This window comes from Coturnix japonica, chromosome 32, assembly GCF_054131305.1.
Source record: "Coturnix japonica strain WE chromosome 32, WE-NBRP24, whole genome shotgun sequence".
NCBI classification, from domain to species: domain Eukaryota; kingdom Metazoa; phylum Chordata; class Aves; order Galliformes; family Phasianidae; genus Coturnix; species Coturnix japonica.
Genome location: NC_140694.1, coordinates 834,998 through 1,123,355, shown reverse-complemented (window position 1 = coordinate 1,123,355; position 288,358 = coordinate 834,998). Strand labels below are relative to the sequence as shown.

The window sequence follows — 288,358 nt, the reverse complement described above, 5'->3', positions numbered from 1 at the left end:
ACTCCAGGAATCCCCGATGCTTTTCAAGTGCAATCTTATCTTGCAGAGGCTTCACAGTTCTCTCAGGCAGCTCTAAAAAGAGGAAAACAAACAAACAAATATATGTGTGTATGTATGTATGTATGTATGTATATACACACATTATATATATACATACATATATATACACATTATATATATACATATGTATATATATGCATATGTATATTATTTATATATATATCGATCAATATATTTTATATATATATATATGTGTTATATATATATAATGATCAGCACAGTTTCTGTGAGAGAGGCTAACTCAGTAGTGATAGTTCTTCTATGAATGATTACTTAGATGGTGACGCTTTGTTAAGCACTTGATCTAACGCACAGCAAATAAAGAGCTAATTAAAAGAAGACCTGTTATCCCTATTTTACCACTTGGATGGCTAAATTTCAGAGGTAAGGAGTAATTTTCTCAGCACTGTACAGCAGTGAAGTGGCAAAGCTGGGGACTGAACTCTTGAGTAGTGTGCTAACTCAAATGTCTCCCTTTTCTTCATCACACTTAACATCATATATATACCCTAACATTGTATATATTAAAAAAAAACAACCCTGTGCTCTTTTCCTGTGCCTAATACAACTCCTCCAATCTCTGTGCTCTGCCAGGAGGGACATGTCTAAATAGGGTGGCAGATACACGCAGGAGATAAATATTTCCACTTCCCTCAGCCAACACTGCTCTGAATTTCTATGGGACACGTCGTTGGATGAAAAGGCATTTGACAAAGAAGGAAAAGAAAAAGTTTAGTCTGCTGTGTCATTCTCTTGGTAGCCAGAATAACTAACCCTCGCCAGTGTTAGTTCAAAGAATAGGCAGATTTTATCTCCTGACATGAGCAGTAATTCAAAGAAGCTCGTATATGATCCTGTATCCTGCATATTTACTGCAGGCAGGCAAAGACATTATGAGATAAGGGAGATCTACACATCACTCGTTATGAACACCTCATAAAGATAAAACCACACACAAGGGGAGAGTTTATGAAGAGGACCACTCTTGGACTGCTTTCCAAGAGGCATCAATTAGTAACTCCCTTCGCTCATTTTTCACACTACTCTACAGTGTCCTCCTGAGCCCCCTTACTCCTGTTGCCAACTGCTGATGCAGGGAATCCTGAGGAACCAAGGATTCATAGTTGTTCCATCAGTAGTCCTTGGTCAGCTCTCCCTCCCTGCCCCTTCTGTTTTGATCCCACTAACCAAATTTTAGTTAGTCTGAAAAGAGGATGGAAACCTCCGCAGCAATTAGTTTCTAAATATCTTGCAATGGGCAGCTTGTAGGAGCCCCATCTCAATGCCCACAGCACAGGAGGCAGGACTGCTTAGCCCATGCACTAGTGCATTTACCAGCACAGATGTAAGCCCAGATCTATGCACACCAAATCCAGGCTCTCAGTTTGCACAAGGAGGCATCCATGGAGCTGAAGTATTAGGCAGATATTGTGGTGGGGCAGCAGTTATTGAGATGCCAGACAGAAAGGACACAGATAACGTGGCAACTCAGCTTTACCATTATGACTGCTGATGGAACATCTAATTTCACTGCTCAAAAGAGAACTTCCATATAACTGGAAAGGATGAAATTCACAGGGGAAACCACACACAGACACACACAAAAGCAATACAAAGGAGATGAAGGATGGTTCACATACTGGTGATTCACTCTGAGACGCAAGCAAATGAAAGAGTATCCCCAACCATTTGCCTCCCCAAATGCTAAATACATAAACACTCCTTGCAGTGATAGCTCTGCCAGACGTGAGTCATACACTGTAAAACCTTACAGGGTCTATCAGTTTAACTTCAGAAATTCATTACACCACCAAAAACAGACCATCGTGTCCAGGCTGGTCCATTTCAGCTCTTCAAACCTGTCGGTAAAACTGCCCGAGAGCTGAAATGCTTACCAGCAAAAGCTAAAAACTGTAAACCAAATGTAATAAGCTGGCTTTGTCTACTGTATAGAAATGATGCCTGAAAAAAGAAAAAAAAAAAAAAAAAAGAACCTAAACCAGAACAAATGGAATGGCTGCATAAAACAGCCAGTACTGAAACTGCAACGCAACCTGGTTGCAGACTGAGAGAGAAAATGAGAGTTCACCAAAGTCATGGGACAGGACACATGTTCATGTTCATGCTAACACTGAACCCAAGTGGCCACATGAGGACAGCATCTAGTAGGAAATCAGAAAAAAGCATCCTTTCAGAAGTCCCTTTGGCAGGTGGCATTTACCAGGGCACAGCAGACCCGTGTGTTCAGTAACCAGTCTGATGCTTCAGAGCCTGGTGATGAGCTACAAACTGGGGTTTAACCAGTGCAACACAAGGAGGGAAAATCTGTCTTGAGCATAAAGAAGAAAGAGAAAGGTATCCAAAAGGACTAACGAAGAAATGCTCAAACTGCCCAGGAAGCATTTTTTCCTGTGGTGCAAAACACAGTTTATTTGCTCATTCAGGTAAACATACCACGAACCTTTAGGGTAGCTGATGTCTTGTCTTCAGCTGCTTGGCACGTGCATGTTCCCTGATCTTCATATTCACACTTGTGAATAATGAGACTTCTCTTATTTCCCTGGGAAGTAATGCCCACTTTTTTACTTTGATGGAGCTCCTTCCCATCCTACAAGGGAAAATATCAAGTCAGATCTCCATGAGTCCTTCCATCTCTGCACTGAGCAAAGGGAGCCTTCAGATCTATGCTTAATTCACCCACTCCCCTAGAATTAATGGAACTGTGCTTACTGGAACATATGTTGAAGCTTAAGCACAGTGCAGTGTTTTCAACATGTAGGAATGGCTATAGAACATGCAGAAATTCTGGCTGACCTATGACAGCTTAAAGCACTGCGGAGGACTGTTAACAAGCTCGTTTGGACATCACCTTGAATAAATGACATTATCCCCAAGTAAGGGAAGGAACAGCTGAGCACCGGGGAGGTACACAAAGGGCCAGAGCAAATTCTCACACTGTCACGTGCAAAGAAAACTGAAATTTCACCCTAAAACCAAGTTCACAACAAGGCTACAAAATCCTGGCTGAGAATTTCTGTGTTAGAGTTGAAGCTCAAGACTGTGCTCCAACCAACAATATTTTGTGCAGCAAGACCTCAGGAGTTCACATGAAACCCAAAACAAACTTCCATTTCAACTTGATAAATGAACTCAGGACATAATATCAAAGAGGGCTGATCTGGGCAAGTAAAAGAGCATAAAGAAAAGAGAGCAGTGCAAAAGCTATCAAGCAAAAGCTCAGACTTGCATCCCTTGGAAGTGAAATTAACGGCTCTCATTCATTTCCAGAGAAGTCAGAAAGGAAAATACCATTACATGCCATACCTTGAACCACTTGACGTCCACCTTGGGCCTGGACAGCTCACACTCAAATGTGACCTTGTCCTTCTGAGTGATGCTAATGTCTGCCAATGGTTTGCTGATTTTCACAGGCAGTTCTGAGAAGGAGAAAGAAGGATGTGGATTTAGTTGGGAATTAGGTCTCTAGGAGCATCTGGCATAAGGAATAATGAAAGGCAGTGCCTACTCTCCATGCTTACTAGAACATGTCATTAACAACAAAAAAAACTATTGTTTTGAGCACATTATCATTACTTGTGCTAGGGACAATCATGTTACAACAATCCTCTTGATATCTGAGGGATACTCTGGTGGCAATGGCCCAGTGCATAACATTCTTTGCAGCTGGAAGGAAAGCTGGTTCTGCTGTTCAAGTCATCTGGGACAGGAGCAGATAATCACACCTTGCACCAACCAATACCTGTCACAGTGAGCCTCCCCGATGAATTAATGCCTTCTGCTTTAAAGGAAATGAGTCCTGCATCTTCAAGGGTCACAGAAGAAAGTGTCAAGGAATGTTTCTTCCCCTGGACACCCATCGTGATATTTGGTGCAGGCTTCAGCCACACGCCGTCCTTCTGCCAAGTCCCTTCCACATCCTCATGGGACACCTCCACCGTAAAGGTGACAGTTCCCTTCTCAGGGAATTCCAGGGGCTGCAGACCTTTCACCAGCTTCATCTGCCGCACTGAAAGACAATGGGGAGAGGTTGGAGATTTCACACCAGCATCTGAGAAATAGAATCATCAAAGGAATCAGAGAAAGGTTTAGGTTGGAAGGGACCTTTGAGATCATCCAGTTCCAAACCCCCTGCTGTAGGCAGGGATGCTTCCCTCTACACCAGATTGCACAAAGCCCCATCCAGCCTGGCCTTGAATGCTTGAATAGCATCAGGACTTCCAAAACAAGTTACTTCCCTCTTCCTCTCCCAGGTACACTATCTGCCAATTAAGCAACAGCCTTTGCAAAGAAGAAATCTTGTTCATAACCAGGTCCATGGGTGCTCTTAAATCGATCCTTCCAGATGGAAAAAAGATTTCAGGTGGTCTCCTAGATTTTACCCCTTTTTGTGTTGCACACAAGACTGAAAAAAAAATTACTTTTGCAAAGTTCTTCTTGTCATAAGGAAAGAAACATTTGGGGAATGGCAGAACGAGGTAAAATTTACCTTCACGTCATTTGAAATTTCACTCTCATGTTCTTGGTGTGGTTTCTCCTATAATTATTTGGACTAATTAAGCTTTTCCCTGATGAAAGCCTAGAAGTATATCACAAGAAGGACCAACTTACCCATGACCTTTTATTTGTCTTACTCAAGCATCTCCTCCTGACCAGAACTGACAATAAAAGATTCAGCCAGACTACAGGTTTGAGCATCTGAGTTGTTTCTAGGATCTCCTGCAAACTTAAGCTTGGAACACACACTTGTCTTTTGAATAAGTGTCTTTTATAGTGCAATAAAACAACAGGTTTTCACATGGCTATTCCTCATTTACCTTGCTCTGAAATCATTCTCAAACCATGAGGGATCAGTCCAGGAAGAAGGAGAGGAGAGGGGAAGTGAAAGGGGAAGTCCACGGTTCTCTAATATCAGGCTTCTTAGCCTAAAGCTCAACAGCAAATAGCAGTCCACTTCCCCACATTGCTAGACTCCGAGCATTTAAAGAACATCAGCTTACCTCATTATGAGCTCTAACACAGCCAAAGAAATTAATATATTCAAATATTCTCTTGAGTGATGAGAAATATGGAGCATAACTTCAGACTTCTGCTGTTAAACTCTCACTTCTATCATAAACCAGGGCAAGAGTTCAATGCTGTTTTAGATGGAGGACACATATTTTAAATAACTCGTCTCATTAAGGCTTGGATTCCCTACTACAATTAGCTAAATTCCAGTTTGGATCATGCTTCACCTTGGATCACTTAGGGCTTCAGCCACTTAATGGAACTAACTCAGTTAAAGGTCAGGGGTAAAATAAAAACTCTCTTGGACTAGCAGAGAGATTTGCAATGGAGTAACTGAAGTAAGGATGGGAGACTGAAGGTGTTGGGGAAGACATCCAGGCTTTAGCTACAGGGCATGCATGCAGAATCACAAAACAAAGGCCAGTCAGAGAAATCAGAGCTTCGTGAGAATTAAGGTGAGGTTGTTTCTACATGCCTACCCTATCTGCCAGTGTAAAACCTGCCAGTGAAAAAAAGGAAAGCTACATATAGGTGGGGAGAATTGTTGGTGAAATTATTTGTGATATTTTTGCTAATAATATGCTCAAAATCCTGGAGCAAGACTTCAAGTTAAGCAACTCAGTCTGTGTAAGTAGACTTACAGAAGGGAACCATAAAGCTTATGGAAGGGAACTGTCAAGCTAATCCACAGCTAAAACAGAGTAGAGACGAATTGCAGGAGCTTGTTTACTTTGCAGAAGTGTGAGCTTTAACCACTGCTGAGCTCCTAGTACAAAAGTCTGAACCAATGCAACAAACCAACCCGTCCATGTTGTACGACAGAATGTACTGACACCACCAGAACACAAAATTCTATGGCTGAAAATACCCGCAAAAATCATCCAGCCCTTCTCCATTGCTCCAGGACATGCTCAGCTCTTTGTGCCCCAGATATTTCACTAACCTTTCCTGAAACCCACAGTGAAGGCTTCAAAGCCCCTCCAAATGACTTATCCAGTCATCCAACCATTAAAAAGCTTTTTTGTTGTAGAACTTGCATCTTTGTTATTGCAATTGAAGTCCATTATTTCTGCACAGAGAACAGATTGTTTGCTTCCACTTTCTAAGAGCCTTTTATGTACTCAAAGCCTGCTATCAAGCCTTTCAGTACCTGTTGATGACCTACACAGCAGCAATTGGTGGCAGGGGCTTTGCAGACAAAAATCAGATAGACCTTCAATTCTGTCCTTGTCCATTCCGTAGCAAACATGACAAAAGGATGCAGGAAATAGGACAGAAGTACAGGGCTACAGCTGAGACACCGTTAGCTTACTTGAAAGGAAAGCATCCATAGATAGATGCACTGTTGTGTTTTTATTTTTATTTTTTCATTTAACTCTGACTGCTTATAAAGAGATGCTTTGAAAGACATGCTTTGTAGAGAAGAACAGATGGATAAGCAGGGAATAGGTTGCTAATAGCCTTACAGATGAAGAAAAACAGACTGCACCAGAGTGAGAAATTCCAGAGGAGAATCAGCTAAGAGCTTATGTCAATGACATGGCTGAGGGCTGCTGGGAAGACCGCCCTCTCTTTCACCTTATTTCAAGCATTACAATGGTGTCCAAGCCCAGGGCTGTGTCTCCCTGCCCCCATGGCATGTAGGGCTGGCAGTAGCCACTGTGATAATAGAGAAGACCTGAATCCAAGTTCAAATCACATCCAGTGTCTTTACAGACCTTGCAATCATTCCACTTACTTTCCACATTGATCTTGGCTTGCCTCTTGTCGTCAGGACTCTTGCAGCAGTAAAAGCCCCTGTCTGCAAAGGAGATGTCCTTAACTATCAAGATATGCTTTGTTCCCTCAGCTTTGATCTCTGTTTTTTCACTGGCCTTCAATACAATGCTGTTCCTCATCCACTTGACTTCTGCAGGCTTGCTCAGCTCTACCTCCAGGGTCACTGTGTCTCTCTCTCTTCAACAGTTTTAGGCTCCAGTTTCTTCTTGAATGAGACTGAGGCCTCTTATCAATGTGAAGAAATAACAGTAAGAACACAGAGAATCCACAAAACAGTTTTTTTATAAAGAATTTAAATGGTGGTTCCAGTGCCAGTGCATTCAGGGGAACCCTACTTAAGGAAGCAAAATTCCATATCGTCACCATAACCAGAGGAAAGGCAATATGAAACCCACAAACCACAGCACCAGTGACAGCCTATCAATGGGGCATTACAGCCCCTTACCTCGGACTCTGAGATTGGCTGTGCTTTCTACGCCCTCAGCACTGGCAGATTTCAGCTGCATCTTCCAGTGTCAGATCGGTGATGGTGAGGCTGTGGTTGGTGTCCTTCTGTGAGATCACGAGTTTCTTACTGGCTTCAATCTTGACACCATTCCTGAACCAGGTGACCACAGCATCAATGGGAGAAACAGTGCACTTGAACACAGCCTCTTTGCCTTCTTCAGAAGCCACGTGGTTGAGGCTCGTAACAAATTTCACCACCCTGGGAGCTGATGGAGAAGAAGAAACCACTTAGAAGCACATAAAAGATGTGTCCCTAAGTGTATGAGCTCGTTTATGTTTGAGCACCTTCAAAGAGCCAACAGAGTCAATGATTTTATTGGAAGCATCAGATTTTATGACTCGCAGGAAGTGATCACCATAACTCACACTCACATCCCCTGTCTGTAGAGGAGATCCTCCTTGCATCTACAAAGATGCAAGAAGAAAAGAGGCAAAGAAGGGGTAAAAAAAATCCCATCTTACATTTGGGATGCTTAATTCCAGCCTTGAAGGCTGATTTGCCCACTTAACTGCTGTGCTCTTCAGAAGCAGTTGTTCCACAGTTATTTTGAGAGAAAGAAATTTTGTACTTGGCTCTTAACACAGAGAACAGCATAAACACACAAATGAACTCAGCTTTGCAGTGTTGTAATGGCTGATGAGGGAAGCCAAGGATCCTTCCACACTGTCAGCCTTCATTTCCAGAGACATACCTTTGGGGGTGATGCTAATGCTGCTCTTGTCATCTCTGGACTCACAGAAGTACTCTCCCTCGTCCTCAGCCTGGATCCCTCTTATTGCCAGAGTTCTTCTGACCCCTTCCTCATCAATCTGGAAACGTTTGCTGGGTTTGATCTCAACTGCATTCCTGCACCACACCACCTTCCCTTTGGCATGGCTCACTTCCTCTTCCTCTAAGCCACATAAACAGCTGCTTAGTGCTCCCAAAGCGAATGCTCACCAGTTGATTCCAACTTGAAGGTCATCTTCTGGCCAGCAGCCTCGCAGATGTATTCTCCAGCATCTTTCTTCTCCAGCTGCTCCACAACCAGACGCCGTGTTTTGCCCACAGATTCCATTCTGAACTTTCTGGAGGAGGCAAGCAGTCTTCCATCCTTGTACCATTTTACTTCGCTTGGATCCTGTGCTACTTCACAGCTGAAGGAGGCACTTGCTGTCAGGGCAGCACTCACGTCTTTCTGCACCTTCTCCTGGTTTATAAACACAGGTTTTGGCTCTGAGGGAAGAAAAGAAAAAGTATTGACTGAGGGACTGACATGTGAGCATCTTGCAGGTCTTTATATACTGGTTGGAACAGGTTTAGGTTACCACTTGTGCCCAAACTAATAGCCTTCACTAGAGAATATCAGCTCTTCTGTTGAAACTAAGTGTCAAATCTAGGCAAGAAAGAACCTAGGAACTGAAGGAACCAAGAGGGTCCTTGAACACCAGTCCCATGGTTGCAAGTCACTATGCAAACATATTGAACCCAAAAGAACATCTGTCCTGCAGGCAACCAAAACCTGAGTTCCTTTTACTTCAGACCCACTGTGAAACATCAAAACACATAAACGTGTGATAGTCAAACCACTGGCTGCCTTTTCATGACCCAGAACAGTACTCCTGGCTTCCTGAACAGACTCCTCATGGCCTCTACCATTGCCACAACTGTGACTGTCAAAGGCACAAAGGAAATATGCTCACCAACGCAGTCCTTTGTTCTTTGTGTGTGATTTGCAGATATCTATCTTACTTTGAGCTCTGGGAATAGTCAGCTCTACCAGGTCTCTTACTGTGAGTAGCAGACTCACCTATCCAGATGCAACCTCCAACATAAAGGCATAGTAAAAAGGCAGTGTACTACTAGGAGAAGTTCCTGCTTCTCCTGCCATGAAAGGCTGCACGTACAACATGCACTCCAGCCTCACTGCACATACTTAGCTTAGTCAAATGTTTTGGTGAACAGGAATTACAGTTTGGGATCTCAGGCACAGGAGAGATTTGAATAATATCTTGAATATTGCTTCCATTGTACATATATCAGTAATTATTATTCTACAGACAGACTGAAACAGGTCTTTGTGCCATACTAAAACCAAATACTTTCTACAAACCCAGGCAATCAAGTATAGGGAAAAATCCTCAGCACAGACTACTGCAACTGGATCACTGTATAATAGAAACTAGATTTTACTTGACTGTTCTCTGCTGTATTTCAGACAACACCTGTCTTACCTGTGACATGAATCTTGAAGGTGAGTTTCTGGCCAGCAGCCTCGCAGCTGTACTCCCCTGCATCTTTCTTCTCCACCTGGCTCAGCACCAGCCGACGCTGTTTGCCCTCTGACTTCACCTTGAACATCTTGCTCCAGGTGATCAGTTTCCCCTCCTTGTACCACTTCACCTCCATCTTCTCCTGGGCCACCTCACAGCTCAGCGTGGCATTTTCTGTTGCTGCAGCCTTCACCTCCTTCTGCACCTTCTGCTTGTTGATAAAGGCATCCTCTGCTTCTGGAACTGGAAAACATTGGGTAAAACAGACATTAGATATGAACAGCTTGTGACTGGAAGATATTTAAAGCTGCTTCTGTGTCGTATTGGGCCATTTCCCGGAGCAACGCTGCTTTACAGTGTTTATCACACATTCTAATGCATCCTCATTACAGTCCATATGGTCATCCCATCCCTCTGGGTAGTCTTTACTATCAGCTGGGACTCCTAATTTTCAGATTTCTTCGAATGAAGACAATGACAGATCTATATATATAGATATATATATACCACACCTACACCCCCAAATCTGCTACAACTCCATATTCTCCCCATATTTGCCCCCGACAGCCCCCAGTAGCCCCATATCACCCTAAGGCCCCCACAACCCTCTATCTCTCCATACACCACCCCTTAAAGCCCCATACCTGCCCATATCCTCCAATAGCTCCCCACAACCCCTACACACCCTCACAGCCCCCTAGAGCCCCTAGTCCTCCTATGGCCCACCACAGCCCCATATCCCCCCTACAGTCCCCCTCAGCTCCTTTTACAGCCCCTGCACAGCTCTATAGAACAGTCTGATAGAACTACCTCTAGTAGAAGCAATCTCCACACAGAGATCCTTTCCCAGTGGCACTCAGCCCTTCAGTGGGGTCTAAGAGAGCTGCAGCCAGACTCAAACACAACTGCTCACACAGCTCAGCTGCCTTCACCTGTGCTCCTGACGCTGACACATTGCAGCCCCACATCCCCCTCTGCCCCCCCCACAACGGCCACTCCCGCGCACTGCAGCTCAGCCAATCGGAGCCGGCGGAGCTGCCGCTGCCCAATGGGAGGCCGGGGGAGGCCGGCGCTGGGACGGGGAGAGGAGAGAAGAGACAGAGGCAGAAATGAGGTGGGATGGGCTGATGGGGAGTGCGGGGAGGACAGGGGGGTGTGGGGCTGTGGGGGGGCAGAGGGGGATGTGGGGCTGCAATGTGTCAGCGTCAGGAGCACAGGTGAAGGCAGCTGAGCTGTGTGAGCAGTTGTGTTTGAGTCTGGCTGCAGCTCTCTTAGACCCCACTGAAGGGCTGAGTGCCACTGGGAAAGGATCTCTGTGTGGAGATTGCTTCTACTAGAGGTAGTTCTGTAAGACTGTTCTATAGAGCTGTGCAGGGGCTGTAAAGGGAGTTTATGGGGACTCTAGGGAATGTTTTGTAATGCCTGCTGGGGCTGCAGGCAGCATTGCCTTCCTCCTTAGGGGGCAGGTTTAATCACAAACCTCCCTATTTCCTCTCACAAACGTCCTACAAACCATGTCTGGGCAGTGCTGTCTTGGCCTGGATCTCAGCTCCTGAGACTGTCAGATGTGAAGCAGCAGCTGCTGGGACAGGGCTGGCTCTGTGTGCCCTCTGTGGGTCTGTGGGCACAGAGTGGGGCAGAGGGATGACTGTGAGAGGGAGGAATTGCCCAGCCACTAGAAAGAGGAAATCAGCTGAAAAGGGGAGATTTGAGAAGCACTGAGGCTGTGGCTGCTTTGACAGTAAGAAGAAACCAAGCTGTCACTGTGCAGATGGGAACTCCAGTAGGAGAGCTGTGGTGGCTTTACAGATGGCAGACAGCAGCTGGAGTGTAGAGCCAAGGGTAGGGGGGGGATCTTCCTCTTAGCAATGCCATGCAAAGAATGATGCAGACTCCTGCAGGGTCGGCTTTGCTGTGTGACCCTGGGTGGAAGCAGCTGGAAGGTCTCAGCCCTTCTGCGTTATCCCAGGAGCTGGGGCAGTGCTCGGTCTCATCCCACCCCTGCTAATAGCAAATGCAGAATCCCTTATCTGAGTGCCCTTTTCTCTCATGTAGAGTCACCGACCCTGGGAAGTTCAAGAAAAGTTTGGATGTTGTGTTGAGGGCTATGATTTAACTGGGAAGTATTGGTGATGGTTGGACTGGATGATCTTATAGGTCTTTTCCAACCTTGATAATTCTATGGAGTTGTAGCAGATTGTGGGTGTGTAGGTGTGGTATATATATGTACATCTATGGGAATATCCGTATGAAAAAGATAGATCCATGCGTGTTCTGGGCTGCACTGAAAAAGGGGTGGCCAGCAGGAGAGGGAGGTGATTGTCCCCTCCTGCTCAGCTCTTGTGAGGCCCTATTTGCAGCACTGTGTCCAGGCCTGGGAAGGATGTGGAGCTGTTGGGGTGGGTCCAGAGGAGGGCCACTGTGATGGTCAGAGGGCTGGAGCAGCTCTCCTATGAGGAAAGGTGGAGGGATCTGGGCTTGTTTAGCCTGGAGAAGAGAAGGCTGCGGGGAGACCTCATTGTGGCCTTTCAGTACTTGAAGGGAGCATATAAACAGGAGGGGGAATGGCTGTGTATGAGGGTGGATAGTGATAGGAGAAGGGGGAATGGTTTTAAACTGAGACAGGGGAGGTTTAGGTTGGATCTTAGGAAGGTGTTTTTCGCCATGTTCACACCATTTTCAGTGAGCTGGATGAGTCTGTTGTTGGCATTTTAATACCATTTACCAGTCAGGCAATATGTATGGAGTATTTGGCTCTCTCTACAGTCATGAATGTTTGAGTATCTTCAACATGTGGCTCATTGCTTCCATTTCAGGCTGCCCAGAGAAGCTGTGGATGCCTGTCCTTGGTGTTGAAGGCGAGGCTGGATGGGTGATGGGCAGCCTGAGCTGGTTAGTGGGCAGCAAGCCCATGGCAGGGTGTTTAGAACTGGATGATCTTGAAGGTTTCTTCAAACACAAGCCCTCCCGTGATCCTATGATTCTGTGATTTCATTCAAGTTTATGAAGATGAGATGAGTTCTCCTGAATGCGCTGCTCTCCATAGGATTATACTTGGAGTTTTAAATTATAATTGGGTGACTTAAACCAGACACCAAACTTTCTGATGGCCAAAATGAAATGAAATCAATCCTTTACTGTGTCAGTAGTCTGTAACCAGAGCCAATCAGGTAATTCCCAGCCTCCTGCCTGTATCAGTGGCTGCACACAGTGAAAAAGTCTGATGGGATTTTAACCTCTAAAACGTTCCAAAGCAACCAGAGGGTGAATATATTCACTGTGCAAATACCTGCAGGAATAAGCTTCATGTATGTCCTCAGGTACCACAGTAGTTAATGGTGGGACTCAGTAGATCATGCTGAAAGTTGAGTCTGCTGATCTTGAAGGTCTTTTCCAGCCTACATGACCTTATGCTAATATTTCTGTATTTATTTCTGTTCAGCTCCCAGAAAACCTCCCACTCAGCCCCCAACTGACCCCGTGGTGAAAACTAAAACAGAAACGTCAGTGACGCTGGCATGGTCCCCTCCGAAGATGCACCGCCCCATTCCAATCGATGGCTACATTGTGGAATGCAAGAAACTAACTGGCTTCACGTGGGTGAGGTGCCACGAGTCTCATGTCCCCGTCCCAGAGTTCATGGTGAGCAATCTGTCTGAAGAGGCTGATGATCAGTTCCGAGTGTCTGCAGTCAATGCGCATGGACAGAGCCCGTCTCTGGAATTCCCAGGGAGCGTGCACCTTGGTAAGCACAAAAACCCCAATGGAAATGGGTCAGTGTGTGCTGAGCAGCTGTGTTGGTTCCCTAAAGATGTTTCCTTTGACTTTAAGGATAGTAGTGCATTAACACACCAAAGGCTTTCCTTTATTACTAGTTCTCCTGTCAACCTCCAGCTACCACTAAAGTGATACAAGTTCTGTTTCTGTGACAGAGACATGAATATCCTTATCTTTTGATATCACACATGTGCAAGAGGCAGAACTTTCTGTAACAGATCTTAAGCATAGAAGTGCTTCTTCAGCACTCATGCAAACGGAGAAGTAGAAATGTACCTATGATTTAATCTTCATCAAGAGAACCCAAACTACTCACAGCCTAATCATAAAGAATATCACCAAGAATGATGGTGGAGCAGACGTGAAATTTGTTGCCGAAAATGTTGATGTCAGCAGCAAGATGAGAGTGAGAGGTGTTTGCTTTGATCCTTCTCCTTTCCTCTTACAGTCAAGGCATAGTTGCTGTGATCTGATGATTAGAACTGGGGCTGCAGGCATTCACTGCCTGTACCAAATACCTGAAATTGCATCCCATGGACTGACGTGAGTCCTGGTAATGACCTAAACATGATAGCACTGAGTGTAGGGTAAGCCAGTCTACCCAGCTGCTTGGTATCTGAACCAGATTGCTTCATGCCAGCTGATGAATGTCTGCAGTTCACAGCTACTGGCCAGTGCATTCAGTCAGCAGGTTTACCACTGCATCACCATAGAGCAGTATTTTCAGCTCCAGGTTCAGACAGCCTTTCTGATTGCACTGGAATAGTTTAGAAGTAGGGGAGCAATCATTCCAATAATATCTCTATCAATCAGCTTTGCATGACAAAATAGAACAAATAAACATTCATGATGGGAGGACCTGTTTGTCATTGGGTGGAAACCTCTGCAGAAGCATGTTTAGAGCATTCTTAATCAGTAGAAGGAGATGTTTGGTTGATTTTTACTTAGTAAATCCGGCAAGAAGACCAAATGAAATATCTTGAATTGCTCAGCAGTGACACAATGATGAGTGCAGGAACAGAAGGTGATACTTTTTCAGAGATGTTGCAGCAAACATTGACCACGTTAGCCTGATATCAATTGAAATAACGAGGCCTTTGCTCCTGACAGGTGCTGCAGTGAGATTTACCAATAAGAGCAAAGATGTAGAAAAGATCTCCGCTCGGCTGCGTGAGGAAGCCAAACTGCAGGCTGAGCTTTCAGACACAGGCACTACTGTGGAGTGGATGAAGGATGGGAAGGAGCTCAAGGCCAGTGAAAAATAGGAACTGCACATTGTGGGGAAGAAACACACCCTGAAAATTCACAACGTCTCAATGGATGATGCTGTAAGTTGTCAGTGCATCTGTGAGGGGGATAAAATGCATGAGTTTGCATGATGAGGCTCTTCATCATCTTCTGCTGGCTTGTCACCCTTGTTGATCCATGGAGAAACAAGAAAGGCCTAGAGTAGTGTATGCACTTTGGCATTGGAGAGCTTACTTAATTGCTTCTTCTCAAAGAACAAACTCCAGAGAGTCATGGAGACATCTCCAAACAGAATTGAATAATGGGACTAAATTGATGGAGAGCAGAACTTCCTGCCACGGCTTGTCAGCTAGTCTTAATTTTGCTTTTCTTCTCTCTGTCATGTTAGCATAATATTTCATACTGGCAGGTCTGCCCAAAGAATTAAATGAATTAGCTGATGGACGTTTCCATGTGCTTTGCACTGTAATGTGACTATCAAATGAGTAATCAATGCTGTTATTTTAAAATCTGTGTTGGCAAGCTGTATGACAAACAGCTGCTGTTGGTAGCTTGGTTACTGCAGAATCAGCTTTTGTGTATCTCATAGATAGGGAAGAGACCCTTAAGGGTCAGCTAGTTGGACTCCCTTGCAATGAACAGGGGCACCGCAGCTCCATCAGGTGCTCTGAGCCCTGTCCATCCTGACTTTGAACATCCTCAGGCTCACAAATCTTATACCTATGCCACACACTCGCAGTATTTCACCATTCAGCATCACCACTTGTATCTTCTCTTGCTGTAAATCAGAGCGAGCTGGTAAATCATCTGCTGTGCGGGTCAGCTGTGTCTCTCCCATGGGCATCACGTGGCTGCTGGGAGGCTCTGAAGAGCTGCAGCCAGAGGTGTGTCACCCGCTGGGCCTCGTGCCCAAAGGAGCCCACAGGAAAGTGTTGTTGCAGTTTGTCATGCACTGCACTGCCATGAGACTTGACGTGCCAGACATCCTCTGACACGTGAGCTCCTGCATCCAGGCAGGACATCTGAGACGTCTCCTTCAGCCTGACGTGGCTGCAGTTTCACACTGGTTTTACTAAGGAAGGAGAAGGCACGTGGATGAAACTCTTTTCCTGCTCTTCCTGGCATTAGCTCATAGTACAAGTAAAGCACTGTCAGGTCAAGCCTGGAGGAGTAATGCTTGTCACTGACCTGTTCCTGTTCAGGGTGGAGCTGGAGGGTAAAATAACACAAGAAATTGTCATTGAAATTCAATATCTGTGAAATTCAGCTGGCTGCATTCACAGAACCTGGCGTTAAGATCTGTTTTCTGGTTTATTTCTTGAGCCTATTTTCCATAACCCAGTCCTCATTTATGAACCGAAGATCTACTGAAAACCTTTCACTGTGTATCCTCATGCTGCAGTGCAGCGCTTGTGACCTTTAACAGCACATTCAAGTTCCTCTGATCACAGGATCCTTCAGGTTGATTAAGACCCTCTAGTCCGACTGCTCACCCATCTCCACCATGATGCTCACCATCAGCTAGCTAAAAACTCAGCAGAGATGATAGATCAAGCACAACACTGGATTTGGGATGGCTAGAGATTCCTAAGATATTGAAGGATTGCTTGCAGGTGGTGTTGGCTCAGGTATTCACCCTGCATCCCACCTCCTGTTCTGTTTGGTTGAGAATCATGCATTCTGCAATTTCACTTTGTAATTCAAAGACCCTTTCTTTATCTGTTAAAAAACTGATCTAAAACAAGCCGAGAAGACTCCGTTGGAACTGGTTGATGCAGAACAAAGGCATCCCCAAAGGACAAGTTGCACTGTTTGATGAACATTATTGGATGAGAGCTAAGCTAAGATTTAAAAAGTTCTGGGGCTGTCTCTGAGCATCAAATCCAGAGGAAGCCTGCATGATTCCCTGAGAATGGATACCTCCTACTTTGGTGTAGGGTTAAGGGAACACTAGCAGTAACTCCTATCACAAAATGTCACATGGCTCAGACAAAAAAGCCATCAAGAGGGCTTAATTAGGAGCACCAAATGGTCACAAGATGGTCTTACGGCAGGGAAGTAATCTATCTACGTGACATTGATTGATGCTATTAGTTCTAAACAGCTTGACTCTAGAGGGACTGTTCTTCTTTGGTCACCTAGTTTTACAAGAATAGATGGCTCCTGTCTATTACAATTTTTAATGCATTATTTGTTCACTGATGCCATAAATGTGCCTGGCATAGCAATTGGCCTTGGTATATTCAGTGACTGAAAGCAACAGTTGTTGCTCTAAGAAATGCAATGCTAAGCTAGGTCTGCCTGTAGCTGACAGCCATCAGCTTGCTCCTCAGGCAGGTTCTGTCTGGATGGAATGAAGGGCATGAAATACTGATGTGCTCTTCAAATGCTGCTTGTTAGCTTAGAGACAAAGTGTTGAATACGTTTGTTCATGCATTGCAAACACGTTACTTATCTGCCTTCATTTTAGCTTCAGAAGAACGTGTGCAGAATACAGAATTGATTAAAAGAAATAAGAACTGTCTGCATAGAACTTACTCTTTCCTTACACAGGAGAATCAAGCACACGTTTGTATGTGAGTACCTCCAGAGGTGAAACTCAGTCACCCAAATGTAATGAGCAGAGACATTACAATCAGTTCTAACTGTATCTTCGTGCTGTGCTGAATAAGCCTGAGTCAGGATGTAAACCACTTTCTCTTTTTTTCTTCAGATGAAGCCATTAATGTTGTCAGCAAGCCCAAAACCACTTCAGAAATATCAGTCAGTCCTTCTGAAGACCTGGAGCTGGTGTGTGAGGTGTCAGCTGCAAGCGGAGCTGTCGTATGGAAGAAAGATCAAACAGAGGTGAAGCAGGACCAGAGGACAACCATCATCTCCAAGGGGACGCACCGCAAGCTCATGGTCAAAAATGTGACCCTGAAAGACCAAGGGAGCTACAGCTGTGAAACAAAAGATGACAAAGCAACATTCCAAGTGAAAGTCAGAGGTGAGAAAATGCTTGGAATCCCAGAGATAAAGGAACGCTTCATTTTGTGTGTCTTGCATTTGGAGGATCAACTGACAGCCTCTCTGGTGCAAAACATTTTGGCTATAGGACTTTCTTGGTCATCTAGTATAATAGCAACACTTTTCTACATGTGATTTACATCCAGGAATGAATTACTGCAACAAAGGGGAGTACAGCTGCGAGGCTGCTGGCTAGAAACTCACCTTCAAGATTCATGTAACTGGTAGGAAACATGTTTTGGTTGATATTCTTTGATTATTCCCTAGTCTGGCTGTGGAATTGTCTGTGTGAACGTGTCCTCTTTATTCTGCCATGAAACTGTTTTGAGAAGGATGAAAAGAAATGCTTACAAACGTGCAGCTAAAATGATTATTTGTTTTTAACAATATTTCATCCAGCTCTTCCCCTACAATTACTTTTATCATCAGCTGTCCATGGATGTCCAACTGTGATTTGTACAATGTGAAACACTGCTCTACCAGTTGATATTTCAACAGTACTATTTACACAGACGTCCTTTTCTGCTCCAAATCCACACCAGCCATGGGAGAGGGAGTAGGTGAGCATCTTCCTCCATTAGCTTGATCTAAATCTGACAGCTTCATCCAATCCAGGGCTTCTCCAAGACCTTTGAAAATTCTGTTACTGTTGAGGAGACAGCAGGCTTCTGGGCTTAGGTTAGAATATGGTGCCCTGTTGATGGGTCCTGAGAGTGTCCAAGCCTTACATAGAGAAAACCATCACTGCTCTTAAGATGTTTTGCAAGCAGGTGAAACTTGATTGAAGTGTGGCAGTGATGCTTTCTGAGATCTCTGGCCCCTAGTTTTTCTAGGCTTTTTGTTTGCCTCTTAAGATACAGTGAGCTGCTCTTAATTGTGGCTGTGTCCTTTGCCACGAGCATACCTCTGAGCACACAGTTATTTTGAGCTCCTCTTCTTCCAGTGGCTCGGATGAGCAATTCTGAGAGATATGCAGAATGGGGATGGCTGTGCTGCTGCTTCCTTTTCTGTCTTAGCTGTGGTTTTCCCTTGCAGGGCACAGTTCTCTGCCTGGGCCCAAGTCTGTGTGGGTCTCTCCATCCACAAAGCTGCTCACCGTGCAGGCGGCACAGGCTGAGAGGAGAGGCCAGAGCAGCTCTCCTGTTGCAACACGGAGCAGCAAGATACAAGTGGAGGAAGGGCCTGCAGCTGTACTGAGGAACTTCAACGCAATCATTGATTTTCCATCTGAAAGATAAAGAAAGAGGAATTCCCTTTCCAGCCCCTACCATCATTGTTCGGATGATTTTTATTGGTTTATTTTTTGTCCATTATATCTTTGAGGATTCAACTAACACACAGTTGCCCTATGGCCTCAGTGGAGCCACACAAGGTGCCTTTCCTTCCTGGTTGGGCAGGCAGTCACAAGATGCAGAAAGCCATGCTGGCGTCTATCCTGTTCTGTGCTGGCTGTACATGGAAATCTTGGGGTTTTCCAGATTTCAGGGCCATGTGCCTGAAACCAATTCTGCTTCTCCTGTAAGCAGAGCTGTTGGTCAGACTTGCTGGCACTAGAAATTAAAGGTGGCAGTGAGCTGAGGCCGAGGAGGTGTTAACGTAAGAGTCAGGGATGCTTTTGAGCTTCCCTTATAACTGTACGGTTCCTCAGAAAGCAGTTACGCCTGCCAGCTCCTTTCCTGTCCGGCTGTGGAGCCTTTGCTCACATGCTCCGAATCTTGCTTGAAATCATTGAGAGGAATGTAGCCAGCAGGACTTGAGGGCTGAGCTGTAGGAATGGAAGCATCCTCTGCTGTTTGAAACAGAGGGTGTTTCTAAGCTGTGTTTCAGCAGAAAGCAGGCATTACCAGGAACAGGCAACTATTGGCAAGGGCTCAGTGCAGCTCTTCCCTCACCCTGCACCACGACTGACAGCATGCTCTGTTTTCTCTCCAGACCAAGTTCTTCCAGAAAGAGGAAGGAATCACCAGCTGGCAGTTGGCGTTCCTGCTTCTGCCTGGGCAAACCATCCCCTGTGGCCAAACACCAACTGCAGAGCAGTGCCAGGGAGCCCTCTGAAGTAGAAGTCTTGGTCCTGGCAGGTAAGGGTGCAAATCCAGCTTTCAAAACACTGCTTGTCAGCAACACAGGTAGAATTCATGCTTTCAGTGGGCTTGTACCTCCTTCTGGCATTCAAGCCCGTGCCTGACATCTTTGGTTGACTCCTGTCTTTCCCAGATGAGGCTCACAAGCTGCTTGAAACCTGCTTGACAGGCAGCACCAAGCCTTTGCCTCCTTGGACAGTGAAAGTTTGACGCTAAATGCTGTGTATCTACTCTTTCCAGGTGAATCGATCCCTTGCCAATACAGGAACCCACCAGCAAGTTGCAATGATGCACGTTGTGCTTCCATCAATGGAGTGCAGTTAGGATGCATGAGTCACTGCAGTTCCAAGGACAGCCTTCCAGGTGACAGCAATGATGGAGAGAAGGATGTTTGACCTATTCAGTTTTGGGCCCCTCCCTGCAAGAAAACCTTGCGGTTCTGGAACGTCTTCAGCTACGAAGGTAGTGAGGGGTCTGGAGCACAAACCTTACGAGGAGCTGCTGAGGGAACTAGGATTGTTCAGCTTGGAAAAGAGCAGGCTCAGGGGAGACCTTATAACTCTCTATAACGTCCTGAAGGGAGGTTGTAGTGAGCTGGGGTTTGGCCTCTTCTCTCATGTGATCAGTTATAGATCTAGAGGGAATGGTTTTAAGCTGTGCCAGGAAAGATTCAGGCTGGACATTAGGAAATATTACTTCCCCTAAAGGGTATTCAGGCATTGGATAGCACTGCCCAGGGAGGTGGTGGAGTCACCGACCATGGGAGTGCTCAAGAAACGTTTGGATGTTGTGTTGAGAGGTATGATTTATCCGGGAAGTATTGGTAATGGTTGGACCAGATGATTTTGTAGGTCTTCTCCAACCTTGATAATTCTGTGATTCTGAGCTGAGAAACTTTTCTTGCTCAAGTCCAGCTTCCAAGCTTAACCACCTACAATGAAGTTGATGTCGTTTTTCTGGTAGCCCTCAAGACAGTGTCCGCATTTACCCAAAATCAGGAGGTAACCAGCTGCAGTGAAGTGAGCGATTTCAGTGCCTATTTCTGATGGTGGCAATGAGTTCAGAGGTCACACTTAATTGACGGTGCCTGTTTCCATTCTGACAAAGGATGTAGTTGCAGCTGACTTCCCGAGGCTGCCATACGTGGTGGTGACGCAGCCTTGGGCTTGTGCGTTTGCATGACTCCCACCTTTCCTTTCTGTGTCTTGCAGGTCAGCTGGTGCTGGAAGCGGCCGGTATCTGAGTAGGAATGAAGGTGAGTGCAGGAGCAGCTGCTGAGGGGAGGAAGGAAGTCCATGCTAATGAGCTCTGAAGCATCTGCGGGTCTGGTACCAGAATAGGCAGCAGTGATGCAGGGGGCTCCCCAGCAGGAAGCTGTCTGATCCAAATGCTTGCTGAGAGTTTGGAAGCCCAAGCCCTTATGGTCTCTGTAAGGGTGGCTAGTAAAAAGATGTTAACCAAGATGGTGGTAAATAGTCAAAGATTATTAGCAAAGGAAAACTGACCAATGTTGATGCCTTGACCAGAAAGCTGAGGCAGTCTCAACTGGGGAGCAGTCTCCAAGAGATTCTGCCTTAGTGGTGGTCAGCCTTTAAATGAGGTGAGGTCTCAGAAGAGGTGCAGTCGAGGTCCACCCCTTCTGGGAGCACAGCTAGATTACTCTCACCTTTGCTCCCGCAGCTGACCCAACACTTGCCTCAGCTGATTAATCAGAGGTTCAAGCTGTGATTTCCCATACAGTCTCTAAGCTGAAGGCAGCATCTCCTTGATCTGATGGTGGTGTGCCTGAGTGAGGGAGTGATCCAAGCTGGATGCAGAAGAGTCATCTTGATTTCTCTCCTATTTTACTTCAGATGACACCTATTGGGTGTTGGTTTCTTAAAATTTGGATCTAGGAGGTGGCCTCTCCCTTTGCTTCTGGTGAAAGCACAGATGTGCAGCAGGAGTAGAAGACAAAGAGGTTTTCTTGGTGACAGCAACACCAATTATTTGATTCAAATGTAGAACTGTGATGAAGATGGTGAAGAACAGATCCGCCTCAAAGACATGCTTGATCACATAAGGAATGAGCATGTGATCCAAGACAGTCAGCGTGGCTTTAGCAGGGGAAGGCCATGCCTAACCAATCTGGTGCTCTTCTATGATGGAGTGACGGCATTTGTGGACAAAAGGAAGGAAACTGATGTCATTGACCTGGACTTGAGCAAGATCTTTTACATGGCCCTCCACCACATCCTTATCTCTAAACTGGAGGGATGTGGATTTGACAGGTGGACCACCTGGTGGATAAGGGATTGGTTGAAAGGCCACAGACAGAGGGTGGTGATTCATGGTTCGATGTCCAGGTGAAGGCTGATAACAAGTGGTGTCATCCAGGAGTCTGTCTTGGGACCAGTGCTTTCTTACATGGTTATCAGTGACACCAATGATGCAATGGAGTGCACCCTCTGCTGTTTGCTGAGTGGTGGGGCTGATGCAGTGGAAGGAAGGGATGCCATTCAGAGGGAGCTCAACCGAGAGGTTGGCCTAGGTGAATCTAATGAGGTTGAACACAGCAAAGTGCAAGGTTTTGCACTTGGGCTGGAGGAATCCCAGGCATCTGTACAGCCTGGGAGGAGCAGTCCTTAAGAGAAGCCCCGCAGAGAAGGACCTGGGGGTCCTGGTGGATGAAAAACAGAACGTGAGCCATCAGCGTGCTCTTGCAGCTCAGAGAGCAAATGGTCCCCTGGGCTCCATCAGAAGAGGGGATGGCCAGCAGGGACAGGGAGGCGATTGATCTTCATGATCCTTGAGGTCCCTTCCAGCCCGGGCCATTCTATGATTCTGTGATTACACTCGCTGTCAGAAATAACGGCAGCTGTACAGAAGCTTGTTTTTTCTTTCTTTTTCTGGCTTTGAAGGAGAAGGGGTGGAGCAAGGGGAGACCCACTGGTCATTTGTCACCTCATGAACAGGATGAATTCTGCATTGACTGTGAAAAACCTGGGCTAGTAGCATGGGCATGTTTCAGGCTGGACTCTTCTTTTGCTGCTTGGTTTCCTTTTGGCTACAGGGAGACAGCTGTCTAAAGGTGTGTTTTCAAACCCACTCTCCAAAACCGTGTTTCATTGTTGCAGGTGGTTCAGTGAGCTCTTGCAGTGCAGATGCTGTAGTTTGCTGTAGAATCTGAATGGTTTCTGTTCCTAGGGGAGGACTGGGAGGAGGTAGTGAGAAGAGAATTCAATGCCTAAGGGGAGGGGAGATCGGGGATTGGTGGGAGAGGGAGCCAATAGGAGGGAGAGAGGAGTTGGGCGCAGGGTGATGGTAACACCCCTTTGTGATGTCATAATGCCCTTTTGTGACGTCATAATGCTTCTTTGTGATGTCATAATGCCCTTTGTGATGTCATAATGCTCCTTTCTGACATCACGATGCCCCTTTCTGACGTCACGATGCCCCTTTGTGACGTCATAATGCCTCTTTGTGACGTCATAATGCCTCTTTGTGACGTCATAATGATCCTTTGTGACGTCACAATGCCCCTTTGTGATGTCATAATGCCCTTTGTGACGTCATAATGCTTATTTGTGATGTCATAATGCCCCTTTTTGACATTATAGTGCCCCTTTGTGACATCATAATGCTTATTTGTGACGTCATAATGCCCATTTGTGACATCATATCACCCCTTTGTGATGTCATACTGCCCCATATGAAGTCCAGGCAGAGTCAAAACTTATGGACCTGCACGAGGATCACTTTCAAGACAGTGGCTCTGTTGCTTCAAGCTTATTTGCTTCGTCCTGCCGCCACTCTATTACCAAGTATCAGCAACCTCTTGCATGATTCAACTTGCAAACGTTTGACACTTACCCTTGTGTTTCTGTGCCTTCCTAGATAATTCGAGCCCTTCTCAACCCCAAAGATCCAAACCAAGTAGTGATGTGCAGTGTGTTTCCATCAATGGAGAGTTCTTATTAAGCACAAATCGCTGCAATTCGGATGACAGCCTTCCACATGGTAACAGTGATGGACACAAGGGGCTCATCCACGTTCACGCTCTCATATCTCCTGGCTCTGCTGAAGCTCCTGACCTGAGCCTGCCAGACACCACAGTCACCTGCCTGGATTGTGACCCAGCGCCTTTGCAGTGCTGCCCATCCCAAGCACAGCCCGAGTGCCCCAACAGCAGCACCACCATGCAGGAGCAGGGCAGCATCAGTGAGGTGAAGCTGAGCATTTTAGATGGGGACTTAGAGTCAGGCTGCCAGTCCCAGGCACCAGGCAGCAGCACCAGCTCTGAGCCACTCTCATCTTGACAAGAGGAGTCCCATCTTCACCCTTGACCTCTCAAGCCCTCCTGTCTTTTATTGAATAAAGTCACTCTCATGCTCAGTCATCGCCTCGACTGCATTCCGAGTCTTCAATCACAGGTATTGGGATGAATGCAACAAACAGCAAGGCAGCTCAGCTTGCAACACTCTGGCTGTGGGGTTCGTGCAGGCAGAGCTCTGGGTTCCCATTTTGCCTGGCTTTGGGATGTCTGCAGCAAGATCTCTACCATTTTGTATGGGAGCAAATAATCTCTAGCATCCAGGTTGCTGCTCATGATAATCCCAGTCTTCCTGGCTGTTGCTTTGTGATACCTTTCAAAGCCTTCTGATACTCTTTGATGCCTTGGCTGCTCCCTAACACCTCTGTCCTCCTGCCATGTTGACTCATGTCTCCCACTTTTAAGCTGGCTTTGCAGATCATCTCCAGCCCTGTCATCATCACGCTGCAGCAGGAGGTGCTCACCTGGCCCAGTGTCTGGCAGTGCTGCTTGTTCTGCAGATGAGCAGCTGCCTCCTCATCTCTTCAGCTACAGTAGTTTTTCTCAGGGCAGTTAGATGCAGTCATGCTCCTCTGGATTTGGTGTGTTAAATCCATGCTGCATGGCAGCAGTCAGTGCAATACAAAGGTGTTCTGTGTGCCACAGCATTTCTCCAGGGGCTGCCAAAAGTAGAAGCACAACACAGCACCATCCTTCTGACAGTAATGTCTGTGAGTGTTAGACATGTGAGCACTGCATCATCCCCAGCGTGTCAGTGCTTTTCCACACCAACCTGACTCTCACACTCTGCACTGAATGTAACTCTGCTCTTGTGGAGACAAATGCTTTCTGTCACATCCTCCATCCCTGCAACCATTTGCCGGTAGGCAGCTCTTGCAGAAGAATCAAGCAGCAGAACCTTTTGCTCACCCTACAGCATGCAAATGCTATGAAAGCAGAAATAACCTGGCATGCTCTGGGTCTGCAAGGCTGCACAGATGGGAGAGGTAGATTGTGTTTTTGCAGTGGAAGTTTCCAGTATTTTCAGTACATAGTGTAGGCCCTAACTGAATGTATAACCCTCTTGTAAAACAGCTGTACAAGTAGTTTTTCCACCAAGAAAGTTGCTGAACAGAGTTAAGTTCAGACTGGGGGCATTCTGACATGGGTAGAATTGAGACAAGCACAAGATAAATACAGGGTGGGTAGAGCCCAGCACAGGACAGAATGAATGTACTGACTTTTGGAAACATTGCCCTTCTCTGTCCGCAGAAAAGTACAAGGCAGACCTAAAAACAAGAGGTTGGTAATTGACCTTCTATGGAAATGAATCCTAGCCACAGTCTCGAGGAGTCTGTGAGCCTGAGATGCTCAACCAATGAGAGCCATGAGAGCATCACCTGCATTGGGTTTAGGGCATAGAACAGAATTAATGTCACTGTCTGGTGTGCAGTTTCTCCCTTGCCAATAGGGGATGTGCGTGCAGTATTGCAGTAATGAATAAGCACTGCTGCTATCGCTGCCATCTTTGCCTAACTAGAAATCTTTGACTTTGAGAGTTTCTCACACAAGGGGAGAGGGTAAGAAAGTAAAGAGGCACAGAAAACTAAGGGAAACTGCTCTTCTTTATCTTATCTATAAAAATTGATACGATGCTGTTGTGCATTTTTTTTAATTTTATTTTTAATTTTTTGCTAATGTCAGTTAGATTGTTTTAAAATATCCACACACCAAAATCTGACTACCAAGCAAATGTAATGAAAATGAAATGAAGGTGAGTTAGTGGAAAGCACAAGGCCATATTATATTAGGCTCCAGCAAATTTACAGGCAGTCACTGCATGAAGAGGTAGATCTGAGTTGCACATTATATGATTCCCACAAAGATTAAGGAAATCTGAAGCTTTCAATATATTTTTTTTTTATTCTTTTTTCATTTCATTTTTTAAACACCTGACCCAGACCCCAACCCTCACAGGAGCTGTAAAGATAACAGCATTAACCCGCAATGTAACTCTAATCCTAACCCTTACCCTGATTCTAAAATCGTCCCTAACTCCAAATGTAACAACAAAAATGATGCTAGAAGTTTGTAGCAAAAGGAACCTTAACCCTGATCATAATCCAAAAAACAATCATTAAGGTAACAATAATCTTTACCTTAAGAGTAATATTAATCAGAGCCCAGATGATGCCTGCATCCAATCAGAAGCATGCTTTGTATTATTTAAGAGTTGTATTTTTTCCAATGAACTCTCTCTATTATCACGTTTATAAAGTAACAGAGTCTGTTCTTTTTCTCCTGACACTGTGCCTTACTCCTGACATCCCCTGGAAATGACCCAGATAGGGCACCATCAAAGTAATGCTAATAGTAATGTCAATCCTAAGGGTATCTCTAGCCTCAGTGTTAATGGGACGCTAACAACAATCCCAACAGCCTTAAACATTCTGGTGGTGTGAAAGAGGTGCTGCCTTGCACATGCTGGGCAGTCCCATTGCCTGTTAAATGCAGGCGGCAGCGTAGAAACATGATGCCCGTGGTCAGAATGCCCTGTGGCAGATCCTGGCACCGGAGAACTGACCGGAGAACCATGAGAGAACTGACAACAAATCACTCGACATCAGAACCGACCCAGTGGTTATTTACAAGCCTTGGGTGACCCAGACAGGATCTCAGAGTGGTGAATGTAGGTACAGAAGTTGTTACTACTCTGTTTTCTTCTAAAAGAAGTGTTTTTTTTTCATCTCAGAAGTTGGGGGGGGGGGAAGGGGGGGGCGGGAAAAGGATATCAATTTAATTACTCATTAATTTATTGACAGACATTCAAGTTTGCTACGTTTGGAGAAGTTTTTATTTGTTTGCTGTGGTTTGTTTTTTTTTTTTTGTTTCTTTTTTCCCCTTCCCTCCTCTTCCATCTTTGTGTTCTTCCCCTATAATGAAAAGAGAACGGATCCCCAGGGTCTGTCCCGCAGACGTTCTTTCCGTGGTCTCTGCTGCCACCTGCTGGCCAATAAGCGGAACTGCCACTGTTGGGCGTTTGGTGCCGCAGGAAGCACAACGCAGATCTGAGTTCTGACAGGTCTACGCAGCAAATCCGCCAATCTTTATTGCGATAAGCCCTCCAGACAAGAGCATAAAGTCTTTGCCTGAGGGCAGGGTGAGTAGTAATGGATGTCAGTTTTGAAATTTCCAGTCCATTCACCATAGCACTTTCTGCCTCCATGTCCCATAACCAGAGCAGCTATGCTGGCATGCTCTCTTGGTTTCTGTCTAAACCACTGTACTATATCCATCAGTTCAGCTGCTGTATTATGGGCAGCAGGGTTTGGGGGGTGGACACTGGTCAGGGCACTCCCACCAGCCTATCCTGCATTTATTTTTTTTCATTTATGGGTTACAATCAGTCAGATCTCAAATAGATCTAGTCCAAATGGAACCTCAAAATCTGACCTTTTAGTGCCTTCATTTACAGAGTCCATTTTATACAGATTCCCTTGTACAGGGCCCCCATGGTCCTCCAGAGAGATGTTCCTGATCTTCCATAGGAGAATGATTGAATTAGGTTTTTTTCCCATCAAAACTGCCAACTGTCTTTCCAATTTTTCAACACTATCATTCAATAGCTGATTTGCATCAGCCTGAGCCTCTTCAGTTATGTTCAGACAGTTCAAGGCCATTAAAAGTGGCCATGCCACCATGAACACAGCTAACTGTCATTCTCAAGTTGTAAGTATGTCTTTGCTAAGACCATGGAAATACTCAGTCAGGTGGGCCAGGGACTCATGGACCCTCCCTCCGTCCCACACAGGGCCCCATTTTTCAGTGACAGAAGCAGTGCTGCATTTTGAGGATCCTAGGAATCCCAGGACATGCCCTGACAAAAGGTCATTCAAAGGGGTAGTCTTTCCCCATCCAAACAACTCCATGATATTCACAGAATCACAGAATTGTAGGGGTTGGAAGGGACCTCCAGAGACCACTGAGTCCAGCCCCCTGCCAAAGCAGGTTCCCTACACCACGTCGCACAGCTCGGCATCCAGGCAGGTCTTGAATATCTCCAGAGAAGGAGATTCCACAACCACCCTGGGCAGCCTGTTCCAGTGCTCTGTCACTCTCACCATAAAGAAGTTATTGCACACATTAGTGCAGAATTTCCTATGGTCCAGTTTCTGTCTGTTTCCCCTTGTCCCTCCTCCACACACTGCTGAAAAGAGTCTGGCCTCACCTCTTTGCCCCCCACACCTCAAATATTTATAGACCTGGATCAGGTCCCTTCTCAGCCTTCTTTTCTCAAGGCTAAACAGACCCAGTTCCCTAAGTCTCTCCTCATAGGGGAGATGCTCCAGGCCCTTCACCATCTTTGTGGTCCTCCGCTGGACTCTTTCCAAGAGATCCCTGTCTTTTTTGTACTGGGGAGCCCAGAACTGGATACAATATTCCATATGAGGCCTCACCAGGGCAGAGTAGAGGGGGAGGATCACCTCCTTCGACCTGCTGGACACGCTCTTTTTAATGCACCCCAGTATGCCATTGGCTTTTTTGGCTACAAGGGCACACTGCTGGCTCATGGTCAATCTGTCATCCACCAGGACGCCCAGATCCCTCTCAGCAGAGCTCCTCTCCAGCAGCTCTTCCCCCAGCCTGTACTGGTGCATGCAATTATTTCTCCCTAGGTGCAAGACTCTACACTTGCTTTTGTTAAACCTCATCCGGTGTCTTACTGCCCAGCTCTCCAGCCTGTCCAGGTCTCGCTGAATGGCAGCACAGCCTTCAGGCGTGTCAGCCAATCCTCCCAACTTCGTGTCATCAGCAAACTTGCTGAGGGTGGTCACTATCCCCTCATCAAGGTCGTTGATGAAGATGTTGAACAAGACCGGACCCAGCACAGACCCCTGGGGGACGCTGCTAGTTACAGCCCTGCAGCCAGACACTGCACCGCCAACGACAACCCTCTGCACTCTGCCAGTCAGCCAGTTCTCGACCCACTTCACTGTCCAATCACCTATCCCATACTTCCTCAGCTTTGGTATAAGTATGTCATGGGAGACTGTATCAGTTATAGAGATTATAGAGTTCAATTCCTGTAGTCAATTTGGCGGCCCAGGTGGGACCAGCTCTGTTCGCTGCAGGACCAGCTGAGAGGGAGACACTTTTGGCGCACCCTGAGATTTCTCTGAAGGACTCCCTTCCTCACCTGATCACTGCAGGGACAGACAAGGACCACCCATAGGTGGACCAGGTATGTGTATGGTAAGTGGAGCCCATATGTCTTGAGGAGACATCCTACACAGTTTACAGCCATACGTGCTGCTCCCAGGGAGGTGAGCTCATGGCTTTGGTTGCCAGCTGGGTAGGAAGACTCCTTGGGTGAGTTCCTATGAAAGGGAACTGTATGTCATATGAATGGAAACAAGAACAAATACTCTCTCCCAGGTTGTTGACAATAGGAGGGACCTAGGTTGGTCTCTCCTACGGGTATGGGATATAGTGGATAGCCTGTCAAATGGTAGCCTGGGTTCTCCAAGTTGTAATCACGGGGCTTATAGGTTGTATGTTCAATATTATCATCTGCTTTAAGTGTTTGGTACCGTGTGTCAAGCTGACTCTGGGAAAAACATTAACGTTTGCAACTGGTCGACCAGAGTATGAGTGTTATTAAGATTCCAGCTAGAAAACGTTGTCAGCATTGTGTAGTATGAATAAACCATGGTTTTTGATCTAAATGTCAGAGTGACTGTGGTGTGAGTGAGACACAGAACAGCTGCAGGGTGAGTGCCAAGTCCCGATCCATGTTTCCTTCCTCCTGTGAGAGAAATGGCCAGACACGGACAAAGTGAAAGACTGTGTTGTCTGTCCACTCATATGTACTTTCTGCTTGTATGTAAGTAGACGGGAGTTTGTTCTCTGTAGATTAGTAAGATTGTCCTGAGGAGAGGTGTACATTCCACCCAACCAATGAGTGTCAACCCATTTATGTAATACTATGTACTGCTTGCGAGGAAGTGTGTGAGGGAGGTGGTTCAATCAGTGCTGGTTCTGTGGCACAGTGTTTATAACTGAAGAATACAGACTGTATTAAGGGAGTTTATGTGAACTGAAGAACTGTACTGTTTGACAAACAGTTTTGATGGTATAAGAAAGTGTAATTGTTAATGATATATGGAAGTGTACTTGAGGGAATGTGGAAGTGTATCTGAGCATACAAACCGAGGAGGCATTTACAGAAGAAAAAAGGTTAAAGTGAGTTTACCTGCACTGACATGAGAGCAACACCCTGCACCGCAGCCCTGTGAGCTGAGCAGAGCAGAGCAGAGACACAGTCCTCATGTATCAGGTAGTGTTATTCTGCTTACCAAATGAATGAGTTCACTACAGAAGAGGCAAATCTTCCCCTCTGCTCCATTTGTGGCATACTCTGGAGTTCAAGACATTGCAAAGCTATGGCACATCTACTTTCTTTCAATGATGACGCCTTAGTATGCTCTGGGCTGTCATTTCAATTGCATCTATAGAAGTCTAGGGTCATACCAGCTGACAGGAAGCTGGCAAATGTTGTCTCATTGTAAGGAAGAGCAAGAAAGATGACATGGGCAATTATGGACCTGTCAGTCCAGAGCCTGGTAAAATTATGGAGAAAATGATGGTGGGAGTTATGGAAAAACAGCTGAAGGACAATTCTGTCATTGGTCGCAGCCAACACAAGTTTGTGAGGCGAAGGTCCTGTTTAATTTAAGCTCATTCTGTGACACAGTTATCCGTTTAGTTGACCAAGGGAAGCCAGTTGATGTAATCCTTGAGGATTTCAGTGGAAATTTTGATACTGTTTCTCACAACAACCTTCTGGACAGAATGTTCTGCATATGGCTAGACAGAAACACAATGTGGTGGGTGAGCAGTTGGCCAGTAGGTCAGTCCCAAAGGATTATAGTCAGTTTTTTCCATCAGGCTGGTAGATGGTCACTGGCAGAGTTCCCCAGGGTTCCATTTTAGGGCCACTTTCCTTTCATGTTTATGCAGATGACTTGAATGCAGGACTAGAAGACGTTCTGAGCAAGTTTGCTGATGAGACCAGATGAGGAGGTGCTGTTGCCTCAACTGAGGGTGGAGAGGACTTGCAGAGAGATGTGGACAAGTCAGAGAAGTGGGTACCAGTTGGTACTAAGCACCAAGTGCATAACGTATAACAAGAACAAGTGCCTGATTGTGCACCGCAGAACATAAAGGACATCAAACTCTGGGAGAATGTGCAAACGAGGGCACTGGAACTGAGAGATCTGAAGTTCAGAGTTTCACAGGGATTGACTGCTTGTTCAGACTGGGCCCTTCTCACATCCCTGCTCACATCCTGCAATGAAACATAGGTCTCATATGGGACATGAACCTCACAGCGTCTTTGCACCACATGTAGAGCCTGGGATCTTCTGTCCCCATGTCTTTCATTTAACATCATACGGACCTCCAACCCATTGCCCCAGGAAATGCCAGGAGCCAACATGAGAGACAGGATCTCTCTACCACTGGTCTTGCAATCAGGGCTTGACCTGTCTGCTTCGTAAGGCAAAGGAGAGGTTTCTTAGCATGCCAGTGCCTTTGCCTGCCTTTAGTCATGGCTTCCAGTTATCTTCTCTAACAAGTCCCTTGGGAAGCTTACTTGGTAATGTTCTTCAGGGAACCCATTAATACTCCAAGAAACTTCACTGTTACTTCTGACTTTGTCTTGTTGAGCACTTTGTGCAAACTTCTCTCTGCACTAGAGGCTGATGAACTCAGCATCAAATGCACCCTGGGGCCCATTATAACCTAAAGAATCTCCTGTGCCTTATGCCATCTTGTTATCTTCTTCAGGTTATCAGAACTTGTTCAGCAAAAAGGAGGGATATCTGGAGAGAGCTTAAAGAATCCAGTATAAATTTATTGTCTATTTATTTATAGTTGGGTTTAAAGAAGACATTAAAGCAGCACTGTGCAACTGATACCAATCCAGGTTGTCCCAATGAGTTCTGTACTGTTACTGTGTTGACAAAGGTCCTTCTCAACCTCCCCACACAATTTCTGCTCACAATGGACCTATGGGACTTGCATCACTTTTCTTCACATCACTCTTCTCCTCTGCATTCATCCGCTCAGTGTTAAAACTGCTTTGCACCAACTCCCACTGGCTTTCCTCAGAGAACCAGCTGCACATGGAAAAGGAAAGATTTCTCTTTTTTATCTGGCCAGCAAATGGAAAGAAAGGTGATGCAATTGAATGAACAGTAAAACACAGTGATCAACTGCATGCCATGTTCAAGCGGCATCTATTGAAGTTTGTCTTTCATATGGAATATTTTTAAAAGAAATGATTTATACTGAGGTAGGATAGGATAGATTGAATCACAGTGAAGTAGTTGACAACAGAGGCCATCAGACTCTGAGAGATGGAGCAAATTCCAGTAATCTCCCTGGGATAGATCAGCCAGGTAGTTGAGAGGTATCAACTTAAAATTGATCAGGACTTGTGAGTATTTCACACATTGAGATGGGTTAACACATTCTCATTGATTTATATCTTTGTCTCCAACTCTGTTTTTCACTTTTACTGACATTAATGAACATCTTTCAGACTTCGTGCCTTAATAAAAAAGAGACAGTGATTGAGAAAAAGAAAAAGTATAAGAAGAAAAAGAAAAAGAATAGATAGGAAGGGATAGATCAAATCACAGTGAAGGAGTTGACAACACATTCCATCAGACTTTGGGGAGATGGAACAAATTCCAGTAATCCCCCTGAAAGTCAGAAATCAGACAGATAATTGGGAGGTATCTGACTGAACAAAGAGCAAGGGATGGAGAAATCTGGCGGGCAGTGGGAGTAGTGTGTGCCCAAATGGCCTGCTGAAAACATGCCCTTAACCATGGCCATTTCTTTAGGAGAGCTGAAAAAACTTGGAGGATGAGGCACATCAAATAGGCAGCAGGGAAGAGTAGTGCTGGGCACCGGGCTATAGTCACAGGGCATTGGCACTGGCACCGCTGTCTGTGTCTCTGAACCTGAAGGCATTTGTGTCCAGCGAACACAGTTCTGGAAAACATTGTAGTTTCAGTAAAAGAAAAAAAAAGACATCAAATCACCTCAAAGATTCATATTTACAACTTAAAATGGAACAAGACTCATGAGAATTTTTCATGTTGAGAAGGGTTAACACATTTTCATTGATTTCCATCTTTGTCTTCAATTATTTGTTTCAGTTTTATTGACATTTATGATCAACTATTAAGCTTACAGCCTCAAAATAAATAAATAAATTAAAAGAGATACATTTGCATTTTGCACATGGCCTGATGCCCCTTTCACCTTCACAGTTCCCACAAGTCCTTCCATGCCGGAGAGTATGAGATCCAGCAGAGCACCTCTCCTCTTTGGTTCCTCCACTGCTTGGTCAAGAAGCTGCCATCTGTGCTCTCCATGGATCTGCTGGATGCCACATGCCCTGCTGTGCTGTCCCTGCCACAGATAATGGAGTGACAAAGGCCACCAAATGGGACAAGGGACAGACAACATCAGATTCCCATCTGTCTGCAGAGGGCACCTTCCATTTACTCTCCCTGATCAGGAAGACAGGAAAAGACACTGATGGTCTCCTCTGTTTGCCATTTCCATTAGCTCTGATCTGTCTGCTCTTCCATCCCCAGGCAGAGCTCAGTGCACTCTCACAGAGGGCAGTCGCCCTTCTTTGTCTCCTCGCCAATCCATCCTAAAGACTCGGTATCCCCCTTGTGCTACAGTGCAGTTGTGGAAGCCATTCAACTGTGTCCCCATGGTCCAAACAGGAGCTCAGGCCTGCAGCTCTACCAAGATTTCTAGCTTCTTGTGTGTTGGTGTTTGCATTAGTGCAAAAGCACAGAAGTAAACATCCTAATTGAAAAGCATCACTGGACATAGCCTGACTGGATAGCTCATCTATGGTATCAGTGTGCAGAAGGTGGCACACAAACATTAGACCGATCGTGGGTCTTGGAGGTGACGTAGCAGCACGGTCACACCATGGGCATGGCTTTCCTGAAGGCCCTGTGCTGCTCTTGTAGCTGTGAGTGAATTCACCGGACAGCCGGTGCTATCCCCTCTCTGGCCCTCAGCTGATGCCCAGGAAGGAGGTGTCTATCTCAGGGATTTCCCACACGGTTTACAAGCACTTGCAAACATCAGGAGCAGCCCAGGCACCTTGGGCATCACCCAGTGTCTGTGTGTGAGCAGCTGCCTCCCAGCTGAAGGACCGAGGACTCAGAGCAGGAGCTCACATGCAGGCAACTCCTTGTGCACTTCTGAACTGAACCAGAGAAATCCCAGCTCCTGTGGTTCTGTGGGGAGCCGAATCCCATTTCAGCTCCAGGATTTCTGTCAAGGGATGAGACTCCTGCACTGCCTCAGCTGGATCACTGCCCTGCACAGGGAAAGTCCAAACCTCGCCTTCCTTGTCTGGTTGCCCTTATTGTTTCATCAAACGATCTCTGGGAGCACTCCCCATATGTCTCCAATCAGTCACTGACCACTGGACATGTGGTGGTTAATTGAGCGGATTTCAAAGCACAGTCATGATGCTGTTGTCTTTCAGGAGCTGTTGGCCATGAGGACCCAGGGACATGTCAGGGGAAATGAGTGGGAAGGATAAAAATGACATCATCTGCTGCTTGCTTGTCCAGGTTCCTGGGACACAGGGAGCTCATAAAAGTGGGCAAAGCTGCAGAGAGACAGCTGTGCCCAGGAGCAGATCTCGTGCACAGCACAGCCTGCAGGTGACAGAAGGAGAGGAGAGAAATTGGAGAGAGCTTGCAGGATGTGTGTGGTGTGAGCGGGCTGTGAGCTCACTGCAGGAGCATTGCTCACAGACCATGACAAGGTAAGTCTCACATCTGACCATGAGCTGCTTTTAATTAAGGGGTAACTATAACTGGGACATCCCATAGGAGATCTGACTGCAGGCACTGCATGTTTCTTTACTGTGGAAAAAGCTTTCTGCTCTAGCTGAGACGGGTGCCCAGGGCTGTCCTGCAGAGCAGGGTCCCTGCTGTGTCCCAGGGGCTGTGTGCCGGGTATGGGACTCTGCCGCCTGCCAGGCTCAGCACTCAGCCTGCCCGGGGAGCTGCCCAGGGCGCTGCGGGGAGACGGGTGGGGGGAAGGAGCCCCCGGCAGGGCTTGTGCTGCCACAGCTGCTGCCTGGGGCAGGGGATCACAGCTCCACTGCACAACTGAATGTTTCTGAGGGCACTTTGCAAGAGGAGAGCCAAGGCAGGGGGTTTCCATTTCCTGTTCTGAGGCAAAGAGGTTTGGAGTCAGAAATCTAGAAGGGGCAATAAGAGTTCTGAGAATTTTTCATCAATCAATTGCTTGTTTTGTGAACACTCACACATGATGTGCTTTCAGTCTCCCCTTTCTCAAAGGATGGAATTATCATCATTTTCTGTAGGCATGAATAATTCACTTATCCTACAAACAGGCAGCATTTTCTAACTGAAACTGAATGCCACAGAAGCTCGGGTAGGGGGCTCTAAGAGCACTTGGGGTAAAGATATGAGACTTGAAACAGATGAAAATATCCAGGGAGAAGGGATAAGAAAATAAGAGGAAGGTTAGAGCTCCATATGCTGCTTCTGCTTAAGGAATGCTGAAATACATGAAATTAAATGCAAGTAATGGTGCTAAATGTACACTGTTGTAGGAGAATTAAAACATTTCATAGTATAGCAGGAGTAGTGCCTCTGAGAATGGTCTGGACTTGTCATTATCTTCTGCACTCTGAGCAGGACTCCAAGCCCAACAACAGCAGATGTCCAACAGCAGCTCCATCAGTGAGTTCCTCCTGCTGCCGTTGGCAGACACGCGGCAGCTGCAGCTCCTGCACTTCTGGCTCTTCCTGGGCATCTACCTGGCTGCCCTCCTGGGCAACGGCCTCATCAGCACAGCCGTAGCCTGCGACTGCCACCTGCACACCCCCATGTACTTCTTCCTCCTCAACCTGGCCCTCCTCGACCTGGGCAGCATCTCCACCACTCTCCCCAAAGCCATGCCCAACGCCCTCTGGGACAACAGGGCCATCTCCTACACAGGATGTGCTGCACAGCTCTTTTTCTTTACCTTCTTCATGTCAGCAGAGTATTCCCTTCTCACCATCATGTCCTATGACCGCTATGTTGCCATCTGCAAGCCCCTGCACTACGGGACCTTGATGGACAGCAGAGCTTGTGCCACCATGGCAGCAGCTGCCTGGGGCACTGGGCTTCTCAATTCCCTGCTGCACACTGCCAGTACGTTTTCACTGCCTCTCTGCCAAGGCAATGTTGTCAACCAGTTTTTCTGTGAAATTCCCCAGATCCTCAAGCTCTCCTGCTCAGAATCAAATCTCAGGGAAGTTGTGTTTCTCATTTTTACTATCAGTTTAGACGTAGGCTGCTATGTTTTCATAGTTGTGTCCTATGTGCAGATCTTCGTGGCTGTGCTGAGGATGCCCTCTGAGCAGGGACGGCGCAAAGCCTTCTCCACGTGCCTCCCACACCTGGCCGTGGTCTCCCTGTTTCTCAGCACTGGTGCTTTTGCCTACCTGAAGCCCCCCTCCATTCCCTCCCCACTCCTGGATCTGACAGTGGCACTTCTGTACTCAGTGGTTCCTCCAACACTGAACCCTATTATCTACAGCATGAGGAACAGGGAGATCAAGCACGCTCTCAGGAAGGTGTTGCAATACTCACTATTCCCGCTTCAATAAATGCACATCTTCATCGCATGATTCCCAGTGATGGTTCTTCATCTTTTATGCATCTTTGATTGATTTATTATGTGAGATATAGCAACGTGCAAAAAAATGTTATTGAACTTATAAATAAAAATTTGTTTCACTTCTTTCACACCTACTATCCATTTTCTCACTCCAAGAGCTCATGTAAACATGGAACCAGATTCCCCGAATAGGTTAAGAGATAAATAAATAGCATTCAAAATACGCTTTTCCTTAGCTCTTCTCTTATCCAACTTTGTCTGGATTTGGGGAAGGTACAGCCACAGATAGAAGCACAACTAGTTCTTTTCATTCCTCCTCTCTTTACACTGATACAGTGCACAGAGGATTCGAGTCCTCTCATTTCTACAGGCCTGAAGGTCTTGTGTGTCTCACAGCAGTCCCGTCGTCTCTACAGCAGCACTCAGTGGTTTGCTTAATTTTCTTATCTCAATACTTGGAACAGCTACAGGACCTGTAGCATAAGTGACCGCAGAGCTCCTTATGATGGGTGGAGTGACAGTGGGATCTGTCCAGAGCTTGGAGCAACTGCAGGATGTGTAGCAAAAACTTGGAGCTATTGCAGGGACTGTGCCAGGAGTTGCAGAGGCTGCAGCAATGTCAGCAGATCCAGCTCTCTTCCCCTTGAAGATGCTGAATAGTGTTGAACACAGCTCAGTAGGTGTGGGCCAGGCCCTGGCACACTGCAGTCATTTGGACCTTTTTAGGATTACCAGTGCCACAGCAGACCTGTCTCCAATATTCTACCAGTTTCTCAGGATCCTGCAGTTGCTCGGAGATGAAGTTCCAAAGCCCTGGGGGTGCCCACCACTCCAGGCAGCTGCCCAGACTGTCCCACACCCCCTGCCATGCAGAGCCTTCTCACTTTGGGGCAGATCTCTCACTGATATTCCTGAATAATTGTTTAACCTCAATCCTAGAATCATAGAATCACCAAGGCTGGAAAAGGCCTGAAAGATCATCCAATCCAACCGTTCACCTATTACCAATAGCTCCCACTTAACCATGTCCCTCAACACAATATCCAGTCTCTCCTCGAATACCCCTGGGCTCCCAGAGACGACAGTGTAAAATGTGTAATTCCTAATCATACCAACAATATTACTTCCAAAACCCAAAGATGTCCAAAGAGCTGAATGTGCACAAAACTTCACTTTGCCAATTTTATCGTGGTACAAACCAAGGTCAAACAGCATAGCAAAATAAATACCCTAATCCAGCATCCAGAGTTGACAAATGATGCAGCAGGGAAAACAAGCAGCAAGCAAGGAGCTGTGCAATGCAGCTTCATGAGAAGACTCAGCAAGCTCCACAAATAGGGAAACTATCAGCACCATGGCCTGCACATCTCCAACTCCCACAAAGCCCTGTCCACTCTGGACAGATGTGCTGTTACCACAACCCTTGGAGCCTCACATCAGGCACCAAAATGACTGTGGTTGTTGAACCCAACATGTGGCTCAGCAGCTCACAGTGCTTTGTGCACTGCCCCATTCCCAGTGGGATGGGGATGAGAACTGGGAAAAAGAGTACAACTTCTGGGTTGTAACAAAACAGTTTACTAAGAGAGATAAAAGGAGAGGAGTAATAGTTATCACTATATATCCGTTGATATAGAATCGTATGTAACAACTGATGCACAAGCACTTGCTCAGCACCACCAGACTGATGCTCAGCTGGGCCCTGAGCAGTGAAGAGACTGAGATGAACTCCCACCCCTTTCAATACAATTTCTGCTTGCTGTCAGCTGATAGACAACGTCTCTTTGGCCACTTTCAGTCAGCTGTCCTCACTCTGTTCCCTCCCAGCTCCATGTGCCCTTTACTGACCATGGCCTTGGCTCCGTACAACACTGCTTAGCAGCAGCTGTAAACATCAGAGTGTTATCAATGGTTTTCTCCTAGAACCAAAACACTGCACCATAGCAGGCAGTCTGAAGAAAAAAAAATCATCTGAGCTGTAACTCAGATTCCTGCCTGTCCCCCTCCTCTTGTTCTTCCTGATCAGGAAGCAAGGAACAGAATCTGCTGCTCATCTTTTTGAAACCTTTCCATCAGTATTCAGGTGGCTCCTCTGCCATCCCCGGGCAGAGCTCAGTGCACTCTCACAGATGGCAGCAGCCTTTCTTCATCTTCATTGCCTAATCGTAATGAAGAGTCTGTACCTACTTTGCTACAGTTCAGAGGTGGGAACCATCCCACCATGTCTCTGTGAGACAAACAAGACCCTAGGCCTGCAAAGGCACAGAGATTTGGAGTTCGCTGAGTGAATGTTTGTGGTCCTCTCATTAGTGTAAGGATTCTTCAGAAAGCATCCCCTTCCAGAAGCATGCTTTGATTTAGCCTGTCTGGGTCTTGCATCTACACTGTGGTACTGATGTTCAGGGCCTTGCTCAGAATCAGCAGCCTGCATGAAAGGAAAAGCTCTGTGGTTTTCTCTTGATTTGTCCCGTTTATTTCCCATGCTACCCGCACTGGTCTACAGGCACTTTAGGGCAGCAGCAGGTTGGGGTTACCCCCAGAGGGTACACAGTAAGATTTAGGACGGGGTATTGGCAACAAGACTTTCTCTGAGGAATCCTCCCACAGTCCTATGGAACAACTCAGAGGCTTTCTCTGCAATCTCCAAATCCAACATCATCCCTCAGCCCTTCTCTGTCACATCCAGTTCCCCACCCTTCCCCATTTGGACCTGGTTTAAAGCCCTTTAATCAATCAGTGCAGGAGCATTTCAGATGGGGTCATGGAGGATGCAGACTGCCATTCTTGGGGTGGCAATTTTCCCAGGAGGGCATGGTGGGAGGGCTTTGTCCCATCTGGTTCCACCAACACTTGCATCCACACAGCAGAAGGCTGTGCCCTCTGTGTCCCACTTGAACTCTGCATGGAGCTTACAGTTGGCAGTGACATGGCTGAGAAGCTCTGGGCATGGATTAAGGGACAGGGAAGTAATGTGCCTTCCTAACTTCCTCCCTGCATACCTTAGCAACTTCCTTGTAATCTCCCCAAGTATCCTGTCCCTTTTTCCAGAGGACGGAGATTCTCTTTTTCTTCCTGAGTCTCAACAATTGTTCCCAGTTCATCTGCACTGGTCTTCTTCCCCTATGGCTCACCTTATGGCATTCAGGGACAGCCTGATCTTGTGCCTTTAAGATTTCCATCTTGAGGAGTGTCCAGGCTTCCTGGACCCCGTTACCCATAAGAGCGACTCCCAAGGGACCCGTGCTACAAGTGTCCTGAACAGGTCAAAGTCCGCCCTCTAGAAGTTCAGGATAGCAGTTTTGCTAGTCACCCTTCTGACATCTCCAAGAATAGAGAATTCTACCATTTCATGGCCACTCTGCCCAAGACAGTCCTCAGCCTTCTCAACTCCTACCAGTCCTTCACTGTTAGTGAAGAGCAGGTCTAGCAAGGAACCACCCCTGGTAGGACTTCATAACAGCTGAGTAAGGAAGCTGTCTTCCATACAATCTAGAAACCTCTTGGACTGATTCCTCTGCTCTTTATTATATTCCGAGCATATATCAGGGAGGTTGAAGTCTCCCAAGAGAATGAGTGCTGGCGATCATGCGACTTCAGTAAGCTGCTCATAGAATGCCTCACCCATCAATTCACCTTGATTAGGCGGTCTATAAGAGACTTTTAGCAAGATGTCACACCTACAGGTCTTTCCCCTGATCCTTACAAACATGCACGCATCTTGATGGTTCTGAAGCCCAAGCTCTTCAACATCAAAACTCTCTTTAATATAAAGGGCCACACCACCACCCTTCCTTCCTCCTCTATCCCTTCTGAAGAGCTTGTAACCATCCATCACAGCACTCCAGTCATGGCAGTGGTCCCACCATGGGTCAGTAATAGCAGCTAGGTTATGGTTTGTCAGATGCACAGTTGCTTCCAGCTCCTCCTGCTTGTTGACCAAGCTGCGTGCGTTGGTGTAGACACTTCAGCTGAGGCATCTGCCTCTCTCCCAACTCAAGCAGCATTCCCCTAGGCTCATCTCTGGTGAGCTCTGTTTTGTCCCCTCCCCCATCGTAGCTAGTTTAAAGCTCTTTCGATAAGCCCCGCTACCGTCTGTGCTAGGATTCATTTCCCCCTTTGAGACAGTTGGGTTCCTTTCATGGATAATAGACCACAGGCCAAGTAAACTGTCCTGTGATCAAAGAACCCAAAGTTTCTGGCTCAGTACCAACCTCTGAGACAATTGTTCATTGCTTTGCTTTCCAAGCCTGCTCCGTGTCCCTCACTGCCCCTGAAGGTACAAAACAAAAAATCACTTGATCTCCCACTTTGTGAACTAAATGGCCTAAATTCCTGAAATCTCTATTCATAGTTTGTAGTCTTATCTAAGAAATTTCATCACTGCCCACCTAAACTAGGAGTAGTGGAAAATAATCAGTGGACCTAACCAGCATTGGGAGTTTCCTTGTTATGTCCCTGACCTGAAGCCAAGAAGGCAGCAGACTTACTGACAACTCGGGTCCAGTCTGCAAATGGGGCCCTCTATTCCTCTGAGAAGGGAGTCACCCACCACGGCCACCCTTCTTTCTTTCATGGCAGAGGAAGTCACAAGGCTTGGTAGTGACTGCTTTGCATTAGGCTCCCTCCTAGGCAGATCCTCCATTGCCTCCCCATTCTTATCTCCTTCAGATTTCAGAGTGTCAAAACTGTTGCTTAGATGGATCAGGGGTTGAGGGCTAGGCAGGCATGGGGGGGCTCCTGTGATGTTGAGCTGGGACTCTCTTCCAACCCTTCTCATCAGTCAGGTCTGTCTGACTGTGACAGGGCAGGGAGTCAACCACTTTTCTGGGGGTATCTGCCTGGCAGCCTTCCCTCGGGGATGCCAGCAAGTCACTCCACCAGCCCATCTCCAGATCACACTTTCTGATGGTAAACTGTGAGTAAAACCTTGAGTAAAGTGAGAGTTCACCTAGACAAAAGTATGAGTAGAAACATGGACTGACATGAGGGTAAACCCAGAGTAAATCAGGATCCCATCCATCAGGCATGCACAGCCTCTAAGGGCAAATTTTCCAGTGTTGCTGTGTAAAAAAATAGGTTCCTCACATCTAACCTATGTCTCCCCTTTTTAATTTAAATCCGTTTCCATTTGTCCTGTTATCATCAGACCGTCCCATCCTTATTCTAGTGTTAGGCATCTCATCCTCAGATGGAAACCCTGGGGCTGAATTGGGATCAGTTTTTCAAAGAACCACGGGAGTTGCAAGTTCACCTAGCTGAGTTCAGATGTGCACAGTGAGGTGTCTGTGTGTGAGTCCCTCATCTGAATCCTTGGTTTTTATTCCACAGTGACTGCACTGCTCATACACAGACTCTCAGTGATGCCCAAGGTGCCTTGGGTGATCCTAGTTTTGTGCTAGTGCTTGTAAACCGTGACGGAAAATCTATGAGATAGACACCTCCTTCTGGAGCATCAGCTGAGGGCCAGAAGGGAGGTATTCTTGGCCATCCTAAATACCACCACAGCCGCGTGCTTAGGGCACCCAGTGTGTCTTCTGCACCTGTCCCCATGGAGTATGTAGTGATATTCAGCTTACCGAAAGGATGAGCTCAGAACAGAAGAGGCAGATCTTCCTCTCTGCTCCATCTGTGGCATAGTCTGGATTTCAAGGCATTGCAAAGATACGGCACATCTACGTTCTTGCACTGATGACAATTTAGTATGCTCTGGGCTCGCATTTCAATGGCATCTAATAAATCTAGGGTCATACCAGTTGACAGGAAGCTGGCAAATGTTGTCTTATCGTAAGGAAGAGCAAGAAAGATTACAAGGGGAACTATGGACCTCTCAGTCTCACACCAGTGCTTGATAAAATTATGGAGAAAATGATGGTGGGAGTTATGGAAAAACACCTGAAGTACAATTCTGTGATTGGTCACAGACAACACAGTATTCCGAGGGGATGGTCCTATTTAATTTCAAGTCTTTTTATGACACTTTTATCCATTGAGCTGAACAAGGGAAGGCAGTTGATGCAATCCTTGAGGATTTCAGTAGAGCTTTTGATACTATTTCTTCAGCACCCTTCTGGACAGAAATTCCTGCATACAGCTAGACAGAAACAAAACGTGGTGTGTTGTAATACAAGAAGAATTTTACAGAGCAGCAGCCATGGATTGAGATAAGGAGTTCACAGAGCAGCAGCTGCGGAGCAGGATAAACAGCATGAGAACAAAGGACATCTCTAGGAAAAGAATGAATGGCTCGTGGCTTTGAAGGGGGGTTATAGGGTTGTTAATGCAGTAGCTTTCCTCCAATTAGCATGTGTGATTTTTGGACACCCTTGTCTGTCTCCTTTAAAATCATGGCTTTTCGGGCAATAAATTGACGCAGCTATATGTAACCATATTGGTGTTTGTCTGTTTGTCCCAGCATGCTGACATTTTGCCTTTCAGGTTCACCAGCAGTGGTGGGTGAGCAGTTGGCCAGTAGTTCTGTCCCAAAGGATTATAGTCAGTGGGTTCCATCGGGCTGGTAGATGGTCACTTCCAGAGTTCCCCAGGGTTCCATTTTGGGGCCACTTTCCTTTCATGTTTATGCAGATGACTTGCATGCAGGACTAGAAGATGTTCTGAGCAAGTTTGCTGATAAGACCAGATGAGGAGGTGCTGTTGCCTCCACTGAGGGTGGAGAGGACTTGCAGAGAGATGTGGACAAGTCAGAGAACTGGGTACCAGTTGGTACTAAGCACCAAGTGCATAATGCATAACAAGAACAAGTGCCTGATTGTGCACCTGGGTATACCTGGACATAAACACTGTCTGTATATTGGACACATGAGAGACGTCTGACTGAAAAGGATTGGGGGTCCTGCTCAACATAAAATTTTAAGTGAGTCAGCAGTGTGCCCAGCCAGCCAAGAAGGCCAACAGTCCCCTAAAGTGCATCAAGCAATTTATTGCCAGCTGGGTGGGAGAAAGGTTTGTCCCTCTTTGCTCTGCACTGCTACAGCCTCACCTGGAGCACTGGGTGCACTTCTGGGCAATGCAGAACATAAAGAACATCAAACTATGGGAGAGTGTGCACAGGAGGGCAATGGAACTGAGAGATCTGAAGTTCAGAGTTTCACTGGGATTGACTGCTTGTTCAGACTGGGCCCTTCTCACACCCCACATCCTGTGATGAGACACAGGGCACATGTGGGATATGAACTTTAACAGCATCCTTGCACCACATGCAAATGCTTTTCCCAGTGCTTCAGTGTTCCACCACCCATTGCTTTCAACGTAGTTTTCAACACCCCATTGTATCTTTTAATTTTACCAGAAGCTGGTGCATGGTAGGGGATATGATAAATCCACTCAATGCCGTGAACTTTGGCCCGAGTATTTATTAAGGGAATTTTTGAAATGTGTCCCATTATGAGACTCAGTTCTTTCTGAGGTGTCATGTCTCTATAGGACTTGTTTCTAACAACCCAATATTGTGTTTCTGGCAGTAGCATGGGGTACTGCGTATGTTTCAAGCCACCCAGTGGTTGCTTCCACCATGGTAAGCACAAAACACTTATCACTATGAGATCCTGGCAAGGTGACGTCATTCACCTGTCACTCCTCCCCATATTTATACTTTTGCCTTGGCCTTCCCCCCAGAGAGGCTTCATATTCTTGGCTTGTTTAATTATGGCACATGATTCACAGTCATGAATAACCAGTGCAATAGCATCCATAGTTAAGTCCACCCCTCAGTCTCTAGCCCAGTTATATGTTATGTCCATTCCTTGATGGCCTGAGGTCTCATGGAACCATCAAGCTTGAAATAATTCACTCTTGTTCTGCCAGTCCAAGTCTATTTGAGCCACCTCAATTCTGGCAGCTCGACCTACCTGATGGTTGTTTTGTTGTTCTGCAATAGCCCAACTCTTGGGCAAGTGTGCATCCACGTGACACACCTTTACAATCATATCTTTTTTTTGAGCAGTTATGTTTTTCTACAGTTCAGCAGCCCAAATAGGTTTATACATCTGTTGCCAGTTATTTTGTTCCCACTGCTGTAACAACCCCCATAAGGCATTTGCCACCATCCATGAGTCAGTATAAAGATACAGCATTGGCCACCTCTCCCGTTCAGCCACATCTAAGGTCAGCTGGACAGCTTTTACCTCTGCAAACTGACTTGATTCTCCTTTACCTTCAGTGGCCTCTGCAACCTGTCGTGTGGGGCTCCAAACAGCAGCTTTCCATCTCCGATGCTTCCCTACAATATGAAATGATCCATCAGTGAAGAGAGCATATTTCTTTTCATTTTCTGGTAGTTCGATGTATGGTGGGGCCGCTTTAGCACATGACACCTCTTCTCCTGGTGATGTTCCAAACTTTTTATCTTCAGTCCAGTTCATGATCACTTCTAAAATTCCTGGACGATTGAGGTTCCCCATCCGCGCTTGTTGTCTAATCAGTGCAATCCACTTGCTCCAGGTGGCATCGGTAGCATGATGAGTGGAGGGAACCTCCCCTTTCAACATCCGGTTCATCATTGACAGTCGAGGTGCCAGAAAGAGCTGCATTTCAGTACCAGCTACTTCGGAAGCAGCCCGAGCCCCCTTATACGTGGCTAAGATCTCCTTCTCAGTTGGAGTGTAGCACTCTTCAGACCCCTTGTACGCTCAGCTCCAAAGTCCCGGGGGTTGGTCTTGGGTCCCTCCTGAGGCTCTTTGCCACAAACTCCAAGTGGAACCTTTCACTCCAGCAGCAGTATAGAGGATGTTCTTTACATCCTGTCCAGTCCGTACTGGCCCCAGGTCCACGGCACAGGCTATCTCCTGTTTAATCTGTTCAAAAGCCTGCTGCTGCTCTGGGCCCTATGCAAAATCATTCTTCTTCTGCATCACCTGATAAAGGGGGCTTACAATGAGGCTGTAGTTTGGAATATGCATCCTCCAAAAGCCCACTGCACCCAGGAAAGATTGTGTCTCTTTCTTGCTAGTTGGTGGAGACATGGCAGTGATTTTGTCAATCACTGTTGGGATGTGATGACATCCATCCTGCCACTTTATACCTAAGAACTGAATTTCCTGGGCAGGCCCTTTTACTTTGCTTCACTTAATAGCAAAACTGGCTCATAGAAGAATTTGAATTATTTGCTCTCCAGCACAGCAGCACTCAGTGGGGGTGTGACCTCATTCAGGCCACGGTAGTCTACTGTCAGCCTCCATTCTCCACTGGCTTTACGCACTGGCCATATGGGACTGTTAAAAGGTGAGTGAGTTTTACTGATCACTCCCTGATTCTCCAACTGGCGAATCAAATCATGAATGGGGAGCAAGGAATCCCTGTTGGTGCGATACTGCCATCTGTGCACTGTCTTTGTAGCAATCAGTACCTGCTGCTCTTTTATTTTTACTCGTAGCAGCCTCACAACAGACGGGTCCTCTGACAGGCCAGGTAAAAATGACAGCTGCTTAATGTTGTCCGTATCTACAACAGCGATTCCAAAGGCCCAGTGATACCCCTTAGTATCCTTGAAATGCCCTCTTCTGAGGTAATCAATACCAAGTATGAACGGAAACCCTGGGCCACTCACATAGGATGGTTTTTCCAGTCTTTACCAGTGAGGCTTATTTCAGCCTCCAACACAGTCAATTCTTGAGAGATATCCAGAAATATGGATTGATTCTGTCCCTTCATGACTGGAGGGCATTAGGGTGCACTGTGCACCAGTATCTACCAGTGCCTTATATTTTTGTGGTTCTGATGTGCCAGGCCATCAAATCCACACAGTCCAATAAACTCTATTATCCCTTCCACTCCCTTGACTGAGGGCAGGGCCCCTCTATTGGTTACCTGTGATAACTGGAGCAGCCGTACTGGTGGTTGGACTGTTTTGTAGTTCCCTCACCCGTGCTCATAGTACAGGAGTAGGCTGGTCATGCCACTTCCTCATGTCTTCTCTGTGGGCACATAGGTAACACCACAAGGAAACACGCAGTGCAATTGTACTGTTGTTCCTTGCTCGATCTGGAAAGCGTTTGTGTCTAATAGCTGAGAATTTTAATGATACACATGAAGGCTTTATGATCATTAATTTCTTTACGATCTCTCGCCTTCAACTGAAGCAGCAGCTAGGCCAATTACCAAGTGACACCAAGGAGATGAAGTGGCAAAATGGCGATTTATTGAAACAGACACATCCTTATATAACCTACGCCTTTTTGTCTACACCCACTGTATTACACTAAGATTCTTCCAGAATATGGGGAAGGGACTGTCACATCACAACAAGCTACCGTCCCAGCTGTCCCAACAGCGAAGCAACCAGGTAACAAGAGATTCATTCTGGTGCCGTGTGTACTCCTTTCTTACGCCTTGGATTTCAGTCATCTTCAGGGGTCGACAAACAGTAATAGAGATTTCCTCCTCATCACTCTCTTCTTCATGCCACTTTTCCTTTTGCCTTTCTCGGTGCTGATCCAAACCTGTCACCTGGATCTTCTGTTGACTCCTCCTCCACTTCTTTTTTCCGTTCTAGACGTGAGGACATCCATTTCCATTTCTTGCCTTCCACAGGGGCAACTGATATTGTTACTGGTGCCTCCTGTGACTGATCAAAATTGACTTGGGGATTTCACTTTTTGGCTTGAACCTCAGCTCGGAAACTCTCTCTTTTCGGAACAGTGTTCTATAGAGCACGGTAAGCACAAGCCAAGCCCCAAATAAGTCGTACCCCCTTGGACATCTCCAGGGATGAACAGGGCATAAACCTCAATGTCTAAAAGCAACAAACCTACAAGCATCATTCCCCATTGGTTCCCCTAGAAACTGTACCAAGAAATTACCAACAAGCCATTTTTGGACTCTTCTAGACCTGTTTTATACCAGCTGTGTGGTATTCACACTTAATGTCTGGCAAGTTGAAGTCACCATAAGGACAAGAGTGCCTGATCCACAGGTACCTCTCAGGTCCTTAAAGAATACATCATCAGTGTCATCATCCCAGGCTGGTGGCCTATGGTAGATGACACTTCACTTCCTCTCCCACAACTGCCCTGCCTGTCACTGATGGTCAGTAACAGTCCATCAGGACACAACAGGCACAGGGCTCTTCCCAACACATTTTGCTAATGCCAATGACACTGCAGCTATGGGACAGAGCCAAGACTTCCAGCTGCTCTACCTACTTCCACCTACTGTGAATTGGTGTATAAACATTTCAAGTGTGCTTCACTGTACCCTATTACTCATGGAAATGTCGGAAGGATCTCAGTAACACACAATCCCTAAAATTCTGGAGACTTCTCCCATGGTTTATCACCAGTGAGCCTGGTTTTATTTCTTTTCACACTTCAAATCATATGCACCCTTCATCCTCCTTCAAAACCAGCGCCATTGCCTCCCCACGCCCAACACAGCCATGTTTTGGTCACCATGGGACATTCTAACGGTCACAACTGCCACAGCTTTCTGATGTCACAAACCACCTCCCTGACAACCGCTATAAATACAGGGACCCTGACAACAGAACATCAGTCTTCAGTAGACTCGCGACTTGGTTGCACGCTTGTGGCCCAAGGAGCAATTCAAAAAGTCCCTTCCCACCTTTTGTGTTGTCCCTCGTGGAGGAGGATGGATCCTCCTCCACCAAAGAAGCGGCGGCTTCAGGGGAGCAGCACCAAACCTGAGCCGATGGATGTCGATCCACCTGAGAGCAGCGTCGAGCCCATGGAGGTGGACATCCCTCTGGAAGAGGAACCCATGGAGGTGGATCCACCTCCATCGAGGCAGGGCAGGCACCACAACATCGTGTCTGCCTGGCGACGCTGCTACATCCATCGGCGGCGCACCAGGGGCTCTCCATTTCCATCTTGGCGTTGAAATGGCACCATCCGCCAGAGAGCCCCTGCGCCAGCTGCTGCTCCCTGCCGCCCTTTCTTCCCCGCCCTCCATCCTCAGCCTTCCCCAAGACCTCTCACCTCTTCTTCCCCTAACTCTGAGGAGACGGGAAGGACTGGCACTGCTGTCCTACAAGCTGCTGCGCTGGGACAAGACAAGGAGTCCAACAGATGGCTTTCAGCTTCCTGCAGCCTCCAGCTGAGCCCTGACAAGAGGGCAGGACTGGGACTGGTGTCCTCTCAGCTGCTGCACCACCACAGCACGAGGAGTCCAGCGGACGGCCCCGAGCTCCCTGCGGCCTCCAGGCGCTGGCACAGAAGCTACAGAGGCGGCTGTTCCTTTGGAGAAGCAGAGGACTTGGCTTTGGACGGGAAGAAGGGCTCAAGGGCAGCATGAAGGTCCACCGCAGTTGCTCCACTGGGACTTTTGTTTCAACACTGGGCCACAACCGATTTAAAAGGACAACACAAAATAATAAGAATAAAAACCTGAGCAATTCTTAAAAAAGCAAAACCAGTCTGTGCCTCTCCATGTGGGTACTTGAGGGTCTGCCCAGGCACGGCCTGTGCTCGGTGCTGGGCCCAGAAGGCCCAGGGGGGACAAGGGCGGTGATGATCTCCCGGCACGGCCCCCACCGGGCACGGAGCCGCGGCCTCCGCGGCCTCAATAACCGCCGCAGCCGCCCGGACGCGGCTCCGCATCCAACGTGCGGCCGGGCCTCGGGCTGCAGGGCTGCCCGGCTCTGTCAGCGCCCGACGGCAGCAGCAGGAACCGCTGCGGGAGCTGCACCCAACCCGTGTCCCCGCCCTCGAGGCAGACGCAGCTCCTCCCAGCTGAGGCGCTGAACACGTGCTGACACGTTTCAAAGTGGACAGTAATTAAAAGAAACGTGCTCCATGCCGTAGTTTCTTTCCTTAACACGACCTGTTCATTACAGCAACCCACGAACAGCGGATGGGTTTGACTTCCTAAGCCAGAATCTAAACTATCAATTTCTGCTATAGGACTGAGACCCCCCTACACAAGCACAGAACATCCTGCATTCTCTCCTTCCTCAAAGGAAATTTGGATCTTCAGACATAAGAGGACAAAGCAACATGTCTGTCACCCATTAAGCACTCTTACCTACTTCCTTTATATATATATAATATATATAAAGGTCAGCTGGATATATACATACATACATATATATATGTGTATGTATGTATATGTATGTATATATCCAGCTGAGCTTTGAAGTTCATGGGTTGAGCATCCTTAGCAGTGTAGCCATTGAAATAGGCTACAAATCCAACTTCCTAGGAGATGGCTTTGAGAAGTGAAATAAAGCTGCATTCAGCAGCAGTGGACAGAACACATCTGGTGCTTCTATTATAGGCAGAAATTAATACCCAGGTAGAAATAACCATAAATCAGTCTTACTTAGCTCATGAGCTGAAATACCAGCCTTTACATAAGAATACATCTTTGGCATTTCCAATCTTGTACGTCACTGTGATAAAAAGTCAGCCCTGTCAGTTAATCCTGGTCTGCTAATCAGGCAACCTGAGAAGAGGAGCTCACATCCCATCATTCCACATCTGAAGCAGCAGTGTGATGGAAGCTGCTCTGCTTACAGTGTGCATACAAATCTCTTTCCTACTTTTCCAACCCCTAAGTTTTAAATGGAGTACAGGATAATACTAAAAACATCTTAGGTCTGCTATTCATCAATAGCCGTGACATGAGAAAAGGGAACACTCACGTGTCCTGGCCTTCAATTTCTACCTATATCCAGTAGGAAAAAAATCCTTGAGCAGGAAAGAAATTTTTGGCCCACGGATACAGTAAAGAGGCAGCCATTCTGCTTCACACTTGAAAGCTTCCAACTTACCCTGACACAAAGATTGCTGTGATGTGATATTTCTGTTTCATTTGAATCTCTTGCAAAATGTCAGTCAGTTTGGGAACATCCCGCAGCTGGATCAGATGCAACAGGAATAGAACACCCCAGTCCCAGAGCTATTCAAGAGTTGGATTTCTGCCTCAGCAACTGGAATACCAATAATGACTCCAGGTTCAGCTTGTCAATGGTACTAAGGTGAGGCCCACACAGCCACAAGCATGGTCTATCCCCTCGTATAGAAAAGAACCACTGAGAAAGAACTTGTGCCACAACAGCTGTGTTCAGGAGCACAGAATGACAGAGTAAGCCTGGCTTTATCCAATTTGACACCTGAATATCAGTGCTCACAGAGATCATCTATAGCCAAGCAAAGACAAAGGGAAATTGCTCTCTTTCATTAGTGACAGACTGCTTCTACCTCAAAACTTCCTTTTCCCAGTCCAGAACTGCAGTATTAATCAAATGGGAATAGAAAGGATTTTCTTTGATGAGTACCTCATGCTGATGGCAAACAGCTGAAGCTAAGTAGATGCAACCCTTACACATTAAAGATAGCAGAGCTGTGAGCTTCTCTCTGTTGTGTTTCAGTCTCAGAAGGTGTATTTTTATGAATGAACACCTGCATAGGAAGCAGAGGTGATGCTTGGTTTGTGCCAGCGTCTTGCTGGAGGCTCAGGGCCTTCCCCACTCCCAGCCCTGGCGGAGCAGCCCCCCACTTGCTGCTCCAAGTTCTAAATTTGCCATTGAATTCTAAACATTAAAACAAACCTTGGTATTCCTTCCATGAATGTATCAGCAGTTGTTTAGTTTAGCATTTCTATCTTTGAATTTTTAGCAAACTTCTGCTTTAGTTCATTCTCAATGCTTGCAATAGCAAGGACTGAGTTCTGTATCTGGATGTCATTTTGTCCACTCCAGGCAAGGCTTTTGTCAGCTGATAGTCGTAGCTGATATGCTTATACTGACCTATTTAGAATCTCAAATGGTTATAAAAGATGGGAAGCTTTTCAAAAGGCACTTCCAGAAGTGTTATTCAAAAGTAGAATGGTCCCATTTGTCAGAAATGTACGTTTGCCCTTTAGCACAGACCTGGTGCATATAATTGCTGACAAACTCCTTTCAAACCAGCTGCTCTCTTTGGGTTTCCATTGCCAACACTGAAAACACACTTTGATCTCAGTGCAGAGGGCATCCATTTTGCTTTAAGCTGCTCAAGAAGAAGAGGAAGTTGATCGTCCCTGGCACCAGCAGCCACCACTGGCTTCTCTTCATTGGAACATGCTCTTAACACATCTTCAATCTTGATAGACTTTAATTTGCCGTAAGGAAGAGAAGGGCAGGAATGAAATGCCTGTGCTGAAGGAGCACAGGATGAGCCCTACAGTGTGAACCGCTGTCATGGTTATGAGGTTTCCTTGCTGCTTTCAAACCATTTTGGATTGTGTTTTAGTACAATTGCTGCACATCCTTTTCTTTTTGTCCTAGCGTAGGTAACCTTGGAGATAAATTGTTCGTGAATCAGCAAATAGTTGCATGTGTTCTTAAGATTTTCTGAAGTGAGATATTTACATCCTTAAATAATCCTAAGAGGAAACAGGTGGCTCTTCAATGTACTTGTGGCTTTTTCAATTACATGCTCAGGCTCACAGAACAGGCACTCAGGGGAGGGTGGTTAGTTGCTGTGTAATTGCCCTGCCATGGTAGGCAGTGTTAGAATAGCACTGAAATCTCCCTTACTAAACAGGAATGCATTGGTTTGCTTGTATGCAATTTGTACTATGGTATTGGTCTTGAATAGCTTTGCATTTGAATGCAAGCTGAACACATTTATTTCCATCTACTTTCACAGTTTACTTTGCATCCAGATTATAAGAACTTGTATGCACATTATGCTACAGACTAAAGAATGTAAATGGGGGCTGTTCTGGGATACACTGAGCAACTGAAACAAGAAACAGGTCTCAAGTCCTCGCCTTTCTCCCAAAGCAACAGAAAAACACTGTAGCTTGGATGGGTGCTGTGGAGATGGTACTGAGATCATTACATCAGAAACACGACCAAAGAGATGAAGGAAATCGGGGTTAGGAAGCAATACATTAATTATTTCTTCATCAAAAAGGGCCTTAAGCAGTCCATGCAAACAGGAGGGTAAAAAAGCGTGCACTGGCATTCTGACACAGGTGCTTTTTATGGTCCCTGTACAATGCCTTGGAGATTTCTCTGTCAGTCAAACTAAAGGCATTCGGATTTGCTCGTTATCTAATGCATCCAAATGAGTTTCATGAGGTCTGGAGACTGAAAGCACATTTGTAAATTAGCAGCTACTGACCTGTGATTGGCCTTCAGTGAGTGTGATCAATAGAGTGGTCAGTACCAGAGAGGATTAAAGACTGAAATTCTTCGAGCAAGTCCCAGTGAGATCAATCACATCGTGATCAGAAGTCCCCGAACTATTTTACAACAGATTTCCTTTTAAATACAGCTTTTCCTTAGACTTTTTTTTTTTTTTGGCCACCTGTTACTCAAGGCCTTTTAACTAAAAACCTGTTGTAAAATGAACAAGCACAACAAGACATGTGCTGTCACACTGCTCCAATCATCCACCACATCCATTCTGTTTCCATGCAAGAGGTTCTGTATGACAACCACTCCTCCTGAAGCAACACGTTTTGAACTGGCATCCTTCTAACCCATCAACACAAACGCTCACACGTTTGTTCATATCTAAGACCCGATATCAGAAAAAGTGACAGAAAAATATAAATGATCCTCTTTTCCAAAACATTACACTTACACAAACATGAAATTTAAATTAGCTCTGCCTCAGGACCACAGATCATTAAGATAATGTCCTCTGTCTCTGTAAAGCATGCTGTAGGAAATGAGCTGGCACTGCAATTTCCGTTCTAATCTTAAATGCCCCAGGCAGAGGTTACTAATTCTAATACATTTCCCAAGACTGAGGTTTATAATTATTATTTTGCTTTTGCTTTCTTTATTTCCATTCAACTATTCATAGCCATATTCTCGGTGTCATCCCAAATTCTTCTTCCCTCTCAATGTTTACAAATGTGTAAATTATTAATTTTCACTCTCTGCCCAGATGTTGGCCAATAGAGGCACAACACGTACATCTAATTACCTCTCCACAACCCACGTCTCTTTCCAGTTCCCTGAGCATTTGGAGTACTATTATTTCTAATCCTTCCAACTTTGCAGCATCTTGAAGATACCTGTGGATTACAACAGCGTGTTCATGAATGCAGCTTCTTCCCTTCGCATCTCTTCATGCTTCAAGCAGAACATGAGATGAGATGGGATGCCCCATCCCTGGAGGCATTCAAGGCCAGGCTGGTTGTGGCTCTGGGCAGCCTGGTCTGGTGGTTGGTGACCCTGCAGATAGCAGGGGGTTGAAACCAGATGGTCATTGTGGTCCTTTTCAACCCAGGCCATTCTATGGTTGTAAGATTCTATGTGCCTCTAAGACCCCTAAGGTCGGTAGGTCCAGCAGTCATTGATGCTGGGAAGCAGGCAGCTACCTGCCTCTTTTTGTCCTCCTTTTGAACTCAGCATCCAAAAATACTGTGAAAAAGAAGTATCTGAAAATGAATTTTAATGCCAAAGTTTGTGCATTATGTGGGGACAATGAGGAAGCATAGACAAATGTCACAAATAAATGATGAGGAAACAAATCTATCAAACAGGCATGGGGGGAGATGGGATGAGAGCTGGGCAGAATGTTTGCAGAACCACTAGAGAAAGGGTCAGATATTTCAAACAGTGCGGACAGAAACAGAGAGCTTGGAAGGTATTTCTGATTGGAAATGGCAGGGAAATTCTAATCTATCCCTTTCAATCACTTCCCAAAACCCTTCTAATGTTTGTTTATTCAAATGAAGGACTTGGGCCAAAATGTAACCGGAGACATTTACTGCAGCCCAAATCTCAGTTCTAATTCTGAAACAGCAATTACATCTGTGCTGAGATATGCCAGTTTTGCTTTAGAAAGCAGCAAAATACAGGATTCAGAATCCATTTGATTCAATTCAGAAGTTCCCGTGGTACATAAATTAGTTTCACTTCTTTCTCTAATATTCAGCATCAAAATTAAGGGTGCCTCCTATTCTGGGAGCACAAACCGACTGCTGCATGTTTCCTGCTGATCTTACCAAGAACTTCAAGAAACTTTATCCCCACTGAACACCAATGAGCATAAGACTCTGTTTTCTCCCATTTTTATAGTGGCTAATTAGCACGTCGTTGCAAGAAGTTAATAATCTACTGTCTTCCAAGGAGATGTTTGTTTAACAGTCAAAAATCAGCACATGGTTCACATCATTCACTGAAGCAATCAGAACACACTCCAGTCAACACCATTTATCAATGTCAACCCGAGGAGCAATTATATTTCATCCAAGCAAAAATAAACAGGCATCACAGATTGGATGGCACACAAACTACCAGCTGGAAGGCTCTCACCAAGTCCCCACTGACAACCAGTTGTACGCAGGTATTGGTGCTGGCAAGGGAATGGACTTGGTTGGAGTAATTAGAAAACAAAATTAGAACATGCTTGAAGAAGGTAAGTGAAGAACATAAAGCCTGGATGATGAAAAGGAAAAATAACAACATCAACATATATAATTCTGTGCTGTAAAGCCAGCATAACCCCACTAATATAAGTTCTCTGGTGGATGCAAGGGGAAGGACTCCGATGTAGGTTATTTTATGAAGCTAACACATGGAATCACAAGCCTATTAAACATTCAGCACTCTTCTCTGCTTAATACCAGCCACAATATGCTTTATTGCCTAATGTTTATCTCAAAGTGGTACCTGGAGAATCCAGTCAAGGTTAATGCACTGACATGCACAGAGCTCCATGAAGTCATAGGGGCTACTGAGTGATTTAGAATATATTAAGAGAAGTCAAACAGAAAAAGCAGGTAAGATACATATGCATTTGTGTACATTCTATTCTTATAAGGAATATAAGCTAACACCACATGTACCTACTGCTTTGAGAGCCTTATGGCTTTCAGCCACTTCTAACCACACTACCTAAATTTCCCCTCTAAGACCTGCTTTCCTTGCTCTTATGTATGAATCTGGTTCTCAATAGCAACAAAACACTCCATGCAGGAAATTACTAGATATTAATGAATTTCTCAGGTGGTTTAAGCCACTTAATCTTTGGCCTCATGCCTTATAGTAACACCCAAGGCAGACTATAATCACCCTGAAATGCACTGCTTGATGTGTCTTTATTGCTTAATTATCAAGGTGAGATGCTCATATTTAATTAGGCATTTAATCATAAACACACAACTCTAAGCATTACTACCAAAAAAAGTTTACTTAGATAAACAATTTCTATTTTTGTTGTTGATGTTCCATTCTTGCATGATACCGAATTATACTTCGGAGCACAGCTGTTACCTTTGCCAAATGGATCTTGAAGCAGAAACTATACCAAGCTTTGGCTTATAGACATTAATGTTAGGTCAAACTGCAAAGCTGCCATTTAACCTGACTGCATCTCTCTATGCTCACTATAGACATGGGAAATAAATTACTCTCTTCTTTCCTTTAATGTTCTTGAAGAACACTATGTGCTTTACATGCTGTTCTCCAGACAAAACCACCCTAATGATTAATCTTGCCTTCCAGACCTCTGATTGTTCTTAATGCTTTCCCTTGGGCTCTTCCTATTGCTTTCCAGGTCTTACTTTGCAACATCCAATACTGGATTTGATTCTTCAGCTGCAGCCTTATTAATGCCTTATTACAATTGAGAGATAACAATGGTAAGGGGAACTCGGCTCAACAGCTGAAAGTTATGATGGAAAACAAAGTTTGTCCCTGACAGAGGTTAAAAGATTCAGGGTTAGCATGCAAAGATGTGGCTGTCCAGACTGACCTGCTTCTGGGACAACAGGCATCGTTTTTTCATAGGGTAAGAAGGGTGGCAGAGACCATTTCAGCCCATTCCACACACACTTGAACAGATACACACCGTACTGCAAGTTTTCCACAGACTTCAAGTACTGATTGCAGCATCTGAAGCTTGCCTAGAAACAACAGCTGACTGTAAAAGCAACATACAACAAGCCTTGGGAGATTAATTATTCCATTTTTAATAATGCTGTCTTGTTCCCCAAACACCTGCAGGCCACTTCTTCATAGGAGCCTTTTTGCATTACATTTGCAAAAGCAGTCTGAGTACTGCGATCTCTTTAGGATTTGCTGCAGGTACTTCACAAGCCAACAATAGAGGTAGAAGAGATGAAATCTACTACAAGAGCCCAAAAACTTTGCTGTAAGCAACCTGCCATAAAACACAGGCTGCCAGAAATGTCGCCCTTGGTTGATGAGCTTTTGGGGTTTGTCCATTGTGCTTGTTTTCTTCCTTCCTAGATAACAGCTCACTCTCCTGAGAGATCAGATGTATCATTTTAGACTTTGAGGCATGGAACAATTCATGTACTCCACAGTCACATCTGGAAGCTGATAAAATAGGGAGGAAGATAACCAGTATCTCATAGTAATGAGTGAGGGGAAACAACCACGAGCCACATTCCCACCTGCCAGACCATGTAGGAGCGGCTTAAGGAGAGAGGGAATCATTCTCCTCTCCTCTCCCATTTCCTTGAATCCCATCCCCAAACCAGGCGACCAGCTGGAGCTTATTAGAAACGATCTTCCCCATCTACAACATCAAGCTTTCAGATCCAGACAAAATGAACTGAGTTACAGCGTAAAAGAATATTTTAACATCTTTCTTCTCTTCCTGCACTATTTTAAGACCCACATTTAGAACCAGCTTAACGATCTTAACGTTCTCTTCCACCTGAACGATTCAGTGACTCTCAGAGTTCTGGAAAGCTGAAATGCAATACTACAAATAGGGCTGTTACTTTGGAGGCAGTAACTTACCTCAGACCAGCCACTGCAACTCTAATATTTACAGATAAGCATTTTTCTGGTGTTTGATTTTGTTTAGTTTGGGGTTTTTCTTTGCTTGTTTGTTTGGTGTTTTGGTGTTGTTGGGTTTTTTTTGGCTAACTGGATCAAAAGCTCTCATGTTTGTGCTGGAAATATAATCAATCAATGTTTTCTATTTTATTAATCATATGCAAGAGAAGAGTTCCTGGTTTTACATGACACTTCTGCTAGAACTGGAAGCAGTCCCTAAAACCAAATGTATTGCCTGTGCCTCACACAGGAGCCCATGCATCTTTCTGAGCATCCGATATGGCAGACTAATGGCAAAAGCAGATGAGAAAGGCTGCATAAAGACACACACAGCAGAAACACCACCGACCATCAGCATGCTCTGCCACCTGTGCTCTCAGTCTCCAAAGTTCCAGATATCTTTGAGACATGAACATTATCTGTGACACTCCTTGAACAACGTGGGGTTTGCATTTTATCTTATCAGCCTCTTTCCTACCACTGCCCCACTCTTCCCAAACACACAACATGCATCCCTCTTCAATACACAGCAGTGAAGAAACATAACCTTGGGAAACTACTCTTAAGAAGCTTTTCATTCCAAGCACTGCAGTAAGCATGAGAGGGGGGAGGTGTTCTTTGATCGGCTCAAGATAATTCACTTTGCAATGCGGGACCGTAGGACAGCAAGTTTGATATCCTGCAGTTTGACACCTAATCCTTACAGTGCTGCAGGATGTTTGATCTGTTGGGTTTGACCCAGTGGGCATCCTTTGAAACAGTCCTTGAATGAGCTGCATTTTCTCTGAGTTTAGCTTTGTCGTGTTAATAATTACACTTGTGTTTGGATAATGAACTTAGATTTATAAAAGCGCCTTTCTGGCCTGTCAAAGAAGAGTAAAAAGAAGGTCCTGGCAATAAGCAGCCTCCTCCAGGGCACGAGGAAATGCATGAATGTACCATAAAATTAAAAACCAATAATAAGAAATCGACTGAGTCCCCATTCCAGAAGCAGCCCATTTGCTATTATGAAGTCCTCTCACAGACAGAAACTGCTGACTATTTCACACCAACAGGCACTAAGCCTTTTTTCCTCCTCCTAGAAATAAACATATACTCCCCAAACACACCGAGTTGCAGAGCCTACAATTAAGTACTAAAGTTTGTCATTGCAGTGCTACACTCCCATAGCCTGACACCAACTTCTGTCCATCTGGACAGGCACAGCAGTGCACAACATGACCTTGCACATGTGGGTATTCATGTGTTTGAGACCTCCTATTTCTATGTCTTATTTCTTAGAGCAGAACAAAATATTCTAAGTGCTTTTTTTCCCCACCGAAGCACAGCATAGGAAGTGGTGATCTTTCCCTCATTCACTTTATATACTCTATTGGCTTCCTATCTCACAAGAAGTGAAGAAACAATTGACATACAATGCCAACTCAGCAACAGAACCCAGTTTTAAAACTGATACTTCTCCGCAAACAGTCTGAGCAGCCCTGCTACGTTCAGAATTGCTCTTCTGTCTTTAGCAAACCATTCTAAAATCAGGTATTTCATAATGTGAAATACAGATGTCCATCAGATTTGTTATATATCTACAGTTCTCCCACGGAAAAACGCAACACGAGAAGATAAATGTGTAGCTCCTGCTTACGGGAGCACCAGCTGACTGCAAAACTTCCCATCTTTTTAATCATTCTCAGAAAAGCAATGGAAAACTTGTTAAACAGCCTGTGTGCAGCACTGGGCAGCAGAGGGACACCCTGCAGTGCTCCAGCTCCGTTGGGAAGATGCGTCCTACTAATCTAGCTTGACAGAAGGAACCAATCTCATTCTATCTTTCCACTTGTAAATACTCCCACGTACTTCTCACCTAGTGGACGAGGATATTACTTCTCCACCTCTGAAAGCAATAAGAATTCATAAGACAAGAGAAAAGCTGCTGGTGTGATCCAAGGGAAAGGAAATAAGGTCTTCAATTCCAGTAGCTAGAAGTGCAACTAGAGAGAGCACCTAACCATCAGTTAGCATTCACATGAACATCAGACAAAGGGAATCACTATAATGGGCCAGTCTTGGATGACTGCAAGAGCGGAAAGGAAGCAAACAGACTATGCTTTCCATTTATCACACCTTCCTAGCTCAATTAATGCCAAAGGAGAGGTGTTAAATGGACAGAGCAGCTCCTGGGCAAGGTGCATGTGGGGAAACATAAGAGAAATTTTCTCATTTAGAAAAGAAACAGAACCGGTGGATCAAACCACTCATTGCTTCTGCAGGCCCAGCTGGCAGGGACACCACACTAGAGCCAGCAGCACAGTTTAGAGGGCACAGCAATTAAACTGGCATTTTACTGTCAGGTTGTCAAAGCTGTTCTTTTTCTTCTTTTCACTCTTTTATCAATTCAACATCAACAACTTCCCCTGACATTGCGTATGTGGCGCTGCAGGCATGGAAACCTGAGCAACCGGCACAGAGACTAACTATGGCAATTTGAAAATTATCCAAAGGGAAAAAAAATACCTGAAGAGAAAATACATGATGTTCAAGCAGTTGGCTTTTCCTTCCAAACTGTGCTCTGGGCTGACATTCTCCTACAGTGCCAGGCTGGACTCTGTCTTCTGCCCCAGGAGGTATCGGTGCCCAAACTCTGCAGTGCTCCATGGCAGGGATTTGCTGCTGGCTGTGGGATGCAGCCACGGCCTTACATGGATGCACCAAACCGGGAGGCTCTCAAGAAGTCCTAATCATGGTTCCAAATGAAAGACTTCACCCAGAAATGCCTCGTTTTTGCTCTACTCTTCAAAAACAGGATCTTATCACAATGGAACTAGTGGCATAAATAGCAATAAGAGGCTATTGCATAACTTCTCCTTAACTCACAGAAGATAATTAAAGCAAAAAGCACCAACCCCTTCTAACACCCAGTAGTTAAGAACACATCCAAAGAGAGTCATTAGGGATTGCTGAGACAGAATTTCAATGTTCTTTGAACATTTGAACCTGCACTGTTAACACCTCAGGTTCAATGCAAAGGAATTCACTCTGCATTCCACTGAGAAAAATCTCTCACTTTGCCCTGGGAGGTCACTGCATCAAAACCAGAAGGAAACTACATTAGTAACCAATACCAGCTCATCTGCACAGAGTTAACTTTTCCTCTATCTGAAAAGCCATTTAGGGAAAAGTATTCATACTAATCTGGAAGGAATAAAATGTGTGTGTCCCATTAGCACTGTTATTAATACCTGACTGCCCTGATGCAGCACAAGTATGCAGAACAGAAACAGAGACATAAAATGCGAGTATATTGGCATAAAGCATTTTCTGCCTACATACAGTAGCACTACGAGATTAACACTAATAATGCAACTCCCCAATCCCTCTTAGGGCCGAAGGTTGCTAACAACACCCAAGAGCAGCTCTGGGACAAGACCTGCTGCCTTATTCCCAGCTCAGAGAAAGGAGGGCTGCCAGCTGCATCCCCGAACTCTTAGAAGTGTGGGACCCAAGGAAGAAGAGCTGACATCACTTAGGAGAACTGCTGGTGTAGAAATGAGAGGTAGAATTTTGCAGTTGTAATGTACCATGCATCTTTTCATGCATGGGTGGCACCAAAATCAATAGCGAGGTGCCCTGCATGAGGAAACATACAGCAGTTGAAGCATTGCAGCTTATGGGCAAGCTGATAGACTGACAAAAATCCTTTGATTCCTCCTGGGCAGATCTTTGATGTTTATGCCACAGCACGTTCCGTTTGCTGTTTTTACATCTTCAAAGGCATCTAAAAACATTTTCTCTGGCCAAATTTCCCTCTAGCAATTCATTTATAGAGAAATGAAAAAACGAAACAGAACAAAACAGACAGTGGGGGTGGTGTGAACAACCAAGTTCCTGCCTGCAAATGAGCGGCATCCAAACACATTTGTACTCATCCTCCAGGAAGGAAAACAAAATGAACACCTTGGTTTCAAAGCTGTAGCCGCCCCTCTGTATCTGAGCACCGCCGGGCTGGTGTGTTATTCGTGCCTGGGTTCTCTGCAGTAATACTCTTTCATTTCAACACTGCTGTCACATAAGAGATCCAACAATATCAAACAGAATTTATAGAAGCATACACTGCTCTTGCCAAAGGCTACAGCTATAAAATCCAGATTCTGCCTGCTTTTTTATTGTTTGTTTAATTTTAAATATATAGGGAGCAATAACAAAGTTTTAGTCCATCTATTCCAACGTTATTAGAACGAGGCACTAAATCAAGAAGTTCAATTAGATTTCTGTTTGAGCAGACTGACGTCTAATCTCATCTGCAGCAATACAGCACAAAGGTAAAAGCATAAAACAATACGAGTCAATAACGGATGGTGCTTTGCTACTCTGCTTGTGCATTGTATTTGAAGGCACTGTGGCATTAGAAGGCTCAGCCATCTTCTAATTAGTCACAATGGGCAGACAGAATATTTGCTTGTTGGCTGGCCATGGTTTTATAAAATATTTACACATCTATCACAGCCTAAACAATATTAAGATTGCTTTCTGTTTGCCCCTTTTCTAGTTCACACTGGGAAAGTTCACTGCTCAAAACATTTTAAAAGCAAACACAAAAACAACCAAAGAAAACCACCCACAAACAGCATTTTTGGTCAGAAATTAATTCCAATCCCCAAATCCAACAACCCCTGAAATGATAGCACTCTCTACTTTGAAATGCTGCCCATTGACTTCTGTTGCGCTCCCTTTCCAAGCAATGCATTTTCCTTTCTTACACACACACCTCTTCCACAGCACTGAACCAGCTATTGCACACTATTGACATTTTTTATATCGTAGCTATGAAGAAACCTGAGCATTAATTGCACCTATAATGAGCTGCAGTGGGAAAGGTTAGCTACCTGTTAATGCTCTCTATGCAAACTGCCCTCACAACCATCGAGGCTTTGAGCCTCATGATAGCATTTAAACCTCACTGAAGAGCCAAGAGAACAAAGTCATCTGTTGGCAAATGTTTGGGGGATCTTCTGAGGAAGAATTTCCGCAAATGCAGTTCCTCCAACATATCACAGATCATGAGCTCAGGTGTCACTTACTTATAACCCAGTTTCTGGGTTTTACACAATGAAAGGCAAAATAAAATCTCACAGATGTAACCGATGACCTGAACAAGTAAACTCTGTGACCAGCAGCCCTCAGATGGCATCCAAACAATATCCCTGTGCACAAGAAACAGCGCTGTGTTGATGATGCATTTTATCCTCTGCAGTCTGGGTGTGCCCAGTGGTTTGGTTTGGGCTCTGGGTCTGTATGGGGCAGCATGGGGAGCTCCAGTCACTGTTCTGCAGCTGAATTTAGAACACCAGTAACATTACTGAGGCTATTTAGGTAAAAAATAAGACCCTCATCTCTATTTGATACCACAAATGCCAGAGATCAGCCTTTCCTCATCCTACATACTGTATTCATTGAGGTCTTCACTCCCCATGAAGCACTGGAAGACTCTAACAGCGCCTTTCTGTTATGCAAACACCACTCAGGGATGCTTTTCCCATCTTTTTCTACTGCCCAAACATTTTTGCTGTACTTCAGAATGGTGTATGTTCGCTGAACTGAGATGTATTATCTTCTCTTTGCAAAGAAGTTGTTAGCTCTTTTATCCACTTCCAAATTGAATTTCATATTGATTAGAAGTTCAGACAGACTAGTGATGTCTAGTTATCCCTGATGGGGAAGGACCTCACAAAATATTTAATTTTTCTATTACCCTCTATATTCAGTGTTTTCATATCACTGTATATTTTATCGCTGCTATAGAATTTTATGTGGGAAAGTCTTAAAAAAACACATTAGGAATAGACATTATAGAACCACAGAATGGCCTGGGTTGAAAAGGACCACAATGATCATCTGGTTTCAACCCCCCCTGCTATGTACAGGGTCGCCACTGCCCAGAGCCACATCCAGCCTGGCCTTGAATGCCTGCAGGGATGGGGCATCCACAGCCTCCTCGGGCAACCTGTTCCAGTGCATCACCACCCTCTGGGTGAAAAGCTTCCTCCTAAGATCCAACCTAAACCTCCCCTGTCTCAGTTTAAAACCATTCCTCCTTGTCTTATCGCTGCCCACCCTCACAAAAAGCCATTCCCCCTCCTGTTTATACACTCCCTTCAAGTACTGGAAGGCCACAATGAAGTCTCCCTGGAGCCTTTTCTTCTCCAAGCTAAACAAGCCCAGTTCCCTCAACCTTTCCTCACAGGAGAGGTGCTCCAGCCCCCTGATCATCTTAGTGACCCTCCTCTGGACCCACTCCAACAGCTCTTTATTAATTTCTGCTGCTTTTAGAAGCAGGATCCTGTTGGTTTCATCCTTCAGACACCATTCACGGTGTTTTGCAGGACACACAGAGATCAGCAGTGCAATACCTGCAGCACCCTCAAGCACTCAGGAGCTAGCTGTCATCTTCCCTGATGAATAACTGTTTAAATCAAACAGCGTATAAGGGTCAAAACTATGAAGCAATGAACCTGCAGCAAATGCTTTTTCCACCTAACAACGGTTCCTTTGAAAATAACTGATGTGCTCCTTTCTTCTAATTAAAGCATGAAATGAAACCACTAGGAGAGATGTAGAACAAGATATGGAAACAAACCACAATTGGCTGCGTAGCTGAACGTGTAACACCAGAGAAAAGGAAAAACCTGGTTTGAAACTCAGCAGTGACTTCGAGGGATGGATGGGAAAGGAAACAGTGTGAAGCAGTGACCCACAAGGGCGATTAAATGCCTGCTCACTCTAACCAAAGCGTTTGAGAAGAATAAGGCAATGCAATTCAATTGGGCTTCTTCATCAAAACACATCTGACTTCAGCCACCTTATGCTGGAGCTATGGAAATGCACTCCTACATTTTAGTTCCAGAGCCAGGAAGGTGCTGATGGGATGCTCAGCACCCAGCAGTGCACACTCACCTTCAGACAGCTCCGTCATTGGTGACACTTTGATTTCCTATCCTGCAGGACTGGCGTGGAACCAAGCACGCAGAAAAAGGAAAGATTAACAATATAGGAAAGAAACAAGCAGTCACAACATTATAGCAGTGGCCTGAGGGCACATCCTAAGTGTTTTCAAGCATTACTCCAGTGTATTTTTCAAGTATCTCATACTTCCAGAAGCCTCTATAAAATGCAGCCAATACTCATACTATATTGCTGTGGTCACTGCCACAAAATGTGTTCTGGAAACAGCTGGGAATGTTTTATTGCATGGCCTTAATAGGAAGTAGCCTAAAGGTTTATAGGCTTAATAGCGAAAAAGAAATCTGCTGCTCCCCAGCCTTGTTGTTCTGTGCATTCCCATTACTGATGGCTCCATCACTGCACTGTATGAGCGCTGCAGTGCTGCACATTCGCCTGTACTGACATAGTCAAGGTATTTTTTTCCTTCTGCCAGCGTTTCCTCTTCCATCTGTCCCCACACCATCCAGCACCAAGCTCATTTCCCATTTAAATTTCATTCTGGAAACTAAAAGGAATGCTCACAGATCCAGGGCTGCCAACCTGGGATCACTTGGGGTTTCCTATTGAGAAATAGAGGATGAGCTACAACTCCATGAATTGTTTTGAAAAAATGGTTACCAATACTGCATTTAAAAGGATTTCTATATTTTTCTGGTTTTCTTGTCATCTCATAGATGCAAATACAGCCTAATTCTTCAAGCTATATACACACGGGGGCTTCATAAAGTCAAGGTGGGTGGCTGCATGCAGGTAATTAATGGGGTCACAGGACAACAATCCTACCCAAACCAAGGGGTGCTCCTGAAGATGCTGTTTCCCCTTCTGCCATGCAGCAGAACATTCTTTTCCCCTCAACCAGAACACAGTCCTCAGCAGCCATGGGGCACTTCATACTATGCCTGGTCCCAGCAGACTTCAAATAACCCATGGGGAGGGCAAGGCAAAGCAAAACAAAAAAAGCCTTGATGTGGGTCTTTAATGCCACTCACGGAGCACATGAGTGCTGTGAAACAAGGGGCAGGGCCCTCATCCCACATGCAAGGAAGCAGAGCTGCCTGTGCTTCTCCTACTGGCCTGATGCTTAAGCTCTCCCAAAAGCTCTGTAAAATCATTGAGTTTCTCTTTGCAGGCCTATATGCAGATTACACAGATTTCCATCAACAGAACAGCTAGGGAAATGAATCAAAATTTAAAGCAGATAAATGTGGAATTATCTGCACCTTTGTATTTTTCAAGCTTCATGCAGGAACTGAACTTTTTGATGCAGTTCCTCTTATCACTTGGTTGGCAACGGTCTCTGAGCCAATCAAACAGCCAGGGTGTGCTCTGCCAACATCATCCATATTCCAAAATCTCTTTACAACAATGGTTCCAAGTTTCAGAACATGGAACACCACCAAATCACACAGTTATCTGCAGTGTGTCAGGTCACATTTACTATGTGTCACTGATTTTCATGTATATGAAATGAACTGTTATAGTCCACGTGAATGCATGCATGCACGCATATGCCTGTCTGCATATGCCTTCTGTCTTCCCATTCTATTTCTTCAGCAAGCCATGGTGTACACCAAAGTGTTCTCTAGGATGTATGGTTTTTACCTGGGAAATAAACCTTCATGCAATGCAAAAGCACCTAAGACTTCTTTATTTGTTTTTAAAAGGGGGGAACAAGCACGTCCTCCTCACGTTTGCTACATGCTGAGCTACAAAAATCCAACCAAGGACTGCTACTGCCTCAGATTTTTGCTTCTGTTGACCTCTGGAAGTGAAATGAGAGGATTCTGTTCTGACTCTTGTGGAAGCTGGCAACAAAACAAGCCCATGAGCAACAGCAGGAAGAAATCCTCCTTCACCTCTGCACACTTGTCTGGGATGCTTCAGCCTTCTTCAGGGGCAGCTCAGGCAGCAAGGAGCAGCATTTCAGCCTCATGTTCCTCACTGAGCTTCTTGCTGGAGCACCCAATAAGTACATGGGTCTTCAGGAAACAGAATTGAGATTGCAAAATTTCACATAGAAGAAAATGGGAGATATATTTTTCTAGCATCTACAAGCTGCTTTTTAGGTAATTATTTCATCTTCTGGCCTTTTTTTGTTTTGTTGTTTGCTTTTTGTTTTAATGCTGATTTTCCCAGGCTCTTTAGTACTACAGACCGTACACATTCATTAAGCTTTAAACAAATGTTGCATCCCAGACTTGCTTGGGAACTTTGGAACAGAACAAGTTGCAGCTGCTGCTCAGGAGCCATGAAGATGCAGCAGTCGTGTCACTCACTGAGCCAGCTCAGCTTCACTCCTGCAGCTGGGTGCTGAGAAGAGGGGAATGTCCCTCTGTTCTCCTCTGCAAGAGGTGCAAGAAGAAAAGAGCTCTTTCCAAACTTGCATCTCCAAGAATGAATCAATATCACTTACTACAGCTAACAATTCTTCAAACAGCAGCCTTGAACGCAAACCTGGTTTTGTTTTTCTCCTGTAGCATGTTCAATCACCTTTACTCCAACTCGAAAGCATTGATCTTTGCACTCCTAACAGTTTCAGTGGAAAACAGCAGCATCTGTCTAAAAAGCAGGCTGAGATAAGCTGCGACTTCTAAAACTTAATCATAAAGATAAGCAATGTAACATAAGCAATGTAACATTATTTTCTCAACCTCATGAACTACAAAAAATGAAGAGGTCACTGAGGTCGAATAAGCCTTTTCACCTTCACCTGTGTAATGGACATGGCTCCTGCAGGGCATGCTGCAGATAAGGATGTATGACATGGACCCGTACTACCAGCTCCTTGTGTTAAGGTGCTTTCTGTCTCTAGCTGTGATGATACTAAGACAGGGATAAGCAAACTCTGTGAGCTGCTGCTGCCATCACAGAGGGGCAGAGCAGTGGAATAGCAAAGAAGAGCTGTTCTGGAGGCTCCCAGTGCAGCTGTCCCATAACCAAGTGGATCATAGGGAACTGCTCCCTGGGCTCTTCTGGGCCAGTCAGGTGGGTTGAAAGCTCCAACTTTCAGCTTCAGGTTTGCTTTCTGTTCAGACATCCTCTGCAGCCTGGGTCTGATTGAAAGCAGCATGTCAGCGTGGCTCTGGATGGAAGGCTAACGATGGTATTTGGAGAGATATTTAGCGGGAACATATTGCCATATAAAATATCTTTAAGTAGAATGTTAGCCTACTGGGAAGACTCCTGGGCTCTTTAAATTTGTGCTTTTTATTTCTGACTCCTCAACAGAAAATCAGGCTTCCTTTATCATTTAAATCTCTAATACAGCAAAGATCAAAGTGCGGTGCTGCACAGTTTGCGCGCCTGATGAGCTAATCAGCAGCACTGCCTCCAGTTTGGGGGTATGCATAATGTAAGCAACAAAAAGCAAGAGGCAACTAAAAAGCAATCTGTACAAGAGCCTCGTGGCAAACCCACCCCCCTTCAGCAGACTAAAGCTCAGCTGGGCACAGCACAGAAGAGCTCGGCTTTCTACACAACTGAGACCTCACCATCAGAAGCAGCACAGTCCTCTCAGGTCTCTTCCATCTCAGGTTATTTCAGTACTGCTGTACCTGTAACGGCTGCTATTCTGCTATACTTGATGTGACTGCCATCCCAGCGTACAAAAACAGTTCATAAATGTACAAACCAATGCTAATGCGTATCAGAGCATCATATACATGAATGAGGACAGGAAAGCACTGCAGGACCAATACAGAACCTGAAGAGCCAATGCCCATTTTCTTTTTTACCACTAAGTAAAACAGACCCTAAGTACAAACCCGGGTACTGAGCATCCTGTTGTAAATGCCGCTGTGATATTGGGCCACTAAAGTTTGCACAGACACCAACATGCATCTCTGCACAGCGGTTTGCAGGCACAAAGAACTTTGGTTTATGATCGCAACTGAACCACCAGGCAGAAAAAAATGCATCCAACACAAGTTGTGATTGAAAACAAACCTCATCGACCCCAGTCTGACAGAAAACCCAGGCTAATGCAGCGATGCAATGAAAATCGTGTGGGCTCTAATGAAGCCAATGACACTTGGAGCTTCCATGGGGTGTGGCAGACAGACCCGGCTCCTTCCCAAAGACCCAAAGCAACAGATGGAGCAATTAGCTCCCTGCCCCTCAATATTGCTGGGCTTGGAACTGAGGGTGCCAGGGAAGATAATTGCTTTCCCTGCTCTCTTGGAGTATGCCACACTGTTTGCTGACAAATTCTCCTACTCAAAGCACACAGCAGAAAGCCCAGGGCACTGAAGCATTTGTCTGCCTTCGTAAACACATGTAAGCACCAAAACTTATCCCTAGTGCAACATCCAGCATGGGGAGGTCAGTCTCTGGAGCTGGGGATACATCAGCGTGCTGCCTTTATGTGCACTAAAATGGAGAGTTAAGAGATGCCTCCCCCCCCTCGTACCTCAAGCTACTGGTTAGTATATAACGTTCCCAAACAACATTAAAATGCCTGCCGTGGCTTCTCCTGGTAGCCACATTTCAGCAGCAGGCAATTTATGCCTGGCATTGTGGCACAGAGAGGAAAACTGGCTACAAAATGATAATTAAGCATTTTGAATTAATTATTATTATGGCCCTGACATTTAAACTTGTCAGTTCCCTGTAAGAGAAATATGACTGTTAGGGCTGCTTCAGCCTATGGTTCTTTACTTCTCCCTGCGAAACGTTATTTATACAATTAAAGCAAAGCATTTACAAACACATTTACAACCTCCATGTTCCTCAGCACACTGTAGCTGTGCACATACTTTGGTTTAACAACATTAGCAGGCTGAGAATAATGCTGGGTCATTCCTCACACCTAAATGGTCATGGAGACCATCCCTCCCCATAGAAACCCTTATAAAACCACAGAGTGGTCTGGCTTGAAAAGGGCCACAATGCTCATCTGGTTTCAACCCCCTGCTGTGTGCAGGGCTGTCAACCAACAGACCAGGCTGCCCAGAGCCACATCCAGCCTGGCCTTGAATGTCTGCAGGGATGGGGCATCCACAGCCTCCTTGGGCAACCTGTTCCAGTGCATCTCCACCCTCTGGGTGAAAAACTTGCTGCTCACACAAGTTGTTCTGCTTGCAGAACATATCAGTCTGGTGTTTTTTCCAACTGCTTTAACAAGCCACATGTGACTGATCAGGAACAACGCAGCCAGAGATTATTTCCCAAGACATCTCATGTCAGGTAGGTTCAATCCCCAGCTTTGCAGCATATTAATGAGCGTCACCTGTAACATATTCTGCCTTGAGATTATTTATGCAGTGCCCCAGAATTTGCCAAGTGCCATCCTTGATGATTTGCATCCTTAGTGAGATCTGATCATGTAAACCAGACTTGAAGATCTCCATGGGTTTGGACAGAACTCAGCACCTGCCAAAGGCTGCTCACGTAAATCTATTACAGGACTGACACACAGAAACGGTAACATTTGCTATGAAACGACACATTTTAAGCACAGCATATTGTGTGATGTTTCTCCCTAATGGAGCCGTCCTGCTCCTCGCTGTTCATTTAGCAGCTGGTGAATTCCAGCCCCCAGCCAATGCTCACTCTGTCACTGCTTGACTTTCTATCTTCAGTTTCTTTTCCAGAAGAACTGAGTGGCTGTCAGATAGAGCAGGGCCACCGGACTCTATGCCTGAAGCCACACACACATCGTTTCTGCCAGCCCAGCAAAGCACCTCTGCAGAAGCAGCTCCGTGGCCTTGGTGTGTCAGAGTTCTGCAGGATGCATGTGGTTTCATAGTGGAAATAGGGCATTATTTATAGTAAGTGGCAGAACATTATTTATTCATTTGGCATTGACTGTAAAGACAAAATGAGCCATCATGTCACTCGCAGGACCGTGCACAGCACAGTTCTGCTGCAGTTCAGCACAAAGGACTCCGAAAGTATTTGATGTGAGAATGGTTCTTCAAGGATGTCTACAAGCAGCAGGACAGTAGTGGGAATCTACCCATGCTACTACAGCCCTGCTGTAGTAATTTGTTGCAGGGCAATTACCTACAACATGCAAAGTCACAGTATTTATCGGAGGGTCTGCCAAATCCTACTCTTTGCAGCACCGTGTGCTCTCCTGCTTCAGAACCTGGCACCGTGTTTCACTTGTGAAGTCATCAACGTGTTTATCTGGAAGATGGGATATTTCATATCACCACCTTCTGCTGCTGAATTCCCAGCAAGGAAAGCAGATGCTATGGAAAATCCTCATTGACAAGAGGCCTATGCCCCCAGCACGAGGGGCAAAAGCCCACTTGAGACACATGTAGCAGCACACAGCATCCCAAGTGCCTTAACCCAGGCAGTGCTAGGACCGGACCTGCCCTTAGCAGCTCCCAGTAGGCAGCACCTCCTGCCCCTGAAGTGCTCCAGCCAACACAAACCCACTTGGCTGCAACCAGCGGTGACTTTAAGAAGATCCTGATGGAAACTGCATCATTTCCATGACCATGGAAGCACTGAACTACTTCTCCTCCCAGCTGCCACTGGAAGGCTCACTGTCCTTTCTCTAGTTTTATCCCTCAGAAAGACCTGATGGCAACAACAGATGCCACTAGAAGATCTTTTTGCACTTCAGTCTGCCTCAGCATCCTTTGTGCAACACTACTACACAGATCAGGCAGGGAACAAACATGAAGGCAGCACCCAGCTGAAGCACACTGTAAACACTGTTAAGTGCACCAGGATAACTGGGGTAACATCTTGTTGCTGTTTACCAAAGAGAGGATGGCAATGAGCTACAGATATCGTAGGGCTCCTACAATTGCAGTACCTAAAATAAACAAAAAAACACTATGCAAAGCAGCATTGCTAATCCTTGTTTTACAGATGGGAAAATGAAATGAACTCTTTATTTCCCCAGTGACTTCCAGGTCCTTTCAGGCTTTCCAACAACTCAGCCTTCCAGCTGAACCAACCCTACAAAACATCCAGTGCTTACAGGCAAAGAAACCAAGTCACAAAGACAGCAAGGACACTTTCTGCCCCTTCAGTCCATTAGAGATAGCACTTGGCAGTGGTCCCAGGGCAGGTAAAACAAACTGAGAGGTCCTCCCCGCACTGCAAGCTTCCAAAAGACTATTTAGATATACCTGTGTTCATCCTGCTCTTGTACCTCACATCACCACCAACATCCTGTACCCCTAGAAGGGCAGATTCTTTGCCCCATGTATCTGGCAATCCCTTCTGCACTCCCTGTTCTGAGGTTGTAAGAGAAAAAGAGATTATGAGTGTCATCACTGAGCCCCAGCACTGCACCAATACACAACATGTGCTTCAGTCTTGCACCAATGACTGTGCCGTCCTGCCAAGATGGCCATGGAAACATGTTAAAACAAGAAACACTTCCCTATCCCAAACCAGCATCAACTTCAAGCTCTTGGAGAAAGAACTCAGCTCCAGACTGGTTTAATCTTAATTTTCAGTAGTTTGAAATGCCCAAGTTTGGGAGCTCAAACAAATTCCCTAAAAGTGACAAATGCTCTCCATTAGTGAAGTGCTATTGCCTCCTCCATGGCCAGTCTGTAATGATGGCCTGTGCAGGGCTGTTCAAGGTCAGGGATCTATTGCTCTGCTAAATATTAATCATGCTGATTTCAGTCATAAAATATGAGGCTATTGAATCCTCATCCATGTGCTTATACATACTGTGTACTTGCCTGCTCAGCAAAACCATCACCAGCCCAGCAGTGATTTTTCTTTCATAATGGTAACATTATGGAGTCTCCAAGGTGACAGAGAACCTATGGCTGGGGACTTCCCTTGCCCCATGATTATTCACATCACCCTGCAGAGCTTTGAGCGCATGATAAAAGTTCACCCAAAGAAATCTCAGTCTAGACTGTACATGAGCTATCCACCCCGACAAACGCTTGCTGTAACAGATAGCACAATGTCTTTCTTTTTTTGTCTTTTCTTTTGTCAGGGATTCCTTTCTGTTATTATAATCTTTTATCAGCTTTCATTCTCAGTTGTCCACTTTGATTTAAGGTACATCTTTCTCTAGACCAACGAGGCAGCACGAAGCGGGCATATCGAAGATGAAGCCTTATTTACTTGGGAAATGCCAGCTTTGAAGATCTCTTTTTCCCTTAAATGAAGTCTTTCAAAGTCCAGTGTCTGCAATTCCCCACTGAGTAAAATCACTACACTTCTCATGCTGCTGCTTTTTGGTAGTTTGTGATACATCTGGGAGCTCTGGCAATTTATAAACGTGGCATAATAGAGTTAACACAAAATGCTGTTACCTCAGAGTTAAAAACACAATAAAGTTACATGAAGAACAGCGTAAAGAAGGTATTTGCAGAAAGAGTTCTCCATCAGTTCTGCATGCAGCAAGGCCTTTGTTCATAGCACCCATGGGAGAACAGCTGGCTTTTGCAGAACAACAATCCCCTCACAGGGTGACCTTAAAGTCGCATTTTTTCCCCTGTTCTCCTGAATCCTTGACTAAAAGTCCTCTGGTCCTTGATTTAGTTTGCAGCTTCCTCATCCTTCCCCCCCCACCACCAACACCAGCCAATAGCTGGTGCAGCAACATTAAAAATCAAGAGTAACACACTCCTGGTCAGAAGGCAGAATTTGTTGAATAAGTGGAACAGTAAATGAAAAGTGTCAGTTAAAGGACAAGAGAAGCTGTTCTATAACCCAGTAAGGGTTGTGATGAAGAGGGATAAAAGCCAAAGAGGGAAAAAAGCCAATCCTGACGTCATTCGGGTTGGGGGAAACCTTTGCAAGTCATCTGGTCCAACAGAATTTCAAAGTTACATTCAACTTCAAAATTCAACAGATATATTCTTCTGATCCTCTCCCTGTGCATCAAAAGGATGATTTCACTGTGTTCTCTCTATTACAGTTCACATAACAGCTACAGCAATCAGACACCATTCCCCTCCAGACCCACGTTTTCAGGTGGAACAAACTCATTTTAACTTCTCCTAGAAAGGCCTGGGCTGGAAAGGACCTCAAAGAGCATCCAGTTCCAACAATCACCTACCAAATGATTCAAGTTCTAATCTTTTTCATAGAATTGTTCTTGCTGCACTCCAAAAGCTTCTCGGACTGTTCATATCCTGCCATGCTGCCCTCCCAGCAGATGTTGGGGTTATTGAAGTTCAGCATGGGAATGGTACTTCCAAGAGGGTCTGTGGGCTTTCACAAGACCCCACAAACAGGCTTCATACCTCAAGTCCTGCCAGTCCACAGCTCTGTGTTACCACCATTGACCTGAAAGCAGCTGCACAGCCAGTTCATCCCCATCAAAACTACACTAGCACAAATAAGTGATCTTCATTTCACAAGCATCAAACATTGTAGTGAAAAGAGAGTAGTTGTATTTTACTATCAAAGAAAAAAAATATATATAGCAAAAAAATCACCATACTGAACATATGTTGCTTATGATCTTGGATAGGGAGAAATCTCTCAACGCCCTTCTCATTCCTTGATGTCAGAGAGCTTGCCAGGTTCTCCTTCTTCCCATTCACACCAGAGGTTGGTTTTGTGGGTTTTTCTTTTAGCTGAAATATACTGTATGAAGTTTTGACAGCCTTGACAGCATCGTGTGTCATCCAAAGCTTTCCAGCACAAGCAAGAAAAAAATAGAAATGAAAAGTGAGTATAATTTCATGACTCACTAAGGGACAATTTGTGTGCGAGTCTGCACAGTGCTTTTGGTTAACTCATCAAGATTTTACACCAAAACAAAGCTCCCGTGACTCTACCCTGCTCTCCAAAAAGCAGGTAGGGTCCCCGCATCATTTTTGACAGCCCTCCCTTAAAAACGGAAAGAATCGCCTTGCAAATAGAATTCATCCCTGGAGGACATTAAACCCTGTTAATTTCAGTGGCCTTTATTCTTTATTTGACATCTCAGTTGCCTTGCTAGCAGTGTGGAATCAAGGCTTGATGCCTACTTTGCTGCTCAGCTCACCATGCAAAGAGCAGGTGGCAAATCTATGGATAGAATACTGAAACACAAAGCAAGTCCACAGCATTAATGCTGGAACCACGTTATGTGATTTTACACAGACAGGTTTTCCAGATTGTGACCGACTGGGAGATGCAGAATTTCATCACATATCTCAGAAGCACGAAAAGTGTTCGGTTAAATCCATTGCTGATGTGTGGCTATTTCAGTCCATGACTCTACGGTGATGTGCACCTGTTAAATACATGCAATCAAACACTAGCTATGTAAATGAATGCTGTCAGATTGAGTACAGGCATTAGGAAGAGATTAAGAAGTCTCTTCAGGAAACTAGTAAATTAACTAATATTGAACAGAGTATCAGGTGCCTCATTAAGAATGTAGAGCAACGTTCCACTGCATTTCCTTTCACTAACTTCTAAATTTAACAATACACTCAACAATTCAAATTCTCTCATTAAACAACTCACAGTAACATGCAATCTGCATTACAGATGTCCAACTCTGCTTTCAGATATGTGCCAATAGGACTCTAGTATGCTGGGCAAAAGTCTAGCCAAAGTTTATCTCAAAAGGTTTAATCCCCATTTCCAGTGGAAGTCCAATTTCCAGTTAAGGTCAATAGAACAAGGCTTCCCTGAATGTGAAAGACAGAAGATAAAATCAAGAAAACCACGCACCAGCAAAGCATGAAGAATTACGTGTCCATCACACTAAACTGTGAGCAACGCTGAGCCCATTGAGACCTGGGTCATCTGCATTTCTGAAACCACCAAGATTTCTAGTACATCCAACAGACTCAGCATACATGTGCTGCTTGCAAGGCCACATCTGTGACAGAAAAACCAACAGCACACAGCATCAAGAAGTCTCAGCAGTTTTCTAGAGCCTGGGATTCTCCCCGGAGTGCTCCTGAAATGCCCACCCCAAACACACACTAAACCTCTGTCCTTACTGAAGGCTGTAAGGTCTACATCACTTGATTTGCACCAAAACCTCAGGGAGCCGAGTCTCAAGGAACCACACACACTTTTTATCTCTTTGAAAAGATAGATGGTGAAATAGATACTGAGTGGCAGAACTTGCAGGCTTGTTCTGCTGGAGGGCTGAGAGCAGTGCTGCTGACAGGGCAGTCCCAGCCCAGTCCAAAAGGAAGGACAGCACAGCCTCACCCCTGGCCATGTGCATGGAGCAGAAAATTCGCAGGTATAGAACTACAAGTGACAATCTTGCTCCTCCCCTGGTGAAAACTCTAGTTGAAACTACAGAAGATCATCTTTGCCTTTAAAAAGATTAAAAAGTAATAGCAGCTAACGAGTTCCTGCAGCATTCTATGCTGTCTAGTATTAACCAAGCACAATGTAAAAACGTTGATTCTCCATAAAGCTACAGAAAGCAACAACCATCAGGCAAACTATTCCGTAAAACCCACAAATCCTTCACGACTCGATGTGTTTAATAACAGTACTTCACTCAATGAATAACACACAACAATGACTCCACTAATATAACAATTACTTTTTTTGCTTCCCAACTATCTGCCACTACATAAAGTAGAATTTGGATCTATTATTATTATTAATTGTATTATCTTTTTTTTTTTTTTTTTTTTTTTACAATTACCATTTTTTTCCTCTATTTAGAAACAAATGTAATTATTTCAGCTAGAGAAGACAGAATTACTTCTGCAGCACAGTCAAAACATGCATCAACACTCATTTTCTGTAATTATTTCACAAGCGCTCTGTCTGGCATCATTCTCACATGAAAAGAGTTTTCAGAAGGGCCTTTGGCTACTTGATGCGTGGCGCACAATCACAGGCACAGCTGAAGAATGAAATGAAAGGAAAAGAGAGGTTCTCGCCATTCATTTAACCTTCTCTTTTGGTGTCTGCCTTGAAACGAGAAGTAACTTCAGAGAACAAGATGAATCTCTTCATCCCCTCTCTTTCCCGCTGTACTTGACAAACAGAAGAGTTGCCAATCTCTTCTATGACCGAGAGGTGTCAAAACTGGGATATAAATACATACTGTGTGCCCATGTTTCACTTCGTAGTAATTTATTATTGGAGCACCTTGAAAAGTGTGTTGTCATTAACCTTAACTTTTTGAAATGATCATTTGTCAAGGTTGTTGTCTAGACAGAAAAAATCCAGCTCCCAAATCCCAGGCGAATCAGCACACCCTAGAATGTCCATACTTAAAACAGCTGCGGAGCTGAACATAACGAGTAGAAACAAACATGGTTTAGAGTAACCTTCAGAAGACAAGAATAAGGCACATCATCGCGTTCACTAAAAGCCAGTAGCATGAGCAGGGCAGTGAGCATCGCCAGCTGAATGCCTGGATTAGCTGGAGCTTTGTTTCTGCTGCACATTGCAAGGAGTGGAAGCTGAGGATTGGAGGAACAAAGCAGGCAAGAGGAGACAGGCTGATCTTGACAGCCAGATTCTTCTCCTCTCTCATCAGTCTTAAGCTAAAATAAAATGTGACACGAGCATGACAAAAGGCTATTCCCTTCCCACTAGCTTCCTAAAGAAAAGATATGCAGGAAGTCCTATGTATTCTTCTAGCCTCCGCTCACGCAAATTCATCCCCTTCTGACACCCACAGCCTGACAACTCCTGCCATGAGCTTTTTTGAATTAAAAAAAAAAAAAGTTATTTTAAATTCAAATATGGTGACACAGTTATTTTTATACTCCTCTGCACTTCTAAGACAAACTTCCTCCAGGTCTCTTCCCAAATAGGTGCTCTGAGGCATGGATGAGTGAACTGTGCACTCTGCTTCCTCTCTCCATTCATTTTATTGCCAATAGCCGTCAGCATCACAGCAAAACACATTAAACGAAAGGGCTGAGGAGTCAAGAGTGGGTCCAACCTGAAGAAAGAACAGTTCCAAGAAAGTGCCGCAGCAGTGCATCATGCTAATAAGTAATGAAAGCAACGAGGAAGCTTCAGGTTTCAGCAGTACTAAGCTCAGATCATTGCGAGATTAGCGTTCATTTGGCAGGGAAAAAATTAAACTTCTAAAGATAAATCTGTAGAATCACAGACGATTTGTAAAACGGTGTCAAACAGTTTGCTATATATTTAAGGGATATTCAATGCAGCGAACAATCGTAAGATCTCCAATCCAGATAACAAGGCGGAACAGAATCTGGATGTTTCAAGAACCAAAGATGAATTTTAATGACTTAGGAGAAAATTGAGAAGGGAAATTGCCTTTCAAATCTTCTTCCACAGCAGTTAACGCTTCAAACTGCCAGTGACTGCACCAGATGAAACCTCATTTTGTCTCATCTCAGGATAGCAGAAACAGTAACCGAGAACCCAGAGCTGAACCTGCGCTGCATTTTAAATGCCACAGTTACTGCGTGGGTCAGGAGTCAGACTGAAACCTCATTTACCACAGACTTGTTTATTTCTGTATTTAGAACCTAAACTAGATCACTTATTTTCACTAAAACTATTTTTTGTATGGCATGCAGGGACAGGAAGGAAGCTGCTCCATTTGCTGTTTGGATGTCAGAGGCTGTGTTTGAAGAGCAGAGGAAGGCCACAGCCTGCTGGCCCTGCAACGAGTCCCATCCAGGGAGCAAGGAAAAGGACTCTTAATGCACTTCATATATTACACTATACACTATATATATATACACTATTAACGCTCAATGCTACAGACTCACTGAATGGGCTACAGGCCAGAAAGAAATTGATCAAACATTTGCAAGCTACTGATAGATACTTACAGATATTATATACAGAAAATTGCTCCTTGGTACTGATTCACACAGAAAGTTAAATAGAAAATTTCTTACTTTCCCCGTTAAATATTAAGCTTAACATCCCTACAATGGAAATGTTTTGTTGCTCATGGGGTTGAAAGGGATTCAAGATATCATTGAGTCCAGTCCCTGCTACAGCAGTTCCCTACAATAGGTCACACAGATGGGCATCCAGCCAGGCCTCGAATAACTCCATAGGAGACTCCCCAACCTTTGTGGGCAGCCTGCCGCAGCACTTCATCACCCTTACATAAAGAAGTTCTTCCACACGTTAGTACTGGACTTTCTATGTTCAACATTAAGGAGGCCATCGCTCCCCGTCCTATTGCTACACAACACCAAGAAGAGCTTGGCCCCATCCATTCGACAGAACACCAACCGAACACCAGTATTTAGACTTGGGTAGAATTAGAAGATTCTTCCTCTTTTGTGCAGCCTCAGCGACACTAAAAACAACAGAAGCCTTCAGTCTTCAAGTTTTGTCACAGAAATGGCTGCTCACCCACTTTTTGTGCGTGCACATTCAAGGATGGAGAAGGGCACAAAGTGCATCCATCCAGTTGCCAAAGTCTGATGCAATTCAATGATGCTCTTACCACATTTCACATCTCCTTCTACATTTATTAGTATTACATCAGTATTTTGGAGCCCTGGGTCCAGTTCAGGTTCCCACTGCACAAAAAGACAGGACTGCAGTTTCTACTGAGCACTTCTATGCACACAGACAACATGCATCAATACAACACACCGCAGGAGCATGATGTCTCCAGCTTCTGTTATTACAAAGGATACTCTATATGGTATCAAATAATGAGATCTTCCACAAAGCTGCTACTAAGCAAGTGACATTGCTTAGATGTTTAATTGCCACACATTTTATTCAGAGGTTTTTTGCCTTTCCCCACACAGATAATTTTTAAAATTTAGGTTCTCGGGCAATTTGACCTGGAGTTATAAAACCGTATCTAAGGAATGTTATAAGAGTTTGATTATTTGAAAACGTGGTGTTTTCCAGTGACATGCAAGGCCCTAAGGAGCTTAAATATAACCCAAAGGCTTTGCAGATGACACAGTATGAGGGATGAAAAACCCCCATTCCGTGATGCTTCATCCTCCTAGGACAATACCTGGAATTCACGCACTACCCACCTGACACAGCAGTCAAAGCAAGGAGGCACTCAAGAGCTGAAAGCTGGCACAGTGCTTAAAGAAAGCAGAGATCTGAGACTGTGCTTGGAGGGAGGAGAAGGTGAGCTCTTATTCCCGTGAGGATGAAGCATCAGCTCAACTCTGAAATTTAAAAATACTTCTTTTTCAGCGGAAGGAAAAGAGATAATAAAATTTAAAGAAAATAATGGAAACAGAAGCAAGAGATGTTAATGTGAAAGCTGAGCAGCACTCAGCCCAGCACTGCTGTATCTGCAGTAAACTCAACAGCATTCCAGACATCACTGCTCTTCTCCACTAAATTCAGCACTGCATATTAATACCATAATAGCTCTGTATATATATAAAAAATAAATATACATTGGTATAATGCAATGCAAAGGCTGCCAAGAAGCTGTGCTGTTCTGAAGCTTCATGTCAAACCTCCCCTTATAAATGTCTCTCTAGTATGGTACATCTTGACACCCATATGTTGTCTCAGCAGTGTAGGAAACGTAAAGCTTTGCAGATCACACTGACTGGCACAGTTCCTGAGCTCCCACGCTTCCTTTCAAGCAGACAACATACTACACAGAATAAGGCTCCCTAGATAGTCTAGGATAATATTTTAGTGTAAGTAGAGCTAAAATTATTGCAAGCTACATGATTTGGCAATTAGCATTGCAAGAAGCCCAGGAAGCTCAAAGGAATTGTTTGAGTTAATTGCGACCAGGTAAAGAGCAGTGCAGCAAAGATGCTCCTGGTGCTCTACAGAGACAGCAGGAGCAAATACCAGACCCTCTGCCATCAGCCCTGCAGTGCAAACAAATAGCACAGTCCTGGGGCAGCACATCCCACCACCTGCTGACTCTTTTGGGGCTGGACTCGAGGACAAACAGGCAGCAGAACCAACAAAGCAGTTTTTAGCAGCCTGCCCCCCAACTTGCCTTCTAGACAGAAAAGCTGTTGGTTTTACCACTGTGGAAATGTATTCAGTCTTGAAGTGGAGCAATGCAGAAGAGAGGATGCATGTAGATGGCAGCCTGGAGGCACAGCTCAATGCCTGTGGTTTTTGCATGGAGAACAAAACATCCATTTATGACTGTTAAATACACATGAAAGCATAAGCAAACAGAAGGTTTAAAAACAAAAACCAGACCAGTTTTCCTGAGGTTGTTGGATGCAGGGAGTGGCGAATCAGATAGATGGTTTCTGACTCCAAAATTTTCAAGCTCTTTGGACCAATGGTACTAGAACTGTCATAAAAATCACAAAAGCAAAGCAGAAAGGGTTTTTAAGGATAGACCTGTCAACACAATCTGGGAATCGCTCAGCTTTGCTGCCCAGAATCCGATCACGTTGTTGTTCCTTCCATGCTCTGAATACACAAGAAGGCAACCTGCAGCTGTGTGAAGGGTGCCCAGAGCATCTCACACTGTCCTTGTGCTCTCAGGAGGGAACAGATGGACGGCTGCAGGCTACAATTTGCTATTTTTCAGCCTGACTCCTTTGAGAAAGACCAATTGAAAGGAAATGCTGAAGGTGATACACCACCAGTGCCCCAGTCCTTAACCCAGGGGACAACCCAAGGTAGGATTTTTTTTCATAAACCCTTTAAGGTATTTAGGTTTCAAAGCTGTCAACACATTCAAGTACATTATCTGAGGCAATGGCATTTCATGAATCCCATGCAGCTGCCATGCAAAGTATGGCCATTTTTGTCCTGCAATGGAGAATACTGGAGATTTCTTCATGATGTTTATGAAGTCTGTCACTCAGGCAGCAGTTTAATCATGCCTTCTTGGATATATCTTTTTCCCCCTTAACCCCAGGGAGGATAACCTGGTTTTATTTACCTGAAATGGAAAATATATGGTCAAACAGATGTTGGTATAAGGGGGTAACTGTTAAGGTTTGCTGACAACTGGAAAGGTCTGAGCAATCAAACTGTCAATGGTTAAACAGATAAAAGTGACCGTGCCAACTGGGACAGCTAACTGAGGACAGGCACTCCAGCAGAGAGAAAACCATCACCGAGTGCAGGCAAGCTGTTTGCAGGGACCGGAGGGCATCGATTCCAGGCATGTAAGAGAAAACTCAACTCTGATTTCAGAAATCAGAGATAGAAGAAAATATTATTTGAAAGGAAAGGTTGAATTAGATGAAAGCTTCACAGGCAGGAATTTGTTTAGAATTGAGGCAGAGACAGAGACAGGAGAAAACAAAAATGCATACGGATGTCTAACTCTCCATATTCTTATAGCAGCAATTGCTTGAGATTTCTTTTATAAAACCCTGTCACAAGCACTTCCAATGATGGGCCATTCCCAACGAAATAGCTGGAAGCCCTGAATTCCCCCAGCTGGTGGTTCAGAGGAATCCCCCACCTCCAATACAGACTGCCCAGGGCAGAGCTTCGGCCACAGCACCAGGTTTGGAGTGTCCAGGTCACAGACCTGTTCCTGGATGGCAGTGACAAAGAGTGCCTGCCCCACAGCTGTTGGGCCCTGCTTCCCAGAGCACGGCTGCTGCTTTGGCTTGAAATACAAATGCATAGTTCTACATCTCAGATGCAACACCAGAAACCTCTGGTGTCTCCCGCAAGCTGAGCTGTAGCATCATGCTGCTCTAACGTTAATCTTCCTATTACTCCTGTGAGGAAACAAAATACATAATATATCTATAACGTGAATAGCATAATGCCTCATAATCCGTTCTATCTCACTGTTTATATGATTCCATATGTACTTCTGTGGATACTACCGCTTCCAGATCTGAAACTGAGGAATCAATGCAGCAATTATGGACAAAGAAATGCAGAATTATACACAGGGTTATTTTTCATGCTGTGAATGAAGGCAAGTGCATTGCAAAAACAAAACTCATTATCCATTCTTTAAAATAATTATTTTCATGAAGCCAAAGTATTCTTTAGGATATTTAAATGCAGATTCAATCCAACACCTACCAACTTCACCCAGCATTTTTCTTATGCAAAAACTTCCAACATGTGCACAATTGCACATACGCCAATATTTATGGTGGCCACACAAACTGCAAGTCAAACACCACCGAGATATTTTGCTAGACAAACTAAGTTTCACTGCACATATGCAGACTGACTTTACATTTGTTCATTCCACTGTCATCCGTGTCATCTACAGTTAAGACTCAGGTATGTTCTGTGTTTTTATAACTCCTATTACTTTAACTTTCTCTTGCCACATGCATAGGAAAACAAGATCCAAGGATCTCAGGGTTACTGGAGGATCACATGGCTTAAGGATGAACGCGAGGAGAACATTCTTCATTTTTAATTACTGTCTCTGAGTGAAATGATTGAGAAAATTTCAGGTGAACGTAAATATTTTGTAGCAAACGGCTCCAATCAGAAGGAAAAACAACATCAAAAAAAACCACAACAACCCTTTTCCTGCACAAAGAAACTCAGCACTGAAGTGATTCAGCTCAGAACACACACATCCCCAGAAAACAGCCTGTGATTTGAAACCAATTTTTAGAGTGTTTTTCAGTACAGTGAGAATATCCCCCCACTGCTTTCATTTTAGGTTCTTCCATTGCACTTTTGGAAACGTACCCTTTGCTTAACACATCTAAGCAATCATTGAATGGTAGAATTGCTCAGGTTGAAAAGACCTTAAAGATTATCAAGTCCAACCATAACCTAACCGTACTATCCCAAATCTTAACAACCCTCTACTAAATCATGTCCCCGAGTACCACATCCAAATGGTTTTTAAACACATCCAGGGATGGTGACTCAACCACCTCCGTGGGGAGCCTATTGCAGTGTTTAACAGCTCTTTCTGTAAAGAAGTTTTTCCTGATATCCAACCTAAACAATGCAGTGCCTTCCCCTCTTTCAACAAGTGCTTGCTTTTAAAACCTCCTTGTTCTACTCCCAAGGGACCCCCAGTGTCCCAAAGAAAAGGCAGCAACAACAGGGTGATGCTGCTGATGCCCCCAGCCCCCAGGTGCAGCCCTGCAATACAAGGAACTGCCTGCAGCCTGAGATTGCACCCCTGCTGTGCTGCAGCAGTGCAGGAGCTTTGGGAGATTCAGCTCCTGATAGGCTGTAACATGCTGTACTGCTTGCTCACCTGTTTGCACAGAATGCAATTCCAGCTCTTTTACACTGAGGTTATTTGCTTCTGTGGGAAAAGAAGTAAATATTTGCTCTGCTGTGCCAGCTGGATCAAGGGAAAGCTATATATTGCACAAACCTTTGAGAGGAGGTAGGAAGAAGGCAGGTATTTGCAGTACACATGCACAGCACAAACTGAAACCAGCAGTGACTGAAAACCACTTTGGAACAAGCAGGAGCACAGGCAGCACACAGAGGGCTGAGTTTAACTCTGTGGGTTTTAGGCCAGGTCAAAATTCAGCTTTCATGTCTGTGTTTCATGTTCTCTTCATTGAAATTAGGGTGATTTAGAAGGAAGACAATAACCTGTGGAGGACTGAGTATCCACGCTCACAATGATCACAGCACATACAGTATTTGGTACCTGAGATTGCCTTTGGTGCAGCGTTCATTGCCTTGTAGCTGATGTCCTGTTTCTTTGCCTCACTCCCTTCTCTGTTAAAAATAACTCAGTACTAACAACTTACCTATTACAAGCATTGCTAAACCAAACGTACCTTAAAAATTCCACGTTGGACAAATAGATCACTCTAAGACTTCATCTCCAAAGTGATGGACTTCCTCGATAAATAGCCTTCCTTGATAAATAATCTTTCAAGCTCACCAAATATGTTTCTTCACCCTTCCTTTACTCACAAATCAGCTTCTGGAGATCTGGATATATTCAAGGACTCCTTCCCTCCTGCATTATTCTTCATTTTCTAGTAAATGCTGGAAAAATTTTCCAAGTGCCACAGGGAGAAATCTGTTATGTTAAGGTTTCAGAGTTTGTTATTTTGGCACTTGTGGTTCTCCACGTAAATCCCTTTCCAATGGTTTCTGCACCAATATTTTAGTTTAATACTTGAAGGATTATTGGCAGCTAAGGGGAGGATTTGTGGATGTTGAATGAAGTACATTGTAATAACAACTGTCAGGCTGATTATGATGCTCAGGCCTGTACGCCTCTCCAGCAACATCTGAATACTTTGATATGGTCACAGCTATGGCCTACATGAAAATGTCTAGAGTCAAAAAACAGTCTACTACTAAACATGCTTTAGAAGCACAGCTTTTATTAAATCACAATAAAAAGCTTTTATAAGCTAAAAGCTTATAGATTAAGTTTAAAGGAGGTGAAAGCATTTCCTTTCACTTACTTTGAGCTCAGTGGAATAACAAAGAATTAAGATGGCAGCAAAGCTTCCGTCTCCTATCAATCCCATGGCAAACAAACTGCACCACAATCCAAAGACTGTGGAGCTCGGGGTCTTTGCTTCTCCACCTGCAAAATGCAAACTGAGATACAGAGGGATTCTGGCACCCTCTAAGGAGGGAGGACAAGTCTAGCTCATTCCTGGCTTTGTCATATTCAGATGCCATAAAGTAATGGATCATAGAAGCATCCACGAACAAAAGAGGGGCTAAAAACCCATGCAAACAGACAAACCCACAACGAACTTTCAAGCTCAACCAGGGTGAGATCCAAATGAAAATGAAAAGTATTTATGAAGGTGAACTCACACACCAGCACATAAAAGGCTCTGTACTCTCATACTCCACCTGCTGGCTCTCCTCAGTAGGGATCAGTTGTATTTCTATGTTCAGTTTGGGTTTTCTACTTCTTTTTTCCCCGCTTCTCTCATAAGCTGTGCACCATCCCAGCTGATAGGGGTAAGCTGGAGAGCACTGGGCAGGAAGCCACACTCACCTTAATATTTCAACATCCAGTGGGGAAAAAGTAAAAGGGTAAAATATTCACGGCAATGTAAAACAATTGACAATGTATGGAACAAAACACTTTCTAAATGTTTCACAAATATTTCAGGGTTAAAAGAGTAAAGCGAGGCTAAAGATGCAGTGTTCTATTCAGTTCAGCCCCTACCTTGCTTTTGTGTTACATGCTGGAGCTTCTAAAAAAGCCAATTAAAGTGCCTTTTATTCTATGAAATGTTTAAAATTGGGCACTTTTGGTATACAAACCCTAAGCATCTGTTATTATTTGGGTGCTTTTTCATGCAGACTCGCGTACATCAAAATGAAAAGGCATTTATTTTTCAGCTGCCTTTAGAAAAGCAGAAAGAGAAGCGTAAGCAGGAAGCAGCGTTAGTCCCAGGACAAAGGTAGGTTCATGACTACACAAACACAGAGCTTCATGAATGCTTTGCAAGTGTGGGGTCTGTCATTTCACAATGTGAACTGTATAGAGAGGAAAAACAGCCTCCTCTCTTGGGTCACTCCCCAGTGGAAGCTCAGTGCTTCCCACAGGCACGGCAGGAACACACACAGTGTTCTCCGTTCCAGTTTCCTCCCACTAACTGGGCTTTTCACTCTCGTATAAAGCAACATCTGGAAATGATCATCTCATCGCACCCTCAAAAAGGCAGAGAAGCAGTAATAATATGGTAATAAGGGATGAAATTTTACGAGAGATGGCACTTAACTGAAGACTAAAAGACACCATGCAATTTCCATAAATTGCTTTTAGCAGGGGACTGAGTGACAATCAGGAAAAAAAAACACAACCCCACTCCCGGCCCTTTTTTTTTTGTGCAAATCATGGGCCCGACTTTCAACTGGTGTAAAATGGTGATGTTGGTACAGCAGTTCTGGTTGCACACAAACCCCTGAATACCATTTTGTGCAATGGCACTTTTAGGATCGTGTGGTGAAGAGACCCTCAAATCGAGGATGCTAAAATGAAGCTGCGAAAGCAAAGCGGAAAGAAGCCATCAGCGCGCCAAATATCCGCTTGTTTTGTTGCTCTCCCTTCTTTAAGTGAGCTTAAAAAGGAGAATCGAGCCATTATCTCCCCCCTCTGCATTTCCGCCTCTTCAGATCTGTCAGTTCAGGGTGAAACCCAGATGGGACTTGAGAGACAAGAAATATCAAGAGTGTCCCAACACAGCTGGCATGGAAACAGGTGCCAGGTAGGTTCTGTTCCTTTGGGAAAGAGATGCTGTCCCATCCCCAGCAAGATCTCCTCCTCTTACCATGAAAGCCTCATGCCTTTCTGAAAGGCTGGCCAGCCAGCCCACTCAGAATATGGTGCTATATTCATTCTGTAGTGCTATATTCAAACACCACTGTAGAAAGTCATTAGATTTAACACCAATGGCACCAAGCAGAAACAGGGGGATGTGGAAATGAATAAATAGACTTCAGACTAATAAATAAAAATAACCACTTCAGGATAACAAACTGCCTTTGCAGATAAAATGAAATAAATCCCTAGAATTTAAATCCATCATGAGCAAAATCCCACTGGAAAAAAACCTCCAGACCAAAACCCTATCATGACTGCTTCTACATTCATGAAAGTATTTATGCAGACTAAGATAAGGGTAGTCAATCCACACGCCTTGGGACAAAAGCTGATCTCCTGCAGGATCAGGATAAAGAAATTTCCTCACCACATGTGTCCTGATTCAGGGCAAAAGGAGACACGCTTTGCTAGGCTCGGGAGCTGCTAGAAGCAAGCCTTAGATCTGTGCCATGCTGATGAACTCCCACAGTAAATCCCAGCTTCTCCTCTGCACACTATCATTTCCCAATGCACTGAATGTACTGCCTGAACTTTGGCTGGGCTTCTCAAGCCTATCCATATAACCTGTCATACTCCAATCTGGCTCTTCAAGAGTCCTGTACTGTGAAGCATCCTGCTTCTCATTTCACCATTTAATTACACCCCTTCCTGCTCCCAGATTCTTTCTGTTCCTTGTAAGTCATCACCTTGTTACAGCTCAGACAACACAGTTGGTTGATGGCATTTTCCTCAGTTCCTTTCTAGTGTCCATAACTCCTAGTTACATACAATCAATCCTCTGTTCTCTGAAAGGTGTCACTTTGCTTTGACCACACTTCCACAGCTGGTGCATCTCTAACCTGGTATTGGCAGCTCCTCCAAGAGACACCTTTTGCCTGGGACACCCCTGGCACCAGCAGCACAAAGACAAAACAGAAACAACTTCTTCCTATGGAACTCAGCTCTTCAAACTGACACCATGTCTGCACTGTCCAGGAGGTCTGAATGTACCTATTATGGGCTACAAGAAATTAAAACCTGACAGATGAGGAAATTGCTCCACTCCAGCACGTTGACAGCCACAAAATGCATGTCATCAGGAAACACTACGCCCTTTCTTGCTGTTATTTAAAGGATAGATGCTGTTCTTCTGCTCCCCAAAAATTAGGAAGTGAGGAGGGAAAAAGGAGAAACCAAGAAACATGCGTTATCTATTGAATCAATTAGACAGAGAAAGTCATCATCTCTCGTAAAAGGACATAAGCCATTAAGATGAAGTCCCTATTTTTCAATAACACCATCAGACTGTTTCCAAGCACCAACTGGGGATCAAGAAAAAGGAATATCATATTTCCTAAGTCTATTCTTATCTCTCCAGCTGCCATGCCAAAGGCTATTGAGGTGGAATGAAAGCAGAGTTTCAATCATCAACAAAACGCTGCAGCTCACGGACAGAGTCGCTCAAACAGGTACAAGTCCCACAGGCTTTGTGGGATCCACATATCAAAACGCAGATGTAAGATTGTGCCATCCTCAGCAGCTCACCTGCAGGGCTCTGTGGCTCTTGGGAACAGAAGCTATCAAGAGAAGAACAACTCATTTCATTGTGCTATACAAGCCTTTTTTTTGGGGAATATAGCAAAAACCAAACACGAACGGAACATGTGCCACTGAGCCTTGTGCCTTGTCTAGTGCAGTAAGAATAGAAAGTCCCTTACAACATTTACCAATAAAAACAGACAAGAAACATAAGTAAGTAACCCCAAATGTTATTTTCCAACATCAACAGGTAACGTTTCCCATTTAAGGGGAGTTATCACCTTAAAGGTAAATACAAAATGTTTTTGAAACTGTAAAAACTCAGTGTTTACCATGAACAGATGCTTTGGTTGCTCAGTTCACTCAGAAGATGGTGCTGAGCTGAACAGATCATTACTGGGAGCTGTGTTCAGACATATTATTTTGACCCTATTATCCCTTCCCTATTATTTTTGGGGGGAAAACAACCTAACATTTGATATCATCCTTTCCTCTAACTGCTCCTCAACCCTGTGTCTGGTTTTAACCTCCAACAGTCTTTCTCTTGTTCTCTTGTCTCTTCCCTGTGACTGCCAATGCACTGCCAGACCATTTAACCTTCTCATACCCCAAGTCAGGACCTATCACAGCCTATGGAAACAAACTACAAACAAAAATAATCATTTATTTGCAAGGGCAGGGTTTGCCCTTTCCCTGCATCTGGCTTTTTCCTGGAAGAAAGCAAGGTAGGACTTACTTCTCAGTATCATTTCTAAATATCAAATATAAATGAAGTCCTGCAATACCATCCTGTGTGAAAGCAAAAGCTCCACCAGTGGGATAAAAAAAGAAATTATAAAAAATTATATACATTATATATATTATATATAAGTTATAAAAAATAAGATATTATCTAGTTTAATAAAAACTTTGTATTATTTCTGTTTATTTAAAGCAAGACTCGTTACAAACAACATAAAACAGGACCATTTCACCACTTACTGATGACATACAAATGTGTGGGAGTTTGGTACTTCCCTCCCTGCTAAGAAAACACAATGACAAAAGAAAATAATGGGCTGAAAAAAAAGTGGAACTGCTCATCACTGAACTATTTAGAAAACAACAACTCTCTTTCAATTGATGTCATTCATTGGGTGCTGTAAGGAAAACCAAGGAGGTAGCGCTGCTTTCTTCATTCAGTACATTTCTGAAAGCCTTTACTATGAAAATTTTGTATAATTATACCAGAAATAGGTTATTTTGTAGTCCTGCCACCACATATGAAAATCAGGAAATACCACATGTTTTCTTGTCTATCATTTCAGTTAGCCCTTTCTAGAAGGCATACATCTTCAGACAGTAGGGAGGTCTCTTCCTTCGAGTCCATAAAGATCGCTACAAGTTCCCCCACCCAGTGCCCTAAACAAAACATAAATGCCACCATCATCAGCCTTAACAAGCTCTAAATTGCAACATATATTAACAGAATGACCTTCTCCAGTAAGATTTTCATTAGCAAACTAGGACGGAAAACAGCAAGTAGCACCACTTAGCCAATTTTAATAGATTATCTACATCATCTTTTATGACATCAGTTGATAATCAGAGCAAGAAATTGAGCAATTTGGGTTCCTGTACAAGCCGTCATAATGCACAAAGTTAACCACTTTTTTTTTTAATCCTGTATTACCTAGAAAGTATTACCAGACAGGCTTGCAAGTTTGGCTGTCGCAGAAAGTTGGCCTGCAAAGCTGCAAGAAACCCAACCTCAGCATGTCATAATTCCACATGGAGATGCACTGTGCCAGGTTATTTCTGCTGAAGGTTAGAAAATTTGACACCGACGTGACCACAACACTAGTGAATGAGGACAGCTGGAAGCACAGCACATGCCATTTCCCAAAGAGGCCAGCAGAACATCCATACCACTGAAGTAAAGCCTCCAAACATCTGTCTTCTGCCAATGTATAAGTGCTGAATATAGCAAACACCCAACTGCCAAATCCTTATGCTAAAGTTTCCTTTCTATTTTTTTTACCAATCAAAACTTCTCAAAGAGACTCCAGATGTTCACTGCTGTATAAGCCACACAAAAAGCAAAGGCAGTAGGGATGTGCCCCCAGCTCTGCCCTGCACTCTCAACCTGCCAGGCTTCTTTGGCAAAGGAAGAGGATGATGCTAGGGATACTTATGCTGTGAGAGACAGTGAGGAGCACTATTCTTGATTTCCATTAGTGATCCATTTATGAAAATGGGATGAATATACCTGAAACATGAAGAATGTGATCCTTTAATTTTAACTGATAAGTCCAAAATGCTTTAGAAAGATTTTTCATAACCTTGGATCAAAACTGATCTGTTCCAATATGAAAAGCAAAAAGGAAGACACTGTGCAGTGTTCAAATAGGTTTCTTTGTCAGAAGGTAGAGGAACAATCAGCACAATCAAATAGAATACAGAAATATATTCTAACAATTCAATGCTTACCGCTTATCCCTGTTGCACAGAATAGCCAACACTGAACTGCTTCTACTTAAGAAGAACACATATTTTGCTATAAACTTGCAGGGTGAAAATGTGATAATAGTCAAGTCCTAAGATCTATTTGCCTACTGGAGAATCAGTTGAAAAGCTCTCGTTTGCTTGTCCGTTTCAACAGAAAGCAGACATACCCTGTGGAAGAAAGTCTTGCAAGCAAACACACTGCATGAATAAAAACAACACTCTCAAACACTTGTCCATGGATAAAAAGTCAAAATATACCTACAGCATATCAAAATCCATAAAGTTCATTCAGATCTCCAAAGAAGCACATCTACAAGAAGGACAGGTAAAGTCCTGTCTGTTAATGCATCAGTAAGCAAACCAAAACATCCATGCAGTACTGGAAAGCAGCAGAAACACTACCTGCACATTTTGTCCTTGTTGTGAGTGGTGGTCCAGGTGGTCCCGTGCCTCCTTCTCCAGGGCGAGTCAGCAGCACTCTGATCTCATACTCCACATCTGGATCCAGATGCCACAGTTTGTAATTGGGAGAGTCCACAATGTGGGTTTCTGCCCAGTTCCCAGTGGTCGTCCGATACTCCACCTCTTTCAGTATGATGGGCCCGTCTCCGATGATGGAGTTGGCGTTGGGTTTGATCCACAGGTAGGTGGCTCCGACAGCCAGCAGCTCAGGAGGAGCAATAGGAGTTGGGGGTTCTGTAGACAAAAAGAAATCATGAGAGGCCTGAGGCCTTCCACTATGTACCTGTAAAGCAAGTCTGCCCCCAGTCCATTGTTAGTTATTGAATTTTTCCTGTTATTTACCAAATCTTTCATTTGGAATATTCTTTTTATGAAAGTATTTATTGCTTTACAGAAATAAAACAATAAAAAGGCACTATATTTGTTTTGAAGTTATTGCCCCTTGCACTGCTGTATTAATGCAACTGGTAGCATTACCAATGCCGAAACACCACTTCAAAAAATACAGTGCTTACAAAGCAACTTCTGCTGAAAATATAAAGCACAACAGTCATACATTTAAAAGAACAGAAGGTTTGTACTTATTTCCTCCTTTACGCATACACATACTGGCAGTCAATAGAACATAGGAGGAGGAAAAGAAGTCTTAAATAACACAGATTGAGCACACCTGTGTAGTGCTTAAAATGACACAACTAGCAAAGAGCAGAAAACTCAAATCACTTGTTCATTCTGAAGTTTTATAGAGGCAAACATACATGAAAAATAGGACAGATTTGCAGTGAAAGCACTGGCTATTTGTCTGAGAAGGTACTGCAGTTACAAACACTGGGGATCTTTCAGTGGTCCTGCACTCCAGGCACCACTAAAACTGACTGAGAGCTTTGATAGCTCAGAGCTAAAAAAAACAAAGGCACCAAGGATTGACTGTGAACTTGCTTAATTTCATGAGCAGAAGTACCCAAATAAAGTCTGTGTGAGACTTGGAAGAGTGCCCAGATGTCTGAGAAGCATCACGAGGAACTCAGCCACTGAATATAACCTCTGTGATAGAAAAGCAAAGACAAGCACTGATATCTCAGCAGCACCCTGTGACAAAAGCCACTGATGGTCTCCTGAGCCCTGCCTGCCTGATCATCCCCCTCTGTTGGAAATAACACCTGGGTATTGGAAGCCACATGAATAGCATATGCTTTGTGGTTTTGAAAACCCGAGCTGAACTGTGCAAGATTATGAGCAATTTCATTAATTTCATTTAGCTTTTGCTCTGCCACACTCTAATGCAGTTTGCCTTCAGCCCAGAGGACACAAAACCTATTCTCTTGTGAAAACAAGGCAACGAAAAGGACATTTCTCTCTGAGAAAAAAAGAAACCTATGAATGTTACATCACAACATTAATTTTAGAGCCCTATGGGAATTACTCTGCAACTCCCACAGCTGATTCCTCACTGAGCACAGAAAACAGCAAGAGGGCAGAACCACGGGAATGGGGAAGAAAGGAGATGGAGCAACACGGGATGGAGGACCAGAGCACTTTCCCCTCTGGAGAAGTTTTGCAGGTTAACATCTGCTGAGTGAAGAGAAACAAATATACAGAAACCAGCATAAATACAAAAGTACCAACTAAAACGTTACCTAATTCACCTCCTCTGGCTATCTAATCACAATCAGCTATGCAGTAAAGTTATTTCTCTAAAAATAAAATAATTAGTTTTCAAGAAATGCATGTTGATACATTATCATTAAAAATCACATCATTATAAATCTTAAATTGTTTATTGCTTTTTTCTTGGTGCAAGAGCATTAAAAGATGGACTCACTGATTTTTATTCCCAGTGCAAAAAATGACATCTTGCAAAGTCACATTACAGCTGAGCACAAGACAAATGAAATATTAAGCATCATTCTCCTGGGCTGGTGATGCTTCAACAACAGCATGATCCAGGTTACTCTGGGATTTGATTGCCAGTTAGAACAGATTTATGGGCCTGAGTTTAATTAATAGAACAGTTTGTCCTGCTAACCAGACATTAAAGTCTTGTCTAGCAAGTTTAGAAACTAATATTGCCAAAGCAATTTAAATTAAGACGGCATCCAGCATTACTTCCCTGCCTACTTCAGGACAGATCTAAACCACCTCCCCTCCACCTCTGCCAAAACAGGGTTTCCATTTTCATCTACCCCTTCATTTTTGTCTCTCTAATAACATTAGAGGAAGAGATGTTGCAGAATAATGGAATATTAGGAGTTGAAACTGTTGTTCTCATTTTCCAAACAGAAGGAGCAAAGATGAGCAGATGTAATTGCAATTTTTCAAGACTCAGTAACACCTCACTGCACATAATGGGCTCTTTCCTACTGGCACCAACTGGACAGGAAGCTACTTTTCAATATCACTCTTTGCCAAACTATTGCAAGTGATCTTAACTAGTTATTCACTATTTAGCACAACTAGAACATAAACCAGGACCTTTTTTTTGGCCATTATAACTAAACCCACTTGTCAGTTACAGATGACCAGCCTCATGCTAACAGCTTCCTTTTGTAATTAAAACCTTTCTGCAACCTCGATTAACAGGGAAACAGATTGGGTCTGTACACATGTAATTGCAATCAGCAGTATTTTAAGCATCATTTGATCCATCCAGCCCATATTTTATATAGCAAGCTTTGTCCACCATGTTGCTCCCTTTCAGCCTTTATCCCTCTTCCTGCAGACACTGCAGGGAAGAGCACACCTGGAACTGGGCTGCTGCAACTGGGACGGCATCTAGCCTGAATGCCAGTCCCAGGATGGACACAAAAATGAGGGTTCAAGAAAAGAAAAGACATAGTACAAGCCCAAAATAGTTACTGAACATGCATAGATTTTACCCTGCACACAAAGTAGTTCCAATTATGCAGTCAGTGATGGAATTCAGGGTGTACTCTTCTGCCCTCCATAAGAAGAGAAATACTTCACATACAGCACCCATTTTACTCTTGGACAACCGCTTCTGGGTATCTCTACCCTTCTACTGGAATACTTCTCTACCTGACAATTCTAAGCAATTGCTTTAATTGAGCTCAAAAGGCTCCAAAATGAGGGAGAGAAAAGAGGATGAACCGAGTGCTCCGTGACAAAGCACTGGATGCAGCATGGGTGAAAAAGCTTGAAATGAGAACAGAGTTTATGTTCTATACTTAGTTTTCCAGTTATCTGTATAGTTCAGTGGTAAAACACTGTAAAGTGGACCAAAAGATGGAGAAAGTCAATAGAAGACTGCTAAGCTCTGTCCGTTGAGATCAATTGCGAAGGAAAACGGTATTATAGAAGACAAATTATTTGCTGGAGACACCTTCAACACGCTACTTTTTTTCTCTCCCATAAAGATGATGTAAGAAAATGTTATGTTGGAAAAAATCAACAAGTCTGTTAGAAACGTGGCAGGAAGCAGCTGGTCCATCAGTCCTTGGTAGAGGTCTAAACAGTTCTGGAGCTTTTAATGGAGCTCCCAATGAAAACATGAAATGTTACAGATTTTGATTGCTGCAGTGAAAGAAACTACAGTTATCTTCATAGGAGGTGCTGGGTAATCCTTTAAGTAGTAGATCAGTAGATGACCAATGTGTAAGCAACTGTAAAATGTACTAGATTGACTATCATTCAAGTAAAAGGCATGTAGTTGTTCTCCCAGCAGCGTGACAAATACTCCCCAATCAGCAATGACTTTCATCTCGGAAATGCACCCAGAGGTACATTAAGATTATTTCACAGAGTGCTTTTTCTGAACTCTTTTTTGCCAACTTCAGCCCAACTTACCTCTCACATCTAAAACCCCTGCGTGAAAAAGCAAGATGAGATTGCTGAAAACTAAGAAGCCTGTTCAAAAGCCAAATAGAACTGAGGGAAAAACTCCCTTTTGGCAGAAGCATAGGAGGAAGCAGACATGGCAAAAAATGTTTGAAAATACAGTTGCAAGAAACACACTCAGCCTAACTGGAACAGAGCTAAAGCCATTAATTTTATTATCCATTACTAAATACAAACAGAAACTGTTGATTATATTCCATATGGAGATAATCATAGAAGAGGTAATACCCACTAGGACAACCAATGAGCTATTTAAATGTTGCAGTGAATGTCACTTGCATTAATTCTGTCTGAAAGTTTGTATCATCTTTAAGAAAAAAGAGAGGCGATTCCTGAACAAGCCCTTGCTTATTGCCTATTCTAAACCACTGCAATCCCAGATGGAAAGCAATAATCCCCTCACTAAGAAAAAGACCTGAGCACGAAGCTGGAAAGGAGCACAGCTGAGATCTTGCTATATCAATCCTTGTGAAAGAAGGCTGAAGTTCCATCACCATGACATCCCTGATCTGTCCAGAGGAAAAGGGCAAACTCTACCAAGAGACCTTCAGAAAACCTCCATTGTTCTCCCAGGCACCAGAAAGGAACTGCCAAAGAAGCTGTCTCAAATTGAGACGTGAAAACAGGAGAATGTTGAGGGGTTTTTTTGTTTGTTGCTTTGCTCTAAATCAGAGCTTCTGATTTCTATAATAAAGTAAAAAACGTTCTATGCCAAATTGGCACGCTGCTGATGTTATTTTTTGGGGTTGCTGTTGCAATTAGATGGCTGTTTTTTGCTTTTTGGTGTTTTGAGACTTCATGCAAGTATCTCATGACAGAAGGGAATTATGTGAACAGCTTACATCAATTACAAAAGATTCAAGAAAATTAATTGGCAAAACTGAAGCCATGGAATGTTGCTGCTTTTTAAACAGGGATAGAAGAGACTGATCTGAGAGTAAAACAAAAGGGAAAGTAGCTGATGGCTTTACAGAGAGTTAGTTAATACTGGATACTTTTTCTTGCCCTGCTTCCATAGACAGCCATACACATGGGAACACAACATCAGCTCAACCTGATCAGCCCAAAGGTCTGTCACACTCAAAAACCAGTTCCAAGTCTACTTCTAGCAAAGCATAAGAACAGAAGAGTTACATGTTGATTTTCTACAGCACATAGTACTACGTAAGGACTTCCCAAGCTCCCTAAAAGAGTCTCCCAGTATCTGTATCATCCCAAGTAGTTTCACAGGACAAACCTCCAGCTGACCAGAGTCTCCACCTGAACTTAAAAATGCACCAAATGCAAGAACTCAGCTTAGAAATGTCAATAGCCGATTGAATACTGAAACATCAGAACTGTTTTCACTGTCTACTGTGATACAATTCATAAGAGAAAGGCATTAGAAAAAAATCAACCCTGCATTTGCATGTTGGCCAAGAGATGATTTAAGATAAAAAAGAACCCCTATTGTTACAAGGCTCCCTGAGCCATCCAGTCTATACCTATCACAGTGCTTGATATCCTGTAACATCAGTAGTACATGTCCTGTCTGTAGCCAGAAATCCCAAAGAGCAGCAAGACAGCTGCAGCCTGCCCAGACCCACATGCACACAGCCAAGAGCACAGGCTCCAACTACAAGCTCAAAGACACACAGTGCTTTTCATTCTTTGGCGGTTAAAGAGCTGGGGATGGGGAGCTGCTATTTGCTGGACAAGCAGGATTTGTGTTTCCAAACCTGATATTGCTTATTCCCCTACTAATAGGAACTGTAACCACAATTTTCTCACGGCATCCTCACTGAGCAGGTGAAACGGGTAAAGATGAGGCCAGAAGGCAAATGTCAAGCTTCTTAGAACCCTTTTTCTTCGAATAAAACAAAAACTGCAGAACAGAACATAATTGTGTGTTTTTTGGCACAACAGCCACAAACAGTGGCTACTGAGAATGTACATAATTAAATTTACATTTAAGAATGCAAACCCAGCTGTTTTAAGAAATGAAGTGGCAACACATTGAAGTGCCACTGTTGGGATTTTTCGTACCTCTGTCCTTGAAGATAAATCTGTCACCTTAGCACAGCTGTGTTGCACACCTTGTTTGTAATGACAGCTTCGAGCCAGTCATGTAAATGTCTGAACAGCATCTGTGTGACTCCTTCTACTTTTACACCCCTGTAATGAGCATTTTAAGCTCTGAATCATGGTATTTATATTGCTTATTAAGAGCACGTTACTGTTATAAATGCAGCCATTGAATTTTGCTTTCCAGTGACTGTCTGAACTTCCAGTTCCATTAACTGCACAAAGAAACAGCATGAGGATTTGACGAAATTTAGCATGAGACCATTTCACTGCACTGACAGACACGGTACTAATAGCTCTTTTGTCTATAAGAGAGACATTCAAATCAGTCTCTCGGTAATGCAATAGGCTGACAGCAATGGCATATGTCAACTGTGTTGGAAGAAATGTGCCAGTGGCGTTAATAAAGTGATTCATTAATTCACCTGCATGGGTAAATTGCACCAGTCTGCCTACTCTCAAAGAAAAGTGCCCAGAACCAGCTCTAAAATCAATAATTCTGAATATTTAATTAAAGCAAAAATCCACGGAAGAGAGAGAAGACAATGCCGGGTTTCTACAGTCTACAGAACAAAGATTCATACATCCTAAGGATGCAAAAGCCTTTCTTGCGAGAAGCTGGTTTTGTATCCCGTTATCCCATTTGTATCCCAACACAGCAGTCCTAACCTGCAATCACCACCCTTACAAACATTTCACTTCTCATCCTTCACAAGCACTCCTGCACTGCATGCAGAGGCCCAGCGGGTGTGCAGGTGTCTTGTTGGCCCTCTTGAGATCAACACTGCAGCCATTCCTGGGAACAATCAGAAGATTTTTATGTGCGTAACAATCAAAGACTTACAGAAAGAATGGGAACTTGGCAGGCTGGTACTTAGCTAAAGATCCAGGACACTGGAGTAGTAACTGGGGAGATGCAATTAGATGCTGCCATATTGTTTAATGCATTAGCAAATTAATGTCAGTCCTTTCCATGTGATACTCCTTCCAATGCAGAATTTACTAGCACACAGTAAGTAGCTTCAGTACGGTATGATACAGACCACACGTCATAGCATGTCATCTGCTTCTCACTTTTGCTTTCACGGCTAATATCTCTGCCTGCAAGGGACTGGACACAACATCATGATTTGATCAACTGTCTCCTGTCTTACAACAAAAAGGTCACCTACAAATATTAGCCAATGTCCACCACGTCATGAGGCAGGAATTCCTTCCCAAAAACTGAAGTTGTAGAAGACTCGGTCAAAAGTACTGGCATCAATGTCATGGGGAAGCAGAAGGAGCAGATACAGTGCAGATCTATGTGACAGATTAAGCTAGGAAATGCTTTAGTTTCCAAAAGCATAAGAAACAAAAGGTTGTTGGTATTTACAGTGGGAAAGGTGGAAAGTGGGAGGTTTTGTGTAGAAATGGAATTGCAAGTTGAAAGCAAGGCAATCACAACGATCTGGCTGAGAAGGACAGAAGTGAGAGCTGAAAAGGCACAAGTACAGGAGATCATACAGAGAATAAAAAGCAGTAAAACAAAGCCCATATGTAGAAGAAGCAGGGGAGAAAACATATGCGATCCAGAATGGTGTCAAAGAACTAAACAAAGTGGTCAAAAAACTCAACGCAATGGCAATAAAACAAGAGCAGAGCAGATCCCTGGGGATAGTAACTGTAATCACAGAAAGAAAAAAGAAGCTATTGGAGCAAGATAACCAATATTTGACAAGATGCTCATCTTCTGACACTCCCAAAGAGCTAATAGTCAAAACGTATGGAATTATATCCTTTACATCTCACAGCAGGGTAGGTGTAGTACTTTTGTTCTAAAGAACTTGCAGCCTGATGAGAATGAGGAACACACTCTCTATACATTTCCCCCTTAAAAAGCAGTGGAAATACTCCTCAGTGATTCGAATATGTCTGTTCTAAATTAAGCAACAGAGCTGCCTGGGTTTAAAGAGGGGAATGCAATGAAGTTTGTTAAGAGGTAAGATAATTCAGAAAACTTCTTGAAACCTTTTTGAAAGCACTGCAGTCACCAGATAAGACAGGTGGAACAAACCCTACTTAACAAAGTTTATCAGTGTCATCCTATTAAACAGAGATTTATGAACTTACCCTGAGACCAGAAAGAGTTGGTACAGTCCATCACCCCCTACCAACTCTTCTCCTAATTCTGTTATAGGTTAAAGGAGTGGGGCACGGATACTGATTGGGAATTACCATAGCATGCTATTTCATTAGCCTTTCATACTGTTTGTCTCTCAGAAGCTTAATCTGAATCCCACCAGAGCCTCCAAGGATGCTTTCATTCTCTAATAAAGAAGAAAATAGCATCGGATTAGTTGAACAGTATCTCATTTCCCAGCGTAAATTAAGTGAATTAGATGGAAGACTGCTCTAATTGTAAAGCTTATTACAAGAACCCACATAGATTAGAACTGAATGCTTCTCTTTGAGTCATCATTTGTAGTGTAAAAGAGGGAAAAAAGAAGGTGATTGTAGACTCTCCCAAGGCTCCCTAATGGCTCAGTATTGACGAGACACAACTGTATCAAAAGAATCAAAAACCTCCACTACTGTAGCAAGACACACTCATAAGTATTGTGCTCTCAGAGTGCTAGAAGGCAACCTTTCTTTACACAGATAGGAGTGCACAGGCAGTCTCCAGCTAATCTATGCGAGCATCAAGCTCCCCAGGGTTGCGAGTAATGGCCATTTAACTCATTTTTAATGTTTGTGTGATCTTCTCAACCACAGAATAGCTACACAATGACATCATGACAAGAGAAACAGCATCATGCTCCTTGTTGCTTATGGAATGACACTATAATGGAATACCATTCTTGTTACGGACATCTTTCACGAGAGACTCAACACAACACACTCCTATGTGTTAAGAACTTACATATCCATGAACTGATGGCAATACTCTAAAATTTAATGTGTAGCTTCTATATATTCAAGCTTGTACTAATCATCTCAAGTTCCCTCTATAGTCAATGGAGAGAAATGGACAATTTCAGACAATGTTCAAGGTAACTTTCATATCCAAGACAGATGAAGTCTCCTTTCTTATGGCTGCAACTACTCTGTACAAAGATACTGAAAACTGCATCCACATCCCATTAAAAAACAAGGAATTCTCAACAGCCAGTAGTCAGGGCCAGCTTTAGCTCTATCTCATGATTCTAACTCTGGGCGCTACTTAAGCTCATATATCATGTGTTATTAAATCTATTTCAGCTTTCTGCATGAACAAGCTGCTAATCTCCCACAGGGACTGCAAATGTAAATTCAACAAGCACAAAAAAGTAGAAAGGCAGTAGTAGTAGTAAACACATAAACCGTGAAACGTAATTTCAGGTCAACTCAAGTTCAAGCAGCTTCATCAGTTGCTATGCTACTAGCTTATGATGATGGGAAAAGATGGAGACAACAAGATTTTATAGGTTCTTCTAGAGAGGCTATTTAGCAACTTTGGCTTTCTGGCACATCTCTGTCTGCAGAATGAAGGATTGTCTGTCTCTAAGCTGCTGAAATGGCAAGTGACTGGTGGTATTGACTACTATGAGCAGCATGGAACAGTTTGTCCAGATTGATTAAGTAGTTTAATCCATAGCAACCTGCTAGGTTTGCAGGAAAAGCCTCAGGCAGGGTTTTTTCATTTCGTTTAAGGCAAATTGGGGAATTAAAACATCCCACTGCCCTTTACCATCAGCCACCTCTGAAAAGTATGTGAAAGATACTCATGCAAAGTGTAAAAAAGTCCAAGTGTGTCCTAATAGCACACCATGAAGCTCCATTTTGACATCCAGATCATAAAGGGATCTCTTTCCACCCTTAGCTTATATGCCAGACTCTTGTACATACTTCATACCAGCCAGAAAGAAAGAAATCTGCCTATTACACCAAGAAATACTCCCCAAACTGGTTATTTGTATTAGTACTTATGATTTCCAATGTGTGGTGGTGTTGTTTTTATTTCCATGAAGAACAAACTTTCTACTTCTGAATGTACCTAACAGAATACCTGAGAGTCGGTCCTATTAACCCCAAATACACTCCAACAAGATAAGGAATTCTTCAAAAAACCACTTTCACTGTCTAGTCCAAGTAATCTTAATGTAAGTTAAATGGGGCTTCAGACCAAGACCTTCTCCTTGCTGAAATGTTACAGTCCAAAAAGTGCCTGACAATATCCGTACAGCCCTAAAAGCCCCGTTATTTCAGAGATGATACAAACTGCACTCAATTTGTTTTCTATGTATCTGCTACTTACGTTAATCATGTGAATAAAACAAAGAATTTCTTGCAGAAGGGCTTGGTTTGTGGCATGGGGACCCATGAACACTGAAACCTATCATAGGTGTACAGCTCTAATAGAGCACTGCACTTGGGAAACTGCGCCTGTTGACACCGGGATTTTCAGGCCTGATAAATCCCCATTTTATTTAAAAAGTCTCACCCTGTATCATAAACTTCCCCCTGAAAAAGTATAAAAGAGGCATTTCAAAATCTCTTTTGTGTATGAAAGAATCTATTTTGTAGCCATTAAAGAAAAGAGATTGAAGGTCTAAGACAGCAATCTACAGTGGTGAACAATGAATGACATTTCTACCCAACTATTCTTAGAGCTACCAACTGAGTGAGCAGCCAATCGCAGAGAAATTACAGGGGATGAGAAGTAAGAGCTGGTAATTTCCTCAGCTGCAGCACAATGGAGAAAATGTCCCAAACACAGAGTGCAGCTCCCTAACCAAGAGGCCAGACCACATCAATAAATCTAATAGTCCAACTAAGCGAAGGCTGGTAGGATATTTCCTTTAGACTTGAAGACCAGCAGAAATCCAAGATCCCAAAAAAGGTGCTGCCATTTTACTGGTTTGGGTGTGCTTTGGCTTTTTGTCAAGCAGTCTCCCAGTATTCCCAAGGATGTCTGTAATTAGTTAATAAACTCTTTCAGTAAGTACATGTTCACTGCTTGTCCTGTTGTCACTGAGGGAGTTAGTTTGAAACAAGATCTCCTATAACCAGACAAACCTGGAAGCTTATTTGGTCATGGCTCCTGGAATACAGACTGTAACTGTAGAAGAGCTAAAGCAGGTTTTGATGTAGTGTACTGTATCTAGAAGTCAATGCAAAATTAGTATTAAGACAACTTGTGTCCTCCACAGACAAGATCTTGTACTTGAGCTTATGCAACAGAACCCTGTCCTTCTTGAGAAGATGCTATTTCTCATTCACGTCGCATCAAGCTTCACACACTTCCTGCATGACCTCAAATCAACTTCCTCCAAATAAAATCTCCATTATAAAAGTGTGTGTTCCAATGATATAAAATGATAGACTAAAATGATTTATGGAGGAACTAATGGATGGAATATTCACTTTGCTACAAATCTTACCTAAACAGAATCTGCAGGTGTCTGAGAACCATCTGCATATAAGACTCATCAGATTATTAGTAGTTTGTTCACTGAAGGACACTTTTCTGTCCAGAGTTTTCTGCTTAAAGTACATTATTACTCCATCTACCCATGCAAATTGAACCTGGGCAATCCTGAGTAGGTTCAGAATCTACCTGAATGTACTGATGTAATGAGCTGAGTGCTTCCCAAATAGTTTAGTTCCCTACAGACAAACATTCAGCGAAGTCTAAAAACAGAAGGGAAAATCTGTTAAGACATGCAAAGACAGCTTTGAAAACAAACAAAAACCCACAACAACCAAAAACTACAATCTCAAAAACACTTCAAAGGATTCAGGTCACAGCGACTCATCCTTTCAAGATGATGTGCTGTGGTACACAAGCTTTGATATACAATCTGTCAGCTTCTAATAGCAACACTCCCTAAGCATGGCCATCAAACAGGTCAAGAATCATCAAGAAAGAGCAGTTCACACATGCCTTCTGGCCGAAACAAGATCTGATTAAACACTACATTATTCCAAAGTGTGATTTGAGACCACTGCTGACAGAGAGGAGTGGATTACACATGTATACATGACTACACACCTGCACACGTTTGCACTGCCATACTATCTGTGTTATGGTGATAAGCACTGCACAGATGAAACTCTACACCAGGCTCATACCTGTACACACAGACAGGAGAACAGGAGCAGCACTGACTCCCAGCAGGAAGACTGGCTGGAACCTTTTTGCACCATCATCCTGTTACCAAGTACTTTGTAATCACAACAGCTAAATTGAGAGCTGCCAATTACCTTAATAGCTAATACGTAATTAGCAGCAGCCTGAACAATGTGTCATCCTGTGAATGTGAAGAATCAGCAACTAAAATGCAAAATGACCAACATACTATTCAGTATGAAAAAGTGTTATGCCTAGCTTAGATGAAAATGATGACTGGAAAAAAATATGTTTTCCTCAGTAAGGGACGTTTATCACTTTGTACAAGGTCTGTACTTCTTAACTCAGTGGAGAAGTCATTAATTTAGATCCATTTGAGTCACTGATGGAAAAACAGGTTTGATTAAAAAAGCCACAGAATTTAGAAAGGTAGGCTGTGAACTCTCAAGCTGTCATTCACATTGAAGCAACACAGCAAAGGCCATATGTTGATTATTTCAGCCTTTGGTACGTACATAAAATTGAGTTAGGGTACATAAGGGGTTTCTTTTTGCCCATTACTTTGTACGTGTGGAACTCCTGCTGATGCAGATCAATGGAGAACTTTAAGCAGACAAGTCCTCCATAAGCTGTCATTTACATAATCATGAACATCTGTGCTAAAAAAGTCAGCAATTTTCTCATTATGTAATTATGAGGCACTGGGTCAAAATTCACTTTTATTACTGTCAGTAATACCTGCCATGTACCTGCTGAAACTCTCAGATTCTTAATGCCTCTCAACATGAAGCAGCATTGCACTATGCCACTGAAACACAGGTACTGTAACAAAGAGCAGCAACAGAAAACATTTAGAACTGTCCTGCTATTATATGAATGGATAAGACCTGATTATACTGAGTTAAAAGTTCAGTTTCCTACTTTCTATCTGCACAAGCAGAAACCTAGTGTCCAAACAAACTGCGGGTAATACCTGATGAGATCTCCCTCCAGTGCAATAGAAAACCCTCTATTTCTTAGACTAGTGTCTAATCACAAGTGAATTGCTGCAGATAATCATGCACCCTAGAGGAGCTAGAGTAAAACACTACAGGTCAAATCTTACCCAAAGTACTTGCACAGCAAAATCTACTGCTTTGTAAGCACCGGTTAGATTGCATTCCTCAGAGTTCTTTTCAAAGCATACCCCTAAAAACATCTCCTGGTTGAGAACAGGAAGATATGGATTATGGTATAATATTTGGCTTTAACGAATAGCATCTGATCCTCTCACTCGTTAAATATTCATCAGCATAACTCCTTGCAGAATTGGCTGATTATTTAAGAAACACAAAGATGACTTGGCTCTGTGCCTAATTCTTCCCTAGTTTACTCTGGTACAAATGCAAAATAAATGGAGTTACCACTGTGAGGTAAATAAGCCAAGTTCCTGCTCTTTTGTCCCCGAGTAATCTGAAATATTGATAAATTCTTACCCTTCATAGGCAAGCTGGTAAGAAGATAAGCACCAGAGGGAACTATTTTCTAGCAGTATCTGTGCTGTGCCTGCTCTGAACCCATTTGTTGCTTAGTAGGACCCTGGCACAGCTCCACAGCCCAACAAACATGATTAAAAATGATTTGATGAACTTAGTCTGTTGAACAGGTGGCTATAATGAGCCTGGAGAGATACGAAAACCACTGTCAGCTACGTAGAAAGAGTTGATGCTTTCTAGAAATGTTTCAACACCAACAGATCTATGAATGTGAGTACAGATAAATGTTGAGCACCCCGCTGGTTGTCAGAAACTGTGATGACCAAGTGTTGAAAGTGAGGTCAAGAGAAAAGAAGCCATTGCACAGCTTCCTTTACTTTTTGCTCCAGCATGAATTAATGAGTAAGTCCTGGGGTGCTGGGAAATAGGAGATTATAAGAGAGTTTGACAGGAAAGGGTGGAAAGGATGCTACTTGGAGACAGTGGTTGCAAGCAAGGCAGTGGAGTGAAGCCGGCCCCTGAGGGTCTGGCTCAGCTCCCCAGCAAGCACAGGGAGAAGCAGAGCCAGCAGCTTGGAGTCAAAATAAGCCATTGCCAACTGGATAAGAAGTGACTGGAGACAAAGGAAGTGGATGGGGAGCTACTCAAACCACTAGGCACGCACTGACAACATCCAGAACTGGCATCTCTGGGGCACTAAGATAAAATACGAGAGTCTAAAATAGAGTTGTCAGTAGATTTTTAGTTTTAAGATCACATAAAACCCCAATTCTAAGAACTAGGCAATAATTTTATAAAAGGAAATAACTGTGGCAGTCAAATCTATCTGGAGTTTCTGAGAAGCTATGTTCATTTGTAGGTATTGGAAACCCTAGATAAAGTATTATAGTATATAACTTCCAGGAAAATTAGTTATAATTCAGAAAAAAAAGTAAACCAGGACTGATGGAACAGATACAGAACCAGACCCAGAACTGTAAGCAACCTTCTGGAATAAGCTCAATTACAAGTTGACTTGATTAATAAAAGTGAGAGAAGAAAAACGAACAGCGGAGATGAATCTGCCGCTTTCAGATTCAGCAAAATTTATTTCACAGGTTTTCCACAAGGAATTGGATATTTAATATGTTTTGTCCATGCCTTCAGCTCCTGCTGGTGATCTTGACAGCGGCATTTTAATTTATTTGGATAACTGTTGTTGAAACTTGTTCAAGTAAAACACAGAACGCAGTGAATCCATGCAATGATTTAGGACCATTATATATACATCTGTCACAAGCTGCCAGTGTGAATGCGATCTGCTGGGCAATCACTTCATTGGTAATAAAATTCGTGGCTGTATTTTCTTGGGATCTACCAATATTCACTGCATAAAAGCAGCAGGGCAGAAAAACTGAGATAAATTCATGTGGAAAGTGCAAGCATCAGATGAGAAGATAACAACAGTCTACTTCCTCTGATGGTGTTGGAAATGTATTATAACTGGGAATGTAACTCATCTCTGCACATGCATTAAAAAACTCCCGATGATGCACAGATGATAACCTGATACTATGAGGATTACAGGGAGGGACTAGCAGTCCACACATGCACTTCTTTCTTTTTATAGGGTTCTTAGGAGCTCGTTTGGAATTTACCGTGCATGTAAATGCCAAATGAATTTCAAGTACTGTGTTAGCTGCCAATCCATTACACAACCAACGCAATTTTCACTTACAACTCTTAACTGCCTGTGGTACCAATTCTGGATTCTAGTCCTCACAATTCATTGCTTAATATTTAGACAATCTTGTTATCTCATGGAAATCACAGTCCTGATATTTCATACCTTCTCCTAAACAAAGGTGTACTTACAACAGAACATTGCCCACTGTTTTATAAAGGGAACGAGCACACAGGAAGCTGTAAATAAGCTCTGCTCCATAGCAAAGGATTTCTACAGCTAAATGACTTTTACAGACAGTTATTAAATTTAACCACTACAGTTTAAGGTGCTTCTTTATAAGAGATTACCATAACATGGAAGAGCATGAGGGGAAAAAAGCAGCACTGCCTCTCCCATCTAATTAGCTGCCATGACAGCCTCGTATTCTGCCACACCAGTATGGAAAATTGCAACTCCTTCCCCAGGAAATCCAGCACTCTGCATTTTGAGAGCTGTAGGGGTAACTGGACAGATCTACCTCAGTACTTCCTAAAAGGAATTTGCAAAAACACAGAGAAGACCTGCAGCTCCTTGAAAGCATTCAGGTTATAAAAATAAAAACAGAAATCTTATATTAGCTAACACAAGGGAAAAATAATCTCAACAAGACAAGCCTTACCAGTGTATGGTATGCAAAAGCTTTCAGTAAGCTTTAATTTTATAAAGACAGCAGGCAACGTAACAGACCATGAAGAAAGCAGCACACGCGTTGTTCCCATGGCCCACCCCCACAGGTATGCACAAATCTGGGCCAGAATGCAGCGCATAGGTTAAGATCCACAATTAGCTAACTTGACCCATGTGGCCTTTTCAAGTATCTTTGAAGTGCTTTTTACTTGAATTGTGCCTTACAAATCCCTTCATTTATTTGATTCATTGAGTTCAATGCCTCCTTCACACTTCTGGTAACAGCAGTTATCTGGCTCTTCAATCAGTGTAATCCTTCGGGAGACCTCAGTTAACCACATGAAAGGAGGACAGGTATACGAAAGTGGAGAATTTGAAATTTCCATCTGATACAATTAATTACTCGGCTAGGTTAATTTACCACTGCCTTGCACCCAATTCCTTTCTTCAGAAATCACAGCACAGATTTATGATGATCCTAATGATTCATATTAACCATACTTCAAAGACACAACGATGAAAATCTACCCACCTATTACCTCTGCAGGACAATGAGCTCCTGCAATAGAGCTCAGGTAGAAGAGCAGCAGCACTACCAGCTCATTTGCCTCTGGGCAGCCTATCTTGTTTTCAAATCACTGGAATTAAGAAAGTAAGAAAGATGTCCTAATGTGATATCAGCTAAAAGGAATTACTTCATTCTTCATTGCTCAGTTGAAAGTGCCTGGACATTAAAATTAGTTGTTTGTATAAGAGATCTCTCACTGAAAGAAATTTATGTAGATAATAACAGCATATGCATCTCAGAAGCCGTTATGAAATAAATCTTAAGGCACTATTATCTTGTATGTAAACAAGAAAAAATGCCTAGCAGCTGCATGTGAGCAGGAATTAGTTGGCAGACCTGAGTTCCTTGTATTTCTTTCAGGATGTTGCTACAAATTATTAGTAGAACTACCCATAGAGTAATTTAACACAAAAGGTAAATGCAGTGACTCAACCAAGCACTTAAACAGACACCACAACTCTCCTATACAAAGCCTATTTCAAAGCAAACTTAACAAGTCATGTCAATAAAGGACTGAGAATCTTGATTAAGTGATGTTTGAACTCAACAGTTGAACACAATCACGGCTAGACAAGATACAGATGTATATGCTGATTAAAAAAAAGAAGCAGCAATACGGTTCATACTTGGAAAAATATCTTCTCATTACCTCCACTCTAAGATCATCTGTATTGCGGGATTTACAGGGTACACTGCTATTGCTTCATTTGTTGGAAGGAGCAGTGGCAAATGTGATCATGGATCATTTATGATTGCTCAAACGACAAGCCACTCAGGGAACAGTTAAGAAGAATTGCAAAGTGAATATGCAATACACTTACATTTACAGTCTCTTCTTTTTCCAACAACAGGACAGGATGGTGCACTAACACACAAAAATTCACTCTGTCAGACATAAATCTTTTGATGTGCTTTAGCTTAAAAATAAAATAAAAGTACATCAAGGAAGACCTGGTTTGTGCTATTCCTGCTTTCCTGGTCTTTATAGTTATTGGTTAATCCACATAAGCGCATCCACATTAAAACCAAATAGATCCAGCCTTAGTAAATAATTAATCCCACCTATATTAAACACCACTGAATTCCTTTTGTCATACCAAGCTAACAAAAACAACAGGGATTCACTCTTGGGGCTCTAAGAACTCTTCTTCCTCCTCTTCCCAAGGAAGTAGATGGTTCCTACCAACATAAAGCATTCAGGATTCAGTCATTGAAATATTCCCTGCTCAGTCACTTCACAGCTGGAGGCACGTACTTTATCACCCAAGTTAGATGTTTCTCATCCTATAATCACCACCTACACATCCATTATATGGTGATATTTGTTCATCTGACAAGACACCTTTCCAAACAAAAAAGACCTGGTGCAAACCTTGAGTGCACCCATACAGAACCACAGAGGTGCAAAGAACTGGGCTTCTTTCATTCGTTCAACACATGGAACTTGGGACTGCCAGGTATGCTCCAGGATTCATGCCTGCTATAGGCAGTTTTAAGGCCAGCTTGTTTAATGGGTTATCTTTTCCAGTTGTTTGCCAGAGCTCAGTACCTCTCATAATGCAGTGTGAAGGTTTAGGGGGTTGTTTACTTCCATTAATAAGCTGAACAATAAACTGAACACATATTCAATTGATGAACCAGTGAGGTACAAAAGTATGCATTTGATATTGCAGCAACGGTTCCTTCTTAGTCTTTAAATGTAATGACAGGTCCTGTTACTGCAGTTGTTGTCATCACATCATTCTTTAAGTAATGGTTTTCCCAACGGCTGGATTGAGAGATCAGAATGTTTAGCCTTTAATATACATCACCAAATCTGGTAAGTACAGTAAAGGCAAATCTGGCAATCACAGTAAAGGAGCAGCTGTCAAAAACTGCACTATGCCAGCAATGTGAAGGAAAGCGTTAAAATGGTTTTCCTTTTTCAAAAGCACAGAGGAGTCTCCCAAACTCATTACCTAAGACTATGCATTCTAAAATACCAGCCCTATTGACCTTTCTTGTTAAAAACACACACACAAAAAAATCCATGAAGTAAAAAGGTGACTTCCACACTGCAGAGGTGCCAAACAGAAAGCAAAGCTCCTAAGGAAGCTCTCAGAGTAAAGAAAACAGGGCTTATAATGAGGCAGCCTAAATCGCTTCTGAAGAACAGAGATGAGGAAGGAGGGATATAATTACCCATGATCTGTTATTTCCTTTAAAAGCCACATTACAATAAACACAGAGCTGACTGCATTTATGTTCCAGTCCATCTCATCAAGGAAGTAAGAAGCAAAGAAAGTTTAATACTTAGTAAGTATTAAATGAAAATTTCCAATGAATTGGAGTCATGCAGACCTATTTGCAATGGACTTGTTCTTACCCTGTCTGCAGCTCTTTGCCAATCAGCACGACACAGCCAGACAAAGTGACTGCAAACAACAGCGGTGTGGATAAGGGTAATTGGACAGGGAATTACTTTCTCATTTTTGCCTCTTTCGCTCCTATTTCTCCATAGTTTCATCCTCTCTCTGCCATGTGTGTGGACACGGACAAAAAAAAAATTGGTGTCCTATGGGGTTTATTATTGACAAAGAGTAGATGAAGTTAGGCAGATTACTACTTAATACACTGTATTTGAGTCTGTCATCCTTTCTGTCAGCACCAGGTACTAAGCATGGACGTCCAGCTATCAAGTGTGTACCCTGCCCCAGTACCAGTTAGTTGTTGGCACAGTATATATATATAACCATCCCTCCTATTTAGGCAATATGTCTGGAAAAAAGAAGGGGAGCCTTCTTCCAACTCAGTAAAGGAATCTATACTCCAAGGAAAGAAAGTCACAAACAACCACTTTGCTACGAAATCACAGGATGCTGTTTTCTTGTAACTAGAAGGATTGTGGTTGCCCCATATCTAGAAAAGCTAAGCAGACAAGAAAACACTGCAGTACTAAATGACACATTAAAGGCTTATTTCTCCATAGGCATCCATCTTCCTATTTCAATGACAGCTCACACACCTGTGCTCAGTGCCTCAGTCCCAATTACATCAGATGTTTGACTTCTCCTCTATTAATCAGATGAGATTAACCACAACACAGATAGTGTGGGCCGCTCTCCACAAGCGTCAGAAATAGGCACACACATCCTAGGGAGATAAGACTAATATTTCTTTAGAAGCACCAGAACCTGAAAGGAGGAGGTCTTGAATGCTGAGCAATTATCTTTATCTCAAAGTGGACATTGCTATGTCCTTCACTCTGCCTTACACCTCTGTAAAGGAGGAATTTCACTCGCTTGTAAATAACACACAGATACCCAAGTGATGAGCAGCGCATCCCAGGTCCCCACAGTTCATCTGCACTATAAATATCTCTTTTTCTCTAATAATAGCAGAAGTTCTCACTGTCCAGTTGCACAACAGGTGGAAAAACTTACACTTTGCTGAATTTTAATATCTTATCTGCCCTTCAACTTCACTTGCTCCCAAACCTTCTCTAATCAAACTGAGTGCATGCAGACAGAAAAAAAATTCTTTTCAATTGAAACAGTGGCTACAGAAAGGGATTCCAACTGAAAAATTCACCCATCAAAACATTCTGCTTTCCTATGCATCTCTTTAAAGAGTCTTGCAAATGCCAATGGAAATGATGGGGCGTCTGATATTTTGACAGAAGCAAGAACGTCACTATGGTAAGAGCTGTCAGCAGGTATTTTATTTTCTCCCTGAAGAATCAGGCTACAGTTTAGTTTAGGCATTACTTTTTTTTTTTTTTTAAACTAAATATCTTTTATTCGTTATTTCCATTTCCAATGCAATCCCGAAAGATGGCATACTTTATTTCCCTGTGAACTAGATAGATTAGAGAATAACAGTGACAGCTTGTGAATAAAAGCACTACAACCATGCAAGATTCAAGTCAGTGGCCAGCAGAGATGCACTAATTGCCTTGCCACTGGGATAACTGAGGGAAACTATTCTGTACACCAATGTTTTCCTTATTAATACACTCAGAAAAATAACTAACAATGCTTAGGTGTAACGATAAGTGAGCAAAATTATACAAAATATTATTATTTCATACACATTGATATAAATTGCATTAATAGGAAAAGATGGCTTTCTGGATGTATGTAAAAATTCATAAAACTCATTGGGCATGACGAGCAATACGTAGTCAGACAGGTGGGTGACATCAAGCACGCAGGGAGCAGAGTATGAGCAGCCATTTCCAATGGATGACTTTGGGGTCTTCCATCACACTAAACGAAGATAAGAAACCAGAGCCAATATGCCACCCAAACCTGGGAGTGGGCACAGGAAAACAGCCACAGGCTGTGAGGTAACTCAAACTCAGTGATGCTTATTTAGCTTACATAGAGTAAGAACTAAACTCCTTTCCCAAGGAAGCGCTTACACATGGCCTTGGTACAGCAGAAGAGAGAGGTCAAAGGAGATTTACTAGCACGGACTCCTCAGAAGATATTTATTAATTGAGGAAGGGTTGAATCAGAAAGAGTAAATACAGGCTATTCCTTTATCGACAACAATACAATAGATGTTTGTGCTAATTGGTTTAATGGTACTTATTCAGAAATGCTTATTTAGTTATTAAAGAAACAAGAGGCACGTGAATAAGTATTGTTAGATGCCTTGAATACTGAAGAGAAGGCATTTTCTACGGCAGACGAATGAGAGAGTGAGTCAGATACTTATGTTCCCTTTCTAAAATAAAATTAGTAAGCTTTTAAAGGAACACACTGCTTCCAGATAACGGAAAAGGACGCATGATTATATCTGCAATTTACAACCAATATAAAAGTGTTATTATTTTATTTCAGTGGGTACATGGCATTCCTTCCCATTTGTGTGGCCCACAATAGGGATCAACAAACACTTCCTTGGAGAGTGAAATAATTTCTGGAATGGGTTTCCCAGATCTTGCAAGGACATTCACAGCCCTAAAAGTTCTATCTCAAGTCCCTAAAAGTCCTATCTGAAACAAGTGGCAGCAGTATTTCCTGTAGGCTTTTTTTTCTCTCCTAAAAAGTCACAAAGAAAAAGCTGTTCTCAGTGATTTTTTTCTTTTCTACCATACAGCACCAAAATAAATCTTGTTACAACATTCCAGCTGATCTAATAAGAACTTTAACCTGCTTGAAACCAACACTCCCTAAGGCTGCATTTAAAGAACAGGAAAGACATTCTGTTGACTAATTATATTTGAAATTGTTTATTCAGTTGGAAAATAAAACACTAATTGCCTATAACTGATGTGAACAGAGATATCCCAGGCACTATGCTAATGGTCTGCTTGCCTTTCACTTGGAAAGACTTGGAAAATTCAAACCTTCCTACCCAGCAGGATTAGCCTCTTGATGGATGATACAACGACCTTGACTAACAGCAGTATTAATCTAGAAAGTATCATGTTTTGCCCTCCTGCTTCACAGAAACACGTGTGACAGAGATGATTTAAGTACGTTTCCTTCCAAGTTGTGTCTGGGAACAGGAGAAAAACTTCTTTTCCCTTGATACAGACCATAGCATGTCTATGCAAAGATCCAAACAGCATCATTGTTTTCTAAGGGCATTAGCAACAGGTTAAAGGTGTGTTTTCCTGATTAGGAGGCAAGGACAGGACTGAAGGAGTGAAATAAGAAAAATGAGGTGATGGAGGACAGATAGAGGAGGACAATAAGTAACTCAGAATGCTGTGGTCGTAGCAGACATTCAGAAGAATAAGAGAAGAAAGTATGGATTTAAGTGCATAAAAAGCCCCACAGAGCTAAGGACAACCACCACAACTACAGACTGTGGGCACTGACTAGCAATGCTGCTCAAATCTGCTGAAGTATGTTCCATCTCAAAACAATTGTCAGTGCAAATGAATTGTATATAACTGAATGAAAAGTGAATTTTCTCACTCTAACAGGATACTGATCATTAATAAGAGCAGAGGAGGGGATGCAGGGGCAAGCAGGTGCCAATCAGTGTATTTAAACAAAAAACGTACACCTGCTACACTAATTCAACTTTCTGTTGTGTAGATCTGAACAAAACATCTATTATAAACTGCAGATGGATCCAAACATGCATTCCTACAAAAATCCATTTGCTTTTTCTTCTTGGATACGTATTTCATGCAATATTAACCACACCCCATCCTTCACAATTTTATTACACTAATTAAGTTGGCATTTGTTAATTTTCTTGAAAATTGAACCCAGTGGGGTTTTATTGAATACTCCCTTTTTTCCACCCCACCTCATCCCCCCCCCTCCTCCCCCCCCTAAAAAAAAGGATGGTTCCAAACAGGAATATATTAATGCATATAATGAAAAGAGGGCTGCAGATCCCAGCAAGATATGTGACAACTCATTTAACATATAAATTGTTTGAGGTGCTATTTCAGCTAAGTGATCTTAATGCACTGCCACATTTTATGCCATTAGCCTCAGGGCCCCAAGCACAATCATTTAGTTAGATATCATCTTAAAGTCCCCTGGGTTCATTTTTGCATGCATGTTAACAAATATAGGCTTAGATTTGCAATATGGTAAATGCTTACTTTTGCACGTGTGACACAATGTGGAGTGAGATCTGTACTTGTGCTTGTACTCCAGTATGATGGCATCCACTGTCCTAACTACAGAGATTATTTTAAGCCTGCTGTGCCTAAAGCTACAGCCGCTTTCGAAATGATATGCACATTAACTTGTACAAGTATAGCTATCCTGAGGATGAATTCCAGTCATCTAATGAAATGGCCTTGGAGAACAAGTGCCTCAGTCTCTTACACAGTTCACCCTGAAAGGCAGATGCCTTTGAAGCCATTGAGAGAAAGATCTGCTCAAGTTCAGATAACTCAGCTTTGGCAGACTGGATGCCATCCATTGTCAGCCAACCATCACATTCCTGTTTGAAAGCTTCCTAGAATTATAAATACCACCAGATCCACTGCCTTTGAGTTTGGCGAAAGCTTGTCTCCTGTCTCCATCTATTTACAAGAGTAAATACCCAAACTGATTCACTGCTGTGTACGTAGAACACGTTTTTCCCTTCAAGCATCAAAAGGCACAGGAAATGTGGTGCACGTCTGGTGACATGAATCAATTTGGAAGCAGTATTAGTAAACAGAGCTGCCACCCAGACCAGACATATATAAAGCATCAGAAAACATAAAATTAAAAAGAACACAAAAAAACAGCAGTGTAGGTCTCCAGATATTACATCTTTTTCAAATAACCACTATGTAATATTCAAGAGAAAACAACTGAAGAGAGTCACTGGTGAATCCCAGAATTGCCCACATAGTCAAGACTTGACAGATATATATGACTAAGACATCTCTATCCTAAAAATGAACTTTTAAGATGATTAAATCATGACAGATTCTGCAACAGCAGATGGGACAATAAGAACACATGGAACAATCAATAGTTATGTTTTAAGTTAGATTCTCTCACGCTTTCTACTAATTAGTTATTTGGGTTTTGTTTATTTTTTTCTACACATTTTGATGTAGAACACTATCAAATCATAGTTTGATCAGAAAAGTTGACTCATTTGTCCCCAAAGATATAAACACCTCACACATCCAACTACTAACTGAACTCTCCTCTCAATTTGTGATGTAACTGTCTGGACTCTTGGCTTGTTGGACACAAATGGCAAGAGAAAGAACGTATAGAAGACCGTAACCTTACAAATGTCACTCTGAACTCTTGGGCTTAGTGCCCAAGGAATTTCAGTTTAATGGAGGAGCCAAAATGAAAGAACATTTTGTGTACAACACTCTCACTACTTGTTTTGAAATACACTGGCTTTTCTCTTTTGCTTTTCTCACAAACATATCTAAAGCAAGGGGAATCAATAGTGCAGTCCCACGCAAGGAACTGAACTGTTGTAATTATACATAAACCTCTCCTATTCTGGAGTAACCCTAGCAACTCAAGTGTCTTACTTGTCAATTATCAGTAATTTGCTCTATTCCGTTCCACCAGAATTACCTACTGCTCCTTTCTTTGTTCAGACTGGAAACAGGATAAATATACCTTGCAGCAACCAGAGGGACATTTGTCTGATCTTACTGACAGAAGTTTGACTGATGTAAGGGAAATTATCACCTTGTCTGCAGCAAAACATTTTGATGTGGACAGACAAGTCAATGAGTGGATAACATTATGGCCTGTCATTTGAGTTGCTCCTCTTGAGAGCAGCTAACAGGAAAGAGAAGCAGCAGGTGCATATAAAAGCATAAGAACTGATACAGAGATGTGCAGTGGATTCACTAAGGATAGACACCTTACTTTTTTACTTATAAACAGATCGTACAGCATACAGCCGTAAATGCAGTAAATATGGAAGGCTGCTGATTTAGTGTACACAAACCACTTGAAATAATTGTCTCCCAGAACACATCACCAACTGTACAGTTTTAAACTTCAGAATTACTTTTTCATGCTCTTATGCTGTTCTCAGCTGATGCTTTTTGTGTCTTCCTGTAGTTCTTGGGAGCATCACTGTGGAAGCCCTTACCCAGGGGTAAGCAGTAATTCCATTGCCCAAGTGCTTGCCTCTACCAATGCTTAAGGTTCCTTGCTGAGACTTGAGAGAAATTCATCCATAACACACACAAGGAAGCAGAAGTAAGTGATTTGGCAATGCTCAACAAGTAGACAAAGGTATGTGGAAGACTAAGTAGTAGAGTGATGGCAAAAGAAAATGCAAGAGGAAACACAAAAGTGCTTATATTGAGAATTCCAGCCTCAAAACCATGGAAAATACTGAGAAATACTGAGTTTGGAACAAAGGACTGAATAATACCATAATGCCAAGTAAGAGGGAATAAGATCTTCTCAGCACTGCTCACAGGGGCCAGTCAGAAACTTAGAAACAGCAGAAACAAAAGAGAGAATTAAAGAAATAAGCAATTCAACCCTTTTCCATTTTAATTTGTGTCTGTATCCTGCTGAGGGAACAAGCAGTTTGTAAGTTGTAGTCTGCCATGTGATTCAGTATTAGCTGCAGGCTCATAAATAGGACAGTAAAGCACACGCAAAGACTGATTTATAGGATCCAAAGAGAGAGAGCCTAAGTCGTGCAGCTATTTGCATCCTCCTCACATACAAACGTGCACTGATAGAAAGTTTCCTGCCGAGAAAGAGAAGTGAGAGATGCTCGGGAGGGAAATCTCACCTGTAGAGAGATAGGTCTAGTCTGTACAAAGCCAAGAAACTTCATATTATGTTGATGTTTGGTTTTTTTTTCTGCCCTCAAATCCATAGGCTAAGGATTACAATAGAGGCAGGGCTTGCTGCAATCACACTACTTAACTGCTGCTCAGCAGGTTTCTGCCCCTACATCTGAAGGCATCTCTCAAAGTCACAGCAGGGCAGAAGTAACAGGAAGGATGTGAAGTGAGCAAAGCATCCCAGCACCAGTAAAGGAGGGCAACAAGTGGTGATATTTATCATGGCAGAAGATTAACACATCAGATCAAAGCTGAAAAGCATCACAACAGGTTTTGGGGTTTGTTGGTGATCATCTGGGATCTGCATTTCCTCACCTGACAGCTACCATGGATGCTGGGAAATCATTGGCTCAGATAAATTCCTCAGTGGAGCAGGGGGGAAGAAGTGGGACTGCAAAATCTAAATGCAAAACTGCAACTTCGGATATTTTCCTACCTCCAATAATCTCGAAGCTGAGTGGGAGCTGACTGCAGAGTGAGCATTCCTTCCCTAACGCTGAAAAATGCTCTTTAATCTTTTCATTTGGATAGGGCGAATGTTAACGTAACCAACACCCAGCTTCTCCCTGGAGTTCAGTTCTGCCGGCTTTGAATGCAAAGCAGTTCAGCTCCATCATTCAGAGGCAAATACTGTGTGAACTTTAAAAGCCCTGTTTCCCTCAATATCTAACAGAAGCTGGCTGAAGGGCCTCCATTCAGCACACCTGACTTCATTCAGTTGTCCAGTAGCAAATGTAATACTTTTGCAGCAAGCCTATTAGCTGCAGTAACTACTGCATTCCTGAAAGAGCTCAGTAACTATGCTTCCTTACACTCTGTGCGTCTAGCACCACAAACTTCCTACAATCTCCAGTCATCATGATCTGAGGCACCTGCATCCCAATAGAATGAGTTTACTCCCTTCATTTGAAATTCAACCATTTCTCACATATAAATGGAATCCGTGCTGTTTTGCCAGTTTACTCTGACAGGTTCTCTTATTAATAATGACCATTGCACACTGAGAAATCTAATGAATCTTTGCCCACATTTCATATTAAGTATAGCACTACAATTTTGGGCTTTTTTTCCCCCCTCCTGCAACAGAAAAGATATTTTGATGTAGAAAGGATATCCTTCCTGCGGAGATAACAGCTCATATCCACCAATTATATCTAACAAGTGTCAAAGGTCTCCTAATCATACCAGACTCCTCACCAATATCCAGTACAATGACAGATGGTACTTCAAGTGCCTTCTCTTGAATTAAAAGCACTTAACAGGATTGTAACCACAGCATGGGCAAATTAAGAATAGTTCTAGGTTCCATTTGCCAAGAGGTTTGAAAGTTCATTAATAACTTCCCTACAATTAAAGAGGCAGAAGAAAGATGAGTGGAAGAGAGACAGTTAACGACGCATGTGACTCAAACCTTCTGCTAAATTTCATAGTTGAGTCATAAGGTGGGTGGGGGGGCGTCATTTTGAATTGTAATATCATATGAGCATCACAAGCAATCAGCTGTTAGAAAACACCGTACCTTGGAAAGAAACAAAGAACAATGGAAAGTTCCAGATACATTTTGCATGGTGTACATCTGATCGTCTGAGTTGCCAAGCTATCCTAACTGCAAGAACGTTTCCAGCTAGCAAAGGCTTTTAAGATATCTCCTTAGCATTTGATGCTTTTTTTCCTTCCGATAGCAGCACTCCTGAATTAATTTCTTTGCAGCTGCCTTCAACTTTTCTGATGATTTTAAATGGGCACGGAGAGGGCTGTGTGTTCTGACTGCCAAATATCAACTACAGGCATAACCCAGCAGGATCAAACCCTACTAGAAACAGCAGCATAGATTGCAGAACAATTAACAAAGGGACAATTTTGTATTTTGACTATATTTTAGCCACCAAGCAAGAAAGCTAATGGGGACAATAAACAACACTGGCCAAGTAACTGCTACCCCTCCCATCCCTTTAAAAATAAACAAATGAGAATTGGTATTAGCAAGACTACAGACTGTCATATGAATACTACAGAACAACAGAAGCCTCCAGCAGTGAAAGTCCCTCAACATAAGTTAATACGCTGTACGCCCCAGCAGCAATAGATACTTGAAAATTGCATTACTGCTATCTTCCTCCACGATGTAAGGCAGCATGAAATATACGAAATTACCTTGTCTGTACTTTTCAAGCATGAGTGTAATCCTAGGCAGACTGAAACACATTCATTTGTTCTTGCAAGCTTCCTCCTTCCACCAGCTGAACTGTTTGTTGGGAGCTTTCTCTACAATAGGAAGCTAATAGGTAGATGTTTACTGGAACACTAACCAAAAAACAACATATTATTTCCACCAACTTTTGGACCACATCTTTTATCTGAAGACCAAAACCTTATGTAAATTGTTTTGGCAATTTTAACATATTAAGATTGAAATTGTTATGATTAAACAGCTCATTTATTTACTTCGATTCCCACTTTATCCTTTGTATTTGTCTGATGTGGGGAGACACTTCTCAGAACAGCAGGTAGAAGAATAAGGTTATATAGAAATATGCAGGTCTACATGAATAGCTGATGGAAAAGTCAAGGAATGCCAGGGCAGTCTAGTGAGATGACAAAGTCTATCACACAGCAATGCTTTTCCTTTCATTACTTTTGCTCTTTGGAGATTTCCTCTCCTCTGTTTGGTAGAGGCAGGTAAGAGGGTATAGGACAGGGCACAATTATTTCATACATTCAATACATTCATAACATTATCTTACTTAAAAGCAGCAAGAAGGCTTCTTCCCACAACAAATCTTGCAGTTACTCAGGTCAAGTTGAGAGGAAAGATTTAAAGAAACAAAACTAAAAACAAACAAGCCTTTTACTAAGTTAATCATTCCTAGCTATTTCTAGAGTCCTCTTCTAGAGAGAGAGAAGATGATAACCCTGGGAGAAGCCTCCTTGCTCCTACAAAGCTGTAACAGCTCTCTCTGCCTAAGACTGGTGAGGACTGCTTGCCCCATGGCTTTCAGCCAGCAGAACAACAGCTCACATGAGCCGTCTGCTCCCTGCACCATCACAACCGGTTCCTGAGATACATCAGGGAGGCTGCAGGTAACCACACTCAGAAAGCACAAGGATTTACTCAAGCTCCTTCACTTCAAAAAGATTGTTTTGTATTCTTTTTTTTTCTACTTGTTATTGCATTTTTATCTTGTATTCAGTTAAGAACTTTATACATCACGAGCATCACGCTTAGAAACATGCATATTAAGAACAATCCTAAGGAACTCAATCCCATCCATTCACATCCACACATACACTCTGTGGTAATCCAAAAGAGCAACATTAACACACACCCGATCAAATCTACACTTAACTTCTCCTGGTGCTGCACACATTAACTCTGCAGACAATCCAGTTGTGTAAAAAGGCAAAGAGAGAACATGAGAGTGTGAGAGCATGAAGCCTGAGGAAAGCCCTCCCCATCACAGCTTTCCTGATACCGCTGACAGTGCCAACGAGAGATGCTTCCCTGTTCATAAAGTGATAACGTGCAGGACCTTGATTAATTCAAGGTGAATTCAAATCTACTCAGCAACTTTCACAACCTGGATGAGCCCGATTAATAGCCGTGAGGCACGAAAATTCCTATCTGAATTTCTGCACACTATAAAAAAATATTTTAACAGTGAAATCTAAAAAGCATTTATTTCCGACCATAGATGAGTTTCTCACCTAAATGGCTCCAAGTGAGGGGCCAGGTTAGGATCTTCCAGCTACTCTCAGGCAAAAGAAGATGACTGCAACATTGCTACTATTCTTATCAGTACCCCCAGCCCAGGGATCTGAGTACTGTTATGGCAATAGTTGCTATATTATCTTGTGATGGCAAGGGTATTATGATACATTTAATGAGTACTTTTCATACCAGTATCCTAAGGTACAAAATTATACATGTACTGTGGATGAATATGAAGTGAAAGACTATGGAGTTTATGGTCACAGAATCAAAGAATGGGTTGGAAGGGACCTTTAAGATCACCTCCTTCCAACCCCCTGCTGTAGGCAGGGACACCTCCCTCTAAGCCCAGGTTGCTCAGCCCCATCCAGCCTGGCCCTGAATGACGGCAGGGAAGGGGCATCCACAGCCTCAATGGGCAACCTGTGCCAGTGTCTCACCAGCCTCGCAGTAAGGAATTTCTCCCTGATATCACATCTAAATCAGCTTTAAACTGGAAGAGGGCAATTTCTGCTCATCCTGTCACTACAGGCCCCCATAACAATGTCATCCTAAGGAAGTACATTGAAGTCAATTGTATTTTCAGTCCAGATGCAAGCTCTAATCTGCAGTACATGCATAATGCCATATAATATACTTTCATATCTACACTCCCACTTGTTTCACCCAAGCAGACCTATGGAGGGCCTGATGCAACATCTCTATGGCCAGATCCAGCCTGGATCAGATGTGCGAGACATATCTTTATTTCTTATTTTTTTTAGGCTTTGGAAAGTTCTTTTTCCTAATAGTTCTTCCTGAAGCTTAATAATTAATTGAAACTACTCTGGATACAACTCCAATGGTACATACTGAGACTGGTCAAAATGCAGGTAGAGGTTGTCTACTTCATAATTTTTAATAGTGAATTTGCAAGGTATATCTCTATATATTTAATACTGAAGCAACTTAACCACATACATAGGTATTTTGTCTTAATGCATAATTATTTATTGTTATTTGTTGTCTTGACAGGCATCAGACCAGAAAAGAATTAGAGAAAAAACAGTAAGCAACACTGGGGAAAAAAACAACAACCCACCTCTCCCTCTGGCATCATTGCAAGTATCAGCTTCATGTCTGAAAACCTCAAGAAAAAAGTGACTGATAAACAGATGAGCTGTCCCAAACATCACATGGATGACAGAAAGCCACTCAGCTAAGGAACAGACTGTCTTACATCTGTGTTGAGTAATCAAACACTATAAAAATCAACAAAGGCAAAACTGAAGGGAAAAAGAACATATCCTGAGAGGTCTGTAAAGGGGTTTTGTCGCATACTGCAACTCCTGTTGTGGCAGCATAGAACAGATCTCATAAAAATCATCAGGTAGCAATAAAATGATCTCAAAAGACCTGCTGGTGAGCCAAGACTGCAAAAACAAACAGGTTCAAGAAAAAAGAAGTTACAAATTTCTACCACTCATTAATTTGGGCACTCAAACTACCTGAAATGGATCAGAAAAATAAATCGCAAACAACTTGCCAATACAAACACACGCACAGTTTAAAATGTTATTCACACTCCCACATGAAGTAAGAGGCTTTCTGGAAGGACACTCGAATTGTATCATTAATACAGATCTCACGTGTTCAGATCCTGGACAGTTTTGTAGTATTTTAAACAATCTTTACACAAGCAAAATATGCATTTATTTCAGAATATGGATAACTGCCATGCAGCTTTTACTTAAAAGAAAATTACGGACGAGAAGCATTCCATCTGCATGCGATCAGTACAGCAAGATGTAGAAGCTCTAGGATACTCGAAGCCTGCCCTACACAAAATTACTGTATGAGAGACTGTGAAAGTTAAGAAATAGAGGAGAGCTATTTTCCAGAGGAGCACCAAAGGATGGTAAGGTGTGCAGATGGAAATGATGGGTTTTGCAGGCTTTGTGATTACGATTCTGAAGTGCAAAGAGAAGAATAGATTTACTGCCACTTACAGAAGGTATTTGCACAGACAGTGAACAGCTCTGCAGTGGCAGTTCTCTAGCATTCTCAGTATTGGAAATATAATGTCCACATAGTCACGTATGACAACCAAAGGGGCTGGTTTGTGTTTAATATCACTGGTTTATTTGCTGAAAGAAGTATCTACGGTACCAATTTCAAGTGTTGAGGTAGTAAATGTATTTCAAATAAAGATTCCTCAATCTGTGTCTACTAAATTATGCAGCATCAAGAACTGTAAATCACTTTCTCATTGCTGTAATAAAATATCTTACGGCTAAGGGAAGCAAACAGATCTTCACATGAGAAAGATATATAGATAGCTTTTTCAACCTTGACCTTTGTTGAAAAAATCCTACATGATTTTATGTTCAGCTAACTGGGAAAAAGCATGTGAGGCAAAGAATTAGCTTGGATTTAGTAGGTTTAGGGACAGGACTATCAATTGAGCAGAACTTCAATTACAGACTAATTTAATGTATACCCAAGTACATTACTGCAATTCAATAAACATCTCTTCAGAATTAAACAATTCCAATTTGCTTTCATTTCAGTCTGTATATATGTGTTGCGAATTTGCTATTACCCACGCTAAAATTAGCCAGACTAGAAGTACTCATCCATGCAATCCCAGTGTTTCACAGTGCTGCATCAAGCTAACCTCAAATGAACCACTTAACTTTGCCTGCTTACTAATACAGCAGCACAGAGCAGAGGAGTGTGCCTTCCCATAACAATATTCCTCTCCTCAAGTTTCTCTGCCTAGGTGTCTGCCTGGGTAATTCAGCAGTGAGTCTACCAATGTCCATCATGTTGGATGTCCAGCCATTCACATTTACAACTCACTCTTCTATTTTTCTCCTCCTCATACTGTTAAACATGAAAGTGTCAGGCACATGCCCAACTCTGCATACTCTAATATTGGTTGCTCTGGAAGACTGCCTTCCCTCTACTTAACAATTTTACAGTACCAATATGCTGCTTTTGGCAACTCGATTTCATTTTAATCATAAGTTAACTCCTCTAACAAGTGAGATAGTAGATAATTTGGTGGGAATTAAAAGCATTTCGCACCTAATCTGAACATTCTCTTCATGATCAGTGTAGCCTGAATATCTACAACATTGGATATTTAAAACATTGTGAAGGTGCTAGTGCTAAGTGACAGAAAAAGTTGCTAAAAAAGTACTACAGTAGAACAAAGTGATCTCATGTCTCCAACAGTCCTCTATCTCCATAACGTACAAAAGTTTTGATCAATAAAACTATATTCTCTGAGAAGATTCCTTCCACCCACATCAGTATTGCCTTCAATAGACACTAAAGCAGTCTAAGGGGAGACTGTCACCTTCTGGTTTGTTCTCCTAAGTCACAGTGAGCATCCTTGTGGTGCAGCTTGGGTAACATTAATAAAGCAGCGCAGTAAATAGCATTTCATTCCGTGCATCATGGATGTTCTTAAGCAAATACCACCTTGCACGTGTCAGGCACAGCATCACCTCCCGAATCACAGTTAATAAGAGAGCTGAAACCTCCAGCTTCCATTAAGAGCTACTGATATCTGTACTGTGTGCTTCAGGACATCAACAGAATCATTCCAGATCACCTGCACCCAACAGTCTTTAACAGACTCTTCTGACATGCAACACTACCATAGGATTATTTGTGTCTGATGAAATGTAAAGCAAGCCAGATGAAGCTGACTGACAGATAAACTATTCTGCTGACTGCATTAAAATTATCCACAGCTACCATACATTACTTCAAGAGCTCATGAAGAAGGCTGTATTCAGATAAAGCTTTGATTCAAATACTTGTTTTAAGAAAATGATTGAAATTCATGTCACTTTTACCCATTTTTCCTACTTGAATCTAATAGGATTGAAAGAAAGAAAGGCCCAATAGGACGTCAAATTTTACACACAGTTGACACAGGAGGAAACGCTCAACTAACACCAAGTTGCTGTATTAATACAACTTACCTTTCACTATTAGTTCTGCATAATTTGAAACTCCAGATCCTCCATCTGAGCGAATGACACACCGGTATTTGCTGATGCTGCGCTGCGAAGTGTCAGCAACGCTGACGGTAGCAGAGAAACGCCTGTGGTTGACGACTCGAGTAACCATTAATGCTGTGTCCCTCCCATTCCACTGCTGTGGAGACAGATGAAAACAACTCACATCACAAAGGCACACAAATTATTCACTCTTCGTTACTCTTAAAACTGCTCAGACCTTCACTAGGTTAGATTTTGTACGAGTACAATTCATTCAGGAAAAGACAGCTGGTAACGTCCCTGAAAAATTTACAGGCTTTCTGGGTTTTATGAAGTAGTGGGCTTAAATGTTCTTATATATTTAAGTTTTTTGTATCTACTTAAATTCTGACATATTTTTGTGCGTTTGATGTGTTATGTATACTGAAAAGCCTGGAGAGTGACAGCTAAGACTATCTGTACTGGGTATATCCAGAAGCTTATCCAGGACATGAAAATACTACAAATGAATGCATTTTGTACTCCTGTGAAAATACTATAAGTGAACAGATTTTATAAACCTGTCATTTTCAGGCATAAAACTTTGTTTCCAGAACAATTTAAATACATTGCTTGGATGAACAGCAATGTTTATATGTCCAGCAATCCTCAATAAATCTTTCTCCACCAATGCCATGCAGCATTTTCCCAACTGGAAAAGTGACAGATGATGAATTAACGGGAAATCAGCATAAACACCTGAACTTGCTCAGTTGGTCTATTTTATTAGAAACCTCAATGGAAAACACAGAGTCATTGTGCCAGTTTCCAGTAATCAATTTTGGGAAGTATTTCCAAGGCTGTTTTCATTAAATCCTCCAGTTTAAAAGAATGGAAACCAGGATCCCCCTACCAATGATGATTTCCTCCCAAATCCCTTCTTCTCTTTGGAAAAAAGGTTCACAGTGCTTCAGATCAGAAGTTTTTTCACACACATATAATCATTCCGTGGAAAGATTTCACAGAAATAATTCAAAAAAAGATATAGAATAAGCCAAAATATGTTTCTGTTAATGCTAAAAGTACAACATAGGCCAATAATTTTCAGGCTAAAAGGTATAATTTAAGATAACAGCTTTAATAATGTACAGTTAGAATGACTGTTATTTTTACAGAACGCCAACCACATTTCTCACCAACACAATCTTTTTCCCGGTATTAATTTTTGTTTACACCATTAGTAAACTGATTCTTGCCTGAGTATTTAGACTAGTGCAAGGTGGAATGATACAAAGATGGTAACAGATATTCAGAAGGTTATTTATGAGGAAAAACTCACTAATATGGATGCCTTCACTGGGAAATGCTGAAGCAACCTCCACCAGGGAGCAATCTCCAAGAGATACTGCCTCAGTGGTGGTCAGCCCTTAAATGAGGTCTAGAGGAGGTGGAGTCAAGCTCCACCCCTTCTGGGACCACAGCTAAATTAGTCTCACCTGTGCTCCCACAGCTGACCTAACATTTGCCTCAGCTGATTAATCAGAGGTTCAGGCTGTGATTACCAATTTCAAACAATTTTCAACTCAACTATCTTCAAAGTCTCCAGAAGAACTCTAGTATAGAATATGGCAATGCTGGAACTCCACAGAGCCAAGTACTCCAAAGGGCACAAGTAATAACTTTGTCCTTCACTGGCAAACAGCACTCCACCCTTCCAGTTTGCTAAAAGCTCCATTTCTAACTCCAGAACTGAAAATCACTTAAGTTTGTCACTACGTGAATAGCACAACACAGTTTTTGAAGTCCAACCAGTAGAATGAAAATAGACACAAAGAGAAGGAACTCTTTGGTCATTTAGTGAGCAACCAGAGGAACATTCTGCTATCAATATAGAGCCAATGCAGAGCAAAAGCCAACGGAAACTGGGAGGAAGAAACAAAATGAGTACAAACTGGCTTTGTCCTTTTATAACATACCTTAAGGAATGTTTTCATCTCAACATACTTCCCTCAGCCTTTGTCAACAATATTTTTGGAGGGCAAAAGGAAAGAAGACCAAAAATTAAGCAGAAGGGAGGGATTATTGCACCTGTTCTGCCTTTTCTTTTTTATGAAGGAGTGCTTACAGGTCTGAAGATGTATGTTTAGAACTAACATTTTGCTGGCCACTTTTTCCATCTTCTGAAGCACAGTTCTGCATTTTATCATCTTGAATTCTGATCTGGAAACAACTCAAGGCAGTTCTCAAAGGATTTTGATGATAAACATTTGCCCCACCACCCTGCTGTCCTCTGTCTATTTATTTTACTTGAAAAAATTGCATCACTTTACCTGAAGTTAGAGTTTGTCATGCTGGGACCACTTCCCCCCAGCAATGCACTGGAATGTCGCATTCTGTCCCACATTAACCTCCACATTCTGAAGCCGTAAGAAATGAGGTGCTTTTCCTAACAAGAAATGCAAAGAATAGGAAGGGTAGAGCAAGGCAGCGATTGTGTTACACCAACACAGATATCAGAACAAAGCAAGTCATCCTACTCCTGACAAAGAGATTTAGCAAAATAAAGCTGTCCCTCAGTACTGAGCTACTTGGTGCAGAGCAAGGGGATCTTACAGATCTTTCATGGTCACCAAAACAATTTGTTACTCCCTTCTATTAAGAGTAACTGAGAACATTTTTTCTCTTTAGGAAACTGTGGCTCTACCAAGGGCAAAATGAAATGAAATTGAGGTTGTCAAGTGTGGCTGGCCAAAACAAATTTGTATAAAGAATTTTCTCCTTTCAATTGTATTGACTATCAAATACATCCTGTAACTGTGGAGTAACAGTGCCACTGATATAAAATCACTGATATTAAATGAAACATTGATATTACTGATAAGTGTTGGATTGCTGCACTGGTTAATAACGCCAATATCTGCTTTTTGATGACAATAAATTCAGTATTCGTTCAACACTAAACCACCAACATCCAAATGCTGATATCACCAACATATTTTGTGACAGCAGAAAAAGGTCATCTGATTAGCTTTGTGCTTGCTGGGCTTCAGAAGGAAGTTTGTGCACCAACCAAATACTCTCAGAGTAGGACACACAATAGCCTTCTAATACAGTAAGGGTCAGCATTTTTCAACTTCATCTTTACCTTTTGGATATAAGTAGCCAAGGAATTACATATTTTCAGAGCACAAACTAACCTACATTTTTCTATTGGAATTAAATAGGTTCAGAAGATGTAGGCATGTGTGTGCAGGAAGCCTGGCAAATAGATGGTTGTCTACTACAGGCACATGAACAGAAAACCCTTGCCCGCATGCTACGTCAGAGGTTTTTATCTAATTCCTGTGCCACATTCTCCATATGCCCAGTTTGCTGACAACTCAAGTGCAGGGATTCTGTACTATCGTGCTTTCTAGGGGTCAGAGCAGCGTGTCAAAGCCAACTGGTAAACCACCTCTGGGTGACAGGCAGCAAAGCAAGTACTATGTGCTGCTTGCAGGCTATTTAGGAGTGACTTCTGCCTGTGTTCAGGTATGAGTGAGCTCCAAAACAGGCACATATAGCCACACCAGCCTCAAAACTAAAACATAACACCAATAATTTCAAGTGCCATTCAGGCTCAATCAGAAGCTTCCTCATTCCTGTGCTTTGAGTTTTAACAATTGTAAAATGAACCCGAGGGGCAAAGTAAGTCTGTACAGTGTCACTACTGAACAGCAAAGACAACACTGGGAATCAGACAGAAGTATTTGCAAAGACTGCAGAGAACTCATAGCTTGTAGGGACCTGCACACACTGCAGGTTGCCAACTGATTTCAAATGCACTGGATATAGTCTGAGTAATTCCAGCTTTGGGTCACCAAGATTGCATTTAATTTTCCAGAGGAACCTGCATGTACTTGGAGATGGAGTTTTAAACATCAGTTTTAATAATTCACCAAGCAGGATTTGGGGTTGCTATATATTTTTTAATCCCATAACCTTCTTGTCTTTGCCTCACAGTTGGTTCTGTGGCCTCTTTCCCAGTAAAGGGATCAGTCACCACCAAACATGCTTTGGAATGCATACACATCATTTGGGGGATTTGTTTGGAGGCTGCCAGTTATCAGCAACATCTGGTCAACACAGATTGTAAGTATTTCTTAATGAAGTAAATACACCCAAAGGCCCGAGGAACAAGCACATGGTAAATACAAATATAATTCAGTTAAACTGCAATTAACCATACTGCAGTTATCAGAAATGTCCTGTTAAACTTGAGCAGAGCCATGTACCTCACATTGCGAATGGTTGCTATTCTTTGAAATAAAATGGGTGAACCTCACCCACAGAATTTTGTTTGGAAGAGCTGCTGCTCATTTACTGAAACTAAGAACCAGTGAAAGGGGCTGTTAAAGCTCCAACCTGATGGGGGTGGTGGGCTACCTTCCCAAAGGACATCAGGCCACCTGGAAATACTACAGCATCAAAGTTATAAACAAACCTAAATATAATAAGCCAAAGTATCACCCATAAATTCAATTTAATCTGCTACATAACAATTAATAATTCAAGCACTAAAAGACATTAATTTATTATGGATTACTTTTTAAAAATACTATATTTTAAAGAGATATGTCTAAACTCATCAATGAACATGAAAGCTGTTAAAAATCTGTATGCTCCATACACAGTGTAGGGATACAAAAGTCCTTGAGCCTCTCAGTAGATGCACAGAGAAACCAAAGAAGTGCGCACACAAATGTAGAGGCTTAATGTCTCTCTATGCTGGAAAAATGTAAGCTGGGCATAGTACAGCTAAGGTAGGAGAAACAGAACAAATATTTCTGAACAGTGTAATGAACCTGCATTAGTTTTCGTTGCTGTGTAAGTCTAAATGAGATTTATTTATTAAATAACTCATGCAGAATCAAAAACCTTTCTTTTGAGAGATACCTTTAGGATATGTCTTTTCTTATTTTACTACTTTATATATCGAACCAATTTGTCTTATTTCCTTAGGTTAACCACGCAGGACATTATCAGAAACATTTAGATCTTTTCCTACAGCAGAACAATTCCGAAACAACAAAACAGAGTTTTATGTTCTTGTGACTCTTCTACAATGAGAAACTTCCACAAACATCCTGGCACAAGTGACCGAATCAGAGCACCTTTGCCTTTTGCACAAATTGTCAAGTTATTTAATTGCACAAGGCTGGCTGTCTTTAGTTGTTTTGGGGGATACCAAAACAGAAGAGATTTTACAGTTGGCACTATTGGATAAGTCACAACTTAAGACTGCCAAGCCCAGTATTATAGACTGCAAAGCCTGGTATTTAACGCATTGAGACGGTTAGAAGAACAAAGAATACTCACTGCATGGATGGGCAAGAACTCTGACTTCATCCACAGCTATGTACCCTGGATGTCCTTTCAAAGAGACAGATTCAAATATCACCTGAAATACAAAGAAAAGGTTTTCTTAGAAAGAACTGCACTAGTCATTTGGCCAGTCACCACATTCCACTCCTATTCCAATGTCTGATACATTCAAAGCATTTTATCATTAATAACAAAGGGGTACCTATGCAATACAGCATGAAGACACATGTCAAAGACAGAAAATCAATTTGACACAGATAACAAAAAGAGCAATATTAATTAGGATTAGTGAGAACTATGTACTGCTTCCATTTGGAAGAGCAAAGAAACCAATTACACACATGTGCAATTACATCTGATTTGAAGTGTTCTATAAGTACAATACAAATACTGTGTGCAAAGAGTTTGGGGCAGGGCAAGGGGACTCTGGGAGACTGGTAAAATTCAAACTAATTAACTATTGCCAAATAAGCAAAATAAAATTCAGGAAAAAAACAGTATTAAATGCTGTAAAGTTTACAAGGACAAAGCTAATTAATGTGTTCAGCTGGCACAGTTACTACTACTGCAGCAGCCACTGTTTTTGCAGGATAATTCGTGACTATCAAAATCATTACCGGAACACCATTAAGTTTGTTAACTACTAAAAGCCAGTCTTCAACACTGCTATTCCCACTTTAAATAAAATTTGGCATTCCTAGCCTGTCACTATTGAGCCTTTTCTTCATCTCCTCCATTGGAAGATGTAACTCAACAAAAGATTCAGCTTTTTGAATGCCGACCACCACAGCTCAAGCTACAAAAGTGGAGCAGCATGTACTTCATAATCAGGTTGCCATTAATCATTTTGCTTTGCATTTGGGCTTCCATAATTTAGTTTCTACTTATATTCCCATGATATCTTAAGATCTACTCCCTCAGTTCAAAGCATTCCAAGTGGGAGCACTCCTGAAATAAGCCCTTTAGAAAAATGCCATGATAAAAACAGGTAGAATAAAGAAATAAAGGGGAAAAAACAAAGTAAGAAAAGCTCAGGTGCTAGCAATATAAACAGAGTTCTGCAGCAGATGAAGGTGGGCAAAAAATAGGTTGTCCGAAGGATAAGAGGAGGTAGCAAATATCTGGAAGATGATCAAACCATCAATAAATGTTTCCTGTGTTCAAGAATACTTTCTAAGGACTGTATAAACAAGGAATAGAATGCGTGTCCTCAGTATGGAAATGACAATTTATTTGATAAATGAAAATTCATTCATGATAAACACGGCACTTACTGCTAAGGTCACACAGCAATTACTGTGACTCCCTTCAGACTAGGATTAAACTGCGCCTTCATAGCCACCAAACTTTACTTTGCTTATCTTATAGCTGAGAAGTTACAAGCTTTGCTGAATTACTACCTCAATTTCCTGAAAGCCAAGAACTTGGAAAGAATAATTCCCCGCTTCTTTGAGGTAAAAACAAACACATAGCGGACTGACCTCTGTTAATTAGTGACACAGTTCAGTGTCTTTAATAGAGCACAAAATAACCTAAACCTTGAGTTGGTAGCAGCTGTGTCAGCTTCTAAAAAGACCATGGATTTAATCTTCACATTGCTGCCAAAATCACTGACAAGAGCAGAGGGTCTCAATTCACACTGCTTTGTTTGGACAGCTATTTTATTACCTTTTTAACTCTACTCTCAGATCTCTTTATTTCTCAGTTCAGATTTCCACACTGTTCTCACCCTTTTATACAGTTTTGCACCACTTCAGCCCTGTCAGAGTGGGCAGAGCAGAAGCACCTGGGCTGAAGAACAAGTGTTTAATACTTAACATTTTTGGAAGTTCTCAGAAATTAATATAATTTGCAAATGCAAAGTTTGGCTCTTCAACATTCTTAAATGCTCCTGAGAACTGCAAATACCAAGATTCATTTCATGTTTCCTTACCCATAAACAAACCCACATTTCACTGCTGCTATCTACCAGCAATGTCTGTGTTAGTGATGTAGCGTGGCTCATCTGTCGTGGTACGACAGACTTCTTCAGGCATGGATCAATACAGTACACAGGATCAGTACATCAAAACACCCCTTCCTGGCAGACTGTAGTGCTGTGCTCAGTGCATTCTGGGACTAAGTTAATCCTCGTGGCATGCAGTAATTCAAGAGCACACGTCTTACCTTTCTCCTAGAGCTATTATAGATTTTTCTCACTACACTACAAACGCTCGCAGACTGGGAATCCAGGCACAACTAACTCATGGGCAGAGCTGATAAACCTCTACCACCATCACATTAATACCTCAGCAGAGTGCTTCTGGATGTAGGTGACTCATACAACCCTTGTGCAGAATTGCCAGACCCAAACCACGACCCTCTGGCAATAGGCCTAGCACTGGTTTGCTGCTACTCACACCTCCAAAGCTCTGGGCACTTGTCAATACCTTGCATCCTGGGCAGTTGGCTTCAGATTTCTCAATGCACACAGCAATTACTGATGGTGTAATTGTTGGGTATTAAGAAAATAAACATTTTTCTTGACGTAGATTTCATTATTTAGGAGAAATACTTTTTTCCCCCCTGTGTTACCTTGTACTTTTGAAATACAGAATATCCATTCAGGCCTCTTCTGCACAAACTGTTCTCCGGGCGTGCAGTTTTGATTTAAAGTTGACAAATAACACTCTCACAGCATAATCTGGATTGTGAGTGTCAATGAGACGTTCCCCAGGCATCGGTACACAGAAGCTTTTATCACCATGCCACCTCTGGACTCCTTCAGCCACAAGTGTTACGATGTAACCAACAGTAATTTTGATAAAATTCCATGATTGCATTTCCCCCCCACTTTTGAGAGCTTAAAGTTTTCTTTCTTTTTTTCTTTTTTTCCTTAAACATAGAGAGTCACTAGATTGCAGAAACCAATGGACAAAATTAGGGACCAAGGACAGAGCAGACTATCAGATCCCTGACAACATTTTAAGAGCCATACTTTAGCAGAGGGAAATTAGAACTTTATCCATCATAAAGGTGAGGCTCAGGAGAGGGAGAGAAAAAGAGAGAGAACATTTGCATTTTCTGGGCAGGAACCACTCCCAGGCAGTCACTGCTGCCTTTAGGCTCTTCGTTTTTGCACAGCGGTGCAAAATTCTTCTTTGATTTAAAGGATTTTCTTCCTCGGGAAAAGCAAACCTGACCTCTAAAAAAACTTGCAAAAGATGTAATGAGGTTCAGGAAGTCTGGTATTGGTATATCTAACAGTTGGATCTCGTAGTTTGAGATCAGACTGTCTTTTCCAGGTTTTTCAAGCACTGATTACCTGGGTGAAAGATCATTTCTGTTCTCTCTGTACAGCACCTACTACGAAGCAGATTCTGGTTGATGTTAATATGAAAGTAGTATCGATCACTTTAATATGATTTCAGAGCGAGTGACAAGTTGTGCACAGCCCTTAAAACACCACTTCCAGTGCATTTGCATCTCTTTATCCCATATTCCCCTTCACCCTGTACAGTGTGCTCTTATCTATTCTGCTGAAATCCTTGGCTCCTTTTTGGAGGCAGAACATTAAAGTGTTCTACTTTAGCTCAGATTTTACAGACCTACTACCCAGTTATTTAAAAAAAAAAAAAAAAAGCTTTTCTTCCTACTGTTTTCTATCCGTAGAGCATTCAATGCCTTTTCATAGTTTCTTTTACTGTAATTCCCATCTCACTCATGCTCTTTTTTCTTACACTATAATATGTATTTCTCCTTTTCCTGCAAGGTGTAGGGTGCAATTACCTCCCAGGCACCGTTTTTTTTCCCTTGAATGTAAAACGATAAAAATCAGAAGATAAGAGTTCTCATGTCTTCACTGCTTAACAAGGAGTATATGAGTCCATTGTGTGCATGGGAAGTGCCAATCCAAGTCCGTTTACATGCATATTTCATGATACATAAGTGGGTTCTAACTTTCCAATAATTTACTTCACCTGCCCAGCTTTTCCTCTGTGACCTGAGAACATATGTAAAGAAAAAGGGTGAGAAGAATTAAGTCAAGATGTCTCTATCATCTCTTGCTATAAAACTGTCATATGAAAACTCTATCTGATGCAAAAAAAAAAAAAAAAAAAATGCGGGGAAAAAAAGCTGTATTTAATTTTCAGAAGACTTATTGCTAACAACAGCTCATAGCTCACACCCAGCCAGACACTCAATGGAAACAGACAGAGAAATACTGTGAACTCATACCTGATAAAAATGCGGCCAGAAAGTACTGATGGCAAGCTCTGCCTTCACCCATCCTTCTGTTACAACCCCTGAGACATTCCATATGGGATTGCCCTGTGGTCCTCCGTTCACTTTCACGTAGACATTCAGAGAGCCAGGACTCGAACGATCTCTGCTGGAAGAGTAATAATGGAAATCGATGCAATGTGTGTCATTTTCCTTCAACGTGGGCAAAAGTAAGTGAGCTTTCTGCCCGGATGCCCGTCCAGAGCTGTTCACCATCATGAAGGAGCCTGTACACAGACAAGGGAAAAAAGAATGAATACTAAACATCTGCTGAGCTCTTTCAGTTAAAGCAGATTCCCTAGAAAAGTCAATGATTCCTTTAGAAGCCAGCAAACAAAACAGTTCCTCCTAAGAACTCAAACTAGCTATTTTATGCTAGTTGTTAGGTAACAGAAAAGAAAGGAGATCTAAATTACAGGGTATAAATACAAATAGATTCATGGCCAGCTATAACCGCCTTAATTAGATAACTTAGAAATTGTAAATACAACTTTGCTTTTATTGTTTTATAACACTGCAATAAAAGAGTCACCCTAAACAAAGTCATATTTACCTTCCAAGAAGCCACAGGGCTCTCCTACAGCGTACAGCCCCAAATACCTACTTTCCCAAAGGCACATTCAACACAAAAGAATGCTATAAAAGATCACATTCTCAGCTGGCATTTGCCTGCATGGTCTCTACCACCTTAGTGCCAATCTGTACCCGGGAACACTGTATCTTGGTGGTACAAGCTTTGGAAAGCAGCAAGGTGTTAAGAAAACCCAGTGTACAGAGCCTAGATGAATTAGGCTTGTTAGCACAAGAGCAACATCTCAACTAGCAATACAGCAACAAGGACAATTACACTTCTAGGAGGGAAGGACCGGCTGAATTTTAGGAGAGAAATCTATACTAAGGCAATTTATGAGTTTGTTAACCCTGAAGCTTGCATCATATTAAGCATGGCACTGGATGTTGAACTTATGTTTTGATTCATCAAGCAGTTATTTTACAGCACATTGTGTCTCAACTCATCTCTTTACAGATGCATCAAGGTGACAAATGTTAGCAATAAGAAAAAACATTATGAGAGTTATTTGATTCAATTCTGTTTAAGGGATCTGCTTTATGTGTGTGCAGACACTCGCAGAAAAAGCTGAAGAAAATACCAAGATCCGGGGGAAAAAAAAATCTGTGTCAGCAGCTAGGCATAATAATTTTTAATCAAATGCAGCCTTCTTGACATTCAGAGTCCTGCTGCAGCTGCCAAGTCATGCTACAAATGTATTTCTCTACTGGCCTCTTGCAGTTCACAGCACACTGTGTTTGAAAAGCCTTGCCTCACTTCTAACCTATTGACTTCCCCAATTCCGTGCCACAGCAGTTTGACAGACACTCAGATGAGCCAGATAAACATTCTGATCAGTTTTGTCCAGTGGACAGCCATACATATTCTATTTTATTTTCTTTTAAGCCACCAGATACCAGCCACTTCCTCACACAAAACTGCTTTTGGTGGTTTGTTGGTTTGTTTCTGTTTATGTGATATGTGTATACATTTTGTAAAGGACTGCAAAGCACGGATGCAGAAGAAAGTGCATCTTTCACAAGAAATCACACACGCTCCTGAGACCTTGGAAAACTCGAGCACAGTGCAGGCACAGCTGGGGATGAGGCGGTACGAGCAAAAAAGCTACAGTAAGGTGCTCTCTAGCGATCCGATCTTTCATTTGGATAGGTTAAAAATCCCAATGGCCCCCAATCCAGAGATTCCAAATTCACAGTAAAGAGCTCAAGAAACAGAAAAGCTGAATCCAAGCCTTCAATTTTTTCTCTAATAATCAAAGTCTGTAAGGTGAGACTGATAAACATTCTCTGTTGATTCACTCCTGCTCTCAGTCAAACTCAAAACCCCCTTCGTCAGTTAGTTTCTCACTGAGTGCTGCAGTAATCTTCTGATCCACCCAAATAAACTAAAATAGTGGCAATCTGAGATTTGGGCTCAGACTGTATCACCTGGGATAATTTATGACCAGGAAGCACAGTTTCCAACAGGTAAGATACAGGGGTGATGCTACAGCCAAAGCAAACATTCAGTAAAGAAGAGGTCATTCATTTCTGTTCCATCTTTGATCAGATCTTAGCACACATCATTTCACTTCTGGGTGTCTTCCTCATCCTTTCCCTATTTGGAAATCCTTATCTATTTGGATAGTAGATGGATTCCTGCCCTAAAGATCTACTCTGAAGCTATACAGTGCCCAGCACAACAGGGTCCTGAACTGTACTACATCAGGCAGGCGTTTCAATGATAGAAAGACTTAAGGAGGATTTCACTTTTACAGATTCACGTATGAAAATAAGGAGCATTCCTCTGGGAGAAAAACATCAGCTTTTAGTAAAAGTTCAAAGCAATAATTACAATTTTAGTTTTTGACACCCACCAAAAATGAATCATACCCTATTTGCAGAATGACAATGGCCTTTTGTACAATAACTCTGGAGTATAGAGCCTGTACATAGAGACTGACACAACGTGAGTGAGTGAAATATCCATCAAGCAAAAAAACACTTAATAAAATAATCAGCCTTCGTTATGGGAAGAATAGCCTTACCAAAAAAAAAATAAAAAATAAAAAAAAATCATTGCCATTTGCATGTTATTCACAGCCTTGGTTCTCATTTCTGGATGCCTTAGAAACAAAAACCCACACCCCATAGCATGCCTAGAAATACAAGAGAAAAGGCTCTAAGATCATAACTGTCTCCAGTAAAGTCCTGAGGGGAGAGACTGTTTTACATGATTGTGAAAAAGATAAAAAAAAATTCCACTACTGGTGCTGCTCCCATCTTTAACTGTGCCATCTGGTGTCTCTACCTGCTCTTACTTCCACAGAGACCTCAAATAGCAGCTGCCTCAGGAAGGTCTTTTCCTGCCAGGTCAAGTTGGTGCTCAACACCCCAAGCCTGCCCTTAGGAGGGGATATTATTAAACTTCACCCATGCCATGACTGACAGTGGGTACAAGAACGTTGCTATCTCACAAAATCTCACTGCTGTGAATAATTTATACCCTCTACCACAAATTACCCTCCAAACAAACCTAGCTGTATGTGATTCTCATTTCCCTTCTTGCACTGTGAACCTGAATGCATAACCCATCCCCTACCCTCAAGGACCTTCCAAAGGTTGCTCTGTGTGCTCCTGGACCAGCAGCTGGGATGCACTGACTACCTGTCCATGCCACTAAAGCTTTTCTGGGCAGGACGCATTGCTTACCAGTAGCTCTGAGATCAGCAATAAGTAAACAAACAAACAGAGTTCAGAACAGCCTTTTAAGGACAAGCGTGTTTTGCCTTATTAGCTGTAATAAAAACTGACACATTGCGATTCAGAGCCTGACAGACTTCTTTAACATGAGCGCAGAATTGAAGCTGATGGGACTTCTTTTGAATTTATAGGCCTGTATGTGCAAATAAAAGAGGTACAAGCGGGTCTGGCACCAACAAGCCATTTGTCACATTTCTCACTCATATAAAGAACTAGGGAATGCATTAACGTGTCACAAACAGAAATTATTGATCAATGAATGACTGAAAACCTATTTAAATTTCTCCAGGCATGAATGTGTATAAAACAAAAGATTCCTTGAAGAAACTCTGATTTGGACTGACTTTGAACAGTAATGAGAGCAGAAAAAAACACTGAGTGCTGTTTTTGTTTACCTCCATCTGGAAAGTTCAAATGTCATCAAATAGACACTGAAATGGGAAAGTTTGAAGAGAAGAAATGATCTCTGCTGTGTGAAAGTTGTTGGGTTGTTCTGTTTCTATTGGACACAGAAGTAAATGCTCATTAAAGGAGCTGAATATGAGGTCAATTAAATTTAGTGCTCTTGAACCAACAGGTTACATCAGTTAATATCTTGCTGGCTTTGCCACCTTCCTGAATAACTAAAACCAAATGTGCTGCGTTCAGATCAGTCAAAAGCATGGAGAAAAGAAAGATGGTAAATAAATTCATTTTTAAAAATCCATTCAAATGACAGTGAACATAAAAAGGCACTCTCTTATAGTTATTAAACATACCACCGAAAATTGGGGAATTAAACCATGAAGAGCTCTCTAGCTGGCCATAAATTTCAATTTTTCCCCTGCCTGGTGCATAATGATGCCTTGATAAGCTTCCTATTATTGATGCATCTGCAACATATACCCTCTTTTTGAGCTGAAATGCTGCTCTGTAGCAGATGGTGGCTATTGTGTTTACACATCAGCACTTTATGATTGCATTTTCTCACGTCTGCAGTAAAAAAGAAAGCCGTAATTGAGTTTTTAATGGCTTTGCACATTGTTCATTAAGATTACATGAGTGTGTTCTGACAAATGACAGCTGAAGAAATGAGCCACTGAGAACCCCTCATGATCACCAGACAGACCTCAGCTGATGCTCTTTCACTGCTGCCTTTGAAGAACTGCGCTGTTTAAAAGTAAAATTACAGCAACCATTAAAGACTGAATGTAAACTTGAAAAGAAAACTGTCAAAATGCTCAACTGCAAAAACAGCCTTCGGAAACCCTGAGAACCCAAATCAGAAAGTACAGAACTTTCTTTGAAACAGCAAACTCTTTCTCCCAGTACATCAATCTGCTTTTCCAGCAGCTCCATCACAGCACAGGCACTTTTTTTTTTTCAGACACAGTGCTTCTGGTTACCAAAGAACAACTCTACCCTCAAAAAGGAAGGGCCTGACACCTGACCCTGTTAGCATGGAATGAAGCAACCTGAAATAATTTCAGTCAGAAGGGGCCTCAGGTAATATCTAAGGCATCATATTTAGTCCATTTCTGTGCTTAGAGCAGGGTCATCTCTTCTCCCCACTGACTCTCTAAAGCCTCCCAGATGGTCCAGTCCCTCTGGATAACCTGCTCCAGTACTTGGCTGCCCTCAGGTTGTTTTTTTGTCACCCCTATAACCTCTCATTTCAGCCCATACCCCTTGTCTCTCACCCTCCAGCCACTCAGTGCAGTAATGACTCTACCCCATCCTGGAGGCACTGAGGTGTTGCTCCCAGGACCCCCCCAAATCTTTCCTGCCCGAGCCTGAACAATGTCATCACTCCTCTCAGGTGTGACATCACTCTTGTCCCAGGGTGCTGGCTCCTGCCCTGACCACTCACTCGGTGGCCTTCACTTTCCTCCCTCCCTTTCATCAGAGTCTGTGATGTTGGGGCACCCGAAATTGGACACAATAGGCTAAAGGCAATCTAATGAGTGGCAAGCAAGGAAGGACCACTTCTATTTGTCTGCTGGCTAGGTCCCTGTTAATACAGCCCAGGATGGCATCAGCAGTCAGAACATGCTGATGACTTATATTCAGGCTGCCCTGTACCTGACTAGTCTACGTCCACATTCACAGTATTTCTTCCAGCCTGCCTCCACCCCTCTGGATGGTGGTCCTACCCTTGACTGTATCAACTGTTCCCATAGTTTGATGCCAAACTAGAGATGCCACCAATTACTGCCAGCCAACCAGTGCACACCTCCACAGCTACCACCACCAGCCCAGACCATAACAACACCCTGACCTGGAAACACATGAAGCTTTGTCCTGACTCTGGTCTCCGTAGTTTCATAGCACTTCTTCTGCAGTTGAATTACAGGACCAAGAGAGCTCTGGTAACTTCACATCTTACAAAACCAAAAAAGAAAGAAAGTATTTCCATATAATTGCTTAAAGTTAAAACCATGAAATTCACAGTTCTTCTTCACAAAAAGTTACCATTATACTTTCCTCATTTTTCTACCCCTGCCCTTCTCAGCTACATGTAATAACAGCTGAAGAAGGCTCAGAAATCTCTTCTCCTGACTGATGAACCACAGCGAGCAGCGCTTGTACAAACTCAGAATTAAACAAGGCGTATCTCATAGCTGCTATCCCTTCTTCAAATATTAGGACAAAATCAGACCCGTGGGTTTTATCTCTCAAATGTGGGCCACACTGAATTAATCTGCCATGGAATAAGAAAGAGCTTGATTCACAGATAAACAGGAATATAAACTGCAAGTTCAGTCCCATATAATTCATGAGGACAATTCATTCACTTGGGAAACTGTTGGATAATAGGAAAATATTTTTTAAAGATACAGCCTTTATTTGTAAAGACATTTTCTTCTGGATATTTATGTCGTGAAAAGAATTATGTTGCTGAGGGTTTTTATAAGATAAATCTTCTCTGGAAACAAGACTGATTACATATTGCTTCAGCGACTACAAATATTTGCTGTACTCATTGAAAGGATGTGAAGATTGTGGCACTGTCGCCTCACTGACCCTTCTGAAGCAGGGTCTCTTATTAGCAGAGGGACTTTGTGGCCTCACCACCAGCCCAGAGCAGTCCCAAGCAGCTATGCACTCAATGCAGGTATACCTGTACCCAAACTACTGCTAGATGCAGTGGAAGATCAGCACTTAGAGGTTAACTAACATCTGTATGGAGCACAAACACAGTAGTGATACTTAACTACAACTCTGATAACCAAAGAACCTCGATCTAAGCCTCCATCAGATGAATCCTGAAAGCAGTGCCATCTAACAGCCCTGGTCTGTAATAGGGATGATTTATCACAAAGACTCATGATAAAATTTCACACTTGAAGGTGCACAATGCTGTCCAGTGCTATTGCTTACCACTCAAGCCTCACAAGCAAGTTGCTTCCATCATCAACCAGAGGAAGAACACCGGCAGCTGGTGTTTGCTGGAATAACATCTGTGCTCCAATCACCTCTTTCCCTCAAATTTTAATTTACAAAGCAAAAATCCTTGGTATCAGACCCCAGATGAAAGCCATCGCTCATGTGTTACATGTACCTTACAAATGCTCTGCGTACCGCAATGCTCCACAGTCATCTTCAGAATTGTCTTTCCATGTTTTGTAAATGTTTATTTATTGAAAGAGTGACTGTCACAGCCATCAGCCTGTTCCTGAGAAGCAAACAGTGCTGTGGAATCACAAACTATTCTATAAATCTCAATGGCGAACAACTTTTTAATGGATTCACTGCCTTCATTCATTGTTGCTAAGGTCACTGCTGTAGCATGCTTTGAGACTGTCCTTATTCCATTATTTATAAATACAGTATGAATTGCTTTGCAGTACTGCAAAAAAAGGATCCATTAGCAATGAAGTTACCCCAGTTTATCAGATAAATGAATCTTGTAATAATAAACACGTGTCTCTACAATCAAAAGATCAGAAGTCTCTTTGATTTTAATTATACCTTCTTGTTTGCATCATCATTTTTTAAATCGCATGAAAATATACACTAAAACCATGAGGAGTTATTGTTGATTTTCAGTTCCAGTAGTTTGATTACTATTCATCCTATCAATTACTACCTTAACACTTCGGTAAAATGTAGAGAACTGATTTAAACACTTAATAAGGCATAGGTTATTAAATGGGCAAATAAGCAAAATAGAGGGAATAGCCGTAACTCAGCATAATATCTATGTTTAAAGACATTGCAAATCTTGTTCTCAGCACTCAAGAGCTTTATTACAGCTGAGCCTTGAAAGAGAGGCCCACAGGAATGAGTTGTAGGGACATTAGTAAGCCTCAAAGCCTCTTGCAAATGTAGTTCCAAGAAGGCTCAGAGTTCAGCAGAATACTAAATATCTTCTTCACCTGATTTAACCCATGGCCAACTGGCTGCTGCCAAGTGCTTCTCTCACTCATGGGAAACGCAGCATTTCAGTGTAGAACCCCCGGACCCACTCTCTGAAAACACACTGACCATTTATTTAGGTTCCAGGCATGCAAATGCTTGTGTAATGAGCATAATTTACAGACAGATGCTAAAGAACGCTCTCGTGAGGAAATGCCAACAACAAATGAGTTCAGAGGTAGCAGTCAGTACAGATTTTTCTGAACAAGTAATTGCTGTTTAGAACGTGCACCTCATAGCTTTGCTTACAAATATGGAACTTACTTTAAAAATAAAATTCCCCATCTCATTACAACTCAATGGCTAAAAATAAAGGTCTCTCCAACCAAGGCTCAAGGAAAGCATGTTTTCAGTTGTTGATTACAAGTCATTAAAGAATTAAATGAGTACATTACAGCTAATGCTACATCAGCTCTTATTGGAGGAAGGGCAGCAAGGCAAAGGGAAGCTCTGCTGCCCCTCTGGACTGGGACAGCCAATGGCAACAGGCTTTGATACGCCTGAACAGACACAGTATGCACTAAACCAGGAATATAATTTCTTTCTGGCTTTGAAAGCTGTTTTGTCTGAATGTTTCATATACAAGTAACGGCCAACAGACATGATATAACAACTTGTAACTACCCGCACAGAGCAACTATCCTGCACTGTTCAGATACAATGTCAGACCAGTCAAAGTCATTCAAAAACAACAGCCCCTCTTTAGAATACACTTTTATTCTCTACTTTTACTTTGTATTTACAGTGTTTCTCATTTCTGGTTTGCTTCTGAACACATTTTTTCTCTCCTCTACACACGTTCTAAAAGATGACTGCAAACTCCGTTATGCCTCATTCTTCAAGTATGCAGCAGACATCTGTTAGATGCAGCCTCATTTGAGAGGTGCGCGGATGGATGGCTCAAGGTTCACAGAACGGCTTGGTTTAGTTTACTTTACTTTCACTCATCTAAGGCCACTGAGATGGAACACCACCAGACACTTACCCTGCTGCTGGAGCTCAAGGTTCTCAGATGCTCCACAGCACCTAACTCTGCCATCAGACAAAACCCACTGCCTGTTTCCAGTGCCCCATAAGACAGCCATCTGGAGCACATGTTCATAGACTCCTGGCTTTCTTGCTGTTGCAATTCATAAAAATTCTAAATGGCCATGCAAGTTGGACCTCAACACTTGTGTATTTTCCAAAAGGAACTTTGGAATAACCTTTGGAGTTGGCATGAGGGCTACCAGAAGTATTTTAGCAAAACTATTAGTCTATTAGAAGGTACTAGATTCCAAGTAATCCAAGCACAGTCTTATTTTCAATACACTGGATTCTATCTTTGCTTAATCATTAAAGACAAATGGCTAAATAATTTATTATGTCATTCCAAAGCATAAGAAGTGTGTTGTACGCCAGCCAGAACCAAATACCTCATTAGCAGGCATGCAGCTCCATTGCTGGCCAACTTTTACGGCCTCTGCAACTTGTGTAAAACTTCCATATGTCTGTCTATGTAACATTCACCAGGCAACCGCGGAGAGATTATTACCGTCTGTATTTGTGACAGAAAACACATATTAAATGCAATGCCAAAAGGCAACTGCAGCAAACAATGTCTGAAGAGGAATTGTTTCTTAAGGAGTTTGTTTTTACGTAACAGAGTTCTGACCATATGGTCACTTATTTACACACTTAAGAGATCAGCACCACAACTCTCAACTCAGAATATGACAAAGGTTGGCTGGTGAGTTATTTTTGTAACAAACTCCCAACTTCACGGAGCTTGGTTTTAACAGAAAGTGTTAATTGCTGTTAAGTCAGTGATGCTATTCTGGGTTTACTGCAGTGCAGCCAACGATGGAGTTTGGCAGAGAGAATTCAGAAAATAATGAAGCCCATCTCACAAGTCACCACACTGTATGGCAGAGCAAGAATTTCTCAAAAGGAGCAGCTCTAAACTGCAAAAGCAGAGGTTCATGCAGGCCACTGTGGAGGCGTATTGGCACAGCAAAAAGGAGCCTCAGTCATTTCAGCCCACACCTTTACCAGCTGTGATCACTGTGATTTGCTCATTCCCATGGGAACTAAATTAAACCAGATTTTTTCTTTTAAACAGGCAATGTTTGTTTGCCTATCATAACCCCTGGTACAATTACAGCAACCTAAGCAGAAGAGTCACCATCCTCATTTCCAAGCATGTTATCCTCTTAGGGTGGTCATTTTCTAGCTGAACATTATTTATGCCTCAGGAAGAGAAAATGAAATACTGCCTTGACTAACACTACCATTCAGAGAAGGTTTAAACTCTCCACAATAAAATACTAGTTTAATCCAAGCAGAAGACATTTCTCAGTAACAGGATGAATAGGTGGCTGGCTCAGAACACAAGGCAATATTTGTGCTCATAAAAAGTCCCAAACCATGCAGTTGCAATTAACGATTACTGAACTGGATCAATCACTACACAGAAGCCTAAGTAAAAGCCCAATAGTTACTGAATATTGACAAACATTTTTACTCAACTTGACAGCTGTACTCAATAACAAAGCTTTTCTTTGAGTAGCTTAAAAGAAGCTGCCTTTGAGCCACAGGACACATCCCTGTGCTTTAGTCAAACAAGTACGCTCAGCACACTCAATGTGCATAGTTTGCAATAGTTGATCATGACTCACTTCATGGTCTTTTTGATAGTAAGCAGCAACAAGATTATTAACATCCACAGAGGCTATTATTCACATGTGGTTTTTGGAGCCCAGTTGGACGCCTGTGTGAATTTATTTATTTTTACTAAATTGCCCAAAAGTGTGTATACATTTATGCCCTGTGGACTGCAGTTCATTTAGAACCTAATAGCGTTATACACACAATGTTAGATTTTGATTAGAAATTAATAGCATTAACTGAATCACATTTTCTGGCCATGCTCTTCCCTGCTGAGAAACATGGCTGTGCAACATCCATTCCAAGCTCTGCAGGTGATACAGACTGAGTTTATACCACTTTTTGGGTGAAAACTTCCAATATTTTACCTGCTAAGTTCTTTGACATAACCTAAATCCACCTTTATCCCCAGAAGGTAACTCAAATGTTGTACCAGCCACACCAAAATAACTGGTTAATGTAGCCATGAATTGACGCCACCGGGACCCCGCTTAAATGAAGAGCATTATTTAGCAACCACATAACAAACACTGCACCAAGTCCTGGCACTTTGGTTAAACACATGGAGCTAGAAGTGACAGAAGGGTTAAATGTACACAAACAGAGATGTTCAGAATGTGACGTAAATAGTTCATAACTTTGCTGAGAAATCCTCAGAGCCTCTAAACACCCAAGTATGCCAGCTCTTCCTTCAGCTCAAGTTCCTCACAGTTCTCAACAAATTTTGCAGTCAGTGCCATGCTACTTATTTAATTTTTCGCTTCCTCTTACAGAATGCAGTTTAATATGCTATTAGGAAAGTCATTTGGGCAATCCTTTGTTAACCTTCTGCCACATTTGACTATTTTCTATCTTCAGTAGCCTTCAAATCCCAAACAGAATTTTAACCCTCCCATGAGGATTACTTTATTTAATAAACTCTCGGGAGGTATTTCAAAAGCTTTGAAATCCCTGGTAAATCCAGTTTTTAATCCATTATTACACTGGCATTGAAGAAATTTCTGTAAATTAGAACGTCATAGTGCTCTGCTGGTTAGTCTGTCATGCTGGATTCACCTAAGTGGATTCATCTATTTGTTATTGTTTTAATCGTTTTTACCTCCAAGCTTTCTAGGATCATCTCTTTTTCTTTATGTTAAAGAAAGAGACTCCTGGCTCTTCTCTTCAGTAGCCAATTAAGCAGCTGTGAAAAAGCACATTAGCAAATCAAGTCCTTCCCCTAAAAAATTCCTCAGAGAATTATGAAGTTTTCTTGTTTGTTACTAAAACCACAAGTGGTTGTTTGACCAAGAATCAAAGAAGGAAAAAAAACCTCCCCCCACACCTCCCAAGAGAAAAAAAAAAATAATGCTAGTGCAAAGTAATCAGTTAGGTTACCTGAAGTGTAGATTTCTGTACCTAAAAAAGAACCCAATTACTGATATTCTGATTCTAGCTGACTCATCAGTCCTCAATTCCCGCAGCCAGGAGATTTAAATAAACTTAGAATCTCTTATTACCTTAGTCTGAAATTATCTTTCTACCCCAATTTCAAGTGTCTGTACTAGACCTCAAAGTTATTCTTAATAGGCTCTTTTTATTATTTAATTATTTTTTAAAGTGGAATGTTATTTTTATCTTCAAAGGGACAGCAATGATAAGATTGAATCTGAGTGGGTAAGGATCCAGGAGAAGACCAACAGGGCGAACATCCAGGTGGGGGTCTGTTAAAGACAACCTAATCGGGATGAAGAGACAGACAAGGCATTTCTGTGAACAGCTGGCACAGACTGTATGATTGCCAGCCCTTGTTCTCATTGAGGACTTTAACTTCCCCTGATAAATACTGGAAATATAACGCTGCACATTAATCTAGACCCACAGTCTAGGAGGCTTCTAGAAGTTATGGAAGACAAACTTCACAGCTGGTAAGAGTGCCTACCAGGGGAGGTGCACTCCTAGACCTGGTGTTCACAAACAGAAGAACTGATGGAGATGTGGAGGCCAGGAGCTGTCTTATGCAGAGCAATCCCGCAATGGTAGAGTTCTCTATTCTTGGGGAAGGGCTAATGAGAATCTCCATCGTTTACTGGATGCAGATGGGTACCTGACCACTCAGGATAATGGCAGCCCATGGCTGGCATCAGTACCCTCTTTGCTGGGTAAAGAACTGACTGAACACCAGGCCCAGAGAGTGGTGGTGAACAGAGTTAAATCCAACTGGTGACCAGGCACTAGTGGTGCTCCCCAGGGGTTCAGTACTGTGGTCTGTCCTGTTTAAGATCTTTATTGATGACCTGGATGAGAGGATTGAGTGCACTCTCAGTAAGTTTGCAGATGACACCAAGTCATCTTTTATGATTCTATGACTTATTTGCTTTATTCCATGGCAGCCCTAACAATCTCTCTTAGTTCATACTTTCAGTCTTCAAAGATGCCACCAAATGTAGCAACGCTTGAATACACTTACTTCAGTGTAAGGACAAACAGTAGCATGGTTTCCTACACATAACCCTTCTTAATTCTTCAATTGGAACAGCAAGATAAAAAAACCTAAAACTCTGTGCGAGACAGCCTTGAAACAACATAAGTATCGAGACTTGAATGGAGGGCTGGGCAATTACAGCAGAACGTTTAAGATGGCCAAGAGGTAAAGTGAAAAATTCAGTTGTATTTTTAGAACATGAAGGAAGTTTTCAGTACTGGCATGAGTTCAAAAGGAAACAGATTTTTCCATAGGCAAAGCTCCCCCTTACCATTCCATGAGCACGCTGTTGAAACAGGCTGTAAACACTTTAGGTAGAAAGAACTCAAATTAAAACATACTTGAGCGGTTTTCTCAGGTTCTGATACTGCTCTAAATGAAGCAGACAAATAAAGCTCCTCCTGAACTCAGCACGATCAGGATCAGGGCCAAATTATTAACAAGCATCTTTCTGAGTAGGATTATCTATCTTTGAAAAATAATTGCTCCTCGTGGCCTTGCAAACAAATGAGCAATTTCTGTAGGACTTACACCGAGCTAACTAGAATTTCCACAAATTCATGCAAACAAACTAGCATTCCAAGCATGGGGACACAATTAAGCTTTCAGGCTTTCAGTTTTCCCATTAATCTCTATTACAGAAATGTACTCTGGAATCCTATTTCTATGCCTCCTGATTTAATATATTGAACTCTATTATTGCAGCTGCAGGAAGCTCTCAAGTCAACACCCTGGCAGAGATTTTGGGATGGAGATTTCTCTAGCATCCACATTCTGCTCCATTTTAGAAATAAGAAAATGCCTCAAAATGCGTAAGTCAGTTTTTTTTCCTCTGGTGATCATGTACAACATAAAACGTATCACTTTTAAACTTGTATTTATTAGCATTACTTACGCTTATAACATGATCCAAAAACATAGGCAGTTACATAGGCAAACACATAGTAAAAATATCAGAGGGATCTTAGGACTTCTTCCCTTTCTAGAGGCCACTTTCACTTTGACTGCAAGCAGCATAACTCTATGTGTGCTACAGCAGGGTCAGCATGCATTATTCTGCCCACAGGCACTGGGATGGCAGTCTACCCACAGGTGAAGACTTACAGAATAAATTAGGAAGTTCATACCCCAGGGGAACGATTGTTAAAATAAGCTCAGCATTTCTGACAGCCATGCAACGGTGTTTCTACTCTTGAGGTTTTATGGATGCTCAATTGAAATAACTTGCTTAGCTTGCTCACAGCTGCCATTCACAAGGAGCGCTGATCTACAAAATGCAGCATGGTGAGCAACCTCATGAAACCCATTAGATTTTCCTTTAAATGTCAGTGTACGTACAGGTAGCCTATTGGATCATCGGGCTAATCAGTTTTTCAAGGCAGTGGTATTGTGTTTGGATAGCACATGCATTTCTCAAGCAATCAAGATTACTCAGTTTTTAGTTTTATTTTTTAAGAGCATTTAAACTGTCTTCTGTAGTTACTTGTTAAAGCACTGAGACGCACTGGAATGCAGAGCCCAGTACCCAAAAGCTGACTGTGGAATACTGCCTGAAGTTTACCATCTTTGAGCCAGCGATACACAACAACATGGAGGTACTGCAACCAAACGTCAAGAGCCCAGTGTTGTTACACGCACAGAGCTGTTCCCTTCCCAGCTCTGAACTGAAAGGAATAGAGAATATACTACATTAAAAAAACATTGTCTAGAAGAGCAGTAAAAATGATAACAGCTTAAAACACAGTCCATGCTCAGATTGGCTCTGTATCCGTATCATTTTCAGCAGCTGGGGAGGAAAAGTACCCAAAACAGACAACTGCTGCTTGTGATATAAACATAAAAACTACATTTAAAAACAAATAAATAAATAAACACAAACCCCAAGCTCTTTTCCATTTGTTTAGTCTTTCCTCTTACTTTTGGTATTCAGAACACCATGATGTGAGCCCCTAGAGGAATGGAATTTGAGCAGTTCTGCTGCCTGACAATTTCCTTTGCTATTTTGCCTCCTCATACTGTAAAGGAAGAATCCAATTTCCAAACCTACAGACAGTTCATTTAAAACACATCTTTCCATTTTGAATGTGTACCACTTGCAGCTTGTGCTTTGAGGACACGCAATTATGTTTCACCCTAGTAAGGCAAAGGCTCAGCATATTCCACTAAAACTGGTAACAGGCTGAAGGTTTACATTTTAAACATAGATAACTTGATGAAAGTCTGATTTCACAGCGCTGTGAAACACATACCGTATGCTGAGTGCAAACTTTCCTCCAAGAGATCTTTCTGAATTCCATCCTGTTTTAATTTCCTCCTAACGTATTCTATTCAGAACGCTTTTACTTTAAACAGTTCAAGATTTTAGTTGTTCTATTTACAATAAGGCATAAAGGAATTAACAAGAACTGAGATCATTTGCTCCATTTCTATTTTGCATTCACACAGCCTCCATCCAGGGTGCTAATTTGGTAGAACAGTGGAGGATGATTTCCTCCTGCTCACAGAACCGCTTAGACTCAGCATGCAACAATTTGCCTATCAAACAGTTTGTTAAGAGCTGAAGGGTATATATTGCTCATCTTACTCTAATTCTCTTGGCCATGAGCACACTTATTTTTTCCGTAGTATTTTCAATATGGCTCAATACAATAGTAGATTTTAACTTCTTTCCATTTAGGAAACTACCAAATGACTCTATGTCATATGCAATGGTGCTAGAAATAAAATATCCAGAAGTATCTAAAATTCCAGATAGTACCAGTGCCATAAGGGTACACACAACTAAGGATTTGTACCAAACTCTGACAATGTCAGTGAAAGCACAGCACTTTAAATACGGCATTCACGCTGCCTACAGCTCCAGATACCTTTAAATCACGTGAAGTACAACAATTATGATTTCCAAAAGCCTGGTACATCTTGATTTCTGCATTCTCAACCCATACATGTGCTGCATGACATGATTTCATGCATTCAACCACACAGTTGTATGGCAATTGTAGACATGCTTGTAGCATGTAAAGCCTTTGGTATAGCAACGCATTTGCAGCTCTGAAAAGGCGTGGATTTTAATTACTCATCAATCTTTTGAAGATGTTCTTACTACTTTGACGTCTAAGATGCTCTACAGATCAGTCAAGGTACAAGCCTTAATAAGGCTCTGAAGGTTTTCTTAACCTTTACCAGAAGTGTTGTCTCATTTTTAGCAATGGAAGTCACCAAAGCATGAAGAAAAGCTTACCTCAAAGACCTAAGGAAAAAAACTGAAAGAAAGATTATGCATTGCATATATTATGCAAACATGACCACTGAAAATGTATTACACAGTTTTTCTCTCCTTCTGAATTAGAGTGAGCTGATTTTCCAACCATATCTAACACGAAAACAGATTTTCATAGAAAAGATAACTCTCTAAAACATTGTTTTCCTTCCTCAGCATATAGTGGATGAGCATTACATGCAGAAGGACATGGGAACGTCAAGACAAGGAAAGGCAGGCCTTGCCACCCAGCCTCCAGGGCAGCTTGCAAAGGCCTCTGCTGCAGTGAACATTCTCCCATAAATCATAAGTAGTACTGAAGCTACACATTTGATGTTGTATTTTTCTATTCTCAGCTACTGTAGTCCAGACTATCCCTAATAACTTCTTGAACTATATCCTACAATGCACAGTTTTCAGTACACAAAGCTGATACAAGGAAAGATTCCATTATGACAAGGGTGGCCAAACATTAGAACAAGCCTCCTACAGAGATGCTGACGCCCTGGGCATGTCAGTATTCAAGAGACACTCCAATGCCCTCACAAATTTGTTTCATCCCTAAAGAGGCCACGAAGCTATTTAAGTAGGTCCCTGCCAACTGAACCATTCTGTTCTACTCGGGGGAGACAACAGAACCAAGGCACCTTGGTCAAAGGTGGCTGCACTGACAGGGCTTGGATTTCTTGAATTCACTCCTCATACCACAGCTGTTTAATTACTGGACTCAACAAATATCTATGCCAAAACACTTACTTTGCTCAGGATGATGAAATAGCCAAGGTAACGTAACAAAATACATATATTTGCAGAATGCTTTTATGCACTACTTCCCACCAGCCACCAAGGATTTGAAACTTCAACTTCAATGTTTAAAAACAACAAACCTACAAACACCGTTCCCCATTGGTTCCCCTAGAACCTGTACCAAGAAATTACCATCAAGCTATTTTTAGGACCCTCCTGGACCTGTTTTATAGCAGCTGTGTGGTATTCACCCTTAACATCTGGCAAGTTGAAGTAATCACAAGGACAAGAGCACCTGATGCACAGGTACCTCTCAGGTCCTTAAAGAATACATCATCAGTGTCATCATCCCAGAAGGGTGGCAACACTTCACTTCCTCTCCCACAACTGCCCTGCCTGTCGCTGATGAAGTTCCAGTAACCGTCCATCATGACACAACAGGCACAGGGCTCTTCCCAACACATTTTGCTAATGCCAATGACACTGCAGCTATGGGACACTGCCAAGACTTCCAGCTGCTCTACCTACTTCCACCTGCTGTGTGCACTGGTGTATAAATGTTTCAAATGCGCTCCACTGTACCCAGAACTCATGCAAATGACTGAAGGATCTCAATAGTATGCACTGCTTCAAAGTTTGTTGGCTTGTCTGTTTATTACTGTGAGCTGGTTTTATTTCTATTCATCTTTCAGATTATATGCACCCTCCATCCCCATTGAAAACTATGGCTGCTCTCAGGCCATTGCCTCCCCACGCCCAACACAGCCATGTTTTGGTCACCATGGGACATTCTAACGGTCACACTGCCACGGCTTTCTGATGTCACAAACCACCTCCCTGACAACCGCTATAAATACAGGGACCCTGACAACAGAACATCAGTCCTTAGTCGACTCGCGACTTGGTGACACACTTGTGGCCCGAGGAGCAACTCAAACTCATTTCCCACCTTCCGTGTTGTCCCTCGTGGAGGAGGATGGATCCTCCTCTACCAAAGAAGCGGCGGCTTCAGGGGAGCAGCAGCAAACCTGAGCCGATGGATGTCGATCCACCACAGAGCAGCGTCGAGCCCATGGAGGTGGACATCCCTCTGCAGGAGGAACCCATGGAGGTGGATCCACCTCCATTGAGGCAGGGCAGACACCCCAACATCGTGTCTGCCTGGCGACGCTGCTACCTCCATCGGCGGCGCACCAGGGGCTCTCCATTTCCATCTTGGCGTTGAAATGGCACCATCCGCCAGAGAGCCCCTGCGCCAGCTGCTGCTCCCTGCCGCCCTTTCTTCCCCGCCCTCCATCCTCAGCCTTCCCCAAGACCTCTCACCTCTTCTTCCCCTAACTCTGAGGAGACGGGAAGGACTGGCACTGCTGTCCCAGAAGCTGCTGCGCCGGGACAAGACAAGGAGTCCAACAGATGGCTTTCAGCTTCCTGCAGCCTCCAGCTGAGCCCTGACAAGAGGGCAGGACTGGGACTGGTGTCCTCTCAGCTGCTGCACCACCACAGCACGAGGAGTCCAGCGGACGGCCCTGAGCTCCCTGCGGCCTCCAGGCGCTGGCACAGAAGCTACAGAGGCGGCTGTTCCTTTGGAGAAGCAGAGGACTTGGCTGTGGACGGGAAGAAGGGCTCAAGGGCAACACCAAGGTGCACTGCAGTTGCTCCACTGGGACTTCTGTTTCAACACTGGGCCACAACCGATTTAAAAGGACAACACAAAGTAATAACAATAAAAACCTGAGCAATTCTTAAAAAAGCAAAACCAGTCTGTGCCTCTCCATGTGGGTACTTGAGGGTCTGCCTGGGGACTCCCATGTCCCCTCTTGCTCTCCCCAGTGGGAATGGCTCTGCCCCACAGGGTGAGGGCCCAATCCAGGTTTCAGTGCTGGGTAGGAGCCTGGGCACACAGCAGCCCAGGGCAGGCTGCGGGCACGGCCTGTGCTCAGCGCTGGGCACAGAAAGCCAAGAAGGGGGGATGGAAGGCAGCGAGGAACTGTTGCAGATGCCATGGAACTAAACAGGAGGCATTACTTTCAGAGCAGCAGAATCTGAGTTGTTCTACTGCCTCTTCTCAGAAGCCACATGCCTTCCTTGTCCCATAAGGCCAGATGTTCTGCTTATAGCAGTGACACAAAAACAAAGCAAAGATGAAACTGTTAGTCAGTGGAACATTGATCTCAGCAAGGGTGATCATATTCTTGGTAGAACGAATAAAATCACTGACATTCTACTAGTATGAAATGTCTTTCAAAGTGGGGAACAAGTCTACAGAAAAAAAAAAATGCTGAAGCATTGCATTAGAATCCCGGCCCGTTTTACCAGCTCCCCATTCTGGATCACCTTTCCACACCACTCTGCACTGCAAACCCTTGTAATACGATTGGAAATGCTTTGCACTGCTCTTTCTGCACACATGCAAGTGGGGTTTTGAGGAAGCAATGTCAAAGGCTATCCTGGCACTAACTAGATTCTTTTTCCTGTCAGGCCACCTGTTTGTGAAGAAGCATGGATTTATCTTGCACTGTCAATACAGGTATTTTTCTACCTGATGAATAAATCATTAGGGATAACAATAACCAAGTCCCATTATTTACATTTACAAGAAGAACATTCAAGGCTGACACTGTCTAATTTCAAAATGATAATTCATAGACTTGATTTTCTATTTTCTTTGGGGCTTCTGCCTCACCTTGTTAACACATGGAACATACACACACACAACGACCTTGCACACTGATTAATGTAACAAAATACATATATTTGCAGAATGCTTTTATGCACTACTTGAATCTTTGTACAAAGCAGACCCTAGTATTTACAGCAGCAATGACTTGTGCTTGCTGGAAGGATGTGTTAGGGATTCCCTCAGGAATTAGAGGTTACAAAATGATCCCCATGCTCTTGATTCTGGTTACATGTCATATCACTGCTTACAGCCATGTTACATCTTCCACACAGCTCAATAAGGACTTAAACTCCTATCTGTTAAAAATCTAATCACCAGCTTACTCTTGAGTTCTGACATGCTACCAGAGGATGCAGAGGATTTCAGAAGCAAAGGTCACACTCCAAGCTCATCCTATTCAATGCAAGCTATGAAAACAGCTCCAAAAGTAAGGCCTCCTATTTTATTACGTTGGACCAGGACATCAGAGGCAGATATTGGTGGTATTGATATCCTGGGTTGAAGTTTTGTGACAAATTCCCACCAGCCACCAAGGATTTGAAACTTCAACTTCAATGTTTAAAAACAACAAACCTACAAACACCGTTCCCCATTGGTTCCCCTAGAACCTGTACCAAGAAATTACCATCAAGCTATTTTTAGGACCCTCCTGGACCTGTTTTATAGCAGCTGTGTGGTATTCACCCTTAACATCTGGCAAGTTGAAGTAATCACAAGGACAAGAGCACCTGATGCACAGGTACCTCTCAGGTCCTTAAAGAATACATCATCAGTGTCATCATCCCAGAAGGGTGGCAACACTTCACTTCCTCTCCCACAACTGCCCTGCCTGTCGCTGATGAAGTTCCAGTAACCGTCCATCATGACACAACAGGCACAGGGCTCTTCCCAACACATTTTGCTAATGCCAATGACACTGCAGCTATGGGACACTGCCAAGACTTCCAGCTGCTCTACCTACTTCCACCTGCTGTGTGCACTGGTGTATAAATGTTTCAAATGCGCTCCACTGTACCCAGAACTCATGCAAATGACTGAAGGATCTCAATAGTATGCACTGCTTCAAAGTTTGTTGGCTTGTCTGTTTATTACTGTGAGCTGGTTTTATTTCTATTCATCTTTCAGATTATATGCACCCTCCATCCCCATTGAAAACTATGGCTGCTCTCAGGCCATTGCCTCCCCACGCCCAACACAGCCATGTTTTGGTCACCATGGGACATTCTAACGGTCACACTGCCACGGCTTTCTGATGTCACAAACCACCTCCCTGACAACCGCTATAAATACAGGGACCCTGACAACAGAACATCAGTCCTTAGTCGACTCGCGACTTGGTGACACACTTGTGGCCCGAGGAGCAACTCAAAGTCATTTCCCACCTTCCGTGTTGTCCCTCGTGGAGGAGGATGGATCCTCCTCTACCAAAGAAGCGGCGGCTTCAGGGGAGCAGCAGCAAACCTGAGCCGATGGATGTCGATCCACCACAGAGCAGCGTCGAGCCCATGGAGGTGGACATCCCTCTGCAGGAGGAACCCATGGAGGTGGATCCACCTCCATCGAGGCAGGGCAGACACCCCAACATCGTGTCTGCCTGGCGACGCTGCTACCTCCATCGGCGGCGCACCAGGGGCTCTCCATTTCCATCTTGGCGTTGAAATGGCACCATCCGCCAGAGAGCCCCTGCGCCAGCTGCTGCTCCCTGCCGCCCTTTCTTCCCCGCCCTCCATCCTCAGCCTTCCCCAAGACCTCTCACCTTTTCTTCCCCTAACTCTGAGGAGACGGGAAGGACTGGCACTGCTGTCCCAGAAGCTGCTGCGCCGGGACAAGACAAGGAGTCCAACAGATGGCTTTCAGCTTCCTGCAGCCTCCAGCTGAGCCCTGACAAGAGGGCAGGACTGGGACTGGTGTCCTCTCAGCTGCTGCACCACCACAGCACGAGGAGTCCAGCGGACGGCCCTGAGCTCCCTGCGGCCTCCAGGCGCTGGCACAGAAGCTACAGAGGCGGCTGTTCCTTTGGAGAAGCAGAGGACTTGGCTGTGGACGGGAAGAAGGGCTCAAGGGCAACACCAAGGTGCACTGCAGTTGCTCCACTGGGACTTCTGTTTCAACACTGGGCCACAACCGATTTAAAAGGACAACACAAAGTAATAACAATAAAAACCTGAGCAATTCTTAAAAAAGCAAAACCAGTCTGTGCCTCTCCATGTGGGTACTTGAGGGTCTGCCTGGGGACTCCCATGTCCCCTCTTGCTCTCCCCAGTGGGAATGGCTCTGCCCCACAGGGTGAGGGCCCAATCCAGGTTTCAGTGCTGGGTAGGAGCCTGGGCACACAGCAGCCCAGGGCAGGCTGCGGGCACGGCCTGTGCTCAGCGCTGGGCACAGAAAGCCAAGAAGGGGGGATGGAAGGCAGCGAGGAACTGTTGCAGATGCCATGGAACTAAACAGGAGGCATTACTTTCAGAGCAGCAGAATCTGAGTTGTTCTACTGCCTCTTCTCAGAAGCCACATGCCTTCCTTGTCCCATAAGGCCAGATGTTCTGCTTATAGCAGTGACACAAAAACAAAGCAAAGATGAAACTGTTAGTCAGTGGAACATTGATCTCAGCAAGGGTGATCATATTCTTGGTAGAACGAATAAAATCACTGACATTCTACTAGTATGAAATGTCTTTCAAAGTGGGGAACAAGTCTACAGAAAAAAAAAAATGCTGAAGCATTGCATTAGAATCCCGGCCCGTTTTACCAGCTCCCCATTCTGGATCACCTTTCCACACCACTCTGCACTGCAAACCCTTGTAATACGATTGGAAATGCTTTGCACTGCTCTTTCTGCACACATGCAAGTGGGGTTTTGAGGAAGCAATGTCAAAGGCTATCCTGGCACTAACTAGATTCTTTTTCCTGTCAGGCCACCTGTTTGTGAAGAAGCATGGATTTATCTTGCACTGTCAATACAGGTATTTTTCTACCTGATGAATAAATCATTAGGGATAACAATAACCAAGTCCCATTATTTACATTTACAAGAAGAACATTCAAGGCTGACACTGTCTAATTTCAAAATGATAATTCATAGACTTGATTTTCTATTTTCTTTGGGGCTTCTGCCTCACCTTGTTAACACATGGAACATACACACACACAACGACCTTGCACACTGATTAATGTAACAAAATACATATATTTGCAGAATGCTTTTATGCACTACTTGAATCTTTGTACAAAGCAGACCCTAGTATTTACAGCAGCAATGACTTGTGCTTGCTGGAAGGATGTGTTAGGGATTCCCTCAGGAATTAGAGGTTACAAAATGATCCCCATGCTCTTGATTCTGGTTACATGTCATATCACTGCTTACAGCCATGTTACATCTTCCACACAGCTCAATAAGGACTTAAACTCCTATCTGTTAAAAATCTAATCACCAGCTTACTCTTGAGTTCTGACATGCTACCAGAGGATGCAGAGGATTTCAGAAGCAAAGGTCACACTCCAAGCTCATCCTATTCAATGCAAGCTATGAAAACAGCTCCAAAAGTAAGGCCTCCTATTTTATTACGTTGGACCAGGACATCAGAGGCAGATATTGGTGGTATTGATATCCTGGGTTGAAGTTTTGTGACAAATTCCCACCAGCCACCAAGGATTTGAAACTTCAACTTCAATGTTTAAAAACAACAAACCTACAAACACCGTTCCCCATTGGTTCCCCTAGAACCTGTACCAAGAAATTACCATCAAGCTATTTTTAGGACCCTCCTGGACCTGTTTTATAGCAGCTGTGTGGTATTCACCCTTAACATCTGGCAAGTTGAAGTAATCACAAGGACAAGAGCACCTGATGCACAGGTACCTCTCAGGTCCTTAAAGAATACATCATCAGTGTCATCATCCCAGAAGGGTGGCAACACTTCACTTCCTCTCCCACAACTGCCCTGCCTGTCGCTGATGAAGTTCCAGTAACCGTCCATCATGACACAACAGGCACAGGGCTCTTCCCAACACATTTTGCTAATGCCAATGACACTGCAGCTATGGGACACTGCCAAGACTTCCAGCTGCTCTACCTACTTCCACCTGCTGTGTGCACTGGTGTATAAATGTTTCAAATGCGCTCCACTGTACCCAGAACTCATGCAAATGACTGAAGGATCTCAATAGTATGCACTGCTTCAAAGTTTGTTGGCTTGTCTGTTTATTACTGTGAGCTGGTTTTATTTCTATTCATCTTTCAGATTATATGCACCCTCCATCCCCATTGAAAACTATGGCTGCTCTCAGGCCATTGCCTCCCCACGCCCAACACAGCCATGTTTTGGTCACCATGGGACATTCTAACGGTCACACTGCCACGGCTTTCTGATGTCACAAACCACCTCCCTGACAACCGCTATAAATACAGGGACCCTGACAACAGAACATCAGTCCTTAGTCGACTCGCGACTTGGTGACACACTTGTGGCCCGAGGAGCAACTCAAAGTCATTTCCCACCTTCCGTGTTGTCCCTCGTGGAGGAGGATGGATCCTCCTCTACCAAAGAAGCGGCGGCTTCAGGGGAGCAGCAGCAAACCTGAGCCGATGGATGTCGATCCACCACAGAGCAGCGTCGAGCCCATGGAGGTGGACATCCCTCTGCAGGAGGAACCCATGGAGGTGGATCCACCTCCATCGAGGCAGGGCAGACACCCCAACATCGTGTCTGCCTGGCGACGCTGCTACCTCCATCGGCGGCGCACCAGGGGCTCTCCATTTCCATCTTGGCGTTGAAATGGCACCATCCGCCAGAGAGCCCCTGCGCCAGCTGCTGCTCCCTGCCGCCCTTTCTTCCCCGCCCTCCATCCTCAGCCTTCCCCAAGACCTCTCACCTTTTCTTCCCCTAACTCTGAGGAGACGGGAAGGACTGGCACTGCTGTCCCAGAAGCTGCTGCGCCGGGACAAGACAAGGAGTCCAACAGATGGCTTTCAGCTTCCTGCAGCCTCCAGCTGAGCCCTGACAAGAGGGCAGGACTGGGACTGGTGTCCTCTCAGCTGCTGCACCACCACAGCACGAGGAGTCCAGCGGACGGCCCTGAGCTCCCTGCGGCCTCCAGGCGCTGGCACAGAAGCTACAGAGGCGGCTGTTCCTTTGGAGAAGCAGAGGACTTGGCTGTGGACGGGAAGAAGGGCTCAAGGGCAACACCAAGGTGCACTGCAGTTGCTCCACTGGGACTTCTGTTTCAACACTGGGCCACAACCGATTTAAAAGGACAACACAAAGTAATAACAATAAAAACCTGAGCAATTCTTAAAAAAGCAAAACCAGTCTGTGCCTCTCCATGTGGGTACTTGAGGGTCTGCCTGGGGACTCCCATGTCCCCTCTTGCTCTCCCCAGTGGGAATGGCTCTGCCCCACAGGGTGAGGGCCCAGTCCAGGTCTCAGTGCTGGGTAGGAGCCTGGGCACACAGCAGCCCAGGGCAGGCTGCGGGCACGGCCTGTGCTCAGCGCTGGGCACAGAAAGCCAAGAAGGGGGGATGGAAGGCAGTGAGGAACTGTTGCAGATGCCATGGAACTAAACAGGAGGCATTACTTTCAGAGCAGCAGAATCTGAGTTGTTCTACTGCCTCTTCTCAGAAGCCAGATGCCTTCCTTGTCCCATAAGGCCAGATGTTCTGCTTATAGCAGTGACAAAAAAACAAAGCAAAGATGAAACTGTTATCCACTTGAACATTGATCTCAGCAAGGCTGATCATACGCTTGGTAGAATGAATAAAATCACAGACATTTTACTAGTATGAAATGTCTTTCAAAGAGGGGAGCAAGCCTACAGAAAAATAACACTGAAGCATTGCAGTATAAACCCAGCCCTTTTTACCAGCTCCCCATTCTGGATCACCTTTCCACACCATTCAGCTCGGCAAACCCTTGTAATACGATTGGAAATGCTTTGCACTGCTCTTTCTGCACACATGCAAGTGGGGTTTTGTGGAAGCAATGTCAAAGGCTATCCTGGCATTAACTAGATTCTTTTTCCTGTTAGGCCACCTGTTTGTGAAGAAGCATGGATTTATCTTGCACTGTCAATACAGGTATTTTTCTACTTGATGAATAAATCATTAGGGATAACAATAACCAAGTCCCATTATTTACATTTACAAGAAGAACTTTCAAGGCTGACACTGTCTAATTTCAAAAAGATAATTCATAGACTTGATTTTCTATTTTCTTTGGGGCTTCTGTCTCACCTTGTTAACACATGGAACATACACACACACAACGACCTTCCACACTGATTAACGTAACAAAATACATATATTTGCAGAATGCTTTTATGCACTACTTGAATCTTTGTACAAAGCAGACCCTAGTATTTACAGCAGCCATGACTTGTGCTTGCTGGAAGGATGTGTTCGAGATTCCCTCAGGAATTAGAGGTTACAAAATGATCCCCATGCTCTTGATTCTGGTTACATGTCATATCACTGCTTACAGCCATGTTACATCTTCCACACAGCTCAATAAGGACTTAAACTCCTATCTGTTAAAAATCTAATCACCAGCTTACTCTTGAGTTCTGACGTGCTACCAGAGGATGCAGAAGATTTCAGAAGCAAAGGTCACACTCCAAGCTCATCCTATTCAATGCAAGCTATAAGAACAGCTCCAAAAGTAAGGCCTCCTATTTTATTACGTTGGCCCAGGACATCAGAGGCAGATATTGGTGGTATTGATATCCTAGGTTGAAGTTTTGTGACAAATTCCCACCAGCCACCAAGGATTTGAAACTTCAACTTCAATGTTTAAAAGCAACAAATCTACAAGCACCGTTCCTAATTGGTTCCCATAGAACCTGTACTAAGAAATTACCATCAAGCCATTTTTAGGACTCTCCTGGACTTGTTTTATACCAGCAGAGTCATATTCACCCTTAACATCTGGCAAGTTGAAGTCATCGTAAGGACAAGAGCACCTGATGCACAGGTACCTCTCAGGTCCTTAAAGAATACATCATCAGTGTCATCATCCCAGAAGGGTGGCAACACTTCACTTCCTCTCCCACAACTGCCCTGCCTGTCGCTGATGAAGGGCCAGTAACCGTCCATCATGACACAACAGGCACAGGGCTCTTCCCAACACATTTTGCTAATGCCAATGACACTGCAGCTATGGGACAGTGCCAAGACTTCCAGCTGCTCTACCTACTTCCACCTGCTGTGTGCACTGGTATATAAATGTTTCAAATGTGCTTCACTGTACCCAGAACTCATGCAAATGACTGAAGGATCTCAATAGCATGCACTGCCTCAAAGTTTGTTGGCTTGTCTGTTTATTACTGTGAGCTGGTTTTATTTCTATTCATCTTTCAGATTATATGCACCCTCCATCCCCATTGAAAACTATGGCTGCTCTCAGGCCACTGCCTCCCCACGCCCAACACAGCCATGTTTTGGTCACCATGGGACATTCTAACGGTCACACTGCCACAGCTTTCTGATGTCACAAACCACCTCCCTGACAACCGCTATAAATACAGGGACCCTGACAACAGAACTTCAGTCCTTAGTCGACTCGCAACTTGGTGACACCCTTGTGGCCCAAGGAGCAACATATAAAGTCCCTTCAGACCTTTTGTGTTTTCCCTTGTGGAGGAGGATGGATCCTCCTCCACCAAAGAAGCGGCGGCTTCAGGGGAGCAGCAGCAAACCTGAGCCGATGGATGTCGATCCACCACAGAGCAGCGTCGAGCCCATGGAGGTGGACATCCCTCTGGAGGAAGAGCCCATGGAGGTGGATCCACCTCCATCGAGGCAGGGCAGGCACCCCAACATCGTGTCTGCCTGGAGACGCTGCTACATCCATCGGCGGCGCACCAGGGGCTCTCCATTTCCATCTTGGCGTTGAAATGGCACCATCCGCCAGAGAGCCCCTGCGCCAGCTGCTGCTCCCTGCCGCCCTTTCTTCCCCGCCCTCCATCCTCAGCCTTCCCCAAGACCTCTCACCTCTTCTTCCCCTAACTCTGAGGAGACGGGAAGGACTGGCACTGCTTTCCTACAAGCTGCTGCGCCGGGACAAGACAAGGAGTCCAACAGATGGCTTTCAGCTTCCTGCAGCCTCCAGCTGAGCCCTGACAAGAGGGCAGGACTGGGATTGGTGTCCTCTCAGCTGCTGCACCACCACAGCACGAGGAGTCCAGCGGACGGCCCCGAGCTCCCTGCGGCCTCCAGGCGCTGGCACAGAAGCTACAGAGGCGGCTGTTCCTTTGGAGAAGCAGAGGACTTGGCTTTGGACGGGAAGAAGGGCTCAAGGGCAGCATGAAGGTCCACCGCAGTTGCTCCATTGGGACTTTTGTTTCAACACTGGGCCACAACCGATTTAAAAGGACAACACAAAGTAATAACAATAAAAACCTGAGCAATTCTTAAAAAAGCAAAAACAGTCTGTGCCTCTCCATGTGGGTACTTGAGGGTCTGCCTGGGGACTCCCATGTCCCCTCTTGCTCTCCCCAGTGGGAATGGCTCTGCCCCGCAGGGTGAGGGCCCAGTCCAGGTCTCAGTGCTGGGTAGGAGCCTGGGCACACAGCAGCCCAGGGCAGGCTGCGGGCACGGCCTGTGCTCAACGCTGGGCACAGAAAGCCAAGAAGGGGGGATGGAAGGCAGCGAGGAACTGTTGCAGATGCCATGGAACTAAACAGGAGGCATTACTTTCAGAGCAGCAAAATCTGAGTTGTTCTGCTGCCTCTTCCAAGAAGCCAGATGCCTTCCTTGTCCCATAAGGCCAGATGTTCTGCTTATAGCAGTGACACAAAAACAAAGCAAAGATGAAACTGTTAGTCAGAGGAACATTGATCTCTGCAAGGGTGATCATATGCTTGGTAGAATGAATAAAATCACAGACATTTTACTAGTATGAAATGTCTTTCAAAGAGGGGAGCAAGTCTACAGAAAAAAATGCTGAAACATTGCATTAGAATCCCAGCCCTTTTTACCAGCTCCCCATTCTGGATCACCTTTCCACACCATTCTGCTCTGCAAACCCTTGTAATACGATTGGAAATGCTTTGCACTGCTCTTTCAGCACACATGCAAGTGGGGTTTTGAGGAAGCAATGTCAAAGGCTTTCATGTCATTAACAAGATTCTTTTTCCTGTTAGGTCACCTGTTCAACAACAGGTCATGGAGGTGCTCCTTGTGAAATGCTGGCAGAGCTGAATGGATGCCAGCTGCAATCCTGGCACAGCTATTCAGCTAACTTAATCATAAAGATATTGTTTTGAAACAAACAAAAGAAATAATAAACGTACCAACTATACTAGCTCAGAAGTCACTACTATGAGAAGGTGGTGAGCAGAATTTCCTGAGTGATTTACTCTGTAACATGGAAACTGTTATTTATGAATTATTCACAAACCTAACTTGACACCTATGAATTTTCTTGGGGTTTCTAATAGTTTGGATTCTGTTTGTGGCATTTTTCAGCTGATGGGTTACTCACTGTTCATTTCTACTCATCACAACTCGTGCCTCCAAGCAACAAAGTCTATTTCTGGATCAGATCACTGAGCCTTTAATGAGCAAGGAACAACTGCTTCCAACATAAATAGCAAACACCATACAGCTCTTTTTTTCCTCCAGGTAGGCAATGCAGTTCTCAATAGCACCCATTTGCCCCAGTCTCCAAGCTTCAGCCGCCAAGAGCCCCCAAACATATTCATTCACACCACAACTGATTTCCCAATCTTTCTCTTGCTTCCAGTTTGTATTTCATTTGGCCTGATTGAGACAATATGACAAACACTCTCAGAAGTGGAAGAGAAACATCAACATCAGCCCAGGGCAGGCAGCCTTTGGCAGCAACACCAGACACAGCGTGAAAGCTGATTTTGATTGGACTGTACCAGTTGTGAGAGATTTGCAGGAAAAAAAAAAACAAAACCTCTGTATTTCAATATTCTGAACCAATCCTTTCCTTTAGATGCAGAAAACAGACAGAAGCCTCATCATAATAGCAGACTCAAACTGAAAAAAAATATATAACCACTGATGCATAGGTAACAAAAGCACAGCAACCATATTCCCAATGTATGCGGACAGCTCTGCCTTCAAAGAATTTCAATTTAAAAACATTAGTATGATTAGTGCTTTATTTTACTCGTAAACATTCTGAATTTGGAAGATATATCCTCAATAACCTGTAAATTATTTAGAAGTATTTTTATTTTAAGGAATTTCTTGTCTGAAACAGTGACAGAAAATGTTTTATTTAGTGCTCAATGCAAAATCTGCTTCAAGGACTCTTTAAGCCGTGGGCCTCAAGCAAGCTACAGAGACCCAGTAAGAAACTGGCCTCAACTGCTCTTCTAATCCTTAGGGATTTTAGACAGCAGCATGTCTACATTGCAAGTATCTCTACCATCATCATCTCATAGCAACATCAAAAGCACCATGTCAGCTCAAAAAAAGAGTGATCAAGCGTGGAAGTTTTGCTTAATGGCCATTTGAAAACAACTGCTGGCATGTATTGCTGGTGTTGTTCTAAAACCTACATAATAGTTTCTCAAGTAATTTCTAATACATTTCTAAATAGCTGTTTAAAACATTAAACTTGTCATGTAGCCCATGTCTCAACAGAGACAGCTGAGAAAGCATGAGAAGATTAAGCTGTTAAGGGTTAAATATGTCCATCCAAGGTGATTCCTTCCACAAACACCACAGGTCCTTTCTACACTTCAGGACAAGACAAACAACTCTGTGCTTGTCTACATCTTTAAATCTTGCATTATATCATGTCACTTTTTAGTTTTGTACATGGTTTAGAGCATTCAACTTGGCTATAAAGTCACAAACAACGCCTCTGGCAACCTAAGTCCTATTTCTATAAAACACACATGGATATCTGCCTCCTGTAACATTTTGTTCTTCTGCAATTTTATTTTTTGCTCAGCTCTAATGTTGCTTTTTAACAGCTATGGCTAAGATATCCAATAAAGTGAGACCAAGCAGCAGTAAAAAAAAAAAAAAACCAAAAAAAACCCAACGGCAACATAGTTCAATTAAATCTACGAGAGTCCAGCTCCAGTGAAGCAAGACACACTGTACTTGCATGTGATAAAGTGTGACCCTCTAAAATTCCTAATTCCTGCAGCTGTTGCTGTAAGAGGAATTCAGCCTCTGATGGTTTGCTGAAGTCAAGGACTGAGGTTGTGAAGAGAAACTAGGCAGCGTTTCCACCTTTTGTGCAAAACCAAATACACGAACATTGCTTTAAGTGGAGTGACAGAAACATTCACAAATTAAATGAAAGCATTTTCACTGGAATGGAAAAAAAAAAATCCAACAACTCTGTGCCATTATCTTCTCTCCATGAGCTGATGCATCAGAAAGTACAGCATGAGGTATAACAAAGCTCCAGAGAGTACAGAGTCTTTCTGCTTAAGGCACAAAGTAAAAGAGTCCAGGTGGCACAGTAAATTGAAGCATCAGTTTCTCTACAAGATATGCAGAATAAGTTGCAGGTGAAGAAGAACTAACATCCTGAATGTTACTTGTTTACTTCCAGAACTGGTTTCAATGCCATCCAAGACACCTGGACAGTCATTTCTATACTGCAAGTATCAATTTCTCTCATTACTTGAATTACCTCAAATATGCGCAGTTATAAAAAACAAAAAAAAAATTTTAAAAAAACACAGAAAAAACCCATTACAAACAGGCAGAAGACAAAATTAAGTAAACATGGGATACAAACTGAACACAAGATAGTAAATTCTCCTGAGCATTCAAAGCAAATTACTTTATCCTAATGTTTTAAATGGGTTTTATTGATTTATCTCACTGTTGCTCTAATTTCATATTTAAAGTTCTTCCCCATCTCATTTACTTTCCGCATAGACTCTCTCATGCAGTTTGCTATCAGCTCTCAGAACCTGTAGTGGATTACACTGATGATACATACCATATGCTGAAGTAGAAGTTATTCAAATCCTTTGCAACATTTAGAAAGTGCTAAGATATTACAACGTTTGAAAAGCACTGGGAATGAGAAGGCAGGTTGCAGAATGGGAAGTTCTTTCCTTGGGAAAACAAGTACATCTGATAGAGGCACTCCCTTCAAGACATAAATTCTCAACTGATAAAAACCAGCCAGGCTCCAAGAGAACTAAAGCACCATGTGGAAATCTGGCCTATTGGTTAAGAGGGGAAAAGAAAAACAACCAAGAAATAAATGATGGCAACAAAACCACACAATCAGAAAAGCCCACAAATTTCCACTTCAATTTGCTGTAAGGATACAATGCTGCCTTCATTATCTGCAAAGATCATTTGCCTCAAAGCAAGCACAAACCTTCAACACTTCTCAAGTGTATTTCTTTTCTAGTTAATTGGGAATTAAAACCTCACGCCAATTGGTAGACATCATATGGCAAAGAGGCACCATGAAGTTCATGCCATGTAGCGGTAAACATCCAATTTTTCCCTTAAAAATTATTCTGAGGACCAATTCATTCATCCTGGCTTTCACCAAAAGCCTACCTAGAAGAGACGAAGTCACACTGAGTGATTAAGCAGCACTCCCTGCTGAAGGACTTTCCAAAACTAAAAATTCCAGGGAGAAACAAGTGCACTTCTATGTTCACCATATACAGGACCAAACTGAGCAAATTCCTGTCAGAAGAGATGATGTTTGCCTGATTGATAGAAGAACTTTGACATTTCTTCCTGCAGTAAACCAATCCTCCAAAGAGATACGATGAAACAGAAAAGAACGTTTACATTGGATATCACCTCAGAGCAAGATCAATTTAATCTGTGAACATCACCTGTGGGAAACAACAGAATACCCACCACCAGAGTCACGTCAATGGGAAGGGTGCAGAAGATGGAAGATATTCCCATTGCCATTGTCCAAAGAACTGGGTCACTGACGGTACCAGTTTTCAGTCTCTATCAAATATTACTGACTTCACGCTGTAGTAATTGCATGCTTGATAGAACCCTCCCACAGATTTCAATATGTGCATTTGCAGCATACCTTTTGGAAAAACTGATGGCTTCATGAATAAAAATAAGTATTTAGGTTTTGCCTGCAAGAATTCGTTTGGCAACACTGGGTTTTTTTTTCAGATGCAAAAATCCATATTTATAACTTAGTTCTATTTACCATGATAACTACTGAAATTCTCACTCGACCAAGACAAAAATCATTGCTTCAGGACAGAGCAATGTTTTTAGAGTCTGAAAAACATCACCTGCACAACCAAGGTGTTGAAAATGTTGACCTGTTAGAGCAGCAAGTATCTAGGCAAGCTAATGAGCAGACTGCTTTTTAGTCAAAGTAACACCAAAAAAATCCACAAAATACGACTGTTCAGCGAGAACATGACTTGTCAAATACAGAACGTACCAAACTTTGTTTTGATGATGAGTATAGTTTAAATTGACACCTAGTAGTATAATTAGAGCAAGTCATCAATTAAAAATATAGCAGAAAACAGAAAAAAATAGTAGTACTGTGTATGATGCTCTACATACTGAACTAAATGTGGACAAAGCTGAAATGTGGTTTGGATCCTTTGCCTTCAGCTCTGCTGTGCGTTGTTCAGTCACTAGCACAGCAATACATATTGTTCTTCCCTAATAAAGTTCTGTGCCTGGGGAAGGCTGAGTAAAAAAACAGGATTAATGCAATCTCTGAAGAACTAGAAGGGTTAACCAAGCTATAAGTGCTAAAGAGCTAGGACTGACCAACAGTGCAGCCGGAAATTATCTTGAGGCAATACAGTTTCAATCTCATTCATCTTAAATTAAAATGAGCGTGTTTCACTAGAAGCTTTTATTCCACTGGAGAATGACTTCATCTCTAGCTTTTTAGAGAAGATTCTGTGTTCTTGTTCCAAAAGTCTAACTGCTGCAGATATTGAGCAAGGTGCAAACAATCCAGAGTGCTTACTAACTTCGATTTGCAGAAGCTGTTTTTGGGCTGAGATGTCTGTGTCTTCAGAAGAGCGTCTACTAAGAAAAAAGAAATAGAGTATTTCATGTGTAAAACTGTCAAGCAACAGAGACTTTGGGGGAAGGTCCAGCTAAACAGCAAGGTCAACTGGATGCTCATTTTCCACATAACTTCAGTATCCTCCTCTTCTTTCACTCTTTAGCCTGGACTTTCATGAACAATCCCAGTAGTCAGTTACTCTCTACTCTCTAACTCCATTCCAGTGATGTTAGGAGGAGTTAGATGTATAAAGCTCTTTTTCAAAGCAAGTCTGGAAAATTTTTATGGGGGACTGAAGGGCTGCTGGAAAACCACTTTTCTCCCCACACTCTGAAAGTTAAAACTTAGCTAATGTTTTAAAATTGCTTGGAGCATTTACCCTACTCTTCTTGAAAGTCTATTTGATGCATTACTCTTTAAGGAAATGTGGTTAAATTAATGTGCATGGCCCCCTCTCACTTTTAGTTCACAGCTCCTTGTTCCTAAATGCATCACCAGCTCAAGTATTCTTGTAGCATCTGCTCATTTTATTCCAAGCACATTCTTATAATTCAACAAGGCCCTCTGTTGATCACTTTCCTTCTCTGTTTTCTCAATGCTATTAAAATATTATTTTCCTGTTCTCTCATAATACTTTCAGATCCTCAGGACCCCAGACCACTTCAGTTTGACCTTTGCTGAATCCTCATCTCTCTTCTAACAGCTTCTCTATAATGGGGTAAGCTCCACTAAGTACAGTCATCCAGCAGCTATGAAGATACCTTTTGGCTTTTCACTACTTCTGTGTATCCACTGCAGAATTTGTTTGCTTTTCATTGTGCTTTTAATACTGCCAAGCAGCGCATTAAAGGCATCAGCTTTATCCTTTATAATCCCCTTTTTTTTTTCTATTACTGCCTTTGTGTGCTTGTACTTACACTGTTGTTTTTCAGCTTTTTGTGTTTTATTTCCTTACATTTGTCCAGAAATCACAAATCAATTCTTGTCCTAATCTCTTGGCAGGAACAAATTCTGATCCTTTTTTCCTTCTTTTGATTATAAATACCATTTTTTCTTTTCTTTAAACACTCTGGGTCTGTATTTTCAGCACCCTGCTACATTTTCATATGTCAGAAGATTCCATAGACCAGTTCTAGGACTGATCATTTTGACAACTTCATATGCTACGAAGACCTAATACATATACTTAATCCCAGCTCACATAGTTACTTCAGATCTCCATGGATATTTCTATGGAATAATAATAGTTCCTTTAATGCACACAAACAAGAACCTTCATTCCAGAGGCTGATGCAATTCTCTTTCCTCCTCCTACGGTCATTATCCTTTTATCTCCAGCCTTATACAGAACTAAATACACTGTTTATGTTGCCTACTCGGTCCTGATTCAAGATTCAATTCAACAACTATTCTCTTCTTGCATTTAATATCTCCCTCTGCATCTAGATTGGAAGTCACCTTTCAGGTATTGGAAGAGAACAATAAGGTCTCCCCTCAGCCTCCTTTTCCCCAGACTAAACAGCCCCAGTTCCCTCAGTTGCTCCTCGTAGGCAACGTTCTCCAAACCCCTCACAAGCTTTGTTGCCCTTCTTTGGACCTGAGTGTCCTTTCTTTACTGAGGTTCCCAAAACTGAATACAGCACTCGAGGTGAGGCCTCACCAGTGCAGAGTACTGGGCAGGATGACTTCCCTAGTCCTGCTCATCACACCACTCCTGATACAAGCCAGGATGCCATTGGCCTTCTTGGCCACCTGTGCACACTGCTGGTTCATATTCAGCTGACTGTCCATCAGCACACCAAGGTCCCTTTCCATCACGCAGCTTTCCAGCCATTCCTCCCAAAGCCCACAGGGTTGCCTGGGGTTGTTAAGACCAGAATGCAGGACCAGACATTTGGCCCTATTGAAACTCATACAGTTTACCCTGTCCCATCAATCCAGCCTATGCAGGTCCCTCTGTAGTGCCTTTCTCCCCTCTGGCAGATCAACACTACCTCCCAACATGGCATCATCTGCAGACTGAGGGTGCACTCAACCCCCTCATCAAGATCATTAATAAAGATGTTAAATAGAAGCATCCCCAGCACCGAGCCCTGGGGAACAATGCATTATAAAACACACTGATTGTGATATAAGAAACCTGTCTGCGGGCTTTTACAATATGATTAGGAATTATGTTAGCAGTACATGGTATCTTATTGCACATACTTAAAACAGTCCATGGCTACAAATAAATGCTTTATAGGTAACATTCTCTGAAGTACTTAATATATATGTATATTTAAGATACCAGTAGGATTTACATTTCAAAACACTGAGTTATATATATGAGGGTGGGATTGAAGTACCTGAATTCCTTGAACACTCTGCAGATTTCTATGAGATTTTTCAGCTGATAAAGAAAAAATTCTAACTGCCTCCAAGTACCAACTAAAGCTATTCAGTATATTCTGCATATTCAGCATCGGAATACATGGTTGTATTTTTTTTTTAAAGAACTCAGAATGTACACAGGAATATCTGTGTCTTTTACATGCTGGAAAAAGTAATCCTAAACATACTGGAATAAAGCAATCCTTGAATGTTTCACTTTGCACTCCAAACCCCTAAGTGGTCACACAGCAACTACCAAAGGCAGAATGATTTTGTGGAAGGAGCAGCTTTCTTCTTATCTGATCCATAAGAGATTACTTCGTTGCAAAGAAACTATATGGATACCTGGGACTTTTTATGTAGAGATTGTTCCAAAAGTAATGCCTCCTATTTATTTCCACAGAAACAACAACAGATACAAAGAGCATAATATCACCATTCGTTAGAGCAAATTCTCACCTATAAAACATTCGTTTTCAACATAGTCATTCACTGTGCAATTTCACCAGTGATGGACAAGAAAAAGCCTGCATGCCATGCATGTCAAAATCTGCACCAGCAGAGATGGCCCAGTGGTTCCCAGCTGCTATGATGGCATTGCTGCTAGAAAAATCTTGTCTACACAGCCCATCTTTCATCACCCTGCACAGATGGAAGTCAGAGGGAGCCAAATCCAGACTATATGGTGACTGCAGTAGGATAGTCCAACCAAGATGGGCAACATATTCCATGGTCCCTAAACAGGTATGTGGCTTTGTGTTATCTTGTAAAACTGAGACTGTCTCTGGCAGAGTCCAGAAGTTGAAGCTTTCAGCTTATTCAGATATGATGTAATGGTCAGAATTGATGGTTTGTCCAGTTTCCAGGTACTCCAGAAGGATCCTCCCCTTTCCTATTCCAAAGGACAGTGTATGTTTCTTTACCCACTGAGGACTGCTGCATCTTGAGCTTTTTCTTCGATGCAGAATTCACATCACTCCTCCACAGACTGCCATTTTGACTCTAGCTTGTAGCAGTGATGCCACATCTTGTCACCGATAATGATGCGATCCAGAAAACTGTCACCTTCATCCTCACAGTGGTTCAATATGTCCTGACAAACCTGCATATGGTGCTCTTTCTGTTCCTGTGTGCGCATTTCTGGGACCCACTTGGCACAGGCTTTCCAATATTTTAACACAGTCACCATCACTTCCAACACACTGAAGATGATATTAAGCTCTGTACACAGTTCTCAAGTTGCTCATTCACGCAGATGAGCTGATGGAGACACTCTTCATTCCATGGTGTGACAGCTGTCCAGAATGAGGCTTGTCTTCCATGCTGCTGATATGCTCTACCCCCCACCCCATTGTGCCAACATGCACTGTTTGATTTCCATAAACTTTCAGCAAATGTCAATGAATGTTGATGGGTAACATTTCTTCCACATGGAGGAATTCAGTTCCAAACCTCTGCTTCATACATACTCCCATGTCAACACCGTTCTGTCAGACTGACCCTCTGCTGCCATCTGTCACACAGCAACAAAATTTAACAGGATATTGGTGGGAAGGTTCAACCTCTGCTGCCATCCCACCAACATACACCTCTGATGTTGCACGCCAGCATCATAAAATAGGAGGCATTACTTTTGGAGTAGCCCACATATGAGAAATCAGTATTTGTATTTCAGAATTATACATTACTCATCTCACTGCACAAAAAAAAAAAAAAAAAAAAAAAAGGCCCAATTCTGTTTTAAATGACTTCAAAATGAAAATGAAATTGCTTTGTATCTTCAGATTTACTCCTGGAACAGTACGACCTGACTGAAGGTGGGAGAGAGATCAAAGCTTTCTGACGGCCATTTTCAGAGCTAGAAACTCCACAAACCCATCTTCAGTCCACATCAGTAAGTTAAATAAGCTTACAGGGAGTCTCCCGCCTTCTGCTTGCATTCTGTTTTATAGCTCTAAATGTAATTTAGAAAACAAAAGCTCTGAAAGCAGAGAAATACGGTATATAGCCAACATAGTATTTGGAGGGAAATAATGTAGATGGTCCAAATGTAAAAGCATGTATTCTCCAGTTAAGTACTTGATGTTTACTGTTCCATATAGATTAGAACCATGTCCCTCATGTACATCCTTGCCATTGAATGTCATAGTACAAATCTTGTCCCCAGAAAGATTCTATTGCCTTTCCATTGTATCAAAAACAGTACGTGACTTTGGCAACCAATTAAAAGTAAACAAGTCTTTAAATACCAAACAAGAATAATCACAAATGGCTGAAGGGTTTCTTTTGCTGTTGTTTTAGTTGTTGTTTTGTTTTTAAGTTTAAAAAAAAAAAAAAAGAAAGAAAAGAAAAGAAAAGGAAAAAAAAAAAGAAGACCTCAAAAAAAATGAGAGCATTGCAAATGAGAGACTAATTCAGGATAATTGCCATCTGGTTTAACATTTGAAAGCTGTGCTTTCTGCATGTGAGACTCATGTTATTTTCAGGGGAGACATCTCATTTGGGCAGGAAAGAAAAACAACCTGGTGACAGTCACAACAGTTAACTCAATGGGGCCCGGGGGCTTTAAATGCAACTAAGCAACTGCTGGGATTAAAACAAGTAAGTGCTGAATACAGAGTTTAGGGGGTGTCCTGAGTAGTTACAGATTTCTTCCACCACTTAAGGTGACACAGACAATACACAGGCTTGTAATAGAGAACCAGAGGACTACTTCCATTTCACTCCCTTCTGCTCCTCAAGAACAATAGCAGAGGAACCATGGGAAAATGAAGCAAATCTACCAGCCGTCTTCCATCAATATACCCCTTTTTATCATAGAATTTTAGAATGGCCTGGGTTGAAAAGGACCACAATGATCATCTGGTTTCAACCCCCTGTTATGTGCAGGGTCACAAACCAGCAGCCCAGGCTGCCCAGAGCCACATCCAGCCTGGCCTTGAATGCCTGCAGGGATGGGGCATCCACAGCCTCCTTGGGCAACCTGTTCCAGTGCATCACCACCCTCTGGGTGAAAAACCTCCTCCTAATATCCAACCTAAACCTCTCTTGTCTCAGTTTAAAACCATTCCTCCCTGTCCTATCACTGTCCACCCTTGTAATTAGCCATTGCCCCTCCTGTTTATATGCTCCAACTGTCTGGCTTTTTTGGAATCCATTCCACAGGTTTACAACTTAATTAACATCTCTAGCAGACCAGGTTCAGTTCACATACAGCATCCAAAGTGGAAGACTGTGTCCAGGTTGTCCATCCAGGCTCAGGATTGTCATCTCCCTGCTCACACAGCCCAGCTCTGTGCATGAAAGTAACCACACGCTGTGCACAAAGGCTGTGGGTAGGGTTGGTTGGTTGGTTGGGTTTTTTGATATTCCAAAAAGCATTCCTTAAAGGAGGCTTTTTGCTTTCTCACTGAATTATTCCTATCCCATTACACTACACACTTGTCGTTCAGACCTGCTGTTTATGGGATCTGCCATGCAACAATGTATGGTGATTTTCATTTGTTTCAGACTGCAAAGTACTGCAGGATGATTTCAAGATCAGCACAAACACAGAACCGTATTGTTCTTACAGCAGTGAGAAAGATAGGCCTGGCCCATGGTTATGGGGCAGCTTCATATGGCATTTCACTACTTTTGTCTGCACTTTTACATTAGTTTTAATTAGAAAAAAACTATTTCAGGATGGGGGGAAAAAAAGGATACAGTCACATAGCAAAAACCTGTGAATATGGTTTTACTATAGAAGTTACTGATTTGCAGTACGAGGTACTTATTTATTTATCCAGAGGTTTCGGTTGCACTTTATTAAACACTCAGGAACTGAGTTACTGATGGCAGCAGAAGGATCTCTGCCTCTGTGGATCTAGATCTGCCAATTCACAAAGGGTCACAAAATCAACACCTTTCCCATTTGCGTATTAAACTCTGAAATGCCTGAAGAAACGCATATGTCAGACATTTGTCTGAGCCTTCATTTCCATCATTCAATCTACGTTCAATATGTTTTCCTACAGAACTCAACAGAACCACATAAATCTCATTATATTGATTAATGTGCTATCCACACACTGCTGGCAAAGAAATACCAGAGCATAGAGAAGGAAAAATGCAGAAAATACTGCCCTAGATCAGCCCCCGCTCACACAGTGCAAATACAGTCATGTAGCTGCATCTGCCTTCCAACTCCCAGCTGAAGCACACAGGGCTATGGAGGGGAAAGACCTTTAAGAAGCAACAGCAGCAACATGGGGACAACATACAGAACCTGCATCAGTCTGCAGTCTTTGTTTAACTGATGCTAACCGCAGCTCTCAAGAATTTCCCAGAGCCAAAACCAGGAGAGCAAAGAATTTGCCAGGGCTCCGTTCCACCACATCTGGAAGGAGATTTTTGCTCCTGGCTACATTCTGTTCTGCCAAAATCTTGCTTAGGGTCTTCTGAGCACACTTTAAGGGTTACAGGGTAAGTATTTGCACTTCCCACAGAAGACAGGAGGCAAATCCAACTCCCCACAAAGGGAAAAGAACAAATTTACAACTAAACAATTACTTGTGGTATATTTATCCTAATCTCTCAACACACAAATGTTTTCAGTGACTGGAGGCAGATTGTTTCGCTTATAAGAGATACAAACTGTCAGGAAACAGCAAAAGGCAATTAGTAAATCACTATCGCTTTGGTAATCACTGATGAAATTTCCATGTTTTTTTTTCTAATTCTCTGTTGCTCATTCCCACAAACAAGCACGACATCACCTTGAAAATAAATGCAATTAATTATCTTAGCTGAAGCTTTTAAAACAGAATGGCTCCTAATCTACATTCCTTGGCAGCAATTCAGTAAGGCTGCACTACTGCAATGTTGACTGACTACTGTTGTGGTTGTACCACCATCCCCCTGTTTTCATTCTAACTTTTAAAGACTCATTTACAGAGTTTTTACAGTCCAGTGCTTTGAACTATTAAGTGTCCTGAAGTTGTGGTGAAAAGACTATGGAAAACATGGCTTACTCTGCAATGAAGCATTTTGATTCTGCACTAAAACATCCAATCGCTGTTAGCCCTACATGTCCAGCTACTCAAAAGTGAGCTGAATTCTCCTATGCACTTGAGCTAATTAGCCAATGTGCCTACCCACACTTACGCATTCTTTTCTTAGCACTTCTTGTGTTGGGATTACATCATTTCTGTTTAAGGATTTGGGGATTTCGCAGTATAACAGCAGCCACCACACTACTGATTTACTGCCTTAACAATAGAAACAAAAGTAAACAAACATAGCAGAAATGACCACACTGCCCAGGGTAACAGTTTTCATAGCAAACTTTCAGTTAGACATCCAAAGGCAAGAAAGATGACATGTGTGTATTTTTGATAACGGAATTGGTTGGCAAAATAAGTATTATAATTTATGACGATGTAAATAGGGAGGAAAAATGTAGACTGGTGGTTGGATCTCAAGCTGCAGCACGATGTGATAGCAGACAAAAATCATTTAGTTGCAAATTGGGTACATGTTCTACAAGCCCTGTAATCATTCTACAGCGGGATGACACTCCTATCATAGATGCACAAGAAAGCTCAGCTGTGGTCCAGCTGTGCCTTGTGAGCAAGGTACAAAAGAAAAGGGTGACATCTCTTAAATCAAGCAAATAAGCAACTACATAGGCAACACAGTTCCAGAAGTAAGCGTAGGTTAAGTGAATGAAAAAGCATAGCTGATGCCCTATAAATATCTACTATGTAAAGTATTGAGTAGGCTCTAAAGTTGATATGCTTTTATCATTTTCTCAAGTTAAGCAGTAGTATGTGAGTACATGCATAAAAGACACTGCATTCATGCCTGTGGAAATAATTTGTCATAGCCAGATGAATTCTGGATGGGCTGTCATACTGTACGTATATGGCACCAAGAGATGTTTCTTAGATTTCCTATCTGAGCTTAAGGCAGCTTTAAATATATTTAACATAAAGGAAATTATTTATTGCTTTTACTTTGGGAATAACGAAAAAGTATTCAAGAAGTGCAGGTAGGAGGATTAAATCTGATATCTGAGATTCTGAGGAAAAAAATAAAGCTTTAAGTGTGACCAAGGAAGCCCAACATTGATCATATTCTTTTAACTGAAGTAATATGGGAGAATCATTAGGTTAATTTCAACATGAGGAAAGAGTTGATTTCTGATAACAATGTTAGTAGCTTCTTTCTCCCCCATAAAGAAGTAGCTTGAATAGAGTCCTTGTGAAGGAACTGATGCAATGCTTTATTTTTACTATGGGAGGTATGACCTCTGTTTCAAAGGGAGGCTGTTGGTGAGTTTTTATCAGTACTTATCAGACAAGGGGAAACAAAGCTAAAGAGGGAGCTGAATAGAATACGAAAGCCTAAAGAATTCTTTAGCAATAGTACAGGGAAGGCTCTCCCAGAACTGTACTTAGATCCAAACAACAGTTTGTAACCAGTTCACACAGCAATGATATAATGATTTTAGCTAAATGTTTTCATCTCTTTCTTTATGGGTATGAAACAGAAGTTAAAACCTGCAGACTTTGCTATTTCAAGTTCAGCAATAGGACAGGCTAGAGGTGAAGCCATAGGCAGAACCTACACTTGTCAAGACCTCACATGAGATGAGAAAGGTAACGACTTGATTTAGACCGCACACGTGAAATAACTTCTTAAAGATGATGTAAGGGGAAAAAAACAAACAAGGCTACAGTGAAACAGGTAAAGTTCACAATTTCATAGAGTAATAAACTCCCCAAATGGGGATACAGCTTTAATGTACTGTACACTATGATACTCCCTGACATTATCTCACAAACTATTGCTTCTCATCTTATGTCTTATTTAAGCTGCTATACACAGCAAGCAGTATGAGCTCCCAAGTGCTATAACCCTAACTCCTCTGCTGGCACAAGCATGGACTTCTATACATTTAAGTTATAGGAATTATCTCCTATATTCCAAGCCTTGGTTTGCTCTGTCTTTTGGAATAAAGTCATGTCTTTGTCAACTGCATGGACCGTTACTGCATGGAGGAAGATAAAAGAATACAGGAACATCTCTGTGTCTTATTACATACAAAGATTCAACAGCCAGTACTGATAAACTTATTCCACCCTGACAAACATCAGATTACAAAAAAGAACAAATCCACCTTGGGGAAGATTAGTTGAAGAACTCTGAGGCCCTGAATTGTAGAGGCCTTGGTTTTTCAGGGGGTTTGTCACAGTGCAGAAAGAAATTTAGTATTGCTATTGATACTCAGAGATGCTTTCCTACCTCATGTTAAATGTTTAAATATTTGCGAAGAAAAGGGTTTCTCTTTAGATGCAAGATTGGCATGTACACTTTTCTAACAAATGAACAGCTTGAATGGAAAAGATTAAAGTGCTAAAATATGCTTAAAGTTCTAGAAAGAGATGAAATAGATATACTCCATAAATCAGGCCAAATATAGATCTTCATAGTCCACACTGCCAACACACTAAAGCATCAGGGACAGAGGAAGCCCTATGTGTAACAGCACTCACTTGTTTTACAGAGTTACAGCTCATTCCAACTGCTTTGTTGGTTTGGAGTGGCACGCTAATTAATACAATCAGAAGAGAAAGTTTCAGAAATCTCCCAACAGCGCACATTAGCATATACTGCCGAGAGACTTGATAGAGTTCAAAGCTTATCTTGTAGCCTACATGCTCCATGTTTGCTCAGAGCAGCAGCTGGCCAAGTGATCTCCCTCCTTCTCAAAGAGCAAAATTAAATTAGATTAGATCATCTATTCTCCCTTGTAGAATTAAGATCGTGCCATGAAAACAAGCAAATTAGCTTTTAAAACCCTGTTTCTCACTTAAAGGGTAAAAGGCTGAGGGATGATTTCTGTACCAATTCAGCCAAGCTGCAACAGAATGCACATACCTTTTTTTCTAGGCAGCCTACAAGAATCAAGTGTGGCCCACTGGACTTGAGGCTGTGAGTAACAGGGAAGCCTGAGGTCAATGAAGAAGGAATCGAGGGAAAAACAGAAACAGTCACAAGGTTTTGAGATAGATGCACAGAAATGGTGTATTTCCTGGGATGGGCTGAAGGACCACAGAGTTCTGAGAGCTGCTTTGTTTGCTGCCATGTAAAAACACTCCAGACAACAAGAAAACTTGGTTCCTAGACAAATTATGACAAAGAACATTTTAGGAAAAGAAACGCTCACAGTATAAAGAATAGAAGGAAAAATGTAAGGGATAAGACTCTAAGGACCTAAAAGTTATCTTGAAGAACAAACTTTTGTGGATGATGAGTGGGATGGAGGATGAACACTTTGAATTCAGATACTGCAGTGATGCTAGATGCCACATTAGAAAAGGCACAACAGTGAATGAAGTTCAAAAGGGGCCATACAAATAAGACCCTACATTTAAAGGCTAGTTGCTCGCATTGCATCACTGCACACCAAGCTGTGAGGTCAGTTGGCACAGATGCGGTTAAACAAGCTTATAAAAATGTGTTCCCATTAAATTACCATGTTGCAGCAATTAGACACACTCCAGAAGATTGTCCTATGCAATCTGTTCTAGATGAACAGCTAATGAGAACTAAGCTAAAATACGATCTGGTTATGATTCCTCTTTTTAATATTCCCTCTATTACTAAACAGCTTAAACCTATAAAATGGAAAGGGTGAAAGATATTTGTCTGCTATGGTCAGATGGAGTAATCAGACTGGCCATGAGAGCACGTAATGAAGGCTGTGGTGCATCTTCACTCAATCAGCCTACGCTGCATCAAGTATAACAAGAACTTAATTTAAGTTATTGTAGCTTGATCAGTTTGGCTCAGGGTGAGCAAGAAGGCAACCTCAGCTGTACTGCCCAGATTCCCCACAGCTCAACCTTCACCACTGTAATTGTACAGATTAAAAGAAGATCTGTTCTGAAAAATCTTCAAATTAATCAGGTCTGTTATTTCAGGATATTGAGGAGTGCCGGCCACTCACTGCCCCTCTGTTTGTGCTTTCAGCATGTTTCTGCCCACTGCTTCTGTTGTGTGCACAGAGGCACAGCCATGAGACTGGACCAAGACATCAGCTGAAACTGCATCCTGGCTCAGCCAACATCCATACGCTGCAGTAGGTGGCATTTTCAAGGATCAAAGGGATACAGTCAGATCTTTAATGTGAAGAATAGCCTTATTTCAGGTGAACTAAGAAGGCTTTTAGACACCTGAGCCATGTCTTTCATTTCCTATTCTGCTTTCCCTAAAACACCCTTAAGATCAACTCTGCCATTTCCTTCATATTAACTCTCATGTTTGCACTGTAAGTAAGACTGAAGGGGAAGACCAGGAGAAAAAAAAATCTGTTTCCACAATTAGAAATATAAACCCCTAATAGTGATAGTAAGAGTCTTTGTTCTGTTTGTACAAGGCTGACTCTTAGTACTAAGTATAAGTACTGCAAATAAGGGCTTGACACCTCTCTATTTGTGAGCTGTACTGAAGACATTATGCTAAAAGTCAACCATTTCTCAAGGTAAATGAGAGCTCCAAAGGGCTGTGTCACAGCCTGAAATGTCTCAACTCCCTGTGAATTCCCTGTGACTTGACTGGTACCATTTTACTGCAGCTGTTCATTCAATTCAGAGTTCACATCGTGAAACACGACAGTGAGAAAAGGAACTGATGAGAATTCACTGAGTGCAGCTTTTCATTTGAAAAGATCCTCAAACATATAAAATTGCTTTATTTTGCTTAATTTTCCACATTTAAAAGCATAAATTGCATTTATTTTTCTAGTCCATACTGAAAACAAGCGATAATTTGTAGTATTACAACTTTCATCTCAAAGGAATACAACTGCAACAGTTCCCACTCCTTCTGAAAGAGGTGAATGCTATAGAAGGCATTGGATTGCCTAATGCAAGGATGCATACATTATTTTTTCTCATGAGAATATGCGAAAGCTGTTGCTATCAGCTTCTTTTTGTACACACACAAATGACTTTCAGGAAAACAGACCTTTCTTTTTTTTTTCCTTTTATGTGCTGAATTACATGCACTAAAGATTTACTATTGGAAATGGGAAATGCTGGTATTTCCTAAGAACCAAAAATGACTTAGGGCTCTTAGTAGTCACAGTTCTCAGCAGGATCACTTAACTGAGGTTATTACCATTCAATCCAAACAACCTGCATCCTTTTAAGGACTGAAGTATTTAAAAGCCTAGACTATGTACTCTGCCTATTATGAAATCTCATCTCATTTATTTTGAGGTTGGTGGAAAGGCTTTCACTTATTTCACTACACAACAAATTAGGCCTATGGTAAAGTTAAATAATTAATGACACTGGAATCTTAGATACCGCAATACAGCTTTGTGCTCTGATGCTGAGTCTGGTTTTGTGAGAGAAGTAATAGTAATAATAAAAGTAGAAAGATGAGCTTACTGGGAAGAAATAAAACAGGAAAAGTACTGCATTAGTCAGACAATCATTACAACATACAGTACCCTTCAGTGACTGTATCCAGTATCCACTAAATTCAAAGGACTTCAGGAAAATTCCACTGACTTGGTGTTAAGCAGCTGCGAGGAGCTGAACACCCATAGAGAACTGCCCAAGACTCTGCTATAAAAGCAGATGATGGACTGGACCTTGACTAAACCTTTTGCCTTTCCTGTATTCCATTCAGTCTCTGCTCTGAATGCCTCCAAGGTTTTCCTCTGTTGCTTTCTGATCACTTCTGAGATGTAATTTTGCCTACTGTTTCCTCAGCATTTCCTTTCGTAAATCCTTATCTTTCAACGTTCGCTCCTCATTCACAATCTTATCCAAAGATATCTTATTCATATCTAATCTATCTTGACTTTGGCCATCTGTCCATACAGACTGCTCAGGTCATTCTTCTCTCAGACTTATTCCTTTTTGGGTCTACCTTCTCTAGATGACCTTAGTCATTGTTTTTCCTCTGTTCCTTAGTAGCCACTACTTTCACATTTATCAGTTTTACTATACTAGCTTCACCAGAAAGACCTTCTCCGAGCCTCTTCCTACTCACACATCTTGCTCGTCTTCCTATAGCGCACTTCTTTTCTTGCTCCAAACCTTCTAACAAGTGGAGTATAAAACTACCAATCTTCCCTTTGTTATAGGAAGCTATAGAATTAACTACTTAAAACAAAAGATCTTAGTCACAGGATAAGTAAACTCGTTTTCTACGCTAGCCTTATTTTAACACAACTATATTAACTTCTGTGGCATTTAAACTAGATCGTATTTATCCACTTGGAAGAAACCTAACATGAAAAGAAACATTTCTTTCCAACTCTCTAACATTTTCAAGTTTTAAATTAGAAACGTTTTTCCATTACTTTGGTTATACAGCGCCTTAACTTGGCTCTCAAACAACTACCCCATGGCACGTGGACAGCACGCCCTCATAGTCTGCATTGTTCCTAATCTAAGATGCTGAAAAACATCAGTTCCTGACAGAGCCAACAGGTTCTGAGAAAAATGAATATGCCTGGAACTATGGAAGATAAACATGTATAACAATGGATTTCTTGTCCTTCCTCCTAGCATGATGCTGAACGATGTTATGGCATTGCTTTTTAAGTGTCATGGTCTCTCTAATGGTGATAATGGAAAGGTCCTGGCACTCACAAACAGTTCCACTTCTGACTTTTTCCACTGAAAAGGATCAGAAATAGACTCACAACAGTTCAAACGTACCATTTAACACATCAAGTTGCAGTAACTACATGCATTCCCTACATGTTTCCTTCACGGTCATTAAAAGGCCTTCCTAGAAGTCATTCTTTCCACCCTCTTTGATTTATCTTGATATGTGCATGTTCAGAGCAAACTACGCTCCCTTGCTAAGCAAGATGACAGTACCAAAGTGCCAACTACATGGAAGCTTCTTCTGACCTCTCACAACGACGCATAAGGAAAGATTCTATTTCACAATGGACTGACAAAACATTAATAACCGGGATGTAGCTTCCTTCAGAAGCGAGCCTCTGGAGAGCTAAGAGTTCTTAATTAAATCAACTTCTCCTGCATATAACATCACAGAGTAGTTGGCTGACTTATGCTTATTATTTTTCAGCGCAAGATTGTTAATTTACAAGTCTGTAATTTCACACGTACTTTAATTCATTACTATTTATGGTCCACCCAAAATCAGTAGGTCTAACCACAGAAGAAATCTACTTGGTGTTAGAATACAGGAACACCAGATAGAAATCTAATATTTGGTACGAATCACCCTCAAGACTAATTGCTTAGATTTGCCTTCCTGAAAGCAATTGTGTGCAACAGAAGTAATTGCTCATGGTCTTCACTGCTAGTTTCCCTTGGCTGAAAAGCAAATTATATAGTAATGCAGGTATGATTTACTTACAGATAACCTAGACCAGAGAAAATAAAAAAAATATGGATGACAATATATTCCTCTGAGGGAAAGCTAAATACTAACACTGGGCTGCAAGCGGCTATTAAAGAATCAGCTGCAGTAATAGCTTCTGGGGAGACCCGATAGATAGCATAAGTGTGAGCAATTTAAAAGGTGCAGTTCAAAGTAAGTTCCCTCTAGTTGTTTACAATGTTCTGTCCATCCCAAAGCTGTATGGATAAACAGCTGTATGGATGAAAATCATTCATTTTCCCAATTCTAAGCATTCTTAGGTACACTTACCTAAAATAAAATCAGGGGAAAGATGTAAATCATCCCCCCAGACTCAAGTCAGTTTAAGTTAGTGATGAAAATTCAGAAGAATTATTTACAATTGTTACTATAAAAGCCAACCCCAAAATACAGACACTAAGTGAGATGGTAAAGAGCAGAATTAAAATGCACTGTGAAAAGTCTCCACAGATCCCTTTTTGCTCAGACCTTAAAAGCTGAGAAATTACTTTGAGTTCAGTCCCCAGTCCCCAGGCTAATCTATTTACTCCTATGGAAGTCAGAGAGTGGGAACAAACATATTTCACTCATTCTTAGTAATTTTCCCCCACAAAAAATACTTTTTGGAGAAACAATACATAGACAGCTGAGCCAATTTTCCTTCTCCCCTCTCAGACAAAATTGGATCATGATTCATCATAGACACAATTGGGTTTTAATTTATTCCTTTAACAAGTTTGTTTATTTTCTTGTAAGCAAGTATTAATCCACTCTGACACAGGAAAATGTTAATTCTACTGCACTGCCTTTCAAACTTAAAAAAGCTGAGTCTAACTCACGTTGGTGTTTACTCTAGCCTTGAAGAAATAAAACTAGAAATGCCTGATGTGTGTACAGAGGTCCTCTGTTCTTTGGGTAGGCTAACACTGACTGCACATCACTCCTCTCTGAATGAAACTGAACAATCCTGTCAGTCTTCTGTGTAGGCATAGATGGAAAGTTTATCATCTTCCCCAAAGAAAGCTGTTCCACAATTATTCATTCACACTAACTTCACAGTGCCACTCGCTGCAAAGAAGAAGGTGACACAGGAAAGCATTTGGCCTATTAGAGAAACATAAAACTTCACTCAGTTCAGTGGAGTCCAAGTAGAATTTAGCCATCTGGTATTCAGATATACATCATGCCTATGATGTTCACTTGCTAAATGGTTATTTCATGAAGCAATGCTAATGATGATAACCCTTCTGTTCTTTCAGTGAGAAGCTTAGTGAGCCCTCCAGCTACTGGAACAAAAGTACACGCCCAATTAGATGAGAGAAGAGTCCCCATCCCTTATCTCTGCTGCAAGAGAAAAGAAAAAATCCACTACAAGTTCAAGAGAAGCAATGCAATTCAAACACCAAGCACCTCTCAAGTTAGGTTCATTTCATTGTGTCATGCAATACCAACTCACATACGGAAGTTCACAGGACATGTTTGTGTCTTAACCTTACCATTATCTCAAAACATCTACAATTATAAGGTGTCAGCACAGAACCCTTCTCCATATTCATGTGAAGACTATAGGACAAATGCTGACTGCCATCTCTGAAGAGTGAACCTCTTATTTCAATGTTGCACTTGCCATTAGGGTTTAAACCAATAGGGCAGCTTGCAGTCTCTTGGTACTACCATACTCTGTCTTCTGAAGCACTGTGAAACAGTTCAAATGCTTTAGCTCAGCTGTAAACAGCAAGAGTGCAAATGCAGTACATGCACACTTCCATATCTGTGGTGCAATGCTACTTAGCAGCTATTTGAGAAGCACAACATAAATACACACAAGAAAACCCACAAAATTATGTACTCGTGGCATTTTCCACAAACATTTGCAGCTTCCAAACTGTCGGTTACACATTTCAAGTGAGTTCAACCCTTAGATAACAATGCATCCATTTCTAGCATGAAAATACTGCTGGCTGATAATGGGTCTTGTTGATTTTTGTGGTGTGAGGAAAGGTAAGCTGCCTGCACTCGGTAAGTGACACACTAATGCCACAGTGCTAATTCTGAATGCTCTGATTTCTTCTAACCTTTTAATTCAGCTCTAAGCTCATCTAAATTTGTTTCTTAGATAAACACAATGTCTACTTGATTCAGCCCAAAACAGCAGCGATATTGCTCATCTTTACAGGATAACTATGGATATACACACACACATACATACAAAGTAAACTAGCACTTACACTAAGTGCCAGTTTGTATAAATGAAAGGAAATCAGCAGTTGGGAAGATGAGGCCAGACCTTCAAACCGCTGTGTGCTGATTGCTTTCCACCAAACTTCACACAGCCAAACCAGCAGATTAACAGCCAGCCTAACACTGATGCACAAAGGCACATTGTACCATAGCTTTGCATTCAGAGGACGACTGTATTTAACACAATTAAAGTAATTGCTCCAGTCTAGTCAGCCCAGCAAGGTCTCCATTGGAGTTAATTAGTAAATGCCAGTAAAATACTTTGAACATGCAAATGCTAAATGTTAAATACTTCCATTATTAATATATTCTCACAAATGCTGCAAGGGTAGGCAGGTGCAGGGTTCCTGGAATGCTGCAGTGTCATAACATGCAAAGTAAAGCCAGTGTTTTTCTTAGTTTTAACACAAGAACTTGTTCCATGAACCAAGCTTTTGCCTCTGATATACACAACAGCTCAGGCCTTTTTATCAGCAAGGAAGCATCTTCTGTCATTCAACACAGACTAGACCCCCATGTTCATCTCAAATCATCTAATACATAAGCACATAAAGACTAGTTATTTGCGGGGAAAGAAAGAATAAAAACTGCATCAAGCAAATACAAGGAGCAGGATATAACTACGTACTGTAGTCTAAACTTCTGGAACAGAATTACAGCCACACATCCTGCCAAGACTCTTATACAGTGTATCAAACCCCAGCTTGATAAGAGAGCTTTAGGCAAATACCCAAAAAAGATAAGAAGGTAATGACTGAAGGCATTAAATAGAGAGAAGGAAGCAAAACATTCTGAATTAAAAGAGGTTAAAAGCACTGGGTCATACTTAGTCCTGGGAAACAAAGACTTAACCTCACACAGCTACGTCAGAGATAATAAAAGAGAGCAACAACTGATTATTCTTCCTAGTCACAGATAGAGAAAAAAATAATGAGATTAAGCCATAAAAGGGAAAATGGAAGATGAGTACTGAGAACCTTTATAACTCAAAGAGTGGAACAAGTAGCCCAGAGGCTGTAGAATACTCATCACTGAGGAAATTCAAGCTTAAGTAAACACCCATCTGTTATGGAATATTCTGTTATAATCGCTCCTGCTATCGTGCAAGGAGGTGGAAAGAGTTGCACCAAAGTCTGGGGACTAGATACCTACAAATTCATTTATTTCAGGTTGTCTGAAACGTTTATTTGAAACAACAAACATCTGGTTCTTAATCCTCCAATTTCCACAGTTTCCAGCCCTAAGGAAGTAACCACAGAATTCACGACAAACAGTTTATTTGCTAGCAGTGGTGTAAAACAAATTGCCTACAAACTTTTACATGGCTAATAGAGCAGTTTAATTGTGCTTTTTTTTGTCCCCCTCCTTTGAGGAGCACACTTGGATTTCAAAATAATATAAATAAAAATAGGAAGTCATCCCTGAGCAGAGACCTTTGCAGCAGTGTCTGAGCAGAGAATTACATGGTATAACAGACTCAGGCTCTCATTCATGATACTGACCTCCTCTGAAGAGCACTCTGAGATCTAACGATGAAAAGGACTGTAAAAAGCACTAGATGTTATCATTAGTATTCAGGAGGATGGAATTCTGTGACTTAGTTCAATTCAAAGGGACCAGCTTTCATAAGCTGGTGCTTATGAAAGCCGACATTTTAAACAAGGAAATAGCTCTGAGAGCAACATTAATGTGGGCTGACCAGGATGGGGTGAGGCCACGCTTTTCTGCCAACGTCTCCCAGCAGGTTGCGCTGCAGACTTGTTTAGTATCGTGGAACCAATTTAATGTCTGCTCACTCATGCTTTACCACTTTCACAATACAGTATTTTATGCTGTTTCCAGTCACACAAGAACTGCATAGTGCCTAAAACAGCATCCTGATCAAGAAAACACACATTACTGCTCACAACTCTATGCATTCTTGCACTCCTGTTGCTCCTGCCCATGCTAAAAGAGATTTCCTGCCTCCAGTTGGCCACAGTTGCTTATTCCAACCACTGTTACCACCTTTGACACCCTTGCAAACTCGATGGATTTCCACCCTGCTGCTTTCAGCTGCTGTGGATAAATTAAACAAAATAGAAAGTCAATCACCAAATGTTCTGGTACTCTGGCTTTAAAGATGTCTCTGATTGTAGGAGTGGAACATGCTGTTTATCAGTTTATTTGGCTGGCTTTGCCACTAGATGATTTTTAAGTAATCCTTTATTCTCACAAAACAGACTTTCAAACAAGTAACCAATACAAACAACATATGCACTAAGATTCCATCCAGCAATACAGACTCCCAGTAATAGCGCTAGCATCTCTGCAAGCTTAAGGCAGTTTAATTGACCACCATAATTTACCTCGACGTTAGCATCATTTGGACAGCTTTTGAAAACATATTTTTGTTAGTGGAGAAATGTGTTCTGTACACATTTGCTGTGGTCAACCTTATTTTCCTACCTACTGATTTGACTTTCTGCTCTGCATGACTAGTACTGAGAAAACAATTAGTAAAGCGAAGCACTTTGTCATTGCCCCTCATACCCTTTAAGCTCACTTAAATGGCGTTTCAATATCAGCACACTATAAGTTGTTAGAAGCTTTCCCTCTTCTGTATTTCCATACAATTGAGATATCTGCATTTCTTTATGTTGCTTTTTGTTGTCGTTGTCATTAATTTGCAGTTGCTCTAACACTTTTATGGATCTAACTATTAGTGCTACCTGATAATATGGAACACAGCACTAAGAGAAAGAACCACACACATCTCTATCTACTTCTTAATTGGGAAAATCAATTCTGAAGGCCTTGTTAAGAAACACACTGCACTATTCTGGGGTTTGTTTGCCATCCCAGCCTGTTGATTGCCTATCAATTTCTCCACAGACCCAGCATCTTCAGATGATAAAACACTTTCAGATGGAAGCCAGGAAGATAGATTTTTCCTTCACATCTAGAGTTAGCAAAGTACTGAACTTTTCCAGTACAAGCCCTCCCATTAATTCCTTGCCTTCCAGATGGCATCACAGCTATGTCTGTTCCTATTCCTTCAGATCATTCTGAGATCTGTAAATTCAAATAACTGCCATCTCTCCCTAGTTAGGTCTACCATGATCAGGGACTGTGACACACACAAGAGCTGAAGGTGAGGAGATGTAGAAATAAAACTGCCCTCATTGAGAACACATTCAGAATAATGAAATGCATTCTTACAGACAAGACCAGAGACGTAACTTTCAGAATTAACTTTTGGGATACCAGAGTCTAAACAAATAGTCCTACAAGTCACATGCTATGAAAGATTCAGTTACTAACAGTTTCCAATCTAGGCTGTAATTAAAACAAACAAACAAACAAGTTTTCTTATTGTTTTGTTTCTTTTAATAGCTTTAACACACAGGGATGAACACCAGCCTGCCTCTCCACGGCTACAGCAGGGAACTATTGTTACATCAGCTCTCTGTGCTTCCCTTAACAGGCACCTGGCAATTTCAGGCTTCTTAGCCCAATAATTTACAGTCATATAAATACCACAACAACAACACAAGATGTTAATTCTGCCAAGTAGTTCATGCTTGTCAGAGTGCAATCAATTAACTGGAACAAATACTTTAAGACTGCAGTCAAGTTGGCTGGCCAGTTCTGTTTGCCATTGTGTCAATTGCTTTAGAGCAGGGACTTCAGCTATTTCAACTGCCAAAAAAGCACAAACTATGGTTTTCAGAAAAATATAGCGCCTTCTCCTAAAATATGCTTTTCTTCAGGGTCAACAAAGCATTCTGTGGGATTTATGCCATATACACCAACATATAATGTTAGTTTCCATTAAGAAATAAAACCACTGGAAGTTATCATTATTGTGAACTCTTCAGAGAATACTGAAAAGACAGTGGTGTTATGATGTGCTCACAATATATGTCAGTAATCTGTTCAGGGCTAACAGCTGATCCTCACAGAGTAACACCTCTGCTGCTGCTGAGGCTTCTCACTCACCAGTTGGGACTGCAGGATCCATCGTTGGCTTTTCCCAGGTATTGATCTGCTCCCAGGTAAATCCATTGGTTCCCAAGGCCACGCTATAACCACAATTACTGTAGTGCTCATCAAAGGAACAACCACCTAAAAGCAAGAAAAACACATACATTCCTGCATTAATATTATACATAATCATGACACTAAAATCATTTAATTTCTCACACCTAGGTTTACAGAGGGAGAAATTTGGGGAACAAACAAGTCATGTATAATATATTTCAGAGAGCAGAGAAGGTATCCAGAAAACAGTTTTGAACGTTCAACCTTTTTGTATCCCTTAGAAGTCTTTCTTCTCACATTGCTGCTCTTCTCCTCCATCAGCTCCCTTTATTTCCACCTATTTTCTTAACATTTTCACGGACAATTGCACATAACAAGCACACGCATTTGGGTCCCAGTGCTGGTATTTACAGAAACCTCCAGGTCAGATTTTTTAAAGAAATAAGAGAAAGAAAGAACCCAAATGGCAAAGACAAGCAAAGTATCCCTATACTACAGCAATACACGCTTGATTTCACTTGAGATTCAAATTACACTGGGTTGGGTTGCACTTTGAGAACTTGCATCCTTCCTTGCAACCACCTCTTATGCTTAATAACACAAAGTCCTATGTGACACATGACTACTTCTCCAGGCCTTTCAGAACTGGACCTCACAGTGTAAGCCTTTAATTTCTCTACAATGGGAGAATAACAAGAAGTGGATAGAAACTGGCATTCACACCTTCCAGACTGTTGACTAAGTGATCTTTCCTACTCCGGTTCCTGAAATACTTGAATGTGGTTCACTGCCACCTGGCAGCTGCCTGAACACTTACAAATCAAGATAAATGCATTGGCGGTGGGGGAAAAATATATATTTCAACACATGCTCGTGTGTCAGGCAAACTAATTCAATTAGTTTATCCCCATTTAGTACTAGTGGATCATTACTACACTGCTGAACCTCCCCTTCCATTGCCTCAGGTACATTCCTCACATCTCCCCATCTTGGTTTGCCAAACATATTGTAGTACTGGCTCTATTACATGAGGTAATTTGGGTGTTTGGGTTTTGACCTTAATTATGACAACAGTGTCACTGCTCTGCTTTTGTTTTCTCTTACAGAAGCAAGGAGAAATCTCTGGGCAGTTACTCCAAAGTCAGCTGGACATATCTAACACTTCTGGAGCTGCAGGGACTGAGCACTGCTCAGGGCTACACGATCTTGCTGTGCCAGCCAAACTGCCAATTGCTCCTGACACTAATCAGAGTTATATGCACAGAGACGTTCCCGGCTCTTTACCTTCCCACAGGCTGCATTCCCTACACATGCACAACGAATAGCAAGTACACAAGTGATCTCTGGTTTCAATTCAATAACCGTTACCCAGCAGTGGGTCATTTAAGCATTCTTTAGTTTTAACATGTGTTTTTTTTCTCTACGTGTCCCAAGGAAGACCAAACCCATCTCAGTTACATCAAAATTCCTCATACAATCCTTATTCTGCTAAAGGACTTAAAGTGCACTCCAACCACAAATGATTTTCTAAAAATTCATGTCAAAATTCACACAAATTATTCCTATTTAAGCACACGCTTGAAGGATTTGTTGGATAGAGTACCTGACCGTAGTCGGTGTTGTTCAAGTTTAAAGATTAAGCTTGTCGTAACAGAAAAAAATTGTTATGTTGTGTAATTTTAATATAAATAGTTCTGAGTTTAGCAGATTTTATGACCCTTGCAGCCTTGCCTGCTCCAGCAGAGACCTTGCAAATGTATTTCCTACAGCATTTAAAAGTAGTTTTTGCTTTAAATTTACAGTTCTTGTGAGGCTTTCAGAGCTGTCAAAATGAGCAGGACCGCACTTCAGCTGTTTCCCTCAAGTTTTAATTTAATTTAGGTGAAAAAGTTCAAGTTTAAAATATTAAATGTGCTTATTAAAATGTCTGACAGAAAAAACAGGTGCTCTGGATTGTCTGTGAGAAGCATGCAATGCAGCCAAAAATCACCTTCTCCCATAGCGAGCAGGCACAAGAGACAATATCAAATACTCTGCTCTCCGTCTCCACGCAGGGCATTCTAGTTTTAATAGATTCACTCTAATAGGAGGACTTCAGACAAACTCCATTTACACAACACCTCTCTAAAGCACGCTACAGTACAGTAAGTGGTGCTGTCTCTCAGCTCTTCCTTTGAAGGAGTTGCAAATAAATACTCTGATCAAGACATGCAATTGTACGAGGACTCGCGTACAGAGAAAATTACGCAGGTGCTGATAGTCTCAGAAGCAAAATGAGACGACAACAAAATACAGGGTAGAAGTCCTTATTTAACAGGGAACCTAATTGCTGATATACAGATACAATTAGCCAAATAGATTGTTTTATGTACACAGAGGCGGGTGAAGTTGGAGGGCAAGCTGAACAAGGATAGTGAGAGCTTCTGGAAATTAATTGGGAGTTTCCACTGATAAGAGACAACACCTTAAGAAGCTTGAAAGTGCCTTGAATGAAATTCAAGGCTAACCCGTGTAGTGAGATTGGATAAGAAAGGATAAACCATGGAGAGCCTTAAAAGCAGCTGCAAACACATCTACATTTCTGAAGAAAGAAAAGTTAGTGGAGGAACCACCAAATGCAAAGTGACAAGGCAATAAACCAGATGGATTAATTTACTGGAAGCAGAATTGGAATTTGGAGAGGTGAATTTGCAGGAAATGAGGACAGGGGGGAAAAAAAGCATTGGAGTCGATTCTCAATGCTCGGATAAGCAGAGTGGCTGCACAGGGAGCACACAACGGCTCAATCCTGGTGATCAAGAAGAGGAAAGCACCTGTCGGCTTTGTGCTAGAGAGTGGCAAAAGGGACAAGAACTAAAAGTGGACCTAGTTGGGACGCAGCCATGATCACCCGTGAGCAAGAAAGCTCTTTCTCAAACAATCTGTGCCCTGTGGAAGTGGTCATGCCCAGCCTAGCACAGCCCTGCCTTCTCCTCCCAGAGGTGCCCTGCTGCCAGCCCCCACTCATAGACACCCACTGCAGATATTTAGAGCACCAAACTCTGCTTTAATCCATGCATATGGCCACCAGATCAAATAGGATCACCCCATCCATGCAACCAGCAGCACCCCACTGCCCATGGAGCCCACAGCCTGGTCCAGGCTGCAGCAGGCTCTGAGCAGAGCAAACCGTGCATAAGGGGAGAAGAGAGAGTTTAAAGAGAAGCACAGCATCTTGCCTCTTCTGGGGAATACTGCTGACCCAACTGATGAGTGTGCTGTTATGTTCAAGTGTGTGTGCGTGAGAACAAGCTCCCAAGCAAGATGGCAAGGCAGCAAGGTGAAGGCACACGTGGCATTTGCACAAGTGCTAACCTGCTGGGATGGAGCCATCCGCTCTGCTACATGAGCAGCTCGTTGCCAGGTCCTTAGAAATTCAATTACTCCCCACTGATTAATTTCAGTCTAAACAAAAAAATGTAATTACGGACTTTAAATGCCTACTTAAGTAGGGATAGCGACTCCAAAATGGCATAGTAGGCTGAAACCTGCAGGTGAGTTCCTTTCACTGGCAGCAGCACAAGCTTAATATTTACTATTTCCTAAGACATCACCTGTATGGATACCTAAAAGCTACAGCTCTGCAGAAACATAACAAGAGAAGAAAAACCACATAGATAAGTTCCATCTTAATACAAAATCAGCCACTGCTGAAACAAAACTGCTTGACTGCAGAACAGGGATTTTCATTAACAGAGAGAAGATAATTCATTATAAAAGATATCATGAAGTGAATTTAGATTCTAGGTTTGCACGTCACAGCTCTACCCACAGCGTCACAAAGCAGCTCAGAGGAAAAGTAAAGCACTTGCACACCAACCAAAATGGGGTTTGGTTTCTTCGTTAATAATTAACAGGGCTAAGGATTTCGGGATGCAAACCAGAATCTTTCCATTAATCAGCTAAAAATTAAGTGAAGAAATACAATTGCTAAGTAGGGCAAAAAAAGAAAGGAAACTGAGATGACTCTGATACTGTTAAGATAATGCATGTGGTGTTGACCATCTCTTTTCACACAAAATGAAAGCCAAAAAAGGATGAAGTCGTTCCCTTCCTGAAAAGGGTCATATTGAAGCAAATAACAGCTCACACAGGACAGATTAAATATCCCTTGTTTTACACTGCAGGCTTGTAACAATGCCACTGCTCATCTGAGTGATGCTAATTAATCTTGAACAGACCTATCATCAGTTACTGAGTCTTGCCCCCGGATTAAATGTAAACCAGCCTTGCATAAATTGAGTGCCTCCTTTGAATATATAATTGAATTTGCAGAAGTGTGCGCCAGGGGGGTGTTTAAATAAGTGCACAAATATGATAAAAAGGACTTCACGCCATTATATCTAATTCAGTAAGCAAAAATAATGGCAGGGCACATTCCAATTAGTGTTTGATTTATTTATTTTAACAAATCCAATTAGTAGAATGTTTTATAAAGTCATCCAATGTCAAACTCTCACAGACTCACTAGATAAAAAACAATACTTCTAAAGAGGGATAAAGAAATATACTAATGGGAGAAGCCTCGTTGGTTATCCTGTATTTCTAGATACAGACTGAAAATAACACACCCTCAGACAGTTCAATGAGGCATTTACAACATTCCCAGTGTGGGGAGGGGGGGAAGAGAGCAAGAACCTCAATAGTGCCGTTTGTCACCTTCCATGCCTTTGCTTTGGGGATAGAAATTATAACAGCACACACCATTCCAACCAATGCTTTTTCCCTGGAATACTTGTTCTGAAAATGGGTTGAAATTGATTCATTTCATTCTTAGCCTCACAAAATAAGAAGAGAGTTCAGGAAGAAACAGATGGTCATAGAATGAGACAGTGCTTGGGAATTGTAAGACTCCAGAAATTAAAACAAAACCAAACAACGCTCTCTGATCAATAATTTTTGTCTATACTTCACTGAAAGAGCTGCATTTGGCTCCTTAGAAAAACAATTTATTCCACACGATTTGTCTTACAAGAATCCATTTGTAATAAATTTCTCAGATTGCAGACTTCATGTAGCACAGGGTGTGCAAATCAACTTTGTGTTGAGCCACTTCATTTAAGACAGGGTAAATCTTTTCAAGGGCTATTGAGTTTTCTTTCATCAGGGGTGGTAGCTACAACTTCATATACCTTCTACTCCATCCAGAAAGGTTAACACAGAAGTCATCAGAAATACACGTACAAGCAACCAGAAATGCTAAGCTGAACAGATCCAACTTCGACAGACCTATTTCTGATGAGCACTGTCCAGTGACCTCAGCTCTCAACAGGCATCATACCAAAGAGAAGGCAGAGGGTGCTTGTCACTTGAGTCATCATTAGTTTCATGTGTAACAGCCTAGAAGTGATAAGCTTTGTGATTCTGCATAGTACAAGATAGGAAGTTTCAGAAAGGCTCATTCCTCAGAAAATCATCCTTCTGCCATCTTATCAATCTACTGTTGTAACTGGTTAATTTCAATCAATACCTCCTTATTTTCCTGAATTACTTCTATATTACCTGTTTTTTCAAGAAAAAGACTTTTGTAAAGAGAAAAGTTGCCTTTACCATCTCAAAACCTACCACGTGTTCGCTGCATATATTCAGAATATGAGGAAGATGCTTCTCTTTAAACTGCAGGGAAAGCTCTGGTAAGGTTTTGTCCCTCAGTCACCTGAGGGTCTACACCAGAAGAAATTAAGGAGCAGATTCCCCAGCATAAAACAAGGTATAATTTTCTTATGTCAGTTGCTTGAGCTCATACCTAACAGAAATTCAGATAACACAACTGTGAAATGCAAATCCACATTTACCCTTCAAAGTCTTGTGTTGACAGAGCTGCATTTCTCAAGCTATCCAGAAATTTTGGGCTTCAGGAGGAAACACCAATGATTTCTCCAGTGCTTCAAACACATTCATTTCCCCTACAAGTACAATGACTTGTTGGTTCTCTGCTGCCATATCAGTCCTCATTGTCATGGGGTGGATTCATCTGCCACAGTGGAGATCCATTAACTTCCTTTCCATCTTACTTTCAACACAAAGTATTAGTTGGTTTGGACATATGCAAGGGAGGTTTTATCTATTCTCCAATTGTAACGTTGAATTGCTTTAAATATATACACGTTTATAAACCCAATGTTGTTTTAAGCTACAGCACCAAGTCAGTTCACCCAGCATGGCACATGAGCTGGCTCTCAAGGAATCCAGGCTTTGCAAATGAAGCTTAGCTTCAGGCTGCTGAAACACCAGGATTAACTTGCAGGAAGTTTTCGGGCCGGCCTATCTTCATGTAATTAAACTTCCAAGATTAACACAGGTTTTCAAAATCATGAAACATTCTTAAATAGACATTCCCCAATGGCTTTTGTTACACTTCCAGTTAATCATATCCTTTTAATTCATTAGTCAGGTAGCTTTCCACTCCTGTAGGAGGCTTCTGTGCTATTCACAGTATGATAAAATTAAGATTCCTTTTTTAAAATGCAAATTCATAGCGCTTTACTTGACTTTATTTTTGTACCATAAATATAACCAAGTTTTACTTGGCTCCAATTTCTGCTTTTTAAGTTCCACAGCCACCTTTTTCCTCCTAATACAGTTTTATATTCCAAAATTAATATTCAACATTCAGTAACGTTGCTTTTCTTTCCTTCCAGCATCTGAAAAGTGCTGGGTCTGGTAACTCTGTAAATCTGAATGGGGTTATCTAATGTTATGTGTACGGTGCATTACAACCACATTCTACATCAGCTATTCCACTGGAGCTCTTGGATCAGTCAGAACGCTCTACTGACTGACTTTATTTCAGCATTTTATAATGTCACATTGAATAGCTAGATATTCAGCCTGCAGAGTCATTTAAATTACATATCTATGACTTTCCCCATCCACTAAGGCAGCGGAAAAGCTGCTTGAAGGTAGCTCTTTTGCACTTATTTTCTTTATTCTATTATGAACCCTAGCTTTTTTATTTAATTTTTTTAATAAGCCTAGAATTAGTATGTTAGAGCTTCAAACAAGCAGCAGTCATCGGTTCACTCATATTGTGCATGGCGATGAATGAAAACAAAAAGATGGACTATCAGGAATCCCAAGGAGGATCTCCTTGTAGCTGAGATGCTTTCTTTGAAGACTTCTAAGCTACTGTCCTTGTGAGTTCTGGCAATGGAACAGAAATCATGTTAACTGCCACAACAGTGAAAAAGGAAAGCAGTTAAACGCAATCTGGTTGCAATCAAAAGTAACTGAAACAGATTTTTATCACTTTTAGAGAGCAAAAAATTAAGCTGAGATTTTCAGAAGGCATTTTATTACCTCAGTGCTTTTCCCAAGTGAAATAAATAACTCCTTTTCTCTGTGGTAGTTGCTGTCATTCAGTCTGCAATGACCTCTCTAATTCTCTCTGCATCTGACATTCACTGATCCTTCACCACATTTCCAGAGCCAACCTCCACTAACACCTAGCATGATCCAAAGACCACCCCTCCATTTTATACTCATAGAAAGCTACATACAGCATGCATAAAGACAAGGTAGTCATGATTTGATTACAGATTGTGCCCGCATACAGGTAATTTTAAAAATACCTGTTTCAAAGTTTTCCTCTAGAAACTTAAATCCAATAGTTTCATAGGTTCACTGAATAGATTCATAGAATGGCCTGGGTTAAACAGGACCACAATGATCATCCGGTTTCAACCCCCCTGCTATGTGCAGGGTCGCCAGCCACCAGACCAGGATGCCCAGAGCCACATCCTAGTTTGATTCTTTCTGATCAATACTGATTTTTTTTTGTTAAACTGCTTCTGAAGCACTCGTGCAATTTAAGCATCCAGCGTGGCATAGATCTCCAAAGATTGCTTCTTGATATTTAAGCTGGTGTATATAAAATGTAATAGCTCAACTGCATACCAGTCAAATACCAGAGAGTTACCTAGAAAAATGGATATAACCTGTTCAGACAGAATCTCATTGGCTCATATCACAATAATAATAACTTGCAATGAGTGTTGCAATTGACATATCTTGTTAAATTTAATTCTGTGCTTATTGGAAGTTACTCTGAGTGTTTGGCTGCATAAATAAATTTTATTGAGGTCTATCAATTTTTGCAGCTATGAGTTTGCACCTTCCATAGACTGAGGTCCATAAAATACTCTCTTATTTGTTGCCAGCAGTTTCAATTTACATGTAAAGTGCAGGGTTCAAGGATAGTAGGAGATGTGTTTTTAAAACTGTTTTCAGTTGCATCATGATCTTCATTTAATGTGTCAGGAGAGACTCAGGCCTTGAAATAACAGCAGTGAGCCAGCTGCTCTGTTCTCAGGTGCCCTGCAGTCAGGCTGGGGGCAGGATGTCAAATGCTGGATGGACTACGCGAAAGACCTTGCAAAGTCTGGTCAGCTGAGTGATGGCCAAGGCACCAACAATCAGCTGGACTCAAAAGTTAATTATCTGTTACTTGATTTTTGTTTTCTTTTTTAAGTCCATTTATTTTCTATTTTTCACACATTTTGACGTTCTTGAGTGCCCCAATTGCACTGTAATAACAGAAATGCCTTCCAGAATCATAGTACAGTGGGGGCAAACAGCACCAGGAGCCTTGTTATCCTCTGCAGCACACTGCAAACATGGGAATCATGGGAAGATTTGCTTACTTTTAGCCTGTAGCACAAATATCTTTGTCCAAAGAGCAAAACACAGATAGGTGCCAGGAAAGACTAGATCCCTGCCTGATAGCAAACGAGTCCCTGAAAATATATAGAGCTCCCTTTCTGCTTAACCAAATATCCAACTTAGGTATGTGAGCAGAAATGCTAAAGTGCCCCTCTAATTACAGCTTTGAATCTTCAACTTGCAGTGCCAGACCCAGAACACGCATTTAGCAGAGACACAGCTGTTGGCTCCTAAACTGTGTATTAGAGAAGGACAGCAGGGGAAAGGAGAAAAAATTAAAGGCATTAACACAAATGCAACTCTCTAATAGCAGCTCATATTGTGTTAAAAAGGAGGCCACCAGAGCACATCTCACCACACAGTGTTGTCCTGAAACAGCTGCAACCAGAGACAAAGCAAAGGTAATCTCAAATAATGACCATCAGCCATGTAATACTAAGGCAGTTCCACTAAGGGAGAAAACAGCTTCTCCTTCATCCTCTGATGCAGAAAATCATTTGCTAATAGAAGATTGAGAACAGTTCAATGCTATCCGCTCAGATCCTTGGTTTTAGAGGAATTCCAAACTGCACAAATGGGCTCATTTGTAATGTTTTAAGTTCACTACGCATTTCATTTCAAAATGGGTTCTGGCTGTGCTGTTGTTATAGAAAACCTGAATGGTAGCAGAAAAATAATAAACAGTATGCCCTCATCCAAAGCCTTCCTCCCATTTCTGGGATGGATCTTCTCCATTTTGAGTCTGAAACTTAGAATGCTACGTTTTAAATTGAAACTATTTCTAAAGGAGGATTTTCTGAATTCCTCCGTTCCTACTTCTTAAAATAGCATCAGTTTGAACCATGCCAGGAAGCATTATATGTTTAAAGCACCTCTTCCCAAGATATGAAAGGCAGAACATCAACACAATTACTTTTCAAGATACTCAACAGCCAATTTCTAGCAGGAAACCTTTTGCTGTCATATTTGGTCACGGTTTAAACCTTGTGTCATTGAGTTGAGAGACACGAACCAGGTACCCTGAGCTTCTTATCCCAAGTGCACACAGGTCTAACCTGTGCTTCATGCTCTAGTGCAAACATACTTGGTACAGCTGAGATGGCCCAGGGAAAGGCACCTAAAGATCCAAGTTTAGAACCTGGTCTGAATAGCATTTAACATACAGTAGGTCACAATACATCAATATTTCCTTTGAGTAACCTACAAGGATTTTGTGACGTTTTCTACATAGAGTGCAATACAAAACAATTCTGCAGTCAAAGATTTCATCACTGTTCCTACATTGAAATAGTTCTGGCTCACAGGTGCGACTCAGATGCACAAAAAGCTCATTTGCTGAAGTCTAATTCTGGAAGAAGTCTTTGCATCACTCTAAGAAAGTAAATCCCTTTGCTTACAGAATTTCTCTTTACAGTAGAGGTCTAACAACGCTGCCTCTGTTAATTAGACAAACACTTACTCTACAATATTGTTCTATCCATACACCATCAAGCCCTAAAAAATTTCTCTCCCACTTGATTTTGGTAGAGGAAAGGGTATTTATGCACACAACTGCATGCACTCGCTTTACAAGATGACACAGGCAACCTCATTAACATGTAATGCATTCCCAGTGTCCCCAGGTGAAAGTGCAGATACTCAGAAGCAGAGATGAAAGCGCCATCCTAAAGATCTCAGCTATGCAGTTAAAATTGAGTGTAAAAATTCAAATCAACTCAGTGTTCTTCAATAATATTTTCATGCCAGACACTGTAATTTTAAAGTAATTGTGTAGAATCTGATTCATTAAATAGATAATGCTTCAAAACATTACAATGATAATATTAACTCAGAAATTAGATTCAGTTTCTGATCAAATGAATTGGTACTAAATATACCCATTAAATTAGAACCACATTGTAACTCCATTGATACTTCAGTTAGCAAGAACACGTAAGGCACTACTGCCAAAAATGTAAGAAATGAAGGTAATGCTTTCTTGGCGTTTGCCCCATGGTCCTTCTCTTAAGAAAAAGCAACTTAAGATCTTTCAGGCTTCAGATGCAGGTTTTAGCATATCACATCAAGCACAATAGTGACAAAAATAAGCTAGTCAGGTATCTCCATTTGTTATTCATGCACTTCCTAGCCTAAGAGAACAAGCATGGTACCGTATCAGACCTTTGTTGATGCCCCTGGGTTCCATCATAATCGCCTGAACCTGCACATATCTGAGGTTGGCAGAAGGAAAAGACAGCAGAGCACTTCATGCTGCTTCCAAAACAGAAGAGTGACAGCAGCACGTCAGACCAAAGGTCAGACATCTGCTAGACGTCACTTGGGAAAGATGCAGAAATAGGACATGCACACAACAGATCTTCTTCAAAACTCCTTCCCAGCCCCAAACAAGCCTCTCTCAAGTCAGTTGTTCCTTCCCCATGAATCTACCCAACCATTTTCAGAACCTTCACGTTTGTGATGCTTCTACAGCTGAACCGCACTCCGACAGCTGGCTACTACTTTCCTGGGGATACTTAGAGATGGGGTGATTTTTGCCCTTACGCAAAGCCATACAAGCACAGGACAGTGACGCTGTCTTTGCAGAGATGGCATTTACCTCATGTGCTGAACTGACACTTTAGTGATGAGAAAGGGATTACAGCGTATTGTTTTCCCATGTAAGTGACAGCGCTTGTCGGGCTGTACCCAGGAGGCATAACTGTTTTAAATCACATTCTGCACTTTGGGACAAGATAGACTTCTCACTAGGCTATCAGCCAACAGTACTTTTTTTTTTCCCTCTCCTTCTGAAGAACTGTCTCTCAGGGAGAAAAAGAATCGGTATACTTGACTGTATTGCAGCAGTTCTAGTAGTTTAAGGCTATTTTAAGATTATCTAATGAAGAGAAACCTGACAATGAGGTCCCAGCTGGAATAAAGATGTTATTTAACTACCTCTGAAAACACTTATCTGTGGCAGAAACTAATAGAATTTCCCAGAACTGTTACCACAATTAACATGGACTTTGAAGAGCAATATTTAACTAGCAGTTATCATTTTATTAGCATAAGGACTAAAAAGAATCAAGGCGATGGGCTTGGTTTCAAATGTAAAGATCATACCAAATCGTTTTGAGTAGTTCAAGTTTTACTTTAATGAAATCTTTCCCCTTTCTTCTTTTTTTTCCCTCCTCCTCTGAGAGATTTTATATCCATAAATCATCTGCATTCAAGTGCAGGACAGCTGGGAACATTGATTTATGGAATATATTTGACCTGACTTATAATTATGTCACCAACTTCCAAAAACACTGCTCCAACCTCAGCGATCCCACTCCTCACAGAATCACACAGTCTTCACACTGTACACAGAGCTAATTGACGTAACGCTTCTTCTGCAGATTGGATGGCATCACGAACACTGAGTGAATTTGATTACACTCAACACTGAAAACAAGAATAAGTAGAGACCTTTTCTTTCTACAGAGTGAGTTGACAGTAGCCACTGGGAATACTGCATGCATGACAGCAGCAACTAATGAAGGACTAAGCAATTATTGCTTGAGTCAAGTGCCAGGAATAAAAATTACATCATCTATTAGCAGAAAATCCAGCTTAATTACCTGATCATCTCTACCTGTACTGATTGAGGTAGAAAATATCAAGCCATTCTCAAGAGGACTATAGCCAATGGCATGGCATCCATTGGTATCATCACTTTTTCTTGCTGCTGTCACCAGAGATCATCTTGACGTGGCCTTTTAAGGCTCGACAGAGTGCACCATAGGGAGGACAAAACGATGTAGAAAAGAATATACTTCTAAGTCTCAAGGGGTTTGTACAAAACACTGTTTCACTTCAGTAAAAGTTCTCAGACTGCTCTAGAGTGAGGCTTCCACATCAAGAAAAAAAAACCTCATCAAAAAACACTGTTGTGAGAATGGTATCTTCAGACTTGCACAGGCTACACTCTCCTGAACACAAGAGATGGGGATGTGAGAACAAAGTTTACATTTACCTACACGATGGGAGAAAGCAAACCTGAGCTACCTCACCAAGAGGAAAGCACCAAGATGTTAAGCCATCCTACCACGATGCTTCTGGATGTGTAACTTGGTGACCTGGTCAGTGAAGGGGTGCCCATTAGAAAAATAGAGCAATCTGGAGTGTTTAGAGCATTCTGTTATTTTTCCTTTCTTTCTGTGTATTTCCATGAGGAGCCACTGTCTTTCCGGATTAATAAAGTCACACTCTTGTGGTCTTCTCACAGGGAAAGTTGTCAGTTTTACCAATAATCCTCATAGCCCTTCTTTGCATCTGTAATGTTCTGAATTAATCCTTCCTCTAAAGGAGCACCTAAGTTGTACAGAACATGCCAAATTAAGTTACTTTTTATCTGCATAACAGCATTCTTATTTTACCATCCTTCCTTACAGGAATTCGTTCCCTGCGTTAGGACAAATCTCTCACTCACCTCAATCTCCTTTTATTAATGCTCCAGCAGTTTTTTGTCACTTTCAGCTGATTCTCTATCTTTAAGTAAGAATCTAATTAATCCAGACATGCATGACCTTACACACTGCAATACTAAATTACATCCAATTTCGATTTCACCCCATTTCAAAGCTTTCGTTCCTCCAGTATGATTAATTTACTCTCTTCCAACTGCGCGTCCGTGAGTGCTTATGGATTACACATCCATTGCTTTTACATCAGGAGCATCAGTGAAAAGAAGTTAGATCTCAAGAATCATCCTTTACTCCTTTAGCCAACTCCTCATATAGAAGAAAGGTATACACAAAGTTAACAACACTCAGGTTAGTCACAGACTCAGCCATTTAATATATTTCTTCTCTAAAGATACATCCAGTCTAACAGTATGCCCATGCACTGGTTCCCTCATAAACTCTATCTTGTAGGATCTTTATGAATGTTTCCAAATACTTCTGATCTAAATTAAATCTTTATCTGGCTGTAGCAATCAACACTGCGCGATTCAGTAGTGACTGAAAAAATTTGTACCAGCTTGAGCCAATCTTTCACCCATCCAGTCCCACAGAGTTTATGACAGTAAAGGTTTTGACTACTTGATTTAATCTCTTAGATAAAGTCAGTGGACTGTCACGCTGGTACTGCTAAAACTGGGTAATTATTTAATAGATTCTGATTTCCAGTACTGTCAAATTGATGCAGTATTTAATAGATAGGAAAGGAATAATGAGAAACAAAGGAACAAGTATACTTGCTCTAAACCCTTCATTTAACAAGTTTCTATTTGACTTTTTCAAATCTTAAGTTACTGTTTTGACATGAAACATCAATGACTTAGAAATTAGTAACTCATAAGTACATTATCAGCTACTTCAAGCTTAGGTCTTCATTCATGGAGACTAGGGTGTAATTTTACAACAATGCTGACACGCACTATGTTTATAAAGCATGTTATTTCTCAAAGTGGCTTTAAAAGTTCATTTACATAAAATAATAATATATATGCATATGTAATACATGTAGACATAGTTAAGAATACCCATAATACCCTGTTTTTGCTAACTGTAAAAGTCAGGAAGTTCACTCCCCGTCTTTTATATGTGGATTGATAATAAGTATTGTTTTTCGGTTTTGAAAATAGAAATCATCTGTTAAGTAACAGTTTAATCACCTGTTTTTCATGTAAGAGCGACTGGCTGAAGACACCAAGTGAGAGTGCTTGGTTAGGAAGCAAGCCACAGAACCCTGTTGAAAACATTAAATATCTACCTTGTTTTATAGCACAACAACATGGTACTATGGTAACATCTGGGGTGTTCTATAAGAGAAACAAAACCACATCACAGAAACTCAAGCCCTTTTTTAAGGCTGTTTTACTAAATCACAATGGAATGCATTATCATCATCCTCTCCATTTCCACAGTCCTCCATTACAGAGCCGTCCAAGTTAAATGGTTATTCTTAACACCCCCAGGATAGAAGACTGAGAATTGGGGAACCGTGATGGAAATGAAGCCTTCTGCTGAGGAGCACAGTCCTCCTGTTACAATAAAAATACTGCAAGATTCTTCATATCATCTGCCTATGTTAATGCAAGCAAGACTTCCATTGCTTACCAACTGTGATGGTGTCAATAAGAAGCATAAGACACATCTGATGATTACTCACTTTAATGGTCCACAATGTACTTACATTTATGTGCAAGGACAATCAGTCCAGTGAGCTTAAAACCTTCTATAAGGCTCCTCTAGACCCAGTTTTAAACAACTATTAGTCATTCAAGATTTTCTCAGAAAGAGAGATTGCACACAGAGAAATAAATACATCTAGCAGGTGATCTTGTTTGTTTCATTCGCTGTAGAATTTCCAAATAGCTTCACGTATCTCCAGGCTCCTGCAAAGGTCACCTAATTCTGCCCATTAACATGCGATTTCCTACAGCAGATGGAGAAAGCTTCACCTGATTTTAATGACCTTTGCAGCCTTCATGAACTCTTAAGCTATTTTATACACACACACACACACACACCACTGTCTAGCATGATACACTGAAAACGTTTTCAAAAGAGATGCAAAACAGATTACAGAGCTAATCATTATCTCTTCTTAAGATTTTTAAGTCATGTTCCTTTTCTGTATGACTTTCAAATAAGTATTATCTGCTTGAAACCCCTCAGAACACAGACATGTACAAAGACACTGCTGGATTATAAATGATTATGTTCTTAATGTTCTAAATTATTAAAATTGCTGCCTTTCAGCACCAGTGTCTTCTGGACAAGTATAAAGTGTTTTCCAAGAGCCTTAAGTCTTTTTGACTAAGATATCAATCACAAGTCCTTTTCAAAAATGTCTCCTGGAATGAATATCCAAACCCTTTTCATTTTGCCAGAGATGAAAACTATACCCAGCTGAATATGCAACTTTCTATGCACTTGTATTATCAGAGCACCCCAGAGACTTAAATGATGGTCAGGATTTGAACAAATTCATGTTATTGTGCTAAACCTCTTCATTTCTTTGGAATTTTTAATACACTGCATGCTTTAAAGAATCAGTAATGGGTTCCCCAGATAACCAAGGTTTGGTAGTACGCTGGGAGGCTGAGAATTAGGAATCCAAATACCAGCCTGAGATTTGTTGCTAGAATAACACTAATTTATCTACTAAAATGTTGGTTTCCTGTAGGGTCACTGAATAAAGCCCTTGTAAGAAGGCTAAAGGGGGAGAACTGAAGGACTACAGGCATAATTCAGTTTCTAAAATATGGTTTAGCTTCTACAGTATAGTAAAAATAAAATCTGTTGTTATCTATACACCCAATTTGAATTGGGCCATTCACGACGGTGCCAGCTTTCTAAACACCTGGCTCCAAGTATCTGCTTTGGTGACTTCCCCCTTGAATATTTCACAGTTCAGGGATGCAGACTGTAGAGAGTTTGACAATCCTTGAATAGAGATAGAAGTAACTTAGAGTCCTAAGACTTGTGTATCATCTTTCCCTGTTAAGCTATTTTAGGACATTCAGTATTTTAATTTTTCTTTGTAACATTGTTCTCACTCAGCACATCTGCCTTACCTGGAAAACACAAAAGGCTCAGCAAAACCTTGACTGAAAGTTCACAATACCACCATTATCCATCAATCTATAAAGGAAGACAGGTTATAAAAGTAATGTTCTACTTTCTGTGCAGCTACTCTTGGAAAACCAGAAAGTAATGGATGCTTTAACTTCTTTAGGGACCTCAACTGCTCACCGTCCAACAGCAAACAGGCACTTTCAAGATAAATACTGCTTTCGAAGAAAGGGTTATTGTTTCCCCTTTTTCACAGGGCATGTGAAACAAAATAAACACTATGATCCTGTATCATTCATATACTTTCTTTTTAGGCAGATGCATTTCCAACATAGAAGCAAGCATAGACTTCCATCCATCTGTGTTCCCTCTTTTTTCCTTCACTGAACTCCTAACAGAACTCCCCAGCAGCTGACACACCAAGCGGACTCAATGCTCTGCAGATTAGCAAAGAGACCATAAGTCCTCCCTTTGGTGGAACACACATCTCCGTTCACGCTTCTGACACAACGGAGTCCAACTGCAGAATGCAATGCTTTGCTTTCTGCTATCAGATTGCATTCACACACACACCCCGCCGTCATGTTTGCATTCACGAGTGAGCAAACTTTCAGCGCCTGTAACTATAAAGCTTTCACTTGCAATTTAGGTTTGAAATTCTCTGAAAGGCAAACGATGTTAGAAACAATTTCATAATGTGGAATAAGTGTATCTACACCAAATTCAAATGCATCCTCGGGTAACTATGTTAAAATCACATGTAAGTTCTGAAACTGCTGACTTGCTAATTGACAAAAGCAGCAAAGTCACTTCCCCTTCAAATTGAATCTTAGATAAGAAGCCTATATACAAAAACAACCAGATTTCTCTTCTAGAGGGAAAAGCAGAGTCAATATTTGCCTTCAGTTTCAAGAACGTGAAAAAGCCTTCTAAGTGTGACTCTCTTTTTATATCTTTTCAGATAGATTACCTGACACCAAGGATAATGCTGTAATAAAAGCAACGCAAAATCTTTTTGCTTCACGGGGAGAAAAATAAATATTTATAGACTTTTAATTTGGGCTTATTTGCAGAGAACTCTGCATAGCAGGATGTGCTAGCTATGAAAACAGTGAATAAAAATAGTCAAGGACATAAGAAGCAGGGCAGACGAGGAATCATCATTTTGATGACCTCCTTTGACAACTGCTCTGCATATGAGGAAAACACAACTGGCCTCTGCTGGTATTTTTTGAAAATAAATGGTTTTATTACAACCTTCCAATTGAATTAATACTGCTTGAAGATGTTATCTACTACTGCAACAACCATTATTTTCTCCCCCCAGCTCTTGCTGCTGTGCTGAGCTGACCAGAGCCTGGATCTGCCCACCTTTTACCACCTTTTATCAACAGGAGTAGCTGCATTGAGTTTCACCTCCTCCATCAACCCCTTCCACACTCCTCCATCTTCTTTCCCAATGCCAACAACATCATAAAGAGTTCAAATGAAGACAAATGAAGACAGAGCCATGTTTGTGCCCCCCCCCCCCCCCTTCCTTTTAAGCAACATTATTATGTTGAAAAAATGCAGCTCAAGTTGAATTTGAGGGGAGGAAAAGCTCAGTTAAAAAGTCAACTATAGAACCACAAATGGAGAACAATTAGATTGAAGCAAGTTTGAAGGCAGAGGCCTTGTCAGCACTTTCTCACCCTAATAACACCATGATAAAAGCAAGGGTTTAATTGCATTTTCTCTCCCATACAAGTGGACATACTAAAACTGTGTGTGGGAGAGAGGGGAGTTAACTTGATAAATTTTCTAGGACTGCAAAAAGGATGGTTGGTAAATAACAAGCAAGATATATACTGCAGTATGAACTCTCCAGTGCTGTGAAACAGAACCCAGAAGCACCAGGCCTTATCTGAGCCCGTTCTGCAACCATTGCACAATACCTGGGCATTTTAACACATTGGTGCTTCTGGTATACAGCAATATTCTAACATAAACTGAGAAAACTGTGCTTTTTTCCCTGTCCTACTCCATTTGAAGCATTTGGATCCTTCTTCCTCTTCTTCTCCCACAGTGCTCTTCCCTGCACCAGGTGCACTGAAAAGCTGTGGCCATCAGGATCATCTTCCCTTATTACCTGAGCTACAGTTCAGAAAGCCAGGATTCCTTCTCCCTTTGCACAATGCAGCAATTCAAGAAGCTTGTGCTTCTCAAGCAGAATCCTCACGCTCGGTGCATCCAAGCAATGATTTGATCTTGTAATTTAGGGATTCCTCAGAGGAGGATTTGACTATTCTAGAGGAAAACAACAGACTATCTTTCACAGTAAACAGCATCAGTTCCCCCCAGAGGTGAAGACATATGGGCCCGCTCTGCACCACAGGACATGAGTGCTATAGCTGCTGCTTCTCACAGACAGCCCACAAGTACCTGGAAAAGGGAAGATTCTCTATTTCTCAAACATTTCCCACAAATCAAACTATTATGCAATAGTGTGTTCAAAAGAAGAACAACAAAAAAAACAAAAAACAAAAAAAAACCAAAGCAAATCTACTTTTTCCTGCTTTGCAGAGCTTTGGTCAGTTCACCCTCAGATGACCAAAGTTTATTTACTGTGTGCACTGTACTGTTTAGACATCCATACTTCATTACAGGTGCCAACCTTTCTGTGCCACAGAGCAACAACCACACACAGAACCATCAGCTGTTCTCTCACTTTGTTCTGCAACCAGCAAACCAAACCTCAAGCCCTCGAGCTCGGTAGCCCTTAATAGACCCTGGAGCACAGACAGCAGGTAGCACAAAGTACAATGTTTTTCCTAACACTGCAGAAAATACCCAAGTGCTCTTGACGGTCAGACTTAAAGCAGGATGGAATAAAAATACCACTACTTTTAACACATCTCAGCTGATGCTGAAATCAGCACTTTATTTGGAGCACGTACACAAATCAGGCTCTACCATTCCTCATCCACTGTCACAAACACGATCACCTAAATGTGCTGTCAGGGGGATAAGACAGAGTTGAAGGTTTGCTTCACACTGCTGGCATTCCACTGTTTCTCAGTTGCCCCCATCACCTCCACAACAAGTAGAACCAGATGAATATTTGCTCCATGACACAGATGCCTTGTTTCAGCCAAATCATTCAGACCCTGAAACAATGACAGAGAATGTTAAAAGTATTTTCTTGCTTTCTCTAATGCCTACCACTCATCCAGAGTAAGTCACACTGCTCCTTGCTCTTCTGAGAGGCTCAGGACCTGCCTTGTTAGCCTTGTGTGTTTGAAGAAAGCAAAGCAGTGAGAATGAACACAAATTGGAGCCAACAACTGAAACTTTTGGGGATGCATCCATAGGATTCTTTCTGGTAAGCCACTTAGATGTTTCTCTGCCTATTCTATTTACATCCTCACACTTGCCTGTTTAAACTATGAGGATTAAAGCAATCTGCACTCCAAGCAGCCAATAGTGAACTCACAGGCCCTTTACAAAGAAAGCACGTCCTACATTTACAGAAACAAAACCAGTGGCACCATGGCAACAAGTGAGCAAGCAGTGTAAATTCCTTCTAAAACTGGGGAGCAATCTTACCTCTAATCACACTGATACCAGGTGTACGACTCTTAAATACAGTCATTCCTGGCACACACTTTGCAGAAAGAAAACATTCAACTATGTGTACAAATATTCACTGAAAATATATTTACAGATGTGCACTAGCAATGAAAATTGAATCTGTAATACTGCCTGAGATGATTTTCATTCAAGTGGGAAATAATATGAAAATAATCAACTGTGTACAAAGCTGGGATTGCAAATAAGCACAAGCTTTGAAATAAATACATATATTTTGAAGTAAAAGCACTAAGGACTGATGTCTGTAGTCAACTTCAGCTAAAAAAAAAGCAGAAGTAATCAACTAGATTTGTTTCAAAGCACACAGCTGTCAATCCAGAGTTGTTCTCTACTCGTTTAAAACTCCCTAGCCACAGATACCCTGGAAACATACAGACAAATGGCTAAGAGAACACTTTGAGACGAAGAACTTCCAAATAACACTTAACTCTTTGTTAATTTTTGGTGGAGAGACAAAAGGAAAAGAGGTGGGCATTTGATTTTGGGGGGGAGGGACTGGTAGTGGAAGGTGGTATCGATGTGACTTCAGCAGGTTATAAATGGGAGCTCAAAGGCTCAGCACAACCCAAAGGACCATCTCCAGTAGCTTCCTTGCCTCATTTGCCTTATTTCCTCTTTGGTTGAGGCCATGCAATCAGGTGGGTGAAATAGACTTAAGAAAAACATCCATCATGAAAGACCTGACTGCAGCATTAGCTTCAATGACCTTAAATAAGGAATCATACATCAAAAACAGAGCAATCCTGCATCAAGAAGCTAGAGATGGGGTGGAGGTCTTCCAAAGCCCTTCATCTGTATATTGCTGCTTGCACAAACTCACAACAGCAGTTCAAGCCTGAAGTGCTCTGTCCAAAATAAACTTTTTTTGGAGCAATTGGAGCATGGGGGGTACACCCTGCTCAAGCCCTCACTATGTCTGAAGTCAAACGTCTGAGGTTTTAGAAGTAAACTTTCTAACGTGCGGCCTTGCACCTCTTCACATTCCCACGACTTCATTGCAGCACTTCCCTGTCCCCTCCCAGAAACTTGAACCAGCTGGAGCAGAACAGAGAAGCACTGAGTGCAGCCCCCATCTGGGCATCTCAGTCCTACCTACTTCTCCACTGCTAAGAATTTACTTGAGACTAATTCCTATTTTGAATTTGTCTGAAGTTTCTAATTATTTCTAATTGCTAATTATCAGGAAAATAGGAATATAGCAACACTAGTAGAGATGGCTGAAGTTTAGGGATCTCAGGCTGTGACTATAGATTACAGGCATACAGACAGACTCACACATATAAGATCCTATACTTATTGATAAGAACTAGGTTACAGAAGTTACCAAATTCAGCTAAGGATGTCTGGATTTACATGCCATAAAAGCTGAAAAGGTACCAACATGCAACGCATAGGTTCCCAATTGTTCTGCCTGTCCTAGAATGGAGGCAACTATATGATCTCACACGGTTGCTATAAGTTACAAACACGGTTCTCATTGTCTTGTGATTTGAAACATATGGAAATGTAAAATGTGAAATTGCAAATGATTTCTACATCTTGCATCCAAAATACAATTACCTACAGATCTCATATTTTCTTTTGTGGCAAACAGTTCTGTAAGAGAGCTTATAAGCTTGAAAAAGCACTATGCTTCTGGTCCGGTACTTGCAATTTAAGGTAAAAATAGATTCCACTGCCCTGTACCTCAGTGAGCATATCCACCCTCCTAGTATTACATCTGAAGAATTCTGTATTGCTATTTTCTTCACATGAACAGAAAAGAAAGAAAACAGGAAAGTATTTCCTTCATTGACCCGATAAGCTCTGAATGGCAGACATCCCCACTCATCCTTCCATTAGACAGCCCTCCCCCTCTGTTCAATGCCAAAGTGTCAAAAGACCACCTGTCTTTCCCTACAGACATGCAAGAAATTACCTCCCATATTTGCACTTTCTTCTGTGTAATGAGTAGTTTCCCTCTGTGGAAATGGCTCATCAGGATTCCTAATGTAACATCATAAGAAAGCTGAGTAACCTTTAGCCTCATATTTCATCAGAGAGTGTTTATTACACCTTCCAAACAACCTCAAATCTGCAGGTTTTTGCTGTTTGTACCAGGAAAAACAGTTAAATGTGGCTGTTTTATCATGCCACGTCATTGCTTTCTCTTTGAAGCAGTCCTTAGTACATTTTAACCATCAAAAGAAAGAAACCCAAAGGATTATGCATGGTTAATCCCTGAACCAAAGAACTTCAAAGTTGCGGTAGGTACTGCTTAATAGCAAAGGTTTCTGTGGCTTTTAAAATACAAAAGCTTTTGATATCACGTTAATAATTAACATATGACAGAGTTGATGATCTGTAGGTATAAACTGTGTGAAGGAGGACCCCACCAAAACGGCATTCATGCACACAGCCTGGCAATAGCATGGCTTGAATCATACAACAGCTTTGGTTGGAAAGGAACTTAAAGATCATCTGATCCCAACCCTCATCGGTGATTAATAACCACTATGAATAATTGGCACAGGATTTCAGATTCTTCCCACCTTTATCCGACACAAACACAGAAGGTACAACTTCAGGCTATGTTAAGCCTTAACAGCTCTTTTCACCCTGAGCAGTGACCTGGACTTTCACAATTCCATTTCCAGCCAGTCAGGCAGGTGGGTTAAGGGTTTCTATGTCCCCCCAAAACACACTTTGGGCTTCTCCTACTGATAGCAGAAGCGTGCAACCCCTGAAACACCATCACCTTCTGCTTTCAACCTACAGAGGTTTGAATGCATTACTGTTGATGATCTCATCCAACTTGGCTTCTGGATGCTGCTGTGCCTTGAAGCACCGAGTTCAATCCCCATAGCTACACAGAGTACTTAAATTTCTGTGGCACATGGCACTTTGCATCATGCATTAACATCAGCCCTTTGATATTTTCTCCCTTCCCTAGTTGCTGTTTTATGCGTAATGACGTTCTACTTGAAGTCTGCTCCGGGGGAATGAATACTATGGGATGGATTTGTACACACAAGCTCCAGAATTAGGTCAAGGGCAGGCACCAGCTCTCACCTTTAGCTGCCAACACAGCTCTTAGGGACATGGGGACCTACAGAGGGGCTTGGCTGCAGTCATACAACATTTGCAGTAGAGGGGTCATGGAGAGCCAACAGTAAATAAATAAATCACCAGTACCAGCTTACGTGCATATAAGCTGTCAAACGGGTAATTCAGCAGGCAGCATGCTCCTTTGCTATTGGCACTGCTGGCAGAAGAGCCCACAACCTGAGGACACACTTCCAGTGCCATCTCAGCCTCACTAGAGCTCTTTGGATGGCATGGTGACTTGAAGGAGGGTCAGAAGCAGGAGCACTGCCTGTTACATACACACGGCCAAGACTGAATCTTCACAAGTGCTTTTTCCCCTGCCTATTGTAAGGGCCCACAGGGGAATGTGTCGCTGCTCCTTTCATCAGGAAGCAGCTTTGGCACAGCTCCTTTCACTTTAGCCAGGGCAGAATGCAGACAGGAGCAGGACCTGCTCCAGAAACAGCCACAAAACCCAAAGGGAAGAAGCTGTGCAGTTCCTGGCAATGACCTCCATCCATGATGGAAAACAGAAGTCACTGCCAGGAATAGTCAATGCCATTCCATTCCTCCATGGAGGAGGAGGGCCAATTTCCCAATAGTTAATTGTACCTACATTTTGAATACTCTTGTGGCAATAAGTATCTCATTATCAAAATTAATTAGAAGCTGCAGGAGGCAGAGGAGTGTGAAAAGATGATGCCTTAAACAAAACACCTCAACAGACAGAAGGACAACAGAGTCTGTTGCTTATTAGGAGGGACAAACCTGCCTTGGCTCTAGCAAAGTAAGGATGCACTCTGTCACAGCTGAAAACGAGATGAAAAGAAGAGCAAGCATCTCTCAGGGGAGCAAAGGGACAGCATTAGAAAGTCAAGTTGAAGGCATCAGGCTGCATCAAAGAAGCTGAGCCAGGTCAGCCCACCGGGCTACATCTGGTAAGCTTTTAGACAAGTAGGATTTGTGTCTAGGCCACTTTTTTAGTCCTTGATCTCCTATGCCAAGGGGTGAGCCAGGATTTATTCTTTAAAGTTCCTTGGAAGTGATATTTTTTGGGGAGACGGGGTTTGTTGGTGTTTGTTATTTAAATAAAGGCTATCTATACACCCTACATACCCACCCACCACAGCTTACCCGGTCAGTAGAAGAGTCAGAGTTGTTGCCCATCACCCAGATTAAAAAAAATCAAGGAAACAGAGAAAGGTGCAGCCTTATACTGACAATTGTGAGATCACATCTCAGCAGCACTGCAGAGCCAGGAGAACTGGTGCTGCTGGGTGACAGCAGGATCCAGCTGCAGCTTGGTGTCCGCTGCAAGCAGGGTGAGCTTTATGGAACCAGCTACAAAACAGAGCAGTAGCAATTTTTCTCCTCATTCCTCACGTATTTGTGTTTGCAACCATACGGGTGGGTGAATCCAGATCTCATGCAGCCATGGTTGTTTCTAAACAAAGCATGTTTCTGTAAACTAGGGGGATCCATTACAGAGCACAGAAAAGCATTCCAGCGCACAGTCTAATAACGTGTTTTGTCAATTAGCTCAGTCACCATTCAAAAGAGTCACAATTCTACCCTCTTCCCCCTCCTTTTTTTCTTTCCCCCTCCTTAGAAATAGAAAAAGCAGCAGTTTTAGAACAGATTCTTAAACTCAATTAGCATTTATTATAACTTCCCAGGTACAACCTACGCTTATCTCCCAACAGCATAAAGAGAGGTCTCGTTGAGAGGTTATGATAAAAGTAGTCATTTCACAGCTGATCTCCGCACACTGTTTTAACAATCCTGCCCGTTTCTAGAAAATCCTGTCACCCTATAATCTTCAGGAAGATTAAAGGTATATAACAGAGCTTTAAAAACCCACGTGTGCTTAAGGTCTCTTATTAGTCAGGTTTTCCCGAAGCTCACTGTTCGTTATTGCTCACAGTCAGGCAATGCACTTCTGTAATCCCAGCGTCAGCTGAGTGTGCAGAGATTCCTGGTGCCAGCAGGTCAGAGAGCATCCCAGAACCATTATGGGATGCAGAGGTGACAGCAGACAATGTCTGGGGGGTCCTTTGATTGACTCCAGGTTTTCTGCATCCTCCCCCCTGCACAGTCACACCAACGCGATGCTCTTGAGAATAAGGGCGTTCATCTTCCAGGTAAAAATCAAAGCCCTGAGTACTCCTTAGCTCACTGCCTAACATACGCCCACAGAAGAGTGAGATATTAAGCACTACTCCAATAATTAGTGAAGGGCAGCATGTTCCCCTTCTTCCTGTTCCTTGTAACATCTGCTTGACTCACTGTTCTTTATTGTTGCTGTTCTTTGGGTTTTATTTTAAAAGAGTAGGCTGCTCCTATGAGGATTAATAATCTGTGATGGGAGAGGGACACAGCAAATGCTGTGCTGAACTCCCAGCTTTCATTTTCTCATCACCCAAAAGTGGTTTTATAAATGCTCATATAAGGAACAGCCACAGCAGCTCTCTGTGCAGGTGGCCAAACCAGACACGGAGCAGTTTGTATTAGTGTTTCTCTGTCAGCACAACAAGCACTGCATCCTCCCACAGTTCTGAGTGCTCAGACTGGGCTCATTTTGGGGCACTTTAATCTCTGAAGGAGTAGAGAGAGCACCAGAATGCTTCTCAAGAAGAAGAGGGTAAGTGGCACCGTACCTGAATCCATCTCTTTTCTGTTCAGTAGGGAGAAGCCACGGGCCCTGCTGATTTGTTTTGCACGTGGACTCAGTTCAGATGAGCACTACAACTGTCTCCTCAGCTCTCATTCCTGCTGCAGTGGCACAGCAGAGTGAGACCATCCAGAAGGATCACACTCAGATGATCACTGCTGGAAAGGACTCAGCTCCCGGCTCTGAAGGAGCCCTCCAGGTGTAGCAGAAACAAATACTGCTTCAGCAGCATGGTGTGCAGACAGGTGCACTGATTTAAAGGAATCGTTCACAGTTGGGTACTCCTCTGAAGTCTGACCTGCAGAACACACCAACTACTCAAAACAGCAACCGTACCGAGAGATGAAAGTATTGCACAAGAGACTGAGTACGGGCCCCACTTACATGTGCTTGTCAGTGAAGACATTTACATTTGGGCAGTGTGTGACCTTTAAGATTTTGCTCTGTCAATCAGGCATGAACAGAGAAGAACATTCACATCTGAGCACCTTAAAGCTCACCCACCCACTGGCCTCTGCGCCACCAGAATCCACCTGGGAGCAGAAACAGATACATCCAACTTCACCAAGTAGGGTTATCTGGAGCACTTCCCATCCCACCATAGTCTGGAAAGCTGCTTATCTAGGGATGCTTTTAGCTCAACTCTGAAGGGAACTGGGGAACATAAGAAATGTGAGCACTTAACTAAGAACTGAAATTCCTTAATTTCACCTGTTGCTTATAAAGCCATATTACATTTCCATTACAGTTCATGTCTTCTTACTACCAAATATAGTACTAGGAGGAAAAGAATCCCTTTTTAAACTCTGGCAGTTTGGTTTTACCTCCTTTCATCAGCAAGAAAATGGGACGTTACACCTTGCAGCAAAGCATCAACTTCTTTAGTGACTACTCTTGTGCTTTTTTTAGTTGTGGTCAATGAGACATGGCCAGACAACCCACTTCCCTACTGAAACTCGCAGAGTGCAAACACAGCAATCACATAAATGCAATAGAGTTCCTTGCATATACATGGCACCAAGCATGGTGCTTGCAGGAGCTTTATCTCCCTTTGGTCAAAGCATCAAGACACCTCAGCCTTGCCTCTGCAGGCAGAAAAGAAGAAAAGCTTGTGGTTCTTTTCCTAACAGAATCCATGCTAAAAACCAACTGCACAGCTCTGCCTGTAGTTGCCCAGATTCTTTTTATTCCAGTGGCAAAGCACAGATCTAAATTAAAGCTGGTTAGATCTAAATTAGCTAGTTTTTATACTCCTTAGCATCCAAAGATAAGGTGTGCTGGTTATTACTGCAGCTCATTAGAAGCAATTGGGATCAATGAGACGATCTGGAAGACACAAGGCAATGAGGTGGCTGAGCTCGCAACCACGGTGACTCACAGGTAACGGGTAAGAAATAATACCTTCCTAAAATATCACTACAGCACCACGTTCTGCGAGAAAACCAAGGTGTGATTTCCTCAGCCCTTCTGCACACTTAACTCACCCTCTGAAAAATGGAATGCTGATAACTTCAGCACAGTCTGCAGCCTAAGTCCTTCAGGTAACACTATTGGTGGCACGCGGCGATGCCGCGCAGAACTCAGCTCATGGCATGGCCCAAGGAGCATCCTATAGAACCACAGCTGGAGGAGCCCAAGCAATGTGCAAAGCCACGGCCAACACCTGCTTCCCTGTATTTGCTCTTGGGAGGGTTTGCCAGCCTGCAAAAAAAAAAAAACCCACCCTGGTTGCCAAGGAAACTGAAATACCACAGTAAGGCAAAGGGAAGAAATATTCAACTGTCAGCGCAGAAAGAATAATTGTTCAGGCTTCCCCACACCTGCGTAAAACCAACACGGGGCTTTGTGTCATTTTACTCCCAACCTAAATTCCTTCCTGCTGGTTCCATCTGATATTTATGAGTGCTGTGATCCAGGAAGGCTCTTCCCTTCCACAGCGGCTGCCTCCCTGTGCTGCGGGAACAGTAACCCTACGCACACTGAGGGGAGGGAGCCCACGCCGCTATGTCTCCATCACATCGTGTCGGCAAAGTGCAGTAGGAAGAGGGGAAGGAAAGGAGAAAACGTCATAATTATCTTTAAAAAATTCCCTTTGGGCAGCACTCCTTGAATACCAATGGCTGCAGCACGACTCCTTGCTATGCAAGCAGCATCGCCGCGTAGCCTCTCTCTGAAAACAGCCAGCCTGAGCTCCACGGCTCATCTGATGGATTATTCCCAGGGGCTGTAAATCACTCACGTTCCCTATTAATGAAAAGCCTGAACAACTTTATGACCAATTAATTGGTGTACTTAGGTAAACGAAAGCAAGAGTAACACATCGGATGAAAGCAACGGAGCAACTTGCCCCGTGCTCAGCCCTGGTGCTGCGGGGAAGGAGATGCATCAAGGACCCTTCCACAACTCCTGACCCACAGCAGAGCGCAGGCTGATGCCCTGGGGCAGTGGCTTTGTATCTCTTCCCCAACTCCATCCTACATAATTTAACCATGGATTTTCAAGGAAGCGTCTGATCTTTTGCCAAGCCAAGTTACTTCCCCAAAAACGCCTCCAGACAGGCCTGTCCTCTTCAATATTTTTATTGATGACCTGGATGAGGGCACTGAGTGCATCCTATGTAGGTTTGCTGATTTCACCAAATTGGCTGGGAGTGTGGACCTGTCTGTCATTAGCAAGGACCTACTGAAGGATCTGGACAGGCTGGAGATCTGGGCTGAAGCCAATGGGATGAGTTTCACCAAGACCAAATGCCACGTCCTGAACTTTGGGACCTGGCATGGACTGCCAAGGGTGGGGGTGGATTCACCGAACCTGGAGGTGTTCCAGGAATCATTGGACGTTGTGTTGAGGGCCATGGATTTGTGGGAGCTATTGGTGATAGGTGAACAGCTGGATTGAATGATCTTTTAAATCTTTTCCAAACTTGGTGTTTCTATGATTCTATGGTATCCTGTCCCTGTCTGTGTGCTCCTTTTTGCTTTAGCAAACACTCTCTGAGAGGCTTAACCACATGTCAGGAATTTGTCACTGACCACCTGAAATCTGTTGTTAAATTCAACAGATTTCAAAGCACAGTCATGATGCTGTTGACTTTCAGGAACTGTTGGCCATGATGATGCAGGGAAATCTCAGGGGAGACAAGTGGGAAGGATAAAAATGACATCCTCTACTGCTCAGCTGGGTTGGGCTCCTAAAACACAGGGAGCTCATAAAAGTGGGCAGAGATGTAGAGAGACAGCTGTGCCCAGGAGCAGCTCTTGTGCACAGCACAGCCTGCAGGTGACAGAAAGAGAGGAGAGAAATTGGAGTGAGCTTACAAGATATGTACTGTGTGAGCGGGCTGTGAGCTCTACGAAGGAGCATTGCTCACAGACCACAACACGGTAAGTCTCATGCAGTAGGCAATGCAGCTGCTTTTAATAGAGGGTTAACAAAATATGCGACATTCCATAGCAGACTGGCAGCAGGTAATGCATGTTTCTTTACTGTGGAAAAAGCCTTCTGGTCCAGCTGAGGGCTTCTGTGCTGCAGCATAAGATCTATGGGGTGTGTGTGTGGGGGGGAGCTGCATGTCCCAGCACGGCTGCAGGCTGTGCAGCCGGGGCTGCAGGTGGGTGCCCAGGGCTGTCCTGCAGAGCAGGGTCCCTGCTGTGCCCCAGGGGCTGTGTGCCGGGTATGGGACTCTGCCGCCTGCCAGGCTCAGCACTCAGCCTGCCCGGGGAGCTGCCCAGGGCGCTGCGGGGAGACGGGTGGGGGGAAGGAGCCCCCCGGCAGGGCTTGTGCTGCCACAGCTGCTGCCTGGGGCAGGGGATCACAGCTCCACTGCACAACAGTATGTTTCTGAGGGCACTTTGCTTGAGGATAGCCAAGGCAGGGGGTTTCCTTTTCCTGTTCTGAGGGAATCTTAATTTTCAGTAGACATGGATAATTCACTCAATCTGCAAACAGGCAGCTTTTTAGGATTCACACTGAATGGCACAGAGGCTGTTTTGGGGGCTCTAAGAGCAGTTGGGTTAAAGATATGAGACATGAAGCACATGAAAATATCCAGGGAGGAGGGATAAGAAAAGAAGAGGAAGGTTAGAGCTCCATATGCTGCTTCTGCTTAAGGAATGCTGAAATATATGAAATTAAAGGCAAGTAATGGTGCTAAATGTACACTGTTGTAGGAGAATGAAAACATTTCATAGTATAGCAGGAGGAGTGTGTCTGAGAATGGTCTGGACTTGTCATTATCTTCTGCACTCTGAACAGGACTCCAAGCCCAACAACAGCAGATGCCCAACAGCAGCTCCATCAGTGAGTTCCTCCTGCTGCCGTTGGCAGACACGCGGCAGCTGCAGCTCCTGCACTTCTGGCTCTTGCTGGGTATCTACCTGGCTGCCCTCCTGGGCAACGGCCTCATCAGCACAGCCGTAGCCTGCGACCGCTGCCTGCACACCCCCATGTACTTCTTCCTCCTCAACCTGGCCCTCCTTGACCTGGGCTGCATCTCCACCACTCTCCCCAAAGCCATGGCCAACGCCCTCTGGGACACCAGGGCCATCTCCTACACAGGATGTGCTGCACAGCTCTTTTTCTTTCTCTTCTTCCTCTCAGCAGAGTATTCCCTTCTCACCATCATGTCCTATGACCGCTACGTTGCCATCTGCAAGCCCCTGCACTACGGGACCTTGATGGATAGCAGAGCTTGTGCCACCATGGCAGCAGCTGCCTGGGGCGCTGGGGTTCTCAATTCCCTGCTGCACACTGGCAGTACGTTTTCACTGCCTCTCTGCCAAGGCAATGTAGTGAAACAGTTTTTCTGTGAAATCCCCCAGATCCTCATACTCTCCTGCTCAGAATCAAATCTCAGGGAAACTGTGTTTCTCAATTTTAGTATCAGTTTAGTATTTGGCTGCTTCGTTTTCATAGTGGTGTCGTATGTGCAGATCTTCATGTCCGTGCTGAGGATACCCTCTGAGCAGGGACGGCACAAAGCCTTCTCCACGTGCCTCCCTCACCTGGCCGTGGTCTCCCTATTTCTCAGCACTGGCTTTTTTGCCTACCTGAAGCCCCCGACCATTTCCTCCCCACTCCTGGATCTGACAGTGGCACTTCTGTATGCAGTGGTTCCTCCAACACTGAACCCTATTATCTACAGCATGAGGAACAGGGAGATCAAGCACGCTCTCAGGAAGGTGTTGCAATACACACTATTCCAGCTTCCATAAAATGCACAACTTTCTTATATGATTCCCAGTGTTGGTTTTTTATGTTCTATGCATCTTTGGTTGTTTGATTATGTGAGATATAGCAACGTAAAAAAAAAAAAAAAAAAAAAAAAAAAAATTGAACTCATAAATAAAAATGTATTACACTTCTTTCCTACCTAATTTCCATTTTTTCACTCCAAGAGCTCATGTAAACATGTATCCAGATTCCCTGAATACGTTAGAAGATGGCTAAAATATTTTCAAAAAAGACATTTGCTTAGGTTTTCTTTCTTCCTACTTTGTCTGGATTAGGGGAGGTACAGCCACAGACAGCAGCTCAACGTGCTCTTTTCATTTCTGATCTCTTTACACCACCACAGTGCTCTCGAGCCCTCTCATTTGTGCAGTCCTGAAGGTCTTGTGTGTCTCACGACTGTCTGTTGCCTATACAGCAGAAATCGAGGGCTGCAGTCAGTAGCCAGCAATATGAACAGGTCTGTCAGAGCTGGTCTCCTTGCTGGCACTGCCATAACAAGCGGGCCCCTTTAGAGCAGGTCCAGAGAACTGGAGGCCTCTTCCAAAGCTGGTGTAAGGAATATACCTCAGGAGCTGCTCTCTGAGAAGACTTCAAGATATTCTGGTGCATTTCACTGACTGCCAGGGATAGTTTCAGAAGTCCAAGGAGATCTGTAAGGGACTCAAGGCAGTGCTGAGGTTTAGAATCTGTGGTCTAAGGTCAAGATAAAAAGAAAACGATTATAAATATGATAAATGCATATATACATATCTTATATATATAGTATATTTTCACATATATACAATATAGGCAGTGGCTAACATATGTGCATGTACTAGTACATATACATATGATACATAGATGATAATTGTTTATATGCATATCTGTTTGCAAGTCCAGGACCTGTTGCAGGGTATTTAACAGTCCCAAGGTTCACTGTAGGAACTGGAGAGGCTCTTTTCCTATTGCAGGAGTTGGAGCAATTGCAGAGCTCATTGCCAGAGCTGAAATCACCGCAGGACCTGTGACTGAAGTTGGAGCAGCCACTGTGCTCATTGGAGGGGTTGGAGTGACCACAGGGCTGTACCTCCTGGCACAGTGCACCTCCCTTGGGAGGAATTTGTTTCATTTTCTTATAGCAATACTTGGAACAGCTACAGGACCTGTTGCAGGAGTGACTGCAGAGCTCATTATGAGGGGATGAGTGACAGCGGGATCTGTCCAGAGCATGGAGCAAACGCAGGACATGTGGCAAAACCTTGGAGCTGCTGCAGGGTCTGTGCCAAGAGTTGCAAGGGCTGCAGCACTGTCAGCATTTCCAGCTCTCTGGATCTGGCACACTGCAGTCATGTGTGTTTCTTGGGGGCTACCAGAGCCACAGCAGACCTGCCCCCAATATTCTACCAGTTTATCAGGATTCTGCAGTTGCTCAGAGATGAAGTTCCAAAGCCCTGGGGGTGCCCACCACTCCAGGCAGCTGCCCAGACCATCCCACACCCCCTGCCATGCAGAGCCTTCTCACCTTGGGGTAGATCTCTCACTGATATTCCTGAATAATGTTTAACCTCAGTCACAGAATCATAGAGTCACCAAGGTTGGAAAAGGCCTAAAAGATCATCCAGTCCAACCATTCATAGGTCATTATCCATATAGGCTATTACCTATAGCTCCCACTTAACCATGTCCCTCAACACAATATCCAGTCACTCCTTGAATACCCCTGGCTCCCAGAGAAGACAACGTAAAATGTGTAATTCCTAATCATACCAACAATATTACTTTCAAAACACAAAGATGACTACAGAGCTGAATGTGCACAAAACTTCACTTTGTTGGCTGCCAATTTTATTGTGATATAGACCAAGGTCAAACAGCATAGCAAAATAAATACCCTAATCCAGCATCCCAAGTTGACAAATGATGCAGCAGGGAAAACAAGCAGCAAGCAAGGAGCTGTGCAATGCAGCTTCATGAGAAGACTCATCAGTCTCCACAAATAGGGAAACTCTCAGCATCATGGCCTGCAGTTCTCCAGCTCCCACAAACCCCTGTGTTATCTCGCTCTGGACAGATGTGCTGTTATCTCAACCCTTGGAGCCTCTCATCGGGCACCCGAATGATGGTGGTTGTTGAATCCAGCATGTGGCTCAGCAGCACACAGTGCTTTGTGCACTGCCCAATTCCCAGTGGCATGGAGATGAGAATTGGGGAAAAAAAGTACAACGTGTGGGTTGTAACAAAGCAGTTTACTAAGAGATATAAAAGGAGAGGAGTAATAGTTCTGACTGTATATCTGTTGATATGGAATTGTATGTAACAACTGATGCACAAGCACTTGCTCATCACCACCAGACTGATGCTCAGCTGGGCCCTGGGCAGTGAAAAGACTGAGATGAACTCCCACCCCTTTCAATACAATTTCTGCTTGCTGTCAAGTGGTACAAAATGTCCCTTTGGCCACTTCCAGTCAGCTGTGCGCAGTCTGTTCCTTCCCAGCTCATTGAGCACTCCACTGACCATGGCCTTGGCTCTGTAGAACACTGCTTAGCAGCAGCTATAAACATCAGAGTGTTATCAACATTGTTTTTCTCTTAGAACCAAAACACTGCACCATAGCAGACAGTCTGAAGAAAACAATTCCATCCCAGCTGTAACTCAGATACCTGCTTGTCCTCCTCCTCTTGTTCTTCCGGATCGGGAAGCAAGGAACAGAATCTGCTGCTCTCCACTTTGGGAACTTTCCATCAGTTCTCAGCTGGCTCCTCTGCCATCCCCAGGCAGAGCTCAGTGCACTCTCACAGACAGCAGCAGCATTTCTTCATCTTCATTGCCTAATCGTAATGAAGAGTCTGTACCTACTTTGCTACAGTTCAGAGGTGGGAACCATCCCACCATGTCTCTGTGAGACAAACAAGACCCTAGGCCTGCAAAGGCACAGAGATTTGGAGTTCGCTGAGTGAATGTTTGTGGTCTTCTCATTAGCGTAAAGACTCTTCAGAAAGCATCCCCTAACAGAAGCATGTTTTGATTTAGCCTGTCTGGGTCTTGCATCTACACTGTGGTACTGGTGTTCAGGGCCTTGCTCAGAAGCAGAAGCCTGCATGAAAGGAAGTGCTCTGTGGTTTTCTCTTGAGTTGTCCTGTTTATTTCTCATGCTACCCGCACTGGTCTACAGGCAATTTTGGGCAGCAGCAGGTTGGGGTTACCCCCAGAGGGTACAGAGTAAGATTTAGGATGGGGTATTGGCAGTAAGACCTTCTCTGAGGAATCCTCCCACAGTCCTATGGAACAACTCAGAGGCTTTCCCTGCAATCTCCAACACCAACAACATCCCTCAGCCCTTCTCTGTCAGATCCAGTTCCCCTCCCTTCGCCCTTTGGACCTGGTTAAAAGCCCTTTAATCAATCAGTGCAGGAGCATTTCAGATGGGGTCATGGAGGAGGCAGACTGCCATTCTTGGGGTGGCCATTTTCCCAGGAGGGCATGGTGGGAAGGCTTGTCCTGTCCAGTTCAACCAACACTTGTATCCACCCAGCAGAAGGCTGTGCCCTCTGTGTCCCACTTGACCTCTGCATGGAGCTTACAGTTGACAGGGACATGGCTGAGAAGCTCTGGGCATGGACTAATGGACAAGGAAGTAAGGTAGCTTCTTAAATTCCTCCCTTCATACCTTAGCAACTTCCTTGTAATCTCCCTAAGTATCCTGTCCTTTCTTCTCAACGACGGAGATTCTCTTTTTCTTCCTGAGTCTCAACAGTTTTTCCCAGTTCAACTACACTGGTCTTCTTCCCCTATGGCTCACCTGATGGCATTCAGGGACAGCCTGATCTTGTGCCTTTAAGATTTCCATCTTGAGGAGTGTCCAGGCTTCCTGTACCCCTTTACCCATAAGGAGCGAATCCCAAGGGACCCGTGCTACAAGTGTCCTGAACAGGTCAAAGTCCGCCCTCTAGAAGTTCAGGATAGTAGTTTTGCTAGTCACCCTTCTGACATCTCCAAGAATAGAGAATTCTACCATTTCATGGTTGCTCTGCCCAAGACAGTCCCCAACCTTCTAAACTCCAACCAGTCCTTCACTGTTAGTGAAGAGCTGGTCTAGCAAGGAACCACATCTGGTGGGCCTTCATACCAGCTGTGTAAGGAAGCTGTCTTCCATACAATCTAGAAACCTCTTGGACTGCTTCCTCTGTTCTTTATTATATTCCCAGCATATATAAGGGAGGTTGAAGTCTCCCAAGAGAATGAGTGCTGGCGATCATGCGACTTCAGTAAGCTGCTCATAGAATGCCTCACCCATCAATTAATCTTGATTAGGTGGTCTATAAGAGACCATTAACAAGATGTCACACCTACAGGCCTTTCCCCTGATCCTTACAAACATGCACTCGTCTTGATTGTTCTGAAGCCTAAGCTTTTCAACATCAAAACTCTCTTCAATATAAAGGGCCACACCACCACCCTTCCTTCCTCATCTATCCCTTCTGAAGAGCTTGTAACCATCCATCGCAGCACTCCAGTCATGGCAGTGGTCCCACCATGGGTCAGTAATAGCAACTAGGTCATGGTTTGTCAGATGCACAGTTGCTTCCAGCTCCTCCTGCTTGTTGACCAAGCTGCGTGCGTTGGTGTAGACGCACTTCAGCTGAGGCATCTGCCTCTCTCCCAGCTCAAGAAGCGTTCCCCTAGGCTCATCTCTGGTGAGCCTTGTTTTGTCCCCTCCCCCATCATAGCTAGTTTAAAGCTCTTTCAATAAGCCCCGCTACCTTCTGTGCTAGGATTCATTTTCCCCTTTGAGACAGTTGGGTTCCATTCATGGATAACAGACCATGGGCCAAGTAAACTGCCCTGTGATCAAAGAAACCAAAGTTTCTGGCTCAATACCAGTCTCTGAGACAACTGTTCATTGCTTTGCTTTCCAAGCCTGCTCCGTGTCCCTCACTGCCACTGAAGGTATAGAACAAAAAATCACTTGATCTCCCACTCTGTGAACTAAATGGCCTAAATTCCTGAAATCTCTATTCATAGTTTGTAGTCTTATCTAAGAAATTTCACCACTGCCCACCTAAACTATGAGTAGTGGAAAATAATCAGTGGACCTAACCAGCATGGGGAGTTTCCTCGTTATGTCCCTGACCTGAAACCAAGAAGGCAGCAGACTTACTGACGGCTCGGGTCCAGTCTGCAAATGGGGCCCTCTATTCCTCTGAGAAGGGAGTCACCCACCACGGCCACCCTTCTTTCTTTCATGGCAGAGGAAGTCACAAGGCTTGGTAGTGACTGCCTTGCATTAGGTTCCCTCCTAGGCAGATCCTCCATTGCCTCCCCATTCTTATCTCCTTCAGATTTCAGAGTGTCAAACCTGTTGCTTAGAGGGAGCAGGGGTTGAGGGCTAGGCAGGCATGGGGGGGCTCCTGTGACGTTGAGTTGGGACTCTCTTCCAACCCTCCTCATCAGTCAGGTCTGTCTGACTGTGACAGGGCAGGGAGTCAACCACTTATCTGGGGGTATCTGCCTGGCAGCCTTCCCTCGGGGATGCCAGCAAGTCACTCCACCAGCCCATCTCGGGATCACACTCCCTGATGGTAAACTGTGAGTAAAACCTTGAGTAAAGTGAGAGTTCACCTAGACAAAAGTATGAGTAAAAACATGGACTGACGTGAGGGTAAACCCAGAGTAAAACCAGGATCCCATCCATCGGGCATGCACAGCCTCTAAGGGCAACTTTTTCCAGTGTTGCTGTGTAAAAAAATAGGTTCCTCACATCTAACCTATGTCTCCCCTTTTTAATTTAAATCCGTTTCCATTTGTCCTGTTATCATCAGACCATCCCATCCTTATTCTAGCGTTAGGCATCTCATCCTCAGATGGAAACCCTGGGGCTGAATTGGGATCAGTTTTTCAAAGAACCACGGGAGCTGCAAGTTCACCTAGCTGAGTTCAGATGTGCACAGTGAGGTGTCTGTGTGTGAGTCCCTCATCTGAATCCTTGGTTTTTATTCCACAGCGACTGCACTGCTCGTACACAGACTCTCAGTGATGCCCAAGGTGCCTTGGGTGATCCTAGTTTTGTGCTAGTGCTTGTAAACTGTGACGGAAAATCTATGAGATAGACAGCTCCTTCTGGAGCATCAGCTGAGGGCCAGAAGGGAGGTATTCTTGGCCATCCTAAATACCACTGCAGCCGCGTGCTTAGGGCACCCATTGTGTCTTCTGCACCTGTCCCCAAGGAGTATGTAGTGATATTCAGCTTACCGAAAGGATGAGCTCAGAACAGAAGAGGCAGATCTTCCTCTCTGCTCCATCTGTGGCATAGTCTGGATTTCAAGGCATTGCAAAGATATGGCACATCTATGTTCTTGCACTGATGACAATTTAGTATGCTCTGGGCTCGCATTTCAATGGCATCTAATAAATCTAGGGTCATACCAGTTGACAGGAAGCTGGCAAATGTTGTCTTATCGTAAGGAAGAGCAAGAAAGATTACAAGGGGAACTATGGACCTCTCAGTCTCACTCCAGTGCTTGATAAAATTACGGAGAAAATGATGGTGGGAGTTATGGAAAAACACCTGAAGTACAATTCTGTGATTGGTCACAGACAACACAGTATCCCGAGGGGATGGTCCTATTTAATTTCAAGTCTTTTTATGACACCTTTATCCATTGAGCTGAACAAGGGAAGGCAGTTGATGCAATCCTTGAGGATTTCAGTAGAGCTTTTGATACTATTTCTCCAGCACCCTTCTGGACAGAAATTCCTGCATACAGCTAGACAGAAACAGAACGTGGTGTGTTGTAATACAAGAAGAATTTTACAGAGCAGCAGCCATGGATTGAGATAAGGAGTTCACAGAGCAGCAGCTGCGGAGCAGGATAAACAGCATGAGAACCAAGGACATCTCTAGGAAAAGAATGAATGGCTCGTGGCTTTGAAGGGGGGTTATAGGGTTGTTATTGCAGTAGCTTTCCTCCAATTAGCGTGTGTGATTTTTGGACGCCCTTGTCTGTCTCCTTTAAAATCATGGCTTTTCGGGCAATAAATTGACGCAGCTATATGTAACCATATAGGTGTTTGTCTGTTTGACCCAGCACGCTGACATTTTGCCTTTCAGGTTCACTAGCAGTGGTGGGTGAGCAGTTGGCCAGCAGTTCTGTCCCAAAGAATTATAGTCAGTGGGTTCCATTGGGCTGGTAGATGGTCACTGTCAGAGTTCCCCAGGGTTCCATTTTAGGGCCAGTTTCCTTTCATGTTTATGCAGATGACTTGCATGCAGGACTAGAAGATGTTCTGAGCAAGTTTGCTGATGAGACCAGATGAGGAGGTGCTGTTGCCTCCACTGAGGTTGGAGAGGACTTGCAGAAAGATGTGGACAAGTCAGAGAAGTGGGTATCAGTTGGTACTAAGCACCAAGTGCATAACGCATAACAAGAACAAGTGCCTGATTGTGCACCTGGGTATGGGCAACCCTGGACATACACACTGACTGGATATGGGACACATAAGAGAGGTCTGACTGAAAAGCATTGGGGGTCCTTCTCAACATAAAATTGGAAGTGAGTCAGCAGTGTGCCCAGGCAGCCAGGAAGGCCAACAGTACCCTGGAGCACATAAAGCAATTTATTGCCAGCTGGGTGAGAGAAAGGTTTGTCCCTCTTTGCTCTGCATTGCTACAGCCCCACATCCTGCGATGAGACACAGGGCACATGTGGGATATGAACTTAACAGCATCCTTGCACCACATGCAGAGCCTAGGATCTTCCATTCCCATGTCTTTCACTTAACATCATATAGACCTCCAACTCAATGCCCCAGGAAGTGCCTTGAGCCAACAGGAGAGACAGGATCTCCCTACCTCTGGTTTTGCAATCAGGGCTTGACCTGTCTGCTTCGTAAGGCAAAGGAGAGGTTTCTTAGCATGCGAGTGCCTTTCCCAGCCTGTTGTCATGGCTTCCAATTATCTTCTCTAACTAGTGCCTTGGGAAGCTTACTTGGTAATGGCCCTCAGTGGGCCCATTAATACTCCAAGAAACTTCACTGTTACTTCTGACTTTGTCTTCTTGAGCAGTTTGTGCAAACTTCTCTCTGCACTGGTGGTTGATGGACTCAGCAGCAAATGAGCCCTGGGACCCATTCTAACCTAAAGAGCATCTTGTGCCTTGTGCCTTCCTGTTATCTATTTCAGGTTATCAGAACTTGTTCAGCAAAATGGAGAGATACCTGGAGAGAGTTTAAATAGGAAGAATCCAGCAAACATTTACTGTTTATTTGTTTATAGTTCTGTTTAAAGAAGGTATTAAAACAGCACTGTGCAACTCCTTGTGCACATCTGAGCTGAAATAGAGGAATCCCAGCTCCCAAGGGTCTATGGGGAGCTGAATCCCATTTCTGCCCCAGGGTTTCCATCTAGGGATGAGGCGCCTGCACTGCCTCGGCTGGATCACTGCCCTGCACAGAGAAGCTGTCTCAGCCCTCCTTGTCCTTGTCTGGTTGCCCTTTTTGTTTCATCAAACATTCTCAAGCAGGACTCACCAGATGTCAGGAAATGACTGGTGGATAACTCAGCAGATTTCAAAGAACCGTTATGATACTGTTGTCTTTCAGGAGCTGATGGCCACGAGGACCCAGGGACAACACAGGGGAAATGAGCGGGAAGGATAAAACTGACATCCTCTGCTGCTGAGCTTGGCCGCGCTCCTGGGACACAGGGAGCTCATAAAAGTGGGCAGAGCTGTAGAGAGACAGCTGTGCCCAGGAGCAGCTCTTGTGCACACACAGCCGGCAGGTGAAAGACAGAGACGAGAGAAATAGGAGAGAGCTTACAGGATGTGTGCGGTGTGAGCGGGCTGTGAGCTCACTTCAGGAACATTGCTCACAGGCCATGACACAGTAAGTCCCTTGCAGTAGGTAATGCAGCTGCTATTCATAGAGGGTTAACTTAATCTGGAACATCCCGAAGCAGATCTAGCTTCAGGCAATGAATGTTTCTTTACAGTGGAAAAAGCCTTCTGCTTACCTGAGGGCTTCCATACTGCAGTATGAAAGCACAGCCCTGAGGGCTACGTGTCCCAGCACGGCTGCAGGCTGTGCAGCTGGGGCTGCAGGTGTGTGCCCAGGGCTGTCCTGCAGAGCAGGGTCCCTGCTGTGCCCCAGGGGCTGTGTGCCGGGTATGGGACTCTGCCGCCTGCCAGGCTCAGCACTCAGCCTGCCCGGGGAGCTGCCCAGGGCGCTGCGGGGAGACGTGTGGGGGGAAGGAGCCCCCCAGCAGGGCTTGTGCTGCCACAGCCGCTGCCTGGGGCAGGGGGATCTCCACTGCACAGCTGAAAGTTTCTGTGGGTACTTTGCAAGAGGAGAGCCAAGGTAGCAATTTTCTATTTCTTGTTTGGACAGAAGGGGGAAGGATTCGAAGCAGAAGTCTAAGAGTCTGTCAAACATAAACACAACTCTGAGACTCCCAATTCTTCTTCAGTCAATTGCTTGTTATGTGAACTGTCACACGTGAAGTGTTTTCAGCCTCTCCTTTCAAGAAAAAGGAACCTTTCCAAGGGTGGAACTAGTTGAAATTATCAATTTTGTTGACAAGAATAATGCACCTATATTGCAAATAGGCATGTTTCCAGAAGAGAAAGTGAAGGGCACAAAGGTTGGGACTGAGGATTTTAACAGCAGTGAGGGTAAAGATATGAGACACGAAACAGATGAAAAAGTCCAGGGAAATGGGATAAGATTAGAAGATGAAAGGAAGGTTAAAGCTCCATGTGCCTTTTCTGCTTATAGAATGGTGAACTTAATGAAGTTAAATTCAATTAGAGTTGCTAAATGAATATTGTCATAGGAGAATGAAAACATTTCATAGTATAGTAGGAGGAATGTCTTTGAGAATCATCTGGATTTGTCATTATCTTCTGCACTCTGAACAGGTCTCTGAGGCAAGGAACAAAAGCAGATGCCCAACAGCAGCTCCATCAGCGAGTTCCTCCTGCTGCCGTTGGCAGACACGCGGCAGCTGCAGCTCCTGCACTTCTGGCTCTTGCTGGGCATCTACCTGGCTGCCCTCCTGGGCAACGGCCTCATCAGCACAGCCGTAGCCTGCGACCGCCGCCTGCACACCCCCATGTACTTCTTCCTCCTCAACCTGGCCCTCCTCGACCTGGGCTGCATCTCCACCACTCTCCCCAAAGCCATGGCCAACGCCCTCTGGGACACCAGGGCCATCTCCTATGCAGGATGTGCTGCACAGATCTTTTTCTATGTCTTCTTCATGTCAGCAGAGTTGTTCCTTCTCGCCATCATGTCCTATGACCGCTACATTGCCATCTGCAAGCCCCTGCACTACGGGACCTTGATGGACAGCAGAGCTTGTGCCACCATGGCAGCAGCTTCCTGGGGCACTGTGCTTCTCTATTCCCTGCTGCACACTGCCAGTACGTTTTGTTTGCCTTTCTGCAAAGGCAATGTTGTCAACCAGTTTTTCTGTGAAATCCCCCAGATCCTCAAGCTCTCCTGCTCAGAATCAAATCTCAGGGAAGTTGTGCTTCTATTTTTCAGTGCCAGTTTAGCCTTTGGGTGTTTTGTTTTCATATTGGTGTCCTATGTGCAGATCTTCATGGCTGTGCTGAGGATGCCCTCTGAGCAGGGACGGCACAAAGCCTTCTCCACGTGCCTCCCTCACCTGGCCGTGGTCTCCCTATTTCTTAGCACTGCTTCTTTTGCCTACCTGAAACCCCGCTCCATTTCCTCCCCACTCCTGGATCTGACAGTGGCACTTCTGTATGCAGTGGTTCCTCCAACACTGAACCCTATTATCTACAGCATGAGGAACAGGGAGATCAAGCACGCTCTCAGGAAGGTGTTGCAATAAGCACTATTCCAGCTTCCATAAAATGCACAACTTCCTCATAGGATTCCCAGTGATGGTTCTTTATTTTTTATGCATCTTTTATTGTTTGATTATGTGAGATATCGCAACGTGCAAAAAAAAATAAAATGTTATTGAACTTATAAATAAAAATTTATTTCACTTCTTTCCTACTTAATTTGCATTTTTTTCACTCCAAGTGCTCATGTAAACATATAACCAGATTCCCCGAATACGTTAAAATATACCTAAAAATGTTTCAAAATAGACTTTTACTTAGCTCTTCTTTCTACCTACTTTGTCTGGATTTGGGGAGGTACAGCCGCAGACAGCAGCTCAATGTGCTCTTTCCATTTCTGATCTCTTTACACCACCACAGTGCTCTCAGGCCCTCTCATTTGTGCAGTCCTGAAGGTCTTGTGTGTCTCACGACAGTCCTGTTGCCTCTACAGCAGCAATCAGGGCTGCAGTCAGTATCCGGCAATACGAACAGCTGTGTCAGGGCTGGACTCCTTGCTAGCACTGCCATAACAAGAGGGCTCCTTCAGAGCAGGCCCAGAGAACTGGAGGCCTCTTTCAAAGCTGGTGTAAGGAATGTACCTCAGGAGCTGCTCCCTGAGAAGACCTCGGGATCTTCTGAGGCTCTTCAGTGTGTGACCGGATCAGATTGAATAGTCCCAAGGAGATCAGTAAGAGACTCGGGGCAGTGCTGTGGTTAAAGGTTTATGGGTTGAGATAAAGAGAAAAGAGGAAAAAAAAAAAAAAGAAAAAGAAAGAGAGAGAGAGAAGAAAAAGAAGAAAAAGAAGAAGAAAAAAGAGAAAAAGAAAAGGATAATAGTTTTGACAAATGTATTTATACATATATAATATATTTAGTATATTTTCACACATATACAATATATGCATTTGCAAACATATATGAAGTAATTCTTATGTTTTTCTGTTTGCAAGTTCAGAACTAGTTGCAGGGGTTTTAACAGCCATAGTATTCACTGTAGGAACTGAAGTGACTGTTGGGCTGTTGCAGGAGTTGGAGCAACTGCAGAGCTCATTGCCAGAGCTGGAATCACCGCAGGACCTGAGATTGAAGTTTTAGCAGCCACTGGGCTCATTGGAGGGGTTGGAGTGACCACAGGGCTGTACCTCCTGTACAATACCACAGTGCACCTCTCTTGGGAGGAATTTGTTTCATTTTCTTATAGCAATACTTGGAACAGCTACAGGACCTGTTGCAGGAGTGACTGCAGAGCTCATTATGAGGGGATGAGTGACAGCGGGATCTGTCCAGAGCATGGAGCAAACGCAGGACATGTGGCAAAACCTTGGAGCTGCTGCAGGGTCTGTGCCAAGAGTTGCAGAGGCTGCAGCACTGTCAGCATTTCCAGCTCTCTGGATCTGGCACACTGCAGTCATGTGTGTTTCTTGGGGGCTACCAGAGCCACAGCAGACCTGCCCCCAATATTCTACCAGTTTCTCAGGATCCTGCAGTTGCTCAGAGATGAAGTTCCAAAGCCCTGGGGGTGCCCACCGCTCCAGACAGCTGCCCAGACCATCCCACACCCCCTGCCATGCAGAGCCTTCTCACCTTGGGGCAGATCTCTCACTGATATTTCTGAATAACTGTTTAATCTGAAACATAAGCTGAAACACATTAATGACACGTAACAGTGGGAGTGTGCTGGTGTAAGCATCCCATGGATAGTCAAAATTTTCAAGAGCTATTGGAACTAGCTGTCAATCTCCAGGACAAAAAGAAGTGAGAGTGAGTCTGAGGGACTACTGGAAAGTGTCATCCCTTCTCTCCTCCGTAGCAAGACTCCCTGAGGAGTCCAAGTCAAGGGTGTAATTACTAATCTTATCAACAGTATAACTTCCATAACTCAAAGATGACATCAGAGATGAATGTGCACAAAACTTCATTTTGTCAGCTGCCAATTTTATCATGATATAAACCAGAGTCAAACAGCATAGCAAAATAAATACCCTAATCCAGCCCCCAGAGCTGGCAAACAGTACAGCAAGGAAAACAAGCAGCAAGCAAGGAGCTGTGCAATGCAGCTTCATGAGAAGACTCAAAAAGCTCCACAAATGGGGAAACAATCAGCATAATGGCCTGCAGTTCTCCAGCTCCCACAAAGACCTGTGTTAACTCACTCAGGACAGATGTGCTGTTATCTCAGTCGTTGGAGTCTCACATCAAGCACCAAAATGATGGTGGTTGTTGAATCCAGCATGTGGCTCAGCAGCACACAGTGCTTTGTGCACTGTCCCATTCCCAGTGGGATGGGGAAGAGAATTGGGGAAAAAAAGTACAACTTGTGGGTTGTAACAAAGCAATTTGAAAAAAGAGATAAAAGCAGAGGTGTAATAGTTATCACTATATATCCATTTATATGCAGTAGTAACAACTGATGCACAAGCGCTTGCTCAGCATCACCAGACTGATGCTCAGTTGGGCACTGGGAAGAGAAGAGAGTGAGATAAACTGCCACCCCTTTCAATACAATTTCTGCTTGCTGTCAGGTGCTACAAAATGTCCCTTTGACCACTTCCAGTCAGCTGTGCGCAGTCTGTTCCCTCCCAGCTCCTTGAGCCCTCCACTGACCATGGCCTTGGCTCTGTACAATGCTGCTTAGCAGCAGCTGTAAACATCAGAGTGTTATCACCGTTGTTTTTCTCTTAGAAACAAAAAACTGCACCATAGTAGGCAGCCTGAAGAAAACAATTCCATCCCAGCTGTAACTCAGATACCTGCCTGTCCCCCTCCTCCTCTTGTCCTTCCTGATCAGGAAGCAAGGAACAGAATCTGCTGCTCTCCTCTCTGAGCCCTTTCCATCAGTTCTCAGCTGGCTCCTCTGCCATCCCCAGGCAGAGCTCAGTGCACTCTCACAGATGGCAGCAGCCTTTCCTAATTGTTCTTGGCCATCCATCATAAAGAATTGGTATCTGCTCTGCTACAGTTCAGAGGTGAGAACCATTCCACCATGTCTCTGTGAGACAAACAAGACCCTAGGCCCGCAAAGGCACAGAGATTTGGAGTTCGCTGAGTGAATGTTTGCGGTTGTCTCATTAGCGTAAAGACTCTTCAGAAAGCATCCCCTAACAGAAGCATGTTTTGATTTAGCCTGTCTGGGTCTTGCATCTACACTGTGGTACTGGTGTTCAGGGCCTTGCTCAGAAGCAGAAGCCTGCATGAAAGGAAATGCTCTGTGGTTTTCTCTTGAGTTGTCCCGTTTATTTCTCATGCTACCCGCACTGGTCTACAGGCAATTTTGGGCAGCAGCAGGTTGGGGTTACCCCCAGAGGGTACAGAGTAAGATTTAGGATGGGGTATTGGCAGTAAGACCTTCTCTGAGGAATCCTCCCACAGTCCTATGGAACAACTCAGAGGCTTTCTCTGCAATCTCCAAATCCAACATCATCCCTCAGCCCTTCTCTGTCACATCCAATTCCCCACCCTTCCCCATTTGGACCTGGTTTAAAGCCCTTTAATCAAACAGTGCAGGAGCATTTCAGATGGGGTCATGGAGGATGCAGACTGCCATTCTTGGGGTGGCCATTTTCCCAGGAGGGCATGGTGGGAGGGCTTTGTCCCATCTGGTTCCACCAACACTTGCATCCACACAGCAGAAGGCTGTGCCCTCTGTGTCCCACTTGACCTCTGCATGGAGCTTACAGTTGACAGGGACATGGCTGAGAAGCTCTGGGCATGGATTAAGGGACAGGGAAGTAATGTGCCTTCCTAACTTCCTCCCTGCATACCTTAGCAACTTCCTTGTAATCTCCCCAAGTATCCTGTCCCTTCTTCCAGAGGGCGTAGATTCTCTTTTTCTTCCTGAGTCTCAATAGTTTTTCCCAGTTCATCTGCACTGGTCTTCTTCCCCTATGGCTCACCTTATGGCATTCAGGGACAGCCTGATCTCGTGCCTTTAAGATTTCCATCTTGAGGAGTGTCCAGGCTTCCTGGACCCCTTTACCCATAAGGAGCAACTCCCAAGTTACCTGTGCTACAAGTGTCCTGAACAGGTCAAAGTCCGCCCTCTAGAAGTTCAGGATAGTAGTTTTGCTAGTCACCCTTCTGACATCTCCAAGAATAGAGAATTCTACCATTTCATGGTTGCTCTGCCCAAGACAGTCCCCAACCTTCTCAACTCCTACCAGTCCTTCACTGTTAGTGAAGAGCAGGTCTAGCAAGGAACCACACCTGGTAGGACTTCATACCAGCTGAGTAAGGAAGCTGTCTTGCATGCAATCTATAAACCTCTTGGACTGATTCCTCTGCTATTTATTATATTCCCAGCATATATCAGAGAAGTTGTAGTCTCCCAAGAAAATGAGTGCTGGCAATCTTGCGACTTCAGTAAGCTGCTCATAGAATGCCTCACCCATCAATTAGGCGGTCTATAAGAAACCTTTAGCAAGATGTCACACTTACAGGCCTTTCCCCTGATCCTTACAAACATGCACTTCATTCTGAAGCCCAAGCTCTTCAACATCAAAACTCTCTTCAATATAAAGGGCCACACCACCACCCTTCCTTCCTCCTCTATCCTTTCTGAAGAGCTTGTAACCATCCATCGCAGCACTCCAGTCATGGCAGTGGTCCCACCATGGGTCGGTAATAGCAACTAGGTCATGGTTTTTCGGATGCACAGTTGCTTCCAGCTCCTCCTGCTTGTTGACCAAGCTGCGTGCGTTGGTGTAGACGCACTTCAGCTGAGGCATCTGCCTCTCTCCCAGTTCAAACAGCATTTCCCTAGGCTTATATCTGGTAAGCCCTGTTTTGTCCCCTCCCCCATCGTAGCTAGTTTAAAGCTCTTTCGATAAGCCCCGCTACCGTCTGTGCTAGGATTCACTTCCCCCTTTGAGACAGTTGGGTTCCATTCATGGATAACAGACCATGGGCCAAGTAAACTGCCCTGTGATCAAAGAACTCAAAGTTTCTGGCTCAATACCAGTCTCTGAGACAACTGTTCATTGCTTTGCTTTCCAAGCCTGCTCCGTGTCCCTCACTGCCACTGAAGGTATAGAACAAAAAATCACTTGATCTCCCACTCTGTGAACTAAATGGCCTAAATTCCTGAAATCTCTTTTTATAGTTTGTAGTCTTATCTAAGAAATTTCATCACTGCCCACCTAAACTATGAGTAGTGGAAAATAATCAGTGGACCTAACCAGCATTGGGAGTTTCCTTGTTATGTCCCTGACCTGCAGCCAAGAAGGCAGCAGACTTCCTGACAACTCAGGTCCAGTCTGCAAATGGGGCCCTCTATTCCTCTGAGAAGGGAGTCACCCACCACGACCACCCTTCTTTCTTTCATGGCAGAGGAAGTCACAAGGCTTGGTAGTGACTGCCTTGCATTAGGTTCCCTCCTAGGCAGATCCTCCATTGCCTCCCTATTCTTATCTCCTTCAGATTTCAGAGTGTCAAACCTGTTGCTTATATGGATCAGGGGTCGAGGGCTATGCAGGCATGGGGGGGCTCCTGTGATGTTGAGTTGGGACTCTCTTCCAACCCTCCTCATCAGTCAGGTCTGTCTGACCGTGACAGGGCAGGGAGTCAACCACTTATCTGGGGGTATCTGCCTGGCAGCCTTCCCTCGGGGATGCCAGCAAGTCACTCCACCAGCCCATCTCCCGATCACACACCCTGATGGTAAACTGTGAGTAAAACCTTGAGAAAAGAGAGAGTTCACCTAGATAAAAGTATGAGTAGAAACCTGGATTGACGTGAGGGTAAACCCAGAGTAAAACCAGGATCCCATCCATCGGGCATGCTCAGCCTCTAAGGGGAACATTTTCCAGTGTTGCTGTGTAAAAATATAGGTTCCTCACATCTAACCTATGTCTCCCCTTTTTAATTTAAATCCGTTTCCATTTGTCCTGTTATCATCAGACCATCCCATCCTTATTCTAGCGTTAGGCATCTCATCCTCAGATGGAAACCCTGGGGCTGAATTGGGATCAGTTTTTCAAAGAACCACGGGAGCTGCAAGTTCACCTAGCTGAGTTCAGATGTGCACAGTGAGGTGTCTGTGTGTGAGTCCCTCATCTGAATCCTTGGTTTTTATTCCACAGCGACTGCACTGCTCGTACACAGTCTCTCAGTGATGCCCAAGGTGCCTTGGGTGATCCTAGTTTTGTGCTAGTGCTTGTAAACTGTGACGGAAAATCTATGAGATAGACAGCTCCTTCTGGAGCATCAGCTGAGGGCCAGAAGGGAGGTATTCTTGGCCATCCTAAATACCACTGCAGCCGCGTGCTTAGGGCACCCAGTGTGTCTTTTGCACCTGATCCCATGGAGTATGTAGTGATATTCAGCTTATCGAAAGGATGAGCTCAGAACAGAAGAGGCAGATTTTCCTCTCTGCTCCATCTGTGGCATAGTCTGGATTTCAAGGCATTGCAAAGCTATGGCACATCTATGTTCTTGCACTGATGACACTTTAGCATGCTCTGGGCTTGCATTTCAATGGCATCTAATAAATCTAGGGTCATACCAGTTGACAGGAAGCTGGCAAATGTTGTCACATTGTAAGGAAGAGCAAGAAAGATGACACGGGCAACTATGGACCTCTCAGTCTCACTACAGTGCTTGGTAAAATTTTGGAGAAATTGGAGATGGTGGGAGTTATGGAAAAACAACTGAAGGACAGGTCACAGACAACACAAGATACAGAGGGGAAGGTCCTATTTAATTTCAGGTCTTTTTATGATACCTTTATCCATTGAGCTGAACAAGGGAAGGCAGTTGATGTAATCCTTGAGGATTTCAGTAGAGCTTTTGATACTATTTCTCCAGCACCCTTCTGGACAGAAATTCCTGCATACAGCTAGACAGAAACAGAACGTGGTGTATTGTAATACAAGAAGAATTTTACAGAGCAGCAGCCATGGATTGAGATAAGGAGTTCACAGAGCAGCAGCTGCGGAGCAGGATAAACAGCATGAGAACCAAGGACATCTCTAGGAAAAGAATGAATGGCTCGTGGCTTTGAAGGGGGGTTATAGGGTTGTTATTGCAGTAGCTTTCCTCCAATTAGCGTGTGTGATTTTTGGACACCCTTGTCTGTCTCCTTTAAAATCATGGCTTTTCGGGCAATAAATTGACGCAGCTATATGTAACCATATTGGTGTTTGTCTGTTTGTTCCAGCACGCTGACATTTTGCCTTTCAGGTTCACCAGCAGTGGTGGGTGAGCAGTTGGCCAGTAGTTCTGTCCCAAAGGATTATAGTCAGTGGGTTCCATTGGGCTGGTAGATGGTCACTGTCAGAGTTCCCCAGGGTTCCATTTTGGGGCCACTTTCCTTTCATGTTTATGCAGATGACTTGCATGCAGGACTAGAAGATGTTCTGAGCAAGTTTGCTGATGAGACCAGATGAGGAGGTGCTGTTGCCTCCACTGAGGGTGGAGAGGACTTGCAGAGAGATGTGGACAAGTCAGAGAACTGGGTACCAGTTGGTACTAAGCACCAAGTGCATAATGCATAACAAGAACAAGTGCCTGATTGTGCACCTGGGTATACCTGGACATAAACACTGTCTGTATATTGGACACATGAGAGACGTCTGACTGAAAAGGATTGGGGGTCCTGCTCAACATAAAATTTTAAGTGAGTCAGCAGTGTGCCCAGCCAGCCAAGAAGGCCAACAGTCCCCTAAAGTGCATCAAGCAATTTATTGCCAGCTGGGTGGGAGAAAGGTTTGTCCCTCTTTGCTCTGCACTGCTACAGCCTCACCTGGAGCACTGGGTGCACTTCTGGGCAATGCAGAACATAAAGAACATCAAACTATGGGAGAGTGTGCACAGGAGGGCAATGGAACTGAGAGATCTGAAGTTCAGAGTTTCACTGGGATTGACTGCTTGTTCAGACTGGGCCCTTCTCACACCCCACATCCTGTGATGAGACACAGGGCACATGTGGGATATGAACTTTAACAGCATCCTTGCACCACATGCAAATGCTTTTCCCAGTGCTTCAGTGTTCCACCACCCATTGCTTTCAACGTAGTTTTCAACACCCCATTGTATCTTTTAATTTTACCAGAAGCTGGTGCATGGTAGGGGATATGATAAATCCACTCAATGCCATGAACTTTGGCCCGAGTATTTATTAAGGGAATTTTTGAAATGTGTCCCATTATGAGACTCAGTTCTTTCTGAGGTGTCATGTCTCTATAGGACTTGTTTCTAACAACCCAATATTGTGTTTCTGGCAGTAGCATGGGGTACTGCGTATGTTTCAAGCCACCCAGTGGTTGCTTCCACCATGGTAAGCACAAAACACTTATCACTATGAGATCCTGGCAAGGTGACGTCATTCACCTGTCACTCCTCCCCATATTTATACTTTTGCCTTGGCCTTCCCCCCAGAGAGGCTTCATATTCTTGGCTTGTTTAATTATGGCACATGATTCACAGTCATGAATAACCAGTGCAATAGCATCCATAGTTAAGTCCACCCCTCAGTCTCTAGCCCAGTTATATGTTATGTCCATTCCTTGATGGCCTGAGGTCTCATGGAACCATCAAGCTTGAAATAATTCACTCTTGTTCTGCCAGTCCAAGTCTATTTGAGCCACCTCAATTCTGGCAGCTCGACCTACCTGATGGTTGTTTTGTTGTTCTGCAATAGCCCAACTCCTGGGCAAGTGTGCATCCACGTGACACACCTTTACAATCATATCTTTTTTTTGAGCAGTTATGTTTTTCTACAGTTCAGCAGCCCAAATAGGTTTACACATCTGTTGCCAGTTATTTTGTTCCCACTGCTGTAACAACCCCCATAAGGCATTTGCCACCCTCCATGAGTCAGTATAAAGATACAGCATTGGCCACCTCTCCCGTTCAGCCACATCTAAGGTCAGCTGGACAGCTTTTACCTCTGCAAACTGACTTGATTCTCCTTTACCTTCAGTGGCCTCTGCAACCTGTCGTGTGGGGCTCCAAACAGCAGCTTTCCATCTCTGATGCTTCCCTACAATATGAAATGATCCATCAGTGAAAAGAGCATATTTCTTTTCATTTTCTGGTAGTTCGATGTATGGTGGGGCCGCTTTAGCACATGACACCTCTTCTCCTGGTGATGTTCCAAACTTTTTATCTTCAGTCCAGTTCATGATCACTTCTAAAATTCCTGGACGATTGAGGTTCCCCATCCGCGCTTGTTGTCTAATCAGTGCAATCCACTTGCTCCAGGTGGCATCGGTAGCATGATGGGTGGAGGGAACCTCCCCTTTCAACATCCGGTTCATCATTGACAGTCGAGGTGCCAGAAAGAGCTGCATTTCAGTACCAGCTACTTCGGAAGCAGCCCGAGCCCCCTTATACGTGGCTAAGATCTCCTTCTCAGTTGGAGTGTAGCACTCTTCAGACCCCTTGTACGCTCAGCTCCAAAGTCCCGGGGGTTGGTCTTGGGTCCCTCCTGAGGCTCTTTGCCACAAACTCCAAGTGGGACCTTTTTCTCCAGCAGCAGTATAGAGGATGTTCTTTACATCCTGTCCAGTCCGTACTGGCCCCAGGTCCACGGCACAGGCTATCTCCTGTTTAATCTGTTCAAAAGCCTGCTGATGCTCTGGGCCCTATGCAAAATCATTCTTCTTCTGCATCACCTGATAAAGGGGGCTTACAATGAGGCTGTAGTTTGGAATATGCATCCTCCAAAAGCCCACTGCACCCAGGAAAGATTGTGTCTCTTTCTTGCTAGTTGGTGGAGACATGGCAGTGATTTTGTCAATCACTGTTGGGATGTGATGACATCCATCCTGCCACTTTATACCTAAGAACTGAATTTCCTGGGCAGGCCCTTTTACTTTGCTTCACTTAATAGCAAAACTGGCTCATAGAAGAATTTGAATTGTTTGCTCTCCAGCACAGCAGCACTCAGTGGGGGTGTGACCTCATTCAGGCCACGGTAGTCTACTGTCAGCCTCCATTCTCCACTGGCTTTACGCACTGGCCATATGGGACTGTTAACAGGTGAGTGAGTTTTACTGATCACTCCCTGATTCTCCAACTGGCGAATCAAATCATGAATGGGGAGCAAGGAATCCCTGTTGGTGCGATACTGCCATCTGTGCACTGTCTTTGTAGCAATCAGTACCTGCTGCTCTTTTATTTTTACTCGTAGCAGCCTCACAACAGACGGGTCCTCTGACAGGCCAGGTAAAAATGACAGCTGCTTAATGTTGTCCGTATCTACAACAGCGATTCCAAAGGCCCAGTGATACCCCTTAGTATCCTTGAAATGCCCTCTTCTGAGGTAATCAATACCAAGTATGAACGGAAACCCTGGGCCACTCACATAGGATGGTTTTTCCAGTCTTTACCAGTGAGGCTTATTTCAGCCTCCAACACAGTCAATTCTTGAGAGATATCCAGAAATATGGATTGATTCTGTCCCTTCATGACTGGAGGGCATTAGGGTGCACTGTGCACCGGTATCCACCAGTGCCTTATATTTTTGTGGTTCTGATGTGCCAGGCCATCAAATCCACACAGTCCAATAAACTCTATTATCCCTTCCACTCCCTTGACTGAGGGCAGGGCCCCTCTATTGGTTACCTGTGATAACTGGAGCAGCCGTACTGGTGGTTGGACTGTTTTGTAGTTCCCTCACCCATGCTCATAGTACAGGAGTAGGCTGGTCATGCCACTTCCTCATGTCTTCTCTGTGGGCACATAGGTAACACCACAAGGAAACACGTGGTGCAATTGTACTGTTGTTCCTTGCTCGATCTGGAAAGCGTTTGTGTCTAATAGCTGAGAATTTTAATGATACACATGAAGGCTTTATGATCATTAATTTCTTTACGATCTCTCGCCTTCAACTGAAGCAGCAGCTAGGCCAATTACCAAGTGACACCAAGGAGATGAAGTGGCAAAATGGCGATTTATTGAAACAGACACATCCTTATATAACCTACGCCTTTTTGTCTACACCCACTGTATTACACTAAGATTCTTCCAGAATATGGGGAAGGGCCTGTCACATCACAACAAGCTACCGTCCCAGCTGTCCCAACAGCGAAGCAACCAGGTAACAAGAGATTCATTCTGGTGCCGTGTGTACTCCTTTCTTACGCCTTGGATTTCAGTCATCTTCAGGGGTCGACAAACAGTAATAGAGATTTCCTCCTCATCACTCTCTTCTTCATGCCACTTTTCCTTTTGCCTTTCTCGGTGCTGATCCAAACCTGTCACCTGGATCTTCTGTTGACTCCTCCTCCACTTCTTTTTTCCGTTCTAGACGTGAGGACATCCATTTCCATTTCTTGCCTTCCACAGGGGCAACTGATATTGTTACTGGTGCCTCCTGTGACTGATCAAAATTGACTTGGGGATTTCACTTTTTGGCTTGAACCTCAGCTCGGAAACTCTCTCTTTTCGGAACAGTGTTCTATAGAGCACGGTAAGCACAAGCCAAGCCCCAAATAAGTCGTACCCCCTTGGACATCTCCAGGGATGAACAGGGCATAAACCTCAATGTCTAAAAGCAACAAACCTACAAGCATCATTCCCCATTGGTTCCCCTAGAAACTGTACCAAGAAATTACCAACAAGCCATTTTTGGACTCTTCTAGACCTGTTTTATACCAGCTGTGTGGTATTCACACTTAATGTCTGGCAAGTTGAAGTCACCATAAGGACAAGAGTGCCTGATCCACAGGTACCTCTCAGGTCCTTAAAGAATACATCATCAGTGTCATCATCCCAGGCTGGTGGCCTATGGTAGATGACACTTCACTTCCTCTCCCACAACTGCCCTGCCTGTCACTGATGGTCAGTAACAGTCCATCAGGACACAACAGGCACAGGGCTCTTCCCAACACATTTTGCTAATGCCAATGACACTGCAGCTATGGGACAGAGCCAAGACTTCCAGCTGCTCTACCTACTTCCACCTACTGTGAATTGGTGTATAAACATTTCAAGTGTGCTTCACTGTACCCTATTACTCATGGAAATATCGGAAGGATCTCAGTAACACACAATCCCTAAAATTCTGGAGACTTCTCCCATGGTTTATCACCAGTGAGCCTGGTTTTATTTCTTTTCACACTTCAAATCATATGCACCCTTCATCCTCCTTCAAAACCAGCGCCATTGCCTCCCCACGCCCAACACAGCCATGTTTTGGTCACCATGGGACATTCTAACGGTCACAACTGCCACAGCTTTCTGATGTCACAAACCACCTCCCTGACAACCGCTATAAATACAGGGACCCTGACAACAGAACATCAGTCTTCAGTAGACTCGCGACTTGGTTGCACGCTTGTGGCCCAAGGAGCAATTCAAAAAGTCCCTTCCCACCTTTTGTGTTGTCCCTCGTGGAGGAGGATGGATCCTCCTCCACCAAAGAAGCCGCGGCTTCAGGGGAGCAGCAGCAAACCTGAGCCGATGGATGTCGATCCACCTGAGAGCAGCGTCGAGCCCATGGAGGTGGACATCCCTCTGGAAGAGGAACCCATGGAGGTGGATCCACCTCCATCGAGGCAGGGCAGGCACCACAACATCGTGTCTGCCTGGCGACGCTGCTACATCCATCGGCGGCGCACCAGGGGCTCTCCATTTCCATCTTGGCGTTGAAATGGCACCATCCGCCAGAGAGCCCCTGCGCCAGCTGCTGCTCCCTGCCGCCCTTTCTTCCCCGCCCTCCATCCTCAGCCTTCCCCAAGACCTCTCACCTCTTCTTCCCCTAACTCTGAGGAGACGGGAAGGACTGGCACTGCTGTCCTAGAAGCTGCTGCGCCGGGACAAGACAAGGAGTCCAACAGATGGCTTTCAGCTTCCTGCAGCCTCCAGCTGAGCCCTGACAAGAGGGCAGGACTGGGACTGGTGTCCTCTCAGCTGCTGCACCACCACAGCACGAGGAGTCCAGCGGACGGCCCCGAGCTCCCTGCGGCCTCCAGGCGCTGGCACAGAAGCTACAGAGGCGGCTGTTCCTTTGGAGAAGCAGAGGACTTGGCTTTGGACGGGAAGAAGGGCTCAAGGGCAGCATGAAGGTCCACCGCAGTTGCTCCACTGGGACTTTTGTTTCAACACTGGGCCACAACCGATTTAAAAGGACAACACAAAATAACAATAAAAACCTGTGCAATTCTTAAAAAAGCAAAAACAGTCTGTGCCTCTCCATGTGGGTACTTGAGGGTCTGCCCAGGCACGGCCTGTGCTCGGTGCTGGGCCCAGAAGGCCCAGGGGGGACAAGGGCGGTGATGATCTCCCGGCACGGCCCCCACCGGGCACGGAGCCGCAGCCTCCGCAGCCTCAATAACCGCCGCAGCCGCCCGGACGCGGCTCCGCATCCAACGTGCGGCCGGGCCTTGGGCTGCAGGGCTGCCCGGCTCTGTCAGCGCCCGACGGCAGCAGCAGGAACCGCTGCGGGAGCTGCACCCAACCCGTGTCCCCGCCCTCGAGGCAGACGCAGCTCCTCCCAGCTGAGGCGCTGAACACGTGCTGACACGTTTCAAAGTGGACAGTAATTAAAAGAAATGTGCTCCATGCCGTAGTTTCTTTCCTTAACACGACCTGTTCATTACAGCAACCCACGAACAGCGGATGGGTTTGACTTCCTAAGCCAGAATCTAAACTATCAATTTCTGCTATAGGACTGAGACCCCCCTACACAAGCACAGAACATCCTGCATTCTCTCCTTCCTCAAAGGAAATTTGGATCTTCAGACATAAGAGGACAAAGCAACATGTCTGTCACCCATTAAGCACTCTTACCTACTTCCTTTATATATATATAATATATATAAAGGTCAGCTGGATATATACATACATACATATATATATGTTTATGTATGTATGTATGTATGTATATATCCAGCTGAGCTTTGAAGTTCATGGGTTGAGCATCCTTAGCAGTGTAGCCATTGAAATAGGCTGCAGTAGCCACATATGCTGCAATGCAAGTACCAACTCAGTAAATGCTGGTTTCTGAGCTGCTGCTGAATCCCAGGCTCTTCTGGGCTATGTGTCCAACAGGTCATTTACAAATCACCTTTGGATAACCGCAAAACCCACAGACAGTAACACCAGAGAGCAGTAAAAAACATGGATATGCAGTAAATATGCAAACAAACCATCAGAGAACAAGTACTGAGGAAAGAACTAGAAACGGAGGAAAGGAAATGTTCAGCCACAGAGTTATTGTGCTTGTGATAATAATCCTCCTATCCAAGATATGACAAATCCAACTTCCTAGGAGATGGCTTTGAGAAGTGAAATAAAGCTGCATTCAGCAGCAGTGGACAGAACACATCTGGTGCTTCTATTATAGGCAGAAATTAATACCCAGGTAGAAATAACCATAAATCAGTCTTACTTAGCTCATGAGCTGAAATACCAGCCTTTACATAAGAATACATCTTTGGCATTTCCAATCTTGTACGTCACTGTGATAAAAAGTCAGCCCTGTCAGTTAATCCTGGTCTGCTAATCAGGCAACCTGAGAAGAGGAGCTCACATCCCATCATTCCACATCTGAAGCAGCAGTGTGATGGAAGCTGCTCTGCTTACAGTGTGCATACAAATCTCTTTCCTACTTTTCCAACCCCTAAGTTTTAAATGGAGTACAGGATAATACTAAAAACATCTTAGGTCTGCTATTCATCAATAGCCGTGACATGAGAAAAGGGAACACTCACGTGTCCTGGCCTTCAATTTCTACCTATATCCAGTAGGAAAAAAATCCTTGAGCAGGAAAGAAATTTTTGGCCCACGGATACAATAAAGAGGCAGCCATTCTGCTTCACACTTGAAAGCTTCCAACTTACCCTGACACAAAGATTGCTGTGATGTGATATTTCTGTTTCATTTGAATCTCTTGCAAAATGTCAGTCAGTTTGGGAACATCCCGCAGCTGGATCAGATGCAACAGGAATAGAACACCCCAGTCCCAGAGCTATTCAAGAGTTGGATTTCTGCCTCAGCAACTGGAATACCAATAATGACTCCAGGTTCAGCTTGTCAATGGTACTAAGGTGAGGCCCACACAGCCACAAGCATGGTCTATCCCCTCGTATAGAAAAGAACCACTGAGAAAGAACTTGTGCCACAACAGCTGTGTTCAGGAGCACAGAATGACAGAGTAAGCCTGGCTTTATCCAATTTGACACCTGAATATCAGTGCTCACAGAGATCATCTATAGCCAAGCAAAGACAAAGGGAAATTGCTCTCTTTCATTAGTGACAGACTGCTTCTACCTCAAAACTTCCTTTTCCCAGTCCAGAACTGCAGTATTAATCAAATGGGAATAGAAAGGATTTTCTTTGATGAGTACCTCATGCTGATGGCAAACAGCTGAAGCTAAGTAGATGCAACCCTTACACATTAAAGATAGCAGAGCTGTGAGCTTCTCTCTGTTGTGTTTCAGTCTCAGAAGGTGTATTTTTATGAATGAACACCTGCATAGGAAGCAGAGGTGATGCTTGGTTTGTGCCAGCGTCTTGCTGGAGGCTCAGGGCCTTCCCCACTCCCAGCCCTGGCGGAGCAGCCCCCCACTTGCTGCTCCAAGTTCTAAATTTGCCATTGAATTCTAAACATTAAAACAAACCTTGGTATTCCTTCCATGAATGTATCAGCAGTTGTTTAGTTTAGCATTTCTATCTTTGAATTTTTAGCAAACTTCTGCTTTAGTTCATTCTCAATGCTTGCAATAGCAAGGACTGAGTTCTGTATCTGGATGTCATTTTGTCCACTCCAGGCAAGGCTTTTGTCAGCTGATAGTCGTAGCTGATATGCTTATACTGACCTATTTAGAATCTCAAATGGTTATAAAAGATGGGAAGCTTTTCAAAAGGCACTTCCAGAAGTGTTATTCAAAAGTAGAATGGTCCCATTTGTCAGAAATGTACGTTTGCCCTTTAGCACAGACCTGGTGCATATAATTGCTGACAAACTCCTTTCAAACCAGCTGCTCTCTTTGGGTTTCCATTGCCAACACTGAAAACACACTTTGATCTCAGTGCAGAGGGCATCCATTTTGCTTTAAGCTGCTCAAGAAGAAGAGGAAGTTGATCGTCCCTGGCACCAGCAGCCACCACTGGCTTCTCTTCATTGGAACATGCTCTTAACACATCTTCAATCTTGATAGACTTTAATTTGCCGTAAGGAAGAGAAGGGCAGGAATGAAATGCCTGTGCTGAAGGAGCACAGGATGAGCCCTACAGTGTGAACCGCTGTCATGGTTATGAGGTTTCCTTGCTGCTTTCAAACCATTTTGGATTGTGTTTTAGTACAATTGCTGCACATCCTTTTCTTTTTGTCCTAGCGTAGGTAACCTTGGAGATAAATTGTTCGTGAATCAGCAAATAGTTGCATGTGTTCTTAAGATTTTCTGAAGTGAGATATTTACATCCTTAAATAATCCTAAGAGGAAACAGGTGGCTCTTCAATGTACTTGTGGCTTTTTCAATTACATGCTCAGGCTCACAGAACAGGCACTCAGGGGAGGGTGGTTAGTTGCTGTGTAATTGCCCTGCCATGGTAGGCAGTGTTAGAATAGCACTGAAATCTCCCTTACTAAACAGGAATGCATTGGTTTGCTTGTATGCAATTTGTACTCTGGTATTGGTCTTGAATAGCTTTGCATTTGAATGCAAGCTGAACACATTTATTTCCATCTACTTTCACAGTTTACTTTGCATCCAGATTATAAGAACTTGTATGCACATTATGCTACAGACTAAAGAATGTAAATGGGGGCTGTTCTGGGATACACTGAGCAACTGAAACAAGAAACAGGTCTCAAGTCCTCGCCTTTCTCCCAAAGCAACAGAAAAACACTGTAGCTTGGATGGGTGCTGTGGAGATGGTACTGAGATCATTACATCAGAAACACGACCAAAGAGATGAAGGAAATCGGGGTTAGGAAGCAATACATTAATTATTTCTTCATCAAAAAGGGCCTTAAGCAGTCCATGCAAACAGGAGGGTAAAAAAGCGTGCACTGGCATTCTGACACAGGTGCTTTTTATGGTCCCTGTACAATGCCTTGGAGATTCCTCTGTCAGTCAAACTAAAGGCATTCGGATTTGCTCGTTATCTAATGCATCCAAATGAGTTTCATGAGGTCTGGAGACTGAAAGCACATTTGTAAATTAGCAGCTACTGACCTGTGATTGGCCTTCAATGAGTGTGATCAATAGAGTGGTCAGTACCAGAGAGGATTAAAGACTGAAATTCTTCGAGCAAGTCCCAGTGAGATCAATCACATCGTGATCAGAAGTCCCCGAACTATTTTACAACAGATTTCCTTTTAAATACAGCTTTTCCTTAGACTTTTTTTTTTTTTTTGGCCACCTGTTACTCAAGGCCTTTTAACTAAAAACCTGTTGTAAAATGAACAAGCACAACAAGACATGTGCTGTCACACTGCTCCAATCATCCACCACATCCATTCTGTTTCCATGCAAGAGGTTCTGTATGACAACCACTCCTCCTGAAGCAACACGTTTTGAACTGGCATCCTTCTAACCCATCAACACAAACGCTCACACGTTTGTTCATATCTAAGACCCGATATCAGAAAAAGTGACAGAAAAATATAAATGATCCTCTTTTCCAAAACATTACACTTACACAAACATGAAATTTAAATTAGCTCTGCCTCAGGACCACAGATCATTAAGATAATGTCCTCTGTCTCTGTAAAGCATGCTGTAGGAAATGAGCTGGCACTGCAATTTCCGTTCTAATCTTAAATGCCCCAGGCAGAGGTTACTAATTCTAATACATTTCCCAAGACTGAGGTTTATAATTATTATTTTGCTTTTGCTTTCTTTATTTCCATTCAACTATTCATAGCCATATTCTCGGTGTCATCCCAAATTCTTCTTCCCTCTCAATGTTTACAAATGTGTAAATTATTAATTTTCACTCTCTGCCCAGATGTTGGCCAATAGAGGCACAACACGTACATCTAATTACCTCTCCACAACCCACGTCTCTTTCCAGTTCCCTGAGCATTTGGAGTACTATTATTTCTAATCCTTCCAACTTTGCAGCATCTTGAAGATACCTGTGGATTACAACAGCGTGTTCATGAATGCAGCTTCTTCCCTTCGCATCTCTTCATGCTTCAAGCAGAACATGAGATGAGATGGGATGCCCCATCCCTGGAGGCATTCAAGGCCAGGCTGGTTGTGGCTCTGGGCAGCCTGGTCTGGTGGTTGGTGACCCTGCAGATAGCAGGGGGTTGAAACCAGATGGTCATTGTGGTCCTTTTCAACCCAGGCCATTCTATGGTTGTAAGATTCTATGTGCCTCTAAGACCCCTAAGGTCGGTAGGTCCAGCAGTCATTGATGCTGGGAAGCAGGCAGCTACCTGCCTCTTTTTGTCCTCCTTTTGAACTCAGCATCCAAAAATACTGTGAAAAAGAAGTATCTGAAAATGAATTTTAATGCCAAAGTTTGTGCATTATGTGGGGACAATGAGGAAGCATAGACAAATGTCACAAATAAATGATGAGGAAACAAATCTATCAAACAGGCATGGGGGGAGATGGGATGAGAGCTGGGCAGAATGTTTGCAGAACCACTAGAGAAAGGGTCAGATATTTCAAACAGTGCGGACAGAAACAGAGAGCTTGGAAGGTATTTCTGATTGGAAATGGCAGGGAAATTCTAATCTATCCCTTTCAATCACTTCCCAAAACCCTTCTAAAGTTTGTTTATTCAAATGAAGGACTTGGGCCAAAATGTAACCGGAGACATTTACTGCAGCCCAAATCTCAGTTCTAATTCTGAAACAGCAATTACATCTGTGCTGAGATATGCCAGTTTTGCTTTAGAAAGCAGCAAAATACAGGATTCAGAATCCATTTGATTCAATTCAGAAGTTCCCGTGGTACATAAATTAGTTTCACTTCTTTCTCTAATATTCAGCATCAAAATTAAGGGTGCCTCCTATTCTGGGAGCACAAACTGACTGCTGCATGTTTCCTGCTGATCTTACCAAGAACTTCAAGAAACTTTATCCCCACTGAACACCAATGAGCATAAGACTCTGTTTTCTCCCATTTTTATAGTGGCTAATTAGCACGTCGTTGCAAGAGGTTAATAATCTACTGTCTTCCAAGGAGATGTTTGTTTAACAGTCAAAAATCAGCACATGGTTCACATCATTCACTGAAGCAATCAGAACACACTCCAGTCAACACCATTTATCAATGTCAACCCGAGGAGCAATTATATTTCATCCAAGCAAAAATAAACAGGCATCACAGATTGGATGGCACATAAACTACCAGCTGGAAGGCTCTCACCAAGTCCCCACTGACAACCAGTTGTACGCAGGTATTGGTGCTGGCAAGGGAATGGACTTGGTTGGAGTAATTAGAAAACAAAATTAGAACATGCTTGAAGAAGGTAAGTGAAGAACATAAAGCCTGGATGATGAAAAGGAAAAATAACAACATCAACATATATAATTCTGTGCTGTAAAGCCAGCATAACCCCACTAATATAAGCTCTCTGGTGGATGCAAGGGGAAGGACTCCGATGTAGGTTATTTTATGAAGCTAACACATGGAATCACAAGCCTATTAAACATTCAGCACTCTTCTCTGCTTAATACCAGCCACAATATGCTTTATTGCCTAATGTTTATCTCAAAGTGGTACCTGGAGAATCCAGTCAAGGTTAATGTACTGACATGCACAGAGCTCCATGAAGTCATAGGGGCTACTGAGTGATTTAGAATATATTAAGAGAAGTCAAACAGAAAAAGCAGGTAAGATACATATGCATTTGTGTACATTCTATTCTTATAAGGAATATAAGCTAACACCACATGTACCTACTGCTTTGAGAGCCTTATGGCTTTCAGCCACTTCTAACCACACTACCTAAATTTCCCCTCTAAGACCTGCTTTCCTTGCTCTTATGTATGAATCTGGTTCTCAATAGCAACAAAACACTCCAAGCAGGAAATTACTAGATATTAATGAATTTCTCAGGTGGTTTAAGCCACTTAATCTTTGGCCTCATGCCTTATAGTAACACCCAAGGCAGACTATAATCACCCTGAAATGCACTGCTTGATGTGTCTTTATTGCTTAATTATCAAGGTGAGATGCTCATATTTAATTAGGCATTTAATCATAAACACACAACTCTAAGCATTACTACCAAAAAAAGTTTACTTAGATAAATAATTTCTATTTTTGTTGTTGATGTTCCATTCTTGCATGATACCGAATTATACTTCGGAGCACAGCTGTTACCTTTGCCAAATGGATCTTGAAGCAGAAACTATACCAAGCTTTGGCTTATAGACATTAATGTTAGGTCAAACCGCAAAGCTGCCATTTAACCTGACTGCATCTCTCTATGCTCACTATAGACATGGGAAATAAATTACTCTCTTCTTTCCTTTAATGTTCTTGAAGAACACTATGTGCTTTACATGCTGTTCTCCAGACAAAACCACCCTAATGATTAATCTTGCCTTCCAGACCTCTGATTGTTCTTAATGCTTTCCCTTGGGCTCTTCCTATTGCTTTCCAGGTCTTACTTTGCAACATCCAATACTGGATTTGATTCTTCAGCTGCAGCCTTATTAATGCCTTATTACAATTGAGAGATAACAATGGTAAGGGGAACTCGGCTCAACAGCTGAAAGTTATGATGGAAAACAAAGTTTGTCCCTGACAGAGGTTAAAAGATTCAGGGTTAGCATGCAAAGATGTGGCTGTCCAGACTGACCTGCTTCTGGGACAACAGGCATCGTTTTTTCATAGGGTAAGAAGGGTGGCAGAGACCATTTCAGCCCATTCCACACACACTTGAACAGATACACACCGTACTGCAAGTTTTCCACAGACTTCAAGTACTGATTGCAGCATCTGAAGCTTGCCTAGAAACAACAGCTGACTGTAAAAGCAACATACAACAAGCCTTGGGAGATTAATTATTCCATTTTTAATAATGCTGTCTTGTTCCCCAAACACCTGCAGGCCACTTCTTCATAGGAGCCTTTTTGCATTACATTTGCAAAAGCAGTCTGAGTACTGCGATCTCTTTAGGATTTGCTGCAGGTACTTCACAAGCCAACAATAGAGGTAGAAGAGATGAAATCTACTACAAGAGCCCAAAAACTTTGCTGTAAGCAACCTGCCATAAAACACAGGCTGCCAGAAATGTCGCCCTTGGTTGATGAGCTTTTGGGGTTTGTCCATTGTGCTTGTTTTCTTCCTTCCTAGATAACAGCTCACTCTCCTGAGAGATCAGATGTATCATTTTAGACTTTGAGGCATGGAACAATTCATGTACTCCACAGTCACATCTGGAAGCTGATAAAATAGGGAGGAAGATAACCAGTATCTCATAGTAATGAGTGAGGGGAAACAACCACGAGCCACATTCCCACCTGCCAGACCATGTAGGAGCGGCTTAAGGAGAGAGGGAATCATTCTCCTCTCCTCTCCCATTTCCTTGAATCCCATCCCCAAACCAGGCGACCAGCTGGAGCTTATTAGAAACGATCTTCCCCATCTACAACATCAAGCTTTCAGATCCAGAAAAAATGAACTGAGTTACAGCGTAAAAGAATATTTTAACATCTTTCTTCTCTTCCTGCACTATTTTAAGACCCACATTTAGAACCAGCTTAATGATCTTAACGTTCTCTTCCACCTGAACGATTCAGTGACTCTCAGAGTTCTGGAAAGCTGAAATGCAATACTACAAATAGGGCTGTTACTTTGGAGGCAGTAACTTACCTCAGACCAGCCACTGCAACTCTAATATTTACAGATAAGCATTTTTCTGGTGTTTGATTTTGTTTAGTTTGGGGTTTTTCTTTGCTTGTTTGTTTGGTGTTTTGGTGTTGTTGGGTTTTTTTTGGCTAACTGGATCAAAAGCTCTCATGTTTGTGCTGGAAATATAATCAATCAATGTTTTCTATTTTATTAATCATATGCAAGAGAAGAGTTCCTGGTTTTACATGACACTTCTGCTAGAACTGGAAGCAGTCCCTAAAACCAAATGTATTGCCTGTGCCTCACACAGGAGCCCATGCATCTTTCTGAGCATCCGATATGGCAGACTAATGGCAAAAGCAGATGAGAAAGGCTGCATAAAGACACACACAGCAGAAACACCACCGACCATCAGCATGCTCTGCCACCTGTGCTCTCAGTCTCCAAAGTTCCAGATATCTTTGAGACATGAACATTATCTGTGACACTCCTTGAACAACGTGGGGTTTGCATTTTATCTTATCAGCCTCTTTCCTACCACTGCCCCACTCTTCCCAAACACACAACATGCATCCCTCTTCAATACACAGCAGTGAAGAAACATAACCTTGGGAAACTACTCTTAAGAAGCTTTTCATTCCAAGCACTGCAGTAAGCATGAGAGGGGGGAGGTGTTCTTTGATCGGCTCAAGATAATTCACTTTGCAATGCGGGACCGTAGGACAGCAAGTTTGATATCCTGCAGTTTGACACCTAATCCTTACAGTGCTGCAGGATGTTTGATCTGTTGGGTTTGACCCAGTGGGCATCCTTTGAAACAGTCCTTGAATGAGCTGCATTTTCTCTGAGTTTAGCTTTGTCGTGTTAATAATTACACTTGTGTTTGGATAATGAACTTAGATTTATAAAAGCGCCTTTCTGGCCTGTCAAAGAAGAGTAAAAAGAAGGTCCTGGCAATAAGCAGCCTCCTCCAGGGCACGAGGAAATGCATGAATGTACCATAAAATTAAAAACCAATAATAAGAAATCGACTGAGTCCCCATTCCAGAAGCAGCCCATTTGCTATTATGAAGTCCTCTCACAGACAGAAACTGCTGACTATTTCACACCAACAGGCACTAAGCCTTTTTTCCTCCTCCTAGAAATAAACATATACTCCCCAAACACACCGAGTTGCAGAGCCAACAATTAAGTACTAAAGTTTGTCATTGCAGTGCTACACTCCCATAGCCTGACACCAACTTCTGTCCATCTGGACAGGCACAGCAGTGCACAACATGACCTTGCACATGTGGGTATTCATGTGTTTGAGACCTCCTATTTCTATGTCTTATTTCTTAGAGCAGAACAAAATATTCTAAGTGCTTTTTTTCCCCACCGAAGCACAGCATAGGAAGTGGTGATCTTTCCCTCATTCACTTTATATACTCTATTGGCTTCCTATCTCACAAGAAGTGAAGAAACAATTGACATACAATGCCAACTCAGCAACAGAACCCAGTTTTAAAACTGATACTTCTCCGCAAACAGTCTGAGCAGCCCTGCTACGTTCAGAATTGCTCTTCTGTCTTTAGCAAACCATTCTAAAATCAGGTATTTCATAATGTGAAATACAGATGTCCATCAGATTTGTTATATATCTACAGTTCTCCCACGGAAAAACGCAACACGAGAAGATAAATGTGTAGCTCCTGCTTACGGGAGCACCAGCTGACTGCAAAACTTCCCATCTTTTTAATCATTCTCAGAAAAGCAATGGAAAACTTGTTAAACAGCCTGTGTGCAGCACTGGGCAGCAGAGGGACACCCTGCAGTGCTCCAGCTCCGTTGGGAAGATGCGTCCTACTAATCTAGCTTGACAGAAGGAACCAATCTCATTCTATCTTTCCACTTGTAAATACTCCCACGTACTTCTCACCTAGTGGACGAGGATATTACTTCTCCACCTCTGAAAGCAATAAGAATTCATAAGACAAGAGAAAAGCTGCTGGTGTGATCCAAGGGAAAGGAAATAAGGTCTTCAATTCCAGTAGCTAGAAGTGCAACTAGAGAGAGCACCTAACCATCAGTTAGCATTCACATGAACATCAGACAAAGGGAATCACTATAATGGGCCAGTCTTGGATGACTGCAAGAGCGGAAAGGAAGCAAACAGACTATGCTTTCCATTTATCACACCTTCCTAGCTCAATTAATGCCAAAGGAGAGGTGTTAAATGGACAGAGCAGCTCCTGGGCAAGGTGCATGTGGGGAAACATAAGAGAAATTTTCTCATTTAGAAAAGAAACAGAACCGGTGGATCAAACCACTCATTGCTTCTGCAGGCCCAGCTGGCAGGGACACCACACTAGAGCCAGCAGCACAGTTTAGAGGGCACAGCAATTAAACTGGCATTTTACTGTCAGGTTGTCAAAGCTGTTCTTTTTCTTCTTTTCACTCTTTTATCAATTCAACATCAACAACTTCCCCTGACATTGCGTATGTGGCGCTGCAGGCATGGAAACCTGAGCAACCGGCACAGAGACTAACTATGGCAATTTGAAAATTATCCAAAGGGAAAAAAAATACCTGAAGAGAAAATACATGATGTTCAAGCAGTTGGCTTTTCCTTCCAAACTGTGCTCTGGGCTGACATTCTCCTACAGTGCCAGGCTGGACTCTGTCTTCTGCCCCAGGAGGTATCGGTGCCCAAACTCTGCAGTGCTCCATGGCAGGGATTTGCTGCTGGCTGTGGGATGCAGCCACGGCCTTACATGGATGCACCAAACCGGGAGGCTCTCAAGAAGTCCTAATCATGGTTCCAAATGAAAGACTTCACCCAGAAATGCCTCGTTTTTGCTCTACTCTTCAAAAACAGGATCTTATCACAATGGAACTAGTGGCATAAATAGCAATAAGAGGCTATTGCATAACTTCTCCTTAACTCACAGAAGATAATTAAAGCAAAAAGCACCAACCCCTTCTAACACCCAGTAGTTAAGAACACATCCAAAGAGAGTCATTAGGGATTGCTGAGACAGAATTTCAGTGTTCTTTGAACATTTGAACCTGCACTGTTAACACCTCAGGTTCAATGCAAAGGAATTCACTCTGCATTCCACTGAGAAAAATCTCTCACTTTGCCCTGGGAGGTCACTGCATCAAAACCAGAAGGAAACTACATTAGTAACCAATACCAGCTCATCTGCACAGAGTTAACTTTTCCTCTATCTGAAAAGCCATTTAGGGAAAAGTATTCATACTAATCTGGAAGGAATAAAATGTGTGTGTCCCATTAGCACTGTTATTAATACCTGACTGCCCTGATGCAGCACAAGTATGCAGAACAGAAACAGAGACATAAAATGCGAGTATATTGGCATAAAGCATTTTCTGCCTACATACAGTAGCACTACGAGATTAACACTAATAATGCAACTCCCCAATCCCTCTTAGGGCCGAAGGTTGCTAACAACACCCAAGAGCAGCTCTGGGACAAGACCTGCTGCCTTATTCCCAGCTCAGAGAAAGGAGGGCTGCCAGCTGCATCCCCGAACTCTTAGAAGTGTGGGACCCAAGGAAGAAGAGCTGACATCACTTAGGAGAACTGCTGGTGTAGAAATGAGAGGTAGAATTTTGCAGTTGTAATGTACCATGCATCTTTTCATGCATGGGTGGCACCAAAATCAATAGCGAGGTGCCCTGCATGAGGAAACATACAGCAGTTGAAGCATTGCAGCTTATGGGCAAGCTGATAGACTGACAAAAATCCTTTGATTCCTCCTGGGCAGATCTTTGATGTTTATGCCACAGCACGTTCCGTTTGCTGTTTTTACATCTTCAAAGGCATCTAAAAACATTTTCTCTGGCCAAATTTCCCTCTAGCAATTCATTTATAGAGAAATGAAAAAACGAAACGGAACAAAACAGACAATGGGGGTGGTGTGAACAACCAAGTTCCTGCCTGCAAATGAGCGGCATCCAAACACATTTGTACTCATCCTCCAGGAAGGAAAACAAAATGAACACCTTGGTTTCAAAGCTGTAGCCGCCCCTCTGTATCTGAGCACCGCCGGGCTGGTGTGTTATTCGTGCCTGGGTTCTCTGCAGTAATACTCTTTCATTTCAACACTGCTGTCACATAAGAGATCCAACAATATCAAACAGAATTTATAGAAGCATACACTGCTCTTGCCAAAGGCTACAGCTATAAAATCCAGATTCTGCCTGCTTTTTTATTGTTTGTTTAATTTTAAATATATAGGGAGCAATAACAAAGTTTTAGTCCATCTATTCCAACGTTATTAGAACGAGGCACTAAATCAAGAAGTTCAATTAGATTTCTGTTTGAGCAGACTGACGTCTAATCTCATCTGCAGCAATACAGCACAAAGGTAAAAGCATAAAACAATACGAGTCAATAACGGATGGTGCTTTGCTACTCTGCTTGTGCATTGTATTTGAAGGCACTGTGGCATTAGAAGGCTCAGCCATCTTCTAATTAGTCACAATGGGCAGACAGAATATTTGCTTGTTGGCTGGACATGGTTTTATAAAATATTTACACATCTATCACAGCCTAAACAATATTAAGATTGCTTTCTGTTTGCCCCTTTTCTAGTTCACACTGGGAAAGTTCACTGCTCAAAACATTTTAAAAGCAAACACAAAAACAACCAAAGAAAACCACCCACAAACAGCATTTTTGGTCAGAAATTAATTCCAATCCCCAAATCCAACAACCCCTGAAATGATACCACTCTCTACTTTGAAATGCTGCCCATTGACTTCTGTTGCGCTCCCTTTCCAAGCAATGCATTTTCCTTTCTTACACACACACCTCTTCCACAGCACAGAACCAGCTATTGCACACTATTGACATTTTTTATATCGTAGCTATGAAGAAACCTGAGCATTAATTGCACCTATAATGAGCTGCAGTGGGAAAGGTTAGCTACCTGTTAATGCTCTCTATGCAAACTGCCCTCACAACCATCGAGGCTTTGAGCCTCATGATAGCATTTAAACCTCACTGAAGAGCCAAGAGAACAAAGTCATCTGTTGGCAAATGTTTGGGGGATCTTCTGAGGAAGAATTTCCGCAAATGCAGTTCCTCCAACATATCACAGATCATGAGCTCAGGTGTCACTTACTTATAACCCAGTTTCTGGGTTTTACACAATGAAAGGCAAAATAAAATCTCACAGATGTAACCGATGACCTGAACAAGTAAACTCTGTGACCAGCAGCCCTCAGATGGCATCCAAACAATATCCCTGTGCACAAGAAACAGCGCTGTGTTGATGATGCATTTTATCCTCTGCAGTCTGGGTGTGCCCAGTGGTTTGGTTTGGGCTCTGGGTCTGTATGGGGCAGCATGGGGAGCTCCAGTCACTGTTCTGCAGCTGAATTTAGAACACCAGTAACATTACTGAGGCTATTTAGGTAAAAAATAAGACCCTCATCTCTATTTGATACCACAAATGCCAGAGATCAGCCTTTCCTCATCCTACATACTGTATTCATTGAGGTCTTCACTCCCCATGAAGCACTGGAAGACTCTAACAGCGCCTTTCTGTTATGCAAACACCACTCAGGGATGCTTTTCCCATCTTTTTCTACTGCCCAAACATTTTTGCTGTACTTCAGAATGGTGTATGTTCGCTGAACTGAGATGTATTATCTTCTCTTTGCAAAGAAGTTGTTAGCTCTTTTATCCACTTCCAAATTGAATTTCATATTGATTAGAAGTTCAGACAGACTAGTGATGTCTAGTTATCCCTGATGGGGAAGGACCTCACAAAATATTTAATTTTTCTATTACCCTCTATATTCAGTGTTTTCATATCACTGTATATTTTATCGCTGCTATAGAATTTTATGTGGGAAAGTCTTAAAAAAACACATTAGGAATAGACATTATAGAACCACAGAATGGCCTGGGTTGAAAAGGACCACAATGATCATTTGGTTTTAACCCCCCCTGCTATGTACAGGGTCGCCACTGCCCAGAGCCACATCCAGCCTGGCCTTGAATGCCTGCAGGGATGGGGCATCCACAGCCTCCTCGGGCAACCTGTTCCAGTGCATCACCACCCTCTGGGTGAAAAGCTTCCTCCTAAGATCCAACCTAAACCTCCCCTGTCTCAGTTTAAAACCATTCCTCCTTGTCTTATCGCTGCCCACCCTCACAAAAAGCCATTCCCCCTCCTGTTTATACACTCCCTTCAAGTACTGGAAGGCCACAATGAAGTCTCCCTGGAGCCTTTTCTTCTCCAAGCTAAACAAGCCCAGTTCCCTCAACCTTTCCTCACAGGAGAGGTGCTCCAGCCCCCTGATCATCTTAGTGACCCTCCTCTGGACCCACTCCAACAGCTCTTTATTAATTTCTGCTGCTTTTAGAAGCAGGATCCTGTTGGTTTCATCCTTCAGACACCATTCACGGTGTTTTGCAGGACACACAGAGATCAGCAGTGCAATACCTGCAGCACCCTCAAGCACTCAGGAGCTAGCTGTCATCTTCCCTGATGAATAACTGTTTAAATCAAACAGCGTATAAGGGTCAAAACTATGAAGCAATGAACCTGCAGCAAATGCTTTTTCCACCTAACAACGGTTCCTTTGAAAATAACTGATGTGCTCCTTTCTTCTAATTAAAGCATGAAATGAAACCACTAGGAGAGATGTAGAACAAGATATGGAAACAAACCACAATTGGCTGCGTAGCTGAACGTGTAACACCAGAGAAAAGGAAAAACCTGGTTTGAAACTCAGCAGTGACTTCGAGGGATGGATGGGAAAGGAAACAGTGTGAAGCAGTGACCCACAAGGGCGATTAAATGCCTGCTCACTCTAACCAAAGCGTTTGAGAAGAATAAGGCAATGCAATTCAATTGGGCTTCTTCATCAAAACACATCTGACTTCAGCCACCTTATGCTGGAGCTATGGAAATGCACTCCTACATTTTAGTTCCAGAGCCAGGAAGGTGCTGATGGGATGCTCAGCACCCAGCAGTGCACACTCACCTTCAGACAGCTCCATCATTGGTGACACTTTGATTTCCTATCCTGCAGGACTGGCGTGGAACCAAGCACGCAGAAAAAGGAAAGATTAACAATATAGGAAAGAAACAAGCAGTCCCAACATTATAGCAGTGGCCTGAGGGCACATCCTAAGTGTTTTCAAGCATTACTCCAGTGTATTTTTCAAGTATCTCATACTTCCAGAAGCCTCTATAAAATGCAGCCAATACTCATACTATATTGCTGTGGTCACTGCCACAAAATGTGTTCTGGAAACAGCTGGGAATGTTTTATTGCATGGCCTTAATAGGAAGTAGCCTAAAGGTTTATAGGCTTAATAGCGAAAAAGAAATCTGCTGCTCCCCAGCCTTGTTGTTCTGTGCATTCCCATTACTGATGGCTCCATCACTGCACTGTATGAGCGCTGCAGTGCTGCACATTCGCCTGTACTGACATAGTCAAGGTATTTTTTTCCTTCTGCCAGTGTTTCCTCTTCCATCTGTCCCCACACCATCCAGCACCAAGCTCATTTCCCATTTAAATTTCATTCTGGAAACTAAAAGGAATGCTCACAGATCCAGGGCTGCCAACCTGGGATCACTTGGGGTTTCCTATTGAGAAATAGAGGATGAGCTACAACTCCATGAATTGTTTTGAAAAAATGGTTACCAATACTGCATTTAAAAGGATTTCTATATTTTTCTGGTTTTCTTGTCATCTCATAGATGCAAATACAGCCTAATTCTTCAAGCTATATACACACGGGGGCTTCATAAAGTCAAGGTGGGTGGCTGCATGCAGGTAATTAATGGGGTCACAGGACAACAATCCTACCCAAACCAAGGGGTGCTCCTGAAGATGCTGTTTCCCCTTCTGCCATGCAGCAGAACATTCTTTTCCCCCCAACCAGAACACAGTCCTCAGCAGCCATGGGGCACTTCATACTATGCCTGGTCCCAGCAGACTTCAAATAACCCATGGGGAGGGCAAGGCAAAGCAAAACAAAAAAAGCCTTGATGTGGGTCTTTAATGCCACTCACGGAGCACATGAGTGCTGTGAAACAAGGGGCAGGGCCCTCATCCCACATGCACTGGCAAGGAAGCAGAGCTGCCTGTGCTTCTCCTACTGGCCTGATGCTTAAGCTCTCTCAAAAGCTCTGTAAAATCATTGAGTTTCTCTTTGCAGGCCTATATGCAGATTACACAGATTTCCATCAACAGAACAGCTAGGGAAATGAATCAAAATTTAAAGCAGATAAATGTGGAATTATCTGCACCTTTGTATTTTTCAAGCTTCATGCAGGAACTGAACTTTTTGATGCAGTTCCTCTTATCACTTGGTTGGCAACGGTCTCTGAGCCAATCAAACAGCCAGGGTGTGCTCTGCCAACATCATCCATATTCCAAAATCTCTTTACAACAATGGTTCCAAGTTTCAGAACATGGAACACCACCAAATCACACAGTTATCTGCAGTGTGTCAGGTCACATTTACTATGTGTCACTGATTTTCATGTATATGAAATGAACTGTTATAGTCCACGTGAATGCATGCATGCACATGCCTGTCTGCATATGCCTTCTGTCTTCCCATTCTATTTCTTCAGCAAGCCATGGTGTACACCAAAGTGTTCTCTAGGATGTATGGTTTTTACCTGGGAAATAAACCTTCATGCAATGCAAAAGCACCTAAGACTTCTTTATTTGTTTTTAAAAGGGGGGAACAAGCACGTCCTCCTCACGTTTGCTACATGCTGAGCTACAAAAATCCAACCAAGGACTGCTACTGCCTCAGATTTTTGCTTCTGTTGACCTCTGGAAGTGAAATGAGAGGATTCTGTTCTGACTCTTGTGGAAGCTGGCAACAAAACAAGCCCATGAGCAACAGCAGGAAGAAATCCTCCTTCACCTCTGCACACTTGTCTGGGATGCTTCAGCCTTCTTCAGGGGCAGCTCAGGCAGCAAGGAGCAGCATTTCAGCCTCATGTTCCTCACTGAGCTTCTTGCTGGAGCACCCAATAAGTACATGGGTCTTCAGGAAACAGAATTGAGATTGCAAAATTTCACATAGAAGAAAATGGGAGATATATTTTTCTAGCATCTACAAGCTGCTTTTTAGGTAATTATTTCATCTTCTGGCCTTTTTTTGTTTTGTTGTTTGCTTTTTGTTTTAATGCTGATTTTCCCAGGCTCTTTAGTACTACAGACCGTACACATTCATTAAGCTTTAAACAAATGTTGCATCCCAGACTTGCTTGGGAACTTTGGAACAGAACAAGTTGCAGCTGCTGCTCAGGAGCCATGAAGATGCAGCAGTCGTGTCAGTCACTGAGCCAGCTCAGCTTCACTCCTGCAGCTGGGTGCTGAGAAGAGGGGAATGTCCCTCTGTTCTCCTCTGCAAGAGGTGCAAGAAGAAAAGAGCTCTTTCCAAACTTGCATCTCCAAGAATGAATCAATATCACTTACTACAGCTAACAATTCTTCAAACAGCAGCCTTGAATGCAAACCTGGTTTTGTTTTTCTCCTGTAGCATGTTCAATCACCTTTACTCCAACTCGAAAGCATTGATCTTTGCACTCCTAACAGTTTCAGTGGAAAACAGCAGCATCTGTCTAAAAAGCAGGCTGAGATAAGCTGCGACTTCTAAAACTTAATCATAAAGATAAGCAATGTAACATAAGCAATGTAACATTATTTTCTCAACCTCATGAACTACAAAAAATGAAGAGGTCACTGAGGTCGAATAAGCCTTTTCACCTTCACCTGTGTAATGGACATGGCTCCTGCAGGGCATGCTGCAGATAAGGATGTATGACATGGACCCGTGCTACCAGCTCCTTGTGTTAAGGTGCTTTCTGTCTCTAGCTGTGATGATACTAAGACAGGGATAAGCAAACTCTGTGAGCTGCTGCTGCCATCACAGAGGGGCAGAGCAGTGGAATAGCAAAGAAGAGCTGTTCTGGAGGCTCCCAGTGCAGCTGTCCCATAACCAAGTGGATCATAGGGAACTGCTCCCTGGGCTCTTCTGGGCCAGTCAGGTGGGTTGAAAGCTCCAACTTTCAGCTTCAGGTTTGCTTTCTGTTCAGACATCCTCTGCAGCCTGGGTCTGATTGAAAGCAGCATGTCAGCGTGGCTCTGGATGGAAGGCTAACGATGGTATTTGGAGAGATATTTAGCGGGAACATATTGCCATATAAAATATCTTTAAGTAGAATGTTAGCCTACTGGGAAGACTCCTGGGCTCTTTAAATTTGTGCTTTTTATTTCTGACTCCTCAACAGAAAATCAGGCTTGCTTTATCATTTAAATCTCTAATACAGCAAAGATCAAAGTGCGGTGCTGCACAGTTTGCGCGCCTGATGAGCTAATCAGCAGCACTGCCTCCAGTTTGGGGGTATGCATAATGTAAGCAACAAAAAGCAAGAGGCAACTAAAAAGCAATCTGTACAAGAGCCTCGTGGCAAACCCACCCCCCTTCAGCAGACTAAAGCTCAGCTGGGCACAGCACAGAAGAGCTCGGCTTTCTACACAACTGAGACCTCACCATCAGAAGCAGCACAGTCCTCTCAGGTCTCTTCCATCTCAGGTTATTTCAGTACTGCTGTACCTGTAACGGCTGCTATTCTGCTATACTTGATGTGACTGCCATCCCAGCGTACAAAAACAGTTCATAAATGTACAAACCAATGCTAATGCGTATCAGAGCATCATATACATGAATGAGGACAGGAAAGCACTGCAGGACCAATACAGAACCTGAAGAGCCAATGCCCATTTTCTTTTTTACCACTAAGTAAAACAGACCCTAAGTACCCTGCCCCTCAATATTGCTGGGCTTGGAACTGAGGGTGCCAGGGAAGATAATTGCTTTCCCTGCTCTCTTGGAGTATGCCACACTGTTTGCTGACAAATTCTCTTACTCAAAGCACACAGCAGAAAGCCCAGGGCACTGAAGCATTTGTCTGCCTTCGTAAACACATGTAAGCACCAAAACTCATCCCTAGTGCAACATCCAGCATGGGGAGGTCAGTCTCTGGAGCTGGGGATACATCAGCGTGCTGCCTTTATGTGCACTAAAATGGAGAGTTAAGAGATGCCTCCCCCCCCTCGTACCTCAAGCTACTGGTTAGTATATAACGTTCCCAAACAACATTAAAATGCCTGCCGTGGCTTCTCCTGGTAGCCACATTTCAGCAGCAGGCAATTTATGCCTGGCATTGTGGCACAGAGAGGAAAACTGGCTACAAAATGATAATTAAGCATTTTGAATTAATTATTATTATGGCCCTGACATTTAAACTTGTCAGTTCCCTGTAAGAGAAATATGACTGTTAGGGCTGCTTCAGCCTATGGTTCTTTACTTCTCCCTGCAAAACGTTATTTATACAATTAAAGCAAAGCATTTACAAACACATTTACAACCTCCATGTTCCTCAGCACACTGTAGCTGTGCACATACTTTGGTTTAACAACATTAGCAGGCTGAGAATAATGCTGGGTCATTCCTCACACCTAAATGGTCATGGAGACATCCCTCCCCATAGAAACCCTTATAGAACCACAGAGTGGTCTGGCTTGAAAAGGGCCACAATGCTCATCTGGTTTCAACCCCCTGCTGTGTGCAGGGCTGTCAACCAACAGACCAGGCTGCCCAGAGCCACATCCAGCCTGGCCTTGAATGTCTGCAGGGATGGGGCATCCACAGCCTCCTTGGGCAACCTGTTCCAGTGCATCTCCACCCTCTGGGTGAAAAACTTGCTGCTCACACAAGTTGTTCTGCTTGCAGAACATATCAGTCTGGTGTTTTTTCCAACTGCTTTAACAAGCCACATGTGACTGATCAGGAACAACGCAGCCAGAGATTATTTCCCAAGACATCTCATGTCAGGTAGGTTCAATCCCCAGCTTTGCAGCATATTAATGAGCGTCACCTGTAACATATTCTGCCTTGAGATTATTTATGCAGTGCCCCAGAATTTGCCAAGTGCCATCCTTGATGATTTGCATCCTTAGTGAGATCTGATCATGTAAACCAGACTTGAAGATCTCCATGGGTTTGGACAGAACTCAGCACCTGCCAAAGGCTGCTCACGTAAATCTATTACAGGACTGACACACAGAAACGGTAACATTTGCTATGAAACGACACATTTTAAGCACAGCATATTGTGTGATGTTTCTCCCTAATGGAGCCGTCCTGCTCGTCGCTGTTCATTTAGCAGCTGGTGAATTCCAGCCCCCAGCCAATGCTCACTCTGTCACTGCTTGACTTTCTATCTTCAGTTTCTTTTCCAGAAGAACTGAGTGGCTGTCAGATAGAGCAGGGCCACCGGACTCTATGCCTGAAGCCACACACACATCGTTTCTGCCAGCCCAGCAAAGCACCTCTGCAGAAGCAGCTCCGTGGCCTTGGTGTGTCAGAGTTCTGCAGGATGCATGTGGTTTCATAGTGGAAATAGGGCATTATTTATAGTAAGTGGCAGAACATTATTTATTCATTTGGCATTGACTGTAAAGACAAAATGAGCCATCATGTCACTCGCAGGACCGTGCACAGCACAGTTCTGCTGCAGTTCAGCACAAAGGACTCCGAAAGTATTTGATGTGAGAATGGTTCTTCAAGGATGTCTACAAGCAGCAGGACAGTAGTGGGAATCTACCCATGCTACTACAGCCCTGCTTTATCAGAGATAATTTGTTGCAGGGCCATTACCTACAACATGCAAAGTCACAGTATTTATCGGAGGGTCTGCCAAATCCTACTCTTTGCAGCACCGTGTGCTCTCCTGCTTCAGAACCTGGCACCGTGTTTCACTTGTGAAGTCATCAACGTGTTTATCTGGAAGATGGGATATTTCATATCACCACCTTCTGCTGTTGAATTCCCAGCAAGGAAAGCAGATGCTATGGAAAATCCTCATTGACAAGAGGCCTATGCCCCCAGCACGAGGGGCAAAAGCCCACTTGAGACACATGTAGCAGCACACAGCATCCCAAGTGCCTTAACCCAGGCAGCGCTAGGACCGGACCTGCCCTTAGCAGCTCCCAGTAGGCAGCACCTCCTGCCCCTGAAGTGCTCCAGCCAACACAAACCCACTTGGCTGCAACCAGCGGTGACTTTAAGAAGATCCTGATGGAAACTGCATCATTTCCATGACCATGGAAGCACTGAACTACTTCTCCTCCCAGCTGCCACTGGAAGGCTCACTGTCCTTTCTCTAGTTTTATCCCTCAGAAAGACCTGATGGCAACAACAGATGCCACTAGAAGATCTTTTTGCACTTCAGTCTGCCTCAGCATCCTTTGTGCAACACTACTACACAGATCAGGCAGGGAACAAACATGAAGGCAGCACCCAGCTGAAGCACACTGTAAACACTGTTAAGTGCACCAGGATAACTGGGGTAACATCTTGTTGCTGTTTACCAAAGAGAGGATGGCAATGTGCTACAGATATCGTAGGGCTCCTACAATTGCAGTACCTAAAATAAACAAAAAAACACTATGCAAAGCAGCATTGCTAATCCTTGTTTTACAGATGGGAAAATGAAATGAACTCTTTATTTCCCCAGTGACTTCCAGGTCCTTTCAGGCTTTCCAACAACTCAGCCTTCCAGCTGAACCAACCCTACAAAACATCCAGTGCTTACAGGCAAAGAAACCAAGTCACAAAGACAGCAAGGACACTTTCTGCCCCTTCAGTCCATTAGAGATAGCACTTGGCAGTGGTCCCAGGGCAGGTAAAACAAACTGAGAGGTTCTCCCCGCACTGCAAGCTTCCAAAAGACTATTTAGATATACCTGTGTTCATCCTGCTCTTGTACCTCACATCACCACCAACATCCTGTACCCCTAGAAGGGCAGATTCTTTGCCCCATGTATCTGGCAATCCCTTCTGCACTCCCTGTTCTGAGGTTGTAAGAGAAAAAGAGATTATGAGTGTCATCACTGAGCCCCAGCACTGCACCAATACACAACATGTGCTTCAGTCTTGCACCAATGACTGTGCCGTCCTGCCAAGATGGCCATGGAAACATGTTAAAACAAGAAACACTTCCCTATCCCAAACCAGCATCAACTTCAAGCTCTTGGAGAAAGAACTCAGCTCCAGACTGGTTTAATCTTAATTTTCAGTAGTTTGAAATGCCCAAGTTTGGGAGCTCAAACAAACTTCCCTAAAAGTGACAAATGCTCTCCATTAGTGAAGTGCTATTGCCTCCTCCATGGCCAGTCTGTAATGATGGCCTGTGCAGGGCTGTTCAAGGTCAGGGATCTATTGCTCTGCTAAATATTAATCATGCTGATTTCAGTCATAAAATATGAGGCTATTGAATCCTCATCCATGTGCTTATACATACTGTGTACTTGCCTGCTCAGCAAAACCATCACCAGCCCAGCAGTGATTTTTCTTTCATAATGGTAACATTATGGAGTCTCCAAGGTGACAGAGAACCTATGGCTGGGGACTTCCCTTGCCCCATGATTTTTCACATCACCCTGCAGAGCTTTGAGCGCATGATAAAAGTTCACCCAAAGAAATCTCAGTCTAGACTGTACATGAGCTATCCACCCCGACAAACGCTTGCTGTAACAGATAGCACAATGTCTTTCTTTTTTTGTCTTTTCTTTTGTCAGGGATTCCTTTCTGTTATTATAATCTTTTATCAGCTTTCATTCTCAGTTGTCCACTTTGATTTAAGGTACATCTTTCTCTAGACCAACGAGGCAGCACGAAGCGGGCATATCAAAGATGAAGCCTTATTTACTTGGGAAATGCCAGCTTTGAAGATCTCTTTTTCCCTTAAATGAAGTCTTTCAAAGTCCAGTGTCTGCAATTCCCCACTGAGTAAAATCACTACACTTCTCATGCTGCTGCTTTTTGGTAGTTTGTGATACATCTGGGAGCTCTGGCAATTTATAAACATGGCATAATAGAGTTAACACAAAATGCTGTTACCTCAGAGTTAAAAACACAATAAAGTTACATGAAGAACAGCGTAAAGAAGGTATTTGCAGAAAGAGTTCTCCATCAGTTCTGCATGCAGCAAGGCCTTTGTTCATAGCACCCATGGGAGAACAGCTGGCTTTTGCAGAACAACAATCCCCTCACAGGGTGACCTTAAAGTCGCATTTTTTCCCCTGTTCTCCTGAATCCTTGACTAAAAGTCCTCTGGTCCTTGATTTAGTTTGCAGCTTCCTCATCCTTCCCCCACCACCACCAACACCAGCCAATAGCTGGTGCAGCAACATTAAAAATCAAGAGTAACACACTCCTGGTCAGAAGGCAGAATTTGTTGAATAAGTGGAACAGTAAATGAAAAGTGTCAGTTAAAGGACAAGAGAAGCTGTTCTATAACCCAGTAAGGGTTGTGATGAAGAGGGATAAAAGCCAAAGAGGGAAAAAAGCCAATCCTGACGTCATTCGGGTTGGGGGAAACCTTTGCAAGTCATCTGGTCCAACAACTCCACATCCAAAACAGAATTTCAAAGTTACATTCAACTTCAAAATTCAACAGATATATTCTTCTGATCCTCTCCCTGTGCATCAAAAGGATGATTTCACTGTGTTCTCTCTATTACAGTTCACATAACAGCTACAGCAATCAGACACCATTCCCCTCCAGACCCACGTTTTCAGGTGGAACAAACTCATTTTAACTTCTCCTAGAAAGGCCTGGGCTGGAAAGGACCTCAAAGAGCATCCAGTTCCAACAATCACCTACCAAATGATTCAAGTTCTAATCTTTTTCATAGAATTGTTCTTGCTGCACTCCAAAAGCTTCTCGGACTGTTCATATCCTGCCATGCTGCCCTCCCAGCAGATGTTGGGGTTATTGAAGTTCAGCATGGGAATGGTACTTCCAAGAGGGTCTGTGGGCTTTCACAAGACCCCACAAACAGGCTTCATACCTCAAGTCCTGCCAGTCCACAGCTCTGTGTTACCACCATTGACCTGAAAGCAGCCGCACAGCCAGTTCATCCCCATCAAAACTACACTAGCACAAATAAGTGATCTTCATTTCACAAGCATCAAACATTGTAGTGAAAAGAGAGTAGTTGTATTTTACTATCAAAGAAAAAAAATATATATAGCAAAAAAATCACCATACTGAACATATGTTGCTTATGATCTTGGATAGGGAGAAATCTCTCAACGCCCTTCTCATTCCTTGATGTCAGAGAGCTTGCCAGGTTCTCCTTCTTCCCATTCACACCAGAGGTTGGTTTTGTGGGTTTTTCTTTTAGCTGAAATATACTGTATGAAGTTTTGACAGCCTTGACAGCATCGTGTGTCATCCAAAGCTTTCCAGCACAAGCAAGAAAAAAATAGAAATGAAAAGTGAGTATAATTTCATGACTCACTAAGGGACAATTTGTGTGCGAGTCTGCACAGTGCTTTTGGTTAACTCATCAAGATTTTACACCAAAACAAAGCTCCCGTGACTCTACCCTGCTCTCCAAAAAGCAGGTAGGGTCCCCGCATCATTTTTGACAGCTCTCCCTTAAAAACGGAAAGAATCGCCTTGCAAATAGAATTCATCCCTGGAGGACATTAAACCCTGTTAATTTCAGTGGCCTTTATTCTTTATTTGACATCTCAGTTGCCTTGCTAGCAGTGTGGAATCAAGGCTTGATGCCTACTTTGCTGCTCAGCTCACCATGCAAAGAGCAGGTGGCAAATCTATGGATAGAATACTGAAACACAAAGCAAGTCCACAGCATTAATGCTGGAACCACGTTATGTGATTTTACACAGACAGGTTTTCCAGATTGTGACCGACTGGGAGATGCAGAATTTCATCACATATCTCAGAAGCACCAAAAGTGTTCGGTTAAATCCATTGCTGATGTGTGGCTATTTCAGTCCATGACTCTACGGTGATGTGCACCTGTTAAATACATGCAATCAAACACTAGCTATGTAAATGAATGCTGTCAGATTGAGTACAGGCATTAGGAAGAGATTAAGAAGTCTCTTCAGGAAACTAGTAAACTAACTAATATTGAACAGAGTATCAGGTGCCTCATTAAGAATGTAGAGCAACGTTCCACTGTATTTCCTTTCACTAACTTCTAAATTTAACAATACACTCAACAATTCAAATTCTCTCATTAAACAACTCACAGTAACATGCAATCTGCATTACAGATGTCCAACTCTGCTTTCAGATATGTGCCAACAGGACTCTAGTATGCTGGGCAAAAGTCTAGCCAAAGTTTATCTCAAAAGGTTTAATCCCCATTTCCAGTGGAAGTCCAATTTCCAGTTAAGGTCAATAGAACAAGGCTTCCCTGAATGTGAAAGACAGAAGATAAAATCAAGAAAACCACGCACCAGCAAAGCATGAAGAATTACGTGTCCATCACACTAAACTGTGAGCAACGCTGAGCCCATTGAGACCTGGGTCATCTGCATTTCTGAAACCACCAAGATTTCTAGTACATCCAACAGACTCAGCATACATGTGCTGCTTGCAAGGCCACATCTGTGACAGAAAAACCAACAGCACACAACATCAAGAAGTCTCAGCAGTTTTCTAGAGCCTGGGATTCTCCCCGGAGTGCTCCTGAAATGCCCACCCCAAACACACACTAAACCTCTGTCCTTACTGAAGGCTGTAAGGTCTACATCACTTGATTTGCACCAAAACCTCAGGGAGCCGAGTCTCAAGGAACCACACACACTTTTTATCTCTTTGAAAAGATAGATGGTGAAATAGATACTGAGTGGCAGAACTTGCAGGCTTGTTCTGCTGGAGGGCTGAGAGCAGTGCTGCTGACAGGGCAGTCCCAGCCCAGTCCAAAAGGAAGGACAGCACAGCCTCACCCCTGGCCATGTGCATGGAGCAGAAACTTCGCAGGTATAGAACTACAAGTGACAATCTTGCTCCTCCCCTGGTGAAAACTCTAGTTGAAACTACAGAAGATCATCTTTGCCTTTAAAAAGATTAAAAAGTAATAGCAGCTAACGAGTTCCTGCAGCATTCTATGCTGTCTAGTATTAACCAAGCACAATGTAAAAACGTTGATTCTCCATAAAGCTACAGAAAGCAACAACCATCAGGCAAACTATTCCGTAAAACCCACAAATCCTTCACGACTCGATGTGTTTAATAACAGTACTTCACTCAATGAATAACACACAACAATGACTCCACTAATATAACAATTACTTTTTTTGCTTCCCAACTATCTGCCACTACATAAAGTAGAATTTGGATCTATTATTATTATTAATTTTATTATCTTTTTTTTTTTTTTTTTTTTTTTTTTACAATTACCATTTTTTTCCTCTATTTAGAAACAAATGTAATTACTTCAGCTAGAGAAGACAGAATTACTTCTGCAGCACAGTCAAAACATGCATCAACACTCATTTTCTGTAATTATTTCACAAGCGCTCTGTCTGGCATCATTCTCACATGAAAAGAGTTTTCAGAAGGGCCTTTGGCTACTTGATGCGCGGCGCACAATCACAGGCACAGCTGAAGAATGAAATGAAAGGAAAAGAGAGGTTCTCGCCATTCATTTAACCTTCTCTTTTGGTGTCTGCCTTGAAACGAGAAGTAACTTCAGAGAACAAGATGAATCTCTTCATCCCCTCTCTTTCCCGCTGTACTTGACAAACAGAAGAGTTGCCAATCTCTTCTATGACCGAGAGGTGTCAAAACTGGGATATAAATACATACTGTGTGCCCATGTTTCACTTCGTAGTAATTTATTATTGGAGCACCTTGAAAAGTGTGTTGTCATTAACCTTAACTTTTTGAAATGATCATTTGTCAAGGTTGTTGTCTAGACAGAAAAAATCCAGCTCCCAAATCCCAGGCGAATCAGCACACCCTAGAATGTCCATACTTAAAACAGTTGCGGAGCTGAACATAACGAGTAGAAACAAACATGGTTTAGAGTAACCTTCAGAAGACAAGATTAAGGCACATCATCGCGTTCACTAAAAGCCAGTAGCATGAGCAGGGCAGTGAGCATCGCCAGCTGAATGCCTGGATTAGCTGGAGCTTTGTTTCTGCTGCACATTGCAAGGAGTGGAAGCTGAGGATTGGAGGAACAAAGCAGGCAAGAGGAGACAGGCTGATCTTGACAGCCAGATTCTTCTCCTCTCTCATCAGTCTTAAGCTAAAATAAAATGTGACACGAGCATGACAAAAGGCTATTCCCTTCCCACTAGCTTCCTAAAGAAAAGATATGCAGGAAGTCCTATGTATTCTTCTAGCCTCCGCTCACGCAAATTCATCCCCTTCTGACACCCACAGCCTGACAACTCCTGCCATGAGCTTTTTTGAATTAAAAAAAAAAAAAGTTATTTTAAATTCAAATATGGTGACACAGTTATTTTTATACTCCTCTGCACTTCTAAGACAAACTTCCTCCAGGTCTCTTCCCAAATAGGTGCTCTGAGGCATGGATGAGTGAACTGTGCACTCTGCTTCCTCTCTCCATTCATTTTATTGCCAATAGCCGTCAGCATCACAGCAAAACACATTAAACGAAAGGGCTGAGGAGTCAAGAGTGGGTCCAACCTGAAGAAAGAACAGTTCCAAGAAAGTGCCGCAGCAGTGCATCATGCTAATAAGTAATGAAAGCAACGAGGAAGCTTCAGGTTTCAGCAGTACTAAGCTCAGATCATTGCGAGATTAGCGTTCATTTGGCAGGGAAAAAATTAAACTTCTAAAGATAAATCTGTAGAATCACAGACGATTTGTAAAACGGTGTCAAACAGTTTGCTATATATTTAAGGGATATTCAATGCAGCGAACAATCGTAAGATCTCCAATCCAGATAACAAGGCGGAACAGAATCTGGATGTTTCAAGAACCAAAGATGAATTTTAATGACTTAGGAGAAAATTGAGAAGGGAAATTGCCTTTCAAATCTTCTTCCACAGCAGTTAACGCTTCAAACTGCCAGTGACTGCACCAGATGAAACCTCATTTTGTCTCATCTCAGGATAGCAGAAACAGTAACCGAGAACCCAGAGCTGAACCTGCGCTGCATTTTAAATGCCACAGTTACTGCGTGGGTCAGGAGTCAGACTGAAACCTCATTTACCACAGACTTGTTTATTTCTGTATTTAGAACCTAAACTAGATCACTTATTTTCACTAAAACTATTTTTTGTATGGCATGCAGGGACAGGAAGGAAGCTGCTCCATTTGCTGTTTGGATGTCAGAGGCTGTGTTTGAAGAGCAGAGGAAGGCCACAGCCTGCTGGCCCTGCAACGAGTCCCATCCAGGGAGCAAGGAAAAGGACTCTTAATGCACTTCATATATTACACTATACACTATATATATATACACTATTAACGCTCAATGCTACAGACTCACTGAATGGGCTACAGGCCAGAAAGAAATTGATCAAACATTTGCAAGCTACTGATAGATACTTACAGATATTATATACAGAAAATTGCTCCTTGGTACTGATTCACACAGAAAGTTAAATAGAAAATTTCTTACTTTCCCCGTTAAATATTAAGCTTAACATCCCTACAATGGAAATGTTTTGTTGCTCATGGAGTTGAAAGGGATTCAAGATATCATTGAGTCCAGTCCCTGCTACAGCAGTTCCCTACAATAGGTCACACAGATGGGCATCCAGCCAGGCCTCGAATAACTCCATAGGAGACTCCCCAACCTTTGTGGGCAGCCTGCCGCAGCACTTCATCACCCTTACATAAAGAAGTTCTTCCACACGTTAGTACTGGACTTTCTATGTTCAACATTAAGGAGGCCATCGCTCCCCGTCCTATTGCTACACAACACCAAGAAGAGCTTGGCCCCATCCATTCGACAGAACACCAACCAAACACCAGTATTTAGACTTGGGTAGAATTAGAAGATTCTTCCTCTTTTGTGCAGCCTCAGCGACACTAAAAACAACAGAAGCCTTCAGTCTTCAAGTTTTGTCACAGAAATGGCTGCTCACCCACTTTTTGTGCGTGCACATTCAAGGATGGAGAAGGGCACAAAGTGCATCCATCCAGTTGCCAAAGTCTGATGCAATTCAATGATGCTCTTACCACATTTCACATCTCCTTCTACATTTATTAGTATTACATCAGTATTTTGGAGCCCTGGGTCCAGTTCAGGTTCCCACTGCACAAAAAGACAGGACTGCAGTTTCTACTGAGCACTTCTATGCACACAGACAACATGCATCAATACAACACACCGCAGGAGCATGATGTCTCCAGCTTCTGTTATTACAAAGGATACTCTATATGGTATCAAATAATGAGATCTTCCACAAAGCTGCTACTAAGCAAGTGACATTGCTTAGATGTTTAATTGCCACACATTTTATTCAGAGGTTTTTTGCCTTTCCCCACACAGATAATTTTTAAAATTTAGGTTCTCGGGCAATTTGACCTGGAGTTATAAAACCGTATCTAAGGAATGTTATAAGAGTTTGATTATTTGAAAACGTGGTGTTTTCCAGTGACATGCAAGGCCCTAAGGAGCTTAAATATAACCCAAAGGCTTTGCAGATGACACAGTATGAGGGATGAAAAACCCCCATTCCGTGATGCTTCATCCTCCTAAGACAATACCTGGAATTCACGCACTACCCACCTGACACAGCAGTCAAAGCAAGGAGGCACTCGAGAGCTGAAAGCTGGCACAGTGCTTGAAGAAAGCAGAGATCTGAGACTGTGCTTGGAGGGAGGAGAAGGTGAGCTCTTATTCCCGTGAGGATGAAGCATCAGCTCAACTCTGAAATTTAAAAATACTTCTTTTTCAGCGGAAGGAAAAGAGATAATAAAATTTAAAGAAAATAATGGAAACAGAAGCAAGAGATGTTAATGTGAAAGCTGAGCAGCACTCAGCCCAGCACTGCTGTATCTGCAGTAAACTCAACAGCATTCCAGACATCACTGCTCTTCTCCACTAAATTCAGCACTGCATATTAATACCATAATAGCTCTGTATATATATAAAAAATAAATATACATTGGTATAATGCAATGCAAAGGCTGCCAAGAAGCTGTGCTGTTCTGAAGCTTCATGTCAAACCTCCCCTTATAGATGTCTCTCTAGTATGGTACATCTTGACACCCATATGTTGTCTCAGCAGTGTAGGAAACGTAAAGCTTTGCAGATCACACTGACTGGCACAGTTCCTGAGCTCCCACGCTTCCTTTCAAGCAGACAACATACTACACAGAATAAGGCTCCCTAGATAGTCTAGGATAATATTTTAGTGTAAGTAGAGCTAAAATTATTGCAAGCTACATGATTTGGCAATTAGCATTGCAAGAAGCCCAGGAAGCTCAAAGGAATTGTTTGAGTTAATTGCGACCAGGTAAAGAGCAGTGCAGCAAAGATGCTCCTGGTGCTCTACAGAGACAGCAGGAGCAAATACCAGACCCTCTGCCATCAGCCCTGCAGTGCAAACAAATAGCACAGTCCTGGGGCAGCACATCCCACCACCTGCTGACTCTTTTGGGGCTGGACTCGAGGACAAACAGGCAGCAGAACCAACAAAGCAGTTTTTAGCAGCCTGCCCCCCAACTTGCCTTCTAGACAGAAAAGCTGTTGGTTTTACCACTGTGGAAATGTATTCAGTCTTGAAGTGGAGCAATGCAGAAGAGAGGATGCATGTAGATGGCAGCCTGGAGGCACAGCTCAATGCCTGTGGTTTTTGCATGGAGAACAAAACATCCATTTATGACTGTTAAATACACATGAAAGCATAAGCAAAAAGAAGGTTTAAAAACAAAAACCAGACCAGTTTTCCTGAGGTTGTTGGATGCAGGGAGTGGCGAATCAGATAGATGGTTTCTGACTCCAAAATTTTCAAGCTCTTTGGACCAATGGTACTAGAACTGTCATAAAAATCACAAAAGCAAAGCAGAAAGGGTTTTTAAGGATAGACCTGTCAACACAATCTGGGAACCGCTCAGCTTTGCTGCCCAGAATCCGATCACGTTGTTGTTCCTTCCATGCTCTGAATACACAAGAAGGCAACCTGCAGCTGTGTGAAGGGTGCCCAGAGCATCTCACACTGTCCTTGTGCTCTCAGGAGGGAACAGATGGACGGCTGCAGGCTACAATTTGCTATTTTTCAGCCTGACTCCTTTGAGAAAGACCAATTGAAAGGAAATGCTGAAGGTGATACACCACCAGTGCCCCAGTCCTTAACCCAGGGGACAACCCAAGGTAGGATTTTTTTTCATAAACCCTTTAAGGTATTTAGGTTTCAAAGCTGTCAACACATTCAAGTACATTATCTGAGGCAATGGCATTTCATGAATCCCATGCAGCTGCCATGCAAAGTATGGCCATTTTTGTCCTGCAATGGAGAATACTGGAGATTTCTTCATGATGTTTATGAAGTCTGTCACTCAGGCAGCAGTTTAATCATGCCTTCTTGGATATATCTTTTTCCCCCTTAACCCCAGGGAGGATAACCTGGTTTTATTTACCTGAAATGGAAAATACATGGTCAAACAGATGTTGGTATAAGGGGGTAACTGTTAAGGTTTGCTGACAACTGGAAAGGTCTGAGCAATCAAACTGTCAATGGTTAAACAGATAAAAGTGACCGTGCCAAGTGGGACAGCTAACTGAGGACAGGCACTCCAGCAGAGAGAAAACCATCACCGAGTGCAGGCAAGCTGTTTGCAGGGACCGGAGGGCATCGATTCCAGGCATGTAAGAGAAAACTCAACTCTGATTTCAGAAATCAGAGATAGAAGAAAATATTATTTGAAAGGAAAGGTTGAATTAGATGAAAGCTTCACAGGCAGGAATTTGTTTAGAATTGAGGCAGAGACAGAGACAGGAGAAAACAAAAATGCATACGGATGTCTAACTCTCCATATTCTTATAGCAGCAATTGCTTGAGATTTCTTTTATAAAACCCTGTCACAAGCACTTCCAATGATGGGCCATTCCCAACGAAATAGCTGGAAGCCCTGAATTCCCCCAGCTGGTGGTTCAGAGGAATCCCCCACCTCCAATACAGACTGCCCAGGGCAGAGCTTCGGCCACAGCACCAGGTTTGGAGTGTCCAGGTCACAGACCTGTTCCTGGATGGCAGTGACAAAGAGTGCCTGCCCCACAGCTGTTGGGCCCTGCTTCCCAGAGCACGGCTGCTGCTTTGGCTTGAAATACAAATGCATAGTTCTACATCTCAGATGCAACACCAGAAACCTCTGGTGTCTCCCGCAAGCTGAGCTGTAGCATCATGCTGCTCTAACGTTAATCTTCCTATTACTCCTGTGAGGAAACAAAATACATAATATATCTATAACGTGAATAGCATAATGCCTCATAATCCGTTCTATCTCACTGTTTATATGATTCCATATGTACTTCTGTGGATACTACCGCTTCCAGATCTGAAACTGAGGAATCAATGCAGCAATTATGGACAAAGAAATGCAGAATTATACACAGGGTTATTTTTCATGCTGTGAATGAAGGCAAGTGCATTGCAAAAACAAAACTCATTATCCATTCTTTAAAATAATTATTTTCATGAAGCCAAAGTATTCTTTAGGATATTTAAATGCAGATTCAATCCAACACCTACCAACTTCACCCAGCATTTTTCTTATGCAAAAACTTCCAACATGTGCACAATTGCACATACGCCAATATTTATGGTGGCCACACAAACTGCAAGTCAAACACCACCGAGATATTTTGCTAGACAAACTAAGTTTCACTGCACATATGCAGACTGACTTTACATTTGTTCATTCCACTGTCATCCGTGTCATCTACAGTTAAGACTCAGGTATGTTCTGTGTTTTTATAACTCCTATTACTTTAACTTTCTCTTGCCACATGCATAGGAAAACAAGATCCAAGGATCTCAGGGTTACTGGAGGATCACATGGCTTAAGGATGAACGCGAGGAGAACATTCTTCATTTTTAATTACTGTCTCTGAGTGAAATGATTGAGAAAATTTCAGGTGAACGTAAATATTCTGTAGCAAACGGCTCCAATCAGAAGGAAAAACAACATCAAAAAAAACCACAACAACCCTTTTCCTGCACAAAGAAACTCAGCACTGAAGTGATTCAGCTCAGAACACACACATCCCCAGAAAACAGCCTGTGATTTGAAACCAATTTTTAGAGTGTTTTTCAGTACAGTGAGAATATCCCCCCACTGCTTTCATTTTAGGTTCTTCCATTGCACTTTTGGAAACGTACCCTTTGCTTAACACATCTAAGCAATCATTGAATGGTAGAATTGCTCAGGTTGAAAAGACCTTAAAGATTATCAAGTCCAACCATAACCTAACCGTACTATCCCAAATCTTAACAACCCTCCACTAAATCATGTCCCCGAGTACCACATCCAAATGGTTTTTAAACACATCCAGGGATGGTGACTCAACCACCTCCGTGGGGAGCCTATTGCAGTGTTTAACAGCTCTTTCTGTAAAGAAGTTTTTCCTGATATCCAACCTAAACAATGCAGTGCCTTCCCCTCTTTCAACAAGTGCTTGCTTTTAAAACCTCCTTGTTCTACTCCCAAGGGACCCCCAGTGTCCCAAAGAAAAGGCAGCAACAACAGGGTGATGCTGCTGATGCCCCCAGCCCCCAGGTGCAGCCCTGCAATACAAGGAACTGCCTGCAGCCTGAGATTGCACCCCTGCTGTGCTGCAGCAGTGCAGGAGCTTTGGGAGATTCAGCTCCTGATAGGCTGTAACATGCTGTACTGCTTGCTCACCTGTTTGCACAGAATGCAATTCCAGCTCTTTTACACTGAGGTTATTTGCTTCTGTGGGAAAAGAAGTAAATATTTGCTCTGCTGTGCCAGCTGGATCAAGGGAAAGCTATATATTGCACAAACCTTTGAGAGGAGGTAGGAAGAAGGCAGGTATTTGCAGTACACATGCACAGCACAAACTGAAACCAGCAGTGACTGAAAACCACTTTGGAACAAGCAGGAGCACAGGCAGCACACAGAGGGCTGAGTTTAACTCTGTGGGTTTTAGGCCAGGTCAAAATTCAGCTTTCATGTCTGTGTTTCATGTTCTCTTCATTGAAATTAGGGTGATTTAGAAGGAAGACAATAACCTGTGGAGGACTGAGTATCCACGCTCACAATGATCACAGCACATACAGTATTTGGTACCTGAGATTGCCTTTGGTGCAGCGTTCATTGCCTTGTAGCTGATGTCCTGTTTCTTTGCCTCACTCCCTTCTCTGTTAAAAATAACTCAGTACTAACAACTTACCTATTACAAGCATTGCTAAACCAAACGTACATTAAAAATTCCACGTTGGACAAATAGATCACTCTAAGACTTCATCTCCAAAGTGATGGACTTCCTCGATAAATAGCCTTCCTTGATAAATAATCTTTCAAGCTCACCAAATGTTTCTTCACCCTTCCTTTACTCACAGATCAGCTTCTGGAGATCTGGATATATTCAAGGACTCCTTCCCTCCTGCATTATTCTTCATTTTCTAGTAAATGCTGGAAAATTTTTCCAAGTGCCACAGGGAGAAATCTGTTATGTTAAGGTTTCAGAGTTTGTTATTTTGGCACTTGTGGTTCTCCACGTAAATCCCTTTCCAATGGTTTCTGCACCAAGATTTTAGTTTAATACTTGAAGGATTATTGGCAGCTAAGGGGAGGATTTGTGGATGTTGAATGAAGTACATTGTAATAACAACTGTCAGGCTGATTATGATGCTCAGGCCTGTACGCCTCTCCAGCAACATCTGAATACTTTGATATGGTCACAGCTATGGCCTACATGAAAATGTCTAGAGTCAAAAAACAGTCTACTACTAAACATGCTTTAGAAGCACAGCTTTTATTAAATCACAATAAAAAGCTTTTATAAGCTAAAAGCTTATAGATTAAGTTTAAAGGAGGTGAAAGCATTTCCTTTCACTTACTTTGAGCTCAGTGGAATAACAAAGAATTAAGATGGCAGCAAAGCTTCCGTCTCCTATCAATCCCATGGCAAACAAACTGCACCACAATCCAAAGACTGTGGAGCTCGGGGTCTTTGCTTCTCCACCTGCAAAATGCAAACTGAGATACAGAGGGATTCTGGCACCCTCTGAGGAGGGAGGACAAGTCTAGCTCATTCCTGGCTTTGTCATATTCAGATGCCATAAAGTAATGGATCATAGAAGCATCCACGAACAAAAGAGGGGCTAAAAACCCATGCAAACAGACAAACCCACAACGAACTTTCAAGCTCAACCAGGGTGAGATCCAAATGAAAATGAAAAGTATTTATGAAGGTGAACTCACACACCAGCACATAAAAGGCTCTGTACTCTCATACTCCACCTGCTGGCTCTCCTCAGTAGGGATCAGTTGTATTTCTATGTTCAGTTTGGGTTTTCTACTTCTTTTTTCCCCGCTTCTCTCATAAGCTGTGCACCATCCCAGCTGATAGGGGTAAGCTGGAGAGCACTGGGCAGGAAGCCACACTCACCTTAATATTTCAACATCCAGTGGGGAAAAAGTAAAAGGGTAAAATATTCACGGCAATGTAAAACAATTGACAATGTATGGAACAAAACACTTTCTAAATGTTTCACAAATATTTCAGGGTTAAAAGAGTAAAGCGAGGCTAAAGATGCAGTGTTCTATTCAGTTCAGCCCCTACCTTGCTTTTGTGTTACATGCTGGAGCTTCTAAAAAAGCCAATTAAAGTGCCTTTTATTCTATGAAATGTTTAAAATTGGGCACTTTTGGTATACAAACCCTAAGCATCTGTTATTATTTGGGTGCTTTTTCATGCAGACTCGCGTACATCAAAATGAAAAGGCATTTATTTTTCAGCTGCCTTTAGAAAAGCAGAAAGAGAAGCGTAAGCAGGAAGCAGCGTTAGTCCCAGGACAAAGGTAGGTTCATGACTACACAAACACAGAGCTTCATGAATGCTTTGCAAGTGTGGGGTCTGTCATTTCACAATGTGAACTGTATAGAGAGGAAAAACAGCCTCCTCTCTTGGGTCACTCCCCAGTGGAAGCTCAGTGCTTCCCACAGGCACGGCAGGAACACACACAGTGTTCTCCGTTCCAGTTTCCTCCCACTAACTGGGCTTTTCACTCTCGTATAAAGCAACATCTGGAAATGATCATCTCATCGCACCCTCAAAAAGGCAGAGAAGCAGTAATAATATGGTAATAAGGGATGAAATTTTACGAGAGATGGCACTTAAGACTAAAAGACACCATGCAATTTCCATAAATTGCTTTTAGCAGGGGACTGAGTGACAATCAGGAAAAAAAACCACAACCCCACTCCCGGCCCTTTTTTTTTTGTGCAAATCATGGGCCCGACTTTCAACTGGTGTAAAATGGTGATGTTGGTACAGCAGTTCTGGTTGCACACAAACCCCTGAATACCATTTTGTGCAATGGCACTTTTAGGATCGTGTGGTGAAGAGACCCTCAAATCGAGGATGCTAAAATGAAGCTGCGAAAGCAAAGCGGAAAGAAGCCATCAGCGCGCCAAATATCCGCTTGTTTTGTTGCTCTCCCTTCTTTAAGTGAGCTTAAAAAGGAGAATCGAGCCATTATCTCCCCCCTCTGCATTTCCGCCTCTTCAGATCTGTCAGTTCAGGGTGAAACCCAGATGGGACTTGAGAGACAAGGAATATCAAGAGTGTCCCAACACAGCTGGCATGGAAACAGGTGCCAGGTAGGTTCTGTTCCTTTGGGAAAGAGATGCTGTCCCATCCCCAGCAAGATCTCCTCCTCTTACCATGAAAGCCTCATGCCTTTCTGAAAGGCTGGCCAGCCAGCCCACTCAGAATATGGTGCTATATTCATTCTGTAGTGCTATATTCAAACACCACTGTAGAAAGTCATTAGATTTAACACCAACGGCACCAAGCAGAAACAGGGGGATGTGGAAATGAATAAATAGACTTCAGACTAATAAATAAAAATAACCACTTCAGGATAACAAACTGCCTTTGCAGATAAAATGAAATAAATCCCTAGAATTTAAATCCATCATGAGCAAAATCCCACTGGAAAAAAACCTCCAGACCAAAACCCTATCATGACTGCTTCTACATTCATGAAAGTATTTATGCAGACTAAGATAAGGGTAGTCAATCCACACGCCTTGGGACAAAAGCTGATCTCCTGCAGGATCAGGATAAAGAAATTTCCTCACCACATGTGTCCTGATTCAGGGCAAAAGGAGACACGCTTTGCTAGGCTCGGGAGCTGCTAGAAGCAAGCCTTAGATCTGTGCCATGCTGATGAACTCCCACAGTAAATCCCAGCTTCTCCTCTGCACACTATCATTTCCCAATGCACTGAATGTACTGCCTGAACTTTGGCTGGGCTTCTCAAGCCTATCCACATAACCTGTCATACTCCAATCTGGCTCTTCAAGAGTCCTGTACTGTGAAGCATCCTGCTTCTCATTTCACCATTTAATTACACCCCTTCCTGCTCCCAGATTCTTTCTGTTCCTTGTAAGTCATCACCTTGTTACAGCTCAGACAACACAGTTGGTTGATGGCATTTTCCTCAGTTCCTTTCTAGTGTCCATAACTCCTAGTTACATACAATCAATCCTCTGTTCTCTGAAAGGTGTCACTTTGCTTTGACCACACTTCCACAGCTGGTGCATCTCTAACCTGGTATTGGCAGCTCCTCCAAGAGACACCTTTTGCCTGGGACACCCCTGGCACCAGCAGCACAAAGACAAAACAGAAACAACTTCTTCCTATGGAACTCAGCTCTTCAAACTGACACCATGTCTGCACTGTCCAGGAGGTCTGAATGTACCTATTATGGGCTACAAGAAATTAAAACCTGACAGATGAGGAAATTGCTCCACTCCAGCACGTCGACAGCCACAAAATGCATGTCATCAGGAAACACTACGCCCTTTCTTGCTGTTATTTAAAGGATAGATGCTGTTCTTCTGCTCCCCAAAAATTAGGAAGTGAGGAGGGAAAAAGGAGAAACCAAGAAACGTGCGTTATCTATTGAATCAATTAGACAGAGAAAGTCATCATCTCTCGTAAAAGGACATAAGCCATTAAGATGAAGTCCCTATTTTTCAATAACACCATCAGACTGTTTCCAAGCACCAACTGGGGATCAAGAAAAAGGAATATCATATTTCCTAAGTCTATTCTTATCTCTCCAGCTGCCATGCCAAAGGCTATTGAGGTGGAATGAAAGCAGAGTTTCAATCATCAACAAAACGCTGCAGCTCACGGACACAGTCGCTCAAACAGGTACAAGTCCCACAGGCTTTGTGGGATCCACATATCAAAACGCAGATGTAAGATTGTGCCATCCTCAGCAGCTCACCTGCAGGGCTCTGTGGCTCTTGGGAACAGAAGCTATCAAGAGAAGAACAACTCATTTCATTGTGCTATACAAGCCTTTTTTTTGGGGAATATAGCAAAAACCAAACACGAACGGAACATGTGCCACTGAGCCTTGTGCCTTGTCTAGTGCAGTAAGAATAGAAAGTCCCTTACAACATTTACCAATAAAAACAGACAAGAAACATAAGTAAGTAACCCCAAATGTTATTTTCCAACATCAACAGGTAACGTTTCCCATTTAAGGGGAGTTATCACCTTAAAGGTAAATACAAAATGTTTTTGAAACTGTAAAAACTCAGTGTTTACCATGAACAGATGCTTTGGTTGCTCAGTTCACTCAGAAGATGGTGCTGAGCTGAACAGATCATTACTGGGAGCTGTGTTCAGACATATTATTTTGACCCTGTTATCCCTTCCCTATTATTTTGGGGGGAAAACAACCTAACATTTGATATCATCCTTTCCTCTAACTGCTCCTCAACCCTGTGTCTGGTTTTAACCTCCAACAGTCTTTCTCTTGTTCTCTTGTCTCTTCCCTGTGACTGCCAATGCACTGCCAGACCATTTAACCTTCTCATACCCCAAGTCAGGACCTATCACAGCCTATGGAAACAAACTACAAACAAAAATAATCATTTATTTGCAAGGGCAGGGTTTGCCCTTTCCCTGCATCTGGCTTTTTCCTGGAAGAAAGCAAGGTAGGACTTACTTCTCAGTATCATTTCTAAATATCAAATATAAATGAAGTCCTGCAATACCATCCTGTGTGAAAGCAAAAGCTCCACCAGTGGGATAAAAAAAGAAATTATAAAAAATTATATACATTATATATATTATATATAAGTTATAAAAAATAAGATATTATCTAGTTTAATAAAAACTTTGTATTATTTCTGTTTATTTAAAGCAAGACTCGTTACAAACAACATAAAACAGGACCATTTCACCACTTACTGATGACATACAAATGTGTGGGAGTTTGGTACTTCCCTCCCTGCTAAGAAAACACAATGACAAAAGAAAATAATGGGCTGAAAAAAAAGTGGAACTGCTCATCACTGAACTATTTAGAAAACAACAACTCTCTTTCAATTGATGTCATTCATTGGGTGCTGTAAGGAAAACCAAGGAGGTAGCGCTGCTTTCTTCATTCAGTACATTTCTGAAAGCCTTTACTATGAAAATTTTGTATAATTATACCAGAAATAGGTTATTTTGTAGTCCTGCCACCACATATGAAAATCAGGAAATACCACATGTTTTCTTGTCTATCATTTCAGTTAGCCCTTTCTAGAAGGCATACATCGTCAGACAGTAGGGAGGTCTCTTCCTTCGAGTCCATAAAGATCGCTACAAGTTCCCCCACCCAGTGCCCTAAACAAAACATAAATGCCACCATCATCAGCCTTAACAAGCTCTAAATTGCAACATATATTAACAGAATGACCTTCTCCAGTAAGATTTTCATTAGCAAACTAGGACGGAAAACAGCAAGTAGCACCACTTAGCCAATTTTAATAGATTATCTACATCATCCTTTATGACATCAGTTGATAATCAGAGCAAGAAATTGAGCAATTTGGGTTCCTGTACAAGCCGTCATAATGCACAAAGTTAACCACTTTTTTTTTTAATCCTGTATTACCTAGAAAGTATTACCAGACAGGCTTGCAAGTTTGGCTGTCGCAGAAAGTTGGCCTGCAAAGCTGCAAGAAACCCAACCTCAGCATGTCATAATTCCACATGGAGATGCACTGTGCCAGGTTATTTCTGCTGAAGGTTAGAAAATTTGACACCGACGTGACCACAACACTAGTGAATGAGGACAGCTGGAAGCACAGCACATGCCATTTCCCAAAGAGGCCAGCAGAACATCCATACCACTGAAGTAAAGCCTCCAAACATCTGTCTTCTGCCAATGTATAAGTGCTGAATATAGCAAACACCCAACTGCCAAATCCTTATGCTAAAGTTTCCTTTCTATTTTTTTTACCAATCAAAACTTCTCAAAGAGACTCCAGATGTTCACTGCTGTATAAGCCACACAAAAAGCAAAGGCAGTAGGGATGTGCCCCCAGCTCTGCCCTGCACTCTCAACCTGCCAGGCTTCTTTGGCAAAGGAAGAGGATGATGCTAGGGATACTTATGCTGTGAGAGACAGTGAGGAGCACTATTCTTGATTTCCATTAGTGATCCATTTATGAAAATGGGATGAATATACCTGAAACATGAAGAATGTGATCCTTTAATTTTAACTGATAAGTCCAAAATGCTTTAGAAAGATTTTTCATAACCTTGGATCAAAACTGATCTGTTCCAATATGAAAAGCAAAAAGGAAGACACTGTGCAGTGTTCAAATAGGTTTCTTTGTCAGAAGGTAGAGGAACAATCAGCACAATCAAATAGAATACAGAAATATATTCTAACAATTCAATGCTTACCGCTTATCCCTGTTGCACAGAATAGCCAACACTGAACTGCTTCTACTTAAGAAGAACACATATTTTGCTATAAACTTGCAGGGTGAAAATGTGATAATAGTCAAGTCCTAGGATCTATTTTCCTACTGGAGAATCAGTTGAAAAGCTCTCGTTTGCTTGTCCGTTTCAACAGAAAGCAGACATACCCTGTGGAAGAAAGTCTTGCAAGCAAACACACTGCATGAATAAAAACAACACTCTCAAACACTTGTCCATGGATAAAAAGTCAAAATATACCTACAGCATATCAAAATCCATAAAGTTCATTCAGATCTCCAAAGAAGCACATCTACAAGAAGGACAGGTAAAGTCCTGTCTGTTAATGCATCAGTAAGCAAACCAAAACATCCATGCAGTACTGGAAAGCAGCAGAAACACTACCTGCACATTTTGTCCTTGTTGTGAGTGGTGGTCCAGGTGGTCCCGTGCCTCCTTCTCCAGGGCGAGTCAGCAGCACTCTGATCTCATACTCCACATCTGGATCCAGATGCCACAGTTTGTAATTGGGAGAGTCCACAATGTGGGTTTCTGCCCAGTTCCCAGTGGTCGTCCGATACTCCACCTCTTTCAGTATGATGGGCCCGTCTCCGATGATGGAGTTGGCGCTGGGTTTGATCCACAGGTAGGTGGCTCCGACAGCCAGCAGCTCAGGAGGAGCAATAGGAGTTGGGAGTTCTGTAGACAAAAAGAAATCATGAGAGGCCTGAGGCCTTCCACTATGTACCTGTAAAGCAAGTCTGCCCCCAGTCCATTGTTAGTTATTGAATTTTTCCTGTTATTTACCAAATCTTTCATTTGGAATATTCTTTTTATGAAAGTATTTATTGCTTTACAGAAATAAAACAATAAAAAGGCACTATATTTGTTTTGAAGTTATTGCCCCTTGCACTGCTGTATTAATGCAACTGGTAGCATTACCAATGCAGAAACACCACTTCAAAAAATACAGTGCTTACAAAGCAACTTCTGCTGAAAATATAAAGCACAACAGTCATACATTTAAAAGAACAGAAGGTTTGTACTTATTTCCTCCTTTACGCATACACATACTGGCAGTCAATAGAACATAGGAGGAGGAAAAGAAGTCTTAAATAACACAGATTGAGCACACCTGTGTAGTGCTTAAAATGACACAACTAGCAAAGAGCAGAAAACTCAAATCACTTGTTCATTCTGAAGTTTTATAGAGGCAAACATACATGAAAAATAGGACAGATTTGCAGTGAAAGCACTGGCTATTTGTCTGAGAAGGTACTGCAGTTACAAACACTGGGGATCTTTCAGTGGTCCTGCACTCCAGGCACCACTAAAACTGACTGAGAGCTTTGATAGCTCAGAGCTAAAAAAAACAAAGGCACCAAGGATTGACTGTGAACTTGCTTAATTTCATGAGCAGAAGTACCCAAATAAAGTCTGTGTGAGACTTGGAAGAGTGCCCAGATGTCTGAGAAGCATCACGAGGAACTCAGCCACTGAATATAACCTCTGTGATAGAAAAGCAAAGACAAGCACTGATATCTCAGCAGCACCCTGTGACAAAAGCCACTGATGGTCTCCTGAGCCCTGCCTGCCTGATCATCCCCCTCTGTTGGAAATAACACCTGGGTATTGGATGCCACATGAATAGCATATGCTTTGTGGTTTTGAAAACCCGAGCTGAACTGTGCAAGATTATGAGCAATTTCATTAATTTCATTTAGCTTTTGCTCTGCCACACTCTAATGCAGTTTGCCTTCAGCCCAGAGGACACAAAACCTATTCTCTTGTGAAAACAAGGCAACGAAAAGGACATTTCTCTCTGAGAAAAAAAGAAACCTATGAATGTTACATCACGACATTAATTTTAGAGCCCTATGGGAATTACTCTGCAACTCCCACAGCTGATTCCTCACTGAGCACAGAAAACAGCAAGAGGGCAGAACCACGGGAATGGGGAAGAAAGGAGATGGAGCAACACGGGATGGAGGACCAGAGCACTTTCCCCTCTGGAGAAGTTTTGCAGGTTAACATCTGCTGAGTGAAGAGAAACAAATATACAGAAACCAGCGTAAATACAAAAGTACCAACTAAAACGTTACCTAATTCACCTCCTCTGGCTATCTAATCACAATCAGCTATGCAGTAAAGTTATTTCTCTAAAAATAAAATAATTAGTTTTCAAGAAATGCATGTTGATACATTATCATTAAAAATCACATCATTATAAATCTTAAATTGTTTATTGCTTTTTTCTTGGTGCAAGAGCATTAAAAGATGGACTCGCTGATTTTTATTCCCAGTGCAAAAAATGACATCTTGCAAAGTCACATTACAGCTGAGCACAAGACAAATGAAATATTAAGCATCATTCTCCTGGGCTGGTGATGCTTCAACAACAGCATGATCCAGGTTACTCTGGGATTTGATTGCCAGTTAGAACAGATTTATGGGCCTGAGTTTAATTAATAGAACAGTTTGTCCTGCTAACCAGACATTAAAGTCTTGTCTAGCAAGTTTAGAAACTAATATTGCCAAAGCAATTTAAATTAAGACGGCATCCAGCATTACTTCCCTGCCTACTTCAGGACAGATCTAAACCACCTCCCCTCCACCTCTGCCAAAACAGGGTTTCCATTTTCATCTACCCCTTCATTTTTGTCTCTCTAATAACATTAGAGGAAGAGATGTTGCAGAATAATGGAATATTAGGAGTTGAAACTGTTGTTCTCATTTTCCAAACAGAAGGAGCAAAGATGAGCAGATGTAATTGCAATTTTTCAAGACTCAGTAACACCTCACTGCACATAATGGGCTCTTTCCTACTGGCACCAACTGGACAGGAAGCTACTTTTCAATATCACTCTTTGCCAAACTATTGCAAGTGATCTTAACTAGTTATTCACTATTTAGCACAACTAGAACATAAACCAGGACCTTTTTTTTGGCCATTATAACTAAACCCACTTGTCAGTTACAGATGACCAGCCTCATGCTAACAGCTTCCTTTTGTAATTAAAACCTTTCTGCAACCTCGATTAACAGGGAAACAGATTGGGTCTGTACACATGTAATTGCAATCAGCAGTATTTTAAGCATCATTTGATCCATCCAGCCCATATTTTATATAGCAAGCTTTGTCCACCATGTTGCTCCCTTTCAGCCTTTATCCCTCTTCCTGCAGACACTGCAGGGAAGAGCACACCTGGAACTGGGCTGCTGCAACTGGGACGGCATCTAGCCTGAATGCCAGTCCCAGGATGGACACAAAAATGAGGGTTCAAGAAAAGAAAAGACATAGTACAAGCCCAAAATAGTTACTGAACATGCATAGATTTTACCCTGCACACAAAGTAGTTCCAATTATGCAGTCAGTGATGGAATTCAGGGTGTACTCTTCTGCCCTCCATAAGAAGGGAAATACTTCACATACAGCACCCATTTTACTCTTGGACAACCGCTTCTGGGTATCTCTACCCTTCTACTGGAATACTTCTCTACCTGACAATTCTAAGCAATTGCTTTAATTGAGCTCAAAAGGCTCCAAAATGAGGGAGAGAAAAGAGGATGAACCGAGTGCTCCGTGACAAAGCACTGGATGCAGCATGGGTGAAAAAGCTTGAAATGAGAACAGAGTTTATGTTCTATACTTAGTTTTCCAGTTATCTGTATAGTTCAGTGGTAAAACACTGTAAAGTGGACCAAAAGATGGAGAAGG

General features: G+C 43.0%; 6 protein-coding genes across 6 annotated transcripts in view; 3 read left to right on the top strand and 3 right to left on the bottom strand.

The window, feature by feature from the left end:
* The window catches only part of LOC146755418 (obscurin-like), an 8,727-nt gene extending 87 nt beyond the window's left edge, over window positions 1–8,640 (bottom strand). Inside the window, 9 exon segments of the mRNA XM_085525496.1 lie at window positions 1–72; window positions 3,385–3,497; window positions 3,821–4,087; window positions 6,827–7,043; window positions 7,046–7,092; window positions 7,313–7,359; window positions 7,361–7,580; window positions 8,067–8,309; window positions 8,631–8,640. The exon segment at window positions 1–72 is cut by the window's left edge and continues 87 nt beyond it. Of these exon segments, the coding sequence (XP_085381622.1) occupies window positions 52–72; window positions 3,385–3,497; window positions 3,821–4,087; window positions 6,827–7,043; window positions 7,046–7,092; window positions 7,313–7,359; window positions 7,361–7,580; window positions 8,067–8,309; window positions 8,631–8,640 (1,185 nt within the window). The 3' untranslated portion in view covers window positions 1–51.
* A 79,132-nt stretch (window positions 8,641–87,772) lies between these two features.
* LOC146755417 (receptor-type tyrosine-protein phosphatase T-like) lies at window positions 87,773–125,719 on the bottom strand. Its single transcript, XM_085525595.1, has 4 exons — window positions 125,671–125,719; window positions 124,335–124,509; window positions 90,963–91,256; window positions 87,773–90,321 (listed from the first exon to the last, which is right to left on the bottom strand). Exons 2-4 carry the CDS (start codon window positions 124,480–124,482, stop codon window positions 90,299–90,301), a joined length of 465 nt encoding a protein of 154 aa, XP_085381721.1. The 5' UTR covers window positions 124,483–124,509; window positions 125,671–125,719; the 3' UTR covers window positions 87,773–90,298.
* A 948-nt stretch (window positions 125,720–126,667) lies between these two features.
* Window positions 126,668–285,416, bottom strand: LOC146755413 (receptor-type tyrosine-protein phosphatase T-like). Its single transcript, XM_085525495.1, has 6 exons — window positions 285,389–285,416; window positions 285,046–285,339; window positions 188,432–188,557; window positions 133,914–134,185; window positions 129,690–129,771; window positions 126,668–126,777 (listed from the first exon to the last, which is right to left on the bottom strand). The coding sequence occupies exons 1-6, from the start codon at window positions 285,414–285,416 to the stop codon at window positions 126,668–126,670; spliced, it is 912 nt and encodes a 303-aa protein (XP_085381621.1).
* Window positions 154,540–155,637, top strand: LOC146755416 (uncharacterized). The gene is given in 3 exon segments (XM_085525586.1): window positions 154,540–154,803; window positions 154,806–155,171; window positions 155,174–155,637. Coding segments are annotated over 3 exon segments (912 nt in total). The 5' UTR covers window positions 154,540–154,716; the 3' UTR covers window positions 155,633–155,637.
* Window positions 157,653–158,750, top strand: LOC146755415 (uncharacterized). Its single transcript, XM_085525596.1, is given in 3 exon segments — window positions 157,653–157,916; window positions 157,919–158,284; window positions 158,287–158,750. Coding segments are annotated over 3 exon segments (912 nt in total). The 5' UTR covers window positions 157,653–157,829; the 3' UTR covers window positions 158,746–158,750.
* LOC146755414 (olfactory receptor 14J1-like) lies at window positions 216,653–219,516 on the top strand. Its single transcript, XM_085525548.1, has one exon. The coding sequence runs from the start codon at window positions 218,365–218,367 to the stop codon at window positions 219,298–219,300; it is 936 nt and encodes a 311-aa protein (XP_085381674.1). The 5' UTR covers window positions 216,653–218,364; the 3' UTR covers window positions 219,301–219,516.
* Window positions 285,417–288,358: the final 2,942 nt, after the last annotated feature.

Excerpts from the sequence above, each read along its gene's own strand:
- LOC146755417 (XM_085525595.1), bottom strand. The coding sequence starts at position 124,482 with ATGGTTACTCGAGTCGTCAACCACAGGCGTTTCTCTGCTACCGTCAGC. Across the intron at positions 91,257-124,334 it reads TGCAGAACTAATAGTGAAAG|AACCCCCAACTCCTATTGCT; the intron begins GTAAGTTGTATT and ends TTTTGTCTACAG. Across the intron at positions 90,322-90,962 it reads AACAAGGACAAAATGTGCAG|GTATATTCATCCCATTTTCA; the intron begins GTAGTGTTTCTG and ends TTCATGTTTCAG.
- LOC146755413 (XM_085525495.1), bottom strand. The coding sequence starts at position 285,416 with ATGGACTGGGGGCAGACTTGCTTTACAG. Across the intron at positions 285,340-285,388 it reads GGGGCAGACTTGCTTTACAG|AACTCCCAACTCCTATTGCT; the intron begins GTACATAGTGGA and ends TTTTGTCTACAG. Across the intron at positions 188,558-285,045 it reads AACAAGGACAAAATGTGCAG|GTGGTTGTTCCTTTGATGAG; the intron begins GTAGTGTTTCTG and ends TCTTGCTTTTAG.
- LOC146755414 (XM_085525548.1), top strand. The coding sequence starts at position 218,365 with ATGCCCAACAGCAGCTCCATCAGTGAGTTCCTCCTGCTGCCGTTGGCA.